This window comes from Perognathus longimembris, chromosome 17 (assembly GCF_023159225.1).
Source record: "Perognathus longimembris pacificus isolate PPM17 chromosome 17, ASM2315922v1, whole genome shotgun sequence".
NCBI classification, from domain to species: Eukaryota; Metazoa; Chordata; class Mammalia; order Rodentia; family Heteromyidae; genus Perognathus; species Perognathus longimembris.
In genome coordinates, this window is record NC_063177.1 from 9,366,654 (window position 1) to 9,587,815 (window position 221,162).

Here is a 221,162-nt window from a genome sequence, read left to right on the forward strand (position 1 = left end):
CCCCCTCTTCGACTAAGTATCTCTCCTACCCTTAACATGTCAATTCGGCTGTGGTAGGGATTACTTTCAAGTTTACCTGAATATTTACTGTGTTTTGATTTTTTTCTAATATTATAGCATACAATTTTTCAAGAAAGAAGAAACTTAGCCAGGCTTATACCGTGACCCTGGCTACTCCGGAGGCTGAGATCTGAACATTGTACTTCAAAGCCAGCCCAAGCAGAAAAGTCTATGAGACTCTTTATCTCTAGTTAACCAACATCTTTAAAAAAAAAAAAAAGTGGAGCTGTGGTCCATGTGGTAGAGTACCAGCCTTAAGTAAAAAAGCTAAAGGACAGTGCCCAGGCCCTGAATTCAAGCTCCAATGCCAACATAAATAAATACATACATACATAAGTAAACAAACTTAAAAGACTTGGTCAATGAATGCTCAGACACCCAGATGTAAAACATTTTATATCACTGACTTTAATCTCAGGCCTAACATGTACCATCCACCAAGCCATTTTCCCCTTAGACGCATCCAAAGCAAGTTCTAGACCCCAATATACTTCCCCCCTGAGGGTTTCAGCTTGCATTCGGCAGCCTGAGCTCAGTATTTACAGAGTTCTTTATTTAGGGGAGAAAGGGGTTTGATTTACAGTAAGTGAAACTCACAAGTCTTAAGTGCACCATTCAGCAAGTTTTAACAACTGTAAACCCCTCTGATTATACAAGGCAAATGTTTAACCAGGATAAAAATCTACTCCCCCTCAGAGCTTCCCTACTGGCCCCTGCTTACTCAACTCTAGAGAGCAGGACTTTTCTGTTCTATTCACCTGCTGTGTCTCCCTCGCACTCAGAGGGCGTCTGTCCCATGAAAGCTTCGCAATGAGTATTAATGGAATGAAAATGCCTGGTCTTCCTTAGGGAAAGATTCACGGGAATTCAAGTTTTGGTCCCTAGAACCAGATATGAGGTTAAAAGTTTCATCCATGAAAACTGTTGAAATTGTTTTGAGACAAAGGAAAGAGGAGCAGGGAGAATGATAAAAGGGATGACATTCACTGATTAGAATACATTGTAAACATGTGTGGAAAGGTAACAATGAAGTAGGTATATGTGTGAGTGCACACACACACACACACACACACACACGTGCACACGCACGTGCATAAGCATGTGCCAGTATCAGGGCTTTAACTCAGGGCCTGGCCACTGTCCTTGAGTTTCTTGCTCAAGGCTATCGTTCTATCACTTGGGTCCAACTTCACTTTGGCAACTTCACTTTGGCTTTTTTTTGGGGGGGGGGGGTTATTTGGAGATAAAAGTCTCTCAGACTTTTCTGCCTGGGCTGGCCTTGAACCACAATCCTCAGCCTCCTAAGTAGCTAGGATTACAGGTGTGAGTCATCAGGCCTGGCTATGTAAGCTAATTTTTTTAAGTTCTTTTCAGGTCTTATCTGGGATGAAGAAACTAGTGGGAGCAGGAAGGGCAAAAGGAGAGGGTGAAGGAGAATGAATTTAATCAAAATGTTTTATATGTGAAAATGGAACAATGAGGCACTTTGGGGTTCATTTAGGAAGTGGGGAGACTGAGGGACAGTAATGGAGACGCTGTCAAAATGACACATCCACAAATGTACGTGTCGATTGCACAACTAAGTGATGTAACAAAGTTGTAGAACCGCTGCACAACTAATTGATGCTAGCTTAAAAAAATTTTAAGTTGGTTTACTTGTGCTCATGCATACAACCGTAGCTACTCAGGAGACTGAGCTCTGAGAATTGAGGCTGAAACCTATCCCAAGCAGACAAATCCAAGAGATTCCTACCTCTAATTAGTCAGAAAAATGACAACAACACAAGGAGAAGTGTGGCTCAAGCTTTAGAGTGCCCATCTTAAGCAAAAAAGCTAAAAGAGAGCACAAGGGGACCCTGAATTCAGCCCCAGTACCAGCACACACACACACACACACACACACACACACACACACACACACAGGTTTTCTGATTAAATGTGTTCTTTCTTATTCTGGCTGTGATACTACCTGTGCAACCGAACTGTCTTATGCTTACCTTCCCTGGAATTGGCCCAGACTCACCTGTCACCATCACACATGTCCCAGAGACCCGGAGGGATATGACCAGGACAGAATGAGGAAGGCAGGCAGGGCAGGCCACTTCTGCCAGCTTTCTCCTTCCAGCTTCCTTCTAGAACCACAAATTCCCCAGCAGGAGAGGTGCATCCTAGACCCAGACAGGCCCTGTCAGAACCCCCACTCCATCCAGGGCCCATCCCTCCTCTATCTCCGCAATGACCCAGTCATCCTGCCGCGCACTGAGCCTGCCTGTCTTTGAAGGCTGCCCTCTCCTCCCATTGAACCTTGACTATGCATGCACCTCTGATGTCTTCACCCTCAGACTATGGCTATGTGCGTATCCAGGAGTGTGGTGCATGCACGTCTGTGGTTCTGTTGACTAGTTTTCTCATGGCTCCCTAAGATCAGGATCTGCCTCTTTCCTGGCAAACTTTATGCCCTCCCGAGTACTTTGTGTGCGTGTGTGTGTGTGTGTGTGTGTGTGTATGTGTGTGTTGGGGACAGGGCTCAAAATTACAGATCTGAGATTTCTAAGCCCACATTCAGTACAGTCATTTTCTTCAATTATGTCAGGCTTAGAAGAAAAGAACAGGGTGACGCATGCTCTGTGCACACTCATCATCTCCATGGGAGTTACAGCAGGGGAGAGCAGAACCAGTTCCCAGAGTGGCCCACCAGGCTGAGGGACCCACCCTCCACAGCCAGCCCTGGGCTCCAGCAGAAAGCCATCACCAAGTGTGGGAAGACAACATCCCATTAAATTAATGTTGTTAATTTGAATTTTATTGATTTTTATACTATGCCAGTCCATAATTTCTCCATTTGTTTTGCTTATATATTCAAATGAGAGCCAACAACATCAGGGTTTAGTTCCAGCACTCATGTTTAAACATGACTGTGGTAGAAATTATTTGAGGCAACAGAAAGAATTCTTTGGAAATCTTCCTTTTTAGCTTACTTATTTTTGGCAATATTGGGGCTTGACCTAAAAACTTCATGATCACTAGGCTTATGTTCTACCATTGAGCCATACCTTCAACCATTTGTCCTTTTCAATTATTATGTGTACATACACACATTCACATGTGAACAATTACCAGTAATAAGGCTTGAACTGAGGGCCTCATATTTTTCCTTTGTTTTCTCTGTGTGTGTGTGTGTGTGTGTGTGTGTGTGTGTGTGTGTGTACGTATGTGCGCATGCTGGTCCTGTTACCTAAACTCAGGGCCTGGGTGCCATCCCTGAGCTCTTTTTGCTCAAAGCTAGCGCTGGACCACTTTGAGCCACAGCATCACTTGTGGTTTTCTGGTGAACTGGAGATAAGAATCTCAGACTTTCCTGTCCCAGCCAGCTGGCTTCAAACTACAGTCCTCAGATCTCTGCCTCTTGAGCAGCTAGAATTACAGGCATCAGCCACCAGCACTTCAGATGTCTCATCTGCTTCAGTTATTTCTTAGGTAGGACCCCATTTTTGTCCTGGGTCATTGTCAAACTTTGATCCTCCTACCTAAGGCCCCTCACAGCTGGGGTCATAGTCTTGCTAACTTGTGACCTCATACCACACTGATCTCTGCCTCCTGGGTCACCCGGATTACAGGCACAATCCTCTGTAGGTAGCCGAAAATGGCTTCATTTTAAAGGGGGATTCCATGCATTGTATTAAGAAAGTGCTATGTTAAAAACTGGTGAGACAAAGGGCAAATGGTGAGCCAATGAAATAGTGATACAAGACGCTGTGTTGGAAATGAACTTTGCAACTTGAGTGGAGGGAGGTGGGGGGGACGTGGAAGAAAAGCATGAGAGGGGTAACAATGTGGGGGTAACAATATTCAACAAGAAATGTACTCATTGCCTTACCTATGTAACTGTAGCTCCTCTGCACAACACCTTTATAATAAAAAATTTTTAAGAAATTGCTATATTAAATTGAAATTCAAAGATAATTGAAAAAATAAATAAAAGAAGGTCCATATATGTTCTTGGATGTCAGGTTTCCCAGGACAGGCTCAGGAGCTCTCAGCCCCCCCCCCCCCCCCACTGGGATTTTAGGAGGCCCTCCCTTCCTCCCCATCCCACCCCACCCCCGCCCCCTTTGTGTGCCATTGGGTAACAAGTATGTGTTGGGGGATGAGTAGCTCTCTGACTCCTTCAATGAGAAGTATCCAGGACCCTGGGCTCCATTACTGCCTGGTTATAATGGAATAGGCAAAACAGTATTTGCTGCAAACCTGGCAGAGGAGCAATCTGAGGCCCTCCTCAGAGGACACAGCTGTCAGGAGACACCGCAGGACAGATACTACTGTGTGTGCACAGAATCTGCCCCAGAATCCTCAGTCCCAAGCCCGGCAGTGACAAATACAGCAATGCTTTCTTCCCACCTCCACCAAGAGCTATGGAGGCACCGTGTGAAGTTATTAAAGCTCTGAGCAGAGCAGCCAGTTCATAAGCAAGCACCACAGAACCCATTCATTTTCCTCTTCGCTAGGTTTTATAGTCTAATTGGTCTGTAGGACACAGTGCAAAGCCAATAGGAAAAATCACAGTGAATGCACCAGCGAGACAATTAGAAACACACAGCAACCTTTGAGCCTTGGGAGGTCAGAGAGGGCCAAAACTGCCTTCACTTATTGGAGAATTTCCTTCCTAGAGCCCCTTGGGAGCCTTATCTTGCTGCTTCTCCCAGCTCACAAGGCACACCCCAACTCTAGGCTCCACTTGCTTGTGGGCCTTATGCTGTTACCCTGTCTGCTTGGAACTTTCTGCAACCTGGCTGATATCTGCTTGCCCTTTAGTGCTGAGCAGAGGTGTCAACTCCTCCAGAAAGCCTTCCCTGACCAGTTCCAGACTGCACTCGGTGCTACTCCTCTGTCCCCCAGCATCCTGCCTGTGCCTCTTCTTGGTGCTGGTGCAGTGGGATTGGGGTGTCCATCTCCCTGGTACATGCAAACTCCTGAAGGGCAGAATCCCGGGGCCCCTACTTTAGCCCAATGTCCAGCACAACTCAGTACTCATGAGATTTTTTTTTTTTGAGTGTGGAGATGACTGAAGCTTCCGTGGAAAATGTCACCACAGGACACTCACTGTGCCCCTGTGGTGTTAGTGGGACTCTCCTCTCCTTGTCCTCCCCCCACTTCTTCTGCTCCAGCTATTTTAGTAGTCAGTTTCTCCAGTTATCATTGACCTTCACATCCTGAGCAAGCAAAGACTCTGGGTGAGAGGCACTGAAGCTGGTGCAGTTCCCAGCCTCCCATCTGTGCAGCTTTGGGTCACATCCTGATCTTCTCCTAAAGGTGGGACAAGTGCTGGGAGCTGCGCCCAGGTCTACCGTGGGAGCCGAGCCCAGGTCTACCGAGGGAGCTGAGCCGAGTCCACTGCCAAGAGCAATAGACATGCACATGTGCAGAAGTAGCCCTCTTGCTTCTTTCCCTGGTCGCTGGCCACTTGCACCCCAGCCTGGCATATGGCTGGGAAGTGTGCATGGTTTTACCTTCCCAGCTCTACTAGCACCAGCCCAGGGAGGCTGCTCCAAGTGAACTTGTCTGAACTGCCAGAACAAGGCACTTTGCTGCCTTTAGATTTCTCATCATCTTCCTGCTCTGTGTGTCTTAGAATCACCCCAGTAAGATAGAGGGAAAAAATCACCTCCCCATGCAGGAAGATGGCTTTACCAGGCTATCAAAATTCCTCAACCCTTAAGTCTCTGGGTCAGTGAGGTCCACCAAGCTCACAGGTGTGGGCTGGGTGTGGGCCGGGTGTGGGCTCTTTGACTGCTTAGCCCCACCTCCTCCTCTCCAAACTAAGGCAGTGGTCAAAGCTTCCATTAAAACTTTAAAAGTTGCTTGGTTGGTTGGACTAGGAATATGGCCTAGTGGTAAAGTGCTCACGTCTTATACATGAAGCCCTAGGTTCGATTCCTCAGCACCACATATATAGAAAAAAGCAGGAAGTGGTGCTGTGGCTCAAGAGGTAGAGTGCTAGCCCTAAGCAAAAAGAAGCCAAGGACAGTGCTCAGGCCCTGAGTCCACACCCCAGGACTGGCAACAAAAGCAAAACAAATAAACAAAAAGTTGGTTGGTTTCTCTCTGCCTTGAAGCATTCTATCTGAAAAGTGAACCACAATTTGAATCAGACAATAGAATGGAATCTTCCCTTCTTCTTACCCCTCTCAGGGGCTTGAACTCAGGTCTTGGGCACTGCCCCTTAGCTAGGATTACAGGCATGAGCTACTAGCACCTGCCTTTCTAGGATTCAAGTGTGTTCACCAATGGCTGGTGGATTGTGTTTTATGGTTCTTGTTGCCACTTATACATTTTTGCCTCAAAAGCTGCCAGTGTACAAAAAAAGAAAAATAGAATGAAGGTGTTCACACTTGGAGAATGAATCATCTTCAAAGCTGGTATCAGCACCTTCTGCGCTCCAGTCCTGAGATGAGTGCTCCGGTCACAAGCAGAGCACATGCAGCAGGCAGGTAGGACAACCCGCTTTTGCTCACTGCAGTAAAGAATGTCCTCTATTAATGACAACAGCTGTGGGTTTAATAACCCCAGAAACGATCATTAAATTTCTTCCCAAGTCCTACAAACAGATGGAAGGATTGCAAAAAGATTCAGGCATATGGGGAGGCATATTGGATTCAACAGCTCCCAAAGTAGCCAGGAACCTGGGGCTCTAATGGGTTGTCCCACAAGGCACTGTGGTGGAGGTCCAAAGGGAGCTGGTGAGCCAGACTGGACTGGAAAGATGGCTGCCTGACTGTGGATTCTCATGAAGACTTGACTAGTGTCAGCTGCCCTGGCCCCTCCTTGATGCCTCTGGGACTCCTGGAGGTGGGGCACCAAGCATGGGGAGGACAGACACAAGCTCACCTTCTATGTGTGCCATCTCCTATGTGTGCACACCTACCTGGGGTGGGGGGCAGTGGCCAGCCTGGTGCCCTGGAAGGGGGCTCCTGTGATCTTTAGTCAGTGAATACATTCGTCCACAGCCAGAGCCTGGCAGAGCCTGCGCGGCCTGCCCATCCTTCCTGCATCCACTTAGAAAGTCAGCATTATCAAGAGCACTGAGTGATCCCTTACATGGCTCAGATCTGACTCTATCCACCTCAGGAGGAGCAGGAGACACGGAGCAGAGGCAGAATTAGAAAAAGAAGAAAACTTTGCAGAAAGTATTCATCCTCATGATGTGTAGCCAACATACAGCAAGCTAAGCTTTGCCTTCTGTAGAGGAGTCACAGTTCTTGATAATACTTAATACAGCATTAAAAAGAAAATTGAAGACCAAGTTCACTTATGAACATAGACATGAACCCCTATATAAATAACAGTAAGACACATTTAAAATTACATTAATGAATAAATAAGCATTTTGCAGGTTTAAAAGAATGGTTTAATATTATAAAATTCCTTAATAGCTAGTTGCCAGTGGATCCACCTGTAAACTAGCTTCTCAGGAGGCAGAAATTAGGAGGATTACAGTTTGAGGCCAACCAGGGCAAAAAAAGTTTATGTGATGTTATTTCCGCCAGTAGTTCAGTACAGTGGGCCTGTCATTCTAGCTACACAGGAGACTGAGATCAAGAGGATTTCAGTTCTAGGCCAGCCTGTGCAAAAGAGTTTTTGAGACCCTATCTCAGTAGGAAAATCAGTGTGTAGAAGCACACATCCATCAGCCTAACTGTGGGTGAGGAGTGTAAATAAAATTGCAGTCCAGGTCAGCCGAGACAAAGGCAAGACCCACCTCAGAAATAACCAGAGCAAATAGTTGTGGCTCAAGTTGTAGAATGTCTGTCTAGCAAATGCAAAGCCCCGACTCAAACTTGAGTAACATTAATAATAATAAAAATATAGAACACATATATAATACTATTGTATAGAAATGTTAAATGTTTAAAGATTTCTTTTTCATTGCTCTCAAATGAATGCACTGGTGTTATAGGTTGAACTATGACCTATCAAAAAATTATGGTGACATTATAACCCTCAGTAGCTCAGAATATGACCTCCTTTGACACTGGAAATGAAGCTGAGCAGCCATGCTCATGCCTGTCATCCTAGCTACTCAGGAGGCTGAGATCTGAGATTGCAGCTCAAAGCCAACCTGAGCAAAAAAGTCCCTGTGAGACTCTTATCTCCAATTAACCACCAGAAAACCAGAAATGGCACTATGGCTCAAAGTGGTAGTGTGCTAGCCATGAGCAAAAGAGCTCAGGGACAGTGCCAGAAAGAAAAGAGAGAGAGAGAGACAGACAGACAGACAGACAGACAGACAGAGGAGGGAGGAAGGGAGAGAGGAAAGAATGGAGGGAAGGAGGGAGGAAAAGAGGGAGGGAGGGAGGAAAGAAAGGAAAGGAAAGGAAGAAGGAAGGAAGGAAGGAAGGAAGGAAGGAAGGAAGGAAGGAAGGAAGGAAGGGCAATGGGTCAGATATACTACTTAGGAGGAGTTCACACGGGAGCAAGGCCCCCCCTCGTCCAGTGTGGCTGGTGTCCTTGTCAGAAGAAGGCCATGTCAATGGAATTTCATGCCTCTATCAGAAAGAATGACATTGTCCCATTCATAAGGAAATGGAAGGACAGAAAAAATTATACTAAGTGAAGTGAGCCAGACCCAAAGAAACATGGACTCTATGGTCTCCCTTATTGGGAATAATTAGAACAGGCTTAGGCAAGTCACAGCAGAGGATCATAAGAGCCCAATAGCTATACCCTTACGAACACATAAGATGATGCTAAGTGAAATGAACTCCATGTTATGGAAACAATTGTTATATCACTTTTGTAACTACTTTCAACGTGCTATGTGTAACTGTAGCTTCTATTATTGATGATCTTCTTGTATCCCCTTCCTGTGGTTGTATCTACACTATCTCTGTATCTTATCTGAGTATATTGGAAACCGTGTATACTGGTATTAGAACTAGGAAATTGAAAGGGAATACCAAAATCGAGAGACACAGGGTAAAATAAAGACAAACAACTATAAAAGCAATACTTGCAAAACTGTTTGATGTAAATGAACTGAACAATTCATGGGGGAAAAAGGGAATGGGGGAGGGGCAAGGGGGGAATGAGGGACGAGGTAACAAACAGTAAAAGAAATGTATCCAATGCCTAACGTATGAAACTGTAACCTCTCTGTACATCAGTTTGATAATAAAATTTTAAAAAAAGAAGAAGAAGAAGGCCATGTGAGACAGACACGCACGGACAGGCCTGGGCCACTCACTGCAGGCAGAGCCACATCTGGGCAGCTGGAGCTGAGGGTGTAAAGAGGAGGCAGGGAGGAGTCCCATGAGTCACAAGCGTGGCCTTTGCCACCTGATTTCAGAGTGCTAGCCTCTAGTGAGGATGGTGAATTGGTATTGTTCCAAGCTGCTTCTTTTGTTGCAATAGCCCGGAGAAACGCAACCTTCCCAGAATCTGGGCAGCAGAGGACTCAAGGGCCAAGTCGGTCCACAGCTGTGTTGACAGCCTGTGAACAAAAGGTTTTCCTTTAAGTTTTGCATTTGTTAAAAAAAAAAAAAAAACAGAGAAAAAGAAGAAGAGAAGAAAGGACAGACACCAGGTGTTCCATAAAACCTAAAATAATATTCGGCTTATTAGAAAAAAGAACTTGCTGATCTCCTGTTTAATACAACTCTATCCTACAGATGAACTTAATTGATCTTGAAAAACAAGTAAAATTTTTACCCAAAAAAACTTTATGCTGGAGAGAGAGAGAGAGAGAGAGAGAGAGAGAGAGAGAGAGAAAGAGAACGCTGAACCCAGGTGGCTCATGCCTGTAATGCTAGCTACCAAGGAGGCTAAGACAGAGAAGTGAGATTCAAAGCCAGACTAAACAAAAGAAGTTTGTGAGACACCATTACCAATTAATCAGCAAAATGCCAGGCTGGAGGCATGACTCTAGTGGTGGAGCACCAGCAAGAAAGCCAAGGTAAGACCCCCAAAGCCCTTAATTCAAGCCCCAGTATAGTGCATACACACATACACACACACACACACGAATGCACACATGCACGCACACACACACACAGTATAAGAGAGGTGGCACTGGGCTATTTAAGCATAAACCTGACGTCATTAGAGCAGGAGGGGACTAGGGAAAAGGCTAACACACAGGTAAATGAAATAAGATATCTGTTTTGTCAATAGCATAGTTTGCAAAATCAAGGAATTAATAAGTTATCCAGAAGTATGTGACACTTAAGGGAAAGGATAGGATTTTTCAAATATCAAGGAAAATTGTAATATAGGGGAAAACAAATTTTTGCATCATTATAGTGCATCCTACATCAGAATAAATTCTAGCCTAATTTTAAATATTAAATATAAAACAAGAAAAAGATTTTCCTTTAGAAATATATAAGAGAATATAAGTATGTAACTATTTTCTGAACAGGGCAGAACTTCCCAGCATAGAGCAATGAATGAATGAATAAATGAAGGGAACAATGCAGAAATTTGGTGATATCGAACTCCTGCTCCCCAAAGGATCGTAAACAAAACTAGTGGCAAATCATAGGCTAAGGAAAACATCCAACATAATTTTGACATAGAAAAGATTAATGGCCCTCATATATAACAAAAGATCAATAAAAAATGCTCTAACTTTCCAATAGAAAAACAAGCAACAGATAGGCCCCAATAATTTACGTAGGAGATAGAACTAATGAAGGAATATCTAAGAAACCATCAACTTCAACTTCCTCAGAAATTATTTTGAAGAGAGTTATCTTTCCTATTTTTTAAAATTTATTTATTAAAAGTTTCGGTTGGGTACCAGTGGCTCATGTCTATAATCCTAGCTACTCAAGAGACTGAGGTCTGAGGATCTTGGTTCAAAAACAGCCCAGGCATGAAAGTATGAAAGTCCGTGAGACTCTTATTTCCAATTAACCACAAAGTAGCCAGAAGTGGAGCCCCTGCTCAAGTGGTAGAGCGCTAGCCTAGAGTACAAAGACACAGGGACAGTGCCCAGTTCACGCTCCAGGACCAGCACTTAAAAAAAAAAAAGATTTCTAATTTACATTTATAGGGCATAGCATGGTGTTTTTATAAATGCACACATTATATAACCAATTTAGCATATGCAGCCCAGCACCAGTGGCTCACACCTGTAATCCTTGCTAATGAGGAACCTGAGATCTGGTGGATTGTGGTTCAAAGTCAATCTAAGCAGAAAAGTCATCAAGACTCCATCTCACCAGGTGCTTGTGGCTCAGGTGGTAGAGTGCTAGCCTTGAGGGGAAAAAAGCTCAGGGACAGCACTCAGGCTCTGAGTTCAAACGTGTGTGTGTGTGCGCGCGCGCACACGCTTCCAATTAATCAGCAAAAATCAGTACTGGAGGTGTGGCTCTAGTGGTAGAGCGCCAGCTGTGAGCAAAACAAGCTGAGCAAGATCAAGGCCCTGAGTTTACATATGCTACTGACCAAACATGAGCAGAGCCATCACTTCACACTTATCATTTCTTTGTGGTAATAACAATTAAAACCCTTTCTTCTCTGTTTTGAAATACTCAATACAATGTTAGTCCATCAGACGAGTGAAATTTCAAAGGGCCCAGGCTCTGAATCGAGTGTGTTCCTAATAAGGACTTTCATATACTAGTGGAGAACCTCTCTGGACCACAACAATGCCATGCTATTCTGCTAGTATCTACTCCTGCCATGTGGAGAGGGTGTCAACAGAGCCGGATGCCCATTGGTTTGCATCCACTTCTCCCCTGAAGGTTGTGTCTAAGCCCCAGAGTACCATGGTTGAGAGCAGGAAGCCCTGGTGACGCCATTCACAGTGCCCAGCAGCTGTAACGTTTGGCCACTTGCTTGGCCTTGCAGCGCACATTCCTCTCCAGTGCCCAACAGGCACTGAGCATGCGCCACCTCCATCCATTCCACCCGTGTCTGTTTGCACCACTGCAGATAGCTCAGCATTGCATCCCCAACCTCCCCTACACCTCTTTCCAGCAAGCAAACCTCAAAACTCTAGCATTTGAAGGTGGACTTACTCTTTTTATTGAGAATAGAATTAATTTTTAAGTAGCATTTTATTAGGATTGTTACTTTTTATTTGTGCTGTGATCATAACACAACATAAATTCTGAGTGATCTGCCTCAAATATATTCTCCCATAAGTCCTATTATTTATATGGCACAGTGCTTCAGAACACAGTATTTTTAGCACTTTATATGACATTTACACATGTATGTCGCATTGTTGTAGGTTATCTTCATATGAATATCAAAAGCCTAAGGTAGGACAAGCAATTTCTTTTGAGGAAAAGAGTGGTACTTGGACTTGAACTCGGGCTCTTACAGTTTCCTAGCAGGTGCTTTAGCACTTGAACCATGTCCTCAGTCCCAGAAATGCATACATAGATGAAACTGAAATATATAGAAAACATTCACATGCATAATTTAACTGAATACCTAATATTCCATATACACAATGGAATCTATGAACCATTAAAAATAATCTTTTCAAAGAATCCTAGGAGCAGTAAAAATTCTCATAATAGGTCATTAAGGTGAAGCAAAAAGGAGTCTATAAAAACAAAGCCATCCAAATCTTATAATACAAATTATTAAATAATATATTTCCTATTTTACATTTAGCAAATATCTAACTATATATAACAAATAAAAGCAATGGTTGTAATACTGGTTATATCATATCTATTGGTATAGAATTATGGGCAAATAGTACTTAGCTCCTTGAACTTTTCTACATTTTTCTAAGTGTTTTGTTACTTTCATAAATAAAAGAAAAGAATGTTATTTTCAAATAAATAAAATTCAAGCCAGGTGCCAATAGTTTATGCTTATAATCCTAATTACTCAAGGGATTAAAATCTAAGGCTCAAGGTTTGAAGCCAGCCTGGACAGGAAAGTCTGTGAGATTCTTCTCTCCAATTGATCACCAAAAAGTCAGAAGTAGAGTCATGGCTCAAACGGTAGAGCACCAGCCTTGAGTGAAAAAGCCAATGCAGTACATGAGCAACCCAAACAAATACAAAATTCAAAAGAATATACTTTAAGAAAAAGGAAGGTGATCAGGACACGTGGGAGAACAGGGGTCAGAAGGGAATGGAAGGCTGGGGAGACAGTGAGGCCACTCTAAATTTGAACTCTGGGTCTATTTCCCAAGAGATCCAGAGAGCAGTAGTAGGAAGTCCTCATGGCTATGGAAATCCTGCTCACTGCAGACTCTGTGCTGTTAGCGAGCGGGCCCTGGTTCTCCCAGCCAGCTCTCTCTTCCAGTTCTAGCTCAGGCAGAAAAGTCCCTGAGACTCGAATAAACTACTCAAACAAAGCCTGAAGTGGCACTGTGGCTCAAGTGATAGCTAGCTTTGAGTAAATAAAGCTTAAAGACAGCACCCAGGCCATGAATTCAATCCCTATGACCAGCACAAAAGAAAGAGGGAGGAAGAGAGAGAGAAAGAAAGAAAGGAAAGAAGGAAGAAAGGGATAGAAGGAGGGAACAAGGGAGGGAGGGAGGGAAGAAACATCCCAAGTACCCCACCTGTCATCCTAGCTACCCAGAAGGCTGAGATCTGAGGATCACAGTCGGAAACCAGCCAGAGGAGACTGGGATTTCCCAGAGACTCTTGTTCTCCAATTAACTAGCAAAATGCCAGAAATGGAGGAATAGCTCAAGCGGTAGAGTGCCAGCCATGGACAAAAAAAGTTAAGCAGGAGTTCAAGGCCCTGAGTTCAAGTCCAAGTACTGACACAAAGAAGAAGAGGGAAAAAAGAAAGAAACCAAAAAACCCTAAAACAAAGGGAAATAAGTCTGCAGGAGGGAAAAACTGTGAAAGTGTGCCTCTTCTGGAGGGTTTCTGCTTAATCCTTAGAGACCCAGCGGTCCTTCTCTGAAGCCCACCAAGAGCCTGGGAAGGAGAGCCAATGGAGCCACACGCAGCCTGATACTAAAGGCTGGAGATCCCTGTTACATCCTCACACAAAGTTGAGCTCAATGGGACTCCACGTGCTAACAGTGATGCAGAATCAACAAGGGCCCCCACCAAGAAAACCCACCCAGACTCACTCTGGAATTTATTGAAAAAGAAAAGCAGAGTAAACACAACTCACCTCTGACATAGCTTTCAGATCCAAAATTACACCCCTGTGAGGTTAAAATAAATAAATAAATATTGGGTAGTACCCTAGCTACTGCAGTCGCAAAGAGAAATTCTCACTGGAGAAACTCAGCCTCAAACAAGGCCCCAAGCAAACACACACACACATACACACACACACACACACACACACACACACACACATGAGTTTTATAACAGCTCAAGGTTATAAAACAGAAAAGCACACCAAGAATTAAAGTATCTTAAGTGAGCGTTGGCAAGGAAAAAACAGATTCATAAGCATTTCAGCAACTGGAATTTTCAGATAGAGACTGTGACATATACAGCAATCAGAGAGGGGAAAGAAACTTCAAAAGGAACCAAAGAGAACTTATAGAAGTAAAGTTACAGTATTTTTCATTTCAAACCCAGTAAACATCTTAATTAGTAGATTAAACACCTGTAAAAAGGAGCACAGTACATTAAAGATCTGGAGAGATTGTCCAAATGCAGCCCAGAACCAAAGAAAGGGAATATAATAAGCAAATACATATATATGCACACACATGTATATGAGTGTGTGTGTATATATATGTATATATATATATAATATGAGGAAATGGTCTAATATAAATATCATCAGTTCTAAAAGAAAGTAAGTGAATGAGTAAAAAGGCTAAGGGACAGTATCCAGTCCCTGAGTTCAGGTCCTAATTGGGGTGGGGGACAGTGAGAAACAGAGCTAGAGATAGGGCTCCAGGGCATTTGGACAACCTAGCTAGCACAAGACTCTGTGTTCTAAATCTAAAAACAAAAAAATAAAAATAAAATGCCAGAGAGAAGGGGGAAAAAATCTAAACAACCACTATACTAAATAATAACAATGTCTAATTCACAGGATCTTAAAAAAAATAAGCCAGAACACAAATATTGCATATTAGCTCATAAGCTTGGAGAAATCAGAAAAAAAAATCACTGATTCCTGTCTGCCTGTACCCCAGGGTGCATCCCGGGGTACTCTTCATAATGATGGTGTTTGTACAGTTTAGACATGATGTGTGTGTGTGTGTGTGTGTGTGTGTCCCAGAACGTCATGTACCGAAACTTTCATCATCAGAGTGGTGACATTGAGGCTTGGAGCTTTTAAGTGGTGGTGCCCAGTGCTGGGTCTCCAGGTTATGGACCTGGCACCCTAGGAAGACATGGGTGCTGTATATTTGTTCTGATAAGGATGGTGAGTTACAGGGCTGTCTCTTCCTGTCTCACTTGTGATCTCTCAAACACACTCCTAGTACAACCGGATTGGCCATGCTGAGATGGAGCTAGGAAATCTTTACCAGGGCTGAGAAGATGCTGACCCAGGTTCTTGAATGAGAAGGATGGTAGATCAAGTAAGCTTCCTTCCTTCATAAAGTACCCAACCTCAGGCACTTTGTTATAGTAACAGAGCACAAACTAATGCGGTGTCAGTTCCTCCAGACCACAAGACCACTTGGAAAATAACTGAGAAGGAGCCCATTTCTTTGGCTCTTCCCCTTTCCCATCTTACTTCTCCATCATGTTTTTCCTTCTTCCTATTTTAGCTAGAGGCAGGAAACTCCACTTTTGCAAATCTACCAGATACAGGAGTCTAGCTTAAGGAAGAGGACACACTATTGTCTCCATTGGTGCGGCTCCATCCCCCATTCTGCCTTTCCCCGGGTGCTAGACCACATTTATGGCAGACCACATTTAAGGCTCCCTGAGGAGCCTCAAGAAGTAGCTAACACACTTCTATAGCCCCCAAATTATCTACCAATCTCCAATGCAGTACATGGTGACTAAATTTAACCAGCTGTTTGCTACCATATTGCAAGGGTTAGCACAAGGGGAGTCCCTGGGGCCCCATTTGTCCTGGGCTCAGCTAGGCCACTTTGCTACTTATAATACTCCAATCCCAAGTTCTAATTTCTCTAGCTGAGGAGTCTTCCTTACCAGCCACAGAAACGCAGCATTGAAGCACTTAGAAACACTGAACACATGGGCTGGGGATATGGCCTAGTGGCAAGAGTGCTTGCCTCGTATACATGAGGCCCTGGGTTCAATTCCCCAGCACCACATATACAGAAAGCGGCCAGAAGTGGCGCTGTGGCTCAAGTGGCAGAGTGCTAGCCTTGAGCAAAAAGAAGCCAGGGACAGTGCTCAGGCCCTGAGTCCAAGGGCCAGGACTGGCAAAAAAAGAAACACTGAACACTTACAAAAGGAGGTCTGTGGGCTGGCAGCACTGGCGATGTCCCCACTACACCAAGAGTTAGCTTAATGCTTTTCCAGGGGACAGAGACACAGAATTCCTAGCCCCTGTCCCTCCTACCCTTATCACAGTTCAATTTCTTTTGTGAATTACCCTCATTCACTCCAACTATAATGAATGAATTCATCAATGGCGGCTAACCACACACAACTCAGACTAATACATAGTTTGCATGGTATTAAAAGGTTATTGCAAATCCTTTATTTCACCTAGCAATTCAAAATTAGAAAGATCTGACTGGTCCTTCCTAAGTCACATGTTCTTCCTTTGCCCCAATCTCTGTGGGCACAGTTGAGATAACCCAGGAGGCAGATTATATAGAAAGAACCACAATCAACCTTCTCAGCAGAGCTGTACAGGACAGAGAAAGTCTTTCCCCAGTGAAGATAAAAGTCTTAGAAGGATAAAAGCACACACTTTGTTTACTAAGGGATGGTGGTGATGGCAGTGTGATATTTATTTATCATGATTATTGTCTGTCTCTTTTCTGCCACTAGATCCCCAGACAGCTGGTGCTCCTGATGTCATTAAGTGCATTCGGCCATGCTGAGTCTCCTCAGCCTCATCACATGGCAGGTAAGAAACTCCATATCCACCCGGGCTACAGCCCAGCTTGGCAGTTCTCAGCATCTGCTGGAAATATATCCTGGGTTGACTGGCTTTTCTTCTGCCTTCCTTTCTCTCTCTCTCTCTCTCTCTCTCTCTCTCTCTCTCTCTCTCTCTCTCCCTCCCTCCCTCCCTCTCTCTTTTTCTCTTCCTTCCTTCCTTCTTTCCTTTCTTTCTTTCCCTCTTTCTTTTGTGTGTGTATGTGTGTGTGTGTGTGTGTGTGTGTGTGTGTGTGTGTGTGCCAGAACTTGGGGCTTTGCTCTCTTACCCTTTTCACTCAGGGCTGACACTCTATCATTTGGGCCACACATCCACTACCCTGAGTGAGCCTTCAACATCAGTATTACCTAGGCCCTCCCACCAGGGCTTCTTGTATCACTAGTCTTGGAAGCTCCTGGAACTCCCAGGAAACTCTAACATGCAGCAGAGGGTAAGATCTGCCATCCCAGAGGGAAGAGTAAGGGAAATACTAGGCATGGAGTCCATCTCCTGAGTACACAGTTTTTCCATATTAATAATATGGAGAAAATCATAGACCATGTATACAACTATAAACAGGCCTGTAGCCTTTTTCATGTGGAGTGCTGGCCTTGAGAAAAAAAAAAACCTCAGAGACAACACTCAGGTCCTGAGCTAGTGCAAGCTCCAGGACCAACACACACGTACATGTACATGCACACACGCATGCACACACACACACACACACACACACACACACACACACACACACACACACAGAGAGGCATGTAAAGGCCAGATAACACATCTGTGATCTCGACACTTGGAAGGTCAAGAAGGGAGATTGTGAGTTCAAAGCCAGTGAGAACCTGTCTCAACCATACGAGGGAAGAAAAAAAGGAACAAAAACAAACAGCATGTAAGATTGTCTTTGTAATAGGAACTTAAAATGTACATAATTTATAAGAAGAGAAGGCAAAAGGTGACATGAAATGCTAATACAGGTAATTCTGATGGGAAGTAATGAATTACTAATTTCCTATGTGTTATGTGTTTATAAAATTCCAGCATTTTCTAAACTATACATGTTACTTTCATGATGCAAAAATAAGATAAAATAAAATATAACACTGGTGGCTTACGCTACTTAAGAGGCTGAGGAGTGAGGACTGAGGTTTGAGACCAGCCCAAGCAGACAAAGCTGAGACTCCTATCTTCAATGAACCAGAAAAAAAAAAAGCTGGAAGTGAAGATGTGACTCACTCTCAGCTTTGAGAAAAAACTCCAAGCAAGAGTTGAAGTCCTTGAGTTCAAGCCCCAGTCAGCACGATAATCAGTTAACTAATTAATTAAGGAGTATAGTTCAGTGGCAGAACAATTGCCTAGCATTGTGAGGTCCTGGTTTGGGTTCTCAGTGGGGAAGAGGAGAGAATGGTGGCCTGGCAAGTCCCTTAGCTGTCCCCAGAGCATCCGCACAGACACCGGGTCTACGCCCCTATGCATCCTTTGCCTTGGGCCTGCACTCGCACTGCGCTGTGACACTTCCAGACCTCAGTGGCTTCATCCCAGCTCCTCTAGCTCAAAGAACAGTCTGTTGACAGAGATGGGGGTACTCTTACACCCTTCATGGCCCCTCCTCTGTGAAGCCTTCCCAGATGCTGTGAAGCCTTCCTTCTCCTTCCTCCCAGAGCCCCAGGGAAAGTGGCCCCCTCAAGAATCCCCACTGCCTTTTCTCCCAGGAGCAGTGGCCTCCACGGGACCCAGCATGAGAGGAAGTTGTCCTATCACCTCTCCCGGGAGAACACCTCCTCAGACGCTGGTGTGCAATCCTCTGCCCCACTTGGGACAGAGCAAAGTGGGAGCATTTGCACTGGTTTATTTCCGCCTTTGAGGACTGTAAAATAAACTCCCTGGAAAATTAAGACAGCATGCACTCTTCAGAGCTATCCACAATGAACAATATCTGCCCCTCAAAGCAAACACCTCCCTCCTGTATTGTGGGTCTTGGTTCTAGAATCTCCTTCCTTTAGCACATACATGAGTGCTGGTTCTGGGGCTTAAACTCAGGACCTGGGTGCTGTACCTGAACTTTTTTGCTCAAGGCTAGTGCCCTGCCACTTATGCCACACCCTCACTTCTAGCTATTTTAGTGGTTAAATTGGAGATAAAGGTCTCACAGGCTTTACTGCCCAGGCTGGCTTTGAACCGCCACCCTCAAGTCTCAACCTCCTGAGTAGTTTAGATGGCATGAGCCAAGAGCATAGCTTTATTAAAGCAGAAAAACAAACAAACAAAAAACCAAGCAGTTGAGTCTTCTGATGATGGAAAGGCTGCTGCTTTTCGCAGTGATCCTGGGGTATGTGGAAGGGCTACGGCTCTCCGTGCTTCACCAGACACACGGACACACATCCACAGGTGCTCAGCTCACCTTGGCCTGGCCAACACCTGTTCCCAACTGTCTCTCTGCTGAACTTGGATACTTTCCCCCACAAGGCAGCCAGGAGTTGCTGGGGATCAGTTCTCGGCTAGCCACTGTGAAAGCAGAACTTGCCTCACTGAATTCAGTCACTGAATATCCATCCTTGAGGCAAGCACCCTGCTGTGGCCTGAGCCAAAGAATGGAGCTAGAGCACAGATCCGTCTTACCTCCTCCCCAAGAGTGAGAGGACACTCAGCATCTAGTGTTACCTTCTGAGTCGATGTCCAGCCTGCATGCCATGGCTGCCAATAGCACCCCACGTGCCCAGCCGGCATCAGGCTGTCTCCTCCTGTGACCCACCGCCTCTGGAGCCCCACATCCTCACGGGTTTCCAGCCTCTGCCCCCAGCACCTCCCACACACTTCCTGCATGCATACGTGCAGCACATTCTCACAGGGCCTCTCCTCTCAGGATCTCCCCCCAAAGTACTGGGCTTGACCTTGTAGCCTGCAAAGCCTCTCTGTGCCCAGCACCCACCCCGCCTCTGCCCTGCACTTGCTGTGTAGCGCCCAGTGCATGCCTTCCCCTGTCTGTGCCTCATTTTTCTCACTCATGCAGGGAATAAAAAAAAAAAAAAACTGCCTTGAAGGGCTGTGAGACAGAGAAGCAGTAATATCCAACCAGTTCCTGCCATGACACAACCCAGAGCCAAGTACTCGGTTCTCAGTACCTATGGCTGAGGCCATCCACAGATGTTTATCTTCAAAAGCCCAGCTACAGCTCCTCTCCTCCACGATACAACCCCAGGCCACCACGACCCCCTCCACCCCACCCCCCCACCACCCTCCAGCCTGTTGGGGATTATTATGGCCTTGGGGGAAGGCTGCCCATCCACCAGCCTTGGGACAATGGAAGTCCCTCCCACCTTCTGGCCTCCGCCCCTTGGGAGGTGAACACGTGTGTGCCACCATGATGGGGTTGTCCCGCCCACAAAGGAAGTTTCGTGATGTCACTTGATGGACATGGTCCTTAGCCTATGATTGGCCCTTTGGCCAGCCCCCTTTCTTTCCCGCCATTACTTCTATATAAGTGCCTTTCCATATTAAAGTCTTTGAGACGCTTCCCACCACCGCAGTGTGTCCCTGATGCCTTCCTTTTCGCCTCCTCCCTTGGTAACATGTGAGGGGACTGGGGGGAGGGGAGGCTTCACAACCTTTCCTCAACTTAGCGCTTGCCCATGTGAGCACGCCTTTGGCCTTCCGCTGGCGGAGGGCCAGGCCGAGTGCTCTTTCATATATTTTGTGGTTACCATTCTCCCCGTGGGGGGAGAAAGGGGTCATTCAGACCCCAACACAGCCACCCAACCAATGCTCCAACCCTCCCTCTGCGCACCCTGATAGCCCTTGCTGCTGTCCCTGCTGACTCCGCCCTCCTACATGGAGCACTGATTTGCCTCCCTGAGAGGCCCTTGTTTCCTCCCACCAGCTGATGTCCAAGAACAGAAAGGCCTTCTTCTCCTTCTCCTGCTTTCCTGTGGTTCAACAAGGCCGCAGGCTCATTGTACCTGTAGGCAGCACGGCCAGGTTCACGGACAGCTGGAATTCTGTCGTTTATGACAAAGGCACGAGGAAGCTTGCAAGGGCTCCGAGAGAGTGGAGATTAGGAAGGGTTATTTGAGTGAACACTAAGGCACCATCCACCATACTCCAGTCTATTTCCTTTTTCCTTTCCCCGCTAGGCCAGCAGCAGGGTGATGAATATGCCAGGGGCTTCACATTACTAATCGCCTTAAAAGCAAACATTCATCTTAGTGCAGGACTTTTACTTTTCTAATAATGGATTAGAGCGCCCACATAGTAATGGGCCAGATAATTTACTTTTTGCTTAAGCCAAAAAAAATAAAGTGTTAGGTCCTTGTGGCAGCACCACTTTCTGACAGATTGAAAGATTGGCTGAATAAATTGCTGTAACTAAAACACACCTATGCATGCTCACTCTCCAACATACACCAGTTTGCAAACATCTTACAACAAAGCAATGTGATTTCAGTACACAAATAATTACTCATTTCCCTCCTCCCTGAGGGGCTTCTCCTCAGGAGTCCCCGCTCAGGGGGGCAATTAAGCTGTAAATCCCTGAGCAGGGCTCCTCTGAGCATCACTGTGAGCTCTGACCTTGGTCCTGCATGAGTCCTCAGGGGAAACAAGTGGCCAAGAAAACTCAGGAAGACCATGGCCAGTCCACCCCCATTCTTCCACCTGAGGCAGGAAAGTAGAGTGGAGATGACAGAGGGAAATGGAGACCTATGTAATGATCCAAACCCAGGATCCACCCCCATTACCCAGGTTCCACCCCTGTATCCATCCCAACCTCCCTCTAGGTGGGTGGTTGAGCCATTTCAATGAAAGAGAAGGTATCCCCAGAAGGGAAACCCTTAAATGGCACATGCACAGCACTGCACTTGGCCGTCTTGACATTTTGGGGCAGGGGTAATTAAGTCTTCATGTTTATGCAGTGCATATCATTAATATCATTATAACAATGTGTCATGGCAACCAGCACGCTCAATTAAATTACTGCTATGTGGTTCACACTTGTAATCCTAGATACTCAGGAGGCTGAAATGTCAGGGGACCAAATTTCAAAGCTAGACTGGACAGAAAAGTCATCTCAACTCCTTCTCCAGTTAGGCAGCAAAAATCCAGGACTGAGGCAAGGCTCAAGTAGTAGGGCACCAGCAGAGCAATAGCTAAGCCCTGAGTTCAAAGCTCTATATGTGTGGGAGAAACTATTATGTAACCACAACCTGCCACTCAAAACTTCCATCAGGAAGGGTCCTTCAACTCAACCCTCAACCCAAACCAGCTTAAAATTGTCCCAGATACCATTTCTCGAGCCCTTGACATGCTCCTGTTCAGGGTTGCCTCCATAGCATGGAGTATACCCCCACTTCACTCAGGCTTTAATCAAATACACTTGTGTCACATAACTGCCTTGTTTCTCTCAGTCTTCTGTTCCAGATACCAAGAACCTGGAACTGTCCCTAATTGAGCCACCCCAGTACAAAGGAGGAGCCAGGATTGTGTCTGAGAGGTGCAGAAGAATGTCAAGTTCAGACTCAACAGTAAGGAGGGACAGAGGAAACTTTGAATTGTAGAGGAGGAAAATTCGGAGGAGTTGTGTCTGAAAGCCTTGTTTATTTGTCATCTGCTCACTAGTAGGGTTTGCATCCAAGGACAGCTACAGCTATCCCACTGATCATGACCTAAGTTACAGTGTGTGACGTAACTTGCCCTGGTAACATTGTCTGGCTCGTTGGTACACATGCACTTTTTTTTTAATCAAGAGAAGAATGGTCTGTTCTTCACCTGTCTGGAGGCCTCACCGACCAGGCCCCAGGCCTTGTGGCCTCTAGCTATCCCATCTCTGTCATCTTGGCAGCTGCACTGTGTCCTGCCTTGCCTTTTATTTAAAATGGGGTCCCGCTTTTCACCTGGAATCTCTTTTGTAGTTAATGCTAGGTAACACACCTGCTCAGCTAACAGGAGACCTAAAAAATGAGGTTTCCTGAAAAGAAGGGCCAGAGGAAAACCCGTTAATCCCCAACATCTCTATGTGAGTGCCCATGAGAAACCAGCTGTAGTGGTTCTATGGAAGTTCTGACCAGTGAGTGAATACACAGTAGGCCAAGCTGCAGAGAGAGGCAGATGGCTTATTCCAGCACTGACCCTGACTTTCCGTGTGACCTTTGCCAACTCAACTTTCTCTGGGCTTGAGAATCCTCATCTGTGCAACAAATAGCTTGCTGGGACAAGCTCTGCCACCGAAGTCAGTGTGCCTCAGGCACCACAGGGCAGAAATGTCAAGCCACAGCCCACAAGTTAGAGACACATGCTCACATCTTGCACACTCCCTCCTCACTGAGCTTGTTCACGCAACAGGTGGGTTGCAAATTGAATTTTCTCAGTCCCCAGGTGAGCTGCCCACTCAGAGATCTCAATATCCAAGTGAGCTCACCCTCTAAGCATGCTCAAACATGCTCGGCAGCCAGGGAAGCTACCCACTGAACAAATGCATTCCCAAATACTCTGCATATTGAGCACATTTAATCCCAAAACGTGCTACACTAAGCTTTCTCACACACACACACCCCAACTACAGACTTTAAAGAACACTTAAACATTCATAAAAGGCTCCATCTGGAGACAACAAACCAGTTACCAATAACTAGTCATGCTTTTCAGCCAATGCAGGTAACTGGGTACACACATACAGCTGTCATGAGTTGAGAAAACCCATGAGGGTAGACTTACTGAGACATGGAATCAACATAGTGAATTACAATGGAAAAGATGACCTCTGTGGAGAAAACTGTGCAAACGAGGGATTGAACAGCTGAGAGCCTATCAGACCAGAATACACAAGACAAGAAGACCTGGGATTGTCAGAGAGGTTTGTTATAAAAGCTTCAGTATCAAAATAAGCAAAGAAAAACAACAGGAGACACCAAAGTCAATAAAATCAATTTAGTAGAAACTGAAAGAGAATGGAAAAAATAAAGATATTTTCATGTGGGAGAAATTAGACTAAGAGACTGATATGAGCACAACAGTGATCAACCCAAAAGAAGATGCTCCAAACACCATCCAGCTCTCCAAAACCCACCACATCAAGAAAGAATCCAGTCATTACAACTACTCATGAAATTAGGCCTGGAACATACACTGGCTGTTTTATTTTTATTACATTATTATTATTTTATTTATTTATTATTATTTTGTATGTATCATAGTAATATTAAATTGTGTATGTGCTTATTGCCTTTTCTTAACTGCAGGAGTTGTACAGAGGGGTTACAGTTCCATAAGTCAGGTAATTTGAGTAGAATTCTTCTTGGACAATGTGACCCCTTCCTTCTCTTTTCCCCATTTTCTCTCTCCTGTCTCTGCCCACAAGTTGCATAGTCTGTTTTTTACACAGTGTATATTGAATACCATGACTGTATTGTTCCCCTGCCTCCCTCTATTCCTGTGCCTTCCCTTTTGTTCCCCATAAAATGACAACAGAAAAAAAAATCGACAACACAAACAATAACAACTATATTTGATAAATGACATGTTCAGAGGACTTATGTCTTTGGGTTTCTCTCCAAATACTATCTTCCTTTGGTTTGTTTGTGTGTGAATGCATAGAGATGTGTATAAGTTATGTCCAGTTGATTTTAGATCTAGCTTCCATAGGAGAAAAAATATGCCATTTGTCTCTCTAAGCTTGGCTTACCTCACTTAACATGATTTGTTCTAGGCCCATCCATTCCCCTGAAAATGATATAACATTATTTTTTTCTAATGGATAAGTAAAATCCCGTGTGTGTGTGTGTGTGTGTGTGTGTGTGTGTGTGTGTGTGTAAAACAATTTTTTATCTGTTCATCTATTGTAGGGTATCTGGGCTGTTTGCATAACTTGGCTATTGTGAATAGTGCAGCAGTGAACATGGGTGTGCAGGTGTCTTTAGCATATCCTGACTTGTAATACTCTAGGTAGATGCCCAAGAGTGGTATGACTTGGTCAAAGAGAAGTTCCATGTTTAGTTTTTTAAGGAATCTCCAAACCACCATCCAGAGTTGCTTGCTCTACTAGTTTACACTCCCACCAACAGTGCAGTAGTGTTTCTTTTCCTCTACATCCCTGCAAGCATTTGTTGTTCAAATTCTCAGTGTTGGCCAAACTTACTGGGGCTAGATGGAATCTCAATGTTGTTTTAATTTGCATTTCCTTCATGGCCAGGAATGGTGAACATTTTATGAGGAAGTCTTTTGATTTGCAGATAACAGAAATTTTCTGCCATGGATTATCATTTTGAAGTTTTTTATAACAACTCTTTTAGCTATATAACATTGATTCCAATTTCCCACAGATGAGCTCTATTGAAGTGTCTAGAATCTAATCACTAAATTGTGATTAACATCTTAGTAAATGGGAAGTCTTAGAAAATTATATTTGAAGTTTTTTTCTTCACAATTTCTGGGATGCATAAATTGGATTATACTTCGTCATACCAGGAGCATTCCTGAAATATACTCCCAGGGTAGACTTTCAGTCCCACAAATGACTGCTCAGGTCTTTCTATGTCACGAGGAAGTGCACTTGTATGGTTGGCATTCATGACAGACATTCACTTGTGAGACTGGAAACCTTAGCCTGGGAATACAACCCAGTGTTTCAGCAGTGTTCCTGCCTAGGAAAGTACAGTCAATTTCATAGGTCCCAAAATTGTAAGAGATGAAAAAATTTAAACAATTTCCAATATTTTCCATGTTGTTATATGTAATATATATTTATCTAAAATGAGGCTAAAAACAGAATTCTCCCATGTGTTTTCAGGTCCAGTTTTAAAGGGTTTAGTGAAATATTTACTTCCTTTCATTGTAAACAATGAAAAACTTCAAAAATGTTTTTCCAGAAATCCTTTATTTACATGTGAAATGATTTCGTGTGATATTGGATGAAAGATACCATTCTCCTTCCATGTGGTTTAGTTTCAGCATTAACATTTTTCATGTGTGTACTTTGTTTATGTTCCTGAGAATTTGTAAGGATGGCAAAATTTCCAAAGTAATTTTCCCTTATGCCTCCAGAAAAATAATTTAAAAACTAAAGCATGAGCTATACAATTCATAGGCAGGGATGAGGAAAAAGTGAAGGAAGGGGTGACCTTGTCTGAGAAGCATTGTACTCATTACTTGACTTATGGAATAATAATAATAACAACAATAAATAATTAATAATACAAATGAAACTTTTGTCGAGTAAACTGTGTTTTAATGTATGCATGTCAGGTCTCAATAACACTGGGTATGCTTGTGGTTGGTTGGTTGATTGATTGGTTGACTGGTTGGACTAGATAAAGTACACATAACTTCTGCTCATTTTCCAGTGTCTAGAACAATCCATCCTCAATCCAATTCAAGAGAGACTCAGACATGAAGTCCAGCTGAGTGGCCAGTAGTAAAGGAAGAAGTATCTTTGGCAAAGGGCAGCAGCTTGTGCCACACCAGCTGCCTAAGCCACCCAAAAGGTCACTGAGGCAGCCTTGTGAGGCAGGTACGCCAGGTGTTTCGGTCCATTTTGTGTTGCCCCAACAATGTTTCTGGTACTAGGTACTTTATAAAGAAGTGACACTTGTTTAGCTCACAGTTTGGAAGCTAAAAGTAGAACCTTGATTGGCCCCACTTATTCAGCCTCCACTAACGATCCTTTTGGTTGTATAACAACATGGTGGAGAAGCAACATGACAGTGTGCACAGAAGGACCAACCCACAAAGTGGCCTTAATACATAACCATTGTCCCTGGAATGAGCATGAATCCCTTCCATCCTCGCTGTGGCTTCATCTCTACCTCCTCACGGCCTCTGCCTGGAAGAGCAAGCTTCCAGCCCAGGAACCTCCAGTCATGACAATAGGTCTGCTCCCAAGACTCACCAGCAAGACAGGAATTGAGGCCCTGAGACAGAGAGCCATGGGGGGCTGAGGGAGGCAGGTTTCCCCAAAAAGAAGCCCCAAAGACTAAAGCAAGAGGAAATGGTGCCACCAAATGCATGTGTGGGTGCAGGGGGGCAACTGCTCTGAGAATGGAGGGGTCTGTGTAACTGGGGTCTGTGTAACTGGAAGCGGGCAGGAGATGGGATGCCCAGGATCTGCAGGACAGGCTAAGGACTGAGGCTGTGTCCCACAAACCTGAGAACCACAGAGGACTCAAGGACAGCACTGGCTGTCATAGTCCAGCCCCCTCGCTAGCCTTCGTTCCCTGGCTGTGGACACTCATGCATCTGGACACCTACCCAGCTTCTCTCTGTGTACCTGGGGTGGGGTAAAAGATGGGGCATGACCTACAGTGCACCCCGCAATCTGAGCTGATCCCAACCCCTCTAACTTTGTCATCCGTTGCTGCAGTCCAAGAAAACATCACAGGCAGGAAGCAGAGTGTGGCTGAGTCTACTGAGAGCTCCACCCCCATGTTGGTTATGGCCCAGCAGAGGCCCTTGCTGGCCCTAGCTTCCGGCTTGGATTTCAACTGCTCAGCCTCTCACCTCCCACCTGGAGAAAATGGATTACAGGCCTGTCCTCACCTGCATTTAGCTGTACCTGCCATTCAGCCTATCTCAAGAAGGGAAAGGAAAGAATGGAGGATGGAGTGACTATTTTAGCTACTCCTCCTTAACCCACTGAAGCAACCAAGGCTTGGGAAGGCAAGGGCCTAGCCCAAGGCCACACAAAGGCAGGACTGAGCCCAGAGCTACAGAATCCCTCGTCTCCTCCCTTTCTGAATGGAGGAGTTTTATCCACAGACGCAAAACAGGAAACGCCAAAGGTGACATGTGGAAAGCCACAAAAAGACGATTCATTCCAAAAGACAACAGCAAGCTGCAAAATCAAATTTAATACAATGTTTGGAATTGATGAAATTGGACATTGCACTGGCTTCATGATGCACTAAAAATCGCCTTACATTTGAAAATAAAGTCTACATTTTAGCTGCTGCCACTTGAAGGAATCTCAAAAGATCCCGAGGAAGTCTGAGAAATACTGGCTGGTGCACAATAAAATGAGTTTCTTGTGACCATATAATCTCAAAAGTAAGATTGTAAAAATCCTTTCAATTTGTTTACAGCCAGAAAGAAAAGCATGCACATTTCACAGGAGATGTATATTATGAATTGTGAGAGAAATTTCCAGCAGCAAGGAGATGACAACCCAGAGAAAGATCTAGATGGCACTGCCTGGACCACCCTCCCTACGAAAGGCCTCAAGGCTAGAACTCTATTCCTGAACTAAGGCTGTAGGTGTGGAACAAAGAAATCCTAGCCCTTACTCCCCCTTTCCTTTCTCTTGTTTTTGTTTTTGTTTTTGCACAAGTACTGAGGCTTGAACACAGGGCTTCACACTCTTGCTTGGCTTTCCCCCCTCAAGGCTGATGTGCTACCACTGGAGCTGTGCCTCCATTTCCAGCTTTTTGCTGGTTAATTGGTGATAATTAATTTGAACCTTGACTCTCAGATCTTAGCCTCCTGAGTAGCTAGGATTACAGGTGTTAGCCACTGATGTCAGGCCCTTCTTACCTTTCATCAGAAACCAGAGAGTTGGGCCTCCAAGCACGATTATCCCCTTCCTAGGTAGGAAATCCCACTTCTTGCTTCACACAGCTCCCACAGCTAGCTGAGCTGTAGCTCCAGCAACAGCATCTTCCCAGCTTTGCTGAGTATGCAGGCCAGACCCCCAGGCCCTGTGGAAATGATAAAGTAAAGATGGAGATGCTTGATTTCATGTTCCAGGCAGGTTATGCTGATGGAAAGAAGATAAAGGCCTTGTGCTGGGGCTAAGCTATATCAAGAGTCCCAGAGAATGCTTCCCTCCAGCAAAAAGTAACACACTCTTTGCTGCCTGGAGCAAGAGGAGTCCAGCAAGCACCTCAAAGTACTTGGGGAGCCGATTAGCAGCGGAGCCCAGGGAAGGCAGCCTGGGGGAAAAGTGTGGAGAAGGAGAATACAAGTTTATGTCCTGGGCACCCAGGAGCACAGCCTGGATTCAATCCGAACCAGTGGCTTTTCCACAGGGAGCTGGCTTAGCTCTTAGAAGCTCCGTGTTTTTCTGTGGAAGATGTAAGGAGGGAGAGGATCCAGTCATAGGCTGCACCCTCTCTCTGGAGCCATGTGACGACCCCAAGCCCTTTTCATCTTAGCAGCCACAAAATTAAGACCCAAGCCCAAGGACTGCTTGGCTCATCCTCAGCCCAAGCCTCTGCTGTAGGAGCTGGCTGGTCCCCTCGCCCCTCTGACTTCTCCCCTCCCCTGACTGCCTCCATCACTTTAAGTGGATCCCTTTTCATCAATGAGGCTGGAGACCCAGCCTGGTTTTCCTTCTAATGTAAGCAGCTACCACAGTCTAAATGCTGGTCCTATCTCTTCCATATTTGTACTTAGAAACCTGTAAATACAGTGCTGTGATTTCTTCTTGAAGCAGTGATTGTCTTTCAAAGAAATTAAGAAGGGAGTATATACTGACTCTTCTGTTCTCCATCACTGTGGGTGCTCTTCAGTCTGGCTCTTCCTTCCAAGTTGCTATCTGGTGCCAGTCCCTTTCATCTTGAATTTCCTCTATCATTTTGTAGTGTATAAGTCTGCTCAGCTTTTGTTATCTGAAAATGCATTCATATCACCTTCATTTTGATATGAAAAAGGTATTTTTCACAAGTTATAGAATCCTGGGGTGGCTGGTTGGGTTTTTGCCTTCTGTCTTTATTACAAAACATTAAAATCATTGCATTGTCTTATGGTATCTACTGTTTAGAAGAGAAATCTGTTATCATTTGTGCCATTGCTCCCCTGTACGCCAAGTGCTCTTGTCTCTGCTATCAATTTTCCTTTTTTATTGTTTTTTGTTTGTTTTGTCGGTGGTGTGTGCTTGAATTTGGGGCCTGAGTGCTATTCCTAAGCTTTTCAGCTGAAGGCTAGCACTCTACCACTTTAAGCCACAGCTCCATTTCAGGTTTTCTGGGGGTTAATTGGAGATAAGACTTTACAGACTTTCCTGCCTGGGCTGGCTTTGAACTGTGATCCTCAGATCTCAGCCTCCTAAGTAGCTTGGATCATAGGCAGGAGCCATTGGTTCCTGCCTCAGTTTTCCCTGTTTAATCTTTCATAGTTGGACAGAGATGAGTCTCATAGACTTTCCTATCCTGGCTGGCTTCAAACCAAGACTCTTAGATCTCAGCTTCCTGAGTAGATAGGATTGCAGGTGTGAGCCACCGGCACCCAGCTCTGAGTTTCTTGATTCTATAAATTGATATTTTCATAATAACTGGGGGAAATTTAGGGCATTATTTTTCCATATATTTTCTCTGACAAGTTCCCTCTTTACCTTTTTTCTTCTAATTATACACATGACTGACCACTTAAAATTGCTCACAAGTCACTGAGCCCACATTCAATTTCATTTCAGTCAGCCTTCTTTTCCTCTACAAATTGGATGCTAGCCTTCAAACTGTCTTCAAGTTCACTCACCTATTTATTTTATCATCTCCAGTTTGCTATTAATCACATTAGTAAATTTTTTATTTTAGGTATTTTACTTTTAAGTTCTGGAATTTCCATGGAGTTCTTACTTTTCTCTTCTCATTTGCTTATCACTATGATCAAGTCAATGCCTGTGTTAATTGATTCTTTTTGAAGATTTTTCCAGCTAATTACAACATCTGGATCATAGTAATGTGCGTTTCCATTCATTTATTATTTATCACTGACTCCCTTACTATTATTAATTCATTCATTTGATTTTGACCATTGATCACATTTCCTGTTTCTATTTATCTAGCATTTTTTTAGTGTGTCTTGGTCATTGCAAGTATTCTGGGTTTAGGATTTTTTTTCTAAGATGTGTGATGATCTTTGTTCTTAGATGAGATTAAGTTACCAGCTGATCACCTTGAACTTCGAAAGGCTTAGTTTTTATACATTATGGGAAAAAGTCTGCCTCAGTGCTACCTTATTGCTTGAACAAATCCCTAGTCCTGGGATATAACTTTGCACCCTTGTGTGACCCCCCCCCCCCCGAGCCTCCCCTGGAAAGGCCAAAGGTCACCCAGTCTCCACCTCGATGGCGTTCAGACCACAATTCCTGGGTCTCCTAAAATCTGTGTTCAGTTCCTTTAGCCTGTCAGCTCTTGCTTGTTTTCTGGAGTTGGCCCTCTGCGTGTACGTGTATGTCAGAGCTGTGATCATTTGGTGGCCTCTCTAATAGCACCTCCTCTTCTCAGGCTTCACACCTCCAGCTTCTACCCACTCTAGAGGGGCCCTTGAACACCAAGTCAGTATGACCAAGACCCAGCCAGCCCCCACGCTATGCAGCTTGGGGTCGGCCCGAGGTCCGCCACTGGAGCGCCTGTCTCTCTCAGTGCGGTTCCTGCTTCCAAGGGTGAAGTGAGCTTCCACACAGTGCTGCAGGACACTCCACAGAGCCTCCACATTCTGTGCAGGCTCACAGTATCATCTGCGGGAGAAAGCTTCTGGCACCAACAATTCCAGTGTTGTCAGGACTGGAATCAAGCCCCAAATATTTTTATTTTGTAATAAGTATTTTACTATTTCTTTATGTTTGTTTTGTTGGTGCTCCTGGGGTTTGAACTCAGGGCCTCATGCTTTCTAGGCAAGCACTTTACCACTTGAACCAGAGCTCCAGCCCTGTATTTATTTCCCTTTTAATTAATGAAAGTTATGACAGAATGAATCAGCACCTTAATCATGTGTTTACACTTCTATTAGAATTTGGTTTTGCTTTATTAAAAACTTCCTAACAGCCAGGCCCAATGGCTCATGCCTGTCATCCTAGCTACTCAGAAGGCTGAGATCTGAGGACCACTGCCTGAAGCCAGCCCAGGCAATAGCTTCTTATCTCCAAATAACCACCAAAAAGCTAGAAGTGGAGCTGTGGCTCAAGTAGTAGAGGGCCAGCCTTCAATGAAAAAGCTAAGGGAAAGTGCTCAGGCCCTAAGTCCAAGCCCCAGCACTGATACAAAAAGAAAATGAAATCATAATGAAGCTTCTATAAATTTCTCAGTGCCTGGACAACCTAAGGAATCAAAACCACCTCTCAGCTAAGGCTTCCAGACTCGGAGACCCATTTCACTTGATTATAGGAGGTCCTGTTTCACCCCAAGCTAGGCCTCCTTTTGCTGGCAAAGCCTTTTCCCAGTTACAGTGAAGAGATTCTTGCAGTCTCCCTCTTTCTTGCAACCAACCTCCATCTTCTTCCTTCTTTATCGCTTCATAACCATGCATGTCCCAGTCTCTACCACCAGTACTGTGACGCTCTGCCCAGCTTCCAGCAGGGTCTCCATATCTGTTCATTTAGTGGTCTGGGGAGGTTGTTTTAGGTTTTGTGCCGTCCTGAGGCTTGAACTCAGGGCTTGGGTGCTGTCCTTGATGTTTTTGGCTCAAGGCTAACAGTCTACCACTTGAGCCACAGCTCTACTTCCAGGCATTTGTGTGTGTGTGTGTGTGTGTGTGTGTGTGTGTGTGTGTGTGTGTGTGTGGTTCATTGGAGATGAGAGACTCAAGGACCCTGCCCAGGCTGGCTTTGAACCACAATCCTCAGATCTCAGCCTTCTGAGTAGCTAGGATTGCAGGCGTGAGCTACTGGTGCCTGGCTCTAATCACACCCCCAACTTTGCCAGTCCTGGGGCTTGAACTCTGGACCTGGTCATTGTCCCTAAGCTCCTTTTGCTCAAGGCTAGTGCTTTACCACTTGAGTCATCACCATTCAGCTAGTATGAACCAAATATTTTTGCAAGTATTTTGGGATCAGGTAACTATTGGTACATAGCGATCCAATGTGGTGACACATCTGTATAGCCGTCAGTCTGGTGTGGCCATCGATCTGGTGTGGTGAAGCCTCTATCTGGCTGTCAAGCTAGTGTGATGACACATGTGTCTGGCCATCCATCTGGCATGGTGATATGACACAGCTGTCTGACCATCAGTCTGATGTGGTGACACGTCTATCTGGCCACTGATCTGGCATGGTGACATGTCTGGCCATCCATCTGGCATGATGGCAGGACATGGCTTCTGGCCATTGATCTGATTGTGAGCAGGCACTTCTCAGGTCACCACCATCCTCCTGAAGACTGGATCTGCTTCCTTACATGGTGGTCTCAACATGGTGTCACAGGAGATGAGGCCAGAGCCTTTGGGGACTTGAATGGTTTCCAATCTCTTATGATGGTTAGTTTTACTTGTCAATCTGGCTGAACCACAGGGTGCCCACATCTTTGGCTGAACACTATTCTAGGTGTTTCTGTTCAAATGTTTGTGAATGAGAGAAACATTTGAATTGGAAAGCTGAATAAAGCAGATTTCCCTTCCCAAAGTGAGTACCATCTACTTGGCTGGAGGTTAGAATGGAAGATGGACCTTTTCTCTTGAAGACAGCAGAGCAGCTGCAGTGCAATAGCTCAGCTCCCTCCAGCACCGCAGATTTCTCACCCCATAGAAACTTTTACCACTAGAAATACAACCAGCCTAAGTTGTAACAGTACAGGGATTCTGGCCAGGAAGGAAAAACCGACTTAGCACGTCTGAAAACACAGATTCGAGCTCTGGGCGGTTTCCCACCGCCCCGCCAGTGTCGGCGGCACCGGCACAGTGCCCATCACAGCAACCCGCACTCCACGGAGGTAAAGCACACAGCGGAGACCCGCCGGCGCCTGAGAACGGACGACCTGAAATCGCCGAGAAAGCGTGAGTACCCACGAAAGATATTCTCACTCGCGACCACAGAGCAACTCCGGCAAGGCAGCCCTGCCCCCACCGCCAGAGCAAAGCGCCATCTTTGCCACTGGCATAGGGTCAGACCAGATTGGAACTAAAGCGGGCCTGGGAAAAGCGAGGTCAAATTAGCCATCTTTGAAAAGGGCAAGAGGGACCAATCAGCGAGAGCCAACTCTGCCCAGGAGAACGCCCCCTGCCCAGGTGGGAGGTGTGCCCTGGGCCTCGGCTTAGCCAGAGGTGCCCCGCCCTGCCCACCGGAACTTCTAAATTTAAAGCAAAAACAGCCACCAGCTCCCAGCGGCAGGGAAACACCAGACTGAGGTTCCTGAGACAGTTAACCGGTCCCGTCACAGAGGAAGCCCAATTCCCAGCCCGAAAAGGAGCTGCTTTCCAAAGCCACCTCCGCGAAAGAGGCCGCCCGGTGCAGGAGGCAGAAGCCTTGCACAGGCAAGCACCTCTCAGCTGGGTAAAAGAGGCCAGAGGCGTCCCTCCCTGCTGAGTTCACAGCCTATTCAAAGGCAGGCTGTAAAGGCCACGGCCCTGCAGCAAACAGAGGAGCAAGCTGAATTCTGCCAAACCCAGAAAATCAGGAAGATAGCCTGCAGACCATCATAAGGAAACCAGAGACTGGGGAAACACGACCCAAACAAAGAAGACTCCATTTTTTTTCTCTATCTTTTCAACATTTCTTAAACTTTAAAAAAAAAAATTTTTTTTTTCAATTCGGAAACGTCGTCATTTTTTTCCCCCATGTTTTCTATTTTTACCAGTTTGTTTTATCAAGTTTTTTTTTTCTTTTCTGTTTGTTTGGGTTGTTCCTTTGCTGATTTTTTAAATTTTTTTCCTTTTTATTTTATCTTCTTTTTTAAATAATTGTTCTCTGTTGTGTGCGTCTATCTTCCACTACTTTTACTTTATTTCTCTCTCTGCGTTCTCTTTCTTTAAAAGTACTTCTCTATGAAGAACACCTCCACTCTTTTCTTCTAACTCTCCATTATCTATCATTGCAACCTTATTCTCTCTACTGATTCTACTCCTCTCGACACTTCCACGTCACTGAAACTAAACCAAAATCACCACCTCCCCTCCCCAATACATTTTACTCTATTCTCTTTACTACCTCCAACTTACCCTCCTGACTTACTGCCTGGACCTCCAGTCTCCAAAGACTCCTGGTTATTGGATAGAGGGTATCCCAGCTTAATAAGAGTGAATCAAAGGGGTTCATAGAGAAAGCCAGTCCTAAAAGATCTTAATATAAAAACAAGAATTGCGTATAGGGTTGTAACAGTAAATAAGTAACTACTGAATACAGGGTGCAGGATCAGTTGTTATATTGAGATTGTATTCTTTAGGAACACCAAATCTAATTTTATAGACAGGTATACAGGGTATCTGTACATAATTATGAACTTGTAAGATTTACACAACAGTGCTTGGTAAGGGCTGTGTTGGGTCTTAAACGGTGCTCACAGGTGCTGGTAGACTGGCATCCCCAATTCAAATGGGCAGAAGAAACACAAGAAGGATGGCAAACAATGAAGTCTTATCTCCCACTCAAAACAAGCAGGAAGCAGAGCAGCCAATCAAAGACATAGAAGAGAACCCTCAAAATGCTCTATAAAGTCTACTGATAAACATGATAAATGAAAAGTTCGAATCTCTTGAACTGAACACCTGGGGGGGAGGGAAAGGGGGGGAGGGAGGGGGGCATGAGGGACAAGGCAACAAACAGTACAAGAAATGTATCCAATGCCCAACGTATGATACTGTAACCTCTCTGTACATCAGTTTGATAATAAAAATTTGAGAAAAAAAAAAAAGTTCGAATCTCTTCAGTCAATTATTCTAGAGCGTGAGGAGGCAAAGCAAAAATTAATGGAGAATTTCATGGCATCCACAAATAGAAAGATAAATGAACTTCAAGAGTCAAATGAAAAGATAGCTAACCAGCTTAAAGATTTGAGAGACAACTCTCAAAACCAAAGGAATGAAGTTAATGAAGTAAAGAAGTCCATACAAGACCTAAGAAATGACATGGAAATTATCAGGAAAGACCAGTCAGAAGCAAAAGAGATTCGAAATCAAGTAACTAGCCTACAGTCCCGACTAACTGAAGCAGAGGATCGAATTTCAGGAGCTGAAGATTCCTTAGATTCTATGGAGAAAGATCAAAAATCAATACAAATCCAGTCCAATCAACAAAACAGATCACTACAGGAGATTCAAGACACGATCAGGAAGCCCAATTTAAGGATAATAGGTATTGAGGAAAACTTGGAGAAAGAGGTTAATGGGATAGGCAACCTATGTAACAGAATATTAGCTGAGAACTTCCCAAATATCCAGAAGGAAAGGCCTATACAGATACAAGAAGCATTTAGAACCCCAAATCGACCAGACCAGAATAGGACATCCCACCGACACATTGTGATCAAAACAGCTTCAGCAGAGTGCAAGGAAAAAATACTCAAAGCTGTTAGGGCAAAGAAAACAATCACATATAAAGGAAAAGCAATCAGAATTACCCCAGACTTCTCAGCAGAGACCATGAAAGCAAGGAGAGCCTGGAATGAAGTATACCAAACTCTAAATAAAAATAACTACCAACCAAGAATTCTGTACCCAGCCAAACTCTCCTTCATAGCTGAAGGTCATATAAAAGTCTTCCACAATAAGGAAAAACTGAAACAATATATCTCCACCAAACCAGCTTTACACAAAATTCTTAAAGATGTACTATACAGGGAAAATAATCAAGATCCCAATACAGACAGAGAAATGAACCCTAATTAGTAAACATCAGATCAAGAAATGGGAAGACACAGCTTTAAACAAGATAGTGATAATGAAAGGAACAAACGATCATCTCTCAATCCTAATTGTCAACATTAATGGACTTAATTCTCCAATCAAACGACATAGGCTCATAAGTTGGATCAAAAATCAAGATCCATCTTTCTGCGGCCTCCAAGAGACACATCTATCCAGCAAAAGTAAACATCTTCTAAAAGTGAAAGGCTGGAAACAAATCTACCAAGCAAATGGCCCCCATAAGCAGGCTGGAGTTGCAATCCTAGTATCAGACAAAATTGACTTCAAATTAAAAAAGGTAAGAAGAGACAAAGAAGGTTACTACATACTAGTAAAGGGATCTCTCCTACAGGAAGAAATAACCATTCTAAATATCTACACACCAAATGCAGGAGCACCCAACTTCATCAAACAAACACTACTGGCTCTAAAATCACTCATAGACCCGAACACATTGATAGTTGGGGACTTTAACACTCCACTATCACCTCTGGACAGATCAACACGCCAAAAACTGAACAAAGAAACCACAGAACTAAACAATTGCATAGACCAACTAGACTTAATCGACATCTACAGAATATTCCACCCAGCAAGGACAGAATACACATTCTTTTCGGCAGCACATGGAACATTCTCCAAAATAGATCACATCTTAGGGCACAAAAAATCTGTACAAATTCAGAAGTATCAAAACCATTCCCTGCATTCTCTCAGACCACAACGGAATAAAATTAGAGCTCAACTCAACCAGCCACCACAGAAATTGCTACAATTCATGGAGACTAAACAACACACTGCTGAACCATCAGAGGGTCATTGAAGAAATTAAAATGGAAATTCAAATGTTTATGGAATTCAACCAAGTTGAGGACACAAACTACCAGCTCCTTTGGGACACAGCAAAGGCAGTACTCAGAGGAAAATTTATATCTCTGAGTGCATACATCAACAAACTGGAGAAACAGCAACTCAATAATTTAAGGAAGCACCTTAATTTCCTTGAGAGAGAACAACAAGCCAAACCCCAAGTCAATAGATGGAAGCAAATAATTAAAATCAAATCAGAAATAAATCAATTAGAGATGAAAAAAACCATCGAAAGAATCAACAAAACAAAGAGTTGGTTCTTTGAAAGAATCAACAAGATAGACAGACCCCTGGCAAACCTGACCAAAAAACAAAGGCAGCACACTCAAATAAACAAGATAAGAGATGAAACAGGTAACATCACCACAGAAATAACCGAAATTCAGAAAATAATAAGGGACTATTTTGCAAACCTTTATGCCAACAAATTCGAGAACTTGGAAGAAATGGATGATTTCCTAGAAAAAATTGATACCCCCAAACTCAACCATGAAGATTTAAACCTTCTAAAGAGACCCATATCCAGTATTGAAATAGAAACAGCAATAAATGATCTCCCATCCAAGCAAAGCCCAGGTCCAGACGGATTCACTGCAGAATTCTACAAGGCCTTCAAAACAGAACTCACTCCAATATTTCTCAAACTCTTCAATGAAATTGAAAGAGAACGTTCACTACCAGACTCATTTTATGAAGCCAGTATAACCCTCATCCCAAAACCAGGCAGAGACTCATCACGGAAAGAGGACTACAGACCAATCTCCCGGATGAACATAGATGCAAAAATTCTCAACAAAATTCTGGCCAATCGACTTCAACAGGTCATCAAAAAAGTCATACACCACGATCAAACTGGATTCATCCCAGGGATGCAAAGTTGGTTTAATATACACAAGTCAATTAATGTAATCCACCACATCAACCGGAGCAAGCTAAAGAACCACATGGTTTTATCTCTGGATGCGGAAAAATCATTCGATAAAATCCAGCACCCATTTATGCTAAAAGCCCTGGAAAAACTGGGATTCCAGGGAACATTCCTGAATATAATCAAAGCAGTTTATGACAAACCAACAGCAAGCATAACTCTAAATGGTGAAAAACTAAAGCCATTCCCTTTAAAATCAGGAACAAGGCAGGGATGTCCACTCTCTCCCCTGCTCTTCAACATAGTACTAGAATTCCTAGCCAGAGCAATCAGGCAAGAAGAAACTATAAAGGGGATCCAAGTAGGTAAAGATGAAGTTAAACTCTCTCTCTTCGCAGATGACATGATCCTATACCTAAAGAATCCCATAGACTCTACCCCCAAGCTACTAGAGCTGATCCAAAACTTTGGCAAAGTTGCAGGATATAAAATAAACCTTCAAAAATCAATGGCCTTTCTGTATGCTAACGACCCGAAGACCGAGGCTGATATCAGGAAAGCAACCCCTTTGCAATAGCCTCCAAAAACATAAAATACCTAGGAATAACCTTAACCAAAGAAGTGAAAGACCTCTTTGAGGAGAACTTTAAAACCTTGAAAAACGAAATTAAGTCAGAACTAAGGAAATGGAAAAACCTCCCATGCTCCTGGATTGGGAGGATTAATATAATCAAAATGGCAATATTGCCAAAGGCTATCTACAAATTCAATGCAATACCCATTAATATCCCAACACCATTTTTTGATGAAATAGAGGAAGCAATCCAGAAATTCATATGGAACAATAAAAGACCTAGAATAGCAAAAACAATCCTAAGCAGAAAGAACAGTGCTGGAGGAATTACAATACCCAACTTCAAGCTGTATTATAAAGCTATAGTAATCAAAACAGCTTGGTATTGGCACCGGAACAGGTCTGAAGACCAATGGAACAGAATTGAAGACCCGGAAAAGAACCCACAGAACTACGCCTACTTAATCTTTGATAAAGGGGCTAAGACAATAGTTTGGAAGAAAGATAGCCTCTTTAACAAGTGGTGCTGGAAAAACTGGCTCAACACATGCAACAAACTAAAACTAGATCCTTATATATCACCCTGCACCAAAATCAATTCCAAATGGATTAAAGACCTCGAAATCAAAACAGACACCCTGAAAACACTAAAGGAAGAAGTAGGAGAAACACTTGGGCTCCTTGGCGCAGGACGGAACTTCCTGAACAAAGACCCAGAAAGGCTACAAATCAAAGAAAGGTTGGACAAATGGGACTGCATCAAACTGCAGAGCTTCTGCACGGCAAAGGACATAGCTTGCAAGATAAACAGAAAGCCCACAGACTGGGAGAAGATCTTTACCGGCCATTCAACGGACAAAGGCCTCATATCTAAAATATATGCAGAACTAAAAAAATTACTTTCCTCCAAAACAAAACCGCAAAGAACTAATAGCCCACTCATCAAGTGGGCTAAAGACCTACAAAGAGACTTCTCTGATGAGGAAATGAGAATGGCCAAGAGACATATGAAAAAGTGCTCTACATCACTGGCCATAAAGGAAATGCAAATCAAAACAACATTGAGATTCCATCTCACCCCAGTAAGAATGTCATATATCAAGAAAACTAACAATAACAGTTGTTGGAGGGGATGTGGCCAAAAGGGAACCCTACTTCATTGTTGGTGGGAATGTAAACTGGTTCAGCCACTCTGGCAAGCAGTATGGAGATTCCTCAGAAGGCTAAATGTAGAACTCCCCTATGACCCAGCAACCCCACTTTTGGGTATTTATCCAAAAAACTACAAACAAAATCACAGTAATGCCACCAGCACAACAATGTTCATTGCAGCGCAATTTGTCATAGCGAGAATCTGGAACCAACCCAGATGCCCCTCCGTAGATGAATGGATCAGGAAAATGTGGTACATATACACAATGGAATTTTATGCCTCTATCAGAAAGAATGACATTGCCCCATTTGTAAGGAAATGGAAGGACTTGGAAAAAATTATACTAAGTGAAGTGAGCCAGACCCAAAGAAACATGGACTCTATGGTCTCCCTTATTGGGACTAATTAGCACAGGTTTAGGCAATTCACAACAGAGGATCACAAGAGCCCAATAGCTATACCCTTATGATTCCATAAGATGATGCTAAGTGAAATGAACTCCATTTTATGAAAATGATTGTTATATCAGAGTTGAAACTACTTTCAACATCCCATGTGTATCTGTAGTTTCTACTATTGATGATGTTCTTGTATCACCTTCTTGTGATTGTATCTACACTATCTCTGTAATCTTATCTGAGTGTATGGGAAACAGTGTGTACTGGCATTAGAATTAGGAAATTCAAAGGGAATACCAAAATTGAGAGACAAAGGGTAAAATACGAGAAACAACAACAAAAGCAATACTTGCAAAACTGTTTTGTGTAAGTGAACTGAACACCTCAGGGGGGGACACGGGAAGGGGGGAGGGGCGTATGAAGGACAAGGTAACAAACAGTACAAGAAATGTATCCAACGCCTAACGTGTGAAACTGTAACCTCTCTGTACATCAGTTTTATAATAAAAACTTAAAAAAAAAAAAAGAATGGAAGATGGACCTGCCTACAAGTCAGAGGGACTCCACTAGCCTGACAGGCTTTTAGCGAAGACCTTGCCCCATTCCTGCCCTCAGACTCACGTGAAAACACCAGCTCTTCCTATGTGTCAAGCTGGCTGACCTTGGAACTAGCACTAAACCATCATCAGTACTGCCAGTCCTCAGGTCTTCAGCCTCCACCCAGAACTATACAATCAGCTCTCCTGAGTCTCCAACTTGAGAGTCCTGGGACTTTTCATTCTTCATCATCTCAAATCCCACGTTGTCTCCTGTTGGTTCTGTTTCAGTGCAGAACCTTTGCTAACACATCCCTTCTGTATGAGAAGAGTAACAAAGTCACTTTGCAAAGGGACATGTGTACTGAAAAGGTGCAATTTTATGGCTATTATACAATCTTACCATAGCACCCTTTGCTACCCTTAAAATGAGATCATAGGAAAGAGAGTCAGCCTGTGGGCAAATGTTTAAAAACTCAATATAATTCATTAACTGCAATATAAAGGATATCTGAAAGGGGAATACTAAATAATAAAGCAATATACGTTTCAACTTGTAAAATGCTCGAACATAATTTCACTAAAAGATGTCATAAAGTAATCAGCCTCCTGTATTTATATGTATGCAGTGACATGGAGGGGTTACAGTGGTGACTCAGATAATATGGGTATCACTGCCATCAGTAATGACTTTCCAAGACAGTGAGTAACCATTGTTAATGTTCAGAACAGCAACAAAAAAAAAAAGTTCTATTGAATTACATCATAGCTACATTCCTATAATAGTCAGTGTAGACTACAGTCCGAACCCAATAGTTCTCCTCTTCTAGATTTAGATAACCAAACAAGATATGGATCAACAGGAATATCTGGCTGAACATCTGAAGCCCCACAGACAACCATTTGTGGAAGATTTGTTGGAGAATAACTAGCTTCTGCCTTCATCTTTGTTCCAAAGATGCAAGTGCATTTGCTGTAAAGTTTGAGGCGGCCCCTAGGGGGCAGTAAGGAGAGCTGAGCACAAGCACCTTAGGAACTGTTGTAGCCTGGCTTTGGACCAGAAATGCACGCTGGGGAAAGGCTCTCTGAGGGCACATCATCAAAGACAAAGCACCACCCAAGAGAACCGCTGCTGAGGTTCTTGGGGGTAAGGAAGCACCTTAAGGAAAGGAGGAAGCATGCTCCTCGGTTGCTCCTGTCTGTTCTCCATCTACCTATGAATCAAGAAAGACTCAGCTGTTTGGATCCTTAGGGAGAGAGCAAGCCGGGCAGCCCTTGCTACCCTGACAGACCCCACCTTGAGGTCATGAAGGTGTCAGGTGACCCATTTTCTGTCTGACTCCGAGATCTGAGGATAATCCAGGGGAAACTGTTTCTTTGGGGCTTAAAGAAGAACAAAATGAGCATGTCTGTGGAGAGATTCGGGGTCAGGGAAATACGTTGAGATTGAGTTTAGGAAATAAGCAAGCTCTCCGAATTTTACTTAAGGGACAAAAGAAGGTTGATCTGATGGCTGTAGAAGATATGATTGCGTCCCCAGTGGCTCAAGGAGCCGGCTGAGGCCCTGCCTGTGTCTGCGTATGGCACATAGAGTATGATCTATGGGTTATGGAGTCATTTCTGTTAATTAAACTCCTTAATATAATTTTGAGGTAAGAGTGCTTGGCCTGTGTTTCAGACTATCTCTGGGGAACTTGAGAGTGGGAGAACATGCCACCTGGCAAAGCACCATAAAACTTAATCACCTGGGGGAACTCAGAGGAAAATGGCAGCTGTGGGGAGGGGTGGATGGACAGACAAGCCACACAAAGTCCCTGCTCACTCCAGCAGTCCCCTTGTTCCTCGCCTGAACAGACAGCTCTGAGAAGCCACTGAGGGCTACAGGCCCCAGTCCTCCTGCCACAAAGCCCGGCCGTGGCACTTCTCAATCCCCTGCCTCACCCAGGAATCAGACTCCCTGGACACTCCCCCCGACCAATCCCCAATGAACCCTCTTAATTCTCAGATTCTGTTGATGCAGGGCCACAAAAGTGCTACGTTCACTCACAGCCATGCCTCTCGGGAGGGGAATCCATGCATAATTATGTCTCTGCTGTGTGGCTCAGAGCCAGACTGACTGTGAACTAGAGAGAGAAAAGAAAGAGTGGCCAAGTTTTCTGGAAGATGCACTCTGGGGGCAGAGACCGGGCTGAGGCCCATCCATCCCATCCACAGAGTCTCGCTGAGATACCCTTCCCCATGGAACACATCCAGGCTCTGGGACATAATTACACAGGTGGCGTAAGGGGTGCTGGCAGCTTCTCTTCTCCTGAGGATCCACTGTGATGACGCCACAGCAGCCTCCTCCCAGCCTCCCGGCCTCCCGGCCTCCCTGACCACATGCACACTATCAGGTTGTCTTCCTGAAGTCTGTAGAGGACCACACCATTTCTCTGCTGAAAATTATGCTTCACACAGCACAAGGTTAAATCATTCTATATGAAATCAGAAAAGCCCAACAAGACATTTGGGGCATTTGCTTGGGCCATCCCTGGACCCTTCTGTATTTATGGATCTGGACTCTGTGAGAGCATATGGACCAAACACCTGAAAGCCTGCAAGCACTGAGTAAATGCCAGCCATCGTATCATGTCCTGTTACTGTTCTCTGTACTCCTGTCTCCAAGACAGAGCGCCCTCTCCAGCGAGCCTCCCACACCGCTCAGGGGTAGCTCTTGTGGTCTGAGAAGCTGCTGCCACCTTGTGTCCACCTGAGGTGGCTTCGGGTGTTGTGAGTGCCCCGCAGGGATGAGCCATGTGCCTCCTTGCTTCACTCTGATGGGGGAGGGGGGGTTGCTTGCAAGGTGAGTAGCTCCATTCAGCTGCCACTCACCATGTGTTTGTATATTTCTACAAGAATGAAGAAGAGACTTAAAAAATAGGGTATAAAAATCTTTGCAAGATTTTCATTGGACAAAGGATTACTGTCCAGAATATATGAAGAACTCAAAATATTAAAGGATGAAAAGAACAAGGAATCCAATTAGCAAATGGATAGATGCATTGGACAAAATTTTGCAAGAGAAGAAATATAAGTGGCCAATAAATACGTCAAAAATGTTCAACATTCTTAACCACCAAGGAAATGCAAATCAAAACAATCTTGAGATTTCATCTCACCCTAGTCACAACAGCTATCAACAAGAAAGCAACAATGCAATCCTGGTAAGCTGTGGGAGCAAAGCACTCTCACACAGTGTGGGCAGGAGTGTAAATTAGTGTAGCTTGTATGGGAATCATTCTCCTCCTCAAAAAGCTAAAAATAAGACTCCCATATGAACCTGCTATTCCATCCCTGGGCATATATCCAAAGGAATGTAAGTCAGCATACAATAAAGATGTCCATACACCCATGTTTATTGCAGCACTGTTTGCAACAAGCAAGCTATGAACTCAGCATAGGTGCCCAACTATTGATGAGAAATAGAGGGTCATTGAGGTAGAGGAAGCTTAAAGAAAATGTATTGTAGCCATAAAAGCCAGTGAACTTTTGCTAATGACAGGAAAACAAATGGAACTGGAGATCATTCTGTTGAGCAAAATAAGCCAGACACAAAAGAACAAATGCACATATACCTGAACACTGGGAAAACACCAACTGAAAGATCACAGGAAAATAAACCCTTCAACCAAAACCTTGTTCTCAGATGTGTAAATCCCAATATAAAAATATTGCTAAAATAAAAATGCAAATAATATGTCTCCTCCAACAGCCAACAATTCCACAACAAAGAAATTTTTTAAGTGAAGCAGTTGCATCTCAAAAAACTCAAAATGTCAATGATAAGAAAGATCAACACAATTAAAAAGAAAGTGCATAAGCACCTGGCTGAAATCAAAGACGATATGAATAAACTACTGAATGAACTTGGAGAATTCCACCAAATAGAGTGAAATAAGAAAATAACAGAAGATATGAAAACAGTATTCAATAAAGATATTGAAACCCCGAAAAAAATCAAATTAGAATGCTTGAAATAAAGAAAATGTTAATGGCCCAAAATAGACTATAAGAGGTTAAAGATAAATCAGAAGAATTAAATCAAAGACAAAAATACTAAATGCAATATGAACAGAATATACAAAGAGCTTTAAAAATAAAACAGCAAAAAAGCCCAAATAATACAGTTTATAAGTGGACAAATTAATGGAACAGACAAGTCTCAGAAGAAGAAAGAAATAGCTAATAGATATGAAGAAAGTTCAACATCCTTAACCATAAAAGAAATGCAAATTAGTCTGGCACTGGTGGCTCATGCCTGAAATTAGAGCTACCCCAGAGGTTGAGATCTGAGGATCATGGTTCAAAGCCAGCCCAAGCAAGACAGTCCATGGGATGCTTATGTCCAGTAAACCACTAAGAAAAAGCCAGAAGTGGTGCTATGGCTCAAGAGGTAGAGCATTAGCCCTGAACACAAAAAGGTTCAGGGACAGCACCCAGGCCCTGAGTTCAAGCCCCAGGACTGGAAAAACAAAAAACAAAAAAGAAATACAAATCAGAACTATACTATGATTCTATCTCACCACAGTCAGAATAGTGACAATAAGAAAACAATTAACAGAAGCTGAGAATATAGCCTAGTGGTAGAGTGCTCGCCTTGTATTCATGAAGCCCTAGGTTCAATTCCTCAGTACCACATATATAGGAAAAGCCAGAAGTGGTGCTGTGGTTCAAGTAGTGGAGTGCTAGCCTTGAGCAAAAAAACAAGCCAGGGACAGTGCTCAGGCCCTGAGTTCAAGCCCTAGGACTGGCTAAAAACAATCAACAAAAAATGTTGATTAAGTTTCAGAGAAAAAGGAAGCCTCATACATTGGTAGCAGGAATGTCAACTAGTGCAACTACTCTGAAGATCATTATAAAGATTCCTCAGAAAGTAGATCTACTTTATGACCTTGCCATGGCACTATTGGGCAGATAGCTAAAGAAATGTAAATCAATATATAGGAGAGATAACCTATATACTCATGTTTAATTGAAACTCTATTCACAATAGCTGAACTATATAATCGGCAACAACTGATGCATGGGTAAAGAAAGTATGATATATAGATATATGCCAAGGAATATTACTCCTCCACAAAGAAATTATAAACTCAAAGCATAAAATAATTTAGAATATGAAATTATATCATTTGCAGGAAAATGATTGGAACTAGAAACCATTATGTTGAACGAGATAAGCCAAGATCAAAAGACAAATACCACATGCATTTGCTCATTTGTGGAATATAGACATATGCATGCATAGGTATATGAATACAATACACATACAGAGAGAAAGAGCATGATTGTAACTGGGACTGTTTAAGAAATGGGATAAGACAGGAAGTAAGAATGATGGAGGATGAATAATATAGAAATTCATCATCTATGTACAAAGATGGTATAAGAAAACTCAATGAGAGCTCTTGAGCAATAGGGGTAAGAGGAAAGGAAGAAAAGGAGAGCAATAGGTGAGGTTGATCTGACTAGAATATAACCTGTGCATGTATGAAATACCATAGTGAATCCTCTTGTACAATTAATGTACACTAAAAAAAAAAACATGAATGACAGGGAAGTAAAACATGATCTGCGGCAGGCAGGCATTGGTGGAAGGCAGGAAGGCTGGCAGAAGCAATGAGTGAGGAGGAACATGATTAGAGTACTTTGTGTGTGTGTGTGTGTGTAAATAGTACAATAAAAGTGTCAAAAGTCCTAACGTGGGAAGCGATGCAGGAATGTGACGGAAAGGGTGACTTTCGTGGAGATATAGTAAGTGTGCCAGGTGCTCACGGTGCACCACTGTAATCCTAGCTACCCCAGGGGTTGAGATCTGAGGATTGTGAGCCCAAACCCCACCCCAAGCAGAAAAGTTCAGGAGATTCTTCTGTGCAATTGACCAGCAAAAAGCTGGAAGTGGAGGTGTGGCTCAAATGATAGTGTGACAACCTTGAGCGAAAAAAGCTAAGAGACAGGCCTTGAGTTCAACCCTCAATAACGGTACCAAAATTAAAAAAGAAAAAAAGGTACAGTGAATGCATGTGTGGAAATATGACAATAAACCCCCCTGTACATCTAATATAGGCTAGTCATTTTTAAAAGACAAAAACAAAAAACTATAAGGACTGAAATTAGTTATTTATCTTGTACAAGCAGCATGCTTATCAAGACCCTCTGCCACTTTATGCCAAAACAGACAGCTAAAGCCATATCTCCACCCCTTGTGACACCTAATAGGCAAAAGGAAAGTAAATACATATTTCCCAATGTTCTAGTGTTTGGACCCCCCAAAGAGAAGAAGGCCCACTGGGTCAGATATCCAGAGTGGGCAGTCCTTATGAACAAAAGGCCTGCCCAAGATCAGAGCAGGTGTGTGGAAAGGTGGGTGTGTGGACAGGGAAAGGAGCCTGGGACCTGACGCCCAAATGAGCCGGAAGAAGCAGAAGGACTCGGGGATTGGAGCAGTGCGTCATGCTTGCTACCTGGGAGAGGAGCCAGGATGGAAGGACCAGGACAGAACCCCCAGGAGACCAGCAACCTGCTTCCTTCCTCTGCGCATGGCTGCCTTTGCCTCCATTTCTCTCCCAGGCCATGCTATCTCTGCTCTTGGTAGGCTTGAATCTCTATTTCATCCTCCAGTTCTTTTATAGAGATGGTTCCAGCAGGCAAATTCTTTCACAGCATTAAAAAATAATTTATAGAAATAATGTTCCTTTAATAAAAGCCACATTGAATTATACAATTTTTATAGTGCATGACAGAATAAGAAAGGTCCAAGCACTTGTAGAAAAATGAATCTTGCCCACTCCAGCCTGCTCAGAGAGCGACCACCTCCTTGGGCTAATATAATATATTGACTTGGAAAGTTTAACTTGTAGTGTAACTGGGCCAAGCTGGCTTTTCATTCTGCTCCCCAGAGCTCATCCAGACACAGTTGCTCAGCCTGGCTCATAAATATGAGGCCAGGAGGAGCAAATTCGTTTCAGCTCCTTCTTCTGTCTCTCTCTTTTTAAAATATATATAATTAAACAGTTAGTGGCTAAATTACATTGTAATTGATTGCAAAATTGCTTTTTTAATGGGATTTAGACACTACAAAATAGCTGGCTTTTTTTTTCTTTTACTCAATGTGTCCAAAGTGAACTTGGTCACTTTGATAATGAATTCTCTCTCTGTTCTTCTCCTAGGCACATAAAAGCGAGGGTAGCAGAGATGGCAGGGGTCAGCAGTCCCACACTCTCCCAGCAGGGCAGCGCCTTTGTGGCACCTTTCTCTCAGCACAGTCTGAGCCCTCCCTTCCTTTCCCATTTCAGTCAGGGTACCTAGACTGTCAGAGCTGGGCTCAGGGGCCTCACATTTTTCTTTGTACCCCTCAACTTGCAGCTTGGGATGTTGGAGTGCTCCTATGTCAGACCTGGAGGGAGAACCCAGAAGTTTGATGTTGCCTGGGCAACATCATGATTAATCCACTTTAAAAAAAAAAAAGGCAAACAACAACAGCAAAATAAGAGGCTGCTTTGAAGGAAGAAGGTAGAGGTGCAAAACAGGTAAGAGGGGAAGGCAGAGCTCATGGGCTCTGGAATGAAGCTGTGTCTCTGTCAGGAAGGCCATTGAGAGTAACACCAGCAGGCTTATATCTGTAACAGGAACTGTTCTGAGAAGCTGCAGGTGTGGTCCAGTGGTAGAGCATCTGCCTAGCAAGCATGAGATCCAGAGTCTAAACTTCAGAAAGAGAGAGAGAGAGAGACCTTACTACCCTTCTCTGGATTTTGTGAGGAAAACAGATTTGAGATTACTAGAATATATCTTTATTTTCTTAGTTATTTTATTGTTATTACAAAGGTGATGTGCAGAGAGGTTACAGTTGCATAAGCCAAGTAAAGAGTGCATTTGTTTTGGGATAATGTCAATCCTTCCCTCAGTCTCTCCCAGTTTTTCCCTCCCATCCCTACACACAAATTGTGTAGTTCAACATAGTGTCCACTGAGTTTTTCCTTTGTCCCTCCATTTCTGTGCTCCCTCTTATACTCCCAAAGACATAGAAACAAAAAGAATAGAAAAAAAAACAGCAAAAAAGAAAATCCTTTTATTTCCTGCAGCTCATTTTGATAAATATTATTTTGTATGATCAGACACATGTCAGCATTGTGCCGTTATGTTCCTCTCCTGGGCGTGTCCTCGCTGTGTATGGAAGCCTGGAGTTGGAATGTATCTTAGACCTGTGCAGTGTCAAATAACAAAAAGAATGAAGACCTGGGTAGATCACACAGACACCTGGCCTGCAAAAGCAGATCTAGTCCCACCTGGAGCTGGAGACCTAACTAAGAATCTATGGAGATTAGCAGCACACAGTCTAATGTTCTGCCACTCTGCTATCCAATTGCATCTGTGTCCCCCAGCTTGCAGGTAACCTCACACAGATGTGAGGGGGACAGACAAGTCCCACTGTCCTCCTTCTGCTGACAAGGATACTGGGGTCAGGAAGGGTCCCATGCTGGACACAGACCTGGACATCCAGGCTGATTTGGATGTTCGTCCCTTCTCCTGGCACTGCTGGAGAGCGTAGCAGCCACTAAGTATGAATGTCTAAAACTTAATATGTGTTTCTGAGGCACATATAGATTTCACATAAAATTAGCTTTCATTTTGTAAAGATGATGACAGAAAGCACCTTGAGGGATGTCTCACAAATATGATCGGCTTCACACAAAAATCAAGAGATGGGGGCTGGGAGACTCTCTTATTCTGTGACCTCTAGTCAGCCAGAGGTCATCCCAGAGTTGATCTTCATGCATGAGTGGGCTGAGATGCTCACCAGAGCCTTTCTCTACTCAAAAAGACAAAATAAAATGCCATGGCCAATTATCTCTGGGCACTAGGCCAACATTCTCACATCCTCATGACAATCGTTCTATGGGCTGCAGGAGGAGGGGTGGGGTGAGGCAGAGGCATTCAGGGCCCACTCAAAGGATTCCCATGATGGCCCTGCAGGCCACACAGCCTCTGGGTCTGAGTGCCCAGCCAGAAAGTGCCAGAAGATTGTTAGGTGGCTGCTAAGTCTCCACAGATGACTCCAACCAAAGGTCTCATGAGCTTCTCAGACCTGCTTTCCTCACCCAACAGTTTATGCGGACTTGGGTAGCCTGGAACACATCTCTCTCCATCTTCAGACATGCCTCCTCCATGTCACCGCCACCCAGCAAGGAAAGCCAGCTGACCACCTCCCCGTCCACACTGAACAGCTGATCCCAGCTCACCTGGACCCCAGCCTGGCAGGCGATGAGCTCGGAACCCGCAGAGCCCATTGGCTGAGCAGGGTGTCAGGAAGGCAGGAGAGCCCTGGCCCCACTGCCTGCTGGCCTGCCGCGCCTGCGCCAGGAAGGGCACGTCTGACTGACAGCTTCTTCGGGTTGGTTCTGAATAGTAATGCGCAGCATACCGGAGTGAAGTCAAGATTTTTATTTCTTAGTTTTCAAAAGCAACATTGATGGGAGCAAGCTCACAATACAAACAGTGGTGATTGCAATCACTTGCCGTTCCCATGGCAACAGACAAGATTAAAAGGGCAAACAACAACGGAGCTGGAACTCTCTTCAGATGAAACTCTCCCAATTTTAATTGCCAGGCAGAAAGCTGACACATGAAGTCCCACGTTCACTGTTTAACAAAATCAGAATCGCTTTTCAGTCACTAACGGGGCCATCCAGGCTGCCCTCAGTGCCTCACCCCTCCGTCCTGGGCACGAAGTACAACCACAAGTCTCTGGGGCACTCCTCTTTTTGTTTTTTTGTTCTTTTGACTACCAATACCGAGCCTTGAACTAAGGACCAAGGTGCTGTCCTTAAGGGTTTTCACCCCAGGCTGGTGCTCTACCACTTGAGTCACAGCTTATCTTGCAGCTTTTTTCCACTGGTTACTTGGAGATAAGCATCTTACAATGTTTCCTGCCCAAGCTGGCTTCCTGCCCAGATCTGGGCTTCATGACTGGCTGCTATGCTAAGCCATTCTCCACCAGCCCCCCGGGATCCTCCCCACAGAGGAACTGCAGTCCCAGGCAGCTATCTGCTCTCTGCCAAGGGAGCCAGGACACTATGGTTACTGCTGCATTCTTTGAGTTTTTCTTCTTCTTGGGGCTTTGGCTTTGCCTGGCTCCATGTGTGCTTCTCCCCTGAGCCAGCGGGCTCCTGCGGGCAGCTGTGAGCTTTTGATCACCTGGTTCAAAGCCATCCCCACAGGCTCAGGGTGGAGCAGACCTTTGGGAAACCAACACTGAAATAAAACAACAATGAATTCACAGGGGGGAATGGTGGTTAAATAAACGACGCAGAGCATCTGGTCTTGAGCCACAGATAAACAAAATCTGTTTCCGAACTCAATAAATTAATCATTATTTACTTCCCAACAATGTACTGGGCACCTAGTGTATGAAGGGCACTGTGTGGAAGCTGGAAATCCAGACTCGTTCTGTACCTTCCAGCAGCTGACCAGCACAGGGAGTGGGCAGCAGATGTGGCCACCAGCAACCACTGGGAGGCAGAAAGTGGCCAAAAAACCAGAGTGCCATGGCCTCACTGTAGCTTGCAGTGGGGGGGCGGGGGGGAGGTGAGGGGGTTGAGAGACTGGTTTCTTAAAGATTCTGCAAGCCTTCAAGAAAAAGAGATAATCAAATAAACAAGAAAAAAAGATAGTAATATAAAATGAAGTGTACAAGATTTAGAATACCAACCCATAAGATACAATATTTTAACTAGCAGGGGTTTTCAAGACAACGAGGAAAATATAGGTGGGGAAAAAATGATCGAAGAAGAATTTTATCCAAATTAAATTATGAATGTTTCCAGGTCAGCAAAGCTCACTGCGAGCTGCAGAAAGTAAGAGACCCACCTGGCACAAGCCACGGAATTTCAGAATGGCAGGAGTTGAGGAAAGAAGCCAGACACCAGTGGCTCACACCTATCATCCTAGCAAAACAGGAGGCTAAGATTCAGAGGATCGTGATTCAAAGCGGGGCTGGGCAGAAAAGTCCACTAAACTGCAATACTAAAGGAGTGTTTGGAAAGAGTTCATGAGAAATGTGCAGAAAGCTCAGCAAACCCACTCTTGAACAACCATCAACTGAGCATATTCTAAGGGCCAAATATCATCCTAAGCACTTGCAACCAGTGAATAAGGCAAATAAAAACCCCTAGCTTCAGCCAGACACTGGTGGTTCACACTTGTAATCCTAGCTACTCAAGAGGCTGAGACCTGAGGATCAAAGTTCCAAGCCGACCTACACAGCTAAGTCCATGAGACTCTTATTTTCAATTAGCCAGCAAAAAGCTGGAAGTGGAGCGGCTCAAGTGGTAGAGCTCCAGCCAGCCTTGAGCAAGAAAGCTAAAGAAGAAAGCAAGGCCCTGAATTCAAGCCCCAGTATAAGCACTAAATAAATAAATAAATAAAACTGCCTCGCTTCACCGAGCGTACATCCGGTGGAGAAAATGAAACAATAGTGGGAACAAAAGCAATCCACTGCACACTAGATGTTTTGGAGGGCAGTAACATGGCAGGTGGGATGTACCACTCTGCCATGTGGATGGGGGAGGGGCTGTAGATAGATCCTCCAGGGAAGGAGCTGCTGGAGAAGACCTGAAAGGGAGAAGGCGGAACCATGAAGGCATCAGGGGGAGAGAGGCCAAATGAAAACAGGCTTCTGAGGGGAAGGGAATGAGCTGGCCAACAGTCACCCCTGAAAGGTGGAAGCTGGTGGCTCACACTTGTAGTCCTAGCTACTCAGAGGACTGAGTTCCGTGGATCGCGGTTCAAAGCCAGCCAGGGAAGAACAGTTTGTAAGATTCTTTTCTCCAGTTAATAGGCAAAAACCCAGAAGTGGAGCTGTTGCTCACATGGTGGAGCACCCACCTTGAGGGAAAAAGCTAAGCATGACATAGGACCCTGAGTTCAAGCCCAGTGCTGGCACAAAAATGATGAAAGAGATGACATTGATCAAAATGTATTATACTTGGGGAGACTGTTGAAAGGGGTGACACTGATCAGGATGCATTGAATTCATAAACTGATTTGCTAAATGGCAACTCTTTTGCACAACTATTTAAAGATAACTTTTTAAAAAATTGGGCTGGGTGCTAGTGGCTTGCCTATAATCCTATCTGCTCAGAAGGCCGCGATCTGAGGATTGTGGTTGGAAGCCGGCCCAAATAGGAAAGTCCAAGACACTCTTATCTCCATTTAACTAGCAAAAAAGCGAGGAGCAGAGCTGTGTCTCAAGGGGTAAAGCACTAACCTTGAGCACAAAAGCTCAGGGACAGGGCCCCGGCCCTGAGTTGAAGCCCCAGAACAGGCACCAAAACTTAATTAATTAATTTAATTAAAAATGGTTTTTTTCGCTGTGGCTCAAGTGGCAGAGTGCTAGCCTTGAGCGGGAAGAAGCCAGGGACAGTGCTCAGGCCCTGAGTCCAAGGCCCAGGACTGGCCAAAAAAAAAAAAAATGGTTTTTTTGCCAGTCCTGGGGCTGGGGACTCAGGGCCTGAGCACTGTTCCTAGATTCTTTTCACTTAAGGCTAGCACTCTACCACTCCATCTACAGGACCACTTCTGGATTTTTCTGTTTATATGGTGCTAAGGAATCTAACCCAGAACTTCATGCATGCAAAGCAAGCACTGTAGCACTAAGCCACATTCCCAGCCCTAAAAATGAATTTTTTTAATATATTGCCCTTATAAACTGATTTGTTGAATGGTAACTCCTTAGTACAACTTCTTAAAGATAATTTAAGAATATAACTAATAAAAAAAGATACTTTCTCCATCTCCTCTCTTCTTCCCATTCTTGCCTGTTCAGTGAGCGTGCCCTGTAGGGGGCGAAGGAGCAATGGGTGGATGGAGTCTGGGTCCTTGAATGACTGTGGAGATTTTTTGAAAAAGAAAGAAAGAAACAGGAGGATTGTGTAGCTGGTCTGGGGAGAGAGAGAAGGCGACTCAATGCAGCAGAGGAGAAACATGTTTTTAAACACTCACTACAGCTACTTTGCCCAAACACACTGTGTGGGAACCATGGCGCAGATAGAGACCTGGAGTGGGGTATACTCTTCCACTGGCTGGGGACCAGTGGGTGTGGACGAGGTGAAGTTAAGAGAATCAGTTGGGTGGCTAGGGATATGGCCTAGTGGCAAGAGTGCCTGCCTCATATACATGAAGCCTTGGGTTCAATTCCCCAGCACCACATATACAGAAAGCAGCCAGAAGTGGCGCTGTGGCTCAAGTGGCAGAGTGCTAGCCTTGAGCAAAAAGAAGCCAGGGACAGTGCTCAGGCCCTGAGTCCAAGCCCCAGGACTGGCAGAGAGAGAGAGAGAGAGAGAGAGAGAGAGAGAGAGAATATCAGCTGGGACAGGATATGACATAGAGAGAGAGACAAGGAAGGACAAGAAAGCATCCTGCATCCTCCTTTTGTTTCTCTGCCTTGGCGTGGGCAATGCTTACAGGGCTGTAACACAAGCATGAAGTAAGGTTATCTGTGCTAAGGACACTGAATGAGAAAAAGGCAAGAAGTGCTCATCTTTTAGCCGGGTGCTGGTGGCTCATGCCTGTAATCCTAGCTACTCAGGAGGCTGAGATCTGAGGATCATGGTTCAAAGCCAGCTCAGGCAGAAAAGTTCCTGTGATACTCTTATCTCCAATCAACCACCAGAAAACCAGAAGTGTAGGCCAAAAGATGGCGCCGAGACAATAGGGAGGCACCCCGACTCGCACCAACTGAATAGCGAGCTGGGAACTCCAACACCCAACACTCCACCAAGAACCCAGCAAAACCAGCATCCAGAAGCAGTGGAGAAACGCAGGAAAACAAAAAGGAGCAAAAAAGAAGAACCGAAAACCTACACGGAGCCGGAGATTAATCGGGGCACCCTCCCCCCACCAGCCGGCCCTGGCCCAAACAGGGTCAGGCTGGGAAAGGGAAACCCGGCGATCGGCAGACAGGTTGCCAGGAGCGCAGAATCCATATAGCGGGAGACCCCACGGACACAAAGCAGGGTGCGGACCAAGACACACCCAGCAGCGACGAGAAGTTCGGGTCCACACCGGATTCGGACAAGGGAACCCAGCGCGGCAGAAAGAGGGAACGGGGGAGCCACCACGACACTTCGCCAACCCCTGAAGGGCCAACGGCGGTGCGGGACACGCACACAAAGCAGCAAAAGTGAGTCCCCCATAATCCCTTCCCCCAACGGGAGACCCAAGCCCGACAAAGACGATATATCTCCCTCCCTCCCCCTCCCCACTCCCGTGGGAACAAAGATTCCCCAAATCAGGCGGGAAGCTCCCAGCAGGCACTGGGAAGCCAGTCTAGCAGGGGAAGGGCGGAACAGCCCCAAGCCCCCAAAGGTTCCTGAACTGGCAGAACCGGCCCCGTCCCCTTCCCAACAGGGGCCAGGGACGGCCGGCAGGGCAAGCCCCACCCGAGGCGCCTAGACCTTGCGGACTCTTACAACTAAAATCACAGGCGCTGGTGGGCAATACCAGCCCAGCAGGGTCACCTGAGCCTGATCTCGTTCCCCCTCCTCGAAGCGGAGGCGAGGTCTGAGGGTGCCAAGCCACAGCCGGACAGTCGATCCCACTGGGCCCCACACATACTGCTTCCCCCCCCCAACGGACTCGCGGGAGGGCGCAAGCACAACCCAACAACCCAGGGCTCGCTCTGGGAGGCAGACCCCACTTAAGTGCCTGTTGTAGGGGACTCACAGTGCACAGGAGGGCGGGGCCCCGGCGAAAGCGCCCGCTCTGATAGGCGTGCCCTGCACTGGTGGGCGGGGCCACAGCGACAGCACCTGCTGACGCAGACACGCCTACACAGAAGGGAGGGAAGAACTACACAGACTTCCAGATGCGCAAATCACAAAGAAACATAACTCAGTTCATCAAAGGACAAGCCAACTCGCCAGCTCCAAAAAGCAGCACGACTGGAGAGGAGATGGAGAATAAAAAAGCAAATGAGGACATGTTAACAGGAATGATCGAAACCGTCAGAAATGAAATCAGAAAACAATTCCAGGAGTTTAGAGCGGAAATCTGGAAGGACACCCAGGAAGCCAAGAAAGAAATGGAAGCAAAACTGGATACAATGCAAGCCTCGTTTAAAGAAATGGAAGCAAAAATGGATACAATGCAAGCCGCCTTTAAAGAAAATCTCCACACCCTGAGAATTGAAATGCATGAAAAAATAGATTTAAAATACAACTCTTTAAAGGAAGAAATTTCCACGATCAGAGCTGATATGACAACCATGAATAGCTCTCTGACATCCATAAACTCCGCAATTGAAACCATAACACAAAGAGTGGACCATATGGAATCCAGAATCTCTCGCCTGGACGATGAAGCAGCTGACAACAACCAGAAAATGACCACACTCCAAGAAAAGGTGAAGCTTCAGGGAAGATTACTCCAGGAACTAATGGACAAAGACAAGAGATATAATCTGCGTATAATTGGAATAGAAGAAGGAGCCGAATATCAGAGCAGAGGGCTTAATCATGTTCTCAATAAAGTTATTGCAGAAAACTTCCCCAATCTCACAGGGGACCCCATCCAGGTAACCGAAGCCTATAGGACACCTGGCAGGCCAGACCCCAGGAAAACCACCCCAAGGCACATAATATTCAAGACTACAGACCTCAAGATTAAAGAGCAAATTCTGAATTCAGCCAAAGCGAAGAAGGAAACTTTTTTCAATGGGAAGAGGATTCGAATAACATCCGACTTATCCACACAAACTTACCAAGCTCGAAGTGAGTGGAAGAACACCATCCAAGTACTTCAGAATAACAATTTACAACCTCGGATCAAATATCCAGCGAAACTGGAGTTCACATTCGAAGGGAGAACCAGATCTTTCCACACCAAAGAGGAGCTAAAGGAGTATGTGAATAAAAAACCAGCCCTACAGCGAATATTAAGAGGGGAAGCCCACCCAACAGAGATCGTAAAAGACACACAGACAGATTCAGAAAGAAACTTCAATAGCCAAAGTCCAGCAGAAACACAAGCTCACTAAAGACAAGAAGAAAAAAAAAAAACAACAGGAAAAAACAGCCCAACAAGAAAATGGAAGGAGAAAAAACACCCTTATCCTTGATCTCTTTAAATATAAATGGCTTAAACTCCCCGATCAAGAGGAGCAGACTGGCAGAATGGATCCGCAAGCAAAAAGTTGACATCTGTTGTCTACAAGAGACCCACCTTACAGCAAGGGACAAAAACAGGCTTCGAATGAAAGGATGGAGCAAGATCTACCAAGCAAATGCACCCACCAAAACGGCAGGTGTAGCCATCCTGATCTCAGACAAGCTGGATTTCTCTTTAAAGTCCACTCAAAAAGACAAAGAAGGACACTACATATTGATACAAGGAAAAATCCAGAATCAAGACATCACGGTGATAAATGTATACTCACCGAACAAAAGAGGCCCGACATATGTCAAGCAAATTCTCACAGAATTACAGAGCAAGATAGATGCAAACACAATCATAGTGGGTGACTTTAATACTCCTCTCTCTCCAAGAGACAGATCCAACACCCAGAGGATTAGTAAGGGAGCTGAGGACCTAAATAACACCATTGCCCAAATGGATCTAACAGACCTATATAGAACCTTCCACCCTACAGAGACCCAATACACCTTCTTTTCAGCAGCCCATGGATCATATTCCAAAATAGACCACGTCATAGCCCACACAAAGAACCTCAGCAAATACAAAAGAATTGACATCATCCCATGTATTATATCTGATCACAGTGGATTAAAGGTAACCCTCAACAACAAAGGATACCACAGAGCCTATACACACTCTTGGAGGCTAAACCCCACGCTGCTATCCAACACTTGGGCCACAGATCAAATTAAAGATGAAATCAACGAATTCATAAGCCACAATGACAAAGAAAACACATCACAAAGAAACCTATGGGACACAGCTAAGGCAGTACTGAGGGGCAAGATCATTGCACTCAGTACCCACATTAAAAGAATGGAAGCAGAGCAGGTGAATACCCTCACGATGAAACTAAAACAACTGGAGAAACAAGAAATGACAGAATCTAAAACGACTAGGAGGGGAGAGATTACAAAGATTAAAGAAGAGATAAATCTGATTGAAAATAGAAAGACCATTCAACAAATAAATAAGACTAAAAGCTGGTTCTTTGAGAAAATAAACAAAATTGACAGACCCCTTGCAAGACTCACAAAAAAAAGAAGAGAAGAGACTCATATACGTAAAATCAGGGACTCCACAGGAAAAATTACAACAAATACACACGATATTCAAACAATCATAAGGAGCTATTTCCAAAACCTCTACTCAACAAAAAACAATAATTTTACAGAAATGGATCAATTCTTAGAGAAGTACAAACTGCCCAAACTGAACCAAGAAGAAATAAATCAACTAAATAAACCAATAACTTACGGTGAGATACAGGAGGTAATCAAGAACCTCCCTACTAAGAAAAGCCCAGGCCCAGATGGATTCACCAATGAATTCTACAAAACCTTTAGTGAGGAGCTAATTCCAATACTCCTCAAACTCTTCCGCGAAATAGAAACGGAGGGAAAAATCCCGAACTCATTCTACGAAGCTAATATCATACTCATCCCCAAACCAGGCAAAGATCCAACAAAAAAAGAGAACTACAGACCAATATCACTAATGAACACAGATGCAAAGCTCCTCAATAAAATATTAGCTAACAGGATCCAGAAAGTGATCAAGAATATCATACATCATGACCAAGTAGGCTTCATCCCTCAGTCACAAGGATGGTTCAACATCCGTAAATCAATCAATGTAATTCACCACATAAACAGAACTAAAATCAAGAATCACATTGTTATCTCAGTCGATGCCCAAAAAGCCTTTGACAAAATACAACATCCATACCTATTAAAAGCTTTGGAGAGAACAGGAATAGATGGAACATTCCTCAAAACAATAAAAGCCATATACAACAGACCAACTGCTAATATCATATTAAATGGAGAGAAACTTAAATCATTCCCCCTAAACACAGGAACAAGACAAGGATGCCCACTCTCCCCACTTCTGTTCAACATAGTACTGGAATCCCTAGCCATAGCAATAAGGCAAGAGGAGGACATCAAAGGGATCCACATCGGCAAGGAAGAAATCAAGTTATCCCTATTCGCAGACGACATGATCTTATATCTCAAGGACCCAAAAAACTCAGTACCCAAACTCCTACATCTAATAAACCAATTTGGCAAAGTAGCAGGATACAAAATCAATCCACAAAAGTCAGCAGCTTTTCTGTACACCAGCAATAGACAAACAGAAAAGGAAATTATGGAAACGATTCCATTTACAGTAGCCAAAAAAAGAATAAAGTACCTAGGGATCAACTTAACCAAGGACGTGACGGACCTATTCAATGAAAACTACAAAAATCTAATAAGGGAAATCAAAGAAGACACAAGGAGATGGAAAGACCTCCCATGCTCATGGGTAGGCAGAATCAATATAGTGAAAATGGCCATACTGCCCAAATTGTTATACAAATTCAATGCAATACCTATCAAAATCCCAGCCACATTCTTCACTGAAATAGAGAAACCAATCCATAAGTTCATATGGAACAGCAAAAAACCTAGAATAGCCAAAGCAATTCTAGGCAAAAAACATAGTGCAGGAGGTATCACCATACCAGACTTCAAGCTCTACTACAAGGCCATCATAACAAAAACAGCATGGTATTGGTATAAAAACAGATCGGAAGACCAGTGGATTAGAATTGAAGACCCAGAAATAAAACCGCACTCTTACAGCCAACTGATATTCGACAAAGGAGCTAAAGACATACAATGGAATAAACATAGCCTCTTCAACTACTGGTGCTGTGAGAACTGGGCAGCCATATGCAGAAAACTCAAAGTAGACCCAAGCCTATCACCATGCACCAAGATCAACTCAAAATGGATCAAGGACCTCAACATCAGACCTGAATCCTTGAAACTACTGAAGGACAGAGTAGGAAAGACACTAGAACTTATAGGCACAGGAAGGAACTTCCTGAATAGAGTCCCAGGCGCACAACAAATAGGGGAAAGACTCAACAAATGGGACTACTACAAATTAAAAAGTTTCTGCACAGCTAAGGTCATAGCCACCAAAATAGAAAGACAGCCAACGATATGGGAAAGGATATTTACCAGCACAGCAACAGACAAAGACCTGATATCTGTCATCTACAGAGAACTCAAAAAACTAAGCCCCTCCAAGCCCAATAAACCTATTAGGAAATGGGCAAAAGAGCTAAAGAGAGACTTCACAAGAGAAGATATAAAAATGGCAAAGAAACACATGAGGAAATGCTCAACATCCCTGCTAGTAAAGGAAATGCAAATAAAAACAACCCTGAGATACCACCTCACCCCAGTTAGAATGGCCTATACTCTGAACTCAGGAAACAACAAATGCTGGAGGGGCTGTGGGGAAAGAGGAACCCTTCTCCATTGTTGGTGGGAGTGCAAATTAGTACAGCCACTTTGGAGAACAGTATGGAGGTTTCTCAAAAAGCTCAATATAGACCTACCCTATGACCCAGCCATACCACTCCTAGGCATCTATCCTAAACAGCAAAACCCAAGATATCAAAAGGACATTTGTACTTCCATGTTTATCGCAGCACAATTCACAATAGCCAAAATTTGGAAACAACCCAGATGCCCCTCCACAGATGAATGGATCCAAAAAATATGGTACTTATACACAATGGAATACTACATAGCGATTAGGAATGGTGAAATATTGTTATTTGCAGGGAAATGGTCAGAACTCGAACAAATAATGTTGAGTGAGACAAGCCTAGAACACAGAAAACAAAGGGGCATGATCTCCCTGATATATGACTGTTAACAAAGGGAGATGGAGAGACAGTAGAGACCAAGTCTGTGAACACTGTATATGTGCTTGATACATTGTATACTGCATATGGGTCTACCTGACCTAGACAAGGGATGGGAAAACAGGTTGTAAGATATCACAAGAAATGTACACAATGCCCTACTATGTAACTGCACCCTCTTTGCACAGCACCTTGTAAAAAAAAAAAATTTATGTTCAATTGATAATAAAAAAAAAATAAAAAATAAATAAAAAAAAAAAAAAAAAAAAAAAAAGAAAACCAGAAGTGGTGCTGTGGCTCCAGTGATAGAGCACTAGGCTTGAACAAACGAGCTCAAGGACAGTGCCCAGGCCCTGAGTTCAAGCCCCAAGACTGGGGCGGGGAGGGCGGATAAAAACAAACAAGAAGTGGAAATCCTTAAATCCAGGCTTAGTAGTAGAAGGAATTTCTGGTTTGGAACAGGCTGTAAATTGTCCTAAAAGAAAACCAGCAATGTGACCCCCCCTCCCTGGTCCCACGTGTGGGTGACTCCTGCCCCTGCTCTGTTCTCAGTCTGCCCGAGCCCCAGAAGAAAGGGTAGGAGCTTGAAGTTGGTAAAAAAGCCACCTTGGTCGAGTACAACTGTGTGTTCAGTAATCCCCCAACTAATGAAGCTTTCACTGTTTCTGTGAGCTGAATGTGTGTGCACATAGGATGTTTGTTCAGAGGTCTGACTAGTAGTTCAATGATATTTGAAAATGTTGAAAGGGCTACTTTTGTTTTACACATATCCTTCCTCCATTACATGCTAATTAAGCCTACTCCTGAAAGGAAATTTTTTTCTTGCAATTCTGTGTTTTTTCTTGCAATTCTACAAGAGAAAAACAAATTTCATAACTGTTCGATATAAAATGTTATCACAAGTTGCACCCTTGTTCAGATAAAGAGTGGTGTGTGGTTTCAGGTTTTATTTTCTGAAACGGTTTAGTGGGTGGATTTTTTCATAGACACACACACCACCAAGCAATGTACAGCAGAAAATTGGACTCCCCCAGCTCTGACTTCCAGCTTCATGTTTCTTTAAACATCTGGGCTTTATTTAGCAACATTACTTTTCTTTGTTCAAAGCTATGATGGCAGTTTCTTTCTTGAGTGATGTTTGTATGTGTGTGCAGGTACCAGGACTTGAACTCAGAGCCTCTCCTCTCATTCAGCATTTTTGCTCAAGGCTGGCACTCTACCCCTTGGGATATACCTCCAATCCAGCATTCTGCTGGTTAATTAGAGATGGAGTCTCATAGACTTTTCTTCCTGGGCTGGCTTCTAGTCATAATTCTTTAGGCCTCAGCCTCCTGAATAGATAAGATTACAGGTGTGTGCCACTAGTGCTCAGCTCTGGAGTGGGTTTTTAACTCGGCTTCAGCGTGCAAGGGGAAGCCACTGGATTAGGGCTGGATGCTGCATTGAAGTAAGTTTGAAGCTAAAATTGAACACTGAGAGTTAATCTTTGGGTACCTTTCAAGTGGATGTATTTTTAAATTGGCAATTTAAAGAAGAATAAAATTGGTCAGGATTACATAGTGCAAAGAGAGAGCAAGTTGAGCAGTATTATTATCATTCTAATTAGATGCCCTCCCTTGCTTGTGAGTTACTTAAAGAACCATCTTGGTTTTAATGGAAGGATATGCTTATGGAAGAATATGATTACTCATGTGAAAACCTACTGGCTTGGTGGCAGTCTACTAGAGCAAGCATGTAAAGCCAAGAGTGAGCAAGAGAAGCACGCATTGTAAGGAAACTGAGTCATGAGGGTATCAAAGTAAAGAAAGGGCAGAAAGTGAACTCCTCAGACCAACAGGTTTTATTCCGGGGTCAAGCCTGGGAAGGGCAACCGAGTCTCCTCAGCCTAGCTGAGGGGGAAATGGTGCCCACCCCCCACTACAAGCAGGGCTCTTTTAGTATTAGGCAGAAAGAAGCTGGGGGAGGAGCTGGTGGAATAGAGGTGGGATGGAGGCAGAGTGGGTGAGCAATGCTATTTTGGGGGAGTTTCAAGGTCAAAACAGCCCTCTGTGGGGCTGGGGATACGGCCTAGTGGCGAGAGAGCTTGCCTCATATACATGAGGCCCTGGGTTCCATTCCCCAGCACCACATATACAGAAGACGGCCAGAAGTGGCTCTGTGGCTCAAGTGGCAGAGTGCTAGCTTTGAGCAAAAAGGAAGCCAGGGACAGTGCTCAGGCCCTGAGTCCAAGCCCCAGGACTGGCAAAAAAAAAAAAGAAAGAAAGAAAAAAAACAGCCCTCTGTGTTCACCCGGGAGTCAGCATCAGAGGAGGCTTGTTCTCAGTCTCTTTCTTCAAGACAGCTGGCGCATCTGTTCAAGGGGAAGGGGTGGGGAGATGGTCAGTCACTTTCCATCACACCTAAGAGTAGAACTGGGACCCAGAATGCAATGGGGTTCATTAGGAATACTAAGTGGCTGTGCTACTGGTTGGTTTGGTTATTTTCTTCTTCAAGTGTCCTGGATGGTCCAAAGATCACTAGGAAGACACCTTGAAAGATGCTGAGGGTGCCCAGAGCTGCAGTGGGAATCAGTCACCAGCAGAGTGCCTGTCACTTTCCCCTTCACTTTTTTATGACCTCGGACCTTTCCCCCATGTCCTTAGCCTTCCTAAACAGTACTGGTGATGATGACAACAAAAAGCCACAAATGTTGCAAGTACCATATATTTATTTTCTTATGATTCTGGAGTTTAGGATTTTAAAACAGGACTCACTGGGCTAAAGTCAAGCTGCTAGAAGGACCAGGCCCCTTACTGGAAACTCCAAGACTAAGTCCATTTTACTCACTTCTTCCTCCTATAGAGACCATCCACACCTCTGGCTTCCCTTCCTCTTCCATGTTAGGCCCCTCTCCCAGACAATCTAGGGGAGTGGTCCTATTTAAGGTCAAATGATTGATAACCTTAATTTCATCTTTTCCCTCTGCTATGTAACCTCACTTATTTACAGGTTCTGGGGGATCAAGACAGACATCTTTGGGGGCTGTTATAGATGCCTACCATGAAGAGAACAGAGGGATTCTGTTCTGAGGCAGAAAGTTCTAGAGTGGGTAGGAGCTTATGGACGCCCGCCATCTAGCTCTTACTCTGAGAGCCTAGCAAAGGCTCACCGTGAAGAAAGAAAAAAACAAGGCAGGAAATAGCACTTGAAGGGGCTGGGAATATGGCCTAGTGGCAAGAGTGCTTGCCTCATATACATGAAGCCCTGGGTTTGATTCCCCAGCACTATAGATACATATATATGTGTGTGTGTGCATATATATATGTATATATACACATATATATACATACATATATATACATATATATATATATATATATATATATATATAACAGCCAGTAGTGGCGCTGTGGCTCAAGTGGCAGAGTGCTAGCCTTGAGCAAAAAGAAGCCAGGGACAGTGCTCAGGCCCTGAGTCCAAGGCCCAGGACTGGAAAAAAAAAAGAAAGAAAGAAAGAAATAGCACTTGAAGAAATCAGTGCCTAAGGACCATAAAGACATACCTGTGGGATTTTCAAACCACTCCCAAAGCCTTCTTCCTTTCTTGCAACATTTTGTCCATCGTTGGGAGTCAAACATCAGACACATGCTTACGCGCTCCCTTCACCCCTGAGCCTTAGCTTCCACACTCATATCTGGAGGTGAGGTACCCAGTTTTGCTTGGGCAACTGGCAACCCTGAAGTGAGAAGGCAAACCAGGTTGAGTGGGGGTCATAGCTCCTGCACCATGTGTGAGTTTTATTACAGTCATTGTCCACATTTCCCAAACCTAGAAAGATAATCATCTCTGCTGTTGTGAGGGGCAGACAGCTAGCCCATGCTCCCCACAGGTCACCCCTGTCAAAATGATCTGTCTTTGCCCAGTGATCTGTTGTGATTTCCTCCCTCCCTCCCCCTCTTTCCCACCTTCACCTTTCTCCAACCCCTGACTATTCTTGTCTCACCCCACCTTCGCCAGCATGAACACCCCTATCATACACACCCCACATACTAGCATGGACACCCCCTGGCCCATGCACATTGCACACTAGCATGGACACCCCTTGCCCATGGAGCTTCCTTGGTCAGCACCACCTTCTCTCCACAGGACTGTGGTCCCCGTGTCTCACCCCAAACCTCCCACTTACCACCACTCGCATCCCATCTCCTGAACTTGTCAGTCAGATGCTGGTACAGCTCACTCAAACGTCCCTGGGGGCCCATAGATCTCACACTCCCCATCTTTTCCAAGTATTTGGCTTGGCATCAGGCCACCTTCCTCTCCAGGTGAGAGGCACTAGACCATTAGCCTCGGTCAGCTCCCTGCTAGATTGCACGCTCTAGTGAGATCAGGGAGCAATCTGTCCTCATGTCCTCACACCCGAAGCCTCAGAGCTCTAGGGCACAGGCAGCTTCTGACACTGCCCAACATGAATGAAGAAGCGAATGAATCCATTCATCAATGGGTCACTCCATGGGTGGACTGCTGAAGCTCCACTCTGGTCTCCTTGTGAGTGAGATTTTGGTGAGACACTTGAGCACCCGGGTGAGGAGGGCAGCCAGTCATGGGGCAGGAAGCTCAAGGAGACCCCTAAGTCCATCCTGTGAGTGACTCACACATGGAAGAGGTGGCCCCAGCTTGTGAAGCTCTGCCATGTGGCTCTGGGAAAGGCTAGCACCTTGCCGGGCCTGTCTCCTCCTCCCCAAATTCTCAAGAAAAGCAGCCACCCCCACTTGGATTCTGTGTAAATTATCCAGGTGAGTCCTCAGCTAGATCTCAGGCATTCTGACAGAACCAAAGTGAGGCCCCCAGGCAGAGAATCTAAGTTCCAACTTCCTCCTTCCAGCCTCTTCCAGCTGTCAAGGAGGAAGATACCGCTCCCTCTTAGCCATGGCATGACCTTGTGGCATGACCTTCTGCACCAGTCCCACTGGGTGGAAGTGGGCTCCTCTAAACTGGAGTGAGATGTTCTGGCCTCAGACTCAGCCTCTCCACACACGAAGGCTGCATCTGGTATTCCCCCAAATCATTCAAGAGCATACATCCTTCTACAGGAGGATTCTTGTTTCCTGGAGGCCTTAGACTGTGACCCCAGGATCACAGTGACAAGGCATTCCTCTGAGCAAACTTGGGACTGTAGCAGAGGCTCTGCAGATTCAGTCACCATCCGAGAGGGAGCATAGCAGTGAAACTCATAGAATCCATTCTCGTAGAGGAGGGCTGCTTCTCCATGTGTCTCACCCACAAAACTCAGGTGCTGAATCCTAATGGCCAATAAAACAGGACAAAGAAGGGGTGAGACCTTTGAGAGGAGAGTGGGCTTGGAGAATAGAGCCCTCCAGATTGGGATTTTGAGGGCTGGGAGCATGGCTCAAGTGGAAGAGCACCTGCCTAGTAAGCACTAGGCACTGAGTTCAAACCTTGGGGCCACTGAAAGAAGACTGAGATTTTGCTCCTACAAAAGGATTTCATACATAGACTGAGTTCAAGTAGTGAAGTACTTTGAACACTGCGGGATCTTGCTCCAAGGCTGCTTTTTTAAGCACAGCTCCATACACTATCAAATCAGTCATTTCTCCGGGTGTAGCCCACAGCAGAAATCCCACCCCACAACCATAATGTCACATGGGAACTGGGTGAGCTCTTACCCAGAGACCTGGCTCAGGGAGTACAGGGAGTTGAGCTGAACAGGCATTTCCTGCTATGCCTCTCCCATGCTGCTGTGCTGCATACATCAGAGCGGCTCCACGCTGCTTTGGAAGTCATGTTTCTCCTGATACAGCCCATAGAGAACAACCTACCTCTAAAATAAAATAATAATTTAAAAAATGATGGCCTGGTCAACAGAGCCCATCCCAGAGCCCAGGCGTTCCTCCTAACCACGCAGGCCCCAGGCTTTCATCTTGGATCTTTGAGACAGGACTTTCGCTCACTAACAAACCTGCTGAGTCCTTGATCCTCAACCTCCCAGCTTCCAGAACTGTGAGGAAGAATGTTCTGTCCCAGTCGTAGCTCCTAAGGTGTCCACATCCTTCCACCCCACTCTGCCAGCCAGCAGGAGGCCTGTGGTGTGCTGGGCTGACCCTCCGCCCAGCCTGCCCCGCGTCCTGCCATCAGGAAGAACATCCTGCGTGCTGGAGGCCCTCACACAGGGGAGAAGTACTTCACATCACACAGCCCAAGACATTCTCACCTCTGAATCCCCCATGAATCCTCCATTCCCAATCCAGCCACCTTCCCAGGAAGCTGGTGTCTACACACTGCGAGAGATGGTTCCATTGACAGCAGCTCTTCTCATATGTCTCCTCCCCTCCTCCTTCTTCTTCATCATTTTCTTATTTTTATTTATTTTTTATGTATTTACATATTTATTTTTTGCTGGTCTTGGGGCTTGAACTCAGGACCTGGGCACTGACACTGAGCCTCTTTTGCTCAAGGCTAGCACTATACCACTTGAGTCATAGTGCCACTTCAGGATTTTTCTGAGTAGTTTATTGGAGATAAGAGTCTCATGGGGACTTTTCTGCCCAGGCTGGCTTTGAACCACAACCCTCAGATCTCAGCCTCTTGCATAGCTAGGATTATAGGCATGAGCAACCAGTGCCCAACTCTTCTTCTTCCTCCTGCTCCTCCTCCTCTTCTTCTTCTTCCTGTCCTTCTCCTCCTCCTCCTCCTCCTCCTCCTCCTCCTCCTCCTCCACCTCCCTCCTCCTCCTCCTCCTCCTCCTTCCTTTTCTTCTTCTCCTACTTGTCCTGGTCTCCTCTCTCTCTCTCTCTCTCTCTCTCTCTCTCTCTCTCTCTCTCTCTCTCTCTCTCTCTCTCTCTCTCTCTCTCCTTCTCTCTGGCATATAGAAACTGAGATTTGAACTCAGGGCTTTGCACTTGTTAGGCAGGCACTCTCTCACTTGAGCCCTGTCTCCAGCAAGACAGTTCCTCTCAATTCACCAAGAGAGCTTTGAAGCGGCAGAGGCAATGGGAGAGACAGCTAATGGCTTCATTGAACCCCAAGACGCCTCTTCACTGCTGGTTCCCCACCCCACCCCACTGCCACACCTCCCTCTGGGCAGGGTCAGGCACAGGAAGTTTTCCAGTGTCCTCTTCAGATCAGAACCCAAGCCACCTGCGAGCATGGTGAGGGATAAAGGATTCTGCCCAGGCTCTGGGAATTGATGGTCAGCCCTGGGGAGAGCCAGAGATGGCACTGCAGAAAAAGGAAAGGCATTTCTGGGAGACAAATGCAGTGCTGTCAGCTGGATGAATACCAAGCTGGAAGATCAGTACTGCCGTCTTCCTTCAAATTCCCCAAAGCAGCCCTGAAAAACGGCCGCAAAGCAACTGCAGACAGTACAAGCCACTCCCACTATTACACACACACACACACACACACACACACACACACACGCACATACGGGTGCCTGTAAGAGCCCGCCTCTGCACACTTGATGCCTTCCTGAGGCCCCAGGTCCCCAGTCCCACTCCGGGGAGCGGCCCAATGAGGTGCAATGTCTCCAGCCCCATCCATAGAGCTTAGCAACTTGCAGACATCACCCTGTGCTCCAATGCGACCAAATCTAAGCTGCCGCCCACACTGAAAGCCCACTTCACGTCTGACCACGGAACAGGAACCCCTGAGGTGACCCTGCAGAGGTCATGATCACCGATGGGCCTCAGCCTGGTCAGCTTGTGTGTATGTGCATGCATGCGCGCACACATTTGTCTGTCTCTGTCTGTGTCTGTATGTGTATGTGCATGTGCACTCATAATGGAGCCTTGAACTCAGGGCCCCAGTGGTGTTGCTTGGTTTATTGCTTGAGGCTGCCACTTTACCACTTGAGACACATCTCCACTTCTGGCTTTTTGTTGGTTAATGGAAGATAAGCATCTCAGACTTTCCTGCCCAGGCTGGTTTCAAACTGTGATCCTCAGATAGCAGCCTCTTGAGGAGCTGACATGACAGGTGTGCGCCCCTGGTGCTCAGCTCGGTGTTCACTTGACACCAATGCATGGGTAGCAGACAGCCAAGGGGACCACTAAGGTATAGTCCCCGGCAAAAGCCACTGCTATATCACCACAGGCAAGGGCAAAAGCCTCCTGGGAGGTGACCTCAGGCAAGGAGGTCAGAGGCAGAGGTGAGGGCTCAGATCCCACCCTGGAGAGGTGGCCTCACTCCTCTCCAGGGCAGGAGGGCAGGTGATAAATCCGTTTCTGAAGAAACCAGAAAGATCAAATTCACTGAGCAAGGGTAGCAGCCAAATAGAAGTAGGCACCAAAAGAACACACATGCAAAAGCACATTGTCTGGTCAACCTTGGGAGCTGTTTACAAGGGGCACAGGAGGCAATGAGACATGGGGACTAGAGAGCCAGGAGTTACTTAGACCCCAAGAATGAGAGGAGAATGAGGCTCTCAAAATCCAAAAGCCAAGTATGCTCAGCCCAATAACGCACCCCACAGGCTCCCACACCTTAACCACCCCCAGAACCTGTGGGGGTTGGCCTCCCACAGGACTGAGTTAAGGATAAGAAAACGACCCTGGATTGCCTGGGTGGCCAGAGTTCTCACCATGTCCCCATAGGAGAGAGGGGGAGTCAGAGAAAGAGACATGACAATGGAAGCTGAGGGAGTGACCTGGTCATAAGACAGGGAACAAAGGCAGCCTCTAAAAAGGCAAGGAAGTCCCTCCCTCCAGGAAGAATGCAGCCCTGCCAATGCCTTGATGTGAGGCCCATGCAACCTCTTGCAATTGGGCTGGGAATATGACTTAGTGGTAGAGTGCTTGCCTAGCATGCATAAAGCCCTGGGTTCAATTCCTCAGTACCACCTAAACAGAAAAGGCCAGAAGTAGTGCTGGGACTCAAGGGGTAGAGTGCTAGCCTTGAGCAAAAGAAGATCAGGGACAGTACCCAGGCCCTGAGTTCTAGCTCCAGGACTAGCAAAAAATAAACAAACAAATTACCTAATTAAAATTTGAAAAATTACAAAAATAAACCCTCTTGCAAACTTCTGAACTGTACAATAACCAATTTTTTTGAAGCAACCAGGTTTGTGTTGTCTTTGTTAGAGCCACACAGGAAACCAACACAGCAAGGCTGGGTTTAGAGGCTGCCCCAGCAGGACCACAGCCTCACGCAGGCAGCCCAGGAGACACATGCACCAACGCTCCTCCAGTGCCAGCCTTCTGCCAGGGTCCATGGTGAGAAGCCGAGTAGGAACCAAAGGAAGGCAGCAACGCATGCACACAGGGCAAGGAGCAGGCTGCAGAGGGGGCAGGGGACCGCCACCCTGCAGGATGGCTGGACCAGCTCTGCAGGGGCAAGCGTGAGCGACTGGGCCCTTAAGAGGAGCAGCCGGTGCCCACACTCCAGCGGCTCCCAGAACAGAACACCAGGGGTGCAGAGAGTGGGAACCCCCCCATGGGAACCCCCCCAGATGCCCTGGGGGTTGCATTGGTCTTCAAGGGCCTGATGGCTGTGCTGAGCAGTACCCCCCAAGGGGGAGACCAACCAGGAGGTCACAATTCTTCCTTGCGGCCTTAACCTCCCCACTCTGCCTCCTTCCAGGTCCAACTCCAGGAATGCCACTGTTAGCTAGAGAGAAAAGCCTAGGCACCCCACATGGGCTGGGACGCCGTCATCCCTAATTTGGGCTCTCACCACTGCTACTGCCCAGAGCCAAATCAGAGCACCCTCAGGCCTGTCCTCCAAAACTAATATACCCACAGGCAACTGAGCCCCAGCACAGCCCCTCAGCCCCAGCCAGCATGGCCAAGGCACGAATTAGAACAGGATTGCCCTCCTCAAGCCCTCTCCTGCCATCTACTGGACACTGGGAGCCACTGCCCACCACCACCGGATGGTGGGGGGAGAGGGAGGGAAGCTGGAGTGGAGCCGCATGAGGGCATTGCATCACAGGACAGGCTCATCCGCCTGTGCGCAGAGTCCCCTGCTTCCCCTTTGCATGGAGACTTGTGCAGGCCTGCTTCCGTCCTGCAGGGCTGGCACGTGGCCTCCAAACTGGGCTCCCTCCCCCAGCACAGTCTCATACCTGTGGTGGAGAGTTTTCTAGAACACTAATCTGACCCTCAAGCTCTTCAAAGACCTGCCACTCATTCCCAGGTGCCCTGTTTGACCTTAGTGGCTTTTCATCCGGGTTTCCTGTTGCACACAGCCCATCCAGACCTGGGCCCAGGCCCAGGTGCTGCTGTGACTGGACAGCAGCCCATCCCAGGCAGCAGCGGGAGGCCAGGGGGCCTGCGGAGCCAAGGGAGAGGCGTGTGTCACCACAAGAAGTGTGGGAGAGCAGAATGTGGGGACCACTTACACAGAGATGGAAGCAAAAACAAGGCATGAAGAAAATGGTGAAGCAACTGGGAGTGTTGCAAAATGATCTGGGCCATATCTCTTCTCTCTAGACCTCAGTTTCTCCATCTACACAATAATAATTTGATCTAGGTGATTTTAGTGTGTGTACGGGCGGGGGAGGGGGGAGGCTGTGCTCCAGTACAGGGGCTTGAACTGGGGCCTCTTGCTCTTGCTTAGCTTTTTCACTCAAGGGTAGCATTCTACCACTCGAGCCTCTTAGAGATAAGAGTCTCATAGACTTTCCTGCCCAGGTTAGCTTTGAACTGTAATCCTCAGATCTCAGCTTCCTGAGTAGCTAGGATTACAGATATAAACTCTCAGAACCCAGCTGATCTTGACAATTTCCAAGGGTACTTGCACCTTTGAGTACTGAAATGGGGTTTTCAGGAAGGGTAAAATCATACAAACAGTATTTCCTAGCTGCCCCCACCTACCTCATTTAGATGTGGCACTGTTCTAGCTACTGGAGAGCCGACCAGCAGCCAGCAAAACTGATGGAGTCCTTTGTCCCCCTCCCCCAACAGCCTCAATACTGCTGAGGAGAGATAAATGCTCCACTCCATCTTCAAATGATATTTTTATTGGTGGCAAGAGGAAAGGGGAGATTCTTTGTTCCTCAGCTCTCACACTAATGAGAATACCTGAAGTAATGGAGCAATTATAATTAGGCCAGGAGCTGCGCAAACTCAAAGCCACCATAAATAAGAATAGAAGCTTCCCTAGCCTTCATGGAAGGAGCAAACAGCCTCCCAGCCACACAACAGCTACTTGGAAGTGGCCAAGAAACACACACACACACATGCACAAACACATGCACACATGTGCATGCATGCACACACACCACCACCAGTTTACCAAGATAAAGTTTAACATGGAAACTTCGGACAGAAAAAAATGCCAAGTCCCTGGAGAACATCCAGAAGTCAAAGTAGCAAAGCCAGAGCCTGGTCAGCACCGCACTGAGACCCACACAGGCTAGGGATGCCTCCCCGTTCATGTGGGGGATCCAGGTAAGGCCCAGGTAGCCCCTTATCCACCCCAGATGACTGCCAGGACCAAAAGAAGTGATGGTCTTACAGCAAGTTAACAGAAATATCAAACTCATACCACTGAGTCTGTGTCTCACATCTTCCATCCTAGCTACTCAGGAGGCTGAGGTGTGAGGATCATGGTTCAAATTCAGCCCAGGCAGGAAAGTCCATGAGACTCTTATCTCCAATTAACCGCCAAAAGGTCAGAAGTGGAGCTATGGCTCAAGGGGCATTGAGTGAAAAAACCTGAGAGTACAAAAGCCCTGAGTTCAAGTCCCAGTACTGGCACACACAAACAAAAAAAAAGTCAGACTCATGATTTATCAAGCCACAGACCTTTCAGGCTGTGTCTTGCTGAGGATTTGAGGAGAAGAAGTAAGAGCTCTGGGCTTTCACTCTGGCCCCTGGGCATCCCTTCTAGACAATCACTACAGCTGCGTGATCCATGCGAGCCACAGGCCTCCTTGAACTGTGGTTCCCATGCAGCCATGACCACCATGACTCACCATGACCACCTCACCGTGAGAAGAAGGTTCTGGAATGCCACTGTGGTGACTGACCAGGGCTTGCAGCAGTGCCCCCCACCACCATGCAGAGCCCCCAGGACATGCACTGTTGGCCTAATCAAATGTAGTCAGAATGGCCCAGTCATTTCTCCCACACAGGGAGGCACCTATTCTTGTAGCAAGCAACACCTGAGCCTGTGCTCTGCTCCTTTCCTGCTTTCCACCCTCTGGGAGTGCAGTGAGCCCTAGCCCCGGGCTTCTCACCGAGCCTCCTCATGGCGAGGGGGAGAAGGGTATCTGCACAGGTGGGCAAGAAGGAAAAATGCCAACCCTCGTCTTCCTTGGTGACACTGGGGCCTGAACCAAAATCCTCAGCCTCTCAACTCCACGGTCTTCCTCTCTCTCAAGGACACCCAACAGCCAGGTGGGCAGATCTTGACAGAAAACAAGTGGCCTGCTCAGAGGAGCTGCCATGACAGCAGCATGCTGGTACAGGGGAGGGGCGTGCTGGAAGTCTGGGGAGAGGAAAGCAATCACTGCACAGAGGCCTAAAGGACCGGGTTGCACAGCCGTGCTGGGCCAGCAAGAGCAGTGGCCCAGACACTAGCTGTGAGCCCAGGTCCAAAAGCATAGCCACTGCCCCCACCACAGCCCAATGAGGAAGGACCAGAGAACAGTGTACCCACAGTGCTCTTCTTCCTCCCATGGCTGACCTCCTCCAAGGCTTCCTGAGGAGGAACCCTGTGGGAAGACAGAGGAGAGGGTGCAGGGCAGGGAATAGGCTGTGGCTAGTTGGGGAATGGCCGCCAAATGTGCCTGTATCTTTGACCCTAGCACCTGTGCACAGCTACCTAGCATGGCAAAGGGATGTGGGTGTGGATGGATCTTGGGTGGATAGTCTGGATGGGTTGAATTGAATTTCAAGGGCTCCTCTGCCAGGGACACAGTGGATGGATGGAAGCACACAGGTGTGGTCACAGAGAGACAGCCAGCTTCAAAGGGGGAGGAGGACCAGGAGCCAGCAATACAGGGGCCTCCGAAAGCTGGGAAAGGCAGAAGGAGGGGGGAAATCCGATTGCCCCCTAAAGGAGGAGCTCAGAAAGTGCAGCCCACCAAGCCGTTGTAGAATGTATGGCCCTCAGGCTGGTAAGAGGGGAAGCTGAGCCCTCACTGTGTATGGTGATCAGCAACAGCAGGAGACTAGGATGGGGAACCTCCCCTTCTCCTCTCCCTCTGCCCCCAGACCCTCACCATCCTCTCCAAATCATTCCCTGCTCTTAGAGTCCTTGCCAAAGGACCATCAAAGGGTAGTCACAAGTAGGAAATGTCTTGGTTACTGCCTATCAGAGGGGCCACTCCAGAGAGGGCTGCACCACCACACAAGCCCTCTATATTCTCCTAAAGAAAAGTCACTGTCGGCTGGGAATGTGGCTTAGTGGTAGAGTGCTTGCCTCCCCTTCTCTTCTTCTTCCTCCTCCTCCTTCCCTCCCTCTCTCCCTGCGCCAGAGACTGAACTCAGGATCTTGAATTTTATGGGCAGGTGCTTTACCACTTAAACCATGCTTCCAGCCCCTTGCTGGCATGGTTGGTGGAAGTCGAGTCTCACTTGGTGTCTGAACTGCAAATCTCCTCCTTGTGCTTTGCCATGCTGCTGGATGACGGGTACACACCATCAACCCACGGGCTGGAGTCTCTCCAACTTCTTTGTACCCAGCCTGACCTTGAACCAGAACCCCTGGATCTCCATCTCCCAACTACCTAGGATTACGGGCTTGAGCCACTGCACTGCATCTTTTTCTCTTCTTCTAAAGGACTACCTGGTGGGGAAAGCAGCACTGGGCTGTGTGGGGGTTTACTGAGAAGTCTGGAAGTCCCAGTGCTAACCTGGGATCTGCCCCAGATTTGAAGTGGGATCCAGCAAGTTCCAACCCCTCCTGGAGCCTCACCGTCCCCAGCTGGGACAGGGTTGTCTCTGTTGCTGACAGCCTCCTTCCGTGGTTCTAAGCACTTCCTTATCACCATCTTGCCTGACCTAGAGACACTGTGGGAATGATCCCTGCCCAGAGTTCCAGCACCTGGATGAGGAGACCGTCCGCTTATTCTCTGCTGCCTCCTGCTGGCCTCTCCAAACATCTGCAGCTAGATTCATTTCTAGCTGAGCCTTCACCTCAAGGCTCCACTAGTAGCCTGAAAAGTTCTACTGTCCCGCTCTCTGAAAAAGAAGGGGGAGAAGGGCACGTTGTCTCTCCACAGGGCACCTTCCAGCATGCTCTGGGTGCCCTGGTTTCAAGCCCTCCTTTTCCTTGGGTTCACAAACACTCTTTGGCCTGAGAAGGAAAGATTTCCACACGGTTGGGCCAAACAGGTCAAGTGTAACCCAGGGTGCATTGGGGCACCGGTACTGGCGGGGGGGGGGGGGGGGAGGGGGGGAGGGGGGAAAGGGGAACATGATGACAGGTGAGGTGGACCCTCAATGTCCCCAGAAGAAAGGGAACAGGGGGAATGCTGCATGCTGAAAGTGTCCAGGTGGCCAGGTGTGGTGATCACACCTGTAATCTCAACAATTGGGGGGCAGATATGAAAGGATTACAAATTTGAGGCCAACCTGGACTACATAGTAACACCTTGTCTGGAAGGAAGGGAGGGAGGGAAGGAAGGAGGGAGGCCTGAGGACAGGGAAGCACGGAGACTGTAGGCCATGGCTCCCGGGTCTCCTCTGCTCCTGCGCCACACTGAGCTGCCTGGGCACAAGGCCTGTGTCTGCACAGCCCCATCGAGGAGGTAGCAGATGAAGTTCCCTTTGTGCTCCTCCCTCCCTGCTCCACCTTCGCAGCCTCTGGACCATCCTCCCTTGCTCCATCTGCAGGTCACAGTGTCTTTCCTCTGACGTCCCCTAGGGCCTACCCACCCGCTCACCCCATCTCCCAGCACCCATATGGCCTGCTGGACAGGAGCCTGAGTCGGCCAACAGCAAATCCCTTCTCCACTAGGCTGGGAGACTCAACCCTGTAACCTCCAGCACAGCCCAAGCAGGAAAGAATGGAAGAAGAGCCTGGCACCAGCAGCACCCCCACCATGGCAGCATCCATGCTGCCTCTTCCCCCCAGCGCTGGGGCCCCGAGCAGCCTCGTTCTGACTCTGGCACCCAGAGGCTGCAAGGAGGGAACCATGGGGGTGAAAGGCAAGTGGCGGCCTGGAGAACCACACTCCTGCAAGACCTGCAGAGAGTTTGACAGGAATTTTGACAGAGCTCTGCAGCTGGCAGAGCCACCAGGGCAGCAGCCCCCAGGCCACAATGCCCGCCAGTGTGCCACTCCACTGCCAGCCTCTGCTGCTGCAGCTGCCTTGAGTTCTCCTCACTGGAACTCAACAAGTGAGGCTAGGACATGAAAAAAAAAGTCCAAGACAATGGTAGGTGAGTGTGGAGGAAAACTTTATTCAGAAGTCTCTTGCTCAAAGGCTGCCACTGCCCCTGCTGCTTCTCTGAGTTCTCACTCTATTATCCTGTGTCTCTCCTCCCTCCTGCTCTTCTAGGGGTCCTTATCCCCTGGGCTCTGCTCTGTTTGGTTGCTTTTATTATAATTAGGTGTTTGGGAAGCTAGCATTTTATTGGCCAGGTCCCACAACATTCTGATTGGTTGTTAATTCCTAATCATCCCTTCTGCAAACCCTACTCCAGAGTCAAAATCACGGAAATTTAGGCAAGATATTCTGAGACAGTGTCTCTTTTGCGTCTGGTTTGGACTTGGTTAGGCCAAGTGGCTGCCCAGGGGCCTATGGTCCTAACTAATTTACTCTTTGAATTTCATTTTGATTACAAAACATCATGAGACAGTCCTCACAACATAGAAAAGTTAAGAACATGGCCCTTCAGAGAGCAGGAGGAGGTGGGAGGGCCAAAGGGGAGGGGAAATGGAGGGAGAAGGGAGCCCAGAGCTGTGACCTCATTCTACACAAAGGAGTCACCAGACCCAGGAGAGCCAAGGGCATTCAGGTGAGGCCTGAGTGTCCTGTATGTTACTAAAATAACCAAAAGAATTGGAGAGACAGGAAGACATCCTACAACATAACTATTCCAAAGTGAAGGGGAAGGAAGGGAAAGGGTGAGAGTCTGTAATCCTAGCTACTCAGGAGGCTGAGATCTGAGGATGGAGATTCGAAGCCAGCCCCGTCTCCAGTTAACCACCAGAAAACCAGAAGTGGAGCTATGGCTCAGGTGATAGAGTGCCTTGGGCAGAAAAGCTCAGGGAGAGTGCCCAGGCCTTCATTTCAATCCCCAAGACCAACAAAAAAATAAAATTTTTAAAAAAACCTCACTTTTCCTTGACTTGGGGAGAAAAAAATGGCCCAGAAGAGGCTGTGGGACAACTACAGTATTTGGAAGAATAAAAGAACAGGTGGGCTTAATGCCCTAGGTCTGTGCTAAGGAATGGAGAGGAGGCGGGAAAGCTTCCTTGATATTTCTAAACTCTTTTCTGTGCTCTTTTGACTGTTGTTTCTTTGTTCTGTTACCTGGGGCTTGCTAAGCACGGGCTCTACCCCTGAGCTTTATCCCCAGTACTCAAAAAGTATTTTTTGTTTGGTTTTGGGTTTTTTGCCAGTCCTGGGGCTTGAACTCAGGGCCTGAGCACTGTCCCTGAGCTTCTTCTTTGCTCAAGGCTAGCACTCTGCCACTTGAGCCACAGCGCCACTTCTGGCCTTTTTGTATATATGTGGTGCTGAGGAATCGAACCCAGGGCTTGCATGTGCACGAAGCGAGCACTTTGCCACTAGGCCATATTCCCAGCCCTCAAAAAGTATTCTAAATGTTAAAAAGCAACAGGAAAATCTTGCTCACTGGCAAGAAGTGCCCAGGCGATCTGCTCAGGGCCTGGTGCCTGGCAGACTATAGGATGCAGGGGTGTTGGGGTCAGTGCAGTGGTCGGAGAGCTGGGGGCCTGGATGGAGATGTAAGGAAGGGACCGAGGGCAGCTCCGCGGCGCCCTGGGCACCGGGACCGGGACCGGCAGGCGATGCGGGGACAGAGGCCCGCTCCGAGGCGCCCTGACTCAGCATGCTCCGGCAGCGCAGCCGCTCCTCCTCCTGCTTCTCAGCCATGCGGTACTCCAGCAGCCCCAGCTCCCTGTGCACCGCCCTGCGCATGGATGGCTCCAGCTCTAGAACCTTCTCCAGGTCCGCCTTGGCCTCGGCCGCGTTCCACACCTCGGCGTGGGCCCGGGCGCGCACGTAGTAGGCCTTCACCATGCCTGTGGGGAGCCGAGCGCTGACTCCAGCCCGGCCCCGAGGGGCCCCTCGAGCCGCACTGCCCACCCACAAAGCCAGAAGTCTCGGGGCCCTTTCTGCTGCCCTGGCCTCAGTTTCCTGATTGTGAAAAACAGAGGTGACTTCTCTCCCCCTCTGCCAGGGCCCTCCAAAGCCTGGTAGTGCATTTTATAATCATATATATATATTATATTTTACATTGTAGTCTTCTCCTGGTAGGATTCCCCAAGTAGTATACCCTAGGGTTTGGCCCGGCCTGTGTGTAGACTGGGGCTTTAAGGGTTAATGAGATAACAAAGAAGGATTTCTCTCAGGGGCTTCAGTGTTAGATGTTGTCACTTTAGCTTTATCCAGATGCCTTCTTCACAAATAATGGCCACATTCCTGCATGGCTGGCTAGTAACTTTCCTCTAGATTGCCTGTTCCTCTCTCCTCTAAAAAGCTTAATTTCCAGCTGGTGACTCACACCTGTAATCCTAACTACTCAGGAGCCTGAGCTCAGGATGGTATAGGTTCAAAGCCAGCCCAGGCAGAAAAGTCCATGTGAGTCTCCAAGTCCAAAATAACCAGCAAAAAGCCAGGCTGTAAGCACAGCTCAAGTAAGAGGGTGCTAGATGAGCAAGTGCAAGGCCCTAAGCTCTGATCCTCTTACCACCCCCAAAAATAATGTTTAAAATGTAAAGTCCTGGTTTCTCCACGAAATCACAAGTTGGTTGAGCACTAAAGCAAACTATGCCTCCCACAATCAGCTCCTCCCATCTGTCATGCGCCTGGTCTGCGTGTTGGGGACAGAGCTGGCTGACCAGAAGCAAGCTCTGCTGCCTCATAGGGGGGAAGGGAATCCGTGGGACTCTGTGCAGGTGCTGGCATGGCACCCCGCCCGACCCCCACCTGGGTGGTGGCAGAGGATGTCACTGGTGTGCTCCAGCACCTCGTAGTACTCGCCCTTTTTCAGCAAGCACTGGCAGTAGTTGAGGACCAGAGTATTGATCATCTTCTCCAGCTTCAGCCATTGTACCTCCCAGGGCTTCTCCTGTCCTCACAGAACACCAGCCATGAGCTAAGACACGATTTCCTTCCTCCCCTCCCCCACCGTCCCACCCCACGTGCCTTCCCTCCCTCTCCACCCCCCCCCCCCACTTCACCCCAGGTCCCAGCCTGTACCTCCCAGGGCTTCTCCTTGCCCTCACAGAACACCAGCCATGAGTTAGGACACTATCCCCGCCACCCCCCCACCCCAGCCCCAGGTCCCAGCCTGCACCTCCCACCTTGGTCTGCAGGTTCCTCAGGCAGATGATGGCCTCCTGGTACTTAGTGGAGGCCTCCTCGTAGCGGCCCAGCTTGAAGAGGCGGTTCCCTTCTCCATGCAGGATGGGCACTGCCTGCATCCTCTCCTCATTGTTCAGGTTCCACGTCTCCCTCTGGTACTCGCTCGGGGCCTCCACCTGTCACAGGGACCAGGCATGGCCAGCCTGAGTCTCCCAGAGGGCAGCCCTGCAGGCCGCCATGAACACCATGCTTGCTGGTCAAATGCACATGCAACAGGGCTCGCCCTGAATCCCTGCCTGCTTGTACAGTAGGAAAAGAGTTCCCTTCCCTGAGACATTTCACTTCCAATACTCAGAAAGGTGTCCTGAGTGCTTGTTTCATCACTACAGGACACTTTGCTGCCAACTTCTGGAGAAAATGTCACTATAAAAATACAGAAGTCCAAGTCAGGCACTGGTGGCTCATCCCTGTGATCCTAGCTACTCAGGAGGTGGAGATCTGAGGAGGGCAGTTCCAAGACAGCCTGGGCAAGAAAGTTTGTGAGACTTTTTCTACAATTCACCACCAAGAAGTCCAAAGTGGAATGGTATCTCAAGTGGCAAGGCACTAACCTGAGACAGTGCCGAGGCCCTGAGTTCAAGCTCCAGGATCAGCAAAATAATAATAATAATAATAATGTTCACCATTCAAAGCCAACCCAGGTGGAAAAGTCCAATCAACCACCAAAAAGACAGAAAAAGAAGTGTGGCTCAAAGGTAGAGTGCCAGCCTTGAGTGAAAGAGCCAAATGAAAGCATGAGGCCCTGAAGTAAAGCTCCAGTACCAGCTACACACACACACACACACACACACACACACACACACACACACACACACACAATCACTAAGCAGACGTGCACTGTGGTGAGCAGTTTGGAAGGGATGTCCTGTCCAGACAAAACCGTGAAGGCCCCTGGTTGACACAGTTGTCTGTTTTTATTTTATTTTTTTATATAGCCCTTAGGTTGGGCCTCAGTCCTGGCCATAAGCTAAGCTGTGCCCTGACCTTGACCATATCCTTAATCTGAAGCCCACACACTTAAACTATCAGATGAGAGCAGTTCGTGTCGCCTTTCCCCACTACCCCAGAAGTAAGTCCATTGCACACCACAGGGACCAAGGCTAGGCCACTTCTAAACACTGAGAAACAAAAATGGAAGTAGAAGGAAAATAGTTCCAAAATGAAAGTGAGTCACATTGCTCGAAAACTGGTCCTACATGAACATTTTCTCTTAGACAAACCAAGGCCTTCCACCTCCCCCCAGTTCCAATTCCTCTGTCCCCTGGCCAGGAGGCATGGCGACTGGAGCCCAGTTCCTGCCGAGGCCCTCTCTGACCCTGGGACCCCACCCCCACCCCAGTCCCAGCCCCAGTCCTGCACCTGCAGCAGCTCTATCATGAAGATCAAGGGTTGTGGCTCCTTCTGCAGCTCGTCCAGGTCCTCATAGCCCAGCGTGTGGTAGGCGAACATGTTGGCCAGCCCGCACGTATGCACGTGCCAGCCTGTGGGGTCCTTGCCCTCTGCCACCTGCCGCAGGCTCCGAGACAGGATAGGGTAGAGCCCTGTATGCTGGAGGGAGATGAAGGGGCCGGGAAAGGGGACTGGCCATCTGCCTGGAGCCAGCTGAACCACAACAGCCCCTACTGTGTGCCCCCAGCAGCGCAGAGCATTTTGGTTTGGCTTTGTACCAGTACTGGGGCTTGAGCTCAGACCTTGCACTTTTTCCCCCCTGCCCAAAGCCACTTGAGCCACAGCTCCACTGCTGGCTTTGTGTTGCTTAACTGGAGATGAGTCTCTTAGACTTGTCTGCCCCTGCTGGCTTTGAACCTTGATTTTCTGATCTCAGCCTCCTGAGTTGCTTGGATTACAGGTGGAGCAACCAGCACCCAGAAAGGGAGGGTTCTTTTAATATACCCATGTCACAGATGAAGAAACAGGAACACAGAGAAGTTAAGCAGCTGGCTCAAGGTCCCACTACTAGCAAATCACAGAGCCAAGCCTCATACCCCACTCCCCACGCCAGGCTCTTAGGCTCAAGCTGCCTCTTGCTGGCCCTGTGACTAGCTGATACACATCTCTCTCCTAGAAAACTCCTGTCCAGGAGTGCCTGGACAGCCAGAGCAGAGCAGCATGATGTAGAGGAGAAGCAGAGCCCAGGGTGTCCAGGAGCAAGTAGCAACCTGGAAGTGCTGCTACTCACAGTGAACTCTGTACCCCTGTTGATGTGTTCTGCCTGCCTGCAGTTGTGGGGATTAAGTGGGGGTAATGGGGGGGGGGGAAGACATAGATCTAAGCATCACAACCTTGAAGATTGGGTAGAAAAGGGCTGGGAAAGCAGTCCAGGGGCTCCACAGGCCTGCTCAAGCTGAGCCTCGGTTTCCCCAGCTGGGGCCACTGAGAGCTCACCTCCCTGGAGTGTCTCCAGGTGGCCCAGATACTGGAAGAGTAGCAGTCAGAAGCCAGGGCAGGTCACCTCGCAGCCACGGGGCCATGGATTAGCCTGGATGCCCATTGCTTCCTGGGCAGGTGGCAGGTGGCAGATGGCAGGCCGGCTTGATGGGATTAGGGCTGGGATGGGGGAGGGTACACCTGATCAGCAGCAGGCTGAGGAGAGGGCAGACCACAGCCAGAGCCTCACACACCTGGCTGTGCAAGGCCATGAACTGTGGAATGCCATCCGAGCTGGAAGGAATCCCAGGAAGGAAAATAGACCTGGGCAGGAGAGAGGAAGCACTCATCTTGGCTCTGTGCCTGCCTGGTAGGTGTCTTATGCCATAGGCAGCAGCAGGCATGCCCAGGGCTCTCTATAACTTTGGGACAGCTGAGCCCCACACCATGCCCACTCTGCCCGTCCTGCCTGCATGCCTGTCAGGACTGGATGCTCGCCAATGGGGCCCTCCAGACCAACCCCAGCTCTCACACTGGCTCCACTTCAGCCTTCGCCATGTGGGCTACATTTCTGATTTTTGTTTAAATTAGCCACCATTTTTGTTTGTTTGTTTGTTGCCAGTCCTGGGGCTTGAACTCGGGGCCTGGGCACTGTCCCTGAGCTTCTTTTGCTCAAGGCTAGCACTCTATCACCCAAGCCACAGCACCACCAGTTTTTGTGGTACTGAGGAATCGAACCCAGGGCTTCATGCGTACTAGGCAAGCAGTCTACCACTAAGCCACATTCCCAGCCACCATTTTCTAATACAGGGAGTTTGCAGGCTAAGGAGCATGTCGCCCTGCCACCCCCGCCTCCCCGCCCCTTTCACGTGGAAACTGTCCTGGGACACTGAGAGACAGCTTCCACCCCACCCTCTTTTCAGATGGGGGGGACCAAGACTGGGTATGTGGAGACCAGGATCCTCCCTGCAGGGAAAGGAAGGACCCATTTCAGGGCAGAAACTTCCAGAACCACTAACCACTAACCCTACCCCTCTGGTTTAGATCTAAAGTATGAACATAAATGAACACATACAGTGTCATATACATGTATAAACAAATATGTTGACTGAAGTATGGAGTCTGCAGGGGGAATTCCAACAGTGAAACTCCTTTGAAACACTAATTTACAATTTAATCAAGTGCAGACCAGAAAAGTGCCCCTGTGTTAGGGGAGGAGGGAGGGAAGGGAGTAAACCAAGCGAGGGGAATGGGCAAGTTCAGCCTTAGCAGTCTGTGTGCACATAGGAAAGTGGAGCTGGGTAAGTCATAAAGTGATTATGTTGAACTAAAACCCTTTGTGTAACTACTTAAAGATAATTATTTTTAAAGCAAACTAGAGGAGCTAGAGGCATGGCTCAGTGGAAGAGTTCCTGCCTAGCAAACATGAGGTCCTGAGTTCAAATTCGAGAAGAAGGAGAAGAGGAGGAGGAAAAGCAGGAGGGGGGCAAGAGGAAAAGGAGGAGGAGGAAGAGGAAGAAGAAGAGAAAGAAGAACAAGAGCTAGAAGAAGCAGCTAGAAATATGCCCTGAATAAGAAACTCCCACCTCCATTACCTCATATCGTGTGATTGCCCTGAACAACTTACTTTAAGCTTTTGTTTATTTAAACATGAGGAAATGGAGCCGCAAAAGGCAAGAAAGACCTCCCAGCTCACTCGGCTAATAAAAGAACACAGGTCAAACTCAGGGCTACCATCCTCCCAAATTTCTCCTTTAGAAGGTCATTCAGGTTTACCATCATTAGTAGGTGAAAATCAGAGGGAGCTTTGTAATGGACGGGCGAGGTTGTGGACACACAAACCCCCAATCAATGTTCATGTCACATGGCATAGAGAACCTCCCAGTAAGAAATGGTGATCACAATGTTCTACAGGAGGGAGAAACAAAGAAGAGAGAGGGAGGGAGAGAGGGAGGGAGGATGGATCCTGTATCTTGAGACCCTCAGATCAAACTCCTAATTAATCAAAACTATGGAAAATAAAGGCATATATTAAACACTTCCAATTGCTTCTACCCAGTTCCTTCAACAAATCCATGAGAGAGAGAGAGAGAGAGAGAGAGAGAGAGAGAGAGAGAGAAGGGAGGGAGGGAGGGAGGGAAGGAAAGAAAGAGAGAAAGAGAGTGAGGGAGGGAGGGAGGGAGGGAGGGAGGGAGGGAGGGGAAAGATAGGCCAGGTATGGTAGTACATGCTTGAAATTCTAAGGCTGAGACAGTTGAGATAGGGAAAGCAAAAATTCCAGCGACTGGCAATGGGCTACATAGATAGACCCAAAAAATGTTTTAAAGGAAACTTCATAGACAAAAAGACATTTGAATCCTGATTTTTTTTATCTCATTCACTTACGAAGAATAGGTGATTGGAGGCTAAGCCCTAGAGGATCTCAGCTCAAAGCCAGCCTAGACAAAAGTCTAACCAAAAAAACACAAAAACTATGGACTGGAGGCTATGGCTCAAGTGGTAGAGTGCCAGCTTTGAGTTAGCACAGGCCTGTAGTTCAAGTCACAATACTGGTGCATGCATGCACGCACCTACATATGCATGCACGTGCACACACACACACACACACACACACACACACACACACACACACACCCCTCTTGAGGAAATCACCAGATAAATGCTAACAGCAATTGCTGAGATAGACAGTAGGAAGAAATGACTTGAGTTCAACATGGTTGCTGTGCTTTTAAAATACCCTCCTATTTCAGAGCTGCAGGCCACAGTGCGGCTCACAGGCGATGGCCTGGCATCTGACTTTGCTTTCAGCAACAATATGGGACCGGGAGAGTAGGACTAGCCAGGGCTGATGGTGGCCAGCTTCCTTGGGTGGAAAGGATCGCAGGTTCTTTATACTCTGTCCACTTGGTGCACGTCTGAAAGTTTCCATGAAAATGCTTGTGCAGGGGTCTGTGAGTTTAGTCATTTCTGTCTTGGCTGCAGAACAAAGACTTGAGCTGAAAAGAATCATGTATAAGAATTTTATAAGTATAAAATAAGTGGCCGTGTTGACAGGGATGTAACGGAGAAGGCAGCCAGTGGGCCGGCTCTCCAGCACCGTGCTGTGGACAGCTCCCTCCTGCTAGGTATGGCCGTGTGCTCCCCCAAACCCAACACCAGCATCTGTACTAGCTGTGGCTTTTAGCCACTGCACACACAATTTGCTTTGCGGGGTTTTGTTCTGACCTCCAACTTTCACAAAACCCAGTTGTTCTGCCAAGCAAGGTGTCCGGATCCAGGGACAGGACCAACATGGGCTACTCACGATGGTGTCACACCAGAACTCGGCCACCTCCCCGACCCGCATGGATGTCAGCAGGGTCTCCCACACCTCCAGCTTGAACATGTTCCCCAGGATGATGTGCAAGGGCTGGCCCGCCTGCTTGCTGTCATCGATCACCGTGCGCTCCTCATCACATTTCGTCGTGCGGAAATGAAAGGTCACCTGGTCACCAAGACAGAGGACGCAGGTCTAGATGACACGCCTCCCACATCCCCAGAGATGCCATCCTTACTGACACAGGCTTGGCTTGTCAGGTATCGTGCATCCATGCCGGCTCAGCCGAGATACCTCAGACCTGCAGAAAACTCCTTCCTAGCAGGTGCCAGTGGCTCACGCCACTCAGGGAAAGTACCCAGGCCTCAAGATCAAGCCCCACAACTGACACATATATACATACATATATGTATGTATACACACACACACACACACACACACACACACACACACACATATATATATATATATATATACTCCCTACCTACACCCCCAAGGACAAATCTAGTATGCTCACATTGGGGCTTGAACTTGAGACCTGGTTGTTATCCTTTAGCTTTTTTGCTTAAGGCTGGCACTCTACCACTTGAGCCACCCCTCCACCTCTAGCTTTCTGTTGGTTAATTAGACTCTTGTAGACTCTCCTGCCTTAGCTGTCTTTGAGACTTGATCCTCAAACCTCAGCCTCCCAAGTGGCTAGGGTGACAGGCATGAGCCACCAGAGCCCATGCAGAAATCCTTCTTGAAATAGATTCCGCGTGGGTGCGAGCACGTCCACAGCCCCGGAAGAGCCATCAAACATCAGACGCTGGGCTGAGGATATGGCCTAGTGGCAAGAGCGCTTGCCTCGTATACATGAGGCCCTGGGTTCAATTCCCCAGCACCACATATACAGAAAATGGCCAGAAGTGGCGCTGTGGCTCAAGCGGCAGAGTGCTAGCCTTGAGCAAAAAGAAGCCAGGGACAGTGCTCAGACCCTGAGTCCAAGCCCCAGGACTGGCCAAAAAAAAACAAAAAAAAAAATCAGACGCTAAGACCCAGGGGCCACCATGCCTCTCACTCACCATTTGGAGTTCCCAAACTCCCCCAGAGCCTTCTTCTAGACCTACATTCAAAGTTTAACCTACAAAATGCCCGCTAAGTGGGTGCCAGCTCAGCATGCCCCAGATACCGGGTGGACAGTGCCAGGAAGGGCCACCTTCCTGCTGCCACCTCTGGAGGACCAAGGGCCCAGTGGGGTGCAGGCTGCCGAAGGGCACTCACCCGGGACCCAGTGAGGAAGTTGGGGAGCTCCCCTGAACCTCCGTGCAGGATCGTCTTCTTGATCCCTTCCACATTGAGGAGCAGCGTGGTCTCCATGCTGCTGCAGCGGAGGGGAAGCCCGGGGGCTTAGCTCAGCTCAGCCGGGACACCTCTGTGCTAAGAAAGGGATTTGCCCTGTGGAGCAGGATAGAGACAAGGAAGGTGGCGGCGGGGCGGGGGGGGGGGGGTGGGGGGGGAGTGGAGAGCTCATCAGGGCCCAGGGCCTCCACAGGCAGCCTCCCCTCCTGTCTGACTACAATCCTTACTTTGAGGCTCCTGCCTGACCCCAACGTTTAACAGCCTCCAGTGTTTGTTTCCTGCCATTTAAGAAGGAAGTTAGCTGAGCTTTCTCTCTCTTCCCTCTCTCTCTCCCTCTCTCTCTCATTCTGGGGGGGGAGGGATTCTGTGTGTGTGTATGTGTATGGGTGTGTGTTTGTACACTGAGGCTTGAACTTGGGCCATTGACTCTTGCTTGGCTTTTAACTCAAGGCTGGTGCTCTACCACACCTCCTCTTCTGGCTTTTTGCTAGTTAATTGGAGGTAAGAGTCTAACAGACTTTCCTGCCTGGGTTGGCGTTGAACCCTGATGTTCAGGTTTCAGCCTCCTCACCAGCTAGGATTACAGACAAAGGCTCTGAGAGTAAGCAGAAAGTCCAAGGGAACACTGAAGAATAATCAGGGACAGGTGTGAGGTCTCTCTCACCCTGCTGGGCCTCGAGGTAGTCACCTTGGTCCTAGATCTGAAGTAAAGGCCCTGGAGCTTTTCACTCCAGCAACTAACACAAAGAAGCTGCTCAAGTTTGGGAAAAGTTGAGGAATCCTCAGCATCTGGCTCTTATCTTTACTAAAGACTTGGCTGATGACAGGGGGCTGGGGATCAGGTATCCGGAGATACAGGAAGAAAGTATTTAGAGCAACCCTGACCCTCTGCTCACTGTGAACATTTATGGTTTGGCGCCACCTTGTGGTCATCTCAATTTCGTTTTTTTGTTTGTTTTTTGTTTTTCAAATTTTTATTATCAAACTGATGTACAGAGAGGTTACAGTTTCATACGTTAGGCATTGGATACATTTCTTGTACTGTTTGTTACCTTGTCCCTCATACCCCCCTCCCTCCTCCCACTTTCCCTTTCCCCCCCTGAGGTGTTCAGTTCACTTACACCAAACAGTTTTTTGCAAGTATTGCTTTTGTAGTTGTTTGTCTTTTTTTACCCTGTGTCTCTCAATTTTGGTATTCCCTTTCAATTTCCTACTTCTAATACCAGTATACACGGTTTCCAATATACTCAGATAAGATTACAGAGATAGTGTAGGTACAACCACAGGAAGGTGATACAAGAACATCATCAATAAAAGAAGCTACAGATACATATGGGACGTTGAAAGTAGTTACAACTGTGATATAACAATCGTTTCCATAACATGGAGTTCATTTCACTTAGCATCATCTTATGTGATCATAAGGGTATAGCTATTGGGCCCTTGTGATGCTCTGCTATGACTTGCCTAAACCTGTACCAATTATTCCCAATAAGGGAGACCATAGAGTCCATGTTTCTTTGGGTCTGGCTCACTTCACTTAGTATAATTTTTTCCAAGTCCTTCCATTTCCTTACAAATGGGGCAATGTCATTCTTTCTGATAGAGGCATAAAATCCCATTGTGTATATGTACCACATTTTCCTGATCCATTCGTCTACGGAGGGGCATCTGGGTTGGTTCCAGATTCTAGCTATGACAAATTGTGCTGCGATGGACATTGTTGTGCTGGTGGCATTACTGTGATTTTGTTTGTGGTTTTTTGGATAGATACCCAAAAGTGGGGCTGCTGGGTCATAGGGGAGTTCTATATTTAGCCTTCTGAGGAATCTCCATACTGCTTGCCAGAGTGGCTGAACCAGTTTACATTCCCACCAACAATGAAGAAGGGTTCCCTTTTGGCCACATCCCCTCCAACAATTGTTATTGTTAGTTTTCTTGATATATGACATTCTTACTGGGGTGAGATGGAATCTCAATGTTGTTTTGATTTGCATTTCTTTTATGGCCAGTGATGTAGAGCACTTTTTCATATGTCTCTTGGCCATTCTCATTTCCTCATCAGAGAAGTCTCTTTGTAAGTTTTTAGCCCACTTGATGAGGGGGCTATTGGTTCTTTGCGGTTTTGTTTTGGAAGAAGGTAATTTTTTAAGTTCTGCATATATTTTAGAGATGAGGCCGTTGTCCGTTGAATGGCCGGTAAAGATCTTCTCCCAATCTGTGGGCTTTCTGTTTATCTTGAGAGCTATGTCCTTTGCCATGCAGAAGCTCTGCAGTTTGATGCAGTCCCATTTGTCCAACCTTTCTTTGATTTGTAGCCTTTCTGGGTCATTGTTAAGGAAGTTCTGATCTGCGCCAAGGAGCCCAAGTGTTTCTCCTACTCCTTCCTTTAGTGTTTTCAGGGTGTCGGTTTTGATTTCGAGGTCTTTAATCCATTTGGAATTGATTTTGGTGCAGGGTGATATATAAGGATCTAGTTTTAGTTTGTTGCATGTGTTGAGCCAGTTTTGCCAGCACCATTTGTTAAAGAGGCTATCTTTCTTCCAAACTATTGTTTTAGCTCCTTTATCAAAGATTAAGTAGGCGTGGTTCTGTGGGTTCATTTCCGGGTCTTCAGTTCTGTTCCATTGGTCTTCAGGTCCTCATCTCCAAAGCCCTGGAGCCAACGGAGGACTCTGAGCCCACAAAGCCATCACCTTCTGGATGCTGACCTTTGCAGGGAAAGGGACTCGACTTGGGACCTGCTACCAGGTACTAGGGGGCAGAGCAACCAGCTGCAAACCACCCAGAGCTGTGTTCAGAGGGACTCTCATTCCCTAGGCCTGTGTTTAGAATAGCTCCCATCTTCTCTAACTCCGTTTTCTCAACTGCACTGGAGGAAACCACCAGCACTCCTGAAAGACTGGACTCCCATTAGGAGTCATTGGCTTAGGGGAATGCTGATGCATCAGAGCACAGAGCCCAGCCTGGCTCCTCCAGGAAGTCCTGCTGGGGTACACAATCCCTCCCTATCTGGGAGCCAGAAAAGGGTGAAGCTGAAGCTGAAAACACTCTTCCCTCTTCATGTTCCTCTTCTGCGAGCCAAACAGCAACCTGGAGGGCTATGGGTGCAAAGGAGATTTTTTTTTTAAAGGTAACTCAGGAAAACATTAAAGAAAAATCAGAGTTGCTGCCATAAACCCCTAGTGAAGACAGGGAGCACATGGCAGGAGCCAGGGGCTGCTTCTGAGACGCTGGAACCAGGGGTTCTCCCTGAGGTCATGGCAGTTCACCTCTAACCTGGGGGATGGGAGCCCTGGGCTTCTTGTTCTTCTGTTGGGAACATTTGTCTGTCGGCACTGAATGAAGGACGTAGCTGTTTCTCATCTCTCAATGGAAGGCTGTGAGGGGACTCAGGTCACTGCTGAGAAGGAGGGTCTGCAGCCTGGGCTGTGCCTGGGCTGTAGGCCACAGCCTCCAGACTGGTCTTCTACAGCTGCTGGGCCCCAAAACCAATCTCCTTAAGGTATTTCTTCAGACACAGCTCCCAAAAGTCATCAGTCTTGGCACTGTCTTCAGATACATTCCAAGCCCCTCCCTGCCCTGCACCTTTGTCTAGTCCTGGAACATGGGACATTCCCACCTCCTTAGTTTAAATGCCCCAGCAAAGTTCCCTGTGTCTCTCCCACCTGCCCACCAGCCCAACCTCCTACAGCCACCAGCACTTGATGTTCATGGCCTTTTGCACAAAGGTTTTGCACAACTGGTTTTGTTTGTTCCTTTGTTGTTTTTTGTTTTGTTTTGTTTTTTTGCCGGTATTGAGGCATGAACCCAGGGCACTGTCCCTTAGCTTGTTTGGTCAAATCTGGTGCTCCATCATTTGTGCTACAACTCCACTTCAGGCTTATTATTGGTTAATTGAAGATAAGAGTCTCTTGAACTTTTCTGCCCTGTCTGGGCAATGACCCTCAGATCTCAGTCTCCTAAATAGCTAGGATTCCAGGCATGAGCCACCAGCGCCCAGCTACAACATAACTATGTGTTGTTATGTGTTTAATGTCTACTTCTTCCAGCCGATTGCATTCCAGAAGTTCATGGAAATTAGTAGACCCTCAGCTGGGGGTCGCAGCCCTGGGGTGGGCAGGCCGGTAGCTCCTCCATCTCCCCCACCCTCAGCAGAGGCCAGGGGAGAGAGGTGAGCACCACTAGTGGGCCACTGGTGGATTTTCTTTTCTCCTTGAAAGGAACAGGAAGCCCCTGCACCAGCCTCCCTAGAAGCCTGTCCTGCTCATGTCTGCACAACGCTTCCCTCGCCCTCCCAGCAAGGCCAAGGCTGGAAAGAAAGGCATCTCGCTCAGAAGAAAAGGCTTCTTTGGCCTTCTCCCGTTGCCATGGAGACTGCTCTTCATTAACCTGGTCTGCCAGTTACCAATCTGAGTGGTAAGAGGGTGGGAAGCCAAAAACACAGAGTATTCTGTGCTATGCACCTGTGCGTGAATTCCACCCTTCACAAGAGTGCGTGACCTGGGGGGCGGTGGGGGAATGCAGGTTTGGGAACCAGAGAGCCAAGATTTAAGTTCTGTCTCTAAAATCCCTTGCAGTCTTGTACAGGATACTTCACATCTCCAGTGGTGTTATCCGCCATGGGAATAAAAATAGAATCTATCTCTCAGAGCTGCCCTGAGTATCACAGAAAAAGAAGAAACACACTTGGCAGAGAATCTGGTCTGTGTTAAGGGTTCAAAAAATCCAAGTTATTATTATTGTCATTATGGATGCCTGAAGCATGTCAGGCACAGGGACAGGCTCTGGAAGGAAAACTGGCAAAGCACCTCACTTGGAGAGATTTCATTTCTGTGAATCTCACTTTGAGTCTTCCCCACACTTTGAATTTGGTTTTCATGGAAACTGGCCTCTTTTCCTCCTTCTGTTTGACTGCATTCGGTTCCCTTATTACAGTCACAAATTCAACCGGTATAAACAGGTTTGGGATCAAGCGTGTGTGCCTCCTGGTGCACAGTCCCCCAGGAGGAAACCAAGCGAACAAACTAACTGAAGCATTGCATTCAGACCCTAGCTCTGATTCACCACCTAAAATAAAGCAGGAAGCCATAACCCTCTGGTTGTGAAATTAAATAGAAAAGAAAATCTCAGGGCACATCACACAGGGAAGAATTGTTTCATAAAGAATAATTGAAAATGTGTGTGCTGGGTTTCTCACAAAGAGTATTGGTGGCTTTGAATATGCTGTGCTCCGTGCCAAGAGACCACAAACACATGAAAAAAACACGCAAGTATACACAAACACAAGAACAAATAGACAAGTGCACGCACACACACACAAACAGAGGAGTCCAAGTAAGCGGTCCAGGCTAGCGGTGGAGGCATGACAAGCGGAAGAGCGGTGGGAAATGCATTATGGTGGTTAGGCTCAAGGATCCTGGTCCGAGGTTTGCTGACCCTGCCATGGGCTCACTGAATAAAATTTGGAGGCTACCCTAACCTCCTTAGCTCTCAGCTACCTCATGAAGTTGCAGGCTGCTGTTAGGGTTGAATAAATTCATAGACTGCCAGAAGCATACAAAAGATACATGTTAATTATTACTATCACTGTAGGTGAGGAATCACTGAGGCCTAAGGGATGGGTGAGACCACCAAACATGAGGAGGAGGAGAAGCCAGAGCCCTCATTCCCAGAATGCCAGGGAGTGGGGAGGCTGCTGTGAGGTCCCTTAAAGGAATGAAATTAAGTAGGAGGGCTTTACAGAGTCCGGTTTTAGGGGGGTTGTTTTGGATGGGGGGGGTGGATGTTTATTTTAGCTTAAGTGCTGAGAACAGGCACGAATAGGTGGGCAAAACAAAGGGCTGGGGCTCTGGCCTGTGGGGGAGGAGGGGTCCTCTCCTCCCAGATGCATTTCTGTGAGGACAGGGTGGAACCCCGGGACTGGGGGCGCAGAAGGACAGTGTCTTATTTCAGGAAGGGGGCGACAGAAGGGTCACCAAGGGAATCCGAAACAAAGCCAAGCCCGGGTATCCCCTGTCCATGGCTCTTTCTCACGGAACCACTGGGAGAAAGATAGAGCGGGGCCCCTCGGCAGGATGGGAGGAGTCTCTGGGAGACCCTAGTCGGAGCCACGGAAGGGCCTGGAGGGCCAGGCCATAGATGCTGGGCCTCCTCGGAGCCTGGGACCACGCTTTGTCGCCCCCGGACAGATCAGCCTGCGACCGGGCCGGGCGTGGCAGCGCGGGGAGGAGTATCGGGGGAAGGGCGGGGCACGGCAGGCCGCGGACTCCGCTGGACGCCGGGCCGGACCCTCAGCCGCTAGCCCCGCGGGCCGGGAGCCGAGGGATGAATGGGAAGAGCAGGGCCAATCACAGAGCGGGATTTACCGCCCCTAGAGAAAGGAGCCAATCGGATCCCCGGCGCGGCGGCGGCGGCGGGGACGGAGCCAACCAGATGCGAGCTACCGGCCGGGGCGGACCCGCGCCGAGTTTCAAATCGGTCGGGGTCAGCGAGGAGCGGCTGTGCGGAGTGCGGGGTCCCGCGTCGCCGCCGCCCCGGGGTGAGCGCGGGAGGGGACGGAGGAGAGGGGGGGTGGAGAGCGCAGCTCCGGGCCAGGGGCTGTGCGGGTTCCGGGCGGGGAGCCGGGTGGGGGCTCCGGCTGGGGCGGGGTCAGCGTTCACGGGATCCCGAGGGTCGGGGTGGCGTGGCGGGGACGGGGGAGAGCGCGGCTCGGGGCCGGGGGTTGTGCGGGTCCCGGGCGGGGAGCGGGGTGGGGGCTCCGGCTGGGGCGGGGTCACGCTCGCGAGAACCGGAGGGTCGAGGTGGCGTTGCGGGGGCGCGTCAGACCAGGACAGGCGAATGAAAGAGCCGCTGATCCTACCCGAGGCCCCGAGACCCGAGGAGACCCGCGCCCTCCGCCTCTGAGATCCCAGAACTGAGGCTGCGGAGATAAGACGGCTATTTTAGGACCGCTTGAGGCAGCTACCCCGTGCCCCTGGCACCTGCATTGTCGGGGACCCCACCCCCGAGCTCATCACCTCCCGGGCGCTCCTGGTCTCGGTGGGGCCAGAGAATGGGACTGAGGGACGCCTTGGTTACCTGGCTGCCTTTCGGCCTCCCCAGGGTTTGGCAAGCAGAGGAGGCTAGGCCAGGCCGATGGCATCTCGTTATCAGAGCATGAAGACCTCCCGCCGGCCGTCCCTCCTGAAGGAGGAGCAGGACTTGGAGGTGATGCCAGCGGCCCGTGGCCATCCGGAGCCCACAGGTACTCTGGGCTCCCTGTGCAGACAGTTCCAAAGGAGGCTGCCCCTGAGGACAGTTAGCCTCAACCTGGGGGCAGGCCCGGCCTGGAAACGCCTGGAAACTCCAGAGCCCCAGCATCAAGGCCTCCAGGCTGCAGCTCGCTCTGCCAAGAACGCCTGGGGTGCCATGTCTCAGGTAAGAGTACCCATCATCAACTCACCGAAGTTGTCCTTGGTGCTGAGAGTTTGTACCCTCAGAGGGCCCCCATGAATCTGATTGGCTCAGTACTGTTTCCCCAGCACCCCAGTATTATAAAAGACACCCAACAGTTGAATGAATGAATAGAACAGTGTCTTGGGGAGACCTAATGGTAATGATCCAAGTATTGTGATTGGACCACAAGCTAATGGCTAGCTATGGGGGAGGGGGGGTGTCTCCAAACCCAAGCCTATTCAGGGAAGGCTTTCCAGGAAGCCAGAATTTCTCTCCAGGTTTGCTCAGGAGGGAAGTGTATGGAATGTAGGAGGTAGTAAGAAGTGTAGTTTCAGATTTAGAACCGAGAGGAAGTAAGATGTTGGAGGGAATGGAGAGGACCTTAGTCCAGATATAGCCAGAGAGCAAAGTGGAGCCAGGAGAAAGATCAATTGTGCTAAAAAGAGCTGGGCTTGGGTGGCTCATGCCTTTAATCCTACTTACTCAGGAAGCTGAGACCTGTAGATCACAGTTCAAAGCCAGCCCAGGCAGGAAAGTCACCTGTCACATGGTTCATGTGAAAAGTCCAGGATTGGAACTTGGTCCTGTGGGCAACAAGGAGCCATGGAAGGGTTTAGAGCAGCTGAGTGTCATGATCAGAGCAGATGCAGAAGGATGGATCTCTGTGAAGCAATCTAGAGGAGGGATGAGAAGGGGTAAGCCCAGAAAACAGTCTAGTGTGCACAGAGCTAGCCTGGTCTTCTCTGATTCCATCTGCCTAGGAAGAGGGAGTAGATTAGAGAAACAATGATTCTGCGACCCCCATGGTCCACCTACTGCTGACTCTTGAGGCGGCGGTGGGGGGGGAGAGGGGGGCTGGTGCTGAGCTGAGTCCCTGCTCACAGGAGCCATTTGCACCCCTGACCTTGAGGCTGAGATCAGGCAGTGTTTATGGATCTGGCTGAGGAGTGTTGGGCTGGCAGGATGCCTTGGAGCTTGGGGTAGCTGCCATGGTTCTGTCTGCTCTCATGTTTCCTGCCTGTCCCAGAGGATCCAGCAGTCCTGCCAAAGTGGAACCAAGTGGCTGATGGAGACACAGGTGACAGCAAGGAGGAGGAGGAAGAGAGGAGCACAGAAAGGCAGAGCCTCCCCCTCTCCCAGCCTGAGCCAGAGAAACACTAGGCTCTGCAGAGCCACCTGGGGCTCTGGAGAGAGGGAACACCCCAGCCTCTCTGCCCAGGTGCCACGACCCCACCAGAGACGGTGGCTGAGAAGGGAGGCCGCCCTCAGGAGCCCCTACTCCTCAGCAGAGCCCCTCTGTTCTCCCAAGTAAGTGAACTAGCACCTCTGCCAAGGTCCCCTCAGCACCCGCAGCCACAGAGCCTTCCACCATTATGTCTTCCACCCAGCTCTGCCATCAGAGCAACAGGGGGACTGAGAAAAATGCCTGTCCAGAACCTCACTTTTCCTATCTATAAAAGGAAGAGCCGGGCTTAGCTCTGACTTGATCCTTCCTGGGAACACGGAGGCTCTGGTCACAGGTGGGAAAGGGCAGGGCACATTTGTCCGTAAAGTTGTTTACTCATGGGCTCAGCCACATGAGCCTCATCATTTCTCAGAATAATGAGCTGTGGTGAGACTTCCCTGAGCTACCCAAGTGGTCTAGGTATGAAGCCCAGGCCCCAGGCTGGAGCGGGAGAATCTGCTTCAGATCTGCAGCTAAGTCTTACTTAGCATGGCTTCTCCTCACATGCAGCGAGTCAGACAGTGACCTGGAACCCGTGGGTGCAGGAATCCAGCATCTCCAGAAGCTGTCCCGGAAACTGGATAAGGCCATCATGGCTGCAGAGAGGTGAGTTGGCTTCCCCAAGGCTTCCGAGTGAAATGGCTGTGCCGTCCTGACCTCCCCAACATGGGCCTCCATGTCCTCATCGCAAACACAAGGAGGGCTGGCTAACAGTGAAGGCGCAGCCTGGAAGCCCATGCTGTTCCTCCAGGACTTCACAGGTGGCTGGGTCCCTTGTCTCTGCAGGACCTGTCCTTCCTCCAGTACCCTCTGCAGCTCCCCTGTGCCCTGCCCATGCACTTAGAAGTGATAGGTGAGCATATCGAGTGCCTGGTTTGTCTCCCCAGAACCGTATGCTAGGAGCAGACTTGGTCTAGATCTGCCCCAGCTCGGGGCCATTCAGTGTCCCATTTATGCAGTAGCCACAATGAGCTCTTAATAGGGCCCAGCCAGCTCTGATTATATAAGTCCACTGCCACATTCCCAGCATGCCTCCAAGTTCTGGTCTTGTCTTGTCTAGAACAGGAGCCTGCAGTACTCAGGGCCTTCTATCTCTCCTTGTTTCTCTGTCTCTAGCAGTGATATGGCCAGCCCCCTCATCTGTGACTGAGGACAGCACCCTGCAGGTAACTCCCCTCCCCGTCCAAGCATCTTTCTTGGCACCTCCCCCATCATGCTCGAGCATATCTGCAGGTCTTTGTGGGCATGATAAAGAAATATGGAAGCCAGACACTTCCACAGGCTAACACCTGAAATCCTACCTTCTCAGGAGGCTCAGATCTGAGGATCATAGCTCAGAGTCAGCACAGGCAGAAAAGTCTGTGAGGCTCTTATCTCCAGTGAACCACCAAAAGGCCAGAAGTGGATATGTGGCCCAAGTGGTAGAGTGCCATCCTTGAGCAAAACCAAAAAAACAAAGCTAAGGAATAGCTCCCAGGCCCTGATTTCAAATTCCAGTTTTGAAAAAAAGCAATGTGGAGAAAGCCACAGAGAATGGCACTACTGCGTGAACATTACAGGTTCCTACTTGCTGCAAGCCACAGCTGCCAGTGCCAGTGGCCCCTCCCTCACTGTGAACACGAGGCCCCCAGAACTGCCACCCAGCCCCCCATCTAGGAGGGTGGGACGTGATGGGGTCCCAAGTCCTCTGCCTGGAGCGCTGGAGGGGGAGAGGCACAGAGGAGCTCTATCTTTCAGGAATTGAGCCCAGCCTGGCCACCACCCATCCTCACACCCAGGATGCCTGCACCCACCGGAGAGCTGCCCCGAAGAAACACCACCTTCTCACCCGAGCCACTGCTAACAAGAATCGGACTAATCCAGCACTCTGGGCCCGGCCATGACCTGCCACAGCCTGCAGTGACTTGGGGAGGCCTTGGAGAGAGGCAGGGAATTGCTCCCATTCCCCCAGAAGACTGGAGCAGAAAACCCATTCCACACCAAAGCCCATGACTGCCTCTGGGCCTGGAGTCCAGGAGCAAAGGCGGGAGGGAGTCATCAGAAATGCACAACCTGTATCTCCAGAGCAGGGGCTCTGGGGACCCAACTTTCATTCCTGCTCTCTCCTCTCAAGGAAGGGAAAGGAGATACTCCAGACTTTACAAACATGGTGCTTATTCATCAGCATGGGAGGCACTGTGGGTAGGAAGTGTCTGCCCTTCATAAATTATTTAAGGATATCTGTTTCCTAGATCACACTGCGTTTTCATAATAAACACTCATTTTCCACATTGGACTTTTTTTCCTTCCTCTCCTGCCCCTCATTCTGACTCTGCTTTGGGCCCTAAGATTGGAGTCCAGCTTTGCCCTCACCCCTGCTGCTCCCAACCTGAGTCCCTCCCTCATCCCCCTCATCCCCTACCCAGCTCTGAGAAAGAAGTTAGTTAATGGAAGCTTTTTCAACATAGTCCAGAGAAAAGCATGTTTTAAAGGCAAATAAGGTTTTTTATTTAAGTGACAACATTTGAGAGCTAAAAACCAGCTCACATCAAAACCAAAACTTGATTGTAAAAATCCTTTTAACTCTGTAACGCTGTTTTTGTCGTGTTAGAAATCTGATATATACTTTGTTTTACATTTTCTTTTTCTAACGGATTGTGTGCAAGGCAGCCATAAAGAATATAAGAAATCTTTGCCATTACAGAAACCACCCTTGACAGACAACACTGGAAGTTATAGGGACAGTCAGACCGCAGACAGGGTCAGCTGGCCACCCGCACTGAGTAAACAGAAAAGGACAGCAGATCCGAGGGTGGGGGTCCCCATGCACAAGCCACCCTCCTCTGGCCTGACCCTTCTTGGTGTCACCTGCCTCTCTTGGCCCAAAGAGGGCAGAATCAAACCAATTTTCCTCCTAACTGCTCTGATTGGTTTCTCAGCCAGGAGAGCAGAGCCCAGCCCAGCCTCACTGCCTGGACTGAACCCTAATTTGTATGCTTAAGAAAATTTCCCCCAGATTCCTTAGGGAGGGATTTTTTTTTTTTTTTTTTTGGCTGAGCCAAAGACACTAAGTTTCCAAAGCACTTGGCACCCAATCCCCCCAGATCAGGCTGGAAAGTTGGTGGTTTAAGGCGGGGTCAATGCAAGGCTCCTTGCTACTCAGGGGGGCCCCTCTGGGGTGGGGCAGGGCCTGCACCTGAGCAGGTGGGGGAGTGGGGACAAAACTGGCACCACCTCCCAACCCAGGTCCACCTGCCTGGGTGAGAGCCGGCTTCGTGTAATGATGGGTGCCATGTTTTGTCAACAGGACACTTCAGGGACACCAATGGGCCCCGAAGTGATCCAAGTACAGTTTAAAAACCATAAGGTCCAGCCTCCCCAGATATCAAAGGAGTGAATGCTGCGGTTCACACACAATTGGAGCCCAGCAGCCAAACTGGGAGGTTGTTTATCCAAATGCACACACACAAAAAAATCTGTTTTCTTTTAATATTTTGTAGTGCTTAAGGAGTCAAGGTCTTTATGAGGGATGAGGGGACCATACTATTAGATGAGCAGGTCCCCTGGCAGAAACTACCCTGGACCCCAGCAGGGCAGGTGGTAGAGGAGGGCAGTGGCACCTTCCCAGGCACCACATGGGGAAGGACGAACATGCCACGCAGGAAACAGGGAGCTGTGGTCAGGCAGGAAGGTCTGTTTTCCAGCTGCTAGGGAGCAGGCACAGCAGGGCTAGGATTCTCTAGAAAACAGCTGAATTGGGGTTCACAGAACTACTTGGAGAAGAGGCAGCAGTCCCCTCTTCAATAACAGGACTCATTCTCTGTCTCTGACTTAACTAGACAGACAAGAAAACAAACCACTAATATAGAAAGTGCATGTGGAATAGAGTTGTTAGGAAGGCAGCATTGAAGGGAGAGTTGTCTTATCACGAGCACACATGTTCACACACACTAACTACAGCTCCAAAGGTGTTGTGTTCACAATGTTTCCCTATACACCAGCAGCATCTATCACTGAGGGGTCCTCGAACCCCAATCCAAGGCTTCAGCCAAGGAAGTGGGAGGCCCCTCCTGCTGGGTCCTGTGGCTCAGCTCTGATCCCGGGGCCATGGAAACCTGGCTGTGGTCTCTGAACTCTCTGGGGATCCCGACTTACGAGAAAATGTGCACTCTCACTTCCTCCAAGTTCCCCAGCTTGGGGTTCTCAGAAAGGGAAGCGGGAATATAATGGGGGGGGGCAAGCAGGGAGGATGTCTTATATGATCATTTTGTTATTTGAAAGTAATTCTTCAGAGGCCTCTGCTGAGAAATGAAGGGCTGTCAAAATCAGACCAAGTCTGAACTCCAAGCTCAAATCATCACCATTTGGGGAAACGGTACAGGATTCGGGTAGAGGTGGCTATACTAATAGAGCCAATAACAGCGACATGTCAGAAGGGCTTGGACAGGTGTGCGCCCACTGTCCACCAGCACTTCAGACAGGTAGGTACAGGAGAGGTGTTGAAGTGGAGCAGAAGAATGGGCAGCCAGGCTGGGCAAAGGTGGCAGGAGCTAGCTGGCTACAGAAGACATTTCTAGTGAAAAAGCAGGGTGGGAGCTGGGAGCCCAGACCCCTCTGGCCCAGCAGGGCACCCTGTTTGCCAGGAGATTCACAACACAGTGCCAGCAGCTCCCACCAGCAGCTTGTGGGCTGCACGGGAGCTGCACGAGGTAGACATTGAGCAGAAGCGACACTGCGCTGACATGGGTGCCTGCCATAAATACAGATGTCTGAGCCCTGGGCAGCCCCAGGAGGGGAGGAGGGGGCTGGACCTGACCTCAGTGGCAGCTCATAGAGGCTCAGAGGCAACCTGGGCCGCTCCACAACAGGTGTGAGCCTGGGCCTGGGAGCAGGAAAATGTGCTCAGGCCAGGAGCTCAGCAGAAAGAAGACAGAGGCTATGGGAGACCCAAGCCCTGCCACCCTCAATGGGCCACCTAGCAGGGAGGGGGTTACAGACGCAAACCCAGCTCCACTTGAGCAGAGGGAAAGAACAAGCATGACAGGACTCCACAAGCCCCCAGGTCCCTGGAATCTCAGCCCAAGTCAGAAGGTGGAGATCAGCCTGCACAGAGTTGTGGCAGGGGTAGCTGGACCAATACTCTTGGCAGGGGCAGAGGGGGCACTTTCTGCCCCTGCTCTGGCATCTGTGCCAGGCCAACCTGTGGTGGCTGTCCACAGAGCGGGGGCTTTGAGGGGCTGGGTCAAGCACTCCGACCTCCCAACCCACCCAGAAATCTTCTCCCAGGCTGGTAGAAGGTGGGGCTCAGCTGTCACTCTGAAGAGTTTCAGGGAGCAGAAATGCAGGAACACTGGAATCAAGAACTCCCCATCTCAGCCAAGGGAAACCCTCCAATTACAGAAGGAAGGCAGGACCCAGAGAAGGTAAGCAACAGGCTCAAGGGCACACAGCCTGCCCGACTGGGCCAGAACCCAAGACTGCAGCTGACAGGGAAGGGCACAAGGCCAGGCTCTGGGAGAAGGAACACCTATCCTCAAGGGCCCTGGAGAACGCTAAGGAAACTGAGGAAGGCGAGGACAAGGACCACCTGCTAGGAGGACTGACGGTCAGCACCACACCCTGTCCCCAGGGCTGGGGCCCACACCACAGACACCAGGAAGAGTCCGGGGACTTCCTCTCACTTTCAGGAACCGCCCACTTGCCCGTAACAGCGAGGAGCTCACCCCCAAAACGGTGACCCAGGACGTCACCCCAGGGAGGGCCGGTCACCCACGCCGCTCCCCTCCACACAGGGCCAGTGCTGAGGGCCGGGCCGGCCTGCCCGCAGGGCCCACCCCGCTCCCTGAATCAGGCGCTCTCAGCCCTGCCTCGGGCTGGCGGGGAGGCAGCGCGGCCGCACGGAGACCGCCCCCCCAGGTGTCACCCCCATCGCGGACAGTGCTGGACAGACACGGGAGGAGAAAAGCAGCACACGCCTGCCTCTGGTGTCCCCGCAGGCAGCCTGGCTCCGAGCACCACCGCTGGCCACTCAGGGCACGGACTCGAACCTGGGGGGCCCGCGCGCCCAGCTGAGCGCGGGTAGCGGGCGCTCGTGGTCCTTGTCGGACTCGGGCTGGCTCTGGGCGCGCTCCGGCTTGGGGTTGGCGGGCGGGTCCGGCTGCTGCACTGACAGCGTGCGGCGCAGGTGGCTGCGCTTGCGCAGGAACTCTGGCTGCGCGTGGAGCCCGAAGCTGCCCGTGCGCAGCACCATGCGCGCCTGGTTCTTCTTGGGGCGCGAGCGGTGGCCGGCCTCCAGCGCCGCCAGGTGCGCGGCGTAGCCTTCGCTCAGGAACTGCGGAGGGAGCAGACAGGTGTGGGTCAGCACACGGCCCCCTGACCTGACGGCACCATCCACTGCCCTGGGGTTTCCCAGGGGCACTCTGGACAGCGGAGCACCTCCCTCTGCGTGAACGCGAACCCAGGGCCTCAGGCACGGGAGGCCAGCGCTGCACCACTGAGCAGAAGCCCCGGCTTGGCTCTGGATTCGCGGCTACCGTGAACCACCCAAGTTGGTCACCCTCACTGAAATCCCAAGTCCGCCTTCCCTCAGGCGCAGCGTGTGACCACCGCGCAATGGCTCTCAAATCCGCTCTTCCCACTCACATCACCTCTTCTCTTTGTAACTCAGGGCTTCCCTCTGGCTAGGCTGGTGCTCTGTCGCTTGGGCCGCACTGCCACCTCTGCTTTTTACTGGTTACTTTGGAGGTAAACTCTAGTGGACTTTTCCACCTAGGATGGCCTCCTCAGCCCATCGAGTAGCTAGGATTATAGATGTGAGCTACTGGAGCCTGGCTACCAGTGTCCTCAGCACCTTGCTGCTTAAACTGTGGCCATTGGACCAGGAGTAGCAATGTCACCAAGACCCTCCTGGGGCAGGAACTCAGCCCTGCCACGCCTACTGAGTGTGCAAAGGAGATTCCCAGGTGCTACCTAGGAAACAAGTGAGGAGTTTGAGAAGCCAGGCTCTCCAGTACCCAGGATGAAGTCTGGCCATATTCTGAGCCTCCTTGCACTGGGGTCTCTCAGGCCTCTCCCACCTGCTTCTCATGCTTGCCCAGGGCAGACCACTGGCCAGCACCATCCTTGACTTTCCCTACCTTCCATGACACTATCCAATGTAATCCAACCCCTAGCTGAGAAACACCTCTCCGGCCCTCCACTGTCTCTCCAACTCCCTGCCTGCTCCCTTGAGGAAGGGATGATTCAGGTCACAAATGCAGCCCTGCCACTCTCCAACCCTCGCTCCACTAGCTTTGAGGACTGGCTCCAAAATGAGTATGGCCACAGACAGCTCAGATTCCTGGGCTACTCCACTTGCTCTGTCCTCCCAAGCCCAGCCACTCGGTCACCCATGGCATGTTCTATGTCACCTCTGCCACCAATAAAAGCTACTGCCCACCTTTGGTGAGTTCCTTTGGATTCCAGGATCTCATTGTGTGTGTGTGTGCGTGTGTGTGTCCCAGTCATATATCACAGGACTTCACAGAACCGGCCACACTGCACCATCATCATGTGCAAGTTTTCCTATCTCTCCCACTAGATTGGATGATGTCAGATCTGCCTCCTCCCCTGGACCTAACACAGGGCCCACCCAGCCCAAGGCAACTGCTCGATAGTGTTTGTTGAATGAAGGAATGAACAAATGAAGGAATGAGGTTGGGTGAGTAAATGAATTGCCCACTCCTCCATCCCACTTCCTTCCCTGCCCCCACCCCATCCACCCCAGCCTGGCTTCCACCCACCTGGCACTGGGTTTGGTACTTCTTGGTGGGCCGGCCCACAATGAAGATCTGGGAAGCTGGCAGGCCCAGCACGCTGTAGACGGAGATGTCCTTCGTAGAACCATAGGCAGCGCTGATTTTGATGTAGCACTGAAATACAGAGCCACTCATGGAGGGAGAGGGAGGCTCAGCCCACCTCCCTCGGTGGGAGCCAGAGAGCCCTGTTCTGGGACATTTGTATCTGCAATCAGACTACAGGCCAAAGGTCTACTTTGGGTGGGGAACCAAGCTCCAGAAAAGCCACCCCTACCTCACCCATTCCTACCTCACCCACTCCTACCTCATACCCTAGGCCTGCCACAGTGCTCTAAGGCTCTAGAAGACAATGCCCATGCTGTTTGCTGACCAAACCTGCCTGGCCCCCTGCTTCACCCTGCCCCCTCCCACCACAGCCCCCTGGCATTGCTATGATCTCTGGCCCCCACCTTGGATTCTCTTGCTCCTTTATCTTCTTCATCATCACTGTCACCCTTCGTCATCTCACTCACCTGGCCAAATATCAGCCTTGACACTATTCTACTATAGATTTTCTTCATGTATCTATTTGCTGAGCACTAAGTAAGGGCTGCTTAAGAAACTCACAGGATGCGCTGATCCTCAGGTAGATAACTTTGAATGCCACCCCAGTCCTGCAGGAGACTTTGCCTTTGATGTTGAAGGACAGGACAGGCTTCCTCATCTACAGCTCCTTGCCTTGTAGGCTGATTTATTCCCAACTAACCTTGAGCTCAGAGGAAAGGGCAGCCCCATGTGGGCTTCTCCCTCACTCTCCTCACTCCTATGAGTTCAGTTCTGCAACTTCAACTCACCTGTGGAGATGACTCTGCCACTCACCATCTCAACCCTCCAGGCTGAGACGACCCCCACTACTACTCACCCTACTGATTGTGCCACCTTGGCCCTCAGAGGTGTCCTCTTCCTCAGCAAGGTCTTCTAGTGTCCAGTCTTAACCTTGTGGACATTGCTCTCTGGCATACAGCTCTTCCCCAGAAGAGGACACCTGAAGGCTCTCTCTCCCCCTGGCCCCCCTCCCGGTGACTCTCCTTCTGGTTGCTCAGCACCACTCTTCCCCTGTTGCTAGAGGCCTAGTGTGGTCTCTAATGGCTCCTGCCTACCCCTGCAAATGCTTTCTTAACCCTGTGTCATCTCTGACTCACCTCACATTCAGACTCCAGACTCTACCTGCAGCCCCGGTCACTGTCCTGAGCCACGAGTGGGGACTGATTGGGGCTCCCATCCACAGGGAGTCCTCTGGCCCTCCTCCTATGTCCTCTCTAATTTTATTCACTCACTTATCTGCTTATTCACTCTACTAGCCTACTGTGTGCCATGGCCACCCCAATCCTGGAGATACATAGGTAAGTAGCATAGACACGGACTCTGGCCCCATGAAGGCCATGGTCAGCAGGGTACCACCCGGATCTCCCGTGGTCGCCTGACAGGACATTTGCTCCTCGCTCCCTCTTGTCCAACCACCACCAATTCTGGATAACTCCACTTCCGATTGTCATACCTGCTCAGGCCTTTCTCTCCATCCTGTGGACCCAACTAGATTCGGGTCTTTGCATCTCTTTCTAGGGTAATAGTTTCCTAATTGGTTTCCTTGCCTGTCCTCTGGCCAGTCTGTTCTCCATAAAACCACCGAGGGGGCTTTCTCCAGCTCAAATGACCTACTGCAAACTCCTTGGCTTTAAACTCATCCATAGCTCTTCATAGCACTCAGCAGAGAGCCTTGGCCTGGCACCATGCATTTTCAAGGCCTGTCGGGCTTCAGCTCCCATTTGTTAGGTCTGACTCAGCCAGAACATATCCCATCCTGGATGATGGGATGTCCCAGGCTCTTTCCTGTCTCTGTGCTTTGCATATCATAAAAATAGGCAAAAATAAACAAACAAATAAATACATAAAGCAACAGAGACTGTGAAGGACAGGCTCACTCAGGCTTGCCTGATAGAAACTATACCACACATGACTTCCAGAACCACAACTTTGCACAAAAGGCCACCACAATCTTCCATTAAAAAGTAATTCACCCAGAGCATCTGTCAGTAGCTACCCATTCAACCTCAGATTGAAGTGATCATTATTAATTCATAATTCATAATAAGATTTGTGCTGATACTAGAGCTTGAACTCAGGGTCTCTGCACTTGTTTGGCTTCTGGCTCACAGCCAACATTCTACCACTTGAGCCATTTTTCTGGTTAATTGGAGGTGGAATCTCAGATTTTTCTGCTATGGCTGCCTTTGAGCCACAATCCTTCGATCTCAGTTTCCTGAGTAGCTAGGATTGCAGGTGTGAGCTATGAGCACCCAGTGGAATCCTTATTATTAAATCACTGTGGTCACCATATCTGTGCAGCCCTCCTGACCTCTGCCTCCTTGAACTCACCCCATACTGTCCTACAAGTGAGCACATTCCTACCGCAGCACCATTCCCAAGTAAGACAGAATTTGACTTAGATTTTAATCTCTCTGTTTCTCTAAGTCTGCCACATGCTGTTTCATTGTCTACCTTACAACCCGTGTATTCATGCTTCAAGACTAAGCTCAAAAGTTCCCACCTCCTAGAAGCCTTGTCTGGCCTCCCAGGGTGAACAGAAATCCTTTTTCCTCTGTTTTGCCAATAGCGCCTTTTCCAACCACACACCAGTAATTGTCAATTTACATGTTTCTTTCTCTAGACCAGGGATTGGCAGGCTTTTTTTTTTTTTCTGTGAAAAGGCAGATAGTAAAATTTGCAGGCTTTGCACTCTGTCACAGCTACTCAACTCTTCTGCTGCAGCAAAAGAGCAACCACAGACAATACATAAACAAATGAGCTTGGCTATGTTCCAATTAAACTTTTATTTTGAATGCTGGAATTGGAATTTATGTAATTTTCATTAGTTAATTCCTGCCCTAGATCTTTGATCCTCAATCTTTTCACCTGTGTATCAGAAGACCCTGAAGCTCTTGTAAAGAGAGCAGAGCCTCCTCCCTAGCATTTCTGATTTAGTAGATCTGGGCCAGGGATTCTGCATTTCTAACAAGTTCCCAGATGCTGAGGAAGGTGCAGGTACTCCACTCTGGGAGAACCACAACTCTAGTGCATAAACTCAGGAGAGCAGGACTCAGTGCAGCCCCAATACCAGGCAGACCAAGAATACAATAACATTTAAATGCCTCTTGAATGAATAACCAAACGTAGACACACAAGTTTAGACTTTTAGACTCCTGAGACAATAAAAGGTGAAGATCTAGCCTGGCACCCATGGCTCCTGCCTGTAATCCTAGCTACTTAGAAGGCTGAGATTGGAGGATGATGGCTCAAAGTCAGCCCAAGAAGTCAAGTCCGTGAGACTCTTATCTACAATTAACCATTAAAAACCCGGAAGTGGTGCTTTGGCTCAAGTGATAGAGTGCCAGCTGTGAGCGAAAAAGCCCACCTAGATCTAATGCGAGGCCCTGCGTTCAAGCTCCAGTACTGGCACACACACACAAAAGAAAGAAAGAAAGAAAGAAAAGAAAGGAAATGTACGGCACGAACAGCTACATCCAGGGGCTGTTAAAATGACCAACGGGGTCGGTGGAGTGTGCTTGCAAACCGCCAACCCCTGCAGAACCCCACCTGGTGGAGGGTGGACCGGGGGCGGGCCTAATGCCTCCCTTTATCCAATGAGGGGCGGGCCCAAATCCCTCCCGTTATCCAATGAGGCCCTGCCGCCGAGGCCCCGCCCCGCGGGGGCTGTGGCCTCACTCACCTCCTGCACGAGGTTGCGGAGGAAAATGGCCTTCTGCCTCAGAGGGTCATGCACCAGCCCGTCGGAGAAGAAGATCATGCCCTGGGGGAAGTTGTGCTGGGACAGCCACGACACCACCCGTTGCTTCTGCATGTCCGGCCGCCCCGTGATGTAAAGGATCATGTAGCCTAGGTCCTGCCAGTGCCTGCAGAGACAGCATGGCAGCGTCCAGCGGGTCGTGCGGACCTCTTGGGGCCCAGCGGTCTGCTCCTTCCACTGCCACCACCGCGTGTGCTCAGAGGAGCCCTGGGGAGAGCAGGAGTGCACCCCATCTCGGGGTGGCCTGCAGATGCTGCACACCCACTGCTAAACAACCTCTAGACCGGCCCCTTCCTCCTACCTAACTTCTCTCCTCCAGCCAGCAAGGCTTCCAATTCCGTCAGATCAGGCCAGGCCCGGATCTTTGTTCCAGCTTCAGCTCCAAACTGACCCTCAGCTCCCACTCTCCCTCCCCCACTACTACCAAAGCCCCTAGGTGGCCTCTTTTGTGGTCACTGCTCCCACTCCAGGCTGTCCCAGGCTAAGGCCAGCTGGGGCAGGTCACTTGGAGGATTTCAGTTTCCTCATTTGTAGAGTGTGCATAATAATAGTAACCACCCCATGGGATTATCCCTGGGATGAAAGGAATCAATCTCCAGTGTGCCAGGCATGGGCGCATCAATACAACTGAACTTACTTATAATTATCTTTAGTTCTGTTTCAATGCAGTTTCTATAAATCACAAACCCAACCCCATTGCCTCTTTGCCTAAAAGCATACCTGGCTCTCACAGCCCCAAGGTAGCTTTTACCACCTGACTACACACTTGTAACCTGCTGCCTGCCCTGCCTTGCTAGGTGAGTCGATCTCTCAAGCTCCCGTGGGGCTGCTTTGCTGCCTCCAGACAAGCCCTGTGCCCTGGGCTGCAGATCGATCCCCTAGGCTGCCTCCACAGCTCCTTCTCCCATCTTTCAAGGCCCCTCCTCCAGGAGGCCCTCCTGCTTCCCAGTGAAAGCAGGCTCTGCTCCCTGATCCTTTCAGACTACAAGAAGTAGCCAGCTGAGCTCAGGCCTGTTTGACTGCCATTGTGGCACCAGCCACATTACAGAATGAGATCCAGGAGGGTGCTATAAAGATCCACTGTGGGCTGGGATCCTGGCTACTCACACGGCTTTCATCAAAGGTAGAGTCCAGGAGACTCTCCTCTCCAATTGACCACCAAAAAGCCAGAACTGGAACTGTGGCTGAAGTGGCAGAACAGCACCCAGACCCTCCTGAGTTCAAGTTCCAGTACTAGCACCATGTGTAAGCACACACACGCGTATGCATGCACACACACAGACACACACACACTCCAGAACTGTTGTGGCTGTCATGCCCAGGATGTACCACAGGGTCAGCTCCTGATGTGGAGTTTCTGGAAGAGCAGGAAGCTGCAGAAGCCAAGGGAAACGGTCCCCGCCTCCCTGCTATGGGCTATCCAGGACTGGGTCTCATGGAGTCAGCAAGTAGCTGGAGGTCAGCAGTCCCTGAGCCAAGTTGGTCTTTTTTTCCCTAAAGCCATTGCTCTTACTTGGGTGAGACAGGGCTTTGGCCCATGACTCCCAGTATCCCATTTCTGTCCACTCTTGGATTCTGCAATTCCAGATTATAGTTTCTCAAACTCAGGATTTCTTTTCCCCACTAGACTCCATTCTTCCTTAGTAGCAGGTCTCCTTATATCAGGGCCCAGCCCAGAGCCCGGCTGGGAGTTGCCTTGGATAAGTGTGGGAGCATGTATGGTAGAAAGAGAAAAGGAGGAAAAATGAATGAGATAAGGTCTAGCAAAGGGGAAGGGTTACTCTAAGAACCCTCAGTAAATATGCTTCTTTCTCTTTCCTTCCTCCTTTCTTCTCTTTCCTTCCTCCTTTCTTCTCTTCCCTCCTTCCCTTTTATTCCCCTTCTTTTTTCATTTTTTGCCAGTAATAGGATTTAAATTCAAGGCCTTGCATGCTTGCTTGGCTCTTTCCACTGAAAGCTGCCTCTCTACCACTTAAGCCACCCCACCACCACTTCTGGCTTTTTGCTTAACTAGAGTTAATTAACCTGATCCCACAGGTTAATTAGAGAATAGAGTCTCACAGACTTTCCTGCCCAGACCAGCTTTGAACTGGGATCCTCAAATCTCAGCCTCTTGAGTAGCTAGGATTACAGGCTTGAACTGCCCCTGCCCCTGGTCCACCTCAGTCAATTTCCACTAGAGATGATGACAGCACTTTGCAGCTCCCATCCTGAGACCCCCAGAACTCCTAAGACAATCAGGGAAATAGTCCAGGTCTGTACACACACACACACACACACACACACACACACACACACCCCTGCTGCCAGCCCCACTACAGAGGAGACATGGTCCCCTCAGGACAGATGGCACTCACCTGACAAACATCCACTGCGCCTGGCCGGACCTTGGGGTCACTTCCCATGATGGACACGCTGGCTGCAAAGGACCCGTCAATGCTGAACACGACACACTCCATGCCCCGGGGTAGCACGGTGAGGTAGCTCATCGCACAGGTCTGGTCGCCCCTGGAAGGTAAGGGCCACTGGTCAGCCTGCGATTGGAACAGGTCTGTCAAGGCCCATCTGGGTGGCACTTCCTGATAACACAGTCTTCCCTTCTTCTGAGGACCATAGTGAGACTGGGCCCTGTCTCCTGGCCAGGCCTGACTGGAAGGGCCACAGAAATGGGAAGTGCTGCCATAAGAATGTTCCCTGGCGTCCTACCTGACCACCATCTTCACTGGATAGACGCCAACCCCCAGGCGCCGGGGTCCGCGGCACGTTGTACGTGATGCGGGCCGCTTGTTGTTGGTGAGCTCTGTGTCCAGGTGAACCCAGCGGCCCGAGGATGGCTCTGCCATCACCAGGATGTCTACCTACAGATAGCAAAGTGAGGGAGACAAGGCTGAGAGACTGCAGGCCTAGCAGAGGGGCTGGATTGGCGAGCTGGGATACAGGCTCCTGCCTACATCCTGGCTTCCCTCCCTCCCTTCCTCTCTCCCTCCCTCCCTCTGCAGGCAGCCACACTGGCATCTCTTTCCTCCTCAGATGCATACAGCGCCACCCTTCTCCTTTACTTACCCGCCACCATCTGCCCAGGGAAGGCAAGACTTCACCCTCACCCCTTGCCCCTCATCCTGGCCCCTTACCCCTCACACCCTGCAGTAACCACAAGGCATGAGGTCCAGGTGGGCTGACTGAAAGGAGAAGCACAGCCCTTGGTACCCTTTTCTCCAGTCAGAGCTACCATGTCGAGAGGCCCATACATGAACCGGCCCCACCAGAACTTGCGGCCCATCCTCAGCGGCAATCACATCATTGGCCCGGTGATTAGCAGTGACATTCTAGAAGGATGGAAAAGAAATGTGCACAGCCTTTGTGAGCAAAATCTAACCTATCTTTATCATCCATTTGTTTCTTAGAATGGCTGGGGCTGTGGGCCCATTGAGTGGTGCCTGGCTACTGGGCTTTCAGAGGAACAGACTGGGGGCCACCATGTTGTCTGTCGGGCTGCCCTGGGCTGCCTCAGGGGTGCTTATGTCCCCAGAGTGGAGAGAGCCCCCATGACCTGTCCTCCCCTTCCAGACTCCTAGACCGAAAACTGCTCCGGTCACCCTCTACTTCTTCCCTAGGCTCGCACACAACAGCCATTTTCCAATGTTTTTAGGGGAAATTTTCAAATGCATCGTAATAAAATAATACAGCAAAGCTCAGGAGCTTAGCAACAATTAACTAACTTCCATTCTGTTTCCCATCTCCCAAGCCCAGACCAGCCCCAGCCCAGCTCAGGCCCTAGCTCCAGCCCAACCCCAGCCCAGCCCAGCCCCAGCCCAGCCGCAGGCGCCAGCCTAGCCCCAGCCCCAGCCTCAGTCCCAGCCCCAGCCTCAGTCTCAACCCCAGCTCCAGCCCCAGCCCCCAGCCCAGCTCAGCCTAGCATAGACCCAGCCCCAGCCCAACCCCAGGCCCAGCCTCAGCCCAACCCCAGCCCAGCCCAACCCTAGGCCCAGCCTCAGCCCAACCCCCAACTCCCGAACCCCAGCCCTAGCCCAGCCCAGCTCCAGCCCCAGCCCAACCCCAGCCCAGCCCAGCCCCAGCCCCAGCCCAAACCCAGGCCCAGCCCCAGCCCAACCCCAGCCCAGCCCCAGCCTAGCTCAGCCCAGCGCAGCTCCAGTCCAATCTTAGCCCAGTTCCAACCCAGACTGAGCCTAGCATGCACAGCACAGCCCCTGCCCCTGCCTCTTGTGGCCTCCCAACATAGCCTAGCACAGCCCTGTCCAGCCCAGGGTTCTCTGGAGCAAATCTGGAACAGCACGTCCTTGTACCTGAGGGGACATGAGCATCCCATCCTCCTCCCCTTCTGCCTCAGATGATTTTGCAGCGCCAGTCCTGGGTTGGGCCCTACAGACCCCCCACTCCCAGGCTGGCCATGGAGACCCACATACTCTGGATCTGGTGCCCCTCCCTTTATAGTGCTGGCCACACCCACATTAACTCTGGACTCTTCTAGGAGCTCCCTAATAGAGCTTCTTATTCAGACACTGACCCCTGACAAATAGACTCAGGTACCAGACAATCTTTCTTTCTATCTCATTGGCACTTCCTCTGGCGAGAGCAAAAACTTCCCCAGGCCACATTCACTGATAAGTTGGAGAGTGGCCATGGCAGGATGCTGGCTCAAGTCCACATCTTCAAAAGCCTGCTGTGTAGCAACTGCTCCCCTAGCAGCTTTTCCCCACTATCCTCAGAGGCCCCAGGCCAGGGCTCCTGTGGGGCTGGACCACAGGGAACCAACATGTGCACTGCTCTGCGCACTGTGGCCGCAGGGCCCCAAGTCCCCACAACCCAGCCCTGTGGGCCCTCAGCCCTGCAGGCCTCCCTCCTGCTCTCCCCAGCCCTGGGGCAGCTGCCCTCCCCAAAGTCACACCAGCAGGCAACCATGCACACACATACCCTTAGCTTGACCTGGGTCCGCTTGCGCAGCCACTTTTCCCGGGGGTTTGTGGGACTCAGGGCAGCAGGGTCCAGGCCACAGCTCTCCTTGACGCTCACGTTCTCATAGCGCATTACCTGGCAACAGGAAGCAGGGGCAAGTCGTGTCCCCAGCGCCTCTCTCTCTCCCTCTCCCTGGGGGAAGGCCCTCCTGGGCTTCTTCCCTCTGAACCTGAGCCAATAGGAGGCCAGTGGCCTCTCTGCCACTCTGTCTGCCATGCTTGAACCCTGTGGCTACCCAAGTTGGAATCATCCTAAGGCCCGCCCCTTCCATCCCTGCCCCTCCCCCTCCTCAAGGCCATGGCTCCCCAATGCTCTCTGCCTCCTAACACACCCTGCATCACAGACTAGACTCTCTCTGCTGCACAATCATGCCACATTCTTTTCTTTCTTTTTTTTATTTTAACTGGTGCTGGAGCTTGAACTCTGGGCCTGGGCTCTGTCTCCGGGCTTCGTTTGTTGCTCAAGGCTAACACTCTACCACCACTTGAGCCACTTGAGTAGTAGTATATTGGAGATAAGAGTCTCACAGACACAGACTTTCCTTCCCAAGCTGGCTTTGAACTGTATCCTCACATCTTAGCCTCCTGAGTAGCTAGGATGGCAGGCATGAGCCATCAGTAATTGGCATGCCGCCCCCTTTCTGCTGTCTCCAGTTTCTATGTCCTCTCTGCCCTCCCCCTCTCCACTGCCCCTCTGAAGTTACCATTCCCCAGCCTCAAGGACTCCCATCCTGCCCCAATCCAGGTTCTGCCCTGTCTGGGTTCTGCTCTCCCATAGAAGGTTGTCCTCTCTGGCCCCTAGAGGCCTCTTCCTGATCCCCTGGGAGCTCCAGGACCACTGTGTCCTTCACTCTAAGGAGACCCTGGCACCATCATGACTCCTCAATGTCACTGAAGCTCGACACTCCCCCACATTTCTATCTCCAGAAGTGGCTCCTCTATAAAGGTTCCCTAAGCTTCACACTCATCGACTCTTCCTTCCTCACACCTCCCCAGCCTCCCCCCACTCTATCACTGGACACCCAGCAACCAGCTCTGCTCTGTTGGCCACCTGGGAAACAACACCCCCATTGGTGCTCAGAGGGAGAGCAAGTCGGCCAGGCCCACTGTCTTTTCTAAGTGAGGCCCTACTTTGTTGCTTCTCTTGCCCCTAGAAACACAGTCCTAGAGTTTCCCCTCTCAAAACACAACCCAGCAGCAGCTCCCCTGGCACACAGCCTTGCTGTGGCTTCTCACGGAACCAGGGCCATGAGCTGCCTACCCCTCCCCAGCCCCTTCCTCAGCCCTGCAGTGCTGGCCTTCCTGCTGCACTCTCTGTTTGTTTGTTTGTTGTTGTTTTTTGTGCCAGTACTAAGGCTTGAATTCAGGGCCTGGGCTCTGTCTCTTAGCTCATTTGCTTAAGGCTGGTGCTCTACCACTTGAGCCATAGCTCCACTTCTGGCTTTTTGGTGATTAATTAGAGATAAGAATCTCACAGACTTTCCTGAGCTATGATCCTCAGCTCTCAGCCTCAGCTAGGTTACAGGCAAGAGTCACCAGGCGCAGCTACCCTGGGTGCACTTGCTGCTTTAAAGCCAGAGACGTGGAGCTCCATCGCTTACCCTGCCACATCAGCATGGCATCCTAGGCAGATCCTAGTTAATTTTCTAGAAAGCAACATTCTGTTAACCAGTGTTGTGCTAGAAGCCCCCTTCTCTGACACGTCACCCTGGCGTAAACACTCCAGTGCCTCCCAGAGCTGTCAGCTGGAGGCTGAGGGCTGGGCGCAGCTGCAGGGGGACATGGACCCCTGTGGGGGTGCCTGCTGGCCGGGCCCAGCAGGGGAGGAGAGGCTCTGGTACCTGTCTCAGGATGAAGGCGACCACGTCCATTGACTCCCAGTAGCTGGCATGGAAGAGGTGGGGCAGGGCTACGGTGGGGAAGGCGGTGAGGACGTCGGGGCAGTACAGGGCGTAGTCGATCCGCTTGTTGCCCCACCACTTGGCTGTGACTGTGTGGGGCCGAGAGGGAGGTGAGGGCAGGGCAGCAGGGGACTCCCGCTGCACAGACCCAGGGTGGACGGGCCATAGAGCTGGCTGAGAATGACCTGGGGACAGGCAGCTTCTCCTCCTACCTCCTCACCACTCCCAGCCCTCTGCACACCCCTCCTCTAAGCCATGGCTCCACACTGGCCAGGCCAGTGGAGACAGTGACAGTCAACCTAGGGCCATGGTTAGAGACCAGGGCCCAGCCCTGGGTCAGAGGTCAATATTGAGGCCCTGGTCAGATTCAGAGGTCCAGGCTCTTTTCAAGATCAGAGCTTCATCTTGACAGGACCAAAGCTCAGGAGTCTAGCTAGGGGCAGAGAGGAAGGTTCTCTCTGAGGTGAGACAGGGGATTTCCTAAGACTGTATTCTGTCTAGAGCCAAATGTCTACGCACAAACCCACAGTTTACAAAACGAACGTCACCCTGGGTTTCCCTCACACTGCCCAGCCGGCCACCACAGGGAGGGTGCCAAAAGGACCCCACTCACTGCGGGAGGCGTCCACAGGAGCCAGGCTTTCAGAGGACTCGGAGCTGTCACTGCGGGAGCTGCCTTCGCTCAGCCTTCTTCCTGGGCACTGGGACCTTGGGGCCGGAGGGGGTGAGGCAGGGGCATCCAGAAGCGGGGGGACTGTCCCGGGAGCTGCCCTCCAGGAACAGGGGGCTGTGGGTGTGCAGGGCGTCAGCTGGAGGGGGAAGTGCAAGGGTCAGCGTGAGCAGGGCATCTCCAAAAGAGATGGCCGCTTGGTGCCAGCCATGCAAGACAGGAGGCTGGCACAGCCAGTGATCTGCAACACACACACACACCTGCATCAGAAGGGACTCTGCCATGCTGCATGGTTGTGTTTCATGTCCTCTTAAGTTGTAAGTTATACAGGCAGTGGGGACCCCAACACCAGCCCCCAATAAATCTGGCCCCCCAATGCCCAGCCGAGGTCATGGGCATCGTGCAGTCTCAGCTTCTTTCCAGCTCTCCCCTAAGTCACAAAGGCTTGTGGCTGGGCTGGAAAGAAGTAACAGAGAGCACCACCTGGGAGACAGGGTGGCTTCCCCCGGCAGGCCTGGCAGAGGCCCTCTTCCGCAAAAGCCCACAGGATGGGCACACGCCCCGCCGGGACCTGGCCAGGGCCTGGGGAGTAGCATGAGCACGGGTCCCCACCTCTGCTTTTAGGCCTCCCAACTCCACTTGTATACCAGCTTGTCCACAGAGCTCCACTGGACCTGGAGGTGGAGCAAAGTCTGGCTCTCTCACCCCTGGTGCCAAACAGGGAGCCAATCCAGCAATGGCAAAGCCAGCGGTTCTGTCTCTCCACTAGCACACAGACTGTGCCCATGTGAGTGCCCTTCCCGTGTTAACCGTGCTCGCAGTAGCACAGTTAGCCTCATTAACCACATGAATGGCTAATCCTGACAGCCTTTTAAGCTGGCCAGACACAGCAGCCTGGACAGGCCACCAGCCTCGACTCCTCACACACAGCCAAGCACCCACCTAGAAGGAGGGATTGTCCGTCGCCCAGCGGGAACCTCTGGTAGCGGGGCACACTGATGGGGGGCACCAGGTGGAACTGGGGCTCCAGCAGCGGCTCCAGCCTAGAGGCAGAGGGGTCCGCACAGTGGAAGAAGCTGTAGACCTGGCTGCAGGCAGGGCGCACCTGCAAACCTGGAGTGATTGGGGAGACACACAGGGAAGCCCCCATTCAATCCTTCCTTTCCCTTGGCCCAAAAGACTCCCTGGAGCTCCGTCCAGCAGCTGTCTCTTCTCAAGACACCCCGCACAGCAGCCACAGTGGACACCTGCCGTTCCCACTGCAGGCCCCTCCTCCTCCTAGGAGGCCGCCCTCCACTTTCCCCACTGTCTAGCAATCCTTGAAGCTCCTCCAGCTTCTGCTCTGTGGCCATGGGACCTCTCAGCAGCCCTGGCGTAGGCATCCAGGGCCTGGAAGACCACATTCAGGTCTGCAGATTTCCAGAGCAGACACAGCACTTCCCTCACTTGCCAGCAGGGGGTCTCTGCTGCGGGCTCTGCTTTGGCCTCTGTGGCTGGCGGGCCTCCCTGTCCTGGACCCAGGGACAAGGACCTACTACAGTGGTGAGGGAGACGTTTGTGGCTTCTCTTCCTATAGAAGACGGCTCCTGTACAGTGGGTGCTAGCCAGAGGCACATGACGGGAACAGTGAAATCCAATAACCGTCTCACCTCTGCTCCACCAGGGGACATTTTCCTCCTCCTCCCCACCTCCACATCTTCATGTCCCAAGTCTCCCGTCCTCTCTATCTCCCTTCCCTGCCCATCCCCATCCTCCCACTTCCCCCAATGCCTCGGTCTCCTCCTGCACCACACTCACCATCCAGCCCGGGCAACACCGTCCTCCGCATGGCCAGGACCAGGCCGAGGGGCGAGCCGAAGAGGAAGAAATCAGACACGTCAAAGTCGAAACGGCCCAGACTGACCTCGGGGAGCTGGGGTGCCCCAGCCCCGGGGAGCTCAGCCTCATCCTTCAGCACGCTGGAGTGGATGCTGCCAGGGAGAGGAGGGGGAAGGGCAGGTTAGGGACAGGTGGAAAATGTGAGCGTGCACACTCCATGGGATGGCCTGAAGAGCGGGCATCCCATCCCAGGACTGTGCTAGACAGGGCTAGGAAGAAGAGTCCATTTGCTGGATACCAGAAGTCCCAGCTGGAAATAATCTCAGTATTGGCCGCCAAGGCCCAGCCTCATCCTTAGCACAAGTCAGCAAGCTTGTGTGTGAAGGAAGCAGATGGTAAATGTTTCAGACTTGATGGGCCGTGTGGTGCCAATCGCACTGACCTACGTCTGCCATTAAAGCACTGTACTATTGAGCGACTGCCTAAGATACTTAGCTAATTCATGTGGCTGAGATCTGTAATCATTTTGCTAATAAAAACTGGCCATGCCAGTCACCCGTGGCTCACGCCTGTCATCCTAGCTACTCAAAAAGGCTGAGATCTGAGGTCCACAGTTCAAAGCCAGCTTTACTAGGAAAGACCATGAGAATCTTATCTCCAATTAACCCTCAAAAAGCTGGCAGTGGAGCTATGGCTCAAGTGGTAGAGTACTAGCCTCGAGCAAAAATGTTCAGGGACAGTGCCCAGGCCCTGAGCTCAAGACCCAGGATGGGCACAAAATAAAAGGAGCGGCAGGAGACACACATAACCCTAACCAACGCTTTTCAAGTGCCCGGTGCAGGTTCTATTAAGCTCAGACCCCAGGCTGGGTGCTGAGGATCAGGAGTTGCGCCGGGGACCCCTCTGCCCTGCCAGCAAACAAACACGAGGCACAGCTCAGAAGGGGAAACCCAGCAGGCAAGTTGCATTATCTGCCAAGCAATGAAGCAAATCCAAATGCAACCAAAATCCTCCACTTCTGGAAGAAAAAAAAAAATACAAGTAACCATGGAAGCAGGGCAGGGCAGGGTCCCGCCTCTGCTCTCCCCTGCCTCCTGTAGCATGAGCCTCTCATGAGAATGCTGCTGCTGTCATCTAGCTGGAGTGCTTCACACATCAACTACTGAATTGCCAAAGAAACCACCATCTGTCCCTGCACCAGAGGGAAAAAGCCGGCTGCATTGAGGCAGCCATCGGAAGCCTCTGACGTTCTGTCACTCACCCAATCCGGGACTTTCCTAAAGGAGTTTTCAAGGATGAAATAGTAAGTAGTATGAGATTCTCCCCTTGTCACTCTCCCTTGCAGGCCTCTGCTTGTTAAAGGACAATCTGTCAGAGGGATGCAACCCCACCTCTAGGAACCCCTCCAAAGGGGACACTGTTCTAAGACCCTCACGGAGCCCCATGTATTCTTTTTCACTATGTTTATACACCTGTGACCAAGTTTAATTGTAAATTAGTCCTAGGAAGAGAACAACAGTGGATAGGACTTCTAGTAAAATATGAGCATGATAACAATATGTTGTCATATGAATATGATCTCTCAAAATGTCTCATTAGGATTTTGCCTTTTTCACTGAAAGGGAGCAGTTCCCAGCTTCTCTCTCATATCTGAATTGCCACCACTTATGCCTCATAGTTTGTTATTCAAATAATGGCCTCCTTGACCACAAGCACTGGGATGTTCTGAAGTCGATTTGCACCTGAGAAAGCTGCTAAGGAAGCACCAGATGGGCAGCATATACAGGGTGGACACATGGCTCCCAGAACGGCACAGAGCAGAATAGCATGGGGTCATCATGCTGCTCTGAGTAGTGTGTAATTGAAAGACAGGGCCCATAGGTGATGATGAGTTGAAAACACAGAACGTGAAATTGGGGATAAAGGGAGACTCCAGTAATCCTTTTTATGAGTATTAATACTTAGGCACTGCTGCAGTGCTATTTATGATCGGGCAGAATGAGAAGTGCACCTTTTATCTCAGCCATCTGGGAGTCAGAGGAAATCCCAAGTTCAAAGAAAAGACCTTGTCTCAAAAGCAAAATACAGGGCTGGGAATATGGCCTAGTGGCAAGAGTGTTTGCCTCTTATACATGAAGCCTTGGGTTCGATTCCTCAGCCGCCGAACATAGAAAATGGCCAGAAGTGGTGCTGTGGCTCAAGTGACAGAGTGCTAGCCTTAAGCAAAAAGAAGCCAGGGACAGTGCTCAGTCCCCACATTCAAGGCCCAGGACTAGCAAAAAAACAAACAAAAAACAATGTAAGGCTCTGAGTTCAAACCCTCGTGCTGACAAAGAAGGGGGAAAAAAGATGAAAAACAAAAGTAAATGTATTGGTCAGAGCTCCATATACTGTTAAGGCTACAAACAAATATGAAATAATCAAGGAGGTTGGGTGTGAAGGGGACGGAGAATGATGGAAGGGGTGACAATAACCAAGATGCCTTGTACACATAAATGGATGTGGTTAAATTATAATTCCTTTGTATCACTATTTGAAGACAATAAAAAAAAAGAAGGGAAAAAAAGCAAAATACAAGCTAACACTGTTCCTCATGCCTGTAGTTCTAGATACTTAGGAAGCTTAGATCTGAGGATCGTGATCCAAAGCTAGCGCAGGTAGAAAAGTCCATGAGACTTTTATCTCCAATTTACAAGCAAAAGGAGGTGTGCCCAGGGTACTGGTGGCTCATGCTTTTTTAATCTAGCTATTCAAGAGGCTGAGATCCGAGGATCACAGTTCAAAGCCAGCCAGGGCAGGAAAGTCTATGAGACTCTTATCTCTAAATGTGCGCCAAAAAAAAAGCCAGAAGTGGCTCTTGGCTCAGATGCTCAGGGAGAGGTGTTTGGTACAAAAGTTAGCAAGACCCTGACCTACAGTTCAGCCAGGAAAGCTGTATAATAGCGCCTGTCACCCCAGCTGCACAGGAGGCTTAGACAGGAATTTTGCAGTCCAGCCCAGCCCAGGCAAAAAGCTCAAGACCCTATTTGACAAATAACTAAAGCAAAAATGGCAGAGGGTGTGGTTCTCGTAGCAAAGCATCTCCCTAGCAAGTGAAAGGCCATGAGTTTTAAACCCCAGAGATATGTAGGTAGATAGGTAGGCAGGCAGGCAGGAAGATAGATAGGTAGACAGAATTGTAAAACATTAAGAAACTTAAGGCTGGAGCCTCAGCTCACATGTTGAAGTGCTGGCCTAGCATGTGCAAGGCCCTGGGTTCATTCTCCATCAAGGGGACAGCAGGTATTTACCCAAAATTTTAATTCCATGGGGAGAAGTTCTCAATAGAAATGTTCATGGACTTGGTTTGTTTAAATAAACTTGTATGCAAAGCATGCCAAAAATAAAGAAGGGAAATACTCCAAAATGTTCACAATGGCTCCTTTGGGTGATAAGAAGATGCATTTCCAAGTGCTATGATGATTTCATGATACTTGTTGCCTGGGTAAGAAGGAAGGAAGACAAGTAGAGAGAAAGCTAAGGAAAAAGGAAAAAAAATACACAGCTGCTAATTTAAGTCTATGTTCAGTACTCATTCCCATCTTCAATGAATGTACAGATCATTTACTTAGCCTGTGTTGATCAATCGTCTCTTCTAGAGAGTGAAAGGTCCTTCACAAAGTTCCTGCCTGGCCTACGATAAATGTATGTTGTGTCCCATACTCCAAACAGGAGGCCAGAATGCTGACTCTAGCACTCTAGTAACTGGAGACTGAAAACTGGTTTTAAAAAAAGTACACCCAGAGCAGTCCACAGGACACATCCCACCTGTGATTCTGCAGCCAGGCCCCGGAAGCAGCCAGAAGTCTTACCCTCCCCTCAAAACACAAAGCTGAGAGGAAATGAACTGGCCCTGGCATAGACAGGAAGCCAGGGCCCATGGCACCGTGCTCTTGGTTTCAGCACTGTGACACTTGTCAACCAGTGCCAGCATAAGGACCTGGGACATGACTGGCCACAGGCTTCTCCAGTGTCTCTGAGACCTTTGATGGGCAAGGGGACAGAGGCAAGGGAGGAGTTACCTTGAGAGGAAGGCATGGTGCTGGGCAATGGCCTCACAGTCAAAGGTGGAGGAGTCGCTCTTGTTTCCGTGGCAAGGGCTTCTTGGGCACTCCTCCTCCTCCACCCCGCTGGAGATGTCAATGTTGCTCTTGCTGAGTCCTCTTTGCTGCTGGCCAGACTGCAATCTTCTTCCATCACAATTGGGGTGTCCTTGGAGTCCCGCAAAGGACAGGAAAGCAGCCATCACAGGCGGCTCTAGGACCTTGCCTCCTGCCTTAGGCATGATGAACCCTTTCTCCTACAAGAGCTGCATGCAATATTGGAGGTGGATTGTGGGCCCAGTTGTCCTCTCTGATCACAGGGACTGGCTGCTCAGCTGGGGGCCACTGGGCAGCTATCTAGGAAGACACATCCAAAGCAGCATCCTCTGGGCCTCAGTTTCCCCACCTGTGCTAATGATCCCTTGTCATGATGCACTCCTTTGTAACATGAGCCACATGGTGCCACCATGATGACTAACACTGCCTCCCCGGGGAGGCCCCTGCTCCTCTGGAGCCCTAGGACTCCCCCTCCCAAGGCCTGACCCCTGCCAAACCTGGGAGCTGCTGATGCTTCCCTTCCGGCTGCTGCTGCCCTGGGCTGTCCCCCAGAGGGCCCCGCGCTGTAGCAGATGGCATCAAAGGCCAGAAGACCGCCCATACAGTCACCAATGAGACACACCTGCAGGAGGCATCATCAGGCTGCAGATGACTTCACACCCACCAGCCCTCCCCCATGCCCCACCAGCCCTCCCTCATGCCCCCCCACAGCTCTTCCCACACACACACCCAGCCCTCCCCCACGCCCCCAGCCCTCCCCCATGACCTGCCAGGGCAGAGGAGGAGACAAACATTCCCTGAAACCTGAGCACCGACTCACACCTATAATTCTAGCTATTCAGGATCGAGGTTTGAAGCCAGCCTGGGCCCATAAGATCCTTATCTCCAATTACCCATTCAAAAAAAACCTGGAAGTGGTGCTGTGGCTCAAGTGGTAGAGCACTAGCCTTGAGTAAAAAGAGCTCAGGGACAGTGTCCAGGCCTTGAGTTCAAACCCCACAACTGACAGGAAAAAAAAAAAAAGAACATTTGCTAAGGAGGTGCTGAGAGCCCAGCTGGCAAGCAGGGCCCTTCCTGGGGTCAGGTTTGATCTAGGGTTAACCTGGGGACAAAGATCAGGCTGTGCTCAGGAGTCAGACTTGGCCAACCAAGTCTGGTCTTGGTCTCACATGCAGTTCTCGTATTCCCAGCAGGCCCTGGCTGGCTGCCTACCTGCCCGCTGAAGCCAATCCCATCGGAGGACTTGAGGAACTCGCCGTACACCTGGTTGGCTCTCTCAATGACGGTGGCAACTGCATTCTGGTACTGCGGGGAGGAGATGGCCAGCAGGGGCAGCGTGGCCAGGGGCACGTGGTCCTGGCTGGTGCTAAGGCAGGCCGCGTCGTGGCTGAAGGGATTCAGGCTGTGGATAAGGGACTCGAGGTGAGCTCACCAGGAGCAGGCAGAGAGCAGGTGCGGGGCTGAGGACCAGGCAGAAGCAAGCAAACCCTAGCAGGGCCCTTGACTGAGAAAAAGTGCAGGCAATGGTGTGGGGGCGCCAGGCACACAGAGATGAGAACGTGAGCCACGCTGACCCCTGTGTGTCCACTCTGTGTGCCCAGCCTGTGGGAGGCACAACAGTGTTGCCTTGCCTCCTTCTGGACTGAGGAAGAAGGAAACAGGGATAAGTGGGGACACAACATCATGGCAGACTTCCTGGAGGAGGCAGGGTCTGAACTTGTCCCAGCAGCCTCCTTGGTCCCCCCTTGCCTGTTTCTGTTCCCTGATCGCGTTAGTGGTTCAGGAGAAACACAGAAGGAGGCTCAGAACTCCCTGCCAGAAACTTCCTTTCCCTTCCTAGTCCAAGTTCTGGACAACTGAGGGCCCAGTGCTGATCCTGCTATGGAGAGAATCCAGGGCAGGTGACAGGGCCCAGGCACCCTCCGCAGGTGGCAGCGTCCTCATGGTGTGTATGGCAGGCCTGTCAGCAGCCATTCCTCATCTCCGAAGAACACAAATTAGGGGAAACAGGCCTCGACTGCAGCCGGAGAGATTTTAATTAGCTAAGAAAAAGCTTCCTCCTAGCAATGATTATGGGGAGATGAATGGCCCTTGCCAGGAGCTGCCTGATGGGAGTAGGCTCTCTCAGGCTGTCCCTTCAAAGAGCCCAGTCCTCAGTCTTCCTGGAGGTAGATGCCCGGCTCTGAAGCAGGAGGGGGAGGGGGTGTAGCTCATGAGATGGATAGTGAGACAGCACCATTAACTCTGGACCTGAGACATACCAGCTCTGAGGCTGCCAGGTCCTGTGGAAGAGGAGAAGCAGCAAGCCCCTGTCAGAGAAGCAGATTCTAGCCCCCCGCCCTGAACCCCACCACAGGCAAGGGTGAGTGGACAGGTTGGGAAATCGCAGGTGTCCCTGCTTCCCCTCTTCTATCTCTGACTGGCCACTGCCCACGACATCCTTGGAGCACCGGGAAGTCTCTGTTCTCTAGCCAGTGGGCACAACATGGAGAAGGGAGGGGTGTGCATGTGCTCTGGTCTCCTAGCCTGCTAGAAGGCACTGTGAGGGCCAGGATAGGCTGCTCAGCCGCCCTGCCCAGAGGCTCTGTTCTTTGGGGACACTGAGCACTCCCACACCTACCCCAGCTTGCCCATGGGACTTGCTTGCAGCCCTCCCTCACCCCAGAGTGGGGCCTTGGCTTGAGAACCAAGCCAAGCCACGTGAGAAGGCTGAGGAGCCCAGCTGAGGCTCCAGCAGCTCCCTTCCCACCCCAGCCGCAACAAGATCTCAACCCCCAGCCCCAGGGATGTGTGGCATGTCTCTGCGGATGTGGGTTCCAGAGGCATACAGACCTTTAGGGCGGGTGGCTGACTGTGAGAAAGCCAGGAGGTGTCCACCCAGCTCCAGGCATCGACCTTTAGCCAGGTGGCGCTGCTGAGCCCCCAGGCAGCTGAGCAGAGGGCAGCTTCTGCAGGCCCTGTGTCCTGAGGGGCCCTCGCTCACCTCATAGGGATGGCAGCCAACAGCAAGTGGGAAGGGGGTGTCTGCGCTCTCAGTAAGGGAGCTGTCCATGCTCAGCCTGGGCCTCTGTCCATGACACCCCTATCATGCCAGGTTCTCAGAGCAGCCTCCCTGGCCCCAGGAGGTGGAGGGGGCTGGGCAACTGGAGGCCTCACCACTCAAAGGAGCCAGCACCATCATTATCCTCATTTTCAGATGCGCAAGTGGAGTCGGGGAGAGACTAAACCCTTACCCAACACCACACAGCCAGATTCCCATCCAGGCTGACCTAGAGGCCACACTGGTCACCCTGCTCACTCCCCACAGTTGCCCCCTTGCAGGCCACGCTGGCCTCTCAGTGGCCCGCAGTGCCCGCCCCCTCTGCCCTCAATTCCTGCCCCAGCGGCAGGTGTGTGGTTGGGAGGGAGGCTGTCTGGGCTTGACTCCCAGCTCTACACTTGGGGCACCCCTGGTGGACACTGCTGGGCCTCAGAAAGTCTCGTTTCCTTTCCTGTGTCCAATGGATCAGGCCCACCGACCACAGGAAGTGGATGGAGGATGGGAGGCAGCACCAGCCTCGGGCAGTGTAGCCGGGCTGCGCTGGGCTCACCTGGAGACCAGCGAGAAGGCCTCAGCGCAGACCGCAGGGCATGGCACACACTTGATGAGGACGCGCCCCAGGGCAGCTGGGAAGTGGGCGCGTACCACCCTGTCGAGGATGGAGCTGAAGGTGTGAATGTCGGCCGCCTTGCAGGACGGGTCCCCGGAGCCCGAGTCCAGCATGTTGCCCCCGTGCAGCACCAGCAGCAGGACGTGGGTCCTGCAGGAGCGTGGCGAGCAGCCTTCCTGAGGGGACAGTGGGCGAGATGGGGGCCATGTGGGTGGGAAACACCCAAGAGACTGCACCCCAAAGCCCCAGTGGAGGAGCACCACAGACCCCTAGGGCTCTCCAAGGGAGGGCCTTCGCTGGGAGGGACAGACAGACACTGAGTGTCAGCAAAGAGGACTCTGGAGAAACACATTCTATCCATATGGGAGACCAAAGCCCACAGAGCAAGTCCAGTGGGGAATCAACCACACCAGGGCTCACCCTGCATCCCTGGCCCAGACACCTCACAACCCAGCGCACCTCGCCATCCTCCTGGATCTCGATGCTACCCTGGGCTGGGAATCGCTGTCTTCTCAGGGAAACCCGATACAGCTCCCCTGCAATGGAGCAGAAAGCAAACTCAGCCCATGGATGACGCAGGAGAGGCCCTGGCGCATCAGAGAGCAGGAATTACAATCACACCAGGCAACGGGCAATGGGCAATGTCTCTCCCCAGCCCTGTGATGTCCCTATAATATGAAATGTATTGTCTTGCTAAGGAGGAGCCTTTGTGGATCATCCTAGAAAATCCATCCTGCTTCCTTCACCAGTGACAGCTGCAGTGACAACAGTCTGATGACTGCCAGTAACAGTAATTTGGGCCAAGCTGCTCTTTCTCTCTTCAATCAGTGGAAGGATGGTGCGATGGTCAGTGTCACAGAGCTTGATTGGGCTAAGAGCTGCCCAGACAGCCAATGACACATGATTCCTGTTGTGATAGTGGGGACTCCCAGAAAGATTGGCCATGAACTTGGAGACTGAGTAAGAAGGCTCACCTCACACAGGGTGGACACAGTCCAATCCACCCAATGCCTGAAGAGAACCAAAGGAGGACCTACTCTCTCCATGAACTTGGATGTCCAACCTTTCTCTCTGGCCATGTAATATCAGTCAGTACTCCTGGTCCAGGACCCCGGCCCCAGATGAAAACCATACCATTTAGTTTCCTGAGCAAAAAGATCCCAGGGACTCTCTGCCTGTCTCACTGTGTGAGCCCATCTCTTCCCAGACATCTGTGCCTGTAACTCTCTGTGTCCTGCATAGGGCTTGTTTCTGTGGAGAACCCCAGGCCAGCGACTGCTAGATAAACAACCTTATCAAGATGAAGGCTGAGGCTCATGCCTGTAATCCTAGCTACTTAGGAGGCTGAGATCTGAGGATTGCCACCATTCAACACCAGCCCAGGCAGGAAAGTTCCTGAGACTTGTATCTCCATTTAACCCCTCAAAAACCGGAAGTGGAGCTGTGGCTGAAAGAGGTTGAATGCTAGCTTTGAGAAAAAAGAGCTCAGGGACAGTGTCCAGACCCTGAGTTCAAGCCCCATATACCAACAAATACACCATATACACCAACAAATAAGATTAGGGCTATAAGTGTTGCTCAGTGCTTGCTTAATATGTGCAAGGTCCTGGGTTGCATCCCTGGTGCCAAAAATTGTCGCCATCCTCTTCATCCTCATCCTCCTCATCATTGTCGTCATCTTCATTATCATCATCATCTGGCTGCAGCTGCTCAATGGGCCTTGACCTATGGGATCACAGCCCAAGGGAAAGTGATCCTCTAAGAGGTAAGGCCGGCATCTGGAACCACAGTCAGCATCACTCATGAGACTCCAGGGAAGCCCATCACTTAGAAACATTCTCCTCATACCTACTCAGGAGCACCAGGCCCCATTCACAGCTCTCAGTTCTCCAGCAGAGACCTCAACCACCAAGGATGGAACACAGCTCACCTCTTTTTTTTTTTTTTTGGCCAGTCCTGGGGCTTGGACTCAGGGCCTGAGCACTGTCCCTGGCTTCTTTTTGCTCAAGGCCAGCACTGTGCCACTTGAGCCACAGCGCCACTTCTGGCCATTTTCTGTATATGTGGTGCTGGGGAATTGAACCCAGGGCCTCATGTATACGAGGCAAGCACTCTTGCCACTAGGCCATATCCCCAGCCCTCTTTTTTTTTTTTTTTAAATAAAGCTTTATTGGAATACACCACACTCATTCATTTATATATGCCACGGTGGCAGACTTCATCAGTAGCAACATATTTACAGCACCCAAAATCTAAGCTACTTATTATGCGGCCCTTTCAGGAAAACTTGCCAAAGCTGGGGTCTAACACTCATGCTCCCAGTGTGATAGCTTCAGATTAAGACAGAAAGAACTTTACGACGTCCACCAATGAGCACAAGTAGCTCACTCCTGCAATCCTAGCTACCAAAGAGGCTAAGAGCTGAAAAATGCAGTTTGAAGCCAGCCCCAGTAGAAAAATCTGCAGGATTCCTTCTCTAATTAACCAGAAAAAAATGCTGGGCTGGAGATGTGGCTCAGGTGGCAAAGTATCAGCTCTGAGCAAGAAAGCTAAGGAATCACAGATTCTGAATGCATATCCTCCACCCAAATAATGCCTGCTACCCCAAGAAGTCCTTTCCTCCCCCTCCCTGGCCACCATGCCTCCTCTGTTCTCCCTTTCTTGTCTTCTCTGGAAAGAAGATCACAGCTGTGAAGCCCATGGGTCTCCGCTGACAGTGAGCTCCCTGGTCCCTCACAGAAGCCTGCTCTAGTCAAGGATGGGCCTCTCCTTTCCACACTACCCCCAGGGCCCCCACTGGGGCTCCCAGCTAGAATAAGCATCTGGGGGGATCCTTCCTGTCCCTAGCCCCTGGGTCTGAGGCAACACCTGCCTCCTTAGCCCCTCCAGCCCCACCTCTGGGGCGTCTAGCTGCTGACTAGAGGCCTCATTCTATGACTTGAGCCATTTGTTAGGAAGGAAAGTGCATTCAGGAGAGTGGCAGAGCCACACAGTTTTGTGTGCAGCTGGCTCTGTGGCAGGTAGTGAGAACAAATGAGTTCGTGTGCACAAAGGGCTTTCCAACAGGGCAGAGGATACAAAGAGTGCGGTGAGAGCAGCTGCTATTGTGATTCCTGTCTCCAGGGTGCAGTGAGGTAGAGCGGAGTTGGGGCCACAGTTGACAAGCTGAGACTGTGGAATCCTCAAGCGCCTGCCCTGGGCCAAACCCCTGCCTGGGTCCTGGCAGCCTCACCAGCCCTGCTGGGCCGGGTGCCTGCTTGCAGTTTGATTACAGGATCAAATGCTGTGATTGCCACAAATTACCATCGTAAGGCTATAAATAACTTGCAGGGGGGACATGAGGGTCCTGCTGCCTCCCGGGCATTGCGCCCTCTGCTGTGGGGGGAGGGGAGAGCTGAATTGCACACCTTTCCAGAGGACACAGGCCAAGTCCCCAGGCTGAGTCCTCCATCCTCCTGCAATCGGCCCCCAGACCCAGGCAATACTTGGGGCAGGGAACTGGTGGACAAGTGCTCTGAGCTGGGCCTCAGTGATAATGAAGAGGGAAGAAGAGCCACAAGCTAGATGTCAGCAGGGCTGGCTTCAGTGTCACTCATGTCTCCCTGGCAAAAGGGAAGCGCCACACTTCTGCACTTTCTGTGCAGCTTGAGGAAAGAGCTTTGATTCCTTCCGTGTATAAAAGCCAAAAATGCTGCTCTGCAGGTAAGGGACTCTGGCCCCAAGAAAACTGACTAACAGAGCCAGGTACCAGTGACTCACACTTAAACCTAGTGACTCAAAAGGCTGAGATCTGAGGATTGCAGTTCAAAGCCAGCTTGAGTAGGAAAGTTCATGAGACTCTTATCTCCAATTAACCAGCAAATATGCCGGAAATGGAACTGTGGCACAAGAGGTAGAGTGCTAGCCTTGAGGTATTTTTTGTTTTGTTTTTTAAAGCTAAAGTTCAGAACTCAGGTCCTGAATTCAAGTCTCAGTACCAAAACATTAAAGAGAGAAGGGAGGGAGAAAGGAAGGAAGGAAGGAAGGAAGGAAGGAAGGAAGGAAGGAAGGAAGGAAGGAAGGAAGGAAGGAAGGAAGGAAGGAAGTTGACCACCAGGAGCAGGGCTCCTCCACAGGAAGGCCCAGCCTGCCTTAACAGGTCTCTCAGGACAGTAGAGAGGCAGTCGAGACGGTGCTGCCTGCACCTTACCCATAAGGCCTTGGCCTTCCTCCCATAATGATGAGGCTACTAGCTTAGACTCCTTGGGGAGACAGAGCTCTGTCCTCCCTCTCACGCTCATTCTGGGCTCTGCCTGGAGGCCCTGCCTTCCTTTGTGGACTGCACACCTCCAGCCTGTCCTGCAAGGCCCTGCTCAGGTGCCACTGCCTCTGGACAGAACTGCCTGGACCTCACTATGCCAAGATGGTTATCCCACCACAGGCAGAGCTGGCTATGGCTGGCGGAGATGGGATTCCATGTGTGGTTTCCTGTCAGGCTGGGGCCCCTTTGAGAGCAAGATTTGCCAGCGTTCACTGTGAGACACATCTGTGCTGCTAAGGCCCAGGAGAAATGGGGTTCAGAAAAGCCCCCCACACTGGCAGCATACTTCTTATCAGTTCCTGGGGGAGCTGGCACCTGAAAACTTTGGGGAGTTATAGATCTACTGCCTGCAAAGGACTCTACAGAACCTTGGGAGAGAAATGCTGGCAGAGGTTCTGGGGGAGCCACCTACAAGGGATACCCTCCTTGCCTTCCCCACACCGGTCAGTTGTCAGCCCCTCCTGTTTCTTCCCATTTCCCTCTCCTTTTGAGTTTCATGGCCCTATTCACACTGGATCCTTGCTGCCCAAATTCAGGAGTGGGCGCAGTCACAACTGTTTCTGTGGCAATGTTCTGTGGCGGGCTTTGCGGCAGGCCAGCAGCCTCGGGGCCTGCTGCTAGCACCCTGCAGGCCCAGCTCTGGGATGGTGGCCCAGCCAAGCTCACCATGGCCCCCCCTGTCGAGTGAAGAACACAGGCTATTTTTGCTTAATCATAGCCTTGGAAAGGCACAAATCGTGATCAGCCCTTCTAATTACCCATGCACCACACTGCTCCCGAGACAAAAGCCAAGGTCATCACCCACGCACTCTGTATCCCACACGAAGCATCAGCCCAGCCTGGCTGGAGAGCCCCATTGCCTTCACTCCCCGACCCCCTAATCGTGGACCCCAACAGGAGTGACCGCTGACACACCCCTGGCAAACACTGACCATTCAATGGCATCATCTATCCATCCTACCAGCCTCCCTCCCTTTCTTTTCCCCTTCCTCACCTTTGTCACCACTACCATAAGTCATGGGGAAGGGAAGGGGGGCTTAGGCATCAGCTGGGAAGAACAGGGCTCAGCTTGAGAGCCAGCAATGGGTACTGAGCAGTTTCTACAAACGTATCCAACCTCTGACCTGCAACACACATATACCGGCAAAACCAGAACAAACCTTCCATAAAGCTAGAGGTTCTGTCCCCTCACCTTTCAGTGGGATTGGAGACTCACCTGGAGAATACTTGGAAAAACCAAAGCCTCCTTCTGCAGCCATCAGGAGGACCCAATCCCAGCCATGGCCACTAGCCTCCCCCCACACCCCACACCCCAGGAAAAGGGCTCATAGTTATGGGATATAGCCCTGAGCAGAGTCCAGAGTGAGAGACTAGCTCCTGCAGGCCACGGCTATATGGAGGGGCTGCCTGTGTTCCCAGCAGAGGGCCAGGCAACCTGAGATGCCAAGCCTGGCCAAGGGTTGCCTGCACACACGCTGGCCCTCCATGCCCAGCGGGACAGGCCCAGGGACCCTGAAGGGAGTCACAGGCCCCACTGCAGTCACTGGAAGAAAAGCCACACAAACATGCTCAATAGCAAGTATCGCCAGGATTTTCAAAGCACTGGCTTCCCACCTCGGAGCTCAGTGCTGATTCTCAGGCAAGCCTGGGAGCAGATTACAAGGAAACACTGCTAGATCCAGTAGGAAGGGAACAGCATCCACTATACGCTCTGACTGCTATCCTGGAAGCTTCTTTGCGAGCCTCATCCCATGGTTGGGGGGTGGGGTCACCAGCTGGGAAACACGAAGGAATACGAAAGACTGTGGGAGGAAAAACACACGGGCAGAATGACAGGCAGAATGCAAACTTCCCAAGAACCCACAGCTCTCGTAGCAACAGCTCCCACAATGTGGGGACCAGACATCTTCACACCACACTGCAGTCCTGCCTGGACTGCAGGTAGCCCAGGTGTCACCCACAGAATTCCGGATGGGCCCTGCCCTCAGAGGAGACTAACCCCCCACCGCAGAAGCACATGGCTGGAGCTGGAGAAGGGGAAGGGCCAGGGCCTCTTCAGAGGGTGTCAGAACTTATTAAAACAGGGAAATAAGCTATGCAGTAAAACTTTCCTTAGGAGACTCATTTGCAAAGATGAAAGTGGCCCGAGCTGGCTGACTGCGAACGGAGGCTGTTCTGATGAATGTCCTCAGAAGCCGTGTGCGGCGGCGGCATCGGCTCACAGCACTACTGGGAGGTGGTAAAAGCCTCTTGAGGTAGGGCCCAGAAGAAGGAAGTGAGATAATGGGAAAGGGAGGAGGATTTTGAGGCCCCAGCCCCTGCTTGTCTGCTGCTTTCTTCTTCTTGGCCTGCTCGGCCGCATGCCCCTGCCACCATTGGCAACACGGCCCAAACCAGTAAATAGGACCAAGCAAGCTCGGAAATGGAGAGCCCAAATAAACCTTCCCTCCTTTTAAGTTAATTGTCTCGGGTATTTTGTTACAGTAACTGAAAGCTAACAGGAGCCCAGAGACTTGCTTTCTTGATGCAATTTAAAGTACTTCACAGCAGGACCTCAATCCCCGCCTCTGTTCATCAGTCAGACCCCAAGGCCCATCCGGGCAGGCACTCCCTGCCTCACCTCTGGGAAAGCAACATGTACTCTAGGTCTCAGTGGAGGTGGCAGGAGCTGGGGCCTTACATCAGAAAATAATGCACCCAGCTATTTTCAGTGTTTTCTTCTAGATGCTGGGACAATGGTGATTATTTTCTACTTCTCTACTTTGTTAGCCCCCCCCTTTTTTTTATTTAAAACTCTACATGAATATATCCACTGGATAGCCCATACACACGTGTAATGTTGATTCCACAATCACAGTCCATCATGAACACTGAACAAACCCAAGGGAAATGCTGACTCGCCTCTGTGAGATGGATCAATATAATGTAGAAGGAAAAGAATTGGTAGACTATAAAAGGAAAAGAATAGCCTGAGCTACTCAGGCTGAAATCTAAGGATCATGGTTCAAAGCCGGCCTGAGACTGGAAAATGGTAGAAAGTCCAGGGACCAAGGGCCTGGACTGGAGAAGGGGAATCCAAGGGTTGCTAGAAGTGGCAGATTCGCACTGCACCTCCTCGCTCTGGCTCTAGGCTGCAGATACATGCTGGGCCGAGTGTAAGTCAAGACATTCATGAGACTCCTTTTATCTCCAATTAACCAGCAAAAGCTGGAAGTAGAGCTGTGACTCAAGCGGTAGAACACCAGCCTTACAAGAAAAAGCTAAAGGATAGCACCCAGGCCCTGAGTCCAAGCCCTAGTACAGGCACAGAATATTTTTAAAAACAAATGTAAAACCTGCTGAGCATATGAAGGTCCTTCTTTTGCATTTAAACCCAACTTGACATCCCTTGCTGATTTCATCCCTAGGGATTAACCCCCAAATTTCATCTGGGCTAAAAACACTAAGATAATAACCACATATTGCACTATGCTCAAGAATCTCTCAAGAGGCTGGGATCTGAGAATCACAATTGAAAGCCATCCTACACAGGAAAGTCCATGAGATTCTTATCTCCAATTAACTACCTACAAACTAGAAGTGGAGCTGTGGCTCAAAGTGGTAAAGCACTAGACTTGTGGGGGGAAAAAAAAAGCTCAGGGAGAACACCTAGGCCCTGAGTTCAAGCCCCACAACTGACAAAAAAGAAAGAGAAAGAAAGGAAGAAAGAAAGAGAGGAAGGAAGGGAGGGAGGGAATGAGGGAAAGAGGGAAAAGGAGGGAGGGAAGGAGAGAAAGAAAGAAAGAAAGAAAGAAAGAAAGAAAGAAAGAAAGAAAGAAAGAAAGAAAGAAAGAAAGAAAGAAAGAAAGAAAGAAAGAAAGAAAAAAGAAAGAAAGAAGAAAGGAAACTTTCAAACTCCTAGGATCATGTAATCTAACCAATGCACATGATCCAAGTTTGGGGCACATTACTGATATTTGAGTCACATGAGCCTGGTTGGATCATTTGACCAAAGGCTGAAAATAGCTTGAGTCAGGATAATGAGACTGTCAGAGTTACTTCTCAGTCTCTAGGGCTATATAAAGCAGAGACCATGGCCCTAACTGAGGAGGGGACATCCCTGCCCTGCCCTGCCCTGCCCTGCCCTGCCCTGCCCCTGCCCTGCCCTGCAGTCTGGGACTCTGGGCCACATCGGGAACACACCTACAGTGGGCTGGAAAATGGTACAAAGTAGTCTGAGACCAAGGGCCTGGACTGGAGAAGGGGAATCCAAGAGTTGCTGGAGGTGGCAGATTCGCACTGCACCTCCTCACTCCGGCTCTAACCTGCAGATCCATGCTGGGCTGAGTGTGAGTCAAGGGAGTAAAAGGTGAGGCCAAGACAAATGGAGGTGGGAGAGGCTTCTGGAGAGACTCCAGGTTTCAGAATAATTTAGAATTGTTTACAACTGTTCCAGAGTGCCCTGTGCTGGCCCGGAGGTGGGGCATTCACCATCACTGAGGTTACACAAGCAAATTATATAAGTGACTGCTTAGCAGGGATGCTGGAAGGAAATTATCATCCAGGGTTGAGGGGATCTGGCATCCGAGCAGCCTGCTGTGACATCCTAATGCTTCCGCTTCCGGAGTCAGGGTTCCACATGTCCATCTGCATCTACCAAGCTAATGAGACCAAGATCAGGCACATAGACCTTTAGTGGGTCTTTCACAGAGGCACTAGCCCAGGTGAAACCTTGAACTTTGACCCTTACTAGGGTCTGAGTCTTAGACCCTCCTTTCTGTGTGTGTGTATGTGTGTATGTGTATGTGAGAAAGAAAGAGACAGAGAGAGAGAGAGAGAGAGTAAAATGGGGCTTGCACTCAGGACCTAGACCACTCTGTCCTTTAGTTTTTTTCTACTCAAAGCTGACTCCCTACCACCTGAGACACAGCTCCACTTCTTGTTTTCTGGTGGTAAATGGACACAAAAGTCTCACAGACTTTCCTGCCCAGGCTGGCTTGAATTGCGGTCCTCAGATCTCAGCCTCCGGATTCGCTGGGATTACTAACTCCTGGGTGCCACTGGCGCCCAGTGACCCTGCTTGTTAAGAACCTGCCTTTGGAAGCCCTGAGCAAGAATGGGGACGGCCCCAAGTAGTGACTCAGCTCAGATCAGGAGTGTCACCATCTTGAGTCAGGCCCAGTAGAGGTGCAGACATGCATCTGAAATAAAACTCCTCTTCACAGCGGTGCCAGAGCAGTGTGGCAGCCTGTCCTCAGGCCCTATACTGACCATAGCCTCCCAGAGAAGTGTAGCAGCCTTTCCTCAGGCCCTCAGACTCCTCTAGACTGACCATAGCTTCCTAGGGCATGTTTCCAGCGTCCATCCTCACCCACACCTGTGGGACCAGGTGTGCTCTCCCCTTACACAGATGAGAAAACCAAGAATGTGGGCGAGGGGCCAGGATATGCACCCTCCTGGCCAGGACTCCTCCACTCTTAAGATTGTAGGGAGCTGGATGCTGGTGGCTCACACCTATAATCCTAGCTACTCAGGAGGTTGAGATCTGAGGTTCAAAGCCAGCTAAAGTAGAAAAAAAAAAATGTGAGACTCTTATTTTTAATCAAGAAAAAGCCCAGAAATGGAGATGTGGCTCAATTGGTAAGATTATTGGCCTTGGGCATAAAAGCCAAGTGAGGACACAAGGCCCTGAGTTCAAACCCCAGTACAAGCACAAACACCAAAAAATAAAACAAAAGCTAAGAAGCATGAATAAGGCAGTCTCTTCACTTGTTCAAATGCTGCCACCACAGCCCTGTGCTCCCTGTCAGCCCTGGCAGAAAGGACCTGGAAGAGGCCGTTCCTAGATGCAGGAGGCTGCCCTGAAAAATTGACCCTAGTCCTGCCTTGAAGTCATGCTCCGGGCCACACATTCGCCCCACAGCAATCATGTCAAAATGCCAAGGCTGCCAGCAAAGGCTGGCTCACACATGCAGGTGAGCCCAAGCCCCTAATCTGGAATGGGGCTTGGTGAGATTGCTTTAAACACCCGGCTTTCCTCCTCAGATCTGTCATCGTCAATCCCGTGTGGGCCAGAGGGCAAGCAGGTGTTCTTCATTCCCTGCAGATGAGTGAACTCCAGTCCCACCTCCATGGAGGGCAATCTGACAAGGCCACTCAAGCCACAAAATGCCCTGAGCCCAGCCATGGCCCAGTCCATGCCCCAAACAACAGCTACAATGCCAACCACTGCCATGTTCTTTTTAATAGCAAAAGGCAGGAAGCTACCTAGCTGCCCATCAATAGGAAACAAGTTAAGTAAATGACAACATAGTGATCTATGATCTATGGCACATCCATTGCTAAGAATGGTGGGCCTTAGCATTGTAAATGTACTGAAAAAGGAAAACAGCATACGGCATTCCTATTTATTTATTTTTGTGCTGGTTGCTGGGGCTTTGAACCCAGGGACTATGTGCTGTCCCTGAGCTTCTTCACTCACGGTTGATACTCTACCTCCTGAGCCACACTTCCATTTCCAGCTTTTTTTTGGGGGGGTGGGGGGGCGGGTATCAACCTTGACCATGGAACAGCACAGCGATGGGATACCAGGCCAAAGAACTGAGATACATGGAGGGCACCAGGGAACTCAAAAGCTTACCACCAGCTTTATGTCACTGGACCCCCAAGGATGCCTATTGGAGATAAGTCTCCCATATTTTACTGCTCAGGCTGGCTTCCAACCACGATCTTCAAATGTCTGCCTCCTGAGTAGTTAGGATTACAGGCACCGGCATCTGCCTATCACTTGGGTATTCTTTTCTGAGAGAAATGAGATGCAGAATAAAAGACACTGGACCCATCTCTGTGGGGGTATGGATCTCTATATATAAACACACCCATATGTAAGTGAATGTGTGTGTGGGTATTTATGGAGCTTCGTGTTTGCGGAGATTATGTCTGGAATGGAATATAAGACGCTCATCCTTGTCTCTGCTCCTGGGGAGGGCTGAGTGAGCGAGAGGCAAGTGAGGCACTCTTGTCATCTCTCATTCCCTTTGTGTTTATACCTACTCAAAAGAAAGTTTAAAAATAAGAATTTTTTTAAGTGCATGTATCTGGATTTTTTTTCTTTTTGAAATACTGATTTATATTTCTGCCTACTGCAGCTTCCTTTGCCTTGAGGTTTGTGCCAGAGCTTCCTGGTTTTGCTGTGTTGTTGTTAAAAAAAAAAAAAAAAAAAAAAAACTCTTTTGTTCCCAGGAGAAAAGGATTTGAGGAGACAAGAGTTCTGTCAGGCCTGGTGCCAATGGCTCATGCTTATCATGCTAGCTACTCAAAAGGCTGGGATCTGAGGATATCCGTTCAAAGCCAGCCAGGGCAAGAATGTCCATGAGACTCTTTAACTATCAAAAAGCCAGATGTGGAGCTGTGGCTCAAGTGGTAGAGCAATAACTATAGCTATGAATGAAAAAGCTAAGGAACAGGACCCAAGCCCTGAGTTCAAACCCCAGTACTGGCACATTAAAAAAAAATTAGTAAAAGCAATCTCACTAGGCTGGAAAAAATAAAAAAGATAACCACGACCACCCCACCTCCACTGAGGGGAGAAGAGAGGCCAGGGAAGGTCTGCTCGCAAGTCCAGGATGGAGGACAGCTCTGGACCCTCACCAAAGGACAAGTCAGGAGGTTTCACAGGCCGGGTTCAGGGACCACCAACATGGGTGCAGAGCTCTGTGCACACACATTCACGGGCAGCAAGACACACGTGACATTCTCTCACCACAGCGCCGGGGAAGACACTGAGGGCCAGGAGCAGTGACGAGAGGAAGAGGAAAGGTGACACTCCTGAAGGCACCCATGGGAGTGACTCACAGTCCAGCTGGATGGGGCAGGAGGCGAACTCTAGTGGCTCACAGTGGAATAAAGAGAACCATGCTCTATGTGGAGAAGTGGCCAGCACAGCTGGTCCCCGCCGCCCCTGCAGGGCCACAGCCACTCTGCCTGCTTAGCCCCAAGACAGAGGCTTTGCAGGTGTCTGGGCAGGTGGAGGTATCTGCAGTAAGGGAAGTCCTTGCCACGGCTGTCCAGGTGGTGACACCCAACCGTGCTCATGGACCCCAGCCTTACCGCCATCACCGGTGAACTGAATCCTTTTACACGCTTTTACGTGTCTCCCTCCCATCATGCACCTGTCTGGGCCTTCCTTTCCCTGTTGGAACTTTGACTGAATTACAGACCAGATTCCAACACTGCAAAAATCCCATCCCATTCTTCACTCTCCACTTCCTCTAGCTTCCTGTTTCTTGGCCAAGTTCCCTGTGAAGCCCACTAGCCTCTGTTCAGCCCCGGTCTTCCTGTTCTCATCTCCTGCTCACTTAACTCAACCACATCTGCCTTTTTGACTTTCCAAACATGTGCCTATTCCTCTCACCACAGGCCCTTGCAGGTCTTGTTCCCGGTGCCTGTACTTTCCATATTGCCCCTGCGCCCAAATATTTCCTACAGAAATATCAGAATTCCTTCCTCCCCGGAGCTTTCTCCCCTTAGCCCTCTCTCTCTCTCCACTGCCCCCAAGCATCACAGGTGTTTCTTCCCTGGGACAAATCCTTTTGCCTTTAATGATCTGATTATTTGGTTATTGTCTTCTCTTCCTCCATCTCTCAACTATCAGATCTTTGAGAGGTGGATCTGTGCTCACTTTTTTTTTCTTTTTTCTTTTTTGCTGTTCTATTTTATCCCCAAATGCTACCACAAAGCTAGCTGAAAAGATGCTCATAAAAAGGTTCTTTCATTAAAAAGGTTATTTTTAATGAGTGGATGAACTAATGATTTATTCCCATTTTGCACCTCTGGCCATATCTGCATACATCTCCAGCGTTGCACAGATACCCCACAGATACTTTACATTTGGGCACATAGCACACACTTATCCTCATGCAAATGAATGCAACAAGGCAATGTCATGTGTGGAAGTACACACTTACAGCTGCAAGAACACACGCACACATGCACAAAAGAAGGAAGCACGCCAAGTATAGACATATGCACACATGCAAGAAAAGTGCTCCCAAGGCGGACGTCTGCCACCCTGTGCTCATTCAAGCCGGCTAAATATAGCCTGTCTGCAGCTGTGCTCAGCAAGCTGCCCACACAGGCCAGGAAAAGATCCTCGTTGCCAGGCAGAGGAGTGGGGAGGCCAGCTGTGGGCCAGGGGCTCCATGCACCGTGCGCAGGGGGGCCTCCAGGTGGAACACAGACTGTGTGTGCAGGAAGGGAAGCTGTAGCTTCCAGTCTCTGGCTGTGAGCAGGCAGGTGTGCAGCCAGCCTCACTAATCCACCCTCACCTATGCTGAGGGCACAGCTTAGTCCAAGACCAGCATGTCAGAGTCAGAATCCAGTCAGAGAGAAATTGGAGCTCATCTGAGGGTGGTAACAGGGGCTCTGTTGAGGACGACAATACAGATACAGGGGCAGAGGGAGGCAGAATCCAGATTCAATTGGCCTGGTCTGATGAAGGAAGGTGAAGGAGATTCAGAACCCCACAGGGCACCCCACTGCTGTACAAACATGGCCATGGTAATGGGGGTAGCTGAGGCCAGCACTAGCCCTTGGGACAACCAGCTGACCACCAGCATGAGACTAGTGCACACCGCATGAACAGGTCCAACCGTGAAGGCCACCGAGCCTTCCTATCTCAGAATCTACCCCTCCCAAGAAGGACGAGGGAGAAGAAGCCCTGAGTCCTCAGATGTCCCTGTCTGCACAGCCAGGACAGGAGGCAGGTTGGCAACTGGGAAAGAAAGCTGAAAGCAAGCCTCTCCTAGTCGGCCCCCAGGAGGCAGCCATGAGTCCTTTCTCCTCCCTAGTACCCTCCTCCTCAGGGGTAATTAGTGGTGAGTATGGGGTTAGGATTTCTCCCAAAAGATAGAAAACTCAGGGCCAGTTCTAACCAAACTGAGGCCTTTGCGTAATGGGAACCAGATGCATTGTCTTGTGAGACAAACTCCTTTCAGCACTCAGGAAGCATGTGCATTGCAGTTCATACCTATACTGAAAACGATGGGGTGGGACCATGCACATGTGCAGATCACTTCCCAACTGCCAACTTGCCAGGTGCCAGTGCCTCATGCCTGTAACCCAGGCTATGCAGAAATGAGGATCATGGTCCCAAGCCAGCCCAGGCAGGAAAGTCTGTGAGACTCATCTCTAGTTAGCCACCAAAAAAAGCCAGACATGGAGGTGTGGCTCAAGTGGTAGAATATTGGCCATGATAGAAAAATCTCAAGGATAGTATGCAGGCCCTGAGTTCAGGACTGGCACGGGAACACACACACACACACACACACACACACACACACACACACACACACACATCAGCCTATTAATATTACTATGAACTCCTCCCATGCTCCCAGAGCCCTAGAAAGCTAAAATTTTCTCAAGCATGCATTTCCTCTTAAGCCACCTAGCTCAAGCCCTGCCATTTTCTTTAATGGTGTGCTTTCTCTCTCCTAAACTCCTTGATTTGCCACTGTGTGTGTGTGTGTGTGTGTGTGTGTGTGTGTGTGTGTGTGTGTTCAATTGATTCTTTGTTGAAGACACTAAGAATCCAGGTCTTCATCTCCACAACCCCCCACTCATAACAGATCCAAAGAGGGTTTGGAGGTGGATTAGTTCTTTTGTTTTTTGATAGGGGTAGGGAGAAACGGAAGATGCAGGATGGGCATTTCCCCAGGCTCCTGGAGTGGCTATGGGAGAAACTGCGAGGGAAAGGGAGCCCAGACCCAGACAGCTAGCCTGGGCAAGCTCTGAAGATGGGGGTGGGACAAGAGCTAGCTAGTTGGCCCTCCTTCCTTGGAAGGCCATTACTCCAGGCCATCTTCATTCTCTCACTGTGACTTGGTCATCATGGCCACCACCCGAGTTCAGTTCCAGGTTTCACAGAGATCAACAGAAAGAGCCCAGTAGTGCCTGCACCCTGTGGCGTTGCCTGTGCCAGGCAGTGAAGTCATGGGGCGGGGGAGCACCTCCCACCTCTTCCCATGTGATTTGCATGGGGTCAGGGCAGAGGACTCAAGGGTTCTTCTCCACAGAGCCAAAAGCTCTGCCCTCAGCCTTTCCTGGAGTGGGGTTGGAGCTCCCAGATGGAAAAGTAGGTGGCTCTGAGCAGCCAGCCCATGTCCAGGGTGGGGTCCCTGGGAGTCCATGTCTTTCCCACCATCTTCTGGGCCCCTTCATGAATGTGAATGGGTTCACATGGCCCCCCTCCCCCTGGCTGGCCTGTGGGTGTGTCCACACTGCTGCTGAAGGTGACAGTAATGAGAAAGGCGAAGGTACCAGGCAGGTCAATGGACAGGTGCTGAAGAGGAAGCTAGAGAGGGCAAGCAGGGCCGGGAGAACCAGGACTGCCCCAGCAGAGGGCTCTCTGTCATGAGAGAGAGAGAGAGAAGATGGGAATAGGAGAGACCTGAGGCAGGGAGGCTGGTGTAAGGGACAGGAAGATTCACACTAGAGAAGCCATGACTTCAACTGGAAAAAGAATGAGGATTGAGATGAGGGGAGGAGCCCAAGTGCTCTGCTGGAGCCGGCAAAGAGTAATGGGTTCTGATTGGACAGGATGGTGATGGAGGGAATGAAGGGGATCTGGGATGAGCCTGGGCTTCTGGCGTGAATTTGTGGAGGGTAGTACCATCCACTTCCAGTGGATAAACAGACATGATGTGCTTTAACAGAAGAGGCTACATTTCCTGGAGACCTGGACCTAGCACGGCTTGGGCAGGCGGGAAGTGCCCTGTAAATGTTTCCTATGCTAATAGGACATCATGAATAAGGCAGAAATAGAAAAAGGAAGCCAGGAGCCCCTAGAATGACACACTCAGAAGACACTTTAGAGCAAGGGAAGGGGTGACATTGTCCAAAAAGAAATATACACTTTACCTGACTTATGTAACTCCTCTGCACATCACCTTTATAATACAAATAAAAAAAATTTAAAGAAGTTACTTTGAGGCCAGGCATCAATGGCTCACACCTATAATCCTAGCTATTCAGGAGGCTGAGATCTGAGGATCAAAAATAGCCTAAACAGGAAAGTCCATGAGACTCTTATCTTCAGTAACCACCAAAAAGCTGGAAGTGGAGCTGTGGCTCAAGTGGTAGAGCATCAACCTTGAGCAAAAATCCATAGTACTAGCACACACGCGCACACACACACACACACACACACACACACTCCAGAAGGAACTGCATACAACTGGAACTGAAGAAGACTGGGCCTTTAGAAAGGAGCCAAGACAGCACAGCAAGATGGAGGAAGTGCCCCAGTCCCCTGTCCCTGAGTTCAAGACCCTCTCTCTTCTCTGTCCTCACTTGACCCCTATACACAATGGCTCTGTGGTGGCAGGATGAAGACGGGGTTGACTAGAAAACATTTAAATAAAAAAAAAAAGGAGGAAAGAGGCTCAAGGAACTGTGAACAAGGCCTGGTAATCTTACACCTGTACAGGAGCTGTGAGGAGCACAGTGTCCTCTGTCCAGCTCAGGTGGACTCTGGGATTCAGATGTGTGTATGTGTGTATGTGTGTGTGTGTGTGTGTGTGTGTGTGTGTGTGTGTGTGTTCATTTTCTATCGCTGTGATCACATATGTGAGAGAAACAGTGTAAAGGAGAAAGGGTTTATCTGGGCTCAGTCTGTGGCTAGCTGCCTCCATGGTTTCCAGGCAGGAAACCGGAAGGCCGTCCAGGCCGAGGGAGTGAAGGAAGTCACTCACCTGATGGTGACCAGTAAGCAGTGAGAGGCAGAGAAATGTTACAGACAAGATATGGCCCCTAAGTAGGCACCTCTAGTCACCTACTCCTCCAACCACCTGCCTCTGGAAACTTCTGCCCCAAAATGCCATCTAGTTATGAATTAACCTATAAATAATCCATTAATTATTGAACCTCAGGGTCCAGTCACTGTTCAGTGACTGGATCTACCATGTAAGAGACCAAGTCTTCAGCACATGAGTCTATGGGAGACATCCCATCCTAAATCACAGCATACCATGACCATGGTATACGGAGGCAGCCACAGGACCAGCAGAACGCCAAGAATGTGCTCTGTGAGAAGACTAGATGCACCCCTCACACGTGCCCCAATGGCCATGATGCATCCAAAAGCTAACAACAAGAAGAAAGGCCTTTCAGAGCACCAGGTGCTCCTTGGTATCTTGTGTGAGTCACTCCTGCACCATCTTCCATACTGGAGCTCAGAGACCCTCAGTAGCTTGCCCAAAGCATCACAGCAACTAAATAGAGACCCTGAGCTTCGAACCTAGACCTTCTTCCTTCACATCCCAGGCATAACAGGAAGTCCCAGGACTCTCTGACTCCTGGCCCATAGAGATTGGTAGTGCCTCTTAACTTGTCTTCAGAACATTTTCAGCAAACCTCATGGGCATATGAAATAAAGTAATGTACACAGAAGAGCACCATCAATGGGAAGACATATTACAAATATAAGACACTGCTATTTATTCTTTTGTAATTTAAGCTACAAACATTTATTATACCATTTTCGCACAAAAAAATAAACAAGTGCATTACCATCAATTATCACCATGGCTTCATAATAGGAAATGATTTTAATGCCCAACACTGAAGGCAGGACATAATTGTAGAATTATGTGGAAAGCAGTGCTCGCCATTGAAGACATTCTCCATTATGGAAGTACACATTGCAGTCTTGTTTTCCTCACTGCCGAAAATAGTGGGCTGATACTTGGGCATCGCTAGCCCAGACTCACTCCAAGATTTATTTCAGCTACAAAATTCTTCTGCACATCAAACTGTTATTCTCTACTAAATAAAAATGTATCTCCCTAAGGAGCAGAATTTGATGACAGCCTTCAGCAACATAATTTTGACTAAAATCTATAACGATGACAAAAAAAGACTTTACCTCTATTGAAAAAACATTTTTTTTTTTAGCTAGGCCCGGAAGACACAAACCATCCTGTCAATTCAACTGTGTCTGTGGGAAGTAGAGCTGTGGCAGGGTGAGTGGAGACAGAATCCCCCTCCCCGTGGCTTGATGCGGTTTTCATTTCCAGGATACTCCTGTGGCTTCCTCTTCCTAAGACCCAACATTGAGGGTCTAAGCTCTTTCCCTGCCCTGTGTTCCCCAGGGAACATGGCCGCATCCAGGAATTCATCCTGGCATTTATTTTGTGATGCTTTGACATGGTGATGCCTTCCTAGCCGGGAGAGGCTGCCCCTCCTCAGCTGGCTAGCCATGTAGAAAATACCCACCTACCCAGGAAGATGCCTTTCAAAAGCAGCCAGTCACACCCAATCCACACATGACCGCAGACTTTAGCTAATATTCACTTACCAAGCCAGTATGTCCCCTGTGCAGAACCCTCCCATGTTACTGAAACAAGCTGCACCTCAGCTTGCCTTGCCCTGCCTTCCTTTCCTACAGAAACCTCCTGGGAAGCTGGCACCCAGGCTTTCCTCACACACTTCTATGTCCCTTTGCCCTTCCCAGCTGGGGGTGACATGCTCCTTCTCTCAAATTCCACATAATAAATTATTTTTATTCAATTAGTCTATATATCTTGCAGGAATATTTTAACACTGTGTCTCCCTATGTCTCTGTGTCTCTGTCTCTCCCTCTGTCTCTGTCTCTCTCTGTCTCTGCCTCTCTGTCTATCTATCTATCTATATCTCTATCTCTCTCTCTCTTGTATGCCAATGACAGAAGCCCTCATGTGCACAGCCCCCTTGCAGTGGGGACTTTGCCTATGAATTGCATCTAAAATCAGGAACCTCTCCTGAGGCCTTGAACCTGCTCAGGAGCAAGGACTGGTGTTTTTAGCACCCTTTCCTGCAGCTCAGCAGCAGCAAGGGGAAGAGCTTTCAGCAGGGGCTTGGAGCTGAGGCCTAGGGAGCTGGTAGGAACAGTGGGCTGAGCCCCCCAAAGCTGCACCCACAGATACAAACAACAGAGGAGAGAGATAAGGAAAGAACTGAGTGTGCATGTGCATGGGTATACACACACACACACACACACACACACACACACACACACACACACACACACACTGCTCCCTGATCCCAGCTTTGTGTGAAACTCAATAGTACCAACAGCAAAGACACAGCTCAAGCTCTGCCCCCTCTTCTACCCAGGGGTCCAGGGAGACTGCCAGAAATGGACATATTCTTAACCACTCTCCTGGGCCCAGTCTTGTACCTCCGAGGAAACAGGCAGAGGGAAACCTGCGAGGCCAGTGGGACACAAAGAATGACAGGTGACAGGGACAGGAAACCCAAACTCAACCAGAGGCCCCAGGCTCTGCAGAGTGGCCTCTTTGAGAAGAGGTTTTCAGGACTGTGGTCCATGGCCAGGTTTGAATGACCCATTCATTCTCAGTGGCTTCTGGAAGTTGTCACCCAAGGGAGATGACCAGGAAAGCATGGGAGGGCTGTCCCCTCAGTCCTTCCCTCCCCACCCAGCAGGCTTCCCATTGTCCCACCTTCTCTGCTCCCCCTTCACCTCCAGAAGTCTCACACTGCCATCTCCCTGGCCTTCCCCTGAGCTGCCCACCACTGGGCAACTCAGAAACCTGTGGGGCTCAAAGGAGCATCCCCAATTCCAATTATTGCATGATCCCAGCACTCTGCAGGCAAGGTAAGGAGGAACCCCACCCTCTGGAGGGAGCACGGTACAGGGGTCCTCGGGGAAGAAAGGACTCCTGCGGCATAACTCACGCTGCTTTTCCTGCAGAAGGCTGGATGTGCATGACGAGGCCGCTTCTCCTGTGGAAACAAAAGCAACGTGAGCACACCAGCCATGTGGCGCCACACACCATGTCTCCAGGTTGTTTCTACCCCTTGCTGGACTCCAGTGCTGGACTCGATCCGTCCCACCTGCCACAGGTGACAGCTCATGGCCTTTGCATAAAATCCAGCCTTCAATGGTGCCTGAGGGCCTCATTGGCACCAGGCTCCTGACCTTCTCACTGCCATCTTCCCTGAGTCCTCTCCGCCCCTCCCCTCCCCTCCATGAACAGCTGCTGCAGTGTTATGTCTACCCGCCCTACTGTTCTCTTGGGTGGGGAGAAGGTGGCAATGGCCAAACCTCTCTCTAGCCTCTCTCTAAAGTTCTTGACCAGTGCATCCTGACACCTGCCTGGATGTCCCCCCCACCCCACCCCATAGCCCTCACTTACCATGACCAGGGCTTTCTAGGTGAGTCTGAGATACCCTCCCTCCTAAACATGTGTCTGCAGCCCCCCAAAATCCCCATGTCTCTGAGGAAAGGCTCCCTGGCTCTGGGGGAAGCCACCTAAGGCTCTCCTGGAGCCCGAAATGTTCTCTTCCCAAGGCAGATGCTCCCCCACTGAGGAGCCCGGGACAGAACCTGCTAGGAGGCTCCCCTTCCCCAGCCTCTGCTGAGCCTGGGTTTCCCTCTTTTCCACACAGAACTCCCAATGCCACCAGGAAGACGCCTGGCCCCGCCGCCACACTCCTCTGCCACCAGTCTTCATGGCGCTCTCATGCCACCCTATGTCTTTTTCTTGCCCAGTATCTAGGCTCCCAAGCTCTCCCAAAGGTGGGCAGAGAGAAACAGTGGGAAGAGCATGTAGCTGCTGTTCCTGGCTCCTGCCCCTGGGATCCGTTCCGGGCTCCTGCTGAGCCGTGGTGTGGTCTGATGCAGGTCATGCTGAGCAGCAAGGTGATCTGACACAGGTCATGCTGAGCAGCGGTGTGATCTGATGTGGTCATGCTGACCGTAGTATAATCTGACACTGTCATGCTGTCCAACGGTGTGATCTGACACAGGTCATGCTAAGCAGCGGTGTGATCTGATGTGTGTCACGCTGAGCAGCAGTGTGATCTGACGCGGGTCACTTTCCCTGTGGGCCTCATGTCTACAGCACAGTGTGGATCCAGTGCTTACAAGGGGCCTCCGTGTGCTGAATGAGCTTGGGCAGTACCACACAATGCTTAGACATGGGTGTCCAGTGCTGGGCCTTTCATTGGGTAGCTCTACCTCTGGGCAAGTTACGGAGCCTTTGTGCCTCCGTTTTCTAGTTTAGAAAGTAGAGGTAAGCCAGGAACCAGTGGCTCACATCTGTTATCCCAGCTACTCTAGGAGGATTGTGGTTCAAAGCCAGCCTGAGCAAGAAAGTCCAAGACTCTTATTTCCAATGAACCACCAAAAAGCACTAGCCTTGAACAGAAAAGCTCAAGGACAGCACCCAGGCCTTGAGTTCAAGCCCCAGGACCCCACCCCATCCCCCACCCCCACACACGGTGCTACAGTGTAAAGCTTTTCTTTTCCTGAGGACTCTGGGCATGTTCTACTGGCCTGAGCATGGGGACTCGGAAAGGAAGGGTGGATCCTCTCCAGCCCCGGGGCCCCAACCCCCCAACTTGGTGCATATGCACTGGGGCTTACCAGCTCCCACACTTTCCACTGCCAGCCCCCAGATCCTCATCCTATGCCATGACTGAGAGCTGGGAAGCTGAGCAGAACATCGGTCCCTGGCCCCAAGCCTGACTATGTACTACTCTTGTTTGCTCAGATCCAGGGCAAACAAGAACACCCTCCCCCAGGAGCACCAGGGTCCTAAACAAGGAGGGGAGCGGCTGGCTTCCTATGAGTCACCTTGGGACAAATGGCAGGGCGGTCAGCCCAAGGTATGAAAGCCTCCCTGTCTACCTCTAGCACCACCCACGCTAAAAGAGATCAGCAGCCCTCAGGTAAGCTTGGGGACCAGGGAGCAAGTGGGTGAGGAGCCAGAGATCCAGAGTGCAAAAAGCCAAGGCCCCATCCCGGGAGGTTTTGAGAGGTTGCAAGGCGGGACCCATGTGCCACCAAAAGCTCATGCATAAAACACGAGGCGGAGATAAAGTGATTCAGAATTCAGAACAGCAAAGCCTTTTGGAGTACTGTTCACAGCCCTGAATACAACAGATGCTTTTGTTGTTTCTTTTTTCTTCTCTTCTTTTTTGCCAGTACTGGGGCTTGAACATGAGGCCTAGACACTGTCTCTGGGGTTTTTTTGCTCAAAGTTGGTGCTCTGCCAGTTGAGCCACAGCTCCACTTCCCACTTTTTTGCTCGTTAATTGGAGATAAGAGTCTCACAAACTTTCCTGCCTGGGCTGGCTTTGAACCATGATCCTCACCTTCAGCTTCCTGAGTAGCTAAGACTGCAAGCAACTAGGACTGCAAGCATGAGTCCTAGGTGCCCAGCTGTCCTCTGGTGTTTACTGGGCCCTGAATGGATGTCAAGGTCTGGGGGAGGAAAGCTCCCAGCTAAGAAAGGTTCTGGGTCTGATTCATCACCTCCAGGCCCAGACCAGCCCTTCTCAACTCCACACCTAGCTCTTTTATGAGTCCCTGTTCCCATTTCATTCATTCATTACCACAAAGCAAACATAGCTTGGGGCCAGGGCGGGATTCCCAGGGGCTACAATGCCTGATGAAGGCTGAGAGCTAGGCTGAAGGAGTACAGGGAGTGATCTTAAAATGCAGGAGCGTGGGATGCTGGGAGCAGGGAAGAGTGTGTATGAGGGGAGGAGGTTGGAGCCCAGCTCTAGAGCTCCTCTCAGCCAGGCAGGGGTGCACCCACAATTGTGTAACATGCTCAGGCTGCACCTGGGCTTGCAGATGCTTTATGCCCCACCCAGTGCCTTACCACAGCAGATCACGGAGAACTCTATCTATGACCAAAAGGCTGTCTCCAAAGATGGGGAGCTGAGGCTCAGAGGAATGAAGTCATGGAACCAATGTTTAGGACTGATACCTCTGAACACCATTTCTGGTGAACGCTCTTCTCTCAGGCTCAGTCCACCCCTGCAGGGCTTCCTAGGAGGGCTCAAGCAGCCAAGGGGAAGGCATGGAGGGAAAGGAGGCTGCCAGTGAGGATCTGGGTCTGGTGCACAGAGAAGGACTATCATCAGCAAGGGTGCTAAGTAGAAACTCTCAGAGTCAACCAGGCACCGGTGGCTCATACCTGTAATCCTAGCTACTCAGGAGGCTGAAATCTGAGAACCGTGGTTCCAAGCCAGTCTGAGCAGGAAGTCCATGAGACTCTTGTCTCCAGTTTGCCACCAGAAAACCAGAAGTGGCACTGTAGCTCAAAGTGGTAGAATGCTAATCTCGAGAAAAAAAAAAAAAAAAAGTAGCTCAGGGACAGCACCTAGGCTCTTAGTTCAAGCCCCACCACTGACAAAAAACAAACAACAAAAACTCCCTGGGTCCTGATGGCTGGCCAGGGTTCTTTCAGGCTGTTTCCTCCACTGCAAAGCCACAGCTGTGTATCCAAGGGCCCTGGGGGCTGACAAAGCCATGGGCAAAAATGAACCTATGATTGACAGCAGAGATATGGGATCCAGAGGCAGGAGCCCAGCCTAGCTGCATAACCCAGGCCCACTCCATCTTCCCTTGAAGCTGCCACCAAGAGGAAGAATTGGCTGCGAACCTTGGCTTCCTTATTAGCAGGCTCCCAGGACGAGCGATTAGCTAAATGTGAAACTGGCTGAGTCGTTGCCCAAATGAGACCCCACTTGGCCTGGAACTTTCCAGGGCCCCTGGGCCTGCCAGTTTTTCCTCAGCTGGAGACTGCTTCCGGCAAAGGTACTAGCAGGAGCTCCTGCAAGCAGACAGCTGCACAGAAACAGCCAGGGACTGGGTGGGCAGGGTTTGGGCTATCCCCACCCCAGGTAATAGACCCACAGTCTGGCTTGGCAGAAGTTTATATAGCCTTGGAAACTGGGCCATATCATATCCCCCAGAAGATATTTCCCAGTCCTGCTAACTACTTCCTGAGTGATCTCATGCTTCCTCTCATCCTGCCAGCAAACTGTAAAGCAAAATGTGCAGCCAGAAGCTGGGCCATGTGTGTGTGTGTGTGTGTGTGTGTGTGTGTGTGTGTGTGTGTGTGTGTGTTTGCGTGCACACACATACACGCATGCAGTGTGAGTGCATACCAATCCTGGGGTTTAAACTCTGGGCCTGGGTACTGTCCCTTAGCTTTTCCACCCAAGGCTGGTGCTCTACCACTTGAGATATACCCCAGCTTTCAGATTTTTTGCTGGTTAATTGGAGATGAGAGTTTCTCGTTTTTTTTTTTTTTGTTTTTTTTCTGCCTAGGCTGACTTCGAACTGGGATCTTCAGATCTAAGCCTCTGATAGTATAGTTAGTATTACAGGTGTGCGACACAGGTGCTGGGTTAGCAGGATCACCTCAAACAAACATGGAGTAAGAGAGGCTTCCTGCAACCAGGGGTTAGGTGGCTGCTGGGAAGGAATTCAGAGGATTAGGCTGGGGGAGGGGGGAGAAGAAGTGACATTCTTCTCTCCAGGGTGCATCCAGGCAGCCCCAGAGGCCTCTTCCCTGGTGGGGACTTGAGAGCAGGCCCTGCCCAGCAGGTGACCTGGCTCATGCCCGAGGCGGCTGAGGAGAGATCACTCAGGGTGTTCTCAAACCCCGATGCTCCTGGAGCTTCTGGTCCACTCATGCTCATTCCTTCTCACCGATGGCCTATGGCATTCACACTCAGTCTCTCCTGTGATCCTCTGTACTGGCTTCCAGAACAACCTTTCTAAACAGCGGCTCATCACTCCCAAACCTGTACCATAGCGTGGTCCCAGAGCCTCTTCCGGAAGGCCACAGTTCCTTCTTCAAGTAGTCAAGGCATTCTGCTTCAGCTTTCCACTGTCCCTGCCTTCTCTCCAAGCGCCATCATCTCTGACTCTGGCTCAATGCCATGCACAACAATCCCAGGCAAAAGGAACCCTGCTTCCCCAGACTCCTTGCTCTCAAACATCCTTTACATATTCACATCTGTCTTCCTTCTGCCTGTTGCGTGCTTTATATCTGTCCTCACTACAAGTCTCCTTGGCCCCCAAGTCTCCACTCCCACCCCTGTCTCTTGCATCTCTCAGTGCTGTGTCCCCATTCCTGTGGCAGCAGTTAACTCACTGGGGTGTAACCACTCTGGGCAGGCTTAAGGATCTGCAACCTGAGGAACCCAAGTCCACTTCTGAGTCATTGACATGTCCCCAACATCAACCAGCAGAGAGCTGTGTGAGCAAGCAGGAAGGCACACACAGAAGCCTGTTCTAACATCCTAATGTCCCTGTGGCAGCTGTCCCAGGACATGTATTCCTGTAGGGATGGAGAACTTGCTCACTCTGGAAAAGTCTGTTCCAAGGAAGGGGTTAGAGCCCAAGTGCAGGTGAGCAGCCTTACACACCAGAGTGGGGCTTTATGCTTCATTCTTCACACTACAAAGACCTAGTTGCTAACTCCACAGTAGAATGCTATTGCTGGGCTTCTACTTAAGAATCATCATACCTACAAAGATTACATAAAGAGGGGGTATCTTTTTCTTTTCTCTTTCTGTCTCTGTCTCCCCTGTCTGTCTCTGTCTGTCTTTCTCTGTCTCTCTCTCTGTCTCTGTCTTTCTCTCTGTCTCTTGTCTTTCTCTCTTTCTCCCCAGTCCTGACAGCACTGAGGTTTTGAACTCAGGGCCTTGTGGTATTACACTTGAGCCAAGCCCCCAGATGGTAAGCACAAAGAAGTAAATTGGCCACATGATTCAGATTTTCCCTCCTGCCCCAAATCTCTAGAAAGTCCATTAATTTCTTTCATGGGAATTCCTCTTTAGCAGTAGGAGCCCAGGAGAGAGGAACCCCTAGCCTCTGTCTGAAAAGGAAGTCAGGAGCCAAGCTCCGGGGGCATGGTGACTTTGTGGGTGGGAAACACTGAAGCAATGGAGCTTTGTCAAGTATCTGGGCTTCTGAGGAAGTGGAACCTGGGTCTCCGTCCTTCCCTGCCTTCTCTTTGTGCCAAGCAAAGACATCTGTGTCCAAGTGTGAGAAAGGATGGATGTCTGAGGGACAGGACACCCTGGGAAGCTGAAAATACCCATGAGGAATAAATCAGAAGCTGTTGGCTCAACTCAGCCAGCAGTGTCTCCTCACCCGCCCTAATAATTACATGACAGTAGGTTGCAGTAAATATATCGCATCATTCCGAGTTAGGCCAACAGGAAACGGCAGTAAACACAAATCCAAAGATTGCTGTGTATTCAGGGGAGACCAGCGCTATGAAAGTTAGAGCTAGACCAGAAGTACAAGGACAGGGGCCTATGCTTCTGTGGACTAGATTAGGAATGTAATCTTTAACCATTCTTAGCTCTTTTTTGTTTTGCTTTGTGCTGGTAGTAGTGTTCGAATTCAAGGCCTGGGTGCTGTCACTTCAATGTTTCAGTTAAGGTTGGTGCTCTACTGCTTGAGCCATAGCTCCATTTCCAGCATGCGCCAGCCGTGCCTGGCATCTAAGGCTCTTCTTGTTTCTAAAACAAACTTGGTGTGAAGATGGCAATGTTCTTAGACAGTAAGGACGCAGTCACTGCCCAGGCATCACTAATGAGTTGCCCTTCCATAAGTTACCCAGAAAGCCATTCCACCTACCAGGATGGCTAGAACCAAAAAGACAAGATTTGGCATGCCCTGGGAGGAGCTGAGAAGGAGCCCGCTTCTGTACCCCAGAGGAGGTGGAAAGCTGTGCAGCTGCTTTGGAGACAGTCTGGCTATTCTCCACTCAGCTAAACAAAATTCTCCATGTTTTCCAGCAGCTCCCTCCTAGAGACAAGTACCAGGAGACCTAAACACACAGCCGCCGAAGTCCTGCACGTGGCTGCTGACAGAAACATTATTCATAGTGGCCAGAGGTGGAAACTATGCACAGATAAACAAAACACTACACATCCATAAAACAGAATAATATCCAGCTATAAAGTGGAATGAAGTATTGATTTATGCTACAATAAAGAAGAATCTCAAAAACATTACACCTAACTAGGTACAGTTGTGTGCACCTGCATCTCAGCTACGAAGATAAGCATAAATAGGAGTATCGCAGTCCAGGCAGGTGGGTGTGGGATGGGGTGGGGGAGTGAGACACCATCTTTAAAATATCTAGGAAAAAAGTGCTGAAAGTGTAGCAAGGGGCTCAAGTAATAAGACTTCAAAACCCCAGTACCACACACAAAAAAATTATACTAAGGGAAAAATGCCAGACACAAAAGGCCACCAATAGTTGTGTTTATATAAAATTTCAGGATCTGGAGATTGAGGAGGTTAGAGAACAATCATCCCACAGCTTTGTATATAGACTAAAACACCTGCATTATACATTTTAAAAGGGTGTTTGTGGTGTGAGTGATGTCTCTATTCTCTATCTTAGGAAGAGAATTTGGCAAGGCACAGTTCACTTGAACAGTGTTAGTGACAGCTGTGTCCTCTGTAGATATTGGGAATTGGTGTTACAATCTCACTTGCAGTCCTTGGCTAACTGTTCCAGCCTGAGGTGTGTGATCTCCAGCTACCCATCTCTAATCTACCAGAAAACTCTGAAAAATTAATAGAACAAGTAGAAGATGACATTTAAAACTGTACAATGAACCTGTGGGCCTCTATGAATCAAGATCAGGCAGAAGAAGCAATCAAACCTATGAAAATGAAACTATGATTAATGAAAACCCAAACCTCCACAGAGGAACAGACAAGCAAGGGCAGACAAAAGAGGAAAAGAGTAGCTGCTGTTCAGAGCCAAGGAAAACTTCCAGAAATAAGAATTAATTGAGACAAGGTTCGGAAGTGTCCATTCATCTCATACAATCATTAGAAGAATAAAACAGGGAAAGAAATACTTGAAGAAACAATAAAAGAAATTTCACAGTAATGAAAGAATATAGCCAGGTGCAGACAGACAAAATCACCACAACAAAAACTAGCTTTAAAATGCTGTGGTTTCAGAACTTGAAGAATAGAGATTTAAACACCTACAGCTTTGAGAAGAAAGACTAGATTACCCACAAAGGAATAAGAATTGAATTTATCTTGGACTCCTCATCCATAATAAACACTCTGTGAAAGAAGGCCCAGGAGAAGCATCTCGGGAAGTAGGTGAGTCGATGATGATGGATGCAGACAACCTGGCATGCAGATGAGGATGCAGAATGTAGTCTGGTTTCCAAAAGGGAAAACACCGGAAGTTATTCTCCACATCTAGCCTGCAGAACTGAATGATGGAGTTAGAGGGAGGAAGTCCAGGAGGAAGTTCCAAAACCTAAGACATAACAATGTGTACACTACAAAGGGTGAATTCTATTGAATTCAGATCACACCTTCACATAAAAAAACTGAAGAAGAATGGAGAAAAGGATTAGGGTGGAGAGAAAGAGAGTGATGGAGGAAAAGTTACCCTCATGACCTCCAGACTGAGAAAACTCACACTAGCCTGGTGCTGGTAGCTCATACCTATAATTCTAGCTACTCAGGAGGCTGAGATGTGAGGATAGAAGTTTGAAACCAGCCAGAGCAATAAATCCATGAGATTCTTATCTCTGAATAACCACCAAAACATCTACTTATATAGTTGTTTTGCATATTTATGTACTATGTTTTTATTGTTAATTATGAGTTTGGCATTAAAAGTGAACCACAGTCTACAGCCAAGAGTAGTGACTTATTCCTGTTATCCCAGCTACTTGGGAGGTGGAAATAGGGGAGGGTCATAGTTGAGGCCAGCCAGGGCCAAGGTCAAGGCCTGGGTGCTATTCCTGAGCTCTTTTGGCTCAAGGCCAATATTCTACCACTTGAACCACAATTATTCTTCCAGCTTTTTGGTGATTAATTGGAGGTAAGAGTATTTCAGACATGTCTGCCTTATCTGGCTTCAAACCAGGATCCTCAGATGTCAGCTTCCTGAGTAGCTAGGATTACTGAGGTGAGCCACCAGCGCTCAGCATGGACCACACCCATCAATGGCTGAAATATAATACACAAAATTCAAAAATAGACATATTACACGAGTTAAGATGAAAAATAAGTAATATAAGTACTGGAGAACATAACAATCATTAAGAGTTTTAAATGATATGTCACTCCAACTAGAAAATCCAAGAAAATAAACTGATTACTAGAACTAATAAGAAATCTTAACAAATTGTACAAGAAATGTACCCACTGCCTTACGTATGAAACTGTAACCCCTCTGTACATCACTTTGACAATAAATAAGTAATTATTCAGAAAAAAGTCAATGTAATAAGTCAGGCAATGGTGGTTCATGTGTGTAATCCTAGCTACTCAGGGGTCTGAGATCTGAGAATCAAAGTTCCAAGCCAGACCAACCAGACAAATCCTAGAGGCTCTAATCTCCAAGGAACCAACAAGATGCCAAAAGTGGAAATGTGGCTTAAGTGGAAGACAGCCAGCCTTGGGCATAAAAGTTAGATGTTGCTCTCTCCCTGAATTGTAGCCCCAGTAACTGAACATCAATGCACAAGCACACACACACACACACACACACACACACACACACACAAATCTTAACAAAATAACAGTATTTCAAATACATAGCAAACAATTTACATGCAGAATATATATTTGTATACATACATACATACACATTTTAAGGAGGAAAGAGACAAATAATCCAATAGAAGATGGGTGAAAAAAATAACACTTAAGAAATTTAGCCAAATATAGTAGCACCCATTTGTAATCCCAGCTACTTATAAGAGAGGGAAGCAGGTAGATCATGAGTTCAAGGACAGACTGGGAAAAGTTAGTGAGATACTTTATCAAAGCCACAGGACTGGGGTGTGAGTTAAGTGGTCAAGCACTTGCCTAACATGGCTTTTGTTCTGGTCATTCTGAAGATAAAGTCCAGCAAACTTTTCGGCCCAGGCTGGCCTCTAACTGCCATTTGCCAGATCCCAGCCTCCCAAGTAGCAAGGATTAGAGGTATGAGCCACCAGTGCTTAACCACACAGCCTTAAAAAAAAAAAAACTTGCAATTATCAATAGCTATTTTTTAAGATTTATATTTTTAACCTACATAGTCTTAATAATAAATTTAATAGCTATCATTCCAGACTATTTAAAGAATGTAGAGGGGCTGGGAATGTGGCCTAGTGGTAGAGTGCTTGCCTAGTGTGTATGAAGCCCTGGGTTTGATTCCTCAGCAACACATATACAGAAAAAGCTGGAAGTGGCACTTTGGCTCAAGTGGTAGAATGCTAAAGAATGTAAAGGACCTCTATTTAGAGAATACCATAGCAGAGATAAAAGGAATGTGGTAAAAGAGGGCACTGGCTGTTCATAACTGTAATCGTAGCTACTCAGGAGGCTGAGATCTGAGAATTACAAATTTGAAGGCAGCAGGGCAGAAAAATCCTCAAGACTCTTACCACCAATTAACCAGTAAAAATCCAGAAGTGGACCTGTGGCTCAAGTGGGAAAGCACCAGCCTTGAATGAAAAAGCTAAGCAAGAGCTCATACCCTGAGATCAAGCCCTAGTACTAGCATGTATGTGTGTTTGCAAACAAGTGCGTACATGTGCATGCACATACACACACATATACACATGTGTGCGCATGCGCGGAAAAGGTAGAAGGCAAATCTGCATGTATTCATATGAAAACCTCTCCAATACCTACCATTAAAATAAAAAAGAAAGGTAAGTTTCAACACCATGTTTAATATGGCCCATCTCTGGCAAGTAACTCCCACATGGGTAAATGAGGAGAACATCTTTGGTTTTATTTGTATTGTTTGCCTTTTGTTTCCAACAAGAATGTATTCAAAAAATAAGGTGGATATTTGTACATGAATGCTCACAGCAGCATTAGTCACAATAGCTAAAAAAGATGGAAACAACCCAAATATCCACCAACGCGTGAATGGTGAAGCACAAGCAATGTGTACCATGGAAAAGTATCCAGCCGCCAAAGGGAAGGAAGCATGGATCCACTCTACAACTGGGATGAATCTCAAAAACACTATGCTAATAAGATAAACCAGGCACCAAAAAACAAGCACTGGATGACCCCATTTACATGAGGCAGCTAGTTAGAGAAGGCAAATCCACAGACAGAAAGTGGAATGGTGGTCATGGGTGGGAATGGAGAATTAGGATGAGTGCAGAGTTCCAGATCAAGATGATAAAGTTCTAGAGGTGGAGTGTGGTGAGGGAAGACAGATATGTGACCTTCTGGGAAAGACTTTCATATACCATGTGTGAGCATGCATGGGGTGGGGGAGGAATGGGGACTGGGAACTAGAATCAGGGCCTGAGTGCTGTCTTTTAATGGTTTTGCTCAAGGCTGGTTCTACTTACAGGTTTTTTGGTGGTCAATAGGAGATAACAGTCTCATGGACTTCCTTGTCTCTGTTGGCTTTGAGCTCCTATCCTCAGATCTCCACCTCCTGAGTAGCTAGGTTTTGGGGTATGACCCACTGGTGCCTGGACAACTTGCACACATAATAAGACTGATAAATTTTATATTACATGCATAGCGTGTTGAGTGACAAGAATTGTCAAATGATAATGATAATAATAATGTGCCCTGAGCTGATGGATACCTTCTATTAGAATATACATATGCTGGGGAATATATCACCAAAAAAGCAAATATATAACCATTCTTAAAAATAGAATGTGGCGGCCAGAGCCCACCTTGACCCGGCCGACCGTCCCAACGCCATGCGGAGAGTGTGATCAGGTGATGAATCCTGAGATGGGAAAGTGATCAAAGTGGACCCAATGTCATTCCAGACTCTCTTATGAGAGAGGCTAGAGGATCGGTCAGAGAAGTTGCTCTCTCCACATTCAATGAAATAATCTGAAACTTAAAAAAGACTCTGCCGAGAAGAAGATAGCACCACCACAGTAGGGAAGTACCCGGACTCACTCCAACTGAATAGCGAGCTGGGAACTCCAGCACCCAACACCCCATCAAGAATCCAGCAAAACCAGCAGCCAGAAGCAGTGGAGAAATGCAGGAAAACAAAAAAGAGCAAAAAAGAAGAGCCGAAAATCTACACAGAGCCAGAGAATCTACGGGGCACCCTCCCCCAACCAGCCGACCCTGGCCCGGGCCAGGCTGGGAAAGGAGACCCGGCGATCGGCAGACCGACTGCCAGGAGCGCAGAGTCCAGACAGCGGGACTCCACGGACACTAGGGAGAGTGCAGACCAAGACATACGGCCACAGCGGCAACGGGAAGTTCTGGCCCACACCGGGAACGGACGGTCGTAAGCAGCTGGGGAACCCAGCGGTGCAGAAGGAGAGAGCCAGGGACGCCACCATGACCTTTCGCCACACCCGAAGGACCAACGGTGGCGCAGGACACACATACAGTCCAGGACCAGTGAGTCCCCCATTACCCCCTCCCCCAACGGGAGATCAGCTATCAGAGGCCCAAACCCTACAAAGAAGCTAGATCTCCCTCCCTCCCTCTCCCCACCCTGAGAGAACAAAGAACCCCCAAATCAGGTGGGAAGCTCCCATAAGGCGCTGGGAAGTCACAGGAGGTTAGCAGGGGAAGGGCAGAGCAGCCCCAAGGCCGCCTAAGATTCTGAACTGGCCGAATCGGCCCTGCCCCCTTCCCAACAGGGGCCGGGGAACGGCCGGCAGTGCAAGCCTCACCTGAAGCGACTGGACCTTGCGGACTTTTACAACTAAAATCACAGGCGCTGGTGGGAAATACCAGCACAGCAGGGACACCTGGACCTGATCACGCGCCCCCCTCGCAGCGGAGGAGCAGTCTGAGGGCGCTAACCCATGCACGGACAGTTGATCCCACTGGGCCCCACACATACCGCCCCCCACAGCAGACTCTCGGAAAGGCGCAAACACAACCCAACAACCCAGGGCTCGCTCTGGTAGGCATACCCCATTCGGGTGGGCGGGGCCACAGCGGCAGCGCCCACTCTGGTAGGCGCACCTACACAGGAGGGCAGAGCTGTCCATCAGCCCATGCCCACTCAGTTTGGCGCATTCTGCATAAGTGGGTGGGCCGCCCCTCAACAACACCCACCCCAGAGTGGTCCACACAGGAAGGCGAACTGCCTGAGAGGTGAACTCCTCTGACCAAGATACAGAGTGGAAAAAAGAACCAAAGAAGAGATAAGCCTCCACAACACACTGAATCAGCGACCAGCAAACCCCCAACAGGGGCACGCTAGGGTCAGCACAGCACAGTGCCAGGACACTGTCCCGCAGAGAAAGACACAGAACCTACCGGCCCCCAAGAGCAGGGAGAGTGACCACCTAAGCAAGAACCGAGAAGGTCACGCTTACCCATTGGGAAGCAAGGTTCAAAGCCAAACTCAAACCCAGAGCCAGGACACCAGGACACAAGGCTCCCACTGGTGGACCAGCAGGAAAAAACACAAAACCAAACCAGAGAAGACACCCACAGATCCCCAGATGCACAAATCACAAAGAAATATAACACAGTACATCAAAGACCAAGCCAACTCGCCAGCTCCAAAAAGCAGCATGACTCAAGAGGAGATAGAGATTAAAAAAGCAAATGAGGCCATGTTAACAGAAAGAAGGGAAATCATCAGAATCGAAATCAGAAAACAATTCCAGGAGTTTAGAGGGGAAGTCTTGAAGGACATCCAGGAAGCCAAGAAAGAAATGGAAGCAAAAATGGATACAATGCAAGCCTCCTTTAAAGAAGACCTTAACATCCTGAGAAGTGAAATGCATGAAAAAAATAGATTTAAAATACAACTCTTTAAAGGAAGAAATTTCCACGATCAGAGCTGATTTGACAACCATAAATAGCTCTCTGACATCCATAAACTCTGCAATTGAATCCACAGCACAAAGAATCGACAATTATGGAATCCAGAATCTCTCGCTTGGACGATGAAGCAGCCAACAACAACCAGAAAATTACCACACTCCAAGAAAAGGTGAAGCTTCAGGGCGGACTAATCCAGGAACTAATGGACAAAGACAAGAGATATAATCTGCGCATAATTGGAATAGAAGAAGGAGCCAAATACCAGAGCAGAGGGCTTCAACATATTTTCAATAAAGTTATCACAGAAAACTTCCCCAATCTCACAAGGGACCCCATCCAGGTAACCAAAACCTATAGGACACCTGGCAGACCAGACCCCAGAAAATCCACGCCAAGACACATAATATTCAAGACTTCAGATCTCAAGAATAAAGAGCAAAATTTGAATTCAGCCAAAGAGAAGAAAGAAATTTATTACAATGGGAAGAGGATCCAAATACCAGCAGACCTCTCCACACACACCTACCAAGCAAGAAGTGAGTGGAAGAACACCATCCGAGTACTACAGGCTAACAATAAGCAACCTCGGATCAAATATCCAGCGAAATTGGAGTTCACATTCGAAGGGAAAACCAGATCTTTCCATACCAAAGACGATCTAAAGGAATATGTGAATAAAAAACCAGCCCTACAGTGAATTCTAAGAGGGAAAACCCACCCAACAGAGATCGTACAAGAGACACAGACAGAAACAGAAAGAAACTACAATAGCCAAAGCCCAACAGAAAGAACAGCTCACTATAGACAAGGAAAAAAAAAAGAGGAAAAAACAGACCAACAAGAAAATGGAAGGGGAAAAAACACCCTTATCCTTGATCTCTTTGAATATAAATGGTTTAAACTCTCCGATAAAGAGGAGAAGACTGGCAGAATGGATTCGCAAACAAAAAGTTGACATCTGCTGTCTACAAGAGACACACCTTACAGCAAGGGACAAAAACAGGCTCCAAATGAAAGGATGGAGCAAGATCTTCCAAGCAAACGCACCTACCAAAACGGCAGGTGTAGCCATCCTGATCTCAGACAAGCTGGACTTCTCATTAAAATCAACTCAAAAAGACAAGGACACTACATTTTAATACAAGGAAAAATCCAGAATCAAGACATCACGGTGATAAAGGTATACTCACCGAACAAAAGAGGCCCTACATATGTCAAGCAAATTCTCACAGAATTACAGAACAAGATAGACGCAAACACAATCATAGTGGGTGACTTTAATAACCCACTCTCTCCAAGAGACAGATCCAACACCCAGAGGATTAGCAAGGGAGCTGAGGACCTAAGTAACACCATATCCCTAATGGATCTGACAGACCTATACAGAATCTTCCACCCTACAGAGACCCAATACACCTTCTTTTCAGCAGCCCATGGATCATATTCCAAAATAGACCACGTCATAGCCCACACAAAGAACCTCAGCAAATACAAAAGTATTGACATCATCCCATGTATTATATCTGGTCACAGTGTATTAAAGGTAACCCTCAACAACAAAGGATACCACAGAGGCTATACACACTCTTTGAGGCTAAACCCCACGCTGCTATCCAACACTTGGGCCACAGACCAAATTAAAGATGAAATCAACGAATTCATAAGCCACAATGACAAAGAAAATACATCACAAAGAAACCTATGGGACACAGCTAAGGCAATACTGAGGGGCAAGATCATTGCCCTCAGCACTCACATTAAAAGAATGGAAGCAGAGCAGGTGAATAACCTCACAATGAAACTAAAACAACTGGAGAAACAAGAAATGACCGAATCTAAATCGACTAGGAGGAGAGAGATCACAAAGATTAAAGAAGAGATAAATCTGATTGAAAATAGAAAGACCATTCAACAAATAAATAAGACTAAAAGCTGGTTCTTTGAGAAAATAAACAAAATTGACAGACCCCTAGCAAGACTTACAAAAAAAAAAAAAGAAGAGAAGAGACTCATACGTAAAATCAGGGACTCCACCAGAAAAATTACAAGTACACACGATATTCAAACAATCATAAGGAGCTATTTCCAGAACCTCTACTCACTAAAAAACAATAATTTTACAGAAATGGATCAATTTTTAGAGAAGTAGAAACTGCCCAAACTGAACCAAGAAGAAATAAATCAACTAAATAAACCAATAACTTACAGTGAGATACAGGAGGTAATCAAGAACCTCCCAACAAAGAAAGCCCAGGCCCAGATGGATTCACCAACGAATTCTACAAAACCTTTAGTGAGGAGCTAATACCAATACTCCTCAAACTCTTCCGTGAAATAGAAACAGAGGGAGAAATCCCAAACTCATTCTATGAAGCTAATATCATACTCATTCCCAAACCAGGCAAAGACCCAACAAAAAAAGAGAACTACAGACCAATATCACTAATGAACACAGACACAAAGCTCCTCAATAAAATATTAGCTAACAGGATCCAGAAACTGATCAAGAAAATTATACATCATGACCAAATAGGCTTCATCCCACAGTCACAAGGATGGTTCAACATCCGTAAATCAGTCAACGTAATTCACCACATAAACAGAACTAAAATCAAGAATCACATTGTTATCTCAGTCGATGCCCAAAAAGCCTTTGACAAAATACAACATCCATACTTATTAAAAGCTTTGGAGAGAACAGGAATAGATGGAACATTCCTCAAAACAATAAAAGCCATATACAACAGACCAACTGCTAATATCATATTAAATGGAGAGAAACTTAAATCATTCCCCCTAAATTCAGGAACAAAACAAGGATGCCCACTCTCCCCACTTCTTTTCCTTCTCAACATAGTGCTGGAATCCCTAGCCATAGCAATAAGGCAAGAGGAGGACATCAAAGGGATCCACATCGGCAAGGAAGAAATCAAGTTATCCCTATTCGCAGACGACATGATCTTATATCTGAAGGACCCAAAAAACTCACTACCCAAACTCCTACACCTAATAAACCAATTTGGCAAAGTAGCAGGATACAAAATCAATCCACAAAAGTCAGCAGCTTTTCTGTACACCAGCAATAGACAAACAGAAAAGGAAATTATGGAAACAATTCCATTTATAGTAGCCAAAAAAAGAATAAAGTACCTAGGGATCAACTTAACCAAGGACGTGACGGACCTATTTAATGAAAACTACAAAAATCTAATAAGGGAAATCAAAGAAGACACAAGGAGATGGAAAGACCTCCCATGCTCATGGGTAGGCAGAATCAATATAGTGAAAATGGCCATATTGCCCAAATTGTTATACAAATTCAATGCAATACCTATCAAAATCCCAGCCACATTCTTCACTGAAATAGAGAAACCAATCCATAAATTCATATGGAACAGCAAAAGACCTAGAATAGCCAAAGCAATTCTAGGCAAAAAAAGCAGTGCAGGAGGTATCACAATACCAGACTTCAAGCTCTACTATAGGGCCATCATAACAAAAACAGCATGGTATTGGTACAAAAACAGACCGGAAGACCAATGGATTAGAATTAAAGATCCAGAAATAAAACCGCACTCTTACAGTCAGCTGATATTCAACAAAGGAGCTAAAGACATACAATGGAATAAACATAGCCTCTTCAACTACTAGTGCTGGGAGAACTGGGCAGCCATATGCAGAAAACTCAAAGTAGACCCAAGCCTATCACCATGCACCAAGATCAACTCAAAATGGATCAAGGACCTCAATATCAGACCTGAAACCCTGAAACTACTGAAGGACAGAATAGGAAAGATGCTGGAACTTATAGGCACAGGAAGGAACTTCCTGAATAGAGTCCCAGGGGCACAACAAATAGGGGAAAGACTCGACAAACGGGACTACTACAAATTAAAAAGTTTCTGCACAGCTAAGGGCATAGCCACCAAAACAGAAAGACAGCCAACGATATGGGAAAGGATATTTACCAGCACAGCAACAGACAAAGGCCTAATATCTATCATCTACAGAGAACTCAAAAAACTAAGCCCCTCCAAGCCCAATACACCAATTAGGAAATGGGTAAAGGAGCTAAAGAGAGACTTCACAAGAGAAGTAATAAAAATGGCAAAGAAACATATGAGGAAATGTTCAACATCCCTGGTAGTAAAGGAAATGCAAATAAAAACAACCCTGAGATACCACCTCACCCCAGTTAGAATGGCCTATACTCTGAACTCAGGCAACAACAAATGCTGGAGGGGGTGCGGGGAAAGAGGAACCCTTCTCCATTGTTGGTAGGAGTGCAAATTAGTACAACCACTTTGGAGAACAATATGGAGGTTTCTCAAAAAGCTCAATATAGACCTACCCTATGACCCAGCCATACCACTCCTAGGCATCTATCCTAAACAGCACAACCCAAGATATCAAAAAGACATTTGTACTTCCATGTTTATCGCGGCACAATTCACAATAGCCAAAATATGGAAACAACCCAGATGCCCCTCCACAGATGAATGGATCCAAAAAATATGGTACCTATACACAATGGAATACTACATAGCGATTAGGAATGGTGAAATATTGTTATTCGCAGGGAAATGGTCAGAACTCAAACAAATAATGTTGAGCGAGACAAGCCTAGAACACAGAAAACAAAGGGGCATGATCTCCCTGATAGATGACTGTTATGACTGTTAAGAAAGGGAGACGGAGAGACAGTAGAGACCAAGTCTGTGAAACCAAAAACTGCTTGTCAAATAGTGTTTCCCACAGGATTGGGGCAGTGACCCAACAGTATGTAACTAAAACCAAACAATTACTCAACACATAAAGGTCAAAAATTGACCTCTCAGTGGAATACAATAGCTCAAAATCTATGTATGTACATTCATATAAGACTACTGTCGACATATTGTCTAATATCGACATTGCATTTAAAGCCCTAGGCGAATTTTCTTGGGCGCAGCCATGTGGCTACTGTATATGTTCTTGATACATTGTATATTGTATATATGTCTACATGACCTAGAGAAGGGAAAGAAAAACAGGGCGTAAGTTATCACAAGAAATGTACACACCCCCCTACTATGTAACTGTACCCTTTTTGCACAACACTCTGTCCAAAAAATTTGTGTTCAATTAATAAATAAATTTAAAAAATAGAATGTGCACTGGACATCAGTGACTCACACCATAATCCTAGCTAATCTGGAAGCTTGATTCAAAGCCAGCCCCGGGCAGGAAAGTCTATGAGACTCTTATCTCCAAATAATGGTCAAAAACTTGGAAGTAGAGCTGTGTTTCAAGTGGTAGAGCACTAGCTTTGAGTAAAAAAAAAAAACTCAGAGACAGCACCTAGACCCTGAGTTCAATCCTTCGGACTGGCGCACACACACACACAGAATATGCAATATGCACATGCAGAAACAAAGCAGAATTAGCACTGGGAGAAGAGAGCAGAAGCTGATGAAAGAGACCTGGGACCCCCCAAATCTGAGGTGAGGAGGCTACTGGGCTCAGTTCCTTATCAACCTTAGACTGTAGGTCTCAAGAAGATAATGTGGGGTTTCCAGAGAGACAAAGCTGCACCCTGTTTCCTCTCCTACATGACAGCTAGATGTAAATTATAAACATATATGAAGGGGCTGGGAATATGGCCTAGTGGCAAGAGTGCTTATGAACCCCTGGGTTCGATTCCTCAGCACAACATATATAGAAAAGGCCAGAAGTGGCACTGTGGCTCAAGTGGCAGAGTGCTAGCCTTGAGCACAAAGAAACCAGGGACAGCACTCAGGCCCTGAGTCCAAGCCCCAGAACTGGCAAAAAAATACAGGTCATGTGCATATGTACACAAACAACTGAAGTATGGTATTTGGAGGGAGGGTTCCAGTGGTGTAACTCCTATGAACAACTAACTTACAGTTTAATAAAATGAACACAGAAAGCTGGAGCATGGGTTGTTTAAGGGTGGGGAGAAGGCGAGGGGAAATTGGGCAGATGGATGGAGAGAGGAAATGTGGGTGAATATAGTCATAATAATTAATGTACAAATGTGAAAATGGGAGCCAGTAATTTAAGGGATGGTGGGGTCAGGAGAGGTGGGGGGGGTGAGGGAAGAGGTGATGAACTCATAAAGTGACATGTCCAATTGAAAGTCCTTTGTACAACTACTTAAAGATATTTTTAATTTTTTTCATTAAAGTCACATTGAGACAGAAAATAGATAAATAAAGTGGAGTGTCTTTTCAGTAGGATCGTGGAATGGCTAGCTGCTCTTTCCACAAGGGAACACACACACACACACACACACACACACACACACACACTTTGGAGCAGCAAGCGGCAAAGAAACCATTCACAGACAGTGAGAAAGAAAGAAGTCACACATGAGTAATTAGCACACTCAGCCTGAGCCACATATGGCTATAGGGTCTAAATTTATACCACCCATGTAGAATGGAAACCCTGAACTATAAATTTAGCTTCTAAGGGATTCAAGATGAATGAAACACTAAAATTTAGCAGAAAGAAATTCGAGACTAGTGTCTATTAGGGCAAGTGCAAAGCCTAGTGCAATATGCACTCACAGAAAAGAGAAGAGAATGGCTCAAACCTACAATCCCAGCTATTCAGAAGACTGAGACCTGGAGATCTCAGTTTGAAGCCAGTCCAGGCAGGAAAGCCTGTGAGATCTTATTTCTAATTAACCTCCCAAAACCCCGAAGTAGAGGTGTGACTCAAGTGGTACAGCACCAGCCTTGAGTGAAAAAGCTATTGGACAGTGCCCAGGACTTGAGTTCAAGTCCCAGTGCCAGCAAACAGAAAAAGAAAGAAAGAAAAGGGGATGACCAAGATGAGCTCACAATCAACTATGAGTAAACAAGTTTCAAGAGGTACTATTGACATGTGTTCGTGCACACATGCCTTGCAGTACCTAGAGCTGGCACTGTGAGGAAAGATGGGTAGGACACGATTCTGGGGTCAGAGGCGGTCCACTTCATTTGGAATTAGCAGACTGTGGGGGCATAGGTCTCTGCCTTGGCTGTGGCTAGATGGAGTCATGATCAGGGAACACTGAGGCCCTGCATGTGGAAATGCCACAGTCAAGGAATCAGCCACCAGAGGGGCAAGCCCTAGGTTTCAGGCAGGAAGGTTGCCTTACCCTTCGATCCAGTGGTACCAGCGTTGGCAATTTATCCGAGAGTACAAGTCAGAATTCGCCCGTATTCACTGCTGCACTATTCACCATAAGCAAGCTATGGAAATAGCCCAGACGTCCTACAATGGATGAGTAGATCAAGCAAATGGACACACACACACACACACACACACACACACACACACACACACACACACATACACATATACACATCCCATCAGGAAGAATAGTGTGATGTCATTTGCAGGAAAATGGATGGACCTGGGGAAAAAAACATGTTAAGTGAAGTAAGTCAGGCTCAGAGAGGCAAAGGGCACATTTTCTCTCACAGGCAGAAGTTAGATCTAAATTATAAATATATATGAAAACATACACAGGGTCATGTGCATATCTGCACACACAAGCTGTATGGTATACAGAGGGGAGGATTCCAGTGTGTAACTCCTTAGAACAACTAACATAATTTAACACAATGAAGACCAGGAAGCTGAAGTGTGTGTTGTATGAGGGGGCGTCAAGGGGAAGATGGGCAGACAAGTGGAGAGAGGAAGGGTAGGAGAATTGCAGTCATAATATTCAATGTACATATGTAAAAATGGGGCTTTATCTTGGGGCCTGAGTGCAGTCCCTGAGCTTCTTTTGCTCAAGGCTAGCATTCTACTTCTTGAGCCATAGTTCCACTTCCAGCTTTTTAAAAAACTTACTGGAGATAAGAGTCTCACGAACATTCCTGCTGGGGCTGGCTTCTAATAATGATCCTCAGATCTCAGCCTCCCAAGTAGCTGGGATTACAGGTTTAAGCCACCGGCAGCTGGCTAAATCGTCCAACCTTTAGCAGACAGGTGGGAGTGAGAAAGGGCTGGCCAGCTGAGTGGGAAGTACTAATAGGAGGTTGGTCATGAATCTGGAATCTGTGGCCCTTTGGGATCAAGGTCCTATCTGCAAATGCATGGCTGTGGAGACAGGAGACAGGGTGTTGTTCTGGGTTGGCCCTGGGGGGCAGATGCAGATGTGACAGTGGCCTGGGTACCTTTCCTGTGAAGACTCCGTTCCTTAGGCCTGGCCCTATGGGAGCCCAAATTCTCCCAGTTCTGCCATTTATGAAATGGGATAATCTCTCAGGGTGGATGTTTTAGTGTAGGGAGGACCCTGCAGCAAGGAGACCAAGATGAGGCATGAGAAAAGGAGCAGATGCTGGGCACAGATGGCCAGGACCTGACTGAGCCAGGACCATCCTACTGGACAGCAACTAACAGGATGGCCTGGCCCACGAGGCAGCAGACTGAGCCAAGGAAGGGAGGAGAGGGAGAGAATGCTATGGTTTCCATGTTTGTCCCTAATGGTTCACTGTGCTGAAAGCTTGGTCCCTGGCGTAATAGTACTGAGAACTGATGGGGCCTGTAGGAGGGGGAGCCGAGAAGAGTGATACAGTCCTGACTGCCCTTGTGGAAAGACTGCAGATTGCACCATGGTCTTTGGGAGGAGGCGAGATCTCACAAGAGTGCATTCACTCCTGAGGGAGCGCAAGTTGTTATAAAAGGATAGCCCAGCCCTCCCTGGTCTCTTTCTTCCTCTCTCCTGCAGGTCTGCTGCCCTCACACACACACTCCCACCCAGCCTGTCATGCTCTCTGCCACTGGAACACAGCCAGAAGACCCTCCCCACGTGCCAGCACCATGCTGTGTGGATTGTTCAGCCACCAGAGTCATGAGCCAAATAAGCCTCTTTCCCTTCCACATTACCGTGTTGATGTCATACTGCAACAGGGCAAGGACTGAGCCAGGAAGGAAGGGGGGGGGGAGGGGGAGGAGGAGGGGGAAAAGGAGGAAGAGGTTGGGGAGGCGGAGGGGGAAGTAGAGGGGGAGGTGGAGGGGGCCTGAGGACGTCAGATGCAAAGGTTAGCATCCTACATCCTGTCTCTGATCCCCTTTCCAGTACACTATTCAAAAGCAGCCTTCAGTTGTGGATCAACCAAGCCTCAGTTTCCCCATAGGTCAACTCCAGCTTGATGACTTTCTTAGCTCTACCTTCTACTTGGCTTTAAAGCCTGGTCTCCTGGCCTCATTGTCAGGCGTCTTGTAGGAATGGATCCATCTCCTACCTCTGTCTCAAAGCCCTGCCCCTCCCATCTGGCAAGCAGGCTTCTGCTTAAGCCTGCCTCCTTGATGTGGTGGGCATGGTGTCCTAGGCCTCAGCCCAACTACCAGCGGCCCCTCCTGCCCAGCACTTACACACAGAAAGTGTTCCATAAACATACCATTAAGGAGGAGATGGCCAAATGGATAGGCAGATAGAAGCCTGAAAGGTAACACCTGCCCAAACTTCCCTTCACGGAAAGCTTCCGGGGGTCTTCGCCAGCCTCCCCATAAAGGACCCCCCCCCACCAAGACTCCAGCTCCTGCCCAGCTCTAAGGCTCCTCTGATTGTCACAGCCCCAGCAGATTCCACAGGCCAGGAGTCCACAAGAGTCTGGACCTAGCAATGCCCTTCATTGCCATGATCCTGCCTGGGTTGTTCTAGAACAAAGGAAGCTCCGCTGCATAAGCCTGAGGTTGATTTGCACAGAAAGCCCCACAGATCTCCCCAAGACAGTTCTTACAGGTGACAGAATTCAGGTGAGGACATAGAAAACCCCACTGGTGACCCCATGATGCCACGCCACCGTGTGGTACACACGGGTGCACTCCCTGCCCACGGGAGAGCAGTGCTCACCTTGAGGCTCGTCCAGCTTCCCCATGCTCTCCATCTGCTCCACCAGGTCGTTTGAGTTCCACTGGCTCATTCCAATGAGCATGGCGTTCTTGCCTTCAGCCACCTCCTCTGGGGAAGGAAGACAGAAGGCGTGAGCCAGCAGGGCTGTGCTCCAGAGCCTGGGCAGGAGCTGGTGTCTGAAGGTCATGGAACTCATCATGACTTGAGGTGACCATCCACTAGCTAGGGCTCCATTTCCAGCAATGATAGTATTTTTTTGTTGTTGGTCATGGGGCTTGAACTCGGGGCATGGAGCCACAGTGCCACTTCTGGGTTTCTTGTGGCTAATTGGAGATAAGAGTCTCCTGGGAACTTTTCTGCCCAGACTGGCTTCAAACCGCAATCCTCAGATCTCTGCCTCCTAAGTAGCTAGGATTACAGGTGTGAGCCACCAGCGCCTTGCCTGACACTATTTTTTTGAAGTGTAAAATGTTTGTGTAGAAAAGACAAGACTCTTGCTATCTGCCAGCACTTTTTTGTTGTGTGACATTATTTGGGTTCAGTTTTTCCACCAGTGGAGCCCACAGAGGTGTTGTGAAGACAAGATGAAAACGCAGTGAGAGGAAACCATTTCTCCACATGAGGAAGTTGCTCACCAGCCAGATTTGAATAGATCAGGGGTGGAGGGGGTCAGGGGAAACTGTGGAATGAGTGGAAGGCAGATCTTTCTGGATTTGAGCTGTTTGGAGCTCTTAGCTCCTGTTTCCACTCTGTGAGCTTTTCAATGACTCCAATCTCTCTCTGCTCCCCTCCCCTTGCCCTTTCCCTATGTGATCTTGGGCTATACTCCCTGCTCACACTAAGTACAAGACCCTGGTCCCACCACCACCACATCTGACACAGTCCCTCATCCTGCACTGGGACACTTCTTCAGGACAGACTCATAGGAATGACCTCACCTATCTCTGCCTTCCTGGACAATGGCTTTGTAGGCTCTCACAGAACAGATTCTGGAGAGTGCTGCGGAGAATCCCTCCAGCCATAAAGATTCACAACAAATGAGTGGGCTGGGCACAGGTGGCTCACATTTGTAGTCTTAGCTACTGCTGAGGACTGAAGTTCAAAGCCAGCCAGGGCAGGAAAGTCCACGACACTCTCATCTCTAATTAACCAGCAAAAATTCACAAATAAAGCTGTGACTCAAGTGGTACAGCACTAGCCTTGAGAAAAAAAGCTAAGAGACAGTGCCCTGGTCCTGAGTTCAAGCCCTAGTGCTAACACACACACACATACACACACACACACACACACACACACACACACACACACACACACAGAGTTCTGGCGTTAGATTGATTGTTTTCAATCCTCAGTCCACCTTCTGTCAATCTGTCAGCTTGTAGATGGCCTTGGCCAAGTAAATTTAGCCTTGCCATCCTGTTTGCTCTTCTAAAAAATGATATCAGAGTGGTCTCTAGCACTGGGTAGAGTGGGGATGAAATGAGATGAGGTGGGTCATGTGACCCCTGGAGGCCCAGCTGGCAATGGCAGTGCAGGGGGTTAGCAAGTGACAGGAGCAATGAGGGGTCATCACCCCAGGTGGTGTTATGCTCCATAGTGATCCCAGCCATCAGGGTGGGCCTGTAACCCACCTGCCCACTCCTGGTTATCTCAGTTCTGAAGTCTGACAGAAGGGTTGTTCACTCATTCATTCCCACATCCATTTGCTCACGAATGGATTCCCGAGCGCCTGTGTGTGTCCAGAGAGACCTGACCTCCCTCCTACTGAAGGATGCAATAGCAGACAAGAGAACAGACTCAAGACCCGCCATGTGCATGCAGTAGGTGCTCAGCACATGCTGGCCCCTGTGGTTTCTACAATGTGCTGGGCCCTATCCCAGGGTATGGGAGCCTGTGGTGGCGCTGTGCAGTCTGCGTGGGCTCTGGGGCTCTGCGCCAGCCTGTGCCGCCAGCGTAGGCCTCTGCCCCACTCTTCCTCATTCTGTGTGTGGCTGGGCTCCATGCTCTTTCAGTCTTGGTCTTTTGTCTGGGTGTCTGTCAAATATTCCTTTCTCCCTGGGCTCAGTGTGGTCTCTCCCAGCCTGCCATCAAAGCTGGTCCCCCTGGATCGGTGCACAACGATCTCTCTCTCTCTCTCTGTCTCTCTCTCTGTCTCTCTCTCTCTCTCCTTGAATGTGTCTGTTTCTCTCAGGGGTCTAGTGCTCTCTCCTGCAATGGTCTCTCCCTGGGTGCCTTGTTCACCTACCCACCCCCATCTCATGACTCTCCCCCTACCCACCGTAGAAAGGGAGAAGGTCCCTCTCTCCTCTGCTCTTTCTTCATCTCACTCACTCCCTGTGGCTTCTCCTTTCCCTACATCCCTGCTCCACAGGACCCTGACCCCACCTGCATCTGTTTGTGCTGCCTCCTTTGGAGTCTCAGATTCTCTCTCCGCTTCTCTCCTGCTGTGAGTCTGTCTGTCTGGCTCTCTCTCTGTCCCTCCTTTCTTCTTGCTCCCTTCTCACTCCCTGCTCTGGAACCTGCCCTGGGTTTCTCCTTGCTCCCACTCGGTGCCATCCCTATCTCTCCAGCTGTTCCAAAACCCATTTCTCCAACATGCTTTTGTCTCCCTCCTCCCTCCCACCCCGCCCCTCGCAGCCTCTTGCCTGTCCCCATGCTCCACAGTCAGCCTTCAGATCTTCACTCTGGGAACAATGGGCTTGTCCCCTAAGTGGCAGCAAGCACAGGCACATGCACAAGCACGGGAACACACACACACACACACACACACACACACACACACACACACACACACATTGGGAGGCAGCAGGCAACACAGTTCCTTTTGGAGCCTCAGGCAGAGGCCACAGAGGGCAGTCCTGGACAGCTGTGCCAGGTGTTGATTTGGCATCCCATCATCTGGCACCCATTCTGTACATGTTAGTTCTCATGCTCAGGTGACCTATGGTGTGAACTTAGCTTTGACATCCATAGGACCCCCACTGAGCCTCAATCACTACTCAAACTAAGCTCCACATGGAGCCTTCCTCCCTCTCCAGTTAGGACATGCCTTGCCTTGACCTGCCTGACTCCATCTTGCCAAAGCCTGGATATGCCCATGAAACACAAGCCTTGGCTTGTGCAGAACCTACGGGACAGAGGGAACCCCCTCTGCCTGTGTGTGAAGGCTTCACCTCCAGCCCTTCTCCAGACAGCCCATCCAATACCATCCACTACCAAACCCACATGCCAGTCCCCAAGGACCTAGGCATGCGCTGCCTCTGTGCCTCTGGATGCAAGATGGTTCACACTCACTTGGCACAGATACTTGCCCTCACTCACCAACACCCCTCCTCCCACTCTCTTCCTGGCAGTTTCCAGTCCGCCCATCCTGAGGCTTTGAGACTAGCTCCCCAGCATTGTCTCTATTTTCCCTCCCAGTGGGGGCACAGGCAGTGGGAAGGCAGGAAGTCTCTAACACACCTATGGCTGGCTTCCACGATTGTTCCTCTGCCCAGCAATACTCATCCTAATTCCAGCAGTGACACCCTCCCTCTCCATCTACAAGGCAGGCAACTGCATTCTGGCCCGTTCCCAGAGGAGGCCTCTGAGGCCTGACACTCAGGCTCCTCTGAGCTCAAATAGCAGCTGGTCAATGGGTCAACCCTGATGAAGATCCAGGTCCTCTGATTTCACTTCTACTCCCCTCTTTTCCACCCAGGACCCCCAGGACATGGTGTGTGAGCACCACAAAAGCTGGGAGGGAAGCCCTTGACCATGCCTCTCATTCTCCATAAGACCTGACCTTGCTTGAGTCCTCAATTGGAGAAATAGATTCTTGACCCCAGCATTACCTTCCTCTCCTGGTTGCTATGGAAAACCAAGGAGTTGGAGCCACAAACAGTCTGTGTACCAGTATGGATCTAGAGGGCCTGGCCACACCCAAGCACCAAGAGAATGAGGATGCACATGATGATGGGACAAAGAACAGAAGTCTGTCAGGTGCCAGTGGCTCATGCTTGTAATCCTAGCTACTCAGGAGGCTGAGATCTGAGGCTCACAGTTCAAAGCCAGCCCAGACAGGAAAGTCTGTGAGGCTCTTATCTCCAATTAACTACCAGAAAACTGGGAGTGGAGCTGTGGCTCAAACTGGCAGAGTGCTGAACTCAAGGGAAAGAGCTCAGAGACGGCACCTAGGCACTGAGTTCAAGCCCCATGAACAACAAAAGAAATGGAAGAAAGGGCTAGAGGCCAGGTAGGTGGCTAATACCTGAAATCCTACCTACTTAAGAGGCTGAGATCTAAGGATCTCAGTTCAAAGCCAGAGTGGGCAGAAAAATCAGAGACTCTTATCTCCAACTAACCAGAAAAACACCAGAAGTGAAGGTATATTTTTGTTTGTTTGCCAGTCCTGGAGCTTGAACTCAGGGCTGAGCACTGTCCCCAGCTTCTTTTTGCTCAATTCTAGCATTCTACCACTTGAGCTACAGCTCCACTTCTGGCTTTTTCTATATATGTGGTGCTGAGGAATCGAACCCAGGGCTTCAATGTATGCGAGGCAAGTACTCTACCATTAGGCCATATTCCCAGCCACCAAAGGTATGGTTTAAGTGGTAGAGTGCCCATCCAGAGCAGGAAAAAAAAAAGCCAAGTGAGAGTTCAAGTTCTAGTACCTGCACAAATTTAAAAAAAAAATTAGGGGCAGAAGGGGTGGTAGTTAAGTATGATTAATATGATTTATTTTCTTAAGTAACTGAAATCCATTTCCTAAAACAATTGCACCATTGCACTTTTTTCCCCACTAACACAGGCTACAGGTTCCAATTCTTCCTCCCTGGTCCCCTTTTTAACAAGCTGTTCTCACAGGCATGGTGCGGCGTGCCATGTTGATTTGCATTCCCTAATGGCAAATGGTATGGTGCAACTTTCCAAGTGTTTGCTTGCCATTCATTCGTGAGATACCTGTTCCTTTGTGTTGTTTTATGTACAATAATTCCCAGCATCATGTATTTGTTTGTGTCTCACCACCCACCTCTGCCAGCTTACTGAGCAGACAACCCCAAGAGGGCTGGGATGTGTGTCCTCTGCTCCTAAACCTCTCTGCACTGGTGGGACAGGTGCTCAGTAAGGACCAGTTCAAAAAGGGAATGAATGAAACAAAAGTGTGACCCCCTGATCTGCCCCTCCATTTCCCAGACTATAAGCCAGACAGAGGTGTTGGGTTCACAGGCACAAGGAGAACTCCCAGTTCTAACCTGGGCTGGGTTTGAGGCTCCATCCCAGAAGGAGACGCGAGTGTTGGGAAGGAGGTGCGAGTGTTGGGAAGGAGGTAATAAGACCAAGGGAAGAGAAAGTGGGACCATCAGAGAGAGGACAGAGGGAGGAGGTTCCGTTCCTTGAGGCCTGGGGTGGAGGGAACAGAGCCGGCTGTGTAAAGCTGCAGGGGACAGTGGCAAGAAAGGAGGTGGGCAGGAAGGATCCACAGCTTCTCACTGGGGTGGACAGTGAGCAGGTTCTGAAGGACAGCTCTGGCCCTCGTGCCTCCAGAGACTCCCGTCTCCTCCATCATTGCAGCTGGGAGCGCAGAACCCTGAGAAACTGCAGAAATATTTAAATAAAAGTCTTCTGAGCATCAAAATATTGAAGTGTTGTTGTCACACTGTGGGTTTGTTGCTATGGAGAAACTCAGGCCTGGCAGCCACTCCAATCAGAAACCAAGGGGAGAAAGGAACTGGGCCCCAGATGATCTGTTTGGGGCTGGATTCGAGGAGAGGGGTCCTTTGCCCAGAGCCAGGAGCTTGGGAGGCTTGGGTAGGAAGCACGCCCCACTTTTAGCCACACTTCCTTGAATATCACCCAGCCTGGGTATTCTCCATTTGGAGAAGCCCAGAACCAAAAGAGAAACTGAGTCCCAGGGAAGGGGGAGGATCTGCCTGATGTGAGGGCATAAGTGTCCTTCTTTAGGCCTAGGTACCTGTCTGGCATGTTTTCTCTCTTCAAAACCCCATTTGTGCTGAGGGCCAGTGGCTCATGCCTGTAAATCTAACTACTCAGGAGGATAAGATTTGAGGATTGAGGTTTGAAGCCAGCCTAGGCAGAAAAGTCTGTGAGACTCCTATCTCCAATTAACCAGCAAAAATGTTGGAAGTGAAGGTGTGGTAGTGCAGCAGCCCTGGGCAGAAAAAGCTAAAGAATCACTCCTAATATTTGATTTCAAGCCCCAGTACCAGCACACACACACACACACACACACACACACACACACACACACACACACACACTTCCAAATACTGCCAATGGAACCAAGCAAGCTTAATGGAGTTAGAACCCTCTTGAACTGGGGAACAGGCTATCTGGCTAACAGTGCCTCTCTCTACTCCCACCCAACCAGCTGAGTACCTGCTGTCTCTTCCCTAACTCCCAGCCTGACTCCCACAGCCCCACATCTCCTCCATGTGCTCACAATCCCAAACCCTCTTCACATCACTCTCTGCCTGAGATGATATTTGGTGTCCTTCCTCCATGTTTCCAGGCACTACCAGTCCTGTCTAGTCCACTGGCGATGCCTTGAGGCAGAGCAGGTGTCCCACTCACCATCCATCACATCTCTAAACATCACCCTTGGGATGCTGATCATAGAAGACCCATGGGACCACAGGCACCACAGCCTTGTGACCTCATCTCCAGCTTTCCTCTCCTTGGCTCAACATCATCGAAGGCACGTGGGCCTTTGTTCAGAAGACCTGAAATGCTCCTCAGTCTTTCCTGGCCTGGGACCATCATTTCTTCTGTCTCATCCATCTGGAAGGCTCTTTCTTCCATCCTTACCTAGCCAGCTCCTGGTCCTTGGCTCCGCAGGAAGGATACATGCTCCACACCAAATCACCTGCCCTGACCTCCTTCTCTCTCTAAACAGCAGCTGCTTTTTCCTTGGTGGTGTCACCCTGTTAGTGACTACAATTCCAAGGTACTATGTGGCACTTGTCTCTGCTTCTGGACTCTGCTGACTTGGACACCACAGTCCCTCCTACCTGACACATCTCAGGGCCTCACAAATGTGTCAGAGTGGATGAATGGACATGGAGCCCCTGCTGTCATGACTCACAATGGGTCAAATAGGGAGTGAAGAATTGCACATCTGGGTGGGAAGGGGCTCTAACCCCCAGCAAGGAGTTTCTAGAATGATCACTCAGCCATAGTGTAGGGATGAAGGTCACTCACCTCTAGCATCAAAGAATTCATCATCCGAACTCTCCACTGAGTCACTAAGGACATTCCGAAGGTGCCAGGGGGCGCCGCCGCCCGGGGAAGGGCCACCTGCCAAAGGGAGCACACTTGTCAGTTCTGAGCCAGGTCCCAGGATGCGGAGGCAGTCCTCAGCACCCCTGGACGAGAGCCAGCCACCTCCTGTGAGATTGCCACCCCCCGCCACCTCTGTAGCCACAAGCCTCTTACTTCCGTGCTGCCATTTATGTACCAAAATCTTCCCTGGGGAAGCTTCTTTTGAGGAAAGAGACAGAGCAGGCATTTCTCTGGTATTAAAACTGGTGTCAGAGAGAAGAAAGATGGCGCCGACAGAATAGGGAGGCACCCCGACTCGCTCCAACTGAATAGCAAGCTGGGAACTCCAACACCCAACATCCCAGCAAGAACCCAGCAAAACCAGCAGCCAGAAGCAATGGAGAAACACAGGAAAACAAAAAGGAGCAAAAAAGAAGAGCCAAAAACCTACACGGAGCCAGAGAATCTCCGGGGCACCCTCCCCCCACCAGCCAACCCTGGCCCAAACAGGGCCAGGCTGGGAAAGGGGAACCCAGCGATCGGCAGACAGGCTGCCAGGAGCGCAGAATTCAGATAGCAGGAGACCCCACGGACACAAGGGAGGGTGCGGAACAAGACACACACCGACAGCGACGAGAAGTTCGGGTCCACACCGGGTTCGGACAAGGGAACCCAACGCGGCAGAAAGATGGAACTGGGGAAGCCACCACGACACTTCGCCAACCCCTGAAGGACCAATGACTGCGCAGGACACACACACAAAGAAGCATCAGTGAGTCCCCCATTATACCCTCCCCCAACGGGAGACCAGCTATCAGAGACCCAAGCCCTACAAAGAAGCTAGATCTCCCTCCCTCCCCCTCCCCACCCCGAGGGAACAAAGAACCCCCAAATCAGGCGGGGAGCTCCCAACAGGCGCTGGGAAGTCAGTTTAGCAGGGGAAGGGCGGAGCAGCCCCAAGGCCCCACAGGTTCCTGAACTGGCAGAACCGGCCCCGTCCCCTTCCCAACAGGGGCCGGGGGACAGCCAGCAGTGCAAGCCCCACCCGAGGCGCCTGGACCTCGAGGACTCTTACAACTAAAATCACAGGCGCTGGTGGGCAATACCAGCACAGTAGGGACACCTGGGCCTGACCACGTCCCCTCCTCGCAGCGGAGGTGAGGTCTGAGGGTGCTAACCCACACCCGGACAGTCGATCCCACTGGGCCCCACACATACCGCCCCCCCAACGGACGTGCGGGAGGGCGCAAACACAACCCAACAACCCGGGGCTCGCTCTGGGAGGCATACCCCGCTAAAGTGCCTGTTGTAGTGGACGCACAGCACACAGGAGGGCAGGGCACCCGGCAACAGCGCCCGCTCTGGTAGGCGTACCCTGCACTGGTGGGCGGGGCCACAGCGACAGCACCTGCTGCCGTAGACATGCCTACACAGGAGGGAGGGAAGAGCTACAAACCAAACCTGAGAAGCTATCCACAGATCTCCAGATGCGCAAATCACAAAGAAACATAACTCAGTTCATTAAAGGGCAAGCCAGGGGGGGAGGGAGGGGGGCATGAGGGACAAGGCAACAAACAGTACAAGAAATGTATCCAATGCCCAACGTATGATACTGTAACCTCTCTGTACATCAGTTTGATAATAAAAATTTGAGAAAAAAAAAAAAAAGGGCAAGCCAACTCGCCAGCTCCAAAAAGCAGCATGACTGAAGAGGATATGGAGACTAAAAAAGCAAATGAGGCCATGTTAACAGGAATGATCGAAAGCGTCAGAAATGAAATCAGAAAACAATTCCAGGAGTTTAGAGCAGAAATCTTGAAGGACACCCAGGAAGCCAAGAAAGAAATGGAAGCAAAAATGGATACAATGCAAGCCTTCTTTAAAGAAATGGAAGCAAAAATGGATACAATGCAAGCCTTCTTTAAAGAAAATCTCCACATCCTGAGAATTGAAATGCATGAAAAAATAGATTTAAAATACAACTCTTTAAAGGAAGAAATTTCCACGATCAGAGCTGATCTGACAACCATAAATAGCTCTCTGACATCCATAAACTCTGCAATTGAAACCATAACACAAAGAGTTGACCATATAGAATCCAGAATCTCTCGCCTGGACGATGAAGCAGCCGACAACAACCAGAAAATTACCACACTCCAAGAAAAGGTGAAGCTTCAGGGCAGACTAATCCAGGAACTAATGGACAAAGACAAGAGATATAATCTGCGCATAATTGGAATAGAAGAAAGAGCTGAATACCAGAGCAGAGGGCTTAATCATGTTCTCAATAAAGTTATTGCAGAAAACTTCCCCAATCTCACAGGGGACCCCATCCAGGTAACCGAAGCCTATAGGACACCTGGCAGGCCAGACCCCAGGAAAGCCACCCCAAGGCACATAATATTCAAGACTACAGACCTCAAGATTAAAGAGCAAATTCTGAATTCAGCCAAAGCGAAGATGGAAACTTTCTTCAATGGGAAGAGGATTCGAATAATATCCAACTTATCCACACAAACTTACCAAGCTCAAAGTGAGTGGAAGAACACCATCCAAGTACTTCAGAATAACAGTTTGCAACCTCGGATCAAATATCCAGCGAAATTGGAGTTCACATTCGAGGGGAAAACCAGATCTTTCCACACCAAAGAAGAACTAAAGGAGTATGTGAATAAAAAACCAGCCCTACAGCGAATTCTAAGAGGGGAACCCCACCCAACAGAGATCGTAAAAGACACATAGACAGAATCAGAAAGAAACTTTGATAGCCAAAGTCCAGCAGAAAGATCAGCTCACTAAAGACAAGAAGAAAAAAAAAAAAAGAGGAAAAAACAGCCCAACAAGAAAATGGAAGGAGAAAAAACACGCTTATCCTTGATCTCTTTAAATATAAATGGTTTAAACTCCCTGATAAAGAGGAGCAGACTGGCAGAATGGATTCACAAACAAAAAGTTGACATCTGCTGTCTACAAGAGACCCACCTAACAGCAAGGGACAAAAACAGGCTCCGAATGAAAGGATGGAGAAAGATCTATCAAGCAAATGCACCCACCAAAACGGCAGGTGTAGCCATTCTGATCTCAGACAAGCTGCACTTCTCAATAAAGTCAACTCAAAAAGACAAAGAAGGACACTACATATTAATACAAGGAAAAATCCAGAATCAAGACATCACGGTGATAAATGGATACGCACCGAACAAAAGAGGCCCTACATATGTCAAGCAAATTCTCACAGAATTACAGAACAAGATAGACGCAAACACAATCATAGTGGGTGACTTTAAACTCCTCTCTCTCCAAGAGACAGATCCAACACCCAGAGGATTAGTAAGGGAGCTGAGGACCAAATAACACCATATCCCTAATGGATCTGACAGACCTATACAGAATATTCCACCCTACAGGGACCCAATACACCTTCTTCTCAGCAGCCCATGGATCATATTCCAAAATAGACCACGTCATAGCCCACACAAAGAACCTCAGCAAATACAAAAAGAATTGACGTCATCCCATGTATTATATCTGATCACAGTGGATTAAACGTAACCCTCAACAACAAAGGATACGACAGAGGCTATACACACTCTTTGAGGCTAAACCCCACGCTGCTATCCAACACTTGGGCCACAGACCAAATTAAAGATGAAATCAACGAATTCATAAGCCACAATGACAAAGAAAATACATCACAAAGAAACCTATGGGACACAGCTAAGGCAGTACTGAGGGGCAAGATCATTGCACTCAGCACCCACATTAAAAGAATGGAAGCAGAGCAGGTGAATAACCTCACGATGAAACTAAAAAAACTGGAGAAACAAGAAATGACTGAATCTAAAACGACTAGGAGGGGAGAGATCACAAAGATTAAAGAAGAGATAAATCTGATTGAAAATAGAAAGACCGTTCAACAAATAAATAAGACAAAAAGCTGGTTCTTTGAGAAAATAAACAAAATTGACAGACCCCTAGCAAGACTTACAAAAAAAAGAAGAGAAGAGATTCATATTCGTAAAATCAGGGACTCCACAGGAAAAATTACAACAAGTACACACGATATTCAAACAATCATAAGGAGCTATTTCCAGAACCTCTACTCACTAAAAAACAATAATTTTACAGAAATGTATCAATTTTTAGAGAAGTAGAAACTGCCCAAACTGAACCAAGAAGAAATAAATCAACTAAATAAACCAATAACTTACAGTGAGATACAGGAGGTAATCAAGAACCTCCCAACAAAGAAAAGCCCAGGCCCAGATGGATTCACCAACGAATTCTACAAAACCTTTAGTGAGGAGCTAATTCCAATACTCCTCAAACTCTTCTGGGAAATAGAAACAAAGGGAGAAATCCCACACTCATTCTACGAAGCTAATATCATACTCATTCCCAAACCAGGCAAAGACCCAACAAAAAAAGAGAACTACAGACCAATATCACTAATGAACACAGACACAAAGCTCCTCAATAAAATATTAGCTAACAGGATCCAGAAACTGATCAAGAAAATCATACATCATGACCAAGTAGGCATCATCCCTCAGTCACAAGAATGGTTCAACATCTGTAAATCAATCAACATAATTCACCACATAAACAGATCTAAAATAAAGAATTACATTGTTATCTCAGTCGATGCCCAAAAAGCCTTTGACAAAATACAACATCCATACCTATTAAAAGCTTTGGAGAGAACAGGAATAGATGGAACATTCCTCAAAACAATAAAAGCCATATACAACAGACCAACTGCTAATATCATATTAAATGGAGAGAAACTTAAATCATTCCCCCTAAATTCAGGAACAAGACAAGGATGCCCACTCTCCCCACTTCTTTTCCTTCTCAACATAGTGCTGGAATCCCTAGCCATAGCAATAAGGCAAGAGGAGGACATCAAAGGGATCCACATCGGCAAGGAAGAAATCAAGTTATCCCTATTCGCAGACGACATGATCTTATATCTGAAGGACCCAAAAAACTCAGTACCCAAACTCCTACACCTAATAAACCAATTTGGCAAAGTAGCAGGATACAAAATCAATCCACAAAAGTCAGCAGCTTTTCTGTACACCAGCAATAGACAAACAGAAAAGGAAATTATGGAAACAATTCCATTTACAGTAGCCAAAAAAAGAATAAAGTACCTAGGGATCAACTTAACTAAGGACGTGACGGACCTATTTAATGAAAACTACAAAAATCTAATAAGGGAAATCAAAAAAGACACAAGGAGATGGAAAGACCTCCCATGCTCATGGGTAGGCAGAATCAATATAGTGAAAATGGCCATATTGCCCAAATTGTTATACAAATTCAATGCAATACCTATCAAAATCCCAGCCACATTCTTCACTGAAATAGAGAAACCAATCCATAAATTCATATGGAACAGCAAAAAACCTAGAATAGCCAAAGCAATTCTAGGCAAAAAAAAAAAAAAAGAAAAAAAGCAGTGCAGGAGGTATCACAATACCAGACTTCAAGCTCTACTACAAGGCCATCACAACAAAAACAGCATGGTATTGGTATAAAAACAGACCGGAAGACCAATGGATTAGAATTGAAGACCCAGAAATAAAACCGCACTCTTACAGACAACTGATATTCGACAAAGGAGCTAAAGACATACAATGGAATAAACATAGCCTCTTCAACTACTGGTGCTGGGAGAACTGGGCAGCCATATGCAGAAAACTCAAAGTAGACCCAAGCCTATTACCATGCACCAAGATCAACTCAAAATGGATCAAGGACCTCAATATCAGACCTGAATCCTTGAAACTACTGAAGGACAGAATAGGAAAGACGCTAGAACTTATAGGCACAGGAAGGAACTTCCTGAATAGAGTCCCAGGGGCACAACAAATAGGGGAAAGACTCGACAAATGGGACTACTACAAATTAAAAAGTTTCTGCACAGCTAAGGACATAGCCACCAAACTAGAAAGACAGCCAACCATATGGGAAAGGATATTTACCAGCACAGCAACAGACAAAGGCCTGATATCTGTCATCTACAGAAAACTCAAAAAACTAAGCCCCTCCAAGCCCAATAAACCTATTAGGAAATGGGCAAAGGAGCTAAAGAGAGACTTCACAAGAGAAGATATAAAAATGGCAAAGAAACACATGAGGAAATGCTCAACATCCTTGTAAAGGAAATGCAAATAAAAACAACCCTGAGATACCACCTCACCCCAGTTAGAATGGCCTATACTCTGAACTCAGGAAACAACAAATGCTGGAGGGGCTGTGGGGAAAGAGGAACCCTTCTCCACTGTTGGTGGGAGTGCAAATTAGTATAACCACTTTGGAGAACAGTATGGAGGTTTCTCAAAAAGCTCAATATAGACCTACCCCATGACCCAGCCATACCACTCCTAGGCATCTATCCTAAACAGCAAAACCCAAGATATCAAAAAGACATTTGTACTTCCATGTTTATCGTGGCACAATTCACAATAGCTAAAATATGGAAACAACCCAGATGCCCCTCCACAGACGAATGGATCCAAAAAAATATGGTACTTATACACAATGGAATACTACATAGAGATTAGGAATGGTGAAATATTGTTATTCGCAGGGAAATGGTCAGAACTTGAACAAATAATGTTGAACGAGACAAGCCTAGAACACAGAAAACAAAGGGGCATGAGCTCCCTGATATATGGCTGTTAAGAAAGGGAGAAGGAGAGACAGTAGAGACCAAGTCTGTGAATACTGTATATGTTCTTGATACATTGTATATTGTATATATGTCTACCTGACCTAGAGAATGGATAGAAAAACAGGACGTAAGATATCACAAGAAATGTACACACTGCCCTACTATGTAACTGTACCCTTTTCGCACAACACCTTGTTAAAAAAAAATGTGTTCAATTAATAAACAAATAAAAAGAAAAAAAAACTGGTGTCAGAAGCTAGGCACTGGGAGCTCTCAACTGTAAATCTAACTACTCAGGAGGCTGAGGTCTGGGGATCTCAGTTTGAAGCCAGCCCAGGCAGGTAAAGTACAGAGACTCTTATATCCAATTAAACACACACAAGAAAAACAGGTGCCAGTGGCTCACATCTGCAATCCTAGCTACTCAGGAGGCTGAGATTTGAGGATCATGGTTTGAAGACAGCCAGGCAGGAAAGTTTATGAGATTCTTATCTCCAATTAACTACCAAAAAGAAGAGCCAAAAGTGGAGCTGTGGCTCTAGTGACAGAGTGATACCTTTGTGCAGAAAAATCTCAGACTTGGAGCTATGGCTCAAGTGGTAAAGCATTAGCCTTGAGCGAAATTGCTCAGAGACAGTGCCTGGGCCCTGAGTTCAAGCCCCAGGACCAAAACAAAACAAAACAAATGGTATTAGAGCAAGCCAAGAGACATCATATCTACCAGCATAAGCTAAATTGCACTACATTAACAACTTGTCTGGGCTGCTTGGAGCAAGTAGCTCACTTCTCACCACACATGGGTGAGAAGGGGTTTTGTGCACTGTGGTCACTCAACAGAGCCACCTTCTCCAAACAAGACTTGAAGGGCTGCTGAGGCAAGGAGATGAGCACAGTGTAATGCCTAGTCTCCTCAAAAATGACACACGCCTGCTCATATCTCATTGGCCAAAGCAAGTCACATGGCCAAACCCAGCTTCCAGAGGGTGGAAGAAGCAATCCAGACACTATAATAACCACACACAGCCTGTGTGGGCAAAGCAGAACTCAGCTTCCAGTAGAGAGTGGGGGTGGGGGGCGGGGAAAGACCAGAACCAAGAAAAAGAGGACCTAAATCTGAACTCTGTTAATCTGTCATCAGCAACTTGCAAAGCCATTCTGTTTCCATCCTAAGCCTCAGTTTCCCGTCTATAAAATGATGATAACCATCAATGCTCTGCTGGCAGAATCAGAAATTCTGTTGGCTCAGTGTATGGTTGTCAGGAGGCTCAGAAATGTCAGCTGCTATTATCATCAATGTCCACAAAGACTAAGGCACAGGCATCTCTAGCGCAGGCAGAAACAGGACATCAGAGAACATCACTTCGTGTCCTGAACTCTTCCCCAAACTCCACCTGAACCTGGGCCCAGGGAAAGGAAGCCCTGGCCCCAGCTCAGTCAGGAGCCCAGCCCATTCTCTGATCTCTCTACTGGCATTAGAGCTCACACAGGTCCAGCAAGTGCCTGGACCTCTGCAGGCCCCCTGCATGCATGGAGTATGGGGACTTCAGGTGGATGGAGATCTGATAATACACTGCCAAATTTTACCAACCTTTAAAAAATAACTCACACGAATGCTCCCTAAAGTATTCTATGACATAGATGGGGAAGGAATATTACCAAACTCACTCTGTGAAGCCAGTATTACTCTGATACCAAAATCAAACAAGAAAACACACACACACACACACACACGACCAATTTCTCTGATGAACAAGGATTCAAGGATCCTTGACAAAATATTTACAAATGGGATTCAAAAACATATTAAGGGGCTGGGGATATGGCCTAGTGGCAAGAGAGCTTGCCTTGTATACATGAGGCCCTGGGTTCGATTCCCCAGCACCACATATACAGAAAACGGCCAGAAGTGGTGCTGTGGCTCAAGTGGCAGAGTGCTAGCCTTGAGCAAGAAGAAGCCAGGGACAGTGCTCAGGCCCTGAGTCCAAGGCCCAGGACTGGCCAAAAAAAAAAAAAAAAACATATTAAGAGGTGGGTGCTTGTGGCTCTTGCCTGTCATCCTACCTACTCAAAAGACTAAGATACCCAGATTGTAGCCCAAATTCCACTTGGGCAGAAAACTCCACGGCACAGATCTCCAATTAAGCAGCTAAAAGCTGGAAGTGGAGCTCTAGCTCAAGTATCAACACCAAAAAAAAAAAAAAAAAAAAAACACCACCGAGATCAAGTTGGTTCCATTCCAGTTATGCAAGGATGGTTCAACATGCACAAATCAACAAACATAATGAAGCATATATATATATATATATATATATATATATATATATTCATACATGGGGAAAAACAGAAACCATTTCTTTGAAAGTCAGGAATAAGAGAAGATTGTCCACTATACCCAATTTATGCAATATAATGCTTCAATTCTTAGCCTAAACAATAAGGCAAAACAAAGATATAATGGAATATGATAGTAAGGGAGGAAGTCAAACTATCACTATTTGCAGATAATCTAATTCTGTACTTAAAAGATAATTGAAACCCGATCAAAAACTCCCAGAGCTAACAGACTCTTTTGGTAAAGTAACAGTATGCAAAACCAACAAATAAAAATCAATGTCTTTGGCCTGGGAATATGGTCTAGTGGTAAAAGTGCTCGCCTCATATACACGAAGCCCTGGGTTTGATTCCTTATCACCACATATATAGAAAAAGCTGGAAGTGGTGCTGTGGCTCAAGTGATAGAGTGCTAGCCTTGAGCAAAAAGAAACCAGGGACAGTGCTCAGGCCCTGAGTTCAAGCCCCAGGACTGACAAAAAACAAAACAAAACAAAAATCAACGGCTTTATCATAAACCAAGATATGATAAGGACACCTGCACATCCATGTTCACCACTGCACTATTAACAATAGCCAAGATATGGAAACAACCAGATGCCCCACAACAGATGAGTGGATCCAAAAAATGTGGTACCTACACGTAATGGAATTTTACACAGCCATTAGAAGGAATAAAATAATGTCATGTGCAGGGAAATGGATAGAACTAGAACAAATCATGTTTAATGAGGTAAGCCAAAATCAGAGAGACAAACGGTACATGTTCTCCCTGATAGGCAGAAGTTAGATCTAAAACACAATAAGACATGAAAAAATAAACAAAATTCTAGATGTTCATATAGAGAGACATGGTGCAATACCCAAGCACCAAAGTGCCTCTTCTTATGTATATAAAATAATACACATACTGAAATGTACTTCAAAGATATGGAAACAATGGAATTTTTTCTTAATTTGTTTTTCCTTTTTCTGAATATTCTGTATTCTTTCCCTTATATACAGTGTATTCATGTGCACATCTGTAGGAGGGTGAAGGAGGGCACAGAATCAGAGGGAAAAAGGTGAAAAGTGCAGCAGTGGAGCACACTGGACATTGATGAAAGTGAACTATGCAACTCAAGGGTGGAGATGGGAGGTAAGTAATGGGAGAGAATGAGGGAACAGATGATACTATGCAAAAGGAAATGTACGTAATATCTGTTGTATATAAAGGTAACCCTGCTGTATATCACCTCTAAAACAACAATAAAGTAAATTAGAAAACAACTAATGAAATTTTTATATATACACAACAAACAGACTGAGAAAAATATTAGGAAAACAATTCCATTTATGATACTCTCAAAACTGAATTAAAGGGGATGGGAATGTGGCTTAGTGCTTGCCTTGCATGTATGAAGCCCTGGGTTCGATTCCTCTGCACCACATAAACAGAAAAGGCCAGAATTGGCACTGTGACTCAAGTGGTAGAGTGCTAACCATGAGCAAAAAGAAGCCAGGGACAGGGCTAAGGCCCTAAGTCCAAACCCCAGGACTGGAAACAACAACAACAACCACAAAAACTGAATCAAATGACTAAGAATAAGCTTAACTCAGAAAGTAAAAGACTTCTATAGTAGAAACTACAAAATATTGAAGATACAAAGACCTCCCATGTTCATGGATTGGCAGAATTAATATTGTAAAAATGGCCAGCATGCCAAAAGCAATCCACAGAGCCAATGCAATTTCCATCAAAAGCCTAATGTCACTGTTCATAGAAATTAAGAAAAAAAAAAAAAAAGAATCCTGAATTCATATGAAAACACAAAAGACCCCAGATAGGAAAAATAGAAAAATTCTGGATGTATCACAATACTGAACTTCAAATTGTACTGAAGAATCATTGTAACAAAAAACCAGCATGGTTCAGGCACAAAAGCAGACGTAAAGATCAATGGAACAGAACAGAAAAGTTAAAAATAATCCCACATGGCTGCAACCATCTGATTTTTGACCAAAGAGCCAAAAATATACACTGGAGAAAAAATCTCTTCAACCAATGGTGCTGGGAAAACTGGATATCCACATGTAGAAGACTTCACTCCATCCTCTCCCTCACCATGTATAAAAAGCAACTACAAATGGGCCAATGATCTTAATGTAACACCTGAAGCTTTGAAATTGCTGCAGAAAAATCTAGAGAGAACCCTTGTCAATATAAACCTAGGGGACACTTTTCTGTTTAGGACTCACAGTGCCCAGAAAAGAAGGGCAAGAATGGATAAGTGAGAGTGTGTTGAAGGATAAAGATTTTGCACAGAAAAGGAAATGCTGGGGCTGGGGATATAGCCTAGTGGCAAGAGTGCCTGCCTCAGATACACGAGGCCCTAGGTTCGATTCCCCAGCACCACATATACAGAAAACGGCCAGAAGCGGCGCTGTGGCTCAAGTGGCAGAGTGCTAGCCTTGAGCGGGAAGAAGCCAGGGACAGTGCTCAGGCCCTGAGTCCAAGGCCCAGGACTGGCCAAAAAAAAAAAAAAAGGAAATGCTTTCCAGAGCCAGCAGGCAACCTACAGAACCAGAGGACGTCATTGCAAGCTAATAATCAGCCAAAGAGTGAGCACCCAGAACCTAAGAAGAGCTCGGAAACTTAAACAGCAAAAGAACAAACAACCTCATTAATAAATGGGCAAATGAATTGGACAATTCTCAGAAGAAGTACAAATGGCTAACAGCTAGATGAAGAATTATTCAACTCCTTAGCCATTAGGGAAATGCAAATCAAGAAAACACTGAGATTCTATCTCAGCTCAGTCAGAGCAGCAATCCATCATCAAGAGAACAAACAAACAGGAGAGGAGGTGGAGAGGAGACTTTTTGTGTGGGATCCTTATACACTGTGGTTGTGATGCAAATCAGTGTCCCACTATGGGGACTAAGGGGGTTTCTCAAAAAACTAAAAGTAGGCTCACTGCCAGAGTTACACCACACCTGGGCATAGACCCGAAAGGATGTGTCAGCACGCAATAGGGAACTCACACACTCATGAACACTGCAGCCCAGTTCACACGCCAGGAACCGGCCCAGGCCCCCAGCCACCAATGAGTGGATAAAGAGCATGGGCCACGTGTTCAACCACAAAGAAAAAGAATGCAATTTCATCTTCTTCAGGAAGATGGGTGGGTCTGGAGATCGTCATGGTGAGTGAGATGGGCAAAGCTCAAAAAGCAAACTATTGCATGTCCTCAATCATCTGTGGAATATAGACCTAAACAGATGACAAGGACAAGAAAGGATAATAATAATAGTAGGACGCGAATGTAAGAGGAGGATATCTGGCAGGGGAGCCAGGGGGGAGGGGAGAGGAGGACAGTTCCTCCACACAGCTTGGATTACAGATACATGCCACCATACACAGCTACCTGTTGAGATACAGTCTTGCTAACTTTTTGCATGGGCTGGATTTGAACTATAATCTTCCCAATCTCCACCTCTTGAGTGGATGAGCCTCAGGCATGAGCCACCATGCTCTATCCTCTTTTAATCTTATTTTTTTCAAGTGGGGGAGGCAGCACCAGGGTTTAAGCTCAAGGCCATACACTTGCCACTCAGATACTCTATCACTTGAGCCATGCCACCATTCCTTTTGCTCCAGTCTTTTTCAAATAGGGTCTTACTTTTTGCCTATCATTTAGTTGGACCAGTATCCTCCTAACTATGCCTCTCATGTAGCTAGAATTATAGGCATATACTACTGACCCTGGCTTATTGCTTGAGATGAGGTCTACCCAAATGTTTTGTTTGGGATGGCCTCAAATTTCAGTCTTCCTGCTCTCTAACTCCTTATTAGCTGGGATTATAAGTGTGCTCTACCATGTCTAGGCTTGGCCTCAGGGCAGTACTAAGGTAAGGTCTTACACTTACTCCATTTGCTTGTTTGGCTGATGTTCTGATACTTGAGCCACACTTTTAGCCTAGCTTTTTGCTGATTATTTTGTAGATGAAGTCTAAGAGATATTTCAAAGCTAGTCTTTCCAAACTAGCTTTGAGCTATGATCCTCCAGATCTCAGCCTCCTGAGTAGCTAGGATTACAGGCATGAGTTACAAGTGCCTAGCTCATCTCTCTTAAAGATCCCACCACTTTTGTAACCCAAGACCAATACCCACTTTCCCCCACTATATGCTGTAGACTAAAGCCCATTATCCTCCATCTTCTGTCTGCCTCCCTCCTCCCTCCCATGCACCCACCCCCCCCAAAAAAACACCCCATCCTGGGAGTCAGAAAGCCAAGTGGCTCCTATTGCTTGGTTCAGAACCTCTGTAAAATTAACCAGGCAATCCTTCCAACATGCTCTATTGTGTCCAATCCTTACACCCTCCTTTCCCATATCCCTCCTAATTCCTTTCTTTTCAATCTTTGACCTAAACGATGCCTTCTTTACGATCCCCATATACCCCACCTCTAGGCCCCTTTTTGCCTTTACCTAGGAAGACCTAGACACCCTCCAGGCCCAGCAGCTAACCTGGACCATGCTTCTCTAAGGGTTCGGTGACAGCCCCCATTATTTTGGCCAAGCCCTGCAAAAGGATTTAGCCTCATTAGATCTCTCCCCCAGCCTCCTCCTTCAATATGTAGATGACCTTCTCAGCAGCTCTTCTGCCAACCTAAACCTCAAACTCTCTACTCTCCTTCTTAACTCCTGGGGTTATAGGGCCTCCAGAGACAAAGCCCAGATGTGCCAAAGACCAGTTACATATTTGGGACTAACCATCTCAAAACAGGGATGAACTATACCTTCCCATAAGGTTCAAGAGCGCCTCAACTATCCCCTCTCCCCCCACCTCAATCCAAGCAAGGTCTCTTAGTCTCCTTGGCCTCTTTAACTTCTTCTACATCTGGATCCCCAACTTTTCCCTTATAGCCCAACCTCTGTACACAGCCAATAAGGGATCTCTAGATGAGCCCTTTCTGTCTCCCCAATCTCTCTCAGCTCCTATCCATCAACTTAAGCTCTCTGTCCAAGGCTTCTACCCTCTCCCTCCCCGACCTTAACAAACCCTTCTTTCTATTTTTACATACAAAGGACAGACATTAACTATTCTCTGTGGAAAGAGAGGAGACACTTTCAGACCCCTAGCATACCTATCAAGACAACTAGGTACGGTGATAAAGGAGTGGCCCCATTGTTTCCAGGTTCCAGCAGCTGTGGCACTCATAGTCCCAGAGCCCCAAAAATTTCCCTCCACAGCCCTTTCCCATTCTCACCTCCCACTCTCTTAAGGACCTCCTGAGTCACAATGGCTTTCTCTCCTGACCCCCATCTTGAATCTAGACTCTTCATGCCTTTTTCCTTGACCCTATCCTATTCTTTGGACAAACTCCCCGTCTAAACACTGCTACCCTCTTGTCCACCTCAGCCCAAGAACTAGAGCCTCCACTACATTCCTGCTCTAAAACCCTAGGTCTCTCTAAACCCATTCTCCCACATCTCAGACCTGCCTATCCCTGGGGCCCCTGATTGGTTTATTGATGCTGGCAGCTCTTGTAGATGCTCCCCCTATACAGCAGGATATGCCACTATTCAAGGTAATCTGGAGGAACCCAGCCATCCTGTACACATAGAAGTAAAATCTTTGCCCCTCCATACCACCTCACAGTAGGCTGAGCTGGTCAGCCTAACACATGCCTTCTACAACGCTGCCGGTCGGCAAGATAACATCGATATTGACTCAAGATATGCATATAACATCATTCATTCCAACATCCTAATTTGGAGGGAGAGATGATTTTTAACTCTAAAAGGATCCCCTATTATTAATGCCACCCTTATCCAGGGCCTCCTCAATTTTGCACTGCTCCCTGAGTAGGCAGCCATTATTCATATATATATGGAGAATGAGCATGTTGGTAAAGAGCTCAGGCTCTGTGGTTTTTAAAAACAAAACCAGATTCAAACTCAGACCCTGCCTCTCAGAAGCTCTATGAGGTCCAGTGAGTTGCTTCACCTCTGTGACTCAGTTTCCTCATGTAGCATGGGAAGATATCCCACAGCTCATTGCAAGTATTAAAGAAAACGCACAAAAATGCTCAAACAATACCCACCATAGAGTAAGTTTTGCAAAATAATGATTATAGAAATATATTCATTAAAATATTAAAGTACCTGGGAGAGAGCCAGGCAACAGTGGCTCACATATGTAACCCTAACTTCTCAGGAAGCTGAGATCTGAGGATCACAATTCAAAGCCAGACTGGGCAGGAAAGTACAGGAGACTCAATCTCCAATTAACCACCAAAAAGCTAGGAGCTGAGCTGTGGCTCAAATGGTAGAGCACCAGCCTTGAGTGAAAAATCTAGGGGACAGCACCCAGGCCATGAGTTCAAGCCCCAGTCCTGGTACATTCATGCATGCACTCACACACGCACACACATACATCTGGGAAAGTGCACACCAAATGGCCAATAAAGATTGTCCATAAAGGACTGGGAATGTGGCTTAGTGGTAGACTGCTAGCCTAGCATGTATGAAGCCTTGAGTTTGATTCCTCAGCACCACATACACAGAAAAAGCTGGAAATGGTGCTGTGGCTCAAGTAGTAGAGTACTAGCATTAAGCAAAAGAAGCTTAGGAACAGTGCCCAGGCCCTGAGTTCAAGACCAGGGACTGGCAAAAAATAAAAAATATTGTCCATAGAGAGTAGAATTTGGTAACAGTAGGCAGTAAAACTCAGGTTTTTATCCCACATATGTAATTATATGTAACAATATTTTTTCTTATTTTATTATACTTTTTGTTAGTTTCTTACTTGGGTGAGATGCACCTGTTTTCCTGCTAACACCTTTGAGAATGGGTCACTGGGGCATGTGATGAGCTCCTGGGTACTGCCGGTTCTTTCTCAGTGGAAACAGAGTGCATCTTGCGGTCAATCACATCTTCAGTAGAAACCAGGAAAAGCAGCATACATACAGGTGCCTCTTCTCTAGGACAGAAGCCTCAGCTGCCAAGCACATAGTCCCTGTCTCTTGTCTGGGTTCCCTACCTCAGTTTCCCAATCTGTACAATAAGAAACAAAACACTCCCTTATGAAAATGTTCGACTCTGATGTTTGAGATGTCCATATGGCACACTGTAGGTGTCTATCAGCAAGTAGGGGGGAGCAGGCAGGCCCCCCAACACCCCCCACCCCCCGCATGCCAGCCAGGGCACAGTACTGCAGCCCGGCTCACCACACCCACTGCTCTGCCTGACACCTGCACCTTTCCCTGTCCTGAGCCCCAACCCCTGAGCAGAACCAGCCCAGGAGGGGAAAGCTAGCCCAGGGAAACGGCCCTCTCTGGCTGTCGTTTCCACCTGCCCACCACAAATCTTCACACACACACCTAGCCGTGTGCCACAATCCAGAACCAAGGAAGAACGTATTTTAAGATATAGGAAGGGCAGAAGTGAGTTGGTGGAGTGCCTCAAGTGGTAGAGCACCCGCCTGGCAATCACAAAGCCCTGAATTCAACCCACCCCTCACCAAAAAAAAAAAAAAAAAAAAAAAGCAAGAAAAAGGAAGAAGCCACAGGGAGCAACAACATGAAGTCAGTCCCCTCGAGGTGCAAAAGCTGGGTCTCCTCAGCACTCAACAGAGGACCCAACAAAGCTTCTGATCTCCCCACTGGGATGGTCAGTATGACAGGCTCAATAATTTCTGACCCTGGAGCCCTGAATTTCCCTCAAGGGAACCAGTAATGCAGCACAATGTGTCTCTACCACAGCTCTGGGCCACTTCCAAGGGCACATGGAGGAGTCAGAGCTAGGTCAAGCTGCCGCCCATGCAGCAGGACTGCAGGACTGAGTGGCTCAGGGCCACACACGGGGTCCGTGGCAGGTGCCACACACTGGCAGTGAGCAATCCAAATTTGAAACTTACCAGATATGCTCTTTCCCCAAAAGATATATAGGCACAAATGAAATATATGTGGAGATGTCTGTGATTCAAAAATATAGTCATGCCATGTGCTGGTAGCTCATGCCTGTCATCCTAGCTAACCCGGGAGGCTGGTATCTGAGAATCACAGTTCAAAGTCAGCCCAGGCAGGGAAGCCTATGAGACTACGATGCCCAATTAACCACCAAAAAGCCAGAAGTGGAACTGTGGCTCAAGTGGATGAGCGCCAACCCTGAGGGAAAAAGCTAAGGGACAGTGCCCACATCCGGAGTTCAAGCCCCATGACTGGCATGCACAAGCACACAGACACACAGCTATTAGAGATTCTGCATTAGTACTATTTTAATATATTAAAACACAGATGTCCTGTGCTGTCCAAATCTACTTCTAAGAGGTAAGATCTTAGATGTCAAGGAGAGCTACATCAGCCTATTCAGTGCTGAATTTGGAATGGTAAAAAGCAAGACTTTACAAAAAGGCTGGGAAAGGAGGGAGGGAGGGAGGGAGGGAGGGAGAGAGAGAGAGAGGAAAGAGGAGAGAGATAGGACAAAGTTATGGATTTTGCTGCAGGTTTATTGAAATCTATGTGGTTCTTGAGTTAAATAACAAGGGATCACAAGAGGCACCTGTATACAGTGGCGTTCACACAAGAACAAAGGCCTGGATGGATGTGCCACGTCTGCCACTCCCCACCCTCACATCATCCAGCCTGAGCAGCCCTTTATCCTTGCCAGCATGCATATGCGTGGGCCAGCCTTTGTGGGGTGGGGAGTGGGGTGCTGGGGCCCTGGTGGGAATCCCCAGGGCAGGGCAGGAAGTGCTGGGGCAGAGGACAGGGCTGCAGGGAACCTGCCCAGCTCCCTTCCCTTTGAGGGAGTAAGTTCTCCCAGCTGGAGGCGGCAGAGCAAAGGGGCTGTTGGGCATCATGGGAAATGGCTCGGGCTCAGGCCCCAGCCAGCTCCATGCTGAGCATTGGAAGGGCCCGGTGGAGCTTTCATCCAGCTAGGCTCATGTACTGCAGAGGGACTGGGATGAAGTGCACGCCACACAAGCAATCCAGCAGTGCCAAGTGTAAGTTCTAAAGAGCGGAGCCCTTCTCTCCCTCCACCTCACCTGCCACCACCACCTCTTCCTGTGAATGTCTGACAACGTAATAGTAATGGCAGCCTGCAGACTGGACAGGTGGGGGGGGGGCAGCCGTGCACTGAGGGGAGGTGATGAGAGTGCCTCACTCATGGGAGAGCACTGGTCAGCTGGGCTAGTACTGATGCTGGGCCAACTCTGGTCTTCTCTCCCCAAGAACCCTTTGCCCAACACCAGGCATGAGCCACTGGAAGCTGAGGTCTGAGGATCACGGTTCAAGGCCAGCCTGAGCAGGAAAGTCCACAAAACTCTTATTTCCAATTAGCCACCATAAAGCCAGAAGTGGAGCTGTTGTTCAAGTGGTAGCATGGTAGACTTGAGTGAAAATGCTGAAGAACCATGCCCAGGCCTAAGTCCAAACTGTATCACCACCCAGAAAAAAAGAGGCTGTCAACTGGTTTGGGGATGGGAGGTGGCCCTGCCGTCCCCCACATTCTCCAATTTGCTGATGTTCAGCACACAGAAAAGGAAAAGAGCAAGGGACAGACTCTGCCAGTAGGGCTGAACAGTGGCTGTGGATAACGTATCAGGTGAGCTGAGGTGAACAGTGAGAAAGCTGTGTGCAGGTGTCTGTGCCTGTTCACACTGCAAGCATGGATGAGCAGCAGGTGCATCCCAGAAGCAGAGCCCTGGATGCAGGAACTATACAGCACATGTGTGTGGGCTTGGGATGCCCAAGGGGCAGAAAGAACCCCACATGACAGGAGTGTGTCATCCACAAGAATGAAGCAGTGGGTAACCTCGGGGGACAGCTTGGAACAGGCAAGTTTTGAGGTTCTTTCCCCATCCTTCGAGAAATGGGAGTACTGGGAAGTGGATGGAACGGAAACAAATCACGCAAAGTGAGGTAAGCCAAGCTCAGAGAGATACATGGCGCGTTTACTCTCATATGTGGAGTTTAGATCCAAAATACAACGGACAGGAAAACGTCTACAGAACTCAAGGCATCTGCACGCACACACCGTTAGACTGCAAGAGGACGCCCTGACACAGGGGCCTGAGGGCGTAACTCCTCTAAACATTTGAAATGCTGTTCATCAAAATCAATCCCGGGAAATGTGTTTTTGGTGGTGGTAGTGGTGCTAGCATTGTTATTTTGGGTTTGGGGTGAGGTTTTTTGGGGACTTTTATGGGAGGCAAAGGAGAGCACAGAAAGGAAGGGAGGAAGCATGAACAAACGCATTCATGGTATTCAGTATATGCTATGTGGAAAATGAACTATGCAACTTGTGGGCAGGGATGGGAGGGGAAAACGGGGGGAAAGAGAAGGAAGGGGAGACATTGTCCAAGAAAGAATTGTACTCATGGGGGCTGGGAATATGGCCTAGTGGCAAGAAGCCCTGGGTTCAATTCCCCAGCACCACATATATAGAAAATGGCCAGAAGTGGCGCTGTGGCTCAAGTGGTAGAGCGCTAGCCTTGAGCAAAAAGAAGCCAGGGACAGTACTCAGGCCCTGAGTCCAGTCCCCAGGACTGGCAAAAAAAAAAAAAAAAAAAAAAAAAAGAATTGTATTCAGTACCTGACTTGTGAAATGGTCACCCCTCTGTACAACACCCAAATAAGAACAATAAAGTTATATTTTAAAAAATAAAAATAGAGGGCTGGGGATATGGCCTAATGGCAAGAGTGCCTGCCTCGTATACATGAGGCCCTGGGTTCGATTCCCCAGCAACACATATACAGAAAACGGCCAGAAGTGGCGCTGTGGCTTAAGTGGCAGAGTGATAGCTTTGAGCAAAAAGAAGCCAGGGACAGTGCTCAGGCCCTGAGTCCATGCCCCAAGACTGGCCAAAATAAATAAATAAATAAATAAATATAGAAAAATGGGGACACAGCTGCCCACGCAGGCCATCAAGTCTCCCAGAGATTGGGTGACATGAGAGGCAGGCAAAGACCCCACGATGCTCAGAGTCCAGGCAGGTAGACTCACGGTCCCCAGTCACGAGGGCAGCAGTCCCACAGCCCAGCCACAGTCCCTACCCTATGCCTCACCAAGAAGTGTTTAACAAACCAGTGAATAGGTAACAAAGCCCCACTGAGAGTGGAAAGGGTACCAGCCAGCCTGCCAGCTGCTTCCCCAATCTTATCTGAAATCATCCCAGCTAAGCCCAGGAGAGGGAGAAATAAACTTCCATCCACCACAAAGAAAGCAGGCTTAGTAGACACAGGACTTGAACAAAGAACCGCCTTACTCCAGGGTCTGTGCTCAGAGCTTCCTGCTGCGCTGCTGTGTGAGAGTTCAGCAAAGGCCATTCTCTGGCTCTTCCTCTCTTGGTCCACCTGCTGCTGTCCAGCTGGGTATGGGGTCAGCAGTGGGTCTCTCTAGATCCTCCTGGGGGCCTCTGTTCTTATGCTGAGAGCTTCCAGTTCTAGAACCATCTGCCCACTAGACCTACAGATTAGACTCTTACATCTGTGAGTAAAGCTGAAAATGTATACATTCCTGTGTACAAGAGTCTGGTGTGACAGGCATCTGTCACTGGGTCTATGTGGCCATGAGTGTTTGTCTGTGTGTGTGTGTGTGTGTGTGTGTGTGTGTGTGCCTGTCAGTCTCCCTGTCTGTCTGCCTGTCTGTCTACATTTTCTTAGGAATGTGGGCCTCCCCATCCCACCATACTCCCTTCCTAAGACAATTCCTATGGCACGTGAACCGTGCATACCACCTCGCAGCTACAGGAGCAGAGAGCACGGCACTGGCCTTGGGCTTTTCATAGCATGGCCTCAGCACCAGCACTCAGCTGTGGTCCCGTGCCAGTTAAGCTCTGTGAGTGCTTGGGCCCAGTCTCCGGGGGCAATCCAGACACCCACACAATCACCAGGCCCACGGGAGGAACCAGTGTCTAGGAACATGGCCAGTTGCACCATCCTCATCTTCTCTGGCCACGGTGGCCTGATGCCAGCCCAGCCCTATCTGACACTGCCTCTGAAACCACCCAGTGGTGGCCAATGCTATCCCATGAAGAACAGAGGGAGAGGGAGGCAAGTGCAGCCTCGAAGCCTCTGGAGGGGTGCCCCATCCACATGCACACAAGTGCACACACACTCATGCACATGCACACAACAATGGCAGGTTCTACAAGCAAGCACTTGCGTTTAATGCCTATGCATTAAACAGTGATCGGATCTCAGGATCCCCCAGGCAGCAGGTACTCTGTGCCACGTGGGGGACTGGAGCCCACATAGCCATTTCACCGCTCACTTCTGCTCCAGGACCCCAGGACCGGAGGCAGAGTGGAGTTGCACAGGCCTGAGGAGGCTCTGGATGATTCTCCAAGCCTGATGTTCCTGTGCCCTGCCACCACTCCTCCCCCCAGAAGCCATACTCCCATGCTTCCTGGCCTGGCTCTAATCTCATCCCGAGTGCTTACCAATGAGTGTTGCCTCAGTTCTGCCCTCTGCACCATGGGGTAATGAATGTGTAGGATTGCAATGCAGGGAAATGAATACTGGAAGAAAATCTCCATGGGTGCTGCCAAAGTGCTGTTAAGTAAAATAGTCATGAGCAACCATGGCCTTCCTCTCCCTCCTCCATACATGGGGGCTTCCAAGAGTGGACCCCTCTCCTCTCAGTCCTGTCACAAGGGCCCCTTACCACTCAGCCCACTCTTCCCTCTATCCAAGCCCCATGGGGCTGCCTTTTATCTGCCCCCACCCCCGAAGCCTTGAGCTGCTCAAGCATCTGTTCTCTCCCAGCCTCCCCATCCAACCAGTCTAAACTTCCCTCAATGCTGTCACTGAAGGACCTTGTAAAGTTGCCCTTCTTTTTAATTATGCTAGTTCTGGGCCTTGAACACTGGGCCTTGGCTCTTGCTTGGCTTTTTCACTCAGAGTTGGCACTCTGCCACTTGAGCCACATCTCTACTTCTGGCTTTTTGCTGGTTAATTGGGGACAAGTGTCACAGACTTTGCTGCCCCAGCTGCCTTCAAACCTTGATCCTTGGATCTCAGCCTCCTGGGAAGCTAAGATTGCAGGCATGAGCCACTGATACACTTCCTTTTCTTTCTGCCCAGGTATTTTCTCAGACCTTTCATCTTCCTCGCCTGCCCCAGGTGGCTGATGCCACCTCTGCATGGGTCACAGCTCCCCTGGGAGCCGGCTCACCTCTGCCTGGTCCACCAGGCTGTCAGTTCTCTCTGGGTAGACACCTGAAAGGAGCTTTGCTGAGCCCATAGCCTCTCTGGGCTCAGACATGGGTAGAAACAGCTCTTGGTCAGCTCAGAGCAGTCCAGTGCAGGGAAGATCTCAGCAAGCTGCTCTCAGAGGAGCAGCCCATAGAACATGACCTCCGGGCCTCCTCTCTGGGGCAGGGTGAGTGGAGGAACAAACAGTGTAAAGTCAACCAACCCATGCCTAGCCCTGAAGGGACCATCTAGAAAGGGATGGGAGGCCTGGAGAAGATGCTTTCAGAAAAAGGCATTATTGAAGGAAACCAGTGGCAGTTGGGGATTCGTTGCTATAGAAACAGTCCTAACTATCTCCTAAAATGTGAGATGTACCACTGATGAGCTATGTGCTGGGCTGCTTCAGGGCACTGCCAGGAGCCCAGGAAGGCAGGGCCTGACTGCTGAGGTACCCAGCCTCTGGAGGGCCCCCAAAGGAATCAACTTCAGAGGCAACAGGGTCCATCAGTCTATGAGCTATGCATTCAAGGACTGAGGCTGTGATTCCAAGTTGCAGAATTATCCTGACAGCAATTCAGGTCCTGCTTGAGATCAGACATGGTCTTGACTTTAACCCCAGCCTGAATCTCAAGCTCAATCGTGAATGAATGGAGTTACATCCCTGGCCACAAATCAGCCATAACCCTTGTCACCAACCAAACCAGGCCCAGATCCCAGGTCCAGCTGCACAGAGAATTTAGACCCAGGCACAGACCAAGTGCCAAGTCTAGCCAGCCACAGTGCCAAACTCTGGCCACAGCATGGTCTCTAGCACAGTCTTTGGGTCACATCGGATAACTTAGAGGATATTTTCACAGGTTGTGCACCATCATGTATATTGCTAGGGGTTTCATGGCCTTTGGTTCCTGTGCGTTCACACAGCCAGCTAGGCCAGGGAAGAACTGCTGACATCCCTGTTTCAGACCTGCCACCATCTCGCCTTTTCCTAGGGAGATAGGGTCTGCATGCATGGGGCACAGAGATTCGAATTTGGGGATCTGGTCAGAGCCCAGTTAGCCGTGGCAGTTGCTTTGGGAAAGATGTGCTTTTTGAAGACCTGCTGGTATCTCATAAATATGCCATTTAAATACACACTAATTACCTTATTTAGGAGATAATTAGTGATTAATAGCTTTGGCTATCTAAGTTCCTAACGGTTCTGGATTCTTTGGAACAACTTTCTCCAAAGCCCAAATGTCCCCACTGTGTCCCACCAGACTCTTTCTGTGGAAGAAGGCTCTCCCCTCACCCCTAAAGGTAGTGTCCCCCAGCACCTGCCACCCAGCCCCTGACAGGCTCTGCCATCTGTGGGCTCCTGGGGCCACCTGGGGAAGCCCAGAAGACTGGAAAGAGAAAGTCAGCCCCTCCCATCACAGCAGGACACCCCCCCCCCCCCCCCCCCGCCACCCCAAAGGGGCAGAGACACAAGGCTCCAGATCCAGGCAGCAAACTACAGAGCCAGCAGGCAGTGTGGAAACAAAGGCTCTTCCTTGGAGGATGCTGCGGTCCCTGCTGAGATTATGCCCCCAGTGAGACAGCATCAAAGGCTGCCACCAGCCTGCAGCAACCATAAGCATGAGTAGCTCACCCACTCCAGGCCCCAGCGAGGGACAATGTGACCCAATGTGGGCAATTCCTCCCACCTGCCACTCCAGGAATGCCCAAGGTAGTCTCTGACTCCAGCTCCCATCTGATGCTAAATCACAGAGCTAGGAATCTCCAGCAGAGCCCTAGAAGGGGGCTGGATAATGGTCTCATCACTGCCCCAGATTATACTATTCAAGAAGCAAACAAAAAAACAGCAAGGGATAAACACTCCCCCCTCCCCATACCAGGCCCAAATGGGAAGGCTCAAAATAGCTCCTTTTGCCACCAGGGACAACTCCAACTTTGAGTTGCTTGGCTGGGACTGCCCTCATTGGGGCGGGGGTGGGGGGGTGTAGAAAATAGTAGAAGCCACCAGGGCCATAACAGAGTCAAAGGGAGAACTCTAATAAAGAAGGGGAGGGAGCAATTAGAACAATCTAGAAAAGGGGAAAGATGCCTGAGTGGCAGATAGATAGCCGGAGATGCTTGGAATCTTAAAGGAGACTCCTACAAAGAGCTCCCATCCTTCAGCCCGGAGCCCCCATGTGCTCCATCACAAAGCCTAAAGCCTGCACAACCAAGTCTGTCCTGAAGGAAGTCAGGAGTGCAAGTGCAGGACGTGACGTGTTCTGCAAACACCCAGAGCCAAGCAAACAGAGCAGCAGTGGCAGACGCTCACGGCTCGCTCGGAAGAGGCCTCTCAGATCCACCAGCACGCCGCACCCCTCCCAGAAGAGCCCAGTGTGTTTCTATTTTTGCTTTCAACCCTTGTTTGGCATCCCCAGCTAACAGACGGCTACTTCCCCTCCCTCCAGAATAGCAGGTCATCTGGGAAGTGGAGCACCTCCTCACTAGCCTCTCCTATCCCAGGTTTGTGGGGAAACAGGCTGGGAGAGAGGGAGAGAGACCTAGAGACAGGGGGCTTCCTCCTGCCCACAGACTCTCTTGCCAGGACGGAGCTTTGAGTGCACCCACACTGTGTGGGACTCCAGTCACAGAATCCCACCAGGCCACACTACCCCCAAACTCAACCTTGACCATGGCCACACAGGTTCTCAGCCTGACACCCCCACCCCACCCCACCCATCATGGTCCTGTGCACAAATACAGCCCTGGGAAGCCTTAAGGAAGTGGCTCCCTGCCTGAGCTTTCCCCCACCCTCCCCACCCCCCCACTAAAACCCAGCTCTCATCCAGAGCCAAGGGAGAGGACCCCTGCCCATCCTCCCCACACAAGTGTGGACCCCGTGGGGTGTGGCAGTACCCGCACAGCTGTGCAGGCCTCCTCAAGGGCGCGGGACCCTGGAGGTGGCATTTACCTCCAGAGTGACTCACTGAGGCTCCTATTAGTTTGCGAAAGGGGGTGCAATTTAGCATTTTCTTCTCTCTCCTTAGAAAACAAGAATTTTAAAAGAGAAGGAATAGAGAGATTGGAGGGAGTGGGTGGGGAGCTCAGATCTCATTTGATTTCCCAACTCATTTATTATGCATTCCCTCCTCCCCACTCCCACCCTCAGCCCTTCCCCTGGGGGCACTGGCCACCCCCTTGCACAAGGCTCCAGGCTGAAGATCTGGGGAACAAGCTGAGACCCAGGACCCCTGGAAGGAACAGGCTGACCATATCCAAGTCCTCAGATCTTCACTGACCTACTGCTTAACTCCCCGACCCCACCCCATGTGTTTTAGGGAAGACCCAAGAGGCCAGGAAAGGCCCCACTGTGCGCAGAGGGAGAGCCCAAGAGAGACAAAACAGGTCTGAGCTGTATAGAACTTATAGCATACCTGAACTTTGCCCCTTCCCTCTCCCCTCCCCACACCCCCAAGCTCTTCTTCCTCTTTCCCATTTTCAGATTCAAAAAGTAAGACCCAAAGTAGGACAGGTCACGATCAGCTAGGGCTAGAGTGAAGCCTCTGTTTATCAGATAGTCTAACTCCTAGGAATGCTGATAGCAAGAGTAAGAGATCTGTAATGGCTCATTCTAGCTCTGCCTTCCAGTGTGCACCATATTAGAACTAGACATTTAACGCTTCTGGGATGTTTTCTCACCCACAAAACAGAAAGGACAACTGGCCCTACCTCATATGGATGCTATCAGAGTAAGGAAGTATGTTGAGGGCTTCCAGTTTGAGACTGAGTCCTGAAGGAAGGAGGTTCAAAGCTAGCCAGAGCAGAAAAGTCTCCAAGACTCCATCTCCAAAATAGCCAGCCAAAATAGTAATAATAATAGGCTGGAAGCCAGGAGCTGGTGGCTCATGCCTATAATCCTAGCTACTCAGGAGGCTGAGATCTGAGGATCATGGTTCAAAGCCAGCCTGGGCAGGAAAGTCCACGAGATTCCCATCTCCAATTATCTAGCAAAAAAAGTCCAGAATGAAACTATGGCTCACGTGATGGAGTGCTAGTCTTGAGAGAAAAGGCTCAGGGACAGTGCCCAGGCCCTGAGTTCAAGCCCAAGGATGAGCACACACGCGCGCACACACACACACACACACACACGCACGCGCGACAAAAGCCAGGCTAGAGGTATGGCTCAAGTGGTACAGCTCTAGCCAAGAGCAAAGAAGGGGCCAGAGTATGAGGCCCTGAGTCCAAGCCCTGGTGCTGGCAGCTTGTCCCAGGTGCTAACCCCAGACTCTGAGCCCCCTCCCCACACCCAGAATCTCATAGGATCTCAGGCAGCTGGATGTGACTAGGAAGTCTCCCATTGCCCAACCTGTCTCTCTGACCTTGACCTCAGAGGATGACCACCCTTTGCCTTACTGGGCATGCTCTCCCAACAAGCACCTTGACATATCCAAGCACAACTACCTCGGTATGTTCAGCCATGTGTACATGAGAAAATCTCACCCCCTTCCAGACCAGCAGACTCGGGTAAGGCCCCAGCCAGCAGCTGGCAGGGATGTCTGGCCATGTCCTCACATTCCATATCCCACTTCCTTCCTAGCAGTAGGGCACTTGCAAACACAGGCCACATCATGAGGGCCTGGGACCCAGCACAGGGGAACCAAGCCACGTGCAGGGATGGGGGCTTCCCTGGGCTGGGTCACTCTTGCTCACACAGTGATACCACAGCCAGAACTGCAATGCTGAAAGGGACTTACACTAGGCCTTCTGGGATCTGCCACGGTGGCAGGCCTTTCCCCAGGACCTGTGTGTTCACAAGAGATGGGGAGTGCTGCCCTATCCCCAGCATTCCCTGATCAAAGTGAGCAGAATCCGGGAAGAGTTCCTGGAGGCAGCTTTAGGAAAGAGCGTGGGTTGAGACCCAATGTGTGCATTCCCATGCAGAAGGCAATGTCCTTCTGAGAGACACAGAAAGCTAGCCATGTCTCTTGGCCTAGGAGTTTCTCAATGACAACACCAGCATCACCCCATGTTCCAAGAGTCCTAGCTGTGGTTCCTGCTCTGTGCCCTGGACAGGCTCTAGGGAGCCACCTCGAGGGGCCTGATAAGAACTGATAAAGGATGGGGTGGGAAGCTGGCTCAACAGAGCAAGGAACCCAAGGCCTGGGCTTCCTGTGACCTGAGCCAACACGGGGGCATCCGCATCGGTGTCCCATTGTGAATGAGAGCTCTGAATATGCCTGTCTGGACTCTGTAGGGTCCCTGTTTCACAGATGGGTTTTGGCGCACTCCGGCTGCCGGCTCCTCCCCTCAGAGCAGAGGCCCACACCTGGGAGTTGAGTAAACTGGTTCCTCCGGCTGCAAGGGCCAGCCCGACAATGTCTCCACAAACATTCCAGGCCCAGCCCCAGAGTGCCCCCCAGCCCTCTTGGCTGCCTGCTCTGCCTGCTCTATTCCTCCTTAGCCTGGAGACTAGGCCCGCACTCCACTGTCCTGGGTTAACTGATACTGTGGCCCACTTGCTGCCGGCCGGCCCACCAGGGTGCAGAGGGAGGGGCACAAGGAGGTACTGAGGAAGGGAGGGGCAGCTGCTGGCAGCAACCAGAACAAACCCTTCCCAACAAAGGCAGCTTTGCCTGGCTGGCGGCCCTCCAGCCTCCGAGGAGGCCTCGGGGGCAGGGAGAGGCTCTGAAGAAACAGCCAGCCCTGGCTCCCTCTCTTCTGGCCTCCCGGCGCTGAGGCACTGCTCTCCTCCATAGGTGACTCTAGGAACTCACCACACAGCCAGATTACTTCACTCTAGGCATTTTCTGTCTGTCCCATGGCAGCCCCTGGCCACTTAGAAGTTTTCTCCTTCCTGCCTACCAGCCCTCATTCGAGCCTGGTTCTTCCTATCTTTCCGTCCAGATTCTGCTAGCCTTCAACACCCATCTCCTAGTGAAAGCCCGCCAGCCTTCACTCTTGCCTGCCTGCCTGCCTGCCTGTTGGCGAGGGTACAGAGCAAGGGTCAAAGGAAGTTCTGTACTGTGAATTACCATTTCCTTTACAAAGAGTCCACACTAGGTGACAGTGGTATTCTGTAATCCTAGCTACTCAGGAGGCTGAGATCTGAGAATCCAGGGCCAACCCAGACAGAAAACTCCACATGACTCCCATCTCCAATTAACTTCTAAAATCTGGAAATGGGGCTGACCATATGGCCAAAATCTCCCTCAATATTAAGAACTGGTATTAGCTCTTTAAATCCACCCTCTGAAAATGAACCTCACCTTTTTGGGACCTGACTACATTTTCTTTTATGCCTGGGTTCTCCTGGTTCTGTGAAAGCTCTTCACCTTCTCCGCTCTGGCACCTAATGCAGGAGGTGACCCTGCCACGGCTGGTGCTTAGGCTGTAAACTGCACAACTCTAGGGGCGCCATTCATTGGACCACAGTAGAATGACCTGGAGTCAGGTGAGTTTCTCTTACAAACCCATAACTCTTCCCTTAGTAGGTGTTCTACTCTGGCCAGTTTGTAACAGAGACTCTTCACGGGTCAAGAAGCAGACCCTTCACTCACAAGCCAGGGGTCCACAGCCCCGAGTCAGGCTTCTGACCCTCCTGTCCAGAGTGACCCCTGCTCATTCTGCCCATCAAAGAAGTAGATGCTACTGTGCAAATTCTGCACAGATGTGCTGAATTAGGAGGTAGTCCCTGAGCACTCACAATCACACGCTTCCAATGTTCAAGGTGAGGAGTCTGAACAAGAGACGGGAGCTGGGCACCAACAGCTCACACCTATAATCCCAGCTACTCAGGAAGATGAGATCTGAGGCTTGTGGTTCAAAGCCAGCTTGGTCAGAAATGTCCATGAGAATCTCCAATTAACCACCAAAAAGCTGAAAGTAACAAGCTAGGATAAAGACACTTGCACATCCATGTTCATTGCTGCATTATTCACAACAAGCAAGTTGTGGAAGTAGCCCAGATTTCCTACAATAGATGAGTGGATCCGAAAAATGTGGCACCTATACACAATGGAATTTTACACAATCATTAGAAAGAATAAAATAATGTTATTTGCAGGGAAATGGATAGAACTAGAATAAATCATGTTAAGTGAGGTAAGCCAAGCTTAGAGACAAATGGTGCATGTTTTCTCTCATATGAGGAAGCTAGAGCTAAACTATCAGGACATAATAAATTATACAGGTCTCTAGGCATTCACACAGAGAGAGACCAAAGGAGGACGCTCTTAAGAGAGGAACAGAGGGCTGGGGATATAGCCTAGTGGCAAGAGTGCCTGCCTCGGATACACGAGGCCCTAGGTTCGATTTCCCCAGCACCACATATACAGAAAACGGCCAGAAGCGGCGCTGTGGCTCAAGTGGCAGAGTGCTAGCCTTGAGCAGGAAGAAGCCAGGGACAGTGCTCAGGCCCTGAGTCCAAGGCCCAGGACTGGCCAAAAAAAAAAAAAAGAGAGGAACAGAAAGGTGCAATGCTTATGTGCATCTGATCACACAAAATAATATTTATCTAAATGAACTCCAGGAAATGGAAACAAGAGGTTTGTTTCTTTGTTGCCATTTTTGTTTTCTTTTCTTTTTGTCCTTCATTCATTTATCTGTCTTTGGGAGGATAAGGGGGACACAGAAAAAGAGGGACAAAGGGTGAACAAATGCAGCCATGGTACTCACTTGACACTATGCTGAGATGAACTATACAACTTGTGGGTGGGATGGGAGAGGAAAACAAGGAGAGGGAAGGAAGGGGTGACACTGTCCAAAAGAAGTGTACTCTTTACCTGACTTATGTATCTGTAACCCCTCTGTACATCACCTTTATAAGAACAATTTTTTTTTAAAAAAAAGTTTTTTTAAAGCTAGAAGTAGAGGGCTGGGGATATGGCCTAGTGGCAAGAGTGCTTGCCTCATATACATGAGGCCCTGGGTTCGATTCCCCAGCACCACATATACAGAAAATGGCCAGAAGTGGCGCTGTGGCTCAAGTGGCAGAGTGCTAGCCTTGAGCAAGAAGAAGACAGGGACAGTGCTCAGGCCCTGAGTCCAAGCCCCAGCACTGGCCAAAAAAAAAAAAGCTAGAAGTGGAATGGTGGCTCAAGTGGTAGAGTACCACTCTTGAGTGAAAAAGCTCAGGGCCAAGGCCAGGCCCTGAGTTCAAGCCCCCAGGACTGACAACAAAACAAAATAAACAGAGAGCAAGCTGGTGGGAGGGGGGGGACTTTTAGAAAATGCAAAGCCCCTGGAAGAGCTGAGAAGGGGACCGGTAGTCAGGCCTGTCTCTCAGGACTCCTTGGAAAGGGTAGGGTGCTGTAGGGGTGGCTCAGGGGTAGAGCAATGGCCTAGCACATATGAGACAACAATGCAAACACAAACATGGCAAGGTTCCTGGGGGAGAGGGAGAGGTGGTGGATCACAGGAGAGGTCTGGACTGCCTAGGGAAAGGCCAAGCAAAACCCTGCATCAGGAGAACAGTGTCAGCGCAGAGCAGCAGGTGCTGGTACAAGTTCCCATGGCCCGTCCTGACCAGCCAGCAGCTGGCCCACCCACTCAGCAAGGGGGGTGACCTAGCAGGGCACTGATGGGGAAAATCCTCAGAGTCAGCAGACTTGGCCTTGAGTGCAGGCTCTGTCCAGACCCTGTGGCCCGCCTTAAGGAAGTGATTTCTGAGTGTTTCTGGATGTTTTCTGCCCAGACCTAATGTGCAATAAAGGGCTCAGTGTGTGACCTGGCACCCAGGACCAGCTGCTGCAGCCCTGCCTGTGGCGTAGGGACATGTGCACACACACGCGTGCAGAGCAATCAGTGGGCAGGAGTAGGGGTAGGAAGGGGCCCAGGCACTGGGAAGGAGGAGGGAGGCAAGGAGCCTTTTCCAGCCTCCTGGTGTCATCTCACTCTGCCTCCCTGCAGAGGGGACAGGGAGGAGGTGAGAAGGGCTGATGAGATGTGTTCTGCCCTTGCTGGGTCCGCTTGGCCAGCCCCACCCTGCAGGGCTCTCCAAGAAGGAAGTCTGTAGACTCTGGTACCAAGCCACACACCCCGGCGAGCCTCACGCCCAGGCCAGCGCAGAACAGTGTCCGGCCAGCATGTGGGGGTGGGGAGAGCCGCACACAGCCCCGGGGCGTTCACACCTATGGTGCACACATGCAGGTGAGCTCACACTCATTCCATCACTGCCATCCCTTGGGGATGGAGGAGTGGGGTTCACTCCAGGCCCACGCCTGGTCCCCCAGGGGCGTGCATAGCACCTGCCAACGTCACGGGTTGGGTGTGAGTTCATGGCAGAGTCTCACATGCTCAGCTCACACGCTAAGACCGGCCGCGCGGCCGCCTGCATGTAGCCAGCCCTGTGGCACAGCCTTTCCTCCGAGCCCCCCCCCCCACAGGACCCCCAGGACCCCCGAGGGCGCAGACCGGAGCTGAGGCCGGTCCCCTCCCGATGCCCGCGCCCAGCTCCGGCCCTGCACCCAGCAGATGTGGGTGAATGAACGTCTGCTTGGATGAATGAATGAATGACTTAACACCCACTCCCTCCAGCAAGCCGGGCGGTCCTGCTGAGCGCGTGGAAGGGCAGAGCCCCTGGACCCCCACCTTCCCACCTGGCACCTGAGGCTCTCGTCTGGGGGGCGGGGCGGCACCCCAACGGCGGGAGGAGAAATCTGGGTCTCGGGACGGGGTGGGGGACCGGGGTGGCGGCGTCCCGGGAGGAGGGCGGCGGCACGGGCGAAGGGGCGCGTCCGGGGCGGCGGCCGCGGGACCTCTCCTCGGCGCCCTCGCCGGGCCTCCGGAGGGGAGGGCCGGCTCCGGACCGCGGGGCTGCACGGGGGCGCTGACCGAGCCCTTGCCTAGCGAGGGGATGCGGCGTCCCGCGGTGGCCGGGGAGCGCAGGGAGGGCGCGGGGCGCGCGCGGAGCCCCCTCTCCAGGCGCCCGGGGTCCGGCGCGGCCCCCGCCCCCTCCGGGGCCCCCGCCCACCTGCGCGAGGGTTCACCTGAGCGGGGCGGCCCCGCTCCCCTCCCGCCGCCAGCCCAGCCCTCCCGGCGCCCGCCCTCACCTGCGCCGCCCGCCTTGGCCATGTCCCGGGCGGCGGGCTCCCGCTGCGCGGCCCGCGCTTCTCGCCGCTCCCAGCCCGGCCCGGCCGCCGCGGCGCCTCCGGCCCCCGAGCGGACTCCGCGCGCGCCGCGCCCGCGCCCCCGCCCCGCTCGCCGCGGCCGCCGCCACCGCAGCCGCCGCCGCCTCGCCGCTCCCTCCCGCTCCCTTAAAGGCGCCGAGCGGCGGCCGCGCCGCCCCCCACCCTGCCGCCCGCGCCAGTCGGGAGGGCCGGGCGGAGGAGGCGCCCCTCTCGCCCCCGCGGGCCCGCTCCGCAGCGCCCCGGCCCTCGCGCCCACCGCGGCGCACCGGGAGCCGCAGCCCCCGGGACGGGGCGGAGATCCGGAGACACTCAGCCCGAGACACTGCAGTTTAGGCAGGCATGGGGGCGCGCACTGGGGACCGGGGCGCGGGGACCCCGACACACTGCCGGGGCAGAAGGATCCGTGGGGAAGAGAAAGGAATTCAAAGCCGACTAGAGACCCTGAGCCTGGCAGCACGATGGAGCGACCGAAGGAAGGAAGGCCGGGACACTAGAGGCGTCTACAAAGCCAAGAAGGAAGCCTCTCGGGAAGCAGAGAGAGAGGGACCCTGCCACCAGCCCCAGCTCCCAGTCCCTTCCATGATCTCCTCTACCTTCACAACAGAAGGGACTCTGCCGTTAACTAACTCTAAAAGGATCTTGGAAAACACTTGCAAATCCCACCTGGGGGTCCAGGCCCTGCCGGGTTTATTTAAAAACAAAAACAAAAACAACAAAAACCGTTCCCGTGTGGAGCAGTACCCCCCCCCCCACTTGCACTTTCCACATCTGGGATGCAGGCATTCTAGGGAACAGGCCAATGGGGAGATCTGGGTTGTGACTTTGGTCTGGTGACATCAGAGGATCCATGTCCAGCCCACGCAGAGAGCAGGAGATGAACACTTAATTTTTGGCCTAAGTCAGAATCCGGCCAGGTCAGCGGGTCCCAGCCATTCCCAGACCAGCCACCTGCTCCCTGCTGCTGGATGCTGGAGAGGGGTGGGATAGCTGTCTGTGCACTCCTTTGGTACCAGAGCTGAATCTTGAACTCAGGGCCCTAGCTCTTTTTTTCCACTCAAGACCAGGACTCTAACTCTTGAGTTGTACTTCCACTCTGGCCTTTCTCTGGTTAAGTGGCAGTAAGAGTCTCATGGGCTTTTCTGCCAGGGCTAGCTTTAAACCACAATCCTCAGATTTCAGTCTCCTGAGTAGCTAGGATTACAGTCATAAGCCACCAGCACCTGGCTGAGCATAGGTGTTCTTTGCAGAACTCTTCAACCTCACTGAAGCCCTGCTTCACAGAAGCTTGTGCCCAGCTACAGTTAGCAGCTGAACAGCCACCCCACCTGCGCCCCCACCCCCGGGCCAGCCATGATCCATCCATACACACACATGGTTACAAGGATCCTTGATGGACACTTAGCACAACAGTGTCTCTGGGCTTTGACCCCAGCCACAGGCTCCTGGTCAAGCAGCCTTTCCACTCCTGATTGGTTACATCCACAGCCAGGAGGTCAGTCTCTCAAATGAGAGCTCTTCCATCTTTGGACAGAACAGCTATGAGAAGGTTCTTCCTCACCCATGTCAGGATACGGCGAGGACATGTGCATGTTCATTGCTGCACAATTCATAACTAAGATACAGATGTCCTAGAAAAATGGACAAATGAATCAAGAAAATGTGACACACACACAATAAATTTTACTTATCCATCAGGTAGAAGAATCCATCATTTGCAGGAAAATGGATCAATCTGGAAAAAAAATATGCTAAGTAACTCAGGCTAATTTTTTTTCTCCCATGTGAAAGTTAAAATGTGTAAACATATACAAAAATATATAGGGTCATATGCATATATATGCAAATGTAGTCACTAAAAGCAGGGCCTGTGCAGTGAAGGATTCCAATGGTGTTAATTCCTTTGAACAACTAACCTTCCAGTTTAACAAGAGAGCTGAAATGTGTTGTCAGGAAGGAAAGAGGTCAAAGGATAAGAGGGTAGATGGATGGAGAGAGGAAGGGTGGGTGAATGCAGTCATGCCATTCAATGTACATATGAGAAAATGGAGGGAGAAGGATGGAAGGGATAACAATGATCAAAATGCATCAGCTGACATGCTGAATCAAAACCACTTTGCATAGCTACTTTATGTTTTTTTTTAGTTAAAAAAAACTCCCTAGGGCCCCATGTTCAAGCCTAGTGTCACCCAGGGTGGCCAGCCCTAGTTTGACAGGATTGTTCTCCTGTGAGCTCTAGAAGTCTCACTTCCCAGAAAACCCCCTAGTTGCATGGGCCCTGGGAGCTGGACAGACACACAGACTCCAGTTAGACGTAGACTTTCAGAAGCTTGAGAGCCATGAATCCAGAGCTGCTCCCAGCACCTGCCACGCTGGTCACCAGCAAGACGAGTTAGATGGAGCCCATGGTTCTTCCCTACCACTGGCTTGGGTCAGGAGACAAACCATTTTTATTGGACAGGCAGTATGCACCTGGCTTCATGTAGATTCTTGTATTTCTCCTTCATGTGCTCTCTGACCATATTCTATTATCCCAAGCTTACACAGAAGGAAACTGAGGCTGAGAAAGGTCAGTGGTCCTGGTCCTGCAGGACTGTCCTCGAGGCCTCCCTGTCCTTCACCCTCCCTTTGGCTTTGGGCACTTGCATCAGGACATGCATTGGGCACTGTGGGGACCACTGACTGCAAGAGAAGCGACAGGCCTGCCACAAAGGGGCACCCTGGGCCTGGGGACCCCCAGCCCCCAGCTCACTGCAGCAACAGCAACCAGAGGCAGCTGCCAGCCGTGTTTACTAGCACAGAAACTCTGTGTGTGTGCACACGCGCGCATGTGCGTGTACACACAGACACAGGCAGATACATCCTGTTTACAAATAAGGCTTCGTAGGTGGTTGTAGGCTGCCCCTGAGGCCCTTCCCCTGCCTCTCAATCTAGCCCCTACACTAAACGAGTGAGCTCCACAGGGCAGCACAACGAAGGAAACATGCCCAGACAGCTAAGACAACAGGCTAGACAGGCCACATGAGAACCCAGACTCCCGGACTCCACCCTAGCCTTCCTTCCCTCAGCCTTCCCGGCAGAGGGCTGGGTGCAGAGACCCCCAACACCACCTCAGAATCCACAGCTTGCTGCCAAGGAAGGCCCAGACCTGCTTCAGACCAAGCAAACACATCAGGACTCAGGGCTGTTGGACTGACTGGTGGGAGTTAACTTCCTACATCACAAGAATTGTCCTTAATTGAAGAAAGGAATAACCAGCAATTTACAGCCGCTGACCTCGGCTGCCTGTAGGAGGAGGGGCTGGAGCAGACAGGATGCCTGGGCCAGAATGACTGTGTCTGAGTTTTAGATCCATTCCTTCCTCCATTCCTGAGACCCGGGGTCCAAGTCCTTATTCTGTCATTCTGCTTCTGCCTCCAAGGTGGCCAGCAGCTCCCTGGCCCAGGCAAGCACTAAACCCACAAGGCCAGGCCTGCCAGCACTCACGAGGATGTGGAGAGAGATGTAGAAAGATTGCAGGCCCCCAGGCAGGTAGGCAGTGGTTACTGGTGGCAGTATAAATGCTCAATAAAACAGCCCCAGGCCTGGTCCGCTGGTCTTATCAGTCCTGGCCAGATGGTACCGAAGCCTTTGGAAAAGTGAGTGACAGCTCCAAGGAGCCAGGGTGACCTGTGGCCAGCCAGCCCTGCCTGACCAGCTCATCTTCCTTTTTGGACACAGCGACAGTGGCTGGTAGGGCTGGGCACTGCCAGGCCTGCTGGGGCTGGGCTCAGACACAGCTGCTGCCTAACTGTCTGGTGGCAACTTCGCAGATAGCACAGGTAGTGGGGACAAGAAGATGACCCAGGTCCTGTCCACACCTGGATGGACTCCAGTAGAAGGTGCTCATGACAGAGGCGGCTGCATAAGAAGCCTACAGGCCTAGGTGGAAGCCATCTGGCAGATGCATGGCCACTCACTGTGGCTTTGACAAACTGGATGGTGGGCCACGGCCAGGAGGATGAAATGAACACACAAATAAGCACGCTCAAGGCCTGCTCCTACGCCGTCTCCAAAAGTCTCTTCCATGCCCCCCACTCTCTGCATTCCCACTTCCAGATTTCTACAGCCCTCTCCTCCTGCACCCTGTCTCAGCAGGACTCCTGGCAGCTTCTTCCCTTCCTGAGGGGTCTTCTGGCCTGGTTCTAGATCATTCTTAGCACCATCTTCCTTGGTTCTCACATCAGACTCCCTTGCTTGCTTGCTGTCCATGGTGAAAAACCTCCTTCCCTCACAAAAGCAACCTCCAACCACTTCACTCTTCTTTGGAATCTTCTAGAATCGCTCTGAGAGTAACAGTTTGGTTCTTACCCTCTCCTGGATGCCCAGTGTCTGGGACCTCAGATGGAATGCACCATTCTATCCAACGCTGTTTAGTCTTCCTCTCCTTTGTAGTGGTTGTGGGTCATTCAGTAATCTCTACACTGCCCCCCCCCAAAGGGGATGACCCCGACTGTCTCCAGCCTCTCAGTGAAGACCATTGCCTTCAATTTTGTGAGAAGCTAGCCTTGCCTGGCCCCGAGGCCGGTGCTAGGCAGGAGGCTGCGGGTCACCCAGGAAGGCATTTGTGAAGCAGGAAGATTCCCCTAGTGACAGAAACCTCCTAGAGGACCCCTCCTCCAGGTCCCCGTGTGCCCCCACCCCACAGACCAACAAATTCTCACAAGGATGTGCTGCAAATCTAGGCAGTGTGGGCTGTGGGCCCCCTCCGTGTTTTCAAAGATACTTGCACAATTCTGCGTGCCTCCGAGTCCAGTGGACTGGCTTTCATCGGGTTTCCATGTGAGAGACTGAGGTATCTGGAGGCTCCGTCTGGTTCTGGGTCTGGGGTCCTCTGAAGGCTGAGTTTAAGGATCACAGTTTGAAGCCAGACCAGACAGTCAAGTCCATGAGAGGCCTATCTCCAATTAACCACCAAATATACAGAAGTAGAGCAGTGGCTCAAGTGGTAGAGCACCAGCTTTGAGTGTGAACACTAAGGGACAGCACCCAGGCTTTGATGAATTCAAGCCCCAGCATTGGCACACATACACGAGAAGTAAGGTTAGGATAGAGGTAGGGAAAGTTGTCACAGCTGCTTTAAGCAGAGAAATGGGGAGCATCTAATGGGTTTGTCCTGTGGGTTCTGCTGGCTAATATGTGGAGAGACCTTCCTTTCTGCCCAAGGGAAAGCCAGCCATAATTTGCCTGGCTGGAGCTGAGCTCTGCTGGTACTTTGCGTTTCGCATTTGTTTGAGGTCAAAACTGTGCAGATTGGCCCCAGGCAAGCCTTAACTGTTTTTAACTTACACTGAGACCTAATAAAAATTAGGTACTGCATGAAATATAAAACTCTCCGCAAGACTGCTCTTGGGGTGTTACACTCCTGCAAACCCTTGCTAAAGCCAGGTGCCCGAACCAACGTGCCTGATGTCCCCACCTCGGCCAGCCCATTCCCTGGCCACACGCACTTTCTTTACGATGTATTCCAGAGCTCAGAAACGCAAACACAGTAGTAACTGATAAGGTGCAATACTGTAAATGGGGGAAGTTAGCTGATTACTAATGCCTCAGTCTCCGGTAGGGGCAGGAATTCACAATCAAATCCACACCTCGTGTGTCCATCGTGGGAACACAGCTCCGCCTGATTCCTCCAGCTCTGGCCATGCCTCTGCAGGACCAGGAAACCCAAAGTAGCTTGGTTAAGAAAAGCTGAGAAGTCATCAGAACTCAATCCATCTTGTGATTTGGTTTAACTCCAGAAGCATCTACTGAGATCCAGTAGGGTAGTTATTGCTCCATTCAGAGTGCCTCTCCCAAATTGGATGTGGTCTTTAATTTGCTTCTGAGCCCCTTACACTCCCCCCTCCAGAGCCCCTCCCTGGAAGTTCCCATGTTCCAATCTACCTCCTAAAGCATTTTCCCACTTGTGTGTGCAGGTGAACATGGTATACTTGTATAGGCTGGGGCGTGACTCAAGTGGTGGAGCACCTGCCTAGCAAGTGTGAGTTTAGATTCCACAAAGGAAAGAAAGAAGCAAAGAGAGAAGGAAGGAGGGAGGGAGGGAAGGAAGGAGGAAGGGAGGGAGGGAGGGAGGGGAAGGAAGGAAGGAAGGAAGGAAGGAAGGAAGGAAGGAAGGAAGGAAGGAAGGAAGGAAGGAAGGAAGGGAGAAAGAGAGAAAGAGAGAAGAAAGAAAAGAAGAAAAGAGAAATGTGAAATGACATCATAGAGGCTTTGCAGTGGGCAGTGTTCCTTGCTCTTTCTCTGACGTGTGTGTGTGTGTATATGTGTGTGTATGTATGTGTGAGTCAGAGTGTGTGCCAAACCTGAGGCTGGAATTCAGGGTCTGAGCACTGTTTCTGAGCTTCTTTGTGCTCAAAGCTAGTGCTCTACTACTTGAGCCATGTCACCACTTGTAGCTTTTTGGGTAGTTTAGTGGAAATGAGAGTCTCATGGACTTTCCTGCCTGGCTGGATTTGAACTGCAATCCTCAGATCTCAGCCTCTTGAGTAGCTAGGGTTACAGGCATGAGCCATTGATGCCCCACCTGAATACTATTTTTAAGTTTGATTTTATTTTTGACACACAAGGCAATCGTTCCCACTTAAGGGACAACATGAAGTTTTGATACTTGCATACACAGTGTAATAGTCCAATAAGAAAATTAGCATATTCATCACTGGAACATGTATCATTCCTTTGTAAAGAACATTTAAAATCTTATTTTATAGCTATTGTGAAATATACAATGGCTAATATTTACCAAAGTACTATACTTAGAACTTCAGAAATACACTCCTTTTTTCTCACTATAACTTTGTACCCACTGCCCAACCTCTCCCCTTCCCTTCCCTCCTCCCTCCTCCCTTTTCCCTCCTCTCCCCATCCCTTCCCCAACCCTCTGCATCCCTCCCCCTTTCCCTCCCTTCCCCCTCCATCTCCATTCCCCTTCTCTCTCTCCCTATCCCTTGTCCCTCCTCTCTCTACCACATCCCCCTGTTCTCCCCATACCATCTTTCTCCTCCCTCCCCCTTCCTCCTTCCCTCTCCCCCTCTCCCTGACTTCTGCTAACTACTATTCTAGGCATCACCTGTCTCGTGGACTTCCTAGGACCCTGTGCACTAGTCTTTCTGTGCCTGGCTTCTACTTCATATTGTTTTAAGAATCTAGCCATATGGATGCTTCATTTGTCTGTTCCTTTTGATTGTTACATACTATTTTATACTCAACGCACTTCATGTTATTTTTCTTATCCACTGAGCTCTCCCAAAAGCAGTCATGCTAATGCCCACTTCCATGTACAGGTAAGAAAAGTGAGGCTGAGAGAGGCCAGTCACCGCCTTGCTGCTACAAACAGGCTAGCGCTCTACCACTTGAGCCACAGCTCCAATTCCAGCTTTTGTTTGGAGTGGGGGTAGTTTATTGGAGATAAGAATCTCATGAACTTTCCTGCCCAGGCTGTCTTCTAATTGTGATCCTCAAATCTCAGCTTCCTGAGTAGCTAGGATTATAGGCATGAGCCACCAGCACCTGGCTTGTGAAGGCATTTTACACAACAGAAATGAACCTTAGGGCTGAGTGTGATAGAGCCCTTGTCTAGCATGCATGAGGCCCTTGGATTCTAACCCCAGCACTGAATGAAAGAGAGAGAGAGAGAGAGAGAGAGAGAGAGAGAGAGAGAGAGAGAGAGAGAGAGAGAGAGAGAGAGAGAGAGAGAGAATGAATATAAAATCAACCTCCGAGAGGCTGCTGCAGTTGGTGGCCGGCATGGTGAAGCGCTGTCTTAGTGGACACGGATCCTGGTGTGTCTTGGTCTTCATTCCTCACAGCCTGCACTGCTTTGGAGCCCTGGTGCCTATAGAATAAATGCCAAGACCTAGTTATCACCAAAAGAGAGCACTTAAGAAAGGGTTAAGGCATGGCTCAAATGGTAGTGCACCTGCTGACTAAGCATGAGGCTCTGAGTTCAAATCCAAGCTCATCAAAAGAAGGAAAGCTGGGGTGGGTGGCTCACACTTGTAATCCTCACTACTCGAGAGACTGAGATCTGAGGACTGAGGCTGAAAAGCAGCCCAGACAGACAAATCCAAGAGACTCTTAGCTCCAAATAACCAGCAAAAAAGCCAAAGTGGCGGTGTGGCTTACATGGTAAAGCACCAGCCTTGAGTGGAAGAGCCGAGTGTGAGCATGAGGGCTTGAGTTCAAGCCCTGAGAGAGGCAGGGATTGTTTTTGTCCTTTCCTTGTCCTCTGGGCTGTAGAGTTCATAGGGAAGGACCCTCCACTTACTAAAGAAGTTTATTAGGGTTTCTAACTCTGCCAGCAATAAGTTCTTTGGCAAGTTTACTTTCTTCTCTCTTACCTTAGCAATACCTCTTTAGCTAATGAACCTAACAGGAACAGTGACTGATGTTTACTGTGTGCTGAACATGTGCCTGGAAGTGTGTTTCATGCATGGCCTCTGTTAATCCCCCTAGAATCCTAATGAAGCTGTGTTCCTAAGACCATGCCCACTTAAAATAAGGAAACTGAGCCTCAGAGAGGCAGGCTAGGTATCTGAGTGATATATGTGAAACAAGTATTCAACGCAGAGGCTTAGCCGGGTGCTGGTGGCTCGTACCTGCACCTGTAATCCTAGCTAGCCAGGAGGCTGGGATCTGAGGATCATGGTTCAGAGCCAGTCTGGGCAGGACAATCCATGAGACTCTTATCTCCAATTAACCCCCAGAACACTGGAAGTGGCACTGTGGCTTAAAGTGATAGAGCACTAGCCTTGAGCAAAACAACTAAGGGACAGTGCCTAGGCCCTGAGTTCAAGCCCCATGACTGACAATAACAGCAACAACAAAGCAGAGGCTTCCAAAATCCAGGTTCTTGCCTTAACTACTGGGGAGAAAAGAAGAGGAGGAGGAGGAGGAGGAGGAGGAGGAGGAGGAGGAGGAGGAGGAGGAGGAGGAGGAGGAGGAGGAGGAGGAGGAGAAGGAGGAGGAGGAGGAGAAGAAGAAGAAGAAGAAGCAACAACCTGGGTTCTCATTAGGGGGCCCACTTTGTCTGGGTGTTCCTTGGTTCTGGCCTGCTGGTCCCCATGCTACCCCCTCTGCTTCCTGGAGCCTCTGCAGTTGGGCTCCATCCCAGCGCCTGGGGAGGTGCCCTGCAAGGTAGAGGAAGAGGGAAAGAGACAGAAGCTGCTGGTTCCAGGGCACAGATGTGACTGCCTTTGTCTGGGCAGAGCCTCCCAGGGGCTCTCCAGGCAGCTGTCAGCCGTATCCTGGGCAGATCTCCCAGGCTGCTGGGGCCATCGATTCATTTTGTAATTTGAATGCTTCTGGTCAGAATGACTAAAAGGCTGAATTTTACAAGGGTTTTGAAAGTGAATTGACTCCACTTATTAAAGATATACTAGATTACACACTGAGCCAAAGGACACTCCGGGGACGCTCTGGGTACCACGGGCCCTGTACGAAGATGGAAACAACCCTTCACAAGTCACTCAGTAACCTCTATGGGAGACGTTTCCCCATGCAGGTGCCAATTAAATCACCAGCTGAAGGACAGACCATGCCGTTGGAGGAAGCATCCTGTCCCGGAAGGGCTGCCTGCGAGCAGAAAAAAATGTCTCCATAAACCTCTTCTGGTTATTTTATGTAAATCTATTTCTCAAGGCAGAAAAGGCTAAAAGAAAAATGTTCCCAGAAAGTTTTCCCTCTCAGTCACAGAATTTATCAGGGAGCCGACAGAGGGAGGAGGAGGGAGGGGAGCTATGTTTCCAGTGAGCGCTTGTGACAGGCAGATTCTGGGCACTTGAGGCCTGAGACCTGCATGAATGACAGCTGGAAAGCTCCCCTCCTGCCCCACTTAGAGAATCCAGCCGGGGCACCGGGTACCTCACTGCAACAAAGCTGAGCTGCTCGCCAGGTAACCAGATTGTGCCAAAAATTGTGGGTGCCAGGCATGGGTGGCTCACACCTATAATTCTAGCTCCTCAGGTGGTTGAGATCTGAGGATCACAGTTCAAAGCCAGTCCAAGCCATCTGTGAGATGCTTATCCAGCAAAAAGCCAAATGGTCCTATGCTATCCTAGAGCAGGAGAAGCCAAGCAAGAACATGAGACCCCGAATTGAAGCCTCAGTGTGGACACAAACAACAAACAAACAAAAGACCCGAAACCCAAACAAACAAAGCCCAGCATTAGCTGCATAGCTGGAACTGAGAAGACCTCCCTGCTCCCTGCCTAGGGCTCCCTGTCACATCTTCCCATGTAGATGCACGCTCCCTGGGCTTGTGGCAAGGAGTCTTTCCTGTCTGCCTGCCTGCCTGCCTGTCTGTCTGTCTGTCTCTGACACAGTACATCCCTCTCTTCCTATCTCTGTGCACAGACTTCAGTAGTAATCTGAGCGCTAGACCATGTGTATACACAGCGCATACTCTCAAACTCACATGCCAGGCTTTCAGAAGCTGAAACAGGAATTTATTAGCAGGTTATGAGGTCACAGAGAATCAGGAGTGTACAAGAACTGGCTTGAACTGGAGAGAGCTGCGTCGTAATGCAGAGCAGCTGTGATTTTTGCAGGAAGACCTCAGCCCCTTAGCTCCTCTCCCATATGAGACCGGTGGAGAGGTTCAGAGGGAGAAAAACATCATTTTTGCATCCCTCAATTAAGCCAGGCCAGATTGGCCAAGGCTAGGGTATAGGAAGGAGTGTGCTCTAGCTTCCTGGTGTGGAAAATAAAAAGATCCTATGCCCCATCCCAGTGCAGACACATGACTGTTAAAGGTATGGTGCATTTGGAGGTTGGGCAGTTACTATGGGAATCTGCATTATGGGTTCCAGACAGACACTGGGGGCTATGGCATCCCCTGGACCCAACACTCCTCACACTTGGCTCTCAAGCCTGACCGAGGATAAGGCTCCGTAGACCTCAGGAAATGCCACTGTGGAGGTGGGGTACATGAGTTAAGCAGAGACATTTTCACCTGTGGGGCCTACTAGGCACTGCCCTCCCACAAAACCAGGGTGTAGTAGGCTCAGCAGGAATCTGTAGTGAAGGGCTGGAGGACCCCAGAGCCAATAAGCGTCTCCTGTCTCCTGTGGCTGCCGTGAATGAGCTGTGGCTAGTGTGAAGGTTTTTTCTTCCTTTATCTCTCTTTCCCTCCCTCCTTCCCTCCTTCCTTCCCTTCCTTCCTCCCTTCCTCTCTCCCTGTCTCCCTCCCTTCCTCCCTTCCTCTTTTCCTTCCTTCCCTTTCTTTCTGTGCTCATACTAGGGATTAAGCTCAGGGTCTGGGTGCTGTTCCTTACCTACATTTTCTCAAGGCTGGTTGGTGCTCTACCACTTGAGCCACATTTCTACTTTCAGCTTTTTTTTTTCTCTAGAGGATAAGAATTTCATGGGCTGCCCAGGCTGACTTCAAACTGTGACCCTCAGATCTCAGCTTCCTGAGGAAATGGAATTATAGGTGTGAGCTACCAACACCCAGCTGGGCGAGTGGTTTTCAATGTCTCCATCTTGCAATATTTCATTCTTGGGAAATAATAGCAATTAGTATTTTCAGAGTACAACTTGTATCTCAAGCTTCCTAAAGGAAAATGGGAAAGTGCTTTGATCCCACCCTTCAGCGAAAGCTTCTAGGAATCCCTCAGGTGGGGGACTAAAGTAGGTGTTTGGCTTGGGTTTGCACATGGGAAGGGAGCAAGGACTAAAAGTGAGAACATGTGATGGGGCAGAGGGAACATCAGTCTGTGAAGGAGGCCAGAGGTCTAGGCCCAGTCTCACCATGAAGCTCCTGGCCACCTGCCCACTTTGGGCTTGTGTAATGAGTCCCATCTATTGACCTCTCAGCAGGGTACTTGGGAAATGCATCAGAGAACAGTAAAAGGGAGTAGTTGCCAGACATAGGGGATTTATAGGTAACTCAGGAGGCTGAGAGCTGAGGACTGTGGTTTGAAGCCAGCCCAGGCAGAAAAGCCCATGAGACCCTTATCTCCAACTAACCACCCAAAAGCTGAAAGTGGGGACACACAAAAAAATGGAGGAACAAAGGGTGAACAAATGCAGCAATGGCACTCACTGGACACTGTGTTGAAAATGAACTGTACAACTGTGGGGGTGGGAGGGAAAAACTGGAGGAGAGTGAAGGAAAGGCTGATGCTGTCCAACGAGAAATCTACTCTTTACTTGATTTATGAATCTGTAGCCTCTCTGTATATCACTTTTATACTAGCAGTGAAGAATTGAAAAAAATAAAAGCCAGAAGTGGAGGTATGGCTCAAGTGGTAGAGTGTCAACCTTGAGTGAAAAAGCTCAAGGACAGGCCCTGAGTTCAAGCCCCAGTGCTAGCACCAAAAAAAGAAGCAGGGAGGAGAAGCTAAGACTCAAAATCATTCCCTTCAGGGCTCTTAACCCAAGGCTGGGCTTATCTGCATCTAGGGCTTGTGAGCCCCAAAACCTAAGAAGAAACTGTGCTAGTAGATATGTGTGTGTCCATGTAGAGTAGTACTGAGCATGTACAAGCATTGCATGTACCGCACAAGTGCATATATATGTACACACATATATGTAGTATGTCTGTGAAGACGAAAGGTGTGTATGTATACACATGTGGGTGTGCACCTGTGTGTATTTCCCTAATCTGTTTTCCTGATTCCTGTTTCATGGACCCTCACACACACCCCAAGTTGTTGTGGGGAGTCTGGGGCTTGTTCCAGGCTAAAGCTGTGAATAATTACCAGAGTTAATTAAAAGCTTTGGCGTGCAGAGCCAGCACCCCTGTCCCCCAGGTGCCGGTGGCCTGTCACACACACCGCAGGTCCGAAGGCACACAGCGCAAGGCCATGCCTGGAATGGAGCCAGGTCGTGATCACACCAAAAAGAAAAGCTGGGGTCCCAAGGTACCGCCTGGCATGCATGCAGAGGTTGTGTGTGTGTGTGTGTGTGTGTGTGCGCGCGCGCGTGTATGCATGCCAGTCCTGGTGCTTAAACTCAAGGCCTGGACACTATTCCTGAGTTTTTGGTTTTGTTTTTTTTTTTTAAACTCGGGCTAACACTCCTATCACTTGAGTTATAGCTCCACTTCTAGCTTCCAGCTTTTTGGGTGCTTAATTGGAGACGAATCTTGCTGGCCTTTCCTGCCTAGGGCTGTCTTCAAACCTCAATCCTCAGATCTTAGCCTCCTGAGTAGCTAGGACTCCAGGCATGAGCCACGGGTACCTGGCATGCCAGGGATTTCTTTCTGACACCAATGTTGACTGTGGGGCCACTTACCAGGTGCCCAGGGCAGGGCTTCTTACTGGAGAGACTCTGCAGGTCTCTGAGGATTGCCATGGCTCCTCTCTCACTCTGAGCGAATATGCCATCCATCTCCATGAATGCAGGAGCCACACAGGACTCTGTTGTACACCTTCCATATCAGCCCCTCTGGCATGTGCCTCCCCAGACCGCCATTACCATCAGTTCAATAGCTGGGACATTGATTCTGCTTCTCATTCACCATCAAAGCCAGACCAGCAGACTGCATACTGTTGACGGGGAGGCTGGGTTTTGTGCCGGGTTGGATTTCAGAGGGATTGATCAATGCAGACGGAACACTTGGCAAGGGCCCGGGGCTCCCAGCAGACTCCCCCATTTAGAAGCAGAATAAAGATAGAAAGTGTGAACAAGGGCCATCTGGGGCAAATCGTGCTTTCAAGGGAAGGGAGAGACACAGGACGGTGAACTCATTCCTATTCAAACACATCTCCTTAAACCTGGACAAAATATCTTGCTGAAAGGAATACTTAATGAGAAATCTTTGTTTTCTCCTGGTACTTGGTCTTGAACTCATGGCTAGGGCATTGTCCCTCACTGGCTTTGCTCAAGGTTGGTCCTCTACCACTTGAGCCACTTCCAGCCACAGTTCCATGTCCAGCTTTTTGCTGGTTAATTGGAGATGAGTCTCATGGACTTTCCTACGTGGGCTGGCTTTGGTGAACCTCAGAAATCAGCTTCCTGAGTAGCTAGGATT

General features: G+C 48.8%; 3 protein-coding genes across 3 annotated transcripts; 1 reads left to right on the top strand and 2 right to left on the bottom strand.

Annotated features, from left to right (window-relative positions):
* Positions 1-77,861: 77,861 nt before the first annotated feature.
* Aipl1 (aryl hydrocarbon receptor interacting protein like 1) lies at positions 77,862-86,446 on the bottom strand. Its single transcript, XM_048366400.1, is given in 7 exon segments — positions 77,862-77,915; positions 77,917-78,059; positions 78,967-79,108; positions 79,344-79,520; positions 80,764-80,952; positions 85,076-85,255; positions 86,351-86,446. Coding segments are annotated over 7 exon segments (981 nt in total).
* A 7,102-nt stretch (positions 86,447-93,548) lies between these two features.
* On the top strand, positions 93,549-97,351 carry Pimreg (PICALM interacting mitotic regulator). Its single transcript, XM_048366536.1, has 5 exons — positions 93,549-93,847; positions 94,893-95,173; positions 95,601-95,696; positions 96,207-96,256; positions 96,828-97,351. Exons 1-4 carry the CDS (start codon positions 93,566-93,568, stop codon positions 96,238-96,240), a joined length of 693 nt encoding a protein of 230 aa, XP_048222493.1. The 5' UTR covers positions 93,549-93,565; the 3' UTR covers positions 96,241-96,256; positions 96,828-97,351.
* A 3,635-nt stretch (positions 97,352-100,986) lies between these two features.
* Positions 100,987-207,186, bottom strand: Pitpnm3 (PITPNM family member 3). Its single transcript, XM_048366039.1, is given in 24 exon segments — positions 100,987-101,400; positions 102,851-102,979; positions 106,632-106,916; positions 109,067-109,217; positions 109,416-109,563; positions 109,917-109,968; positions 109,970-110,035; positions 111,642-111,758; positions 113,524-113,672; positions 114,197-114,335; positions 114,337-114,392; positions 115,196-115,366; positions 116,051-116,223; positions 120,133-120,269; positions 120,272-120,322; positions 120,708-120,746; positions 120,749-120,832; positions 121,423-121,612; positions 123,801-124,036; positions 124,320-124,396; positions 143,875-143,922; positions 167,592-167,699; positions 174,792-174,887; positions 207,074-207,186. Coding segments are annotated over 24 exon segments (3,027 nt in total). The 5' UTR covers positions 207,096-207,186; the 3' UTR covers positions 100,987-101,097.
* Positions 207,187-221,162: the final 13,976 nt, after the last annotated feature.

Excerpts from the sequence above, each read along its gene's own strand:
- Pimreg (XM_048366536.1), top strand. The coding sequence starts at position 93,566 with ATGGCATCTCGTTATCAGAGCATGAAGACCTCCCGCCGGCCGTCCCTC. Across the intron at positions 93,848-94,892 it reads CCTGGGGTGCCATGTCTCAG|AGGATCCAGCAGTCCTGCCA; the intron begins GTAAGAGTACCC and ends TGCCTGTCCCAG. Across the intron at positions 95,697-96,206 it reads GCCATCATGGCTGCAGAGAG|CAGTGATATGGCCAGCCCCC; the intron begins GTGAGTTGGCTT and ends CTCTGTCTCTAG.